Source organism: Anomaloglossus baeobatrachus, chromosome 4, assembly GCF_048569485.1.
Source record: "Anomaloglossus baeobatrachus isolate aAnoBae1 chromosome 4, aAnoBae1.hap1, whole genome shotgun sequence".
NCBI lineage: Eukaryota > Metazoa > Chordata > Amphibia > Anura > Aromobatidae > Anomaloglossus > Anomaloglossus baeobatrachus.
This window is the reverse complement of record NC_134356.1, coordinates 575,992,075-576,259,690: the sequence shown is the minus strand read 5'-3', so window position 1 is coordinate 576,259,690 and position 267,616 is coordinate 575,992,075. Positions and strand designations below refer to the sequence as shown.

The window sequence follows — 267,616 nt, the reverse complement described above, 5'->3', positions numbered from 1 at the left end:
CAGGAGTTATCTTCAGGACCAAAACCCTTCCACTTGACGAGATACAGGAAACAGGGCCTGACACGCATGAAACTTAGAACTCGCTCTATCTCATACTCTCAATCCCCCTCCAAATCCAGAGACAAATAGTTTCTAAGGCATCAGAGAGATGATTCATTTCCATTAATCATCCAAAATGCATCAGAAAAGCAACGTTTCGGCCAACAAGAGGCATTTTTCAAGCAGAAGAGTCATCTGCCGTTTTGTTTATGCTTTAAAAAGAACGCTTGTTGGCCAAGACATCGCTTTTAGGATGCATTTCGGATGAATAAAGGAATTGAATCATCTCTCTAGTGCCTCGGAAATAATTCCTCTCTGGATTTGCTGGTGACTCGGTAACAATAGAAGGCCTAGCATTTACTTTGCAGGTAGAGAAGTTAGAACCATAAATTAAATGGATGCCATGTGTAACCCTACTACATACTTTCTCGAGCATCATAGTTATGTGACTTTGTGAAAGAGGAGAGTCATGAATATCAGAAACCTGAATGGGCAGGTTGAGAGAGGCGCAATCATAACCACAATCTACTTTAACGTCATGATCAGTTACATTGATTGTAAAATCTGAATCCACAAATGCACGTGCAAACAAAGCCAGACTTACCTTCAAGTAGGGACGAGCGGACCCATGGATGTTCGGGTTCGCCAGGTTCAAAATCTCTTTAGTTAAAAGTTGAGTTTTAGACCCGAACTTGACCCTGGCCCCCAAACCCCATATAAGTCAATGGGGACCCGTACATTGGTGCTGTAAAATGGTTGTAGTAAGGGCTAGGGGCCTGCAAAAGTAAGCAAAATAGGGGAAAGAACTTGACAATTGCCCTTGTGCTTCCAGCCATTCTTTTCAGAAAAATACATATATTTAATGTGATATGTTTCTTCAATTTACTCTATAGAAGATAGTATAGTGCATAGTATTTCTTGTACTTTGCTGCCATCTACTGGCCACCATTATAATATGTTTTTCATGTACAGTGATGGCCAAAAGTATTGGCACCCCTGCAATTTTGTCAGATAATACAAAGTTTCTTCTTGAAAATGATTGCAATCACAAATTCTTTGGCATTATCTTCATTTATTTTGCTTGCAATGAAAAAACACAAAAGAGAATGAAACAAGAATCAAATAACTGATCATTTCACACAAAACTCCAAAAATGGGCTAGACAAAAGTATTGGCACCCTTAGCCTAATACTTGGTTGCACAACCTTTAGCCAAAATAACTGCGTACAACCGCTTCCGGTAACCAATGAGTTTCTTACAATGCTCTGCTGGAATTTTAGACCATTCTTCTTTGGCAAATTGCTCCAGGTCCCTGAGATTTGAAGGCTGCCTTCTCCAAACTGCCATTTTGAGATCTCTCCACAGGTGTTCTATGGGATTCAGGTCTGGACTCATTGCTGGCCACTTTAGTAGTCTCCAGTGCTTTCTCTCAAACCATTTTCTAGTGCTTTTTGAAGTGTGTTTTGGGTTATTGTCCTGCTGGAAGATCCATGACCTCTGAGGGAGACCCAGCTTTCTCACACTGGGCACTACATTATGCTTCAAAATTTGTTGGTAGTCTTCAGACTTCATAATGCCATGCCCACGGTCAAGCAGTCCAGTGCCAGAGGCAGCAAAGCAACCCCAAAACATCAGGGAACCTCCGCCATGTTTGACTGTAGGGACCGTGTTCTTTTCTTTGAATGCCTCTTTTTTTTTTTTCCTGTAAATTCTATGTTGATGGCTTTTCCCAAAAAGCTCCACTTTTGTCTCATCTGACCAGAGAACATTCTTCCAAAACGTTTTAGGCTTTCTCAGCTGAGTTTTGGCAAACTCCAGCCTGGATTTTTTATGTCTCGGGGTAAAAAGTGGGGTCTTCCTGGGTATCCTACCATACAGTCCCTTTTCATTCAGACGCCGACGGATAGTACGGGCTGACACTGTTGTACGCGCGGATTGCAGGGCAGCTTGAACTTGTTTGGATGTTAGTCGAGGTTCTTTATCCACCATCCGCACAATCTTGCGTTGAAATCTCTCGTCAATTTTTCTTTTCCTTCCACATCTAGGGAGGTTAGCCACAGTGCCATGGGCTTTAAACTTCTTGATGACACTGCGCACCGTAAACACAGAAACTTTCAGGTCTTTGGAGATGGACTTGTAGCCTTGAGATTGCTCATGCTTCCTCACAATTTGGATTCTCAAGTCCTCAGACAGTTCTTTGGTCTTCTTTCTTTTCTCCGTGCTCAATGTGGTACACACAAGGACACAGGACAGAGGTTGAGTCAACTTTAATCCATGTCAACTGGCTGCAAATGTGATTTAGTTATTGCCAACACCTGTTAGGTGCCACAGGTAAGTTATAGGTGCTGTTAATTGCACAAATTAGAGAAGCATCACATGATTTTTCAAACAGTGCCAATACTTTTGTCCACCCCCTTTTTATGTTTGGTGTGGAATTATATCCAATTTGGCTTTATGACAATATTATTTTTTTTTTCATTGAAGACAAATTAAATGAAGATAATAATACCAAAGAATTTGTGATTGCAATCATTTTCAAGAATAAACTGAGTATTATCTGACAGAATTGCAGGGGTGCCAATACTTTTGGCCAGCACTGTATTATATAGTAATTTTCCCATAATGCCTCTCTCTCTCTCTCTCTCTCTCTGCAACTCCTCCTATCTTTTCCATACATCCTTTCTTTCTGGTCAGTACCATCATGGCTGCACGTCCATCAGGACTGAAGAGAGGATTCTCCTGTTACCTCTATCCTACATCCTCCAATTTGTAACCTTCATCCATCCATTTATCCTTACTGACTTCCTACCTCATCAAACCAAGGTACTGTAAATAAATAAGTTGAAGTTCATCCCCTGCATCATCCTTCCTGGATTTATCACATGCAGCTGGGAAGGCATGGGAGGAAAGGATAGCCATACTCACATTCATCAGACACATCTCACTCACGTGCATTAGTGGCAAAATCGCCCTGCAAGTAAATGTGGATAGGGAATATATTTTTTTAAACATGAAGTTATTTTTGATAACAGCCCTGAGCTGTCTGCTCTACCTTGGCTGGTTATCAAAATAGAGAGGACCCCCACAATGTTTTTTTTTTTTAAATTATTATTTTTCTTTGAAAAAAATGGGGTCCCCTCTATGACCAGCCAAAGTAAAGCAAATAGCTGGGGGATTGTATTATCAGGCTGGGAAGGCTAATGGTTATTTTCTCCATTCCCAGCCTAAAAATATCAGTCCACAGCCGCCCCAGAAATGGCGCAGCCATTAGATGCGTCAATGACACCAAACTATGTAGGATATTAAAAATTGACCTTGATAGTATAATATTACAAAAAGATCTAGATAAGATGTCAGACTGGACAGATGCTTTGCAAATGAGATTTAATGTTGATAAATGTAAAGTAATGCACCTAGGACGGAGTAATCTTATAGCTGCGTATACATTAAATGGAAGTAAACTCGGGACTACAGAACAGAAGGACTTGGGTATTCTCATTACAAATAAGCTGAGCAGGAGGAACTGTTTGTTGTGTTTTTTGGTTGTGGGGCAGACATTCTATTTGGGTGCTCCCCTTGTCAGGGCGGAAGTTCATTCACGGGGCACGACAGGGTTTGTAGTATACCTGTCCACCTTATCCTTCCGGCCTGTGACCTCTCACCTTGGGACCGATGTGCAGTCCAGCCCATGGATGAAGCTTGGGTGAGATCAAGCCTATGCGCTGCCATGTGGCACTTTGTTGTTGTTTGCACAATTTATGCACAAGCACTTTATTATTATTATTGATTTTATCTAGCTACTAGTAAAAGTTAAGTTTTAGTCCCTGCTGCATTTCTGTTACCTTTTGGACTATTGGGCATTACATTTTCTGCTTAGCAGACCTGCTATTATATTTCCTGTACAAATAAGCTGAGCAGCAGCACTCAATGTCAGGCAGCAGCTGCCAAAGCAAACAAGATTTTAGGGTGTATAAAAAGAGAGATTAGATCCCGTGATCCCAACATATTGTTACCCCTCTATAAATCACTTCTATGGCCACATCTGGAATATGGGATTCAGTTTTTGGCTCCACATTTTAAAAAGGACATTCAGAAGTTAGAGTCAGTTCAAAGGCGGCAACTAGACTACTACAAGGAATGGAAGGCCTCCTATATGATGACAGGTTGGAAAAGTTAGATATGTTTAGCTTAGAAAAAAGAAGTCTCAGAGGAGATCTCATTTATATGTATAAATACATGTGTGGTCAATATAAAGGACTGGCTCATGACTTATTCCGTTCAAAGACAATACTAAGGACCAGGAGGCATACACTGCGAGTGGAAGAAAAGCGATTCCGGCAGCTAATCAGGAAAGGGTTCTTCACAGTTAGAGCAGTCAGACTGTGGAATGCCGACCACAAGAAGTAGTAATGGCAGATACTATGACAGCCTTTAAAAAAGGGCTGGATGATTTCCTCAGTACACACAACATTGTTGGTTATAAATGACTAAAGGCCGCTTTACACGCAACGACATCGCTAAAGAGATGTCGTTGGGGTCACGGAATTTGTGACGCACATCCGGCCTCGTTAGCGACGTCGTTGCCTGTGAAACGCACTAACGTCCGTTAACGATCAATATTACCTACCTAATCGTTGATCGTTGACGGGTCGTTCCTTTCCCGATTATCGTTGCTGTTGCAGGACGCAGGTTGTTCGTCGTCCCTGCGGCAGCACACATCGCTACGTGTGACACCGCAGGAACGAGGAACATCACCTTACCTGCGGCTGCCCACAATGAGGAAGAAAGGAGGTGGGCGGTATGTTCGGCCCGCTCATCTCCGCCCCTCCGCTTCTATTGGACAGCCGCTTAGTGACGCCGCTGTGACTCTGAACGAACCGCCCCCTTAGAGAAGAGGCGGTTCGCCGGCCACAGCGATGTCGCTAAGCAGGTAAGTATGTGTGACGGGGACTAACGATATTGTGTGCCACGGGCAGCGATATGGCCGTGGGTTAGCATTTATAAGGCATTTATCAGACACCCCCATTACTAACCTCATAAGTGTACAGTTAATAAACACACAAACAGAAAAAAATACTTTATTTGAATAAAGACCCCCCCACTTCTTAATTCACTTATTTATTCATTTTAATAAATTCTTGAAGTTCTGATGTAATCCTGTGGTGAATAACGACTCCCCCATTCATCAATTTATTAATTAAAACAGAAATCCTTAAAGTTCTGATATAATCCAATGTCCCACAATGCCCAGAAAGTTCTATGGAGCCTCGATCTAAGAACGTGCCTCCACAGGTCTCTCCCGGTCATCGGCATTTTTATTCATCATCTCATATTTATTGGTTATGGGCGAGCGTGCTTGGCACTGATCAGTACTCTATCAAGTGTCGGGTGCTTGGTGCTTGAGTCACTTGATTGAGTATTCTGGTACACGAGAGTCATGCTCGAGTTTCGGGGCTCTTTTTCAGCCACTAAACATGCGGGGATTGCTTCTTAAACATTGTAATGCCATAGCCATGTTGGTTACTGGCATTACTGTGATGGTTCATCCGCATAGCGTTATCAGGTCTGTATAAGACCCATTGATGCTATGCTTGCCACACTGTAAACAGAAATAGTGTAGGGAGAGGTTCTGCTGGAGAAGGGAAAGTGGGTTATAGCGTGACAGTACCTGCTGGTGAAACATTATACCAACAGTCCTTTTCAGGGCTAATTGATATCTATTTTCTTATATTACGACTCTTAATCTGCAAATAATGTAGGTTGAGCTTTTGGAGTATGGATAGTACTAGAGGCCTGTAGGCAGTGACTGTAGCCTTACAGACTGTGCTGCTGCTACCTAAAAAAAAAATCTATTTTCTCTAACAGTGCTGCTCTTAAGGCCCCGTCACACACAGAGATAAATCTTTGGCAGATCTGTGGTTGCAGTGAAATCATGGACATATTGTTCCATTTCTACACAGCCACAAACCTGGCACTGATTGTCCACAATTTCACTGCAACCACAGATCTGCTGCAGATTTATCTCTGTGTGTAACGTGGCCTTTAGTCTGCAATTAGTGTTGTGCTGCTACCTAAGGGCTCATGCGCACATTGCCGAATTTCATGCATTTACGCTGCGTATTGCACTGCAGCGTAAATGAATGCGTCCTGTGTCCCCAGCACAATCTATGAAGATTGTGCATAATCCATGTGCACGTTGCGTCTGAGAGCGCAGCGATTTGGATGCCAAACTTTTGTTCCAAATCACTGCGTTCTAAAAAGCAACATGTCACTTATTCCGTGCGCTTTGGATGCAGATCCCACTCTGTCTATGGTGGGAGCAGCATCCAGAGCACATGAAATCGGCTTTTTTTTCTACAGAAACACTGCATTCATTATGGCACACAGCCTTAAAATATATTCTCTGATAATACAGCTTTTAGCTGCATTTACAGTAGTGTAGGGCAAGCTGCTGGAGTAGGGAGAGTTTATTAGAGGCATGTAGGCAGGGACTCTAGCCTTACAGACTATGCTATTGCTGCTTCTGCTACATAAAAAAAATCTATTCTCCAATAGTACTGCCCTTATCTGCCCTTAAGGGTGCTTTACACGCTACGATAGCACCCGCCCCTGTCGTACGTGCGATATGTGGTGATCGCTGCCGTAGAGAACATTATCGCTACGGCAGCGTCACATGCACATACCTTGTCAGCGACGTCGCTGTGACTGCCGAACAATCCCTCCTTCAAGGGGGATATGCGTTCGGTGTCATAGCAACGTCAATGCGGCGTCACTAAGCGGCCGGCCAATAGAAGCGGAGGGGTGGAGATGAGCGGGCCGGACATCCCGCCCACCCCTTTCCTTCCTCGTTGCCGGCGGGACGCAGGTAAGGAGATGTTCGTCGCTCCTGCGGTGTCACACATAGCGATGTGTGATGCCGCAGGAACGAGGAACAACATCGCTACTTACCTGACAACGCTTTTTTGTAATTAAACGACCTCTCCAAGAAAAACGATTTTTGTCTTTTTTGCGATCGTTTTAGGTCACTCCAGCCTGTCACATGCTGCGACGTCGCTAACGACGCCGGATGTGCGTCACAAACACTGTGACCCCCGACGATATATCGTTAGTGATGTTGCAGCGTGTAAAGCATCCCTTAGCGTAGGGAAAGCTGCTGAAGGAGAGATAGTGTATTAGAGGCCTGTAGACAAGGATTCTAGCCTTACAGACTGTGCTGCTGCATCCTAAAAAATCTATTCAATTTTATTCTCTAATAATACCTCTCTTAGCTGCATTTAGTGTACGGCAAGCTGCTGGAGTAGGAATACTGTATTAGAGGTCTATAGGCAGGGATTCTAACCTTTCAGACCGTGCTGCTGCTACCTAAAAATGATGATGATGAGACAAAATTGCCAACAAGTCATATTAAGTCTACAATTCAGGAGGAGGACCAGAGTGTGGAAGTCGAAAACGAGATGGTGGATGATAAAGTCACTGACACAACATGGGAATCTGGCATGCAGAGCAAGGACAGCAGTGCAGAAAGAGAGGGATCCGCAGCACCACAACAGGCAGGGAGAGGCAGCGGGGGGCCAGAGGGAGAAGGCGGACAACTGTTCCCCACAGCAACTACAGGCAGCAAGATCCCAGGCTAAGAGTTAGGTGTTCCCCAGTCTGGCACTTTTTTACAGAAAGTGCAGAGGACAAGAAAATGGTCATTTGCAAATTGTGCCGTGCCAAGCTCAGTTGGGGCCACACTACTACCAGCCTGACAACCACCAGCATGCTCAGGCACATGTCATCTAAGCACCAGACTAGATGGCCCAAACGGCTGGGGCCACAATCATTGCCTGCGAATGACCCAACTGGTTTTTACCCTGTATGTACTGGTCAAGCACCTGTCCAGGATACAGGTGCGGATGCCTCCCGCCCTGAACCTGTCTTTGCACATTCACAAACACGATAAGTAACTATATCCATTTCCGTGTCCCAGCGCAGCATCCAGCTGTCTCTACCCCAAGCATTGCATTGTAAGCGGAAATACGCAGCCACCCACAGGCCCAAACACTAAATGGCCACATTTCCAGACTGCTTGCCCTGGAAATGTTGCAGTTTCGGCTTGTTGACACTGAAGCTTTCCACAATCTCACTCGGTGCCCAGCCATTACTATTTCTCCTGGTGTGCCTGTCACGCTAGGTATGGGGAAGTACCCATTGAATGGCGAAAGAGAACATAAGAGACCGTGTATCTAGGGAAAGCAAAGATGGTGACCCCTGACCAAACCTACTGCTGGTCTCTGTGGTTCCTCAACACCCTAGAAAAGTTGCGCACTGTCGAGCCGGATACCTGACCATAGGTATCCCTAGTACTGGACCCTAAATAGAGAACAGATGGGTTGAGCTCTTCATCAACCCCACTAAACACTAGATGACACAAAGAGGACACACACGGGGAAAATGCATGAACTGCTTATCTATAGATGACACAGATAGAAGTTGAGGAACGATACCACAGAGGAGTACAGTACAAGACACCTATTTGCAACCAAGGCTTGAATGAACTGAAAAATATCATCAGCACCTGTCCAAGGAAGGAAAGGGTATTTAACTACCAAGATAATGCTGATGATCAGCAGCTGGGTGGAAGGTAAGATCCTGAAGGGTCCAAAGGGGGAGAGATAAAAGCAGCAAGTAAGCTACCTATGTCAATGAATACTGATAGCAGGAACAATGGAAAGTCAGAGCCCATTCTGTGCAGCCAAACGCGGTCATCTTTTATGGCCAGAAACCACATGATTGTGTGTCACCCGTGATAGTACCCCCTTCTACGAGTGGTCTTTGGACACTTAGGACCAGGCCTATCTGGATGGGCAGCATGAAATGAATGAACCAATCTTGGGTTATTCACATCCGATCCTGGGACCCACATCCTTTCCTCTGGTCCGTAACCCCTAAAGTGCACCACGTATTGAAGGGAACAAAGTAGAAAATGAGAGTCAACAATTTTAGTTTTTTGAAACTCCAAATTACCATTGACTCGCCCATCCCAGGGCTATGGGACACCCGGTGCCGGGCCGGACTAGTCCGGGGGTCGTCAGTGGTGGCGGGGCCCGACTCCGTGGACCTGGTGGGTGTCAATTAAATATGGCTGGTGACTTGGAGTTGTCGCGGGCGGAGGAGGGGACGCCGCGCTCTCCCACTGCTCGGGTCCGGCTGCCGCTGCAGCTGCTGCGGCCTGCCGCTGCTCGGTGGCTCGAGCGATGGGCCGGATCCCGGGGACTCGAGCGGCGCTCCTCGCCCGTGAGTGAAAAGGGGAATTGGTGTTTTGGGATAGTTTATTGTCCGTGACGCCACCCACGGTTGTGGTGATTGAATGTACACCACCGCTGCTCTGGCTGGGGATCCCAGGAGTGATGGTGAGGAGCAGCCAGTTGTTGTGTTGCCCCTCCGTGGGTAGGGGTTGGTGATCCCGGGGCCCAGTGATGGGGTTGGGATGGTGGACAGGCGGGTATGGGGCCTGTGAAGGTGCAGGGGCGCAGGGGCAGCGCTGTGCCGCACGGCACGGAGGTACTCACTCAGCCAGTAAACACGACACAGTTCTCGGTAAACAAACGGCTGGTTGGACGGGTCCCTCGGACGGTTCACGGTGCTGACTTCCCCTGCAGTTGACGGTGACGGTCTCTTCCCTGCACCTATGTGTTGTTGTTTGGTAGCGATGGGTTCCCACCGGTAATCCGCTCCCCAGCTTGGATATGAGCCGGAGGAGCTCCACTCTTGCCCGCAGGCGCTGGCCCTGGGAAACTGGTGCCTTGGCGGTGGCGGTGTCTCCCCTTAACGGTTGGACTGTTGCCTTCAACGGGACTTGGTTGTTGGGAGACAGTCGTCCCCTTCACTGACGGATTTGGCAAATTCGGCGACTCCTAGCCTTGCCGGGATCCGAAAGGCCCCTGCCCTGGTGCTGACTAATCTTCGTATACTGCTCCGGTACCGCCGGGTCACCACCCGTCCACGGTCCTTTCAGCAACCTCCAATCAGTCTCGCCTGCAGACAGTCACCGCCGTCTGCCAACTTTGCTGTCTCAGTCCGGGGCACATACCCGGACCAACTTCAGGCTTCTTTCTGTCACTCTCTCTGTTGCTCTTACTTTAGCTCCACTACTACTTCACTTCCTTCTCCTTTCACTTCCCTCACTGTTCTCTGTTCTCACTCAAGCTCTGCCTGAGCTCAACTCTACTCTAGCCCTCAGCTAGACTTCAACTTCAACTCCTTCCACTTCCTCCTCCAAACTCTATCTGCCTGGTTCTCCCGCCTCCAGGGCTGTGAACTCCTTGGTGGGCGGAGCCAACCGCCTGGCCCACCCCCTGGTGTGGACATCAGCCCCTGAAGGAAGGCAACAAGGATTTTAGTTTTGACCTTGTGTGTACCTGCAGGGAATGTGGGGTGCGTGTGGTGTTGTGACCTGTGACCCCTGGCTTGCCCAGGGCGTCACATTCCCCCTTTGCAAAACGCAGACCGTCCTCGGGCTGCCCGTCAAATACCGGTTTTATTTTCCTTTTTGTTTTCTGTGAAAATATGAAAAACGGTAACATATTTACAACTTATGGCATCATCCAACAGCGGGAGGTTCAATTCTTAAACGTTGCAAACAGTGTACGGTTACGGTTTCCGCTCTCTCCCACCCAAGCAACCTGGCCCTGATGCTGCCCCTAAAGCCCAGGCAGCACCCCTTGACCCTAGTCCAGCACAAGTTACCCGAGCGGGATCTGTCCTTCCCCTCCAGAGGGTAGCCACCGGTTCCTGTGGTGGCTGGGCCCCAGCCTGCTCTGCTGTGGACCCTCCCTCCAACCTGCCTCTCCGGAGGCGGTAAATGTTGAAACGGTAACGGTAACACAACTTATTTACAAGCCACTAACGTCTGTGGTTGCCCTGCAAGTTCACGGGCTTGTCCATAGGAGTTCCTATGCAAAACTTTTCAAGCGGTCCCCACGGGGACAACGGTGCCGGCGACGGCCGGTTTCCAATCACAATTAATCAGGTGAAGCTTCGGTAATCATTTTTCATCAAACTTTCAACTTTTAAACAAACACACTGGTGGTCCCAACGGGGACGGTGCAACGGTGCTCCGCTGCCTTTTGCGGCTCAACAGTCCATTCTCACTCGTGGGGCTCTAGTGCCACCTTCACATGGTGCACCGCTCTGGACCCCAATGGTAGCTCGCTGCAGGCGATCTTCTTCCATATACATGCGGGCATGCACATCCGCTCTACACCCCTCTCGGGCATCGATCTCCCTGCGCAGCTGCTGTTGCCGCCGCTCCCAGCCGGGAGCACTTTCTGTTTGCTTAGGTTCAGCGTGTGCGGGGGACGGACCCAGCCAGAGTCCCTCCATGTCGGCTACGACCGGCACCATCAGTAATGAGGGACCCCGCTGTGACGTGGCCTGCTCTGCCGCTTGGCAGCTACATCCCCCCGTGCCTCAGCCGAGGCCCGGTGCCTGGGAGCGGTCAACGTGACTTGCGGTGTTGGCGTTTGATCGAGGATCGCCTCCGCTGTGGCCGGGCGGACTGCCGGGGCCGTCATCATCTCCGTCGCGGCTGGGATGGAAGCCGGGACGGGTGCCAGGGCGGTGGTAAAGGTAAGGCCCGGGGGCCGCAGGTCTGGGCCCTCTCCCACAGATGCTGCGGGCTCCGCTACCGGTGGCAGGGGTAACGGGTCGGTCGGGGCGTTGGCCGCAGGCATGGGCAGTGAGGGAGGTAGCGTGGTGGACGGCAGCAGGCCAGGCCCCTCAGCCGTATCGACCGATCTCTCGGGGACATAGGGGCGTGGGTCGCTTACCCGCTCCTCTGAGACCACCTCCACTTCGGATGCCCAAACGGTTGCGGCCAGGCCCTTCATCTCCGACGTCCACTTCGCCAGCATGAAGTGGACTTGGGCCTGGAGCTTCTGGCACATCTTGCTTCTGGATCCAGGAACGTGTTTCAGCAGAGTCCTGGCGTCCCTGCACGCTACAGCGCTAGTTACATGCGGCTGCGACCACCGCTCCTCCAGCGGCTCCGTCGGGCGCAGACATCTTGTTTCCGTCCCCCTTAGCTTCTTTCCGGCCCCTCCTCTATTGGGGCGGGGTTTTGGCCTTCGCGCCTCTGCTACTCGAGAAGACGCTCGAGCGGGAACTTTTCGCGCCAAAGATGGCGACTTCTGAAATTTTTCAGCCGGATACCTCCGGCGGTCACAAGGCGCACCTCTACCCAACGGCAGAGCGGTAAGATCCTGTTCGTGACGCCACGTTGTCGCGAGCGGAGGAGGGGACCCCGCGCTCTCCCACTGCTCGGGTCCGGCTGCCGCTGCGGCTGCTGCGACCTGCCGCTGCTCGGTGGCTCGAGCGATGGGCCGGATCCCGGGGACTCGAGCGGCGCTCCTCGCCCGTGAGTGAAAAGGGGAATTGGTGTTTTGGGATAGTTTATTGTCCGTGACGCCACCCACGGTTGTGGTGATTGAATGTACACCACCGCTGCTCTGGCTGGGGATCCCGGGAGTGATGGTGAGGAGCAGCCAGTTGTTGTGTTGCCCCTCCGTGGGTAGGGGTTGGTGATCCCGGGGCCCAGTGATGGGGTTGGGATGGTGGACAGGCGGGTATGGGGCCTGTGGAGGTGCAGGGGCGCAGGGGCAGCGCTGTGCCGCACGGCACGGAGGTACTCACTCAGCCAGTAAACACGACACAGTTCTCGGTAAACAAACGGCTGGTTGGACGGGTCCCTCGGACGGTTCACGGTGCTGACTTCCCCTGCAGTTGACGGTGACGGTCTCTTCCCTGCACCTATGTGTTGTTGTTTGGTAGCGATGGGTTCCCACCGGTAACCCGCTCCCCAGCTTGGATATGAGCCGGAGGAGCTCCACTCTTGCCCGCAGGCGCTGGCCCTGGGAAACTGGTGCCTTGGCGGTGGCGGTGTCTCCCCTTAACGGTTGGACTGTTGCCTTCAACGGGACTTGGTTGTTGGGAGACAGTCGTCCCCTTCACTGACGGATTTGGCAAATTCGGCGACTCCTAGCCTTGCTGGGATCCGAAAGGCCCCTGCCCTGGTGCTGACTAATCTTCGTATACCTCTCCGGTACCGCCGGGTCACCACCCATCCACGGTCCTTTCGGCAACCTCCAATCATTCTCGTCTGCAGACAGTCACCGCCGTCTGCCAACCTTGCTGTCTCAGTCCGGGGCACACACCCGGACTAATTCAGGCTTCTTTCTGTCACTCTCTCTGTTGCTCTTACTTTAGCTCCACTACTACTTCACTTCCTTCTCCTTTCACTTCCCTCACTGTTCTCTGTTCTCACTCAAGCTCTGCCTGAGCTCAACTCTACTCTAGCCCTCAGCTAGACTTCAACTTCAACTCCTTCCACTTCCTCCTCCAAACTCTATCTGCCTGGTTCTCCCGCCTCCAGGGCTGTGAACTCCTCGGTGGGCGGAGCCAACCACCTGGCCCACCCCCTGGTGTGGACATCAGCCCCTGGAGGAAGGCAACAAGGATTTTAGTTTTGACCTTGTGTGTACCTGCAGGGAATGTGGGGTGCGTGTGGTGTTGTGACCTGTGACCCCTGGCTTGCCCAGGGCGTCACAGGGTGAATAAAGTTTGTGTTTGTGACGCCACCTGTGGTATGCGGCTATTAAGCCGCCGCTGCTGTATGAGGCCTCCGGGGTGATGGAATGGCAGCAATGATGGTACTGCTCCCCACAGGTGAAGCGGTACCCCGGGGCACAGTTGGTGCTCATGAGAGTCTATGGTGTGGTGGAAGTCTATGCAGGCGACAATAACTGAGACAACACCAGAGGGTGCAATTCCAAGGTCTTTACTCACACTTCCTGGGCTTAAGCACACTGGTGCCTCTGGACTGCTGAGACCCACTGTCAGGGACCTCCGCCGATCCTGGGTAATTCCTGGAATGAAAGCCGGTACCCTTCTCTCAAGTGTCTCTGTCTGCAGCTGTCTCCTTAAACCTTGCCTTTGTAGGATGAACCTGGCTCGGCCTCCACAACAGCCTCCGGGCTGAGAGCTCGCCTGACGGTTATTTGCCCCTTTTCCAGAGGTTCTGCTGTGGGCTGTGGCCCTGGGAGTTTGCAACTTTCCCTGGGCCTCGGTTTTTACTGTTGGAGATAATTTTTCACTCCTCCGGTTTCTAGGGACTGTCCCCTGTTGCAGCTTGATCCCTCCACCGATGTTCCTGTGGAACAGGCCACCAGCTCAAAAGCGCTCTGTGGCCCTGGAATCCCTTCTCTTCCTCTGCTTGGTGTCACCTGGACCCTCTGAGTCCCAGGTTCTTCACCAGGAAGCGTCACTTTCTTCTCTTAGCTCCTGTCTGACTAGAGCTTTCTTTCTGCTTCTCCTTCTCGTCTGCCTCCTGCAGACCTCCTCCTCCTTCTCCCCTCTCTCTCTATCTGACTAAACTTGACCTTCCTTTCCCTGTCTGCTCTCTGGTGGCTCCTCCCACCTCCCCAGTTGCTATGATCTACCCTATAGGAGCAGGGATGGGTCTTACGGCCCCTCCCAGCATGCAGCATGGGAGAGTTGCTGCCACTATCCCTGGTCCCAGTGTGTACCTAACAATGGGTGTTGTGTAGATTTGCCTGGGGACCGGCGTTCACTCCTTTCCTTACCCAGAATGGGACATCACACCGCTGGATGGAGTGCAATGTTCCTGTGGCGACGGAAGCCTCAGGGGCGCCACACTCCCCCACAGCGAATCCCAGCACGTCCTTGGGCTGAAAAACAACAGAAAGATGTGGAAGGAATTGCAAAATTTTTGTTATGCATAACCTAAAACAATAAAACTTTTCTTCCCTTTATGGGAGGCACAGACACTTTAACGTTGCAAAACTTTCTTATAAAGAAACTCTAAGTGTGCACTTCCAGTCCATTGCACGGTTTGGCACTTCCACCATAATTCTGGTACGGGGCACAACTGGTGCAACTATTTACATTTCGATCTTCTGACCACACAGTCCAGTGGCCCAATCTTTTAACTTTCTTAACTTAGGGGGGGGTTGCAAAGAAAACGAACCAGCCACTAAGTCCAGTGGCCTGGTAACACAGGGCACATTACACATTCACCGGGGACCACATTCCAGTCCAGTGGCCCGGTAACATATAAACAAGGGGGGGTGACTTCTTCAAAAAGCACATGAGGGCAGGACATTAGGATGGGTGACGTCTTCAAAAAGAACGAGGGGCAGACAGGGTCTATATACAGTTCAGCTTCTTTTCTTTTTACTCTTAATTGCAGAGGTCATGCTGCGGCAGGGCCCTGGACAGCATGCAGGCCGTGCTCAGACTGGTCTGAGTCCCTTGGTCCTGTTCTCCAGCCGTTGCGGGGCTGCTGCGGGATGATGGTATCGGAGCTGCGTCCTTGTCTTGGCAGGCCGCGCCTGGCATGGCGGCGGCCTGGATTGGAGTCACTGCTATGACCGGTTCTTGATGGGCCGCACCTGGCGTGGCTGCGGCCTGGCCTTGGCGGGCCGCACTTGACGTGGCTGCGGCCTGGTTCAGCGTCACTCCTGCGGCGTGGATTAACGTCGCTGCTGCGGCGGGATCTTGCTTGGCCGAGCGGGGTATCGCTGCTGGAGCCTGAGCTGGACGGGCCGGCCTGGGCGTCGCTGCTGCGGTGTGGATGAGCGTCGCTCCGGCGGCGAAATCTTGGCGGGCCACACCTGGCGTGGCTGCGGCCCGGATCGGCGTCGCCGTGCCGGGCATCTTTCCAGGGACCGCGGGCATGGCAGCGGGGGTTGGGGCACTCGCACCGGCAGGGGCATTAAATGACACCCCTCAGTAGCATCTCCGGTGTTCTGGCGGTCGCTGCTCCGCGCGTCGCTTGCCGGATCTGCTGCATCACCTTTGCCTGCAGCCTTTCACACCACTGGTCCATCTCCCAGCCCCACCACTCAGCGGAGTCTAGCTCTGGATTGCTGCGTGTGGACGCCATCCTCTCTGCGTCTCCTTCTGCACGATCTCCCAGCAGCAGACTCATTGCTTCTTCTAGTAGCAGACTTTTGATGTTGCTCAGCAGCAGGCTGGTAACTTCCCGCTCCTTCATCCTGTCAGCCATCCTCCCGACCTCAGCCTTCAGCTCAGCGGCAGTCACAGGCCTGATCCAGGTGAGCTCCTCCTGGCCTCCGCTTGCAGGAGCCATCTTCTCTCTTCCTCTAGACAGCAGCATTAATTGCCAGTCAGTTTCTTAGCGCGCCATTTTGCCTTCTCCTCCGCTCTCCATGGCGGGCTCCACTTCGCGCTCTTTTCTTAGACAAGGGGGCGGGGCTTCTTTTCGCGCTCTTTCTGCAGGCACGCCCCCCTTCTTCCCGCGCTCAGTGGCTTCAATGGTGGCAGTTACTCACAGTAAAACAGTCTTTTAAGCACAATTCTTCAGGCGCACAGTACCCGGGCACGAAATCCTGTTCATGACGCCAAAGTTTGACTCGCCCACCCCAGGGCTATGGGACACCCGGTGCCGGGCCGGACTAGTCCGGGGGTTGTCAGTGGTGGCGGGGCCCGACTCCGTGGCCCTGGTGGGTGTCAATTAAATATGGCTGGTGACTTGGGGTGAATAAAGATCCTGTTCGTGACGCCAAAATTTGACTCGCCCACCCCAGGGCTATGGGACACCCGGTGCCGGGCCGGACTAGTCCGGGGGTCGTCAGTGGTGGCGGGGCCCGGCTCCGTGGCCCTGGTGAGTCTATTAAATATGGCTGCAGTGTTGGGGGTGAATAAAGTTTGTGTTTGTGACGCCACCTGTGGTATGCGGCTATTAAGCCGCCGCTGCTGTATGAGGCCTCCGGGGTGATGGAATGGCAGCAAGGATGGTACTGCTCCCCACAGGTGGAGCGGTACCCCGGGGCACAGTTGGTGCTCGTAAGAGTCTATGGTGTGGTGGAAGTCTATGCAGGCGACAATAACTGAGACAACACCAGAGGGTGCAATTCCAAGGTCTTTACTCACACTTCCTGGGCTTAAGCACACTGGTGCCTCTGGACTGCTGAGACCCACTGTCAGGGACCACCGCCAATCCTGGGTAATTCCTGGAATGAAAGCCGGTACCCTTCTCTCAAGTGTCTCTGTCTGCAGCTGTCTCCTTAAACCTTGCCTTTGTAGGATGAACCTGGCTCGGCCTCCACAACAGCCTCCGGGCTGAGAGCTCGCCAGACGGTTATTTGCCCCTTTTCCAGAGGTTCTGCTGTGGGCTGTGGCCCTGGGAGTTTGCAACTTTCCCTGGGCCTCGGTTTTTACTGTTGGAGATGATTTTTCACTCCTCCGGTTTCTAGGGACCGTCCCCTGTTGCAGCTTGATCCCTCCACCGATGTTCCTGTGGAACAGGCCACCAGCTCAAAAGCTCTCTGTGGCCCTGGAATCCCTTCTCTTCCTCTGCTTGGTGTCACCTGGACCCTCTGAGTCCCAGGTTCTTCACCAGGAAGCGTCACTTTCTTCTCTTAGCTCCTGTCTGACTAGAGCTTTCTTTCTGCTTCTCCTTCTCGTCTGCCTCCTGCAGACCTCCTCCTCCTTCTCCCCTCTCTCTCTATCTGACTAAACTTGACCTTCCTTTCCCTGTCTACTCTCTGGTGGCTCCTCCCACCTCCCCAGTTGCTATGATCTACCCTATAGGAGCAGGGATGGGTCTTACGGCCCCTCCCAGCATGCAGCATGGGAGGGTTGCTGCCACTATCCCTGGTCCCAGTGTGTACCTAACAATGGGTGTTGTGTAGATTTGCCTGAGGACCGGCGTTCACTCCTTTCCTTACCCAGAATGGGACATCACACCGCTGGATGGAGTGCAATGTTCCTGTGGCGACGGAAGCCTCAGGGGCGCCACACCATCAACCATGGTTGGGGCAGGCGGCAAAGTGGATGGCTCTAAAGGTTCAACATACTTTTTGAGCAGTGCCCTGTGGAACACAATGTGGATCCTAACCCTGAGGTAATTCCAGACGCAAGGCTATTGGATTAATGACGGCGGTTATTTTATAGGGACCAATAAACCTAGGCCCCAGCTTCAAGGAAGGAATTTTCAACTTTAGGTTACTGGTAGAAAACCACATTTAGTCATTCACACTTAGGTCCGGACCAGGCAAGTGTGACACCCTGGCCTATCAGGTCGTCACAGGGTATTGTGCAATCTGCCCTTCTGCACAGTATCCGCATCCTCCTTGGTTACAGATCCCTGCTCTTTGGTGTTGCTAAGATCAGAGCCGGTCAAAATCCTAGAAACACTTTGCACCACACCCACCAGACACACCATTGGGGGGCCTGAAGGGAATAATGCCACCCACTTGGGAGGTTGGTTAGGGGAGGTGAGGAGTGTCAGAGAGTCGAAAAGAGGGAAGTGAAGTGTGAGGAGAGGAGAGAGGAGGTCAGGAGCTGGGCTCCCTGTAGAGTACTAGGTGGCAGACGTTGGTCTGGGCCTTGTAGGAGCTGGAACCCCGGTCGCAGGGGACCATGTCAAGGGGCATGGATCTGCCAAAGAGGGCAGCCGGCGGCCTTGAGCCATCTCCGGGCAGGGGCCAGGGCACGACGGGGTACGCGGACCCTGGCCCGGGAAGTAGCTTCCAGCGTCCTGGTAATTTACCCGACGGGGGTGAAGTCTTCAAGATTCATCCCTCACCTGCTCCAAAATCAGGGTACTAGCGCACCGATGGGATAGGACTTTCCCAAATACAGTCCAGAAAATCCCAAGCGTGAACCCTGAGAGCAAGCTCACTCCGTTAGCCATACGGGTGAGCGGGACCCGACTAGTTCCACACTACAGGGTCCAAACATTGAAGAAGGTGCCACAGAAAAGGTCACTGGCTAACAAGCAACACCAAGGGCACGGATCCAAGCGTGCTCCCTCCTTGCTGCAGCGGTGCTCAGAATTCTGGTTTACAAGCTGTCGGTGTCAGTATTTTTGGACTGAGTGAGTACGCAGAAACCCTTTCTTTCCCAACGGCACCCCTTTGCTACAGTCACCGGGCCCCGGGGCACAACCCCTATCACGGAGGGGTTAAACACCTTGCTGTCATATCATCGCCACCGGGTGCCCCAACAGCAGCGGTGGTACTCCATCTTACCACGCACCGTGGGTGGCGTCGCGAACTTCCAAATTCTCTGTACATATTCCCCTTTTCACTTCGAGTGTGCGCGCGACCCCCCCCTCTCAGGTCCGGAGACCCCTCGAGCCACCGCGGCTCCGGATCGGAGCGGCTCGGACGCTGACGTGGGGGCGGTACACAAGCGTTTTTTGTCAGCCATACATTTGTATCTGTCTCCCATAAGCTTCAAATTATTCTGAACCTCTAGCCATACTGAAGAGAGTAATGAGACAAAACGCTTCCTCTCAGGAGCTCCCGAAGCACCCCTCCCACTTAAGGTACCAAATTCTGGATGAAAACCGTATGCACCAAAGAATGGTGACTTGCCAGTAGATTCCTGGTGATGATTATTTAAAGCAAATTTGGCTAAAGGTAAATAAGATGCCCAATCTTCCTGGTTCTTAGAGACAAAGCACCTAAGGTAAGTTTCCACATTTTGATTTATGTGCTCTGTCTGCCCATTCGACTGAGGATGGAATGAAGATGAGAAATACAACTGCACCCCATTCGAGCAAAAACATCTGGGTTCCCTGATCTCAGACAACATTGGAAGGAACCCTATGAAGCTTCATGATCTCCTTGATGAACACCTGAGCCAGAGTTTTGGCATTCGAAAGTGCCGGTAACACAATGAAATGCTTCACCTTACTGAATCTATCCACAACCACCAAAACCAAAGTCTTTCCCGAAGACAAAGTTAGGTCAATAATGAAATCCATGTGTGATGCCCCTGATCTTAATAGGGTGTCACAGGGAACTGCACTCCTTTTTCTTATGGTGCAGAACTCACCTTCCATGGTTTTGGGATCCTAACTATTGGTATTGCTTCCATCAGCATTCAAATCCTATCCACACCTAACACCACACCCTGTCAGGAACACCAGTGGGTGGTCTAGCTGGAAAAGGGCCACCCGCCTAGGGGTAAGGCAGACTGGTGGGAGGGACATAGTCAGTCGAGTAGTAGCCCTCAGAGAGTGAGAAGCTGGGGGAGTTGTAGCTCCCTGGGAGACTTTGGTTAGGTCGCAGACGGTGGTCTGGGAGTGGAGGAGTCGGAGACCCAGTCACAGGGTATTGGAGAAGGGTGCCCAGACTTAGTTTTGGAGAACAGTCGGCACCGGAAAATCTAGTAACCGGACCAGTACCAAGCACGGCAGGGTACTGGAACCTAGATCAGGGAGTAGCTTCACGCAACCTAATAATTAACCTGTGGAGGATAGTCTGTTTATGAACTTTCCCCAAGAGCTCAGAGATCGAAGGCACCAACACATCCTGGGGTGCAATTTCCAGATACCTGAAGGTGCCTCCTTCATCTCTACAAACAATTATACGTACATACGTAATTATAAGTACAAGCATGATGGGAATGTCCAGCCATCATACCGCTCAGGAAGGAGATGGGTTCTTTGTACCAGAGATGAATATGCTTTGGTCAGACATGTGCATATCAACCCAAGAACAAATGCAAAAGACCTTGTGAAGATGCTGGTGGAAGCTGGTAAGATTGTGCCATTATCCACAGTGAAACAAGTATTGTATCAACATGGGTTAAAAGGCCACTCTGCCAGGAAGAAGCTATTACTAAAATAAAACATAAAAAAGCCAGATTTATGTTTGAATATGCACACAGGAACAAAGATGTTAATTTTTGGAGATGTGTCCTGTGGTCTGACAAAACTAAAATTAAACTGTTTGGCCATAATGACCATCGTTAAGTTTGTAAGAAAAAGGGAGAAGCTTTGAAGCCAAAGAACACCATCCCAACTACGAAACACGGGGGTGGCAGCATGATGTTGTGGAGTTGTTTTGCTGCAGAAGGGACTGGTGCACTCCACAAAATAGATGGCATCATGAGGAAAGAAGATTATGTGGAAATACAGAAGCAAGATATCAAGATATAAGGCAGGAACTTAAAGCTTGGGCGGAAATGGGTCTTCCAAATAGACAATGACCCAAAGCATACTGCCAAACTGGTTACAAACTGGCTTAAGTTAACAAAGTCAATGTTTTCGAGTGGCCGTCACAAAGCCTTGATCTCAATCCTATTGAGATTGAAAATTGAAAATTTATGGTCAAAGCTGAAAAGGCAGGTGCAGGTAAGGCGACCTATAAACATGGCTCAGTTACACCAGATCTGTCAGGAGGAATGGGTCCAAATTTCTACCAACTATTGTGAGAAGCTTGTGGAAGGATATCCAGAACGTTTGACCAAGCACCAAATACCAATGAAATGTCTTTATGAGTGTAGCAGTCTCACTACCTAACAATTTTAACAGAATGTGTTTGAGGCTCCCCTTTATGTCTATGGCTGGATTCACATGTATGGCATCCGATATAAGTGCTTCAGATGTGATATGCTAATTGCCCTCAGTTCTCGCTGTGCTACCAGTGTGAGCCAAGTGTCATGCAACTGTGATCCCATCCTGCGATCAGATCACAGCTGTGGAGGAGAGGGAGGGACTAATCTCCCCATCTCCTCTATTGTCTGCTGATGGGATTATCGCACTGCACTTGTATGGGTGCGAGTGACACGGCTCTTGCTGACAATCACAGCATGCTGGAACTTTTTTCTCATCTAGAATCTGGATGAGAAAAAAGCTGACCATCTGCTCTCCCTCATTGAATAACATTGGTCTGAGTGCAATGAGTGATTTTCTCCCATTGCTCTCATCCAAGTCATATGATCGTGTGAGCGTACCCTAACAAGGGTGTATCAGCTTCCCTCTTCCTTCTAATTTTGCAAGTTCTTGTATTGACCACATAGGCATTGTAACTTTCAGAGTTCCTCCTTCAAAACTTTAACGGGATGTATCTGACCATGTCATACACACCACATGCCCAGATAAAATTGTAAAATATTTAACATATTACAATTACATTTACTGGTGAGTACCAGCGGATGTAGCTTTATTTACCTCTATACTATGTCATCTACTGTAGTCATATGAAACAAGAAAATACAGTGCGCCCGACTATTAAAGGGAATCTGTCACCAGGTTTTTAACACCTATTCTGAGAACAGAATAACTTGGGGCAGAGATGCTGATTACAGCGATGTGTCACTTACTGGGCTGCTTAGTGTAGTTTTAATAAAATCACTGTTTAATCAGCAGTAGATTATCATGAGAGGACTACTTGGCGCGCTGCAGGTAGTCCAGTATATTCATGAGCTCTGTATAACTGCTAGATCTGCAGCAGAGAAAACATTGATTTTAGCAAAATTACAGTAAACAACTCAGTAAGTGACACATCGCTGGAATCAGGATCTCTGTCTCTACATTATGCTGCTCTTAGATGGGGGAGCAAAAACCTGGTGACAGGTTCCCTTTAAGGTTATGTTCACATGTTGCATTTTTGCAGTGTTTTTTTGTAGCCTTTTTAATGAGTTTGATGTAAATTAAAATCTTATTTTACAGTGCCAGCCAAAGTGATGAGATTTCATAAAGCTAATGCACAATTGTTTATTTTTCCTGACTGAAATGTAAAAGGGCTGTGTGGCACCCCAGTGTCCGAGACCACAGTAGTGTTGCCCTCCTCACAGGGGGTGATGCTATGCCTGGAAGCAAGAGGGGGGGTCTCCCATGCAAGGTACACTAACAGCAACACTTTCCTAACTCCAGTCCAGAAGGGGGAGCTCAAGACCTGGTTTAAGGAGAGCTTCCCTGTGCATTCTGGCCTGGGGGAGGAGTTAGAACACACAAGCTCACACATAAAGTGAAACTAAACAGAATGAGTTAGGAGAGCAGTGAAGACGATCGCTGAGGAGGGCTGTATGATATAGTGCTCTCAGGACCAAGCGAGTGAGCAGGACACCGGGGTCCTAGGCTGAGTGGGTGCTAACGCCCCATCAGTGAAGTCCAGAGGGCAGGGAATTGCACGTCCCCTAGCCCAAAGAAAGCCCAAAGGTGGAGCAGCACAATAGAGCCCGGGGCCGTGGCTACACAGGCGGTACCCGAGACCGGCTTGCGCTGCTCGCCATAAGGGAAAGGACAAACAACAACAACAACTAGGAAGAGGGTCACTGTGTCATTCCAAGCCACAGGGGCCTGTACACTAAAGCGCTACAAGGAAGGCCTCCAACCCACCTGGCAAGGTGAACCCCCTAATTGCTCCCAGGCTGACCTGACCCCGTTATCATCTGGACCAGACTCATGGGCCTGTAATAACAATTGCCAAGTAAAGGTAAAGGAAACTACAGCACTGTGTTGTCCAGTTATTGCCGGCGTCCTCAGTCCTGCACCACTGCACCGAAGACTGCTACGACTCCCAACATCCCTGGGGCTTGAGCTCTGCCTATGGAGAGCTGCACCAACCGAGCTGCGCTACCATCTGCCCCAGATGATACCTCCCGCAGTGGTGGCTCCTATTTTAGCTGCGAACCATAGGTGACGTCACGAATACAAACTCTACTCCTCTGTAAATAACCCCTCCATCTTTATTGACACCGCCGGGGTCACGGAACCAGGCCTGGCAGCTGTGACATCCCAAAACCCCTTACACCGGCCCGGTGATGAGTAACCCCCCAAACCCTGTGGGCACGTCAGCTGCGTTTTTGAAAGAACACTAAGTGTGAATATAGCCAAAAGGCTGGAGGATGCCGTTTTTTTCACTTCATTAATTTTCCTTATATTGATGTAATTATACAGAAAATAATATTTCCTAACATTTTGTGCCCTAAAATCCATTTTATCTTCGGTTTTGTATGTTTGATTGTCAGTCTGTAAAAGTGGTGTAATACTCTGACAACATTGTTCCCAGAAGAGACCTGGGAGTCAGAGATATGTCCAGGTGTCTTTCCCATGCTGTTCCCATTCCATTTCAGCGATGTTTCCATCTGTTTCAGCTATTTTCAGGCCCCCTCAGATCTCCCGGAGGGTCTGTTGGAAAAATGCTTTACCTTCCCATTGATTTCCATTATACTGGTTACTTGAGATGAGCACCCGAGCATTTTAGTGCTCGCTCATCACTAATATTTATCCATTCTCCACAACTTTGTTCACATTCACATCTATTTTTAGTCTTGTACAATTTCCTCACACGCTTATATAACTCCCTCATTCATTATTGTTATTTATTTCATTCACTCGTCACTTTATATTTACTTTTTTTTTTTCTTGTCCCCACAATTTCTTATTTTTTATTAATTTCCTTTTCCTGCTTTAGTCTATAAATTCCTAAGACCCTTGAGCAGTGGCCTAATTAGAGTTCGATGGGCCTGGGCCAAAATTTGGACTTGGGACCCCCTTATGTTGGTCAGATGTACAGTATGTATATGTATGTATACATTTAGCATTCTAAATCATATAAAGACATACAATTTGGCCCCTCCGCCTCCATTATGTAGTAATGTCCGCCACCGTGTTGTAATGTCCCCCATCCTGGGCTCTTTCCTTGTACATATGTCCCCTATCCTGATATATATGCCCCACATGTCCCCTATCCTGGCATATATGTCCCCCATCCTAGTAGATATGTTCCCCATTCGAGCCCACATGCTGGCGTATATAACCCTATCCTGGTAAAAAAAAATTCCCATCCTGGTATATATGTCCCCATCCTGGGCCCCTTCTGATATATACTGTCTCCGTCCTGGTATCTACTGTCCCTTTCCTGGGGCCCTCCTGGTATCTACTGTCCCCCTCCTGGGGCCCTCTTGGTGTATACTGTCCCCCTACTGGACCCCTCCTGGTATATATGTGACGCCCCTGACCTGGTCAGGCACCACTGAGTACTGCACCCATGCTGGGTCAGTACAAACAGGTAATCTCAAAGGCTGAGTAGGGTGTGCACACACAGACACGAAGTACCCAGGGCACACACCCAGCTTAGAGGGGACCCCTGGGCAGATCCAGGAAGGGGGCGTAGCCCTCGCATCCCAGCTAGTGGTGGGTAGTGGGACTGGAGACGGGAGTTGTGCAGTGGCAGTCAAAGGAGTAAGAGTGAGCAGCCGAGTCTGAAGTGTAGAGCTGAAGAGCAGGACACTAGTCAGACCCTGCACCTGTAGTGGCTGCTGACAGGGCAGTTCAGCCACCAGAAGCTGGAAGGAAAGACGCTGGGGAAATCAGCTAGGTCTGGAGGACACTGAGGGAACCAGCTGGTCGTGTATGGAGACTTCTGGAGGGCTAGGCACGCAGGGGAAACAGGTTCCCGAAGTAGGCTCAAGTTTAACTACCTACTAAACCTGCCGGTGGGGTGGACAACAAGTCCCACACCAACCATCACAGAGCCCGCAGCATCAACAGCAACGAGGGGGCCAATAAGGAGGATCGAGCCTGGAGCCATTTTATCCTTGGTCCACGCTGTCAGCAAACGGGTCAGAGAGGAGAGAAAGGGGAGAAAGGCAGTCGCGACTTCCCTGGGTGAATCCCGCAATACTTCAAGTTAGGGGTTATCCGAAACAAGAAGTGCTAGGAAGGCGAGTCAGCAGTCACCCCTATATCAGCCTGAGGGATACCCGGTTCCACCTGGTTCATCATAGCATCGCCTGGGTTGTCTCACTCCACCAGCAAAAAGTGAGTAAAAACCCTGAAAGACATTTCTGGACTGTGTGTGAGTTCTTCTGCGACCTGTGGTTCTACACGCACCTACACCCGAGCCCCTGGGGCCAGCCTCACTCTCAGGAGGCCATAACACCAGACTGCAAACACCATCAGCCCCAGACGCTCGCTAAACTGCAGTGGCGGTCACTCCCTGACCGCAATTACCGAGAGTGGCGTCACAATTCCTATTGAAGTTAACCTGACATACCTGTTGCCGGAAGATACCCAGCACGTGAAGACCCTGAGGCGACCTGAAGGTGAGCGGGGGCTTCACATCTACTGTCCCCATCCTGGTGTCTACTGTCCCCCCAGTAGATATGTCCCCATCCTGCTAAATATGTCTCTGTTCTGTCTATTGCAAAAATGACAACATTGTACTCACTGTCCCTGGCTCCCATGTAGCTCAGCGTTTTCTTGTGTAGCCAGCGCACAGTGGCCGGCAGCTTTCATCGGTGTTGGTGCTATTGCAACGCATGACATCATTGCCATGCACCGCCCTCAGTCACTGGGACGCAGATGAAAACTGGTGGCTTCTGTTTGGCTGGCAGCGTGTATCGCAGTACTGGGACTTAACAGGTCTCTACACCGCAATGCATTTCAGCTGGATGTTAAGCCTCAGACACACATCCAGCTGAAGCAGGGGCTGGGGCCAGTGGGCCCCCTGCAACCCGGACCCAGTCGCAATTCCTGTGACTACGATCGTTTCGTCTCTGCTCTTGAGCCTTTTTTCACTCTATTTGCCTTGTTCCTGCTGGTGCGTATGCGCTGGTCTCCGTCGGACTGGTACACTCTCCAGGTGTGTCTGCATCTGACAGAGTCCAATGGCTGCAGCAACTCTTTCATGGTACATTCTCCCTATTTGGTTCACAGGGGTTTAAATATCCCTCCACTTGTTTGACGCCACCCTCTGATGAAGGCTTACGCCAAAATGTGTGTTGTGGCTTGCGCCATTCCAGCAGATTACACCTGGGTAAGCACTCTCAACTTTGTCCCTTGTACACTTTAGTTTCTATGCAGCCCTAACTGTTTATACCTTTTATACTTTACTTTGCTGAATATGATAATTAGCTTGTAATATTTTGTCTGCTCCAGGTCAGTGTTTTTGTGGCGCCCCTGACCTGGTCAGGCACCACTGAGTACTGCACCCATGCTGGGGACAGTACAATACAGGTAATCCAGAAGGCTGACCGAGGTGTGACTACACAGGCGCATAGTGATCAGGTCTCACACATGTACCTTTGAGAGGACCCCTGGGGAGCCCAGGAGGGGGCAAAGCCTTCACCTCCACTGGAATAGTGGAGGGGGTAAAAGCCTCCATCTCCACTCAAGGGGTGTGGTGGAGAGCCTGGTTGCTAGGTGGCGTAGGCAAGAACAGGAGAGGAGGAGCAGTGAGCCAGTTCAGTGTGCAGTTCAGGGAGAGCAGACGTCAGGAGCAGACCCCTGGGGCTGTTGCAGTCTGACAGCGTCCGCGCAGTGGCTACCGACGGGGGAGAACGGTCACCTAGTAGTGCTACCCGAAATCCATCTTCAGCTAAAGAGAGAGCAACGGAGTGGGAAGTAAGGAGACTGCTAGGGAGTTACCAGGCCCAAACGGGTAGTAGGTCCCAGTGCAGGGATAGATCCACCTTTCCTTGCCAAACCTGCTTGAGGGGGCACTTCACACCCCCAAGATCACACTACAAAGTCCGCAGCCACGTCGCCACAGTTAGGGCCCATAGTTCACAGGAGGCAAGCAGCCGGAGTGTCCTGGTCCAGGCTACAAGCAAACGGACAAAACGAAGGGGAGAGAGGCTTCAGCAACTTCCCTGGGTGACCCCCATAGGGACTAAAAGTCGGGGTTACCCCAAAACGCAAAGGGCTAAGGAAGGCGAGTCGGTAGTCACCCTCACCAGTCAGCCTGAAGGACACCTGGTTCCAGCCTGGTTCATCCCAGCTACGCCCGGGTTACTCACTCTGCCACCTTCCGTGAGTAAAATCCCTGAAAGACATTTAGCTTGTGTGGAGTTATTCTGCGCCTTGTGGTTCTACACACCTACACAGGGCCCTGGGGCTTGCCTCACTCTCAGGAGGCTATTACAACCGACTGCACCCACCATCAGCCCCAGGCATCCCTTAATCTGCAGTGGCGGTCCCCACTGACCGCAATTCTGAGAGTGGCGTCACGACAAATAGAAGATTTCCTACCTGTGACAAGATCCAGCCGAGTGGAGTCCCTGAAGGTAATGCACCGACACAGCACTTGCGGGGCTTCACATTTTTCCTACCCATTTTACCTAATTACTATTTTAACAGTGCTATCTGTCTCATTTTAACACTATATCCTCCTACTGGATTTTGTCGCCCTCTAGTGTCTCCCCTATTTTACACACTTGTCATTTCTATGCATTGGTAATTTTTGTCAGTAAACTTATTTTCAGCCATCCTTTTAGCTGTACACATTTTTATAGGTTTATTCAGTAGTCCTCTAATGATAAGCCCCTGCTGATAAAACAGTTATTTTATCACATGCTTTTTGAATCACATTACCTAAACTTGCCTGTGGAATTTAATGTACTGTAATTCACCATATACTAGATAACATCTATTTAGCCTTATTATGAGCACCTTATGATTTAGGATTTTCTACATTGTGTATAAATGGGTGTCCTTGCTTTTTTGTCAGCAACTTTGATTACAGTTACGGCCTGTGCACACGGTGCATTTTTTATGCAGATTTTGATGCATTTTTTGAGAAACCTGTACCAAAATCTGCATGCCGGTCCTGAAGCCAGGAAAGTCTATGAGATTTCTGAAGTGCTATGTGCACGTTGCTTTTGTTTTCCTTGCAGATTTGGTGCAGACAAAATCTGCAACATGCCCTTCCAGCCACTGACTTCATAAAAAAAGCACTGAAAGCCAAAGCATTTTTTCAGAAATCTGCACCAAAATTTGCATGCCTGTCCTGAAGCTAGCAAAGGCTATGATATTTCTGAAGTCCTATGCACACCTTGCTTTTTTCTCTTGCACATTTGGTAAAGATTTTGGTGCTGAAAAAATCTGCAGCATGTCAATTGTTGGGGCATTTTTTAGCCCTTCCACCCACTGACTTCATAAAAACAAATCCATGGAAAAATAACACACCGAAAACCCATGCGTTTTTGGTGCATTTTTTGGTGCTTTTCCTGCCAGAATGTGCATATTTCATGCAGAAAAAGTCTGCACCAAATCTGCACCATGGTCATATACCCTGGTAGTGTTTATTGTTTATGTAGTTACCTTTTAATTCAACCAATAAATATATAATTTTCTTTCTTGGCATAATTAATACTTTCGGGTCCTCTGTGTGTATATTCTCCCAAGTTATATGCCACTAAGCGTATTTACTTTGATGGGGGTATTTTTTTGATTTTTATGCATTAGTCATTTTTTTCATAAATTTATTTTCAACCGTCCTTTTGGCTGCTCACATTTTTGTAGGTTTATTCAACAGTCCTCTAATGATAATCTCCTGCTGATAAAACAGTTATTTTATCAAACTATAGCAAGCAGCCTAGACAGTGACACATCGACACATTAACCAAAAAAATGCTACACCGGCCGCCAACAGCAATTCCTGGTACAGGAAAAGGGATGCACGGATTAGAGTCCAGCTGGTCACCAGAAGAAGCAATCCAAAAAAATCCAAGAAAAAGCCAGCAATCCCAAACTATAAAAAATTCCAAGACAGATATGAGTAAGGATCTGTTGGATCCGAAACGTGTCATCTGTTTCCCTTTTAATAGAGTCTTAATCATGAAATTTTAAAAATGTGAAATAACGTCTTGGAATTTTTTATCGTTTGGATTTTACTTGGGGATTTTTTTGGATTACATCAACACATTAGGTGGCAAAAAAAACAAGTGACAGATTCCCTTAATCAATTTTGAGTACATTTAGCTCTCCATTTTGCCCCATCTTCATCTCAAGAACCTTAGAACTGTCCAGGAAAAAATAAAACATCTAAAACGTATATTACATATACAATAACTTGTGAAAAATAGGGGGTATTTGTCATGTTACAAGTAAGGCTACTGTACCACAATTGTGAAAAAAGTATACAAATGTTTATTATTACAAAAATACAAGTATTAGGATCACATGTGATAAACAGTTGATAATTTGACATACATGATTAAAAACCAAGTAAATGAGACAGAAGGAGGAAAGAGGTCTGAAGGAGGGAGACAGACTGCCCCCTAGCCTAAGTAAAGGGAAGAGAAAAACAACTCTAAATCCAGGGGGGACACATAAGAGTAAACCATGAGAGTTAAATGGTATATCCCTTGGACTAGTGAAATCATGGAGTGCCTATACATTAAAACAGACCGTTCTCCTGTCAAAGCACACGCGAAACACATGTCGGGACCGGGTCCACATGTGAGGCTGACAGATTCCCCCCCCTCGGGTGCTATACATACCACGGGTCCTTCAAGTGCCACTTTACCACCACTGTATTATCTTTTATGCTGTTTTGAGACTATACCTATGCACCATTGGTGGTTTTTTATGCTGTTCATACTGGCCCTGATCTAGACCTTACCCAGGTGGATACTGTTTTAATGTATAGGCACTCCATGATTTCAGTAGTCCAAGGGATATACCATTTAACTCTCATGGTTTACTCTTATGTGTCCCCCCTGGATTTAGAGATGTTTTTCTCTTCCCTTTACTTAAGGCTACTTTACATGCTGCGACATCGCTAGCGATCTACTTTCGAGAGCGCACATAGGTTATTTTACGCATGTGCGATCTCAAAAGATCGCACTTGCGATCTAGAATTTCACATCGCTAATGAGATCGCTAGCGATGTTGTAGCATGTAAAGTACCCTTTAGGCTAGGGGGCAGTCTGTCTCCCTCCTTGGGACCTCTTTCCTCCTTCTGTCTCATTTACTTGGTTTTTAATCATGTATGTCAAATTATCAACTGTTTATCACATGTGATCCTAATACTTGTATTTTTGTAATAATAGAAATTTGTATACTTTTTTTCACAATTGTTGTACAGTAGCCTTAAGGGTACTTTACATGCTGCGACATCGCTAGCGATCTCGTCAGCGATGTGAAATTCTAGATTGCAATTGAGATCTTTCGAGATCGCACATAGGTCGCATGTGCGATCTCGAAAGATCGCACTTGCGATCTAGAATTTCACATCGCTAATGAGATCGCTAGCGATGTCGCAGCATGTAAAGTACCCTTTACTTGTAACATGACAAATACCCCTTATTTTTCACAAGTTATTGTACGCATTCCATGGGATTCATGTATACTACTATCAATATGAGGTCCGCTATACTTGGCTTTTGTTTTCTTAGTATATTACATATAGTGTCTGTAAAGCGTTGTAGACTCCCACCGTCAGCTTGGAGGGCTTAGGTCATCACCTATAGTTTACGCTTTGACGAACAATGTTATGAGTTGATGCTACGTTTGCATTTAATATTTTTGTACCAATTCCATTGCATAAATTACAGAATAATTCGCCAGAAACCACAGTACAGTAATTGGAATGCAGATGTATTCATTAATAGAGAATTATATGGAGGAGGGTTCTGGTCCAATTTCTTGCACTCTGCATCTATTATTTATGCATCTGGGGCATTTCGGTTTATGTTTTGCTTTGAAGTTTTCTTAACTTCATTTTAAAGTCTCTCGTGAATTGCCCCGAATATGCACTCGCCCAACAATCTGTTTTTGTTGCAGAGATAAAAGAAATCCTATTTATTATTTCAGTATGATGAGAATTCTTGTTTTGAATAGAAAACATATTAATTACTAAAGCGACTCCAAGCCATTTTGTATCCTTTTTGTAGTGTCCTCCTCTAATCCCTTCAGTCCTTGGCAAAAATTCTGGAACATCGGAATTAGCAGATACTAACTCACCCAGCTTATTTTTTAACTTCATAGCAAATACACAAATCACAGAAATGACATTAAAATACATTTGTTGTTAGGTGGCAAATTATATACAGTGGAATGTAAAAGTTTGGACACCCCTGGTCACAGTTATTGTTATTGTGAAATTGAAGATGAAGTGATCTCCAAAAGGCATAAAGTCAAAGATGACATATTTCCTTTGTATTTTAGGCAAAAAAAAATTATTTTTTTTTTCATCTTTTACATTTTTAAAAATTACAGAACGGAAAATGGGCCAATCCAAATGTTTGCACACCTTTGGAGATATGTTTGCTCAGATAACTTTGACCAACATTTCAGACCTTAATTAGCCTATTAGGGTTATGGCTTGTTTACAATAATCATTAGGAAAGGCCAGGGGATGCAAATATCACAGCTTTATAAAAACCCAGCCTTCTCTAACCTTGTGCCAAAATATAGCAGTCATAGGTTCTTCTAAGCAGCTGCCTAGCACTCTGAAACTGGAAATTATGTCGGCCTACAAAGTAGAAAATGGCTATAAGAAGATAGCAAACCGTTTTCAAGTTGCCCTTTCCTCAGTTTGAAATGTAATTCAGAAATGGCCATTAAGAGGAACAATGGAGGTCAAGATAAAGTTTAGAAGACACATCAAAATCTCTGTGAGATCTGCTCGTAGGATTAATATAGAGGTAAATCAGAAACCCTGTTTGACTGCAAAAGACCTTCTGGAAGATTTAGCAGACTCTGGAGTTGTAGTGCATTTTTCTCAGGTTCAGAAACACCTGCACAAATATGGCCTTCATGCGAGAGTCATCAGAAGAAAACCACTCCTGTGTCCTCACCATAAAGTTCAGCATCAGAAGTATGCAAAAGAACATCTAAACAAGTCTGATGCATTTTGAAAACAAAACCTGTGGACCAATGAGATTACAATAGACCTCTTTGGCCACAATGAAATGTAAAAAAAAATTTGATGCAAACATAACACCATCTGTAAAAAAGCTGAAGTTGAAAAGAGGTTGGCTTCTACAAATAGATAATGATCCTAAACACGTTAAACTCCATAATAGACAACTTCAAAAGGCGCAAGCTGAAGGTCTTACAAAGGCCCTCACGGTGCCCTGTTATGAACATGATTGAAAATCTGTGGCTAGACCTCAAAAGAGTAGTGCATGCAAGACGAGCCAGGAATCTCTCAGAACTGGAAGACTTTTCCAAGGGAAAATGCCTCAAATAAGAATTGAAAGACTTTTGGCTGGATACAAAAAGCATTTACAAGCTGTGATACTTGCCTAACGCTGGTTTCACATCAGCATTTTCCTGCCGCACTCGCAGATCCGGCACAAGGACAGTACAGTACATTAAAGTTCACTAGCAAGCTCCGGGCACATGCGGTCATGTGACCGGAGCATGTGACAGCATGTGACCTGGGCTTGCCGCACTGTCTGTGAACTGTATTGTACTGTATTGCCCTTATGCCGGATCCGGCAGTGCGGCAGAATACTGCTGATGTGTTTGTGCCCTAAGGGGGTGCTACTAGGTACTAACCATGCAAGGTGCCCAAACTTTTGTATTGGTCCATTTTCCTTGTTTGTTAATTTTAAAATGTAAAAGATGAAAATATATATATTTTTTGCATAAAATACAAAGGAAATGTATCTTTAACTTTATGGCTTTTAGATATTATTTCATCTTGCTTAACTGTTCACAATAACAGTAATTTTGACCAGGGGTGCCCAAACTTCTACATGCCACTTGATATTAAATTTAGGTTTTCCATTCGATCCCATTGCCACAGGAATATAAAATCCAAACTCTCGCCATGCAAGCTGTGATATTTGTGAAAACAATAGCTTGTGGTAAAGATGTCTGTGATACTAATGCGGTTTTGTAATAGGATGACAGCAGTGTCACACCATTGAAATGCTGCATCAAAACTACATAAAAACGGGAAAATCATCATATTTGCACATGGGCTCAAAAGGAATCTATCACCAGGTTTTTGCTATCTCATCTTAATAAACAGAATAATGTAAGAAAAGAGACCCTGATGTCAATAATATATCACTTAGTTTACTGGGTGCAGCACTTGTGTAACAATCAGAGTTGCTAGATGTAGTGGAGCTCAAATACCTAACCCCGCCCACACCACAGCTTTCTGAGTACATTGTGTATTGACAGTGATCTGCTTATCAGAGGGGGCATCATCGGACAACTTGACAGGAGGCAGCTAGTCCAAAAAATGATTGTTCCCAGTCAACTGTGTAAAACCTAGACAAAGTATTAACAGAATAGAAATGATATAATGATATAAAAGGAAAATTTGATGATAGACCAAAGAAGATGTCACAACATCAAGATCAGGATCAAAAAAGCCAAAATAATATGCCCTGAAAGTAAAAAAAATAAAAAAATAAAAGCACAACAATATAAAGGAAAAATAAAAGAAAGGAAACAAAAGTCAACATATGTATCATTGAAAGGGATATGTCTTTGGAATTGATGGCTCTGGTTGTTGAGTTCATACTAATGGCGTCCTATGATCAGCTTTGTGGCTAGTTAGTATTTACCTGGACCATATGTTTTTAGCACCATTTCAGCATACAGTGGAACCTTGGTTAACGAGAACAATCCGTTCTGGGACTGTGCTTGTGAACCAAGTTACTCATTTAGCAAAGCAAGATTTCCCATAGGAAATCACTGCAATGCAGACAATTCCTTCCAGAACTTGTTAAATGTCCCAATCTGGTCCCCTATTGTGCCATTCCACAAACGTACAAACACACACAAACTCACACAAACACACACGAACACGCACAAACACGCATGCACACGCACATATTATGCTCACCTTACCTTCCGTTCCATCGCCGGTATCCTGGGACTTGCTGTTCGCTAGTACGGGCTGTGTACCAGGTTACCATCATGACGAGGGAGGAACTTACGCACCAAGAGTGCTGACGTCAAAGGCAGGATCTGCTTGCCTCTGATTGGCCAGCGCGCTGCCTTTGAGTAGCGTCTGACAGCCGAAGTTCCTGCCTCGTCGCTATGGTTGCTGATACATACACATACTGGAGCGGCGAACTACAAGACCCAGGAGTCCGGCGATGAAACGGAAGGTACACATATTATGCTCACCTTATCTTCCGTTCCGTCGCCGGCCTTCTGGGTCTTGTAGTTCGCCGCGAGGATTCCTCCCTCGTCGCGATGTACCGGCGGACTACAAGAACCATGAGGCCAGTGATGGAATGGAAGGTAAGGTGAGCATAATACTGTATGTGTGTGCGTGCGTGTTTGTTTCTGTGTGTTTGTGCGTACTTGTGTGTTTTTGTATGGACTGCAAGAGCGAGTCATAGCTTTGTGGATGTACGGAACCGGAAGTGTGTGCGGTGAGTATTTTGCTCACACAGCAAAGCTTTCTCGTAAACCAAGTTATAAATTTACAGAAAGAGGTTCAACTATATTGCAGCATTGTTGCATTGAAGTGAATGGAACAACTTGAAAGTTGAGAGCCACAGCCTCTTTAAATAACTCAGGTGCCAAAAATGAGACCCCTATAAATCAAATATTTATGGCTAATATAGATCAACAATCACTTTAAAGGGAACCTGTCAGGTTCAATATGCTTCCAGAACCACGAGCAGTTCTGGGTGTATATTGCTAATCCCTGCCTAACTGTCCCTGTATACACTAGCATAGATAAAGAGATCTTTAGAAAAAGTATTTCTAAAGATCTTTTATCATATTCTAATGAGCTCTAGTCACAAGGGTGTTGCTTCCCTTGCTAGTCGGCCTCATTAGCATGTTAGTACACCCCTGTGCGCCCCTGTGGGTGTGCCAACATGCTAATGAATGCGCAGCCTCAGAGGATGATCTCACTCATCTCTCCGCTGCAATCGCCGCGCAACGCTAGATTTCGTCTCAGTGCGCATGATCCCTGACTTTGGGTCATGCATATTACTTCAGTTTGAAGCCAGGGCGCGTACACCAAGCTTCATAGTGTGTATGACCGAAACTCCGGGGTCATGCGCACTGAGCCGAAATCTAGCGCCGGACGGCGGAGAGGTGAGTGAGATCATCCTGTGACGCTGTACATTCATTTAGAATGTTAACACGCCCATAGGGGCGTGGTAACATGCTAATAGGCTGACTAGCAAGGGAAGCAATGCCCTTGGGACTAGTCACCGAACTCATTAGCATACGATAAAAGATCTTTAGAAATACTTTTCCTAAAGATCTCTTTATCTATGCTAGTGTATACAGGGACTGTTAGGCAGGGATTAGCAATATGTACCAAGAACTGCTTGTGGCTCTGGGTGCATATTGCACCTGACAGGTTCCCTTTAAAAAGTTGAATAATCCTTAAAAGGGAAACCTGTCATCTTATTCATGCTGCCCAAACTGCGCTCCACATGAATCGGATCCAAGCGGCACAATTGCAGCCAGGTATATTTTAATCAGAAACTCCAAAAATATACTTAAAAGGGCTTGTCCACTACTCGAACAACCTTTCTCAATCAGCATGTTTACTCCCAGTAAATTAACATTTATACTAACCTGCGGTGCCAGCACCGTACTATCAGTGTGTTCACTCGTTCTCCCAGGGCTTAGAAATTTGAGAAAGTGTTCTCATTCCAATGACAAAAAACAGGGAAAGTGATGATGAAGTAAGTTTTCAGGATGAAAATACATGTTGCAAAATAGTAAAAAGTGTAAAAGGGTACAGGATATCCCAAAAGTAAGTACACTTTTACACAGTATGATACTTTGATACAATGTAAAGCAGTCAGTGCACAGCTTGTATAACAGTGTGAATTTGGTGCATCATCTAAATAACTCAAAACACAGCCATTAATGTCTAAACCACTGACAACAAAAGTCAGTACACTCCTAATTAAAATTGTGCCCAATTAGCCATTTTCCTTCCCCACTGTCATGTGACTTATTAGTGTTATAAGGTCTCAGGTGTGAATGGAGGCAGATGTGTTACATTTGGTGTTATCGCTAACACACTCTCTCATACTGGTCACTGGAAGTTCAACATGGCTCCTCATGGCAAAGAAGTCTCTGAAGATCTGAAAAAAAGAATTGTTGCTCTACATAAATATGGCCTAGGCTATAAGAAGATTGCCAACACCCTGAAACTGAGCTGCAGCACGGTGGCCAAGACCATACAAGGTTTAACAAGAAAAGTTCCAGTCAGAACAGGCTTTACCATGGTCGATCAAAGAAGTTGTGTACACATGTGTGATGCCCTGGACCCTAGGGGTCACAGGTCACTACACAACATCATGCACCCCCCCTTCCCTGGACAGGTCACACCAGTCACACATGAAACCCTTGTTGCCACCCTCCAGGGTTGATGTCCACACTAGGTGGGGCGGAGCCAGGCGGTTGGCTCTGCCCACCGAAGAGTTCACAGACCTGGAGGCGGGAAAAACACAGTAGTCAGTCAGACAGTCAGTCAGAGAGTGCCGTTGTGGGCAGTAGAGTGAGTGAGGAGTGAAGACTGTGAGTGTCTGGGGTGGAGCCCAGGCACGTCCAGCAAGGTCGGCAGATGGTGGTGGCCGTCTGCAGGAGTTGGCAAAGGTCAGCGGAACCGTAGTACCGGGGTCGGGCGGTGGCCCGCCGGTACCAAACCGGGGAGCCGATTGGAGCCAAGCACCAGGCAGGGTACTCAGACCCCGACTAGGCTTAAAGCCAACCTCTAGTCAAATTTTCTGATTGCGGTCTGGACCTCAGGGGTTCATTCCCACCCAAATCCCGATTGAAGGCAACAGCCCAACCGTTCCGGATAAGTGCCACCGCAAAGGGCCAGAGATCCAAAGGGCCAGCATCTGCGGGCAAAATGGCTCCTCCGGCACGTATACGTCGGGGAGCGGACTCCCGGTGCCCAGGCATTGGAGTCAAGACACAAAACACAGGTGCAGGGTAACGACAGCCACCATCAACCCATCCAGGGAGAACACCGCAGCCGGCTGCGGGCCCCCGTCCATCCAGCCATTTGGTTTACCAGAGACTTTGTCCATCTGTGTCTGAGTGAGTACACCAGTGCCATCCGGCACCGCGCTGCGTTGCACCGCAACCCTGCACCCTGCGAACCCCATCCTACGGGGAACCCAACCTCCTACCAGGCCCCAGGACCAACCGCCCCTACCCAGAGAGGGGTCAACACGTAGCTGCTCCCCACCATCGCTCCCAGGAACCCCGTCACCAGCAGCGGTAGTGCCCACCATCACCATAACCCGTGGGTGGCGTCACGAACTCTGTATATATCCCAAATCCAAATTCCACCCCCTTTTCACTCGTGGGCGAGGAGCGCTGCTCGAGCCCCGGGTCCGGCCCGCTCGAGCCACCAAGGAGAAGGCACCAGATCCGAGCGCGATCTCCCCGAGCAGCCCCCGCGAAGGGGAAGCTGGCCCCCGACACATGCTCAGCATCATCTCTGGAATTTGTCTTTTCAAAATAGTCATATACAGTCATATGAAAAAGTTTGGGCACCCCTATTAATGTTCTCCTTTTTTCTTTATAACAATTTGGGTTTTTGCAACAGCTATTTCAGTTTCATATATCTAATAACTGATGGACTGAGTAATATTTCTGGATTGAAATGAGGTTTATTGTACTAACAGAAACTGTGCAATCAGCATTTAAACAAAATTTGAACGGTGCAAAAGTATGGGCACCCTTATCAATTTCTTGGTTTGAACCCTCCTAACTACTTTTTACTGACTTACTAAAGCGCTAAATTGGTTTTGTAACCTCATTGAGCTTTGAACCTCATAGGCAGGTGTATCCAATCATGAGAAAAGGTATTTAAGGTGGCCACTTGCAAGTTGTTCTCCTATTTGAATCTCCTATGAAGAGTGGCATCATGGGCTCCTCAAAACAACTCTCAAATGATCTGAAAACAAAGATTATTCAACATAGTTGTTCAGGGGAAGGATACAAAAAGTTGTCTCAGAGATTTAAACTGTCAGTTTCCACTGTGAGGAACATAGTAAGGAAATGGAAGAACACAGGTACAGTTCTTGTTAAGCCCAGAAGTGGCAGGCCAAGAAAAATATCAGAAAGGCAGAGAAGAAGAATGGCGAGAACAGTCAAGGACGATCTACAGACCACCTCCAAAGACCTGCAGCTTCATCTTGCTACAGATGGTGTCACTGTGCATCGGTCAACAATACAGCGCACGTTGCACAAGGAGAAGCTGTATGGCAGAGTGATGCGAAAGAAGCCGTTTCTGCAAGCACGCCACAAACAGAGTCGCCTGAGGTATGCAAAAGCACATTTGGACAAGCCAGTTATATCTTGAAAGAAGGTCCTGTGGACTGATGAAACAAAGATTGAGTTGTTTGGTCATACAAAAAGGCATTATGCATGGAGGCAAAAAAACACGGCATTCCAAAAAAAGCACTTGCTACCCACAGTAAAATTTGGTGGATGTTCCATCATGCTTTGGGGCTGTGTGGCCAATGCCGGCACCGGGAATCTTGTTAAAGTTGCGGGTCGCATGGATTCAACTCAGTATCAGCAGATTCTTGACAATAATATGCAAGAATCAGTGACGAAGTTGAAGTTACGCAGAAAATGGATATTTCAGCAAGACAATGATCCAAAACATGGCTCCAAATCTACTCAGGCATTCATGCAGAAGAACAATTACAATGTTCTAGAATGGCCATCCCAGTCCCCAGACCTGAATATCATTGAAAATCTGTGGGATGATTTGAAGCGGCTGTCCATGCTCGGCGACCATCAAACTTAACTGAACTGGAATTGTTTTATAAACAGGAATTGTCAAATATATCTTCATCCAGGATCCAGGAACTCATTAAAAGCTACAGGAAGCGACTAGAGGCTGTTATTTTTGCAAAAGGAGGATCTACAAAATATTAATGTCACTTTTATGTTGAGGTGCCCATACTTTTGCACCGGTCAAATTTAGTTTAAATGCGGATTGCACATTTTCTGTTAGTACAATAAACCTCATTTCAATCCAGACATATTACTCAGTCCATCAGTTATTAGATATATGAAACTGAAATAGCTGCTGCAAAACCCCAAATTGTTATAAAGAAAAAAGGTTAACATTAATAGGGGTGCCCAAACTTTTTCATATGACTGTAAGTGCTGCCAGCATTGCAGCAAAGGTTAAAATGGCGGGGGATTAGATTGTCAATGCTCAGACCATACACCGCACACTGCATCAAATTGGCCTGAATGGCTATTTTCCCAGAAGGAAGTCTCTTCTAAAGATGATGCACAGGAAAGCCCACAGTTTGTTGAAAACAAGCAGACTAAGAACATGGATTATTGGAACAATGTCCTGTGGACTGATGGGACCAAGATAAACTTATTTGATTCAGATGGTGTCAAGTGTGTGTAGTGGTAGCCAGGTGACGAGTACAAACACGAGTGCTTCTTACCTATAGTCAAAAATGGTAGTGGAAGTGTCATGGTTTAGGGCTGCATAAGTGCTGCCGGCTGTGGAGAGCTACAGTTCATTGAGGGAACCATGAATGCCAACATGAAGCTGAAGCAGAGTATGATTTCTTCCCTTCGTATTCCAACATAACAACCTCAAACACCTCCAAGACGACCACTGCCTTGCTAAAGAAACTGAGGGTAAAGGTGCATGTTTCCAGACCTAAACCCTATTGAGAATCTGTGGGTCATATTCAACTGGAAGGTGGAGGAGCGCAAAGTCTCTAACATTCACCAGCTCCGTGATGTTGTCAGGGAGGATGGAAGAGGATCCAGCGGCTTCTGTGAAACTCTATTGAACTCCATGCCCAAGAGTTAAGGCAGTGCTTTAAAATAATAGTGAGCACACAAAATATTGACACTTTGGGTGCATTTTGGCCATTTTCACTTAGGGGTGTATTTACTTTTGTTGCCACTGGCTTAGACATTAATGGCTGTGGGAACACCAATAGTTAGAGGACAAAATCCATACCACATAAGATTCATGAATATAAGGATACGTATAAAGTCAATACTAGAACATAATCAAAATGTGGGGATATAGGATCAAATAGGACCATTCGGATTAATATATATTATTAAACCAAAAAAGAAAAACCGAACTACAAGGTCTTAGAATAAATTAAATCTTTATTAACATGATTAAAACTGTACATAAAACACACACACACACGGCTGTTGACTGGAAAAAGGCGTCAAACAGACCTGCATAGTATATAGGGTAAATAGCAATCGGAATGCAATAGTACAGCAATTTGGGATAGTGTGTGGGATTCAGGGACGAAATAAATTACTACCAAAAGCTTGCAGGCACTAGAAAGGTGTAGCTAGAAATAGTGCCACATGGATAGAAATGTAGTTAGCAAAAAGTACAGCTGGTGGCAGGAAAAATAAATAAATTGTTCCTGAATACCACAAACTCTAATCCGACAGCCTCAAAGAAGCAGGTTAGGTGTAGAGGAAGAGACACTCAGCTCAAGAAATTTTGAACCAGTGGAAGAAAAGTCATAGTTGTAAATGATCTATGGGAGTTGTCAGAATCGGCACACTCCAATCACAAAATAGTGATATATTCACCTGGAATTATAGAGCACAGCCTCCTCACAGTATACAGCGCCTACCCCAGGCACCACCAAAAACCTTCAGGCACTATAGGGATGTAGCTAGATTAGTGCCACATTAATAGATACAGCAGATGGCAGACAATATAAATAAGTAAGTGAGTAAATATCATTCCTGAATACCACTAGTACTAAACCGATAGCCTCAGAAAAGCAGGTAGAATGTAGAGAGAGAGTATGAGACTGGCTCAAAAGGATTTGAGGGAAAAGACATAAATGTAAATAACCATAATCTTGAAGAGGTGTCAGAATCGGCACCCTATATTTACCCTATATACTATGCAGGTCTGTTTGACGCCTTTTTCCAGTCAACAGCCGTGTGTGTGTGTGTGTGTTTTATGTACAGTTTTAATCATGTTAATAAAGATTTAATTTATTCTAAGACCTTGTAGTTCGGTTTTTCTTTTTTGGTTTAATAATTAATGGCTGTGGGTTGAGTAATTTAGAGGTCTCCAAATTTACACTGTTGCTCAAGCTGTACACTGACTATGTGATGCCCTGGACTAGCCAAGTAGTCACATACATACCAACACACACACCCCCACCCTAGGTAGTTACAACAGTCAGACAAAAACCCTTGTTGCCTCCCTCCAGGGTCTGATGTCCACACCAGGTGGGGCGGAGCCAGGCAGTTGGCCCCACCCACCGAGGAGTTCACAGGCCTGGAGGCGGGAAAAGTGTGAGGTCAGTCTTGGAGGTGAAAGTGAGAGGAGTGAACGCTTGAGGTGTCTGGGTTGGAGCCCAGACACTGACAGCAAGGTTGGCAGACGGTGGTGGCCCTCCGCAGAGCCGTAAGGACCGGGGTCGGGCGTCGGCCCGCCGGTACCGGACCGGGGAACAGAGTGAAGCTAAGCACACAGGCAGGGCCATCGGACCCCGACCAGGCTTGGAGCTGCTGTCAATAGTCAAATCCGAATGTGACAGGAACCCCAGGGGTTTCCTAACAACCAAGTCCCGATTGAAGGCAACCGTCCACCCAGAGAGGATATTCAGCCACCGCCACAGGCTAGAGATCCAAGTGCCAGCGCCTGCGGGCAAAACGGGCTCCTACGGCACTTATACGCCGGGGAGCGGACTACCGGTGGGCAACCACAGGAGTCAAGAACATTCTCAAAGGTTCAGGGAAAGACAGCCACCATCAGCCGTCCGAGGAGAGCACAACAACAACACTGCAGCCAGCTGCGGGACCCGTCCATCCGGCCGCTTTGGTTTACCTACGACTCTGTCAGTGATTGTCTGAGTGAGTACACCAGTGCCGTCAGGCACCGCGCCGCGCAGTCCCTGCACCCCAGCCATCCGGCCTCCCCGTTACACCATCGGGCCCCGGGATCACCAACCCCTGCCCACGGAGGGGACAACATCTCAGCTGCACCCTACCATCTCTCCCGGGATCCCCGTTACCAGCAGCGGTGGTGCCATTATCACCACGACCCGTGGGTGGCGTCACGAACAATCTCCCTAAACATACCATCCCCAAAACTCACGGTTGAGGAGCGCTGCTCGAGTCCCCGGGTCCGGTCCACCGCTCGAGCCACCAAGCAGCAGCAGCAGAAGCCCCGGACCCGAGCGTGGCGAGCGCGTCCCCTCCACCTGCGACAACTACATTGAATTAAGGTCTCATATCTTCAGTGTTATATCTTTTCATAGGATAATACAATATTTACAAAAATGTGAGGGGTGTACTCACTTTTCGAATACTTTGTATGTGCAGCGTGGGATGTCAATGAAGGAGCAGGGTTGGAATTATGACTAAAGGGGGCTTTACACGCTGCGATATCGGTCCCGATATCGCTAGCGTGGGTACCCGCCCCCATCTGTTGTGCGACACGGGCAAATCACTGCCCGTGCCGCACAACATCGCGCAGACCCGTCACACATACTTACATGCCCGGCGACGTCGCTGTGACCGGCGAACCGCCTCCTTTCTAAGGGGGCGGTCCGTGCGGCGTCACAGCGACGTCACTGAGCGGCCACCCAATAGAAGCGGAGGGGCAGAGATGAGTGGCCGGAACATCCCGCCCACCTCCTTCCTTCCTCATAGCGGCCGGGAGGCAGGTAAGGAGAGGTTCCTCGTTCCTGCGGCGTAACACATAGCGATGTGTGCTGCCGCAGGAGCGACGAACTACATCGTTACTGCTGCAGTAACGATAATCGAGAATGGATTTTGCACGTTTTTGCAACGATGCAAAATCGCTCATCGGTGTCACACGCTGAAACATCGCTAATGTGGCCGGATGTGCGTCACAAATTCCGTGACCCCAACGACTCCGCATTAGCGATGTCGCAGCATGTAAAGCCCCCTTAAGTCACTGTGTAGTGAGCGCCAACTAATCACAGGACCGTCAGTCACCAGTGTTATAATTGGTTAAGATTTATGGGTTTTTTTCTTTATACAGATTGTAATATTAAAAAAAAAATTGCCAACAATTTTTAAAAAATACATTTAACATAAACACCTGATTTAAATTACATTTCTGATCACACATTCCCTTTAACTACACTGTTTTTGATAGACAAACTATGGAAGAAAATTCCCTGGACATTTTTTGATAATGTTGTCCGACCTCTTGGGTGCCACGGTAGTCGTGAATTCGGCCAACGTGATCTGGGAATCCTCTCTTCTGGGGCTCTAAAGCAACGACATTGGCTGCCTCTATGGTACATACATCTTGAGATGAAGATTGAGATTTGTCTAATACAGACTAGAAAGTCATTTTGTGACACTTATTACATTCGTGACATTTTCGATGAAGATACAACAAGACACAAATAATTAATTTCAATTATTTTTAATGAAATAACACTTTCCTCTTACTTTCTTCTTGTCCATAGATATTACACAATTTAATCTTTATAAATTTGCTGATGATTACAAGTATCGCTTATTTGGTCTTTCTGATTTTGTTTTTATTTTTTTTATTTATAGACCAGAAAGATATCTAACTTAGCCCAATACATAGCCTATCGGAGATGCCTGGCCTAGAGGACGTGGCTCTTTAATATTAAATATTATGTTTCTGTATATAATATAGATTTCATGCTAATAGTAGTATTGAGTACAATGCATATTCTTTTACATTCACATTATACAATATATATATCTATGTAATATAGGTAACATTTCTCAATATCTTTGCTCTTGTAAATAATCTGACATTTTTATCTGCAGATTTTTAGGAGTAAGAAAATAGCTTGCCCTTTTAATACAGGTTGAGTCTATGCTGCTTTTAATGTATTATGAGGAGGGAAAAATCCCACCTTGGATTTTTATGCATAATTGGAACCACCTGGATATTTCCTGAAACAGCGCCTCTCCTGACCACTGGCAGGGTCTGGTATTGGTGCTCATCATTGGAATGGGAATGAACTATAAAGGGAGACACTGCCAACTGACAGGAGTGATACTGTTTTTCAAGAAAAATAGCAGCTTTTTTTTATTATGGACAACCCCTTTAAGAATCAGTCACTGACTTAAAAAAGGATCTATAGTTTCTAACAAAGACACAAAGTGACATAGATGAAAATATAAGACTTTTCTCAAATACATACTGTATCATTAACAAACTAGAAGATTTCCCTTATTATCTCTAAGAGACAGGTATTAGTTTGATGCCCTTGTATATTATACATCCCAGATAAAGGAGGAGAAGAAATATGCAGCTGCTTTTAAAGGGTTAATCTGTAAGACCAGAACATAGGGCCGTTTCACACATCCGGCATTTCGCCGGATTACCGGATCCGTCACACTCTAGTACAGTGTAATACAGTACAATGGCATCGCGGCAACCTCCGGTCACATGCTGTCATGTGACCGGAGCATGTGACCGGAGCTTGCCGCGATGCCATTGTACTGTATTACACTGTACTGGAGTGTGCTGGATCTGGTAATCCGGTGAAATGCCGGATGTGTGAAACGGCCCATAGCTGATTCCCGATGATCTGAGTCTATAACTACATACACACCCAGCCCATAGCAGACACACTGGGGATATTACAGAGGTTTTACCTCTTTGTTTCTTCTAGCCTCCTTATCTCCCTGATGTTCCATTATACATATAAATCCATCGTGCTTTATATACCAATACATTCAATAGGAAACAAGATAATAGCACAGTTCTCCATTCTGTTTACATGCAGCCTCCACCCACATGATGGTATATATTCCAGCTCAGAAGCAGGAAGTCTCACACAGCTGACAATATAGTGAGACAGTAGAGAGCCGACTCCAGCCTTCTTCTTTTAAGATGTCAGAGGTTTAATCACTAAATTAGTAAGGACATTTTTTACTTTTCATAATTTAAAATATTTGAGAAAAGTGTTATATTTCTCCTTGTACCTTTTTCCCAGACGTTTACCGGTTCTCTTTAAAGGTCTATGTTAAGGAAGAAAAAGGGAATCAATATATACCTACCTGTATAAATGTCAACTTTGCACGTTACAGTTTTGAAGACACATTCTTCCACTGTCGTCACTAAATAACAATCATGCTTATCCTAACTAGGCTGGTTTCACACCAGGGAGTGACAACTTTGAGTCCATTAACTTCATATGCAGGTATTGAGAGCTCATTGATGGTACCATATATGGGTCACCATGGTTCTGAACTTCTCCGACAATACCATGTAAGAGGCAAATTATCCTAATCGATAAATAAAAAAATAATGTAATGCTAAAAGCAAGAATTGCTGTCAATGTATCCAAGAAAGGCACGAAAGATGGAATGATTGTGTATTGCTGTTCGGTCGATGCTGCATCACATCTTTGGCTGTTCTCTGTGTCCTCTAAATGTCTCGTTCCTTTTCTCCCTTATGCAGATGAATGCTGAATTCACATCTTTGAGGTCTGTGCATGTGTTAGCTTGATATGTCTTCTTTGTGGTGGCTTTTATAGCGAGTGATGACTGTCCAAGAGGATCTCTCTAGAGGGAGGAGGATTTATAGTCTCTATAATTCATTTATATAAACTGCAAGAGGGTTCATGCCATAGTGTAATTCCTACTCCTTTCATCCGAGTTCATAGAAAATGCTAGCATCATACTTGTAATGACACATTGTGAGTGTCCAATATATTGTTCTGTATCTTTTAGTTTATTTGTTTCACTGCCTTCATTATCCATTCCTGGTCACTATACAGAATAAATCAGGAATGCAAGATGAGCAGTCTGTTTTTAGGGATTAGGACTTCATGGTGCAAATGGGTACCACAATCACTAGTATTACCGTACAGGCAGCTGCGGTGATGAGTGCCGCCATCTTACAGACCTTGGCTCGCCGGAACTCTGCTTCCTTTCTTTTCAGCAAAGAGTCGTAACCCGGAGTGTAGATATCTTCCATCCAAAACTCCAGATTATTTGGGTTCAAGGATTCCTGAGTCTGTAAGAAAAAAGAAAACACACTTGAACCCAATTGTAAAGGCTCAGATCTTACTGTGATGTATGACATTCTGATTGTAAATTGCATCTACATCTGGTTTTAATTTTGAGTTTCAGAAATTTACTGCAGATGTAATTTTTTCCTATAGCTATGTTCCCATACACACTCAGTGTTTGGTATCTATACTTATACCCATTCTTAAGCGGGCTTTACACGCTACAATATATCTAACGAGATGTCGGCGGGGTCACGTTATAAGTGACGCACATCCGGCATCGTTAGTGATATCGTAGCGTGTGACAGCTATGAACGAGCAGAAATACTCCCCTTCTCGTTCATGGTTGACACATCGCTCATTTTCTAAAAATCGAACGTCCTGTTGTTCAATGTTACCGAGGCAGCACACATCTCTCCGTGTGACACCCCGGGAACGATGACCACAGCTTACCTGCGGCCGCTGCCAATGCGGAAGGAAGGAGGTGGGCGGGATGTTTACGTCCCGCTCATCTCCGCCCCTCCGCTTCTATTGGGCGGCCGCTGTGTGACGTCGCTGTAACGCCGAACGTCCCTCCCCCTTCAGGAAGTGGATGTTCGCTGCCCACAGCGAGGTCGTTTGCAAGGTAAGTACGTATGACGGGGGTTTACAACATTGTGCGACACGGGCAAGAAATTGCCCGTGCCGCACAAACGATGGGGGCAGGTGCGATCACAAATGTGACCGCACGACTAATTGTAACGTGTAAAGCAGCCTTAACATGCTTCCCTTTTTGGTTGTGCTTTAGGGCTCATTCAATTTCAGACATCAGTTTTTCCTGTATAAATTCTATCTGGGTTTTTCACAGATAGAATTCGCACATTATGTGTCTGTTCACATGTTCATGCATTTTTTTGGACTGAATCGTCCTCACAAAATCATGGAGACATATCCAATTTTGAACCGAATTTCGAATCAGTCTCACAAATGCAAATCTATGGGTCCATGAAAAGATCGGACAGCACTCAGATGCCATTTGTGTCCTCTCTTTCTTAGGCCTGTTTCGCATGTCAGTGAACAACAGACGTTTTTCACTGACGTGTTAAAAACTCATATGTCCCTCCATGTGCTCTGATTGACGGCACACGTGGGTTGTCCATGTGCAATCCGTGAATGGTGCTCCATGCTCCGTGATTGCACATGGCGATATACTCAGATGTCCTTGCTCCTGATGTCCGTGGTGCTGAACTCTCTGGGTCTGCTGCATCCGGTCACTGTGTCTCTCACGTCTGCAGCTACTCCCGGGTCAGCTGTGGCTGCATAACTGAATATGCATGCCAGTAATGCGCCGGCCAGGAAGAAGCAGAGGGCAGCTGTCGAACACAGCGTCGCTGCAGAAGGTGAGTTTAAAAAGCTTTTTATTTTCAATGTCAGTGTTTTTCTGGTATGTGTTTCACGGATCACACCATAGTGTGGTCCGTGGGACATCAGTATTGCCAGAAAAAAACAGACATGTCTTCATGTGGCAATCATGGACACACGTGTACGCCACACAGAGAAACAGTCAGTGAAGAATCACTGATATGTGCCCAGACCCATTGATTATAATATGTCTGCGTATGTCAGTGATTCTGGTACGTATAAAAACTGTTACATGCGTACCAGAATCACTGACGTGTGAAAAAGGCCTTATGGAGTGTTTGATAGGAGAAGCTGGCGAAACCTCCAACATCAACATTTTTCACATGAGAAAATGTGATGAAACTCTTAACATTAAAAACTGACACTTTTACCAAACTCAGAAGCAAATCTGATCCAACCGATTTATGCATATGAGAAAAATTACTGATGGCCTAATGAGCTTCAAGTCTATTGTTTTTATATAAATTCAAGGTAAATGTCAGGAGTATTGTTAGGCCCTTTGGAACCAGCTTTTGTCAAAAAGTATCCTTTTGTAGGATGCAGAGGTATATGAGGGGTGAGTGGGGCATTTTCCCCAGGAAAAACTGACAGGGGAGCAGTTGGGCCCCCTGATGCTACAGTAGGTCCAAGGTGTCTCCCCAGCGTCTGCATTTTGCTGCCCCCTGGAATAGTATTCGGCTCTTCTTTGAGACGGCTGTCAAGCTGGCAGCCAGTTCAGAGAAAGTGCAGTGTGCCAGCTCCTAGCGATCAATTGTACTAGCACCTCTCAGATGTGAGTACAATTGAAGCTAGAGCGACATCAGCAGTATGATCAGGTCATCTGATCACGCTTCCGACGTCACTCGCAGAGGCACAGACAGCATTGCTGGTTAGTGCTCCAGTGGAGCTGAAGACACCAAAAATGTATTGCAATTGGGGGAAAGGGAGTATTTGAAAACACAGCTTAGGGAGCGAGAGGGGATGGGTGCTGACACAGAAAAAGGAGCAAATAAAGAGTGGGGGGGAATTTGAGGCTACAGTTTGGAAAGCAAGAAAGGAGGTGGGAGCAGACAGTCTGGCGAGTGAGGGGCTGGGTGCAGAGAGAGTATGGCGGGCAAGTTGGGGATGGGTGCAGACACAGTATTGGGAGCAAGGGGGATGTATCAGGAAACAGTATGAGGGTATGTGGGCAAAGTATGGAGAGTAAGGGGGATGGGATTGGTGCAGATACAGTATGGGGAGCAGTGGGGTGTGTGAGGATACAGTATGGAGAGAGAGGGGGTAACTATGTGTGGAGACCATATGGTTAGAAGGGGGAATGTGAGATGAGACAGTATGAGGGTGGGGGGAAATGTGTGAGGGGTCACAGAAGAGAAACTGTGTAGAGTGTGTAGGGGAGGGTGGGCAGTATAGACAGGGACTAGCATAGAGAGACAGTGTAAGGGCACAGCCAGGAAGGGACAGTATGCTGAGAAGGTGTAATGTGATAAGTGGGCACATTATGAGAGTACAGTATATAGAGGGGGCTCAGTATGGAAAGGAGAGGGCAGTGTGGAGGGCATGTACCATAAGAGGGACAGTGTCTGGGTCATATTTTGTGCAGCGAACAAAGTGAGGGGCAATTATTTTTTAGGCGCACAGTGCAGGGCATACATTTTTATTCAAAAGTGTTATAATTCATGTCGGGATGTGCTACAGAAGACCGGAGAATGTGAAAAGTCATCATAGGGTAAGGACACGATGAAGAAAATAAAAACAATGACTCAAATCAGAGACCACGTTATCTATAAGGTACCTGAATATACAGTACAGACCAAAAGTTTGGACACACCTTCTCAATCAAAGAGTTTTCTTTATTTTCATGACTCTGAAAACTGTAGATTCACATTGAAGGCATCAAAACTATGAATTAACACATGTGGAATGAAATACTTAACAAAAAAGTGTGAAACAACTGAAACTATGTCTTATATTCTAGATTCTTCAAAGTAGCCACCTTTTGCTTTGATTACTGCTTTGCACACTCTTGGCATTCTCTTCAAGGCATTAGCTTCAAGAGGTAGTCACCGGAAATGGTCTTCCAACAGTCTTAAAGAAGTTTCCAGAGATGCGTAGCACTTGTTGGCCCTTTTGCCTTCACTCTGCAGTCCAGCTGACCCCAAACCATCTCGATTGGGTTCAGGTCTGGTGACTGTGGAGGCCAGGTCATCTGGCGTAGCACCCATCACTCTCCTTCTTAGTCAAATAGCCCTTACACAGCCTAGAGGTGTGCTTGAGGTCATTGTCCTGTTGAAGAATAAATGATGGTCCAACTAAACGCAAACCGGATGGAATAGCATGCTGCTGCAAGATGCTGTGGTAGCCATGCTGGTTCAGTATGCCTTCAATTATGAATAAATCCCCAACAGTGTCACCAGCAAAGCACCCCTACACCATCACACCTCCTCCTCCATGCTTCACGGTGGGAACCAGGCATGTAGAGTCCATCCGTTCACCTTTTCTGCATCGCACAAAGACACGGTGGTTGGATCCAAAGATCTCAAATTTGGACTCATCAGACCAAAGCACAGATTTCCACTGGTCTAATGTCCATTTCTTGTGTTCTTTAACCCAAACAAGTCTCTTCTGCTTGTTGCTTGTCCTTAGCAGTGGTTTCCTGGCAGCTATTTTACCATGAAGGCCTGCTGCACAAAGTCTCCTCTTAACAGTTGCTCTAGAGATGTGTCTGCTGCTAGAACTCTGTGTGGCATTGACCTGGTCTCTAATCTGAGCTGCTGTTAACCTGCGATTTCTGAGGCTGGTGACTCGGATAAACTTATCCTCCGCAGCAGAGGTGACTCTTGGTCTTCCTTTCCTGGGGCGGTCCTCATGTGAGCCAGTTTCTTTGTAGCGTTTGATGGTTTTTGTCACTGCACTTGGGGACACTTTCAAAGTTTTCCCAATTTTTCAGCCTGACTGACCTTCATTTCTAAAAGTAATGATGGTCACTCGTTTTTCTTTCCTTAGCTGCTTTTTTCTTGCCATAATACAAATTCTAAAAGTCTAATCAGTAGGACTATGAGCTGTGTATCCACCAGACTTCTGCACAACACAACTGATGGTCCCAACCCCATTTATAAGGCAAGAAATCCCACTTATCAAACCTGACAGGGCACACCTGTGAAGTGAAAACAATTTCCGGTGACTACCTCTTGAAGCTCATCAAGAGAATGCCAAAAGTGTGCAAAGCCGTAATCAAAGCAAAAGGTGGCTACTTTGAAGAACCTAGAATATAATACATCTTTTCAGTTGTTTCACACTTTTTTGTTAAGTATTTCATTTCACATGTGTTAATTCAAAGTTTTGATGGCTTCAATGTGAATCTACAATTTTCAGAGTCATGAAAATAAAGAAAACTCTTTGAATGAGAAGGTGTGTCCAAACTTTTGGTTTGTACTGTAAATGATTATTTGCGATATTGACTAATTTTCATCAGTATTGTGGTTCCTTTATGGTCCACAGTCTGATGATGTCTGATAACAACAACTTCCAGTATTTTCTTACCATTGGTAAGGATTTACTGGAAGTTGTAGGTTCATGTGATACAAATGTTTATGCGTCTGACCTGACAATATAAATTGATGTACCATTTACTGATGGTGGTTCTTGTTATGTATTTCTGTATTGCTGGTTGTTCTGTTGATGTATTTCTGTACTGATGGTGGTTCTGGTGATGTGTTTCAGTACTAATGGGGTTGTGTTTCTGTGTTTCTGTACTTCTGGGGGTTCTAGTGATGTATTTCTATACTGCTGGTAATTCTGATGATATATTCTTCTGATGTTATTAGTTCTGATCCTGTAAATATGTAACAATCCGTAACTTGTAAGATTGTTATACATAGCTATCTTAATAAATTATTGCGCTGTCTGACAACTTAAAGGGTTATTCCCATCTCCAAGATCAGAATATGTAGTAGGCGTAATAATAATAATAATAATAATAATAATAGCAAATACCTCCAATTAGAAATGTAGTATAGTACTCCTGATATAGCCATGTCTCCTACCTCATGTACAGGTTATTACAGCTTAGGTATCCATGGTTACGTCCATTCATATAGTGACAGTTAGTTGCACGTGGTCATAACCCTGGATACCTAAGCTGCAATGTTGTGCACATGAGGTGAGAGACATGGTTATATCAGGAGAGTTATACTACATGTCTAATTGTAGGTATTTGCTAATATTATTATTATTATTATTATGTCTACTATATATTGGGATAGGATCGTGGAGATGGGACTACTCCTTTATGGATTAATATGTGTAATGTCTGTATCGACATCCCAGCACTGTCCTGCCCCCATCCCCCCACGTATGTCACCTTCCCAGCCGCCTAGCAGTGGCTGCTCTGTCCACGGTCCATGTTGCTGTCTCCCATGGTCTGGGTACACTGCAAAGGCCTCTTGGGAATGCCCGTAGGGTGTGCGCGTGGACATGCCCGGCTGAGAGGCATCAGGTGTTTAAGGCAATTTCCCCTTAAGGGGGGTGCCAGGGCAACGAGTTCTATACATTGCTTGTTCTCAGGTCCTTAGTGCTGATGCTGCTGTTACTGTGCTGTTGCTGATTCCTATCTGTGTTTCAGTGTTTTACAAGTCCGCTGCTGCTGCAACTATCCAGGCCTGCTGCCTCCTATGATACCCACTGACACTGCTGCAAGTATCTATGCCAGCTGCCTCCTACAATATCCGCTGCTACTGCATCCATCCATCCGAGCCGAATCCACCACACCGGCTGCTGCTGCTGTTTCTACCATCAATGACTGTCCGTGTTTGTACCCCAGGGGCCAGCTGTCGCAGCATCAGTATACCTGAGTGGCACTCGGCCTCACATCTGCAGCGCAGCACTCTCACTATCAGAGGCTCTGGTGAAAACCAGATGTGGTTCCATAGTCAAGCCCCTTTAGCCCTTTTTCCATAGTCAGGTTCCTGTGTTCTGTGGCAAGTGGGTCCGCTAATCCCTTGTTCACCCTGTGAGAATTGCACAATGTTTTTTTAATTATGTTAGGAGCATTAAAGGGGTTGTCCAAGTTTGTCAAGAATGTCTGCAGTCTTTCTATGTGACTGCAGACTTCTAAATTCTCACAGCGCGCACACTGCATGTTGGCAGGATCTCAGGTGCTGGCAGTGAGAGTGGGAGGTGACAAAATCACATTTAAGAAATTGATATACATGCAGTTAAGTACCAACAAGACTTGCATTGCTTCACTCAATACAAGTGGATTAAGTGAGGCCTGACATGTATAATCGGAATGTGGCCGGAAGTATGCAAATTGTAGATTTGCGCTCACATGACCATCCATGCTTGCCCCCGACATGGGAGAATCCGAAAAGTGTACAGTGAACACACTGTGCAAATTCAGAATTCTGCAGTCACCTAGAGTGGCTGCAGACTTTCATCACAAATGAGAAAAAGCCCTTTAATTATAAAATTAAGCACTGTAGCATGCCCATCCTAACAGCGTATAATATAATCACTGTCAGGAGTCAGCTCTGCTTGCTAGTTCCAGAAGTCTCCACATGGCCACTCCACTCATATGCGATTTTCATACTGATGGTCACATGACAACTAGCTATTCTTCCTGGTTCTCTCAGTGAAGCAGGGGCTGTAGTTTTCCACTGAACATTGAAAGAATTAGGAAGATCAGCTCATCAGCATGTGACTGAAACTAAGCAAATCTCATATGAATGAACAGTCACATGACGACTTTGCAAACCGCATTCAGAGGTGGCATGGGAGCGCCAAACAGTACTCTTGCCCTGGCTGCTGAAAATACTTGAATCACCTCTGGTAGTATGCAGGGCTGGTATGCATTTAAAAGCCTTTTTAACCCCTTCTCGACCAAGGACGTGCCGGTATGTCCTAAATCATGAAGGGGTGATCACCGCCGGCTGCTGCGGTGAGCCTCCAGCGATCCCTGCACATGTCAGCTGATTTTAACAACTGACGTGTGCCTCGCAGGTGCAGGTGGATCCGCAATCCACCCGCGCTTGTTAACCTCTTAAGTTATAAGTGAAAAGGTTTTGCTACTGTCTTAACCGTGTTAACCTCTTAAATCATGCTGTCAAAGTGTTCCTGGAGCAGGTAACGTGCACTTAGCCACCGCCATCAGAAGCCTCGTGACGTGATCATGGGGAGCCAATGGTTGCTATAGTAGCACAGTATCATATGATGACTCCTGTGCTATTATGAGTCACTTCCTGTTTCACCTGGCCGAGTGCTCACTGTTACAGGAGATGAGCATTTCTCCTGTTCTGAGCCGTGCAGCTCTGATCACGAGAAATGAATGAGGTATCAAACTGCGGATCCTTATAGCCCCCTAAAGGGACTAGTAAGATAAAATAAGTAAAAAAAAGTTGTAAAAAATTTAAAAAAAATAATAAATCCTAAACGTTCAAATCACCCCCCCATTCTTCACCCCATTGAAAATTAAAGAGTTAAAAAATTAAAAAATATGCACACATTTGGTATCGCCACATTCAGAAATGCCCAATCTATCAAAATACAAAATCGATTAACCTAATTGGTGTATGGCGTGCGTAACAGCAAAAAATTTCCAAATGCCAAAGTTACGTTTTTTCGTTGTCACAAATTTTGCCCAAAATGTAATAACAGGCGATCAAAACTTAGCATATGTACAAAAATGGTACCATTAAAAACGTCAGCTCGAGATGCAAAAACTAATTGATCACTGAGCCCCATACCCCGAAACATGAGAACACTATGAGTCTCGGAAAATGGCGCAAAAAGTGCACCATTTTTTGGGGACAAACTTCTGAATTTTTGTAACCCCTTCGATAAAGTAAACCTATTCATGTTTGGTGCCTACGAACTCATACCGATCTGAGGCATCACACTGATACATCAGGTTTACCATATAGTGAAGACGGTGAATAAAATATCCCAAAAACTATCATGCAATCGCACTTTTTTTTGCAATTTTTCCGCACTTGGATTTTTTTTTTGCAGTCTTCCAGTACACTATGTGGTAAAACTAATGGTTTCATTTGAAAGTACAACTCATCCTTCAAAAAACAAGGCCTTATATGACAAGATTGACAGAAAAATAAAAAAGTTACTACTTTTGGAAGAAGGCGGAGCAAAAAAAAAAGAAAAACAGAAAATCACCTGTGGGTTAAGGGGTTAACAGTACACTGAAACATATTATTACCAATAAATACAGTGCATTGCGAAAGTATTCATACCCCATGTACATATTCAAATTTTGCACATTACACCCACAAACTTCTACTCCCCGGACTCAACTCTTTTGCAGCCTCTACAATGAAATGATTTAGATCAAAGCATATTCATGTGTGAATGGCCTTGTCACAGTCCAGACCTAAATCCCATTGAGAATCTGTGGTAAGACTAGAAAATTTCTGTTCACAGACGTCTCCATCCAATCTCACTGAGCTAGAGCCACTTTGCAAAGATGAATGGGCAAAAATTTTAGCCTCTAGCTGTGCAAAGCTGGGAGAGACATCCCCTAAAACACTTAAGGCCCAGTCACACACAACGACCACTACCAGCAATCCCGACAACGATACGACCTGATAAGGATCGCTGGTAAGTCGCTGGGAGGTCGCTGGTGAGATGTCACACAGTCAGACCTTACCAACGGCGCAGTAACGATCAGCGACCTGTATAACGATCTCGGCGGGCATTGGGACCGTGTTAGGAGGTTGTTGGTAGGCGTCAAACACAGCGATGCGTCCATCCCAGCAGGACATCGCCTTTGAAGAAAATGGTTCAGACTATTCGGCAACGACTAACGATCTCACAGCAGGGGCCTGATCGCTGGTAGGTGTCACACATAACAAGATCGCTGGCAAGATCGTTGCTGTGTCACAGAAACTGTGACTCAGCAACGATCTCGTTAGCGATCTCGTTGTGTGTGATGGGGCCTTTATAGCAGTAATTGCAGTAAAAGGTGGTCCTACAAGTATCGACTCAGGGGGCTGAATACAAATGCACGTCTGTTACGGGGGGCTGTCTGATAATAAAACCCAAAGGAATATCAGACAGTCAGGGTCCACTGTGCAAAGACTCTGCTGCAGACTATGGCAGAGGATAAGGGGTATATAAGTGTGCCACTGTAAATAGTAATAGCACAAGTGCAGAGTGCAATACCTCCGTTAAACTCACAGAGGAATATAATTAGGAAATAAAGCAATTCCTCCCTTGCTTGGAGGGTGTGTGGTATGGGCTCTGTTAATGGTCACAGAGACAAAAGCAGTGAGTGTGAAATGGCACCTACCTAGGTCCATTCCTCTAGCGGTGCCAGGAGACGGACAGCAGCGTAAGCCGCACAAAGCTCCTACCTGCGTTCGCTCCACTAGTGTGCGAGGACACGAACCACTAGATATGGTACCTGCCTAGGTCCGCTCCACTAGTGGTGCAAAAGAGACGGACAGCAGCATAAGCCGCACAAAGCTCCTACCTATGTTCGCTCCCCTAATGTGCGAGGATACGAACAACTGCCAGACGCAGTATAAGGAACATTACCCTAGCGGCAACGTCCACCTACGAGTAGAATCACAAGGCCCAGCCGGACCATGTGCCTCAGGCACCTGCCTATGTCCGCTCCACTAAGATGTAAGGATACGGACCGCAGCCGAAGCTGTAAGGTATAAGAACGCTACCCTGCCGGTAGCGCTCACCTAGCATAGACAGAGAGATGCCTAGAGGGACGTGCACAGAGCGTCTACTCTCATGCATGAACCAAGAGGACTGAGCGCCGGGCGGCATGTGTCAGGGTCTTATATAGACCCTGTGCCTCATCCAAGATGGAGGACACCAGAGCCAATCCGCTGCCAGAACGACAGCAATGACGTCACGCTGGCCTATCACCGAGCAAAGCGTCACAAGCACATGACCAGCGACCAATCAGCTTAGAAGGTGTCAGAGACATGTGACCTCGTGTCAGCGATGATGTCACCCGCACATGTGCAATGGCTCCAAGATAGGTCTCCAGTGCTTGCACATGTGCAGTAGCAAGAAATCCGAACATAGTCTCCAGAGCCACAGCCACCGTAACAACGTCACAATCTTCAGATTTATATTTTAAATATATTTAGAAAGCCATGTAACATTTCCTTTACACTTCACAAATACTTATTACTTAGTGCTGGTATGTCACATAAAATCCCAATAAATTGCATTGTTTGACAGTATAATGTGCAAAAATGTGAACTACGGTAGTTCACTGGGTATGAATATTTTTTCAAGGCACTGTATGTACGCTATGCAATATTAGTTTAGCACAAGCTTCCACCAAATCTATACATTGGATGAAGTAGAGATACAAAAATGACACGTGTTGTAATCTCTAAATATAACTTATTGCAAAGTTTTCTGATAATTACTTTTGTCCTCTCTGAGAGCAGAGTATGATAAAGGAAGAGAAGCTGAGATCTGTGAAACCCCTACTTTTTGTGAGTAATGTATTTGGCTTTTGGGTGAAAGTGAAGCAAAACATAAAAAGTTCACGCTAAAGTGATATTGTATCAAAAATGTAAGGCATTTAAGTAGAAGCATGTAATGGGGATTTCCTCATCTCAAACAATTTATTGAAACCAAAGACAACAACACTGGTGGGTATACCGCCCCAAAAATATCAATGTCTCAATACTTTATGTGACCTTCAGCAACAATTACAGCTGACAACGACGTTTCATGCTGTTCACAAGTAGGGTTATTGTTTGCTGAGGCATGGCATTCCAGTCTTCTTGTAGGGTGACTCTCAGGTCATTTAGGTTCTTGGGTACCGAGTTATGAGCATCTACACGGTGACTCAGCTGATCCTATAGGTCTGAAAAAAGGGCAGGCCATTCCATTTGAGATGCCCCAGTCTTCAACAGCCATTCCCTAATGATGTGACCTCTATAAGCTGCAGTATTGTCAATGAAGATGAAATTAGGCCTTTGTTTATGCAGAGGCAGAGTGACTGGATTAATGATGAAATTCAAGTAGTAGGGGTTTGTCACTGTACCATTGACAATGTGTAGGGCCTCTCTGTATTGACTAGACACACCTGCCCACACTGTAGCACCACCACCACCAAAGGCTCATCTGGTGACTAATGCATAGCACTCTCCTTGAATTGTGAATCAACTTTCATCAGTGAACAGCACTGAGGCCCACTGGTCCCTTGTCCAGCGTAGATGCTTTTTGGCCCATGCAACACGAAGATGCCTGTGCCTGTTGGTGTGGTCAGGTTCTTTTGCAGGCCATATAGCATGCAGACCACGCTGAAGTAAACAGTTTTGAATGGTCTGATATAAAACTTGGGTGCCTCTCACCTTCCTTAAATATACCTGGAGTTTTGTGGCATTCATCCTCTAGTTCCGCAGGACAATGTTCACAGTGAAGCATTCATCAGTAAGGATGTGGCCAAAGGACGTCCACTTCTCTGCCTTTCTGTGACTCTTCCAGTCTCTCTACATCTCTGTTGCAACCTGCTGATGACACTCTGTGACACTAAGCTCAGTGGCCACTTCCATCTGAGGACATCCTGACTGAAGCCTCGCAATGGCGAGGTACTGTTCATCTATTGTTAGGTTTCGTCTTGGTCTCATGATGTTAAAATATAAACAGCATGATGGGGAGGACTGTTTAAATACCAATTGAACCCCAAAACTTATTGGACGATTCATGGATTAAGCACCTGTTGTAAATATTGGCATTAAGAGAGAACAGCAAGTTGTGCAAAAAGCATTGAAACATTGAACACTTTGACATGTGCATTCAAAATTCTAGAGAAGGTCAAATTAAAGGGAAGCTGTCAGCTGATACATGTTGCCCAAACCATGAGCAGCATGTATCAGCCGCTGGCTACACGATCACAACCATGATCGTTTAACTCTGAAACTCTGCTGTGTTTCATGGAAAAACATACTTTTTATAGCTGCCAGGGACCAAGCCACACTATTGACTAGTTGTACAGGCGGATCCCGGCGGCTTCTCCCCTATACGCAGATATAGGCAGAGACTTGTCAGTCACTGTCAGCGGATGGGGAGAAGCTGCCGGGGACCCACCTGTACAACTAGTCAATAGCATGGCTTGGTCCCCTGCAGCTATTAGAAGTGTGTTTTTCTCTGAAATGTTGCAGAATTTCAGAGTTAAAGTTACATGGCTGTGATCGTACAGTCAGTGGCTGATATATGCTGCTAACGGTTTGGGCAGCATGTACTAGATGACAGGTTCTCTTTAAGTTCACCTGAAAAGGTTAGAGGGCACTTTAGGATCATCCTGAAATTTTCCTGAAAGCCAAATATCCCTAACGTTTTGTGAGTAGTTTATATAGGATTGCATAATTTGAGGCAGATCTACAGAAATAAAAAGCAGAGTAGAGTAAATCCAGGACTCCTAGAAGAGACTGTCAGTCCTGTATAGCCCCCTATACACCGTGAGTGACAGCTTTGCCTGACGTATTGTGTGTACAGAGACGACTGTCAATCATCTTGTGTGAGTGTGGTAAGCAGAACGCTCACAGTGAGTCCAGTCAGGATGAAGGTTTGTAAACACTTTATGCTGAAATCTTCCTCCAAAATCACATAAACCTATATATCACAGAGCTCAGCTTCTCTCCATCATATACTGCTATCAAAAAAGTAGCAAAAATCTCCTGACAGCTTCACTCTAAAAGCTATGAATGCCTTTCTATATATGATATTTTCTTTTTTTATGAAATGAAACATATTTGCGCTTGGTTTCTCATAAATGCCGCTTTACATGCAACGGCATCACTAACGCGATGTCGTTGGGGTCACGGAATTTGTGACGCACATCCGTTCTCGTTAGCGACGTCGTTGCGTGTGACACATACGAGCGACCACTAACAATCAAAAATACTAACCTTATCATTGACACGCTGTCCAGTTCCCAAATATCGTTGCTGTTGCAGGACGCAGGTTGTTCGTCGTTCCTGCGGCAGCACACATCGCTATGTGTGACACCGCAGCATCGCTGCTGAGATTGCTGCTGAGTCACGGTTTTTGTGACGCAGCAGTGACCTCATTAGCGATCTCGCTGTGTGTGACACTGAGCAGCGATCTGGCCCCTGCTGTGAGATCGCTGCTCGTTACACACAGCCCTGGTTCGTTTTTTGTATTGTTGCTCTCCTGCTGTGACGCACAGATCGCTGTGTGTGACAGCGAGAGAGAGACGAAATGAAGCGAGCAGGGAGCAGGAGCAGGCATCTGGCAGCTGCGGTAAGCTGTAACCAGGGTAAACATCGGGTAACCAAGGTGGTTACCCGATATTTACCTTCGTTACCAGCCTCCGCCGCTCTCACACTGCCAGTGCCGGCTCCTGCTCTCTGCACATGTAGCTGCAGTACACATCGGGTAATTAACCCGATGTGTACTGTAGCTAGGAGAGCAAGGAGCCAGCGCTAAGCAGTGTGCGCGGCTCCCTGCTCTCTGCACATGTAGCAACGTTATGATCACTGCTGCGTCGCTGTGTTTGACAGCTAAGCAGCGATCATAACAGCGACATAAAAGGTCGCTGTTGCGTCACAGAAAATGGTGACGTAACAGCGACGTCGTTGTCGCTGTCGCTATGTGTGAACCCAGCTTTACCTGCGATCCCTATCAGGTTGCATCGTTTTCGGGATCGCTGGTAAGGGTACCATCACACTTTAGCGATGCAGCAGCGATCCCACCAGCAATCTGACCTGGTCAGGATCGCTGCTGCGTCGCTACATGGTCGCTGGTGAGCTGTCAAACAGGCAGATCTCACCAGCGACCAGTGACCAGCCCCCAGCCAGCAGCGACGTGCAAGCGACGCTGCGCTTGCACGGAGCCGGCGTTTGGAAGCTGCGGACACTGGTAACTAAGGTAAACATCAGGTATGGTTACCCGATGTTTACCTTAGTTACCAGCGCACACCGCTTAGCTTGGCGTGTGCAGGGAGCAGGAGCCGGCACTGGCAGCATGAGAGCTGCGGAGGATGGTAACGAAGGTAAATATCGGGTAACCACCTTGGTTACCCGATGTTTACCTTGGTTACAGCTTACCGCAGGCTGTCAGACTCCGGCTCCTGCTCCCTGCACATTCAGGATTGTTGCTCTCTCGCTGTCACACACAGCGATGTGTGCTTATCAGCGGGAGAGCAACAATAAAAAAACGAACCAGGGCTGTGTGTAACGAGCAGCGATCTCACAGCAGGGGCCAGATCGCTGCTCAGTGTCACACACAGCAAGATCGCTAATGAGGTCACTGCTGCGTCACAAAAAACGTGACTCAGCAGCGATCTCAGTAGCGATTTCGCTGTGTGTGAAGTACCCCTAAGTCGTTGTGTGTGACTGGGCTTTTAAAGAAGGCGATTAAATTTTATTATAATGATTAAATAATTACAGAAAATAGGAAATAGTGTGATATTGCATACACTTTTGCATAATACAGATCACAAAGGTACAGTACTTACATTGCACACTACATAAGAAGAAACTTCACCAGGAGCTACAGGCATCATCTGCCCAGAAATATCAGCTGTGAGAAGCAAAACAGCGAAAACAGAGAAACTCCTGGAATCCACACTGTGGTGTCACGGGCGTCCCCTCCACAGGTAAACAGGCCTCTGACTTTTCTGTAATATTCACCAGTCTACGTATATCTCACTTGTAAACAAGTTGCTTGCATAACCAAATGTTACACAAACTCTAATAGGTTCTATTTGTCCAATATACAGTAGTATCCCTCTTCTGAGTGGAAAACTCTTCAGATGTCAACTTACACTGGACAAATACGTCACTGGATGAGACATGCCAAAAGCTCCTGGTTTCAGATTTTTTACCATACTATAAACACGCGCACATTCTCAGTAAACATTGATAAGAAAATTGTGTGGTACTGAGTGATACTATAAACATGTATTTTCTCACTAGAACTAGAACTCCAGGTGTCTGGGAAAATTACAGAAAAACAAGTTAATATAAACTATAACTCTTGCAGTCTAATATCTTAAAGGGTTTCTTAAAGACAGACTACTAATATGGATTCCTGATGGCCACTAACATATTAGCACTACAATGTGTCATATAGTATGCTTTGCTTGGTTTAAGCAGCTATTTTGTCCCTTTAACACAGAACAGACTTCAGCAGCTTGCAGTGTATGGGAGTAAATGCAGTCTGCAAAAGACACATGTTGACACATTTTTTTTAATTAAAGCCAATAAAAAATAAATGTTTTCACTAAAAAAAACAACCCAGAGTTTAACTTAACAAAATTACACAGGAGTATCCATAGTCATATTTTAATATTTTCTTTGTTTCATTTTCTCAATATCTTTAATATCTATGTTTCTTGTAAATGAATCTGAATATTCTTGTATACATCCAGAAGCTGAATATCTGTTAGGTAGTATGGTATAAACTACAGTCAGAAGGTTTGCTATAATTATCTAGTCTAGGGAATGATTTGTTAGAGATACAGTGCCTACAAGTAGTATTCAACCCCCTGCAGATTTAGCAGGTTTGATAAGATGCAAATAAGTTAGAGCCTGCAAACTTCAAACAAGAGCAGGATTTATTAACAGATGCATAAATCTTACAAACCAACAAGTTATGTTGCTCAGTTACATTTTAATAAATTTTCAACATAAAAGTGTGGGTCAATTATTATTCAACCCCTAGGTTTAATATTTTGTGGAACAACCCTTGTTTGCAATTACAGCTAATAATCGTCTTTTATACGACCTGATCAGGCCGGCACAGGTCTCTGGAGTTATCTTGGCCCACTCCTCCATGCAGATCTTCTCCAAGTTATCTAGGTTCTTTGGGTGTCTCATGTGGACTTTAATCTTGAGCTCCTTCCACAAGTTTTCAATTGGGTTAAGGTCAGGAGACTGACTAGGCCACTGCAACACCTTGATTTTTTCCCTCTTGAACCAGGCCTTGGTTTTCTTGGCTGTGTGCTTTGGGTCGTTGTCTTGTTGGAAGATGAAATGACGACCCATCTTAAGATCCTTGATGGAGGAGCGGAGGTTCTTGGCCAAAATCTCCAGGTAGGCCGTGCTATCCATCTTCCCATGAATGCGGACCAGATGGCCAGGCCCCTTGGCTGAGAAACAGCCCCACAGCATGATGCTGCCACCACCATGCTTGACTGTAGGGATGGTATTCTTGGGGATGTATGCAGTGCCATCCAGTCTCCAAACGTCACGTGTGTGGTTGGCACCAAAGATCTCGATCTTGGTCTCATCAGACCAGAGAACCTTGAACCAGTCTGTCTCAGAGTCCTCCAAGTGATCATGAGCAAACTGTAGACGAGCCTTGACATGACGCTTTGAAAGTAAAGGTACCTTACGGGCTCGTCTGGAACGGAGACCATTGCGGTGGAGTACGTTACTTATGGTATTGACTGAAACCAATGTTCCCACTGCCATGAGATCTTCCCGGAGCTCCTTCCTTGTTGTCCTTGGGTTAGCCTTGACTCTTCGGACAAGCCTGGCCTCGGCACGGGTGGAAACTTTCAAAGGCTGTCCAGGCCGTGGAAGGCTAACAGTAGTTCCATAAGCCTTCCACTTCCGGATGATGCTCCCAACAGTGGAGACAGGTAGGCCCAACTCCTTGGAAAGGGTTTTGTACCCCTTGCCAGCCTTGTGACCCTCCACGATCTTGTCTCTGATGGCCTTGGAATGCTCCTTTGTCTTTCCCATGTTGACCAAGTATGAGTGCTGTTCACAAGTTTGGGGAGGGTCTTAATTAGTCAGAAAAGGCTGGAAAAAGAGATAATTAATCCAAACATGTGAAGCTCATTGTTCTTTGTGCCTGAAATACTTCTTAATACTTTAGGGGAACCAAACAGAATTCTTGTGGTTTGAGGGGTTGAATAATAAATGACCCTCTGAATAAACTTTTCACAATTTAAAAAAAAAAAAAATAAAAAAAGAAATAACATTCTTTTTTGCTGCAGTGCATTTCACACTTCCAGGCTGATCTACAGTCCAAATGTCACAATGCCAAGTTAATTCCGAATGTGTAAACCTCCTAAATCTGCAGGGGGTTGAAAACTACTTGTAGGCACTGTAGTCATTTATTTATTTTTTTCATAAATTAATAGTAGAAGTGAAAATAAGAAATGTTTAATATATGTTTTTAAAGAAACAAGCTTCTTTATTTCATGAGTAACAATGATTTATTAAATAAAAATTAAAACGACAATTACTATTTAAATACCTTGGTTTTATTCTTGGGGCTCGTGTACACGATCAATTATATTGGATGGGTGATAAGTTTTTTTCACGGATATCAATCATACCCAGGATAGTCTATGGGACTGTGCACATTTCCAATATTTGTCCTTGAACATGAGTGATCCGAGGAAAAAATATCGATGACATGTCCAGTTTTGATCCAAGTGTCAGGTCAAAATCGGCAACGCAAGCCAATGGCTCCATGAAAAGCAATAGATTGCACTTGGATCATTTTCACGGACTAACATAATGGAGAAGGTAGAAAAACGTTTTTGTTTTCTCCACCTCCGAGAAAAACTGCTGTCACCTTGATGAAACTCTGATCAGAGTCTGGACTGTTTTTTCCGGACTGGAGACAATGCTCTTCTTCACCTACCCTTATTGATTTTTCGATATGTTCACATTTCCGTTTGCACATTTCATTGTCTGTTCAGTTTAAAGGAACAAACAGAATTCATGTTTTTATCGCATTGTATCACAATGATATGCTGTAGTGACCATGATGAGAAGAGAGATGTAATTAACTAACAGGAGATCGTCTAAATATATAATGTAGAAAACCCTGAGTTGTGGGCAGAACTAGGTATTTTGAGGTTTTAATTTCCTTGAAGTGAATACAGATATTTTCCTTGTAAACAGTCATGACAATAGTGTATATATAACAATTTACCTGGAGATCCAGTGCTGTCAGACGCCCTTTTTCTCCTGAGTTGTGTGCATATTCTTCTATAGTCCATGATGGTTGGGTTCGTTTTAATTCTGCCATCTCTGTTAGGCGCATGTCTGTGTAAATGGGGTTGCTTTTCATGTGGGACTTTAGAGATGCTGGATAAGGGTGAGGACTGAACACTTGTTCCACCATATAGGAATCCCTAGCTGGTTTTGGCATCCTGTGCAAATGAGGTATGTCATGCTGGCGATCCACCTACACCAAATTACAAAGATACACTTTAAACAACAGGTATAATCTGATTTACACAAAAGGCAACATGCAACAATATATTTTGGAGTTTTCGCTTTTATTTTCACTTGTTTTTGCTCTTTTACCTCTTTTGATTTGCGGTGCCAGTCTCTACTTGACCCTCCTTTATCCTTCTTTTCTTCTTCAGATATACTAGGCTGTTTAGGGAATCCCCAAGGACGACATTCATGCTGGGAGTTTCCAGGCTTAGATTCACTGGTAGAGATATCTTCAGTTAATGATCGGACAGACCTTTGAGAGAAAAGGTTTTTTTTCATGGCTTTGACTCTCAGACTTTCTGTTGTAGCATTAGTAATGTCTGGACAACAGCAGTCAGGCTTGTCCGTGTTACCATTATGGGATGAGTTTTGATCTTGGAATGAACTTGGTGAAGCTCTTGTACTGGAAGTGGCGTCACTATGAGGTTGACTGTCGATTTCTAACTTTACTTTCTCAGGGGGTTGTATTCTCTCATCTAACTTATTGAGCTTGGCCAATACTTGGGATACCTCATCACGCACACCAGAAAGTGACTCTAACTTCTTCTCTATCTCTCCAATTCTTCTGACTAACTTTCTAACACTACTTTTTAGTTCTTCTTCTTCCAGTGTCTCCCCCCTTGGACCCTTGGTGGGTTTGCTGTTTGCTCTACCTAATGCATGCTCTGGAGAACTTTCATTTTCAACTCTTGGAATTTGAGATAAGGAACCACTGCTATTGTAACAGGAGGACTGAGGTATACCAGAAGATCCACAAAGACTCATATCATCTAGGAATCTGAATATGTCACTTATGTCATCACTAATGATTTCCGAATCTGCTTCTGACTGGTTACGTGCCCTACCTTCTATATAGCGGCTGCAGTTGGTTGGGATATTTGGTTCCTTTCCCTTTTTTGTATCAGTTTGTTCTGTCTGTGTACCAACACTCTCGGTCTTCTCTATACTAAACTGACAGGTTGGCGTTTTTGTGCCTTTGTCTCTGAATCTCCTCAAGGCCTCTTGTTTTTCAACATCTTGAGGCTCACAAAATTTTTTTCCATTTGTTTTCAATGCTAGATCTGGCAAGTAAGAATGATGTCGTTCTGGCATTGAAACAAAATTTGCTGTTGGTAAGCCGGTGCTTGGGTAACACATAGCTTCTTCTTTTCTATTGAAAAATGAGCGTTCGAAATCTGGTACCTCTTCAGTGTTTAGACTCCAGCTTTTTACTGGCTTTCCTATAAGATGTTTAGGCTTATTGTTATTAAACCTTTTTTGATCTTGTAATCCCGAACCAGTTGTAGGACCAAAGTACGTGGAAGCCTGAAGATCATCTAAGCTTTCATGCTTCGCTCTTCGAAAGTCCTCCGAAGAGGAGTATGCTGTATTTAGATAGTGAGAGCTGTATGGCATCTCAAAACTATGATTGAAAAAAACTGTCTTGGGACTTATTTTCCCTTCATTCTTTTTCATTGTTACATTTGGTGACACTCTGACTAAGTTATGAAAATCATCTTTAAAAATGTTTCTTCTCTGTCCACTGGAAGCTGGAAGTCTGAAAGGCTCTTCACTGGGTGTTGGTGGCAGTGATTCTGGCTCAGATAATGGTTGACTGGGAAAATAGGTGCTTTGCATTTCACAGGATTGCGGTGTTACCATAGGGTACGAGTCCAAAGATTGCAATCTCTCCAAGGAAGCTGCCCGCTCGTTTCCTTCTTGTTTAACTCCTAAGAGGAAATTTGGCTCAGGGAGAAATGTATGGCACCCTTCACACTCTTCCTTGTGGCAGCTGGAGGACCTGGTGATGGAATAACTTCTGTTGGTATCTCGTTTCTGTGTTTCTTTATGGGGGGCTATGTCTTTGCCACTGTAAACGTCTGTGTCAGACTCCATGCCCTCTTTCTGCTGAGACTGCTGTTGAATGGGCAATTTTTCTTTGGCAGCCCCATCATTCATTTGTATCAAATTAAATATAGTGACTATATCTGCAGCTGCTATTATTTTTTTCGACTGTTGGTTCTCTGCGGCATTTCTCATCTTGTCTCGGAAGAGACTTGCTGGAAAGCTGGGATCTTGACAGGCAGTGTAGTATAGGAGACTGCGCAGCTTTGCAAGTTCAGGTAGTTCATATCGAGAGCATAAAGATTTACACAGGTCTTGGTAAGAAACTGAATTTTGTTTGGAGTCTAAATCTTCTAGAATCTTCACAAGAAGATAGGAAGAGTCCTGGGCTTCACTCATGGTGACTGGCTTCTATGCTCCTACAAAGTATAAAAGAATTTCATTACAACAAATATGTTCTTCAGCATTGAACTATGCAAAATAAGTTTACACCTAACTCCACCCAAAACCTTAAAATTCAGGTATTACAACAGTTAAAACCACTTATCTGCATTCTTACAAAGATCCAGGAAACTTTATGCGCCTTTTACCCAACTCCCGCCAAAGTTTAAGTTTTCCCCAATAAAATGGTTTTTTAGTCCTAGATTTTCTATTTTCACCAGAAAAAATAGGGGGAAATTGCCCCATTATTTGTTACGTTATTTCTTCCAGATACTGAAATACTTGTGATCGTAAAGTACTTTTTGGCCATGTGGCCTGGCATGGGAAGGAAGCAACACTAATTGATTTTTTGAGCACAGATGTTCCTGAATGGTTTGAAAGTACTATTTGCAGAGCTCCTAAATGCCAGGACAGAAGAAATCACCCTTAAGTTACCCCATTTTGGAACTTCCAACCCTCTGGGAATTTCCGTACAGATGTAAACACAACTTTGACCCAAAAGTTGTTTCCAGAAATAAGCAGTTGTTGTTGAAGAGTAAAAATTGGAAATATTCCAGTGTAGTCCCCAATACATTGTGCCAAGCATGGGCTTTCTGAGACACACACCCCATAAAATTTTTTAGTGGATTCTTCCTGCAACAGTTATGTCAAACATAGGGACACTAAATGCAGTTTAGGCACACTGTGGGGCTCAGCAAGGAGGAAGCCCCACAGTGTGCCTAACCTGCATTTAGGAGCCATGTCACTTTTCCAGAGCCTTTGTGATACCATTAATATGGCAAACCCTTAGGTTGAGGTTTACATCTAAATCTCCTAAATACACGATTCATTTGGAACCCTCGACAGATTGATTCACTACAATGAGGCAGGCAGGCAAAGGATATGTGCACATGATGTTTTCTTGAGGCTGGTCCGCTCTGAAACCTGCCTGAAAATGCGCTAACTAACCAACTCAAAAAAGAAACAAATACGTTTCTATGTAAAAACAATTTCCTTTTCATATGTTCAGCCTTTTGACCTTCTTTTAACTGCTTCAAGGTCCCATAGATGCTAAACAGTTAAAAGAAATGGCCTGCCCATTCTTCAGGCATTTTCTGATTAGAAGACGAACTATTCTTTACAGGAGAAGTTAATCGAAAGGTCAAATCATGCCTGGAAGTCATCCAGGTGTCTTTCTGATCGTTTAGCCAGTGTATCTGCTTGAAAAAACATGTGTCGCTTCTTCATAGATGAATAGAGGGACGTAGCTTACTACACAGCACTATCTTCTAGATATGAGTGCTAACCAAATTTAATTAAATGCATGGATTAAGTCTTACTCCAGGTCATCAATATTGGCTCTTGGGGATTTGTCCTCATCCTCCTTTCTAGCCAGTGCAGTGAAAGGAAATTCACTGTTTATATCATGTGACCTTGTCACCATAGCAGACTTCCTGGCAGCATACCGGACTACTGGGAGCTACAGCTTTAGCCCACAGGTCCAAGAACAATTGAAAGTCATGCCCGATAACAATACCATGCAAGAAATCCTTAACCACTCCCATTTCGAGGGACAAGGAACCACAGTCTGTGTGTATGTCGACCTGGAACCCAGGAACTACCAGGAACTAGGAGATGTGGAGTGTGACCATTACAATGGTCACAAAGCTTCCTAAGTCCAGGAGCCAAGACACAGTCACTCACAGCAATCACTGTCCCTTGGCTCAGCTGAGGCTCCTCACCAGAGAAAGGGGAAAGTGACCATCATGAGTTGTACTGTAGCTCTGGGCTGGGTTGTGCTGGAACTCACAGGACCAGTAAGATCTGAAGCAACCCAGCGGGAGCTAAGATGGGTTCTGAATATGCCTTTTTGAAAAACTGTAACATGATGGAAGAAATGTGCCCGCTATCTGAAGTGTAAAGTTTTTGCACCAAATGAATTGTCGAGAAAAGTGTTAAGAAAAGTCGATACCCACTGCTCTTAATAAGTCATCAATATAAAATACTCTCTTGGTTAGGCCTGCAACACACATCCGTAGAAAACGTGCGTGTTTGGTCCGTTTCCGTATATACCGGAGACACGGCCAAACGTGCACCAATGTTATTTAATGTTTGAGGACACATGTGCGTTTTTCATTAAGGTCCGTGGGTCCATGTGCGTTCTACGTTTGTGTCTCCGTTTTGCATGGAAGCATGTCCGTTTTCAGCACGCAACACGCAGCATGGACCCAATGAAAGTCAATGGGTCTGTGCGCACGTCCGAGTGACACAGACGCATCTCTGTTTGTTCCCTGTACGTTTTGTGCTTTTTCATGTGATGTCGGTCTTTTTTCTTTTTCTGTTTCGTTCTCTCCCTCAGTCCGTCGGTCGGTCGGTCTCTCTCTATGTCTGTCGGTCGGTCTCTCTGTCTTATCTGTCCCTCTCGCTGTCTGTTGGTCAGTTCCCCCCCTCTCTCATACTTACCGTTCCCCGATCTCCGGCACGGCGCTGCACTGCTGTTATAAAAGCTCCGGTGGCTTTTACTATTTTGAAAAAGCCGGCCGCTCAATAATCAATCTCGTATTCCCTGCTTTACCCGCACACAGGCGCCTGTGATTGGTTGCAGTCACACACGCGCACCACGCTGAGTGACAGCTGTGTCACTGCACCCAATCACAGCAGCCGGTGGGTGTGTCTATACTGTGCAGTAAAATAAATAAATAAATAATTAAAAAAAACGACGTGCGGTCCTCATTTATTGCGTGGAGGTGACAGGAGCGGCGGTGTCTTCTGCTGCTCCTGTCACCTGCGTGCAGCAGAGCTGGATGCGACGCTGGACCTCCGTGGATTACGCCAGACATGGAGGGCTTTGTCGGGGTTAATAAATTGGTGATGAGGAACTTTGTTAGTGTTTTTTATTTCTAATAAAGGATTTTTCGGGTGTGTGTGTTTTTTAACTGTAATTTACAGATTAATCATGGAAGTTATCTCGGGGAGACGCCTGACATGATTAATCTAGGATTTAGTGGCAGCTATGGGCTGCCATTAACTCCTTATTACCCCGATTTGCCAACGCACCAGGGCAAATCGGGAAGAGCCGGGTACAGTCCCAGAACTGTCGCATATAATGTATGCGGCAATTCTGGGCGGCTGCTGACTGATATTGTTAAGCTGGGGGGCTCCCCATAACGTGGGGCTCCCCATCCTGAGAATACGAACCTTCAGCCGTATGGCTTTATCTGGCTGGTATTAAAATAGGGGGGGGACCGCACGCCGTTTTTTTTTAATTATTTATTTATTTATTTTACTGCACAGTATAGACACGCCCACCGGTTGCTGTGATTGGGTGCAGTGACACAGCTGTCACTCGGCGTGGTGGGCGTGTGTGACTGCAACCAATCACAGGCGCCTGTGTGCGGGTAAAGCAGGGAATACGAGATTGATTAATGAGCGGCCGGCTTTTTCAAAATAGTAAAAGCCGCCGGAGCTTTTATAACAGCAGTGCAGAGCCACGCCGGAGATCGGGGAACGGTGAGTATGAGAGAGGGCTGCTCAATTCAGTCACTCAGGGGATTAGCGGTCAACGGCGAGTCCTTCACGGGTGACCGCTAATCAGTACGCGGCACACAGACAGAGCCGCGGCATGACAATGAAGTCGGGTGAAGTTCACCCGAGTTCATTCTCATCACGCAACTCTGTCTGCTGTCTGCCGACATGTATCAACGACATTGTGCATCACACACACACACGGAACATTTCACACGGACAACACACACACGTCAGTTATTTCACTCACGCACACACGGACATTCCACACGCACATACGGCTAGCATACGGGATACACACGCAGGCCACACATACCATAAAAACGGACCTAAAAAACAGAAAACGGACCCGAAAAATGGCCGGTTTTACAAGGACGTGGTTTTAACGGATGTGTGTTTTCGGCCTAAAACATAGATATGGTCCTAGCTGAATTACATAAAATCAATGTGAACAAGGCTACTGGCCCAGATGGGCTGCGTCCAAGACTTGTGAAGAAACTGAGCTCTGTTACTGATGGGCCCATGTACATCATATTAGAGACTCTTTAGTGACTGGTACTGTACCATGTGACTATGGCAAAGCTAATGTGGTGCCCATTTTTTTTTTTTTTTTTAAAAAAAAAAAGGTTCTATACCAAGTAACTATACTGTAACTATACCTGGAAACTTAATATCCATTGTGGGAAAAATGTTTGAGGGGCTTATAAGGGATTATACAGTATATATGAGTATGTGATAGAAAATAACATTATAAATGATAATCAGCATGGATGGTCAGCACAGACAGAAGTTGTCAAACTAAGCTGATTTGTTTTTATAAAAAGTTGAGTAGATACCTGGATGTATGGGTAGTAGGGAAACAGTATTTTTTAACCTTGCAACGTCATTTTACACTATCCCATATAGCTGCATAATGGGTAAATTAAGGCCTATAGGGTAAGAAATTAAGGTTCATAATTGGATTGAAAACTGTCTCAAAGACCACTCACAGAGAGTTGTGGTGATTGACTGCTAATCTGAATGGTCTACAGTTATATGTGGTGTACGCCAAGGTTCAGTGCTGGGTCCACTATTATTCAACTTATTTACTAATAAGGTAGCAAGCAGGATTAATTATGTTGTTTCTATTATTGCAGGTAACACCAAACTATGTAGTATAGTGCAGTCTATGGAATATATTCATAAGTTACAAGCTGAGTTGGCAAATGAGGTTCAATATAAAAAAAATGTAACGTTATGTACATGATACTAATAGAGTCCAGACATCAGATGCTTTAGAGGGAAAAATCTAGGGTAGTCATTTCTTAACAAGGATCTGGATGTAGATGCAATGTCAAGGACTAGAGACACTAGAGGGGAAAGAGAACGTATTCAAAAGGATCTAATCTCGATACACTCAAACAATGGCCCGTGGCAAACAGAATGGTGTTTAAAAAGGACAAATGCAAAGTCCTAGTTCTGAGTAAAAGAAATGTAAAAAGCATATAGAGTATGGGAGGAATAGAACTAGGTGATAGCACCGGGGAAAAGTGTGGCGCCCCTGTGCTTCAGGCGCCACAGAGTATTACACCACTTTTCAGAGGTAATATCTATCCTGGGTATGGAGGGTATTAACCTGCCGGTGCCTTCACAAAACACACACATACAACAGCAAGGTGTCTTCCCACAGAGGGTTGGACTAGGGCAGACAGAATAGTTAGCCATCACGAAGCATGAGACTTTCCCAGTCACTAGGACAACCACTGGGGGTGGGCACCACATGGGTTAGAAGTAGGCGCAACCAACACACTAGAGCAGACTTTCCCGGGCACAGCTTGGGATAACATCTCGCACAGACAACTTGAGTTTAGTGTTTCTCTCTTCGTGGGAGCTCGAGGCTCGGCCTGGGTCCTGGATAGCAACCGAGGGACACTTCACTAGAAAGACTTTCACGGGCACCGGTGGTGATCGCCGACTATCCGGGATCAGTTGGAGCCCTTCGTGACAGAGATCAGTACTCTGGGGCTGCGCCTGAACTACCTGTGAGTAAAAGACCTGGAACTGCAGCCCCTGTCTCTGCCTCTGCCTCTCCTTTACCGGCACCATCACCCAGCACTGCAGCGCCAATGGGGACTACCCCCACCCCAGTCCATCCTCTATCATCTTCCGGGGGGTAATCCCGCTCTGCCTGTGGGGAGCGATACCATCCTGGCTGCAACCCTCACCATCAGCCCTGGAGAGCAGCACCCACAGCGGCGGCCCATCCCCGGCTGCGTACCACAGGTGGCATCACGATCATAAAAGACTTTCCTAAACTGTCACTATCACCCCCATTCTCCATCCTGCCTCCCATCTACTGCCTTTCCTCTCTCCTGTACGTCTCAGGGCCACAAAACCAGCCTAGACCAGCCCGTGACAACGCAGCAAAGGGTGCAAACAGGAGTTCCGCTGCAGAGCCAGTCAGAAAGCAAAGACCAAAAAGTAAAATGTCCACTGAGGAGGAAGCAGAGGCTGTCCCTGCTGCAGTAGCCACCACTCCGGTAATCCCGTTTACCATGCCCTACCTCCCGGGAGCGACCTGCCTGCCCCAGTATTCTGGAGAAGCCTACACCTTGTCTGACTTCAAGAAGTGACTATATGGTGTATTCGGTATCTACCCCCTAACGAAGAGCCAGAAAGCCAACATCCTCATTGCTCAGCAAACTGGAGCAGCCCAGCGGGAGGTCAGTTCCTGGCCGGAGACTGACAAGAGGGTGGTGAAGGACATTTTGGCTAAGTTGAAGGTAACCTTTGATACTCGTACACCGTCTGAGATAAAAATACGATTTTATGGATGCAAGCAAAGGGCCCAGAAGAGCATACGGGATTATGCCTTAAATCTGCAGGAGGCAATGAAAGCAGCCAAACAGGTGGCACCAGCATAGGTGGGGGATGAAAATCGCCTACTGACCAGCCAGTTTCTGGAGGGGCTGCTGTCTGATGCTCACAGACCCAGCTACGATTCGTTGCCATGCAACACCCGGACAACAGCTTTGCCGACTTCAAAGACCGGACTATCCGAGTGCTACGTGAACTGTCTCAGCCCAATCCTGTTTCCACTACCAAGCTAAAGGTGGATGCTAAAGAACAGGCCATGGAAAAAGACTCCTCCGCTGATTGGCGACTCCAGATTCAGGAACTGATCATGTGTGTGTCCGCCTTAACCCATGCAGGGCAGTTCAAGCAGGTGAAACAGCAACCGGTATCCATTGAACTGGCTTCCAGTGCTGATGACCTTCCCTGGCAACGACGTGGTAAGGACTCGTTGTCTCAAGTTCCTAATTGGTATACTGCCGATGGGCAGCCCATCTGTCACTGCTGTGGTAAAGCGGGACATTTTGCAAGAGGATGTCCTATGAGTGTCCAGATCCAGGGGGTGGGGACCAGTTCCCTGGTACAGCCATCTCCACCAGAAGCAGCAGAAAAGAAAGAGTGATAGTAAATGTTTTCTTGCATAAGAAAAAGTTAAAGTTAATGTCGATTTACTATGCTACACTTTGAAAAGTTGATATAACCTGCTGATCTGTCTGAAAAAGTTGAAATGTTTGAAATGTTTTATTTGCTGTGTGCTTCCAAAAAGGGAAGCAATGTTGTTTGGTTTAATGCATAGCAAAATGCGGTGATTCCTGTAAAATGTTGCAGCCCCAGAGTGCTGCCATTTGCCACCGGGGAATGTGGCACCCCTGGGCTTCAGGTGCCCCTGGGCTTCAGGCGCCACAGGGTATTACACCTCTTTTCAGGGGTAATATCTATCCCAGGTTGAATAGGGGGAGACGTGATTATCTTGTTCAAGTACAAAAAAGGCCCATTTTAAAGCTGTTTTATGCAAAACCCCTTCAAGACTCAAGGGGGCATTCCCTCCATCTACAGCAGTATTTCTCAACTCCAGTCCTCAAGACACAACAACAGTTCATGTTTTCAGAATATCCTTAGTATTGCACAGATGATAATTTAATCACTTGCATAGGGGATAAATCCAAAACCTGGGCAATGCTAAAGAAATCCTGAAAACATGCATTGTTGGTGGGGCTTGAGGACTGGAGTTGAGGAACACTGACTTGAGAGAGAAAGGTTCAATCTGCAGAGGACACAAGGCTTCTTTACCATAAGAAATGTTAATCTGTGTATTAGTCTACCTCAGGTGCTGGGTACAGGGAGAATGGTTCATGGTTTCAAAAAAGCCTGAGATTCTTTTTTAGAAGAAATTAAATACCGGTAATTCTGTAAATGTGTAAAGTTCTTTTATGAATGTTTGGAGCAGTGGATGGGCAATTGGGATCAGGAGGGAAAGAATAGCTCTTATGGAGAAGACTGCATCATGGATTGTGCATGTGTAAGGGGTGGACGGACCACTAGTGTGGAGAAGACGTTTTTCCCCCCGTGAAGACGCCACATAGTATGGTGGCAAATGTTAAATGTTAATGGTAAAATGTTACCTGTTGTTGTAGTGATTAAACAGTTTCCCCACTAGGTGCCAGTGTAGAGCAGTGGTTCCCCTGGTAACAGTGGCAGGGAAGGAAGGAAGGAAAGAAGGAAGGAAGGGAGGTCTCTGAATGCAGAGCAGTGTGTGCAGGGCTGTGGAGTAGTCTGATGTGACTGAAGAGAGAAGTCTGAGGTGCCGGGGGCAGAGTGTGGGAGTGAAACGTGGCAGGCAGCCGGAGTGAGTGCCCAGACAAAGAAGTGAAGGTACATGGGAACGCCCGTAGAAAGGAAGAGAAGTAGTTCCCCGGCAAAGCAGTGAGAGGTGAGAACTTATCCGGAGCCGGTAGTCTGTGCTAGATCTGCCCTACAGTAAATCCGGGTTCAGTGTACAGCTACTAGGGGGTTAACGCATGTCCCCTGCAGGCGAGGGAAAGTTACCGGGGAAAGAGGAAACCGTCAGCAAGAAGTGTAACCTGTAAACCGATGTGACTTGATGCTGAAAGGTGTAAAGAGGAGTGGGAACTCATCCGGAACCGGTAGTGTGTGCTAGATCTGCCCTGCAGTAATTCAGGGTTCAGAGTACAGCTACTAGGGGGTTAACAAGTGTCCCCTGCAGGTGAAGGAGAGTGACCGTCAGCAAAAAGGGGAAACCGTCAGGAAGGAACGTAATCTGTAACGTTAAAGTGAAGTACTGAAGTAACTTGCTGCTGAGAAGTGTAACAGAAAATGGAAGCCTCGTTCAATAAAATGTTTCTTAGTTTACCAGCTGCCTGTCAGTGGCTCTTTTCTGTAACTGATGAAGGGGCTGGCGAGCCGAGGGAAAACGGCGTAACGGAGAACTCAGGTACCGGCACGAACGCGTCCCTGCCACCCACACTCTGCCCCACAAACAACACCCCTGTTTTAATAGTGACGACCGGGCCGGGGGTCAGCCTGTCGCCCAAAGGGGCCACGACTACACCCCCTGAGGCGCCCCCTGCCCCCGTTACAAACTGGCGTAGTCGGCAGGATGCCCTGCAAGAGACCCCGACTGAAAACTGTGAGGAAGATCAAGTGGTGCCTGACGTGCTGAACAGGCCACAAGATGGCGGCAAGATGGCAGCCGTCCTCATGGACTCAGCGGAGGCGCGAAAATTTGGCGTCAAACTAAAAGTGCTGGGCTGGCCTGGGCAGAGGAAGAAGCCCAGAGTGCACTGCCCAAAGAGGGGAGGTACCAGCCCCAAGAAGACCCATGACGCCCATTGTGAGCTGCAGAGGTCCGGAGATGTGGGCGGCGCTGCAAGAAGCAGAAGGCGTCGCCAACACTGTGCGGACCTGGTGAGTGAAGCCGGGGGCGGAGGATGGGCCAAAATGAGGAAAGAAGCACTGGAGCCACAGCCATGTTATGAGCCGTACTGTAGGCTACCCCGCTTACCTGGGCAGTCCCTCTCCAACCATGTGAGGGCCTAGCGGGCCGAATGGCTGCATGCATATCACCCAGCGTGAAGAGGTGGTCATCCGGAAGAGAATGCTGTTTGTTGTTGAGAGCCGGTGCTGTTAGGAGCCGGCGAATGTTTACAGTTCAAGTAACGTTAAAAGTACTGAACCCGGGAGTAGAAGAATGCAGGACTATGCATGGACTTCTCCCGCGACTGTTAAGTAAATAACCCTTTTGTTTCTGTTGGTCGCGGCTCATCTAAGACCGGGAGCGCTTGAGGAGAGCCTCCGGGCAGAAGATCAGCCAAGACCGGGAGCTTCCCTGGAGGGATTCCGGGCACCGGACTTGTGTGCCAATCTGGTGTGCTTTGATACGTTAGTTTTAAAATGTTTTTTTTTTTATTGATAAGAAAGAAAAAGAATACTGCTGAAGAAACATGTGTGTGTTTTCCATATGCGTTGTCTTGCAGGTGCGGAACCTCGCCAGGAGGCTGAGGTTAAAGAGGGGAGGAATGTAAGGGGTGGACGGACCCCTAGTGTGGAGAAGACGTTTTTCCCCCCCTGAAGACGCCACATAGTATGGTGGCAAATGTTAAATGTTAATGGTAAAATGTTACCTGTTGTTGTAGTGATTAAACAGTTTCCCCACTAGGTGCCAGTGTAGAGCAGTGGTTCCCCTGGTAACAGTGGCAGGGAAGGAAGGAAGGAAAGAAGGAAGGAAGGGAGGTCTCTGAATGCAGAGCAGTGTGTGCAGGGCTGTGGAGTAGTCTGATGTGACTGAAGAGAGAAGTCTGAGGTGCCGGGGGCAGAGTGTGGGAGTGAAACGTGGCAGGCAGCCGGAGTGAGTGCCCAGACAAAGAAGTGAAGGTACATGGGAACGCCCGTAGAAAGGAAGAGAAGTAGTTCCCCGGCAAAGCAGTGAGAGGTGAGAACTTATCCGGAGCCGGTAGTCTGTGCTAGATCTGCCCTACAGTAAATCCGGGTTCAGTGTACAGCTACTAGGGGGTTAACGCATGTCCCCTGCAGGCGAGGGAAAGTTACCGGGGAAAGAGGAAACCGTCAGCAAGAAGTGTAACCTGTAAACCGATGTGACTTGATGCTGAAAGGTGTAAAGAGGAGTGGGAACTCATCCGGAACCGGTAGTGTGTGCTAGATCTGCCCTGCAGTAATTCAGGGTTCAGAGTACAGCTACTAGGGGGTTAACAAGTGTCCCCTGCAGGTGAAGGAGAGTGACCGTCAGCAAAAAGGGGAAACCGTCAGGAAGGAACGTAATCTGTAACGTTAAAGTGAAGTACTGAAGTAACTTGCTGCTGAGAAGTGTAACAGAAAATGGAAGCCTCGTTCAATAAAATGTTTCTTAGTTTACCAGCTGCCTGTCAGTGGCTCTTTTCTGTAACTGATGAAGGGGCTGGCGAGCCGAGGGAAAACGGCGTAACGGAGAACTCAGGTACCGGCACGAACGCGTCCCTGCCACCCACACTCTGCCCCACAAACAACACCCCTGTTTTAATAGTGACGACCGGGCCGGGGGTCAGCCTGTCGCCCAAAGGGGCCACGACTACACCCCCTGAGGCGCCCCCTGCCCCCGTTACAAACGGACTTATAACCCTTCCTTTTATCCTTTCCAATACTTTGGTTGAACTTGATGGACATTTGTCATTATAGCTGCTGTAAAACAAATCTAAAGCGGGCTTTACACACTGCGATATTGGTCCCGATATCGCTAGTGTGGGTACCCGCCCCCATCTGTTGCGCGACACGGGCAAATCGCTGCCCGTGCCGCACAACATCGCCCAGACCCGTCACACATACTTACCTGCCCGGCGACGTCGCTGTGACCGGCGAACCACCTCCTTTCTAAGGGGGCAGTCCGTGCGGCGTCACAGCGACGTCACTGAGCGGTTGCCCAATAGCAGCTTAGGGGCGGAGCTGAGCGGGACGTAACATCCCGCCCACCTCCTTCCTTCCGCATAGCGGCCGGGAGGCAAGTAAGGAGAGCTTCCTCGTTCCTGCGGTGTCACACGGAGCGATGTGTGCTGCTGCAGGAACGAGGAACAACTTCGTTACTGCTGCAGTAACGATTTTTGAGAATGGACCCCCATGTCACCGATGAGCGATTTTGCAAGTTATTGCAACGATGCAAAATCGCTCATCGGTGTCACACGCAACGGCATCGCTAATGCGGCCGGATGTGCGTCACCAATTCCGTGACCCCAACGAGTTCGCATTAGCGATGTCGTAGCGTGTAAAGCCCCCTTAAGAGCTGCTTTTCAGAGCAGGCAGGATGGTTGCCTTAATAATCATGTACAAAAAATAAAATAGGAGAATATACAACTCTGAAACAGATGTGAAAAAGATTGCACTTCAGTATCTGGTTTTAATTAAGAAAAAAAATGTAGGTGAGACATTTCTTTTATCATGCTTGAGTATTACTAATGTAAATCGTGTAGCAATTTGGAGTTGCTATGTGATTCTACTATTTATATCTCTTGTTATCTCTCCAAGCTGAAAGAGGTGTTAAATGTAATCAAAACTACAAAAGTAGAATCTAATTAATTGAAGGAGAGAATGAGAGTGATTAAACTGCATAGTGCTAGAACATGGAGGGGCACGGCTCATCCGACATCTCTTCTATGTTTTTTCTGTGTCATACGTTTACATAATGCAACAATTTCATATGTACTTTGAATATTTTTCAAAATATTTGTTCCATAATTGTAAGTTCTCGGTGCATTTTCATTATGAAAGTGCAGATATCTGCAATAAGGAAATGAATATGTTATTTCTACATCTGATAACTTGTGATTTTATGAAAAGAAAGGAAGAAAACAAGGCCAGCAGCAACTTGAAAGATTTCCTTTATCCCCTATGTATCATCGTATCATTAGCATGTATTCACACATTGCAGGTGAATTACATTTTTCCATCAATTTAGCACAAACACATCACAACCATGATTGAAGCACAATGTGACTATAGAACCTTATACAATGCAGAAAAACAAGGAGAAAATGAGTGTTTTTGAATATAAAAATCAATTTTTATTAAACAGTAATAATAATAATAATACTTTGGTTCCAAAAATTACAATAAAAATTACAAAAATGTGCATAAAAATACAAGAAAAAATGGTCAGGAGAGGTGGTGGAAAAAATTGTGTGAGGGCACACAAGGCTGGAGTCACTAGATGTCAATACATGTACAACAAGTATGTGTGCATGCTGCATGCTGGCCATACAAGGAATCCTGTTTCCGGGTGTCAGAAGGCTGTACTGGGCAAGAAGTAAATTCAAAGTGGCACAGAGATTCCACAAAGAAGGGCCCAGTATCCAAAAATCAACACATACCTGTTTAAAGTGCCGAGTGCAATCACACAAAGGAGTCCAAGGAAATGACCCCCAACGATCGTTTCACTATGGCTTAATCATGCAGTTGTCAAATACTACTCAGTACCTGCCTAAAGGGTGCATTCAGATGTCCGTGCAAATCGGTCTGAGATCCACCCGCAATGGCCACGGGTCTCCCGACCTGAGCATGAAAGCATCATAGAAGTATATGAATCTGTCATGCTCAGGTTGGGAGAGCCGCGGCCAGTCCAATCTCGGACCAATTTACATGGACATCTGATTGCACCTCTAGACAAAATTCTGATATTTGTCATATTGGAACCTGCACACTTACGTTGACCTCAAACTTAAATTGCTAAAACTTTTTGTTACTTTTTTTTTTTAACAACACTATGGCCCCCAATTCATTAAGACTGGCATTTCATACTCCAAGCTTAATGAGGGGTGTTCAGGAAGAGGATTTGTCAAATTCATTATTAGTGTGTTTACATCTTATGAGTGGTATCCATCTTCGTGTTCCACGCCAGAAATGTTACTCCTGTCAGTTTTCACCACTTTTGAAACTTCAAAATGTTTTACCATAGTTTTCTGGTGCAAACAAATTGATGAATTGGGGTCTTTATTTTTTTTTCATTATTCAGACGCCATTAATGGTTATACGGTGCCTTCACACCTATACCAACACTTATCCCTCACCACATACTGTCGAGGATCTTGTGAAGCAGGTAGATATGTTTGCTGTCTCAAAAGAGGCTCAACCAAGAATGGACAGTTACCCAGAAAGAGCATACTAAAAGGCCAAAGCTGCTCCCAACAGCAGTGTATGGTCGAAACTTTAGTAGCCCCTGACAGCCAGTTACCTACCTCTCCTTCTTTACTGTCTGGAGCTGGGTGGGTCCTAGAGAACATCTGTCAGCATGAAGTGACCTCGGGTAAGGCCGCGGCTGAGTTCCCATAATCTGCGCCAACAAAATCCCCACGCTCGGATTTTATGTAATTGTACATTTCTTTACTGGTAAACATCTCAATGACACACGCCGCTGGCTTAGGAGCACACATAACCAGGGTTTGCTATCCGGGTCTTTAACTTCAGACGCGCGGCGCAGAACACAAAAAAAACAGCAATGATAAACAAGAATTCTGTCCCTGACTTGCCCTATAGGTTATTTTACCAGTCCAAAACACAAGGAGGGAGGGCTCCCACTTAGAAAGGCCTGGACTCCGGGTAAACGGCGACGACTCCAAGGGAGAGAAGTGGGAAGATCTTCAGCCCTCTCAACAGAGGACTAGCTTACAGTCTCTTGGTACGGAAGAAGGAGACGGTCCGGAGGTTCCTTGAGTCCAGTTTCCCGCCTGCAGCAGTTCTGGCAATCCCTAACACTTCAGCGATGAGGGCAGTCCGAGGCAGGTCTGCTCAGGTCCAGCTCCAATAGCTCACTGTCTTTTTTCCCGCACTTTTACTTCCTGTACAACAAGTGCCTGAGGGAGGGGATCAGATTTTACAGCGTTCACCTCTCGAGCAGTTTCAGCACTTGTCCTCAAGGTGGCAGCACCATCCTGTGTAATGTCAGTCTCCATGTCGCTTTAATCACAAAACAGTCAGAGCTGCTTGCCTCGTTACATATCCCCCCACTGAAAGGTTGGCAGTCCCTGTCAACATTCACAGTTTCCAAGGCAGCTAGGGCTGTGGCAGGGGGAGGCTGAGAAGCGGACCATACATACTGGTCCCTATAAGACTGTCCAGGAGGAACCCCGGCAGTGGTGTGGGTAGTACGCCGCAGAGGTTCGTTTCCCTCCACTCTATCACCGGTTACACTCTCTACCTCCGTCAGTTCCCTAGAGGGAGAGCCAGTCTGAGCAGGCGGGTAATCAGTTCCGGAGTCAACAAGGTCACTATGCTGAGTAATATCAATGGTGTCAGTCATGTCAGCAGTGTCATTCTCACCGGGTACTATGGTCAGGGGGTCAGGCTGGGATCGGCAGGGGCACAACATATTCCGATTCAAGGTGCGAGAGTTGCCGCTGTCTTCGCCCCGGTCTCTGTACACATGACCATCGGGGTAGGGGCGCTCAACTACCTGATAGACTTCAGCTTCCCACTTAGCTCGGAATTTTCCTTGAGGCTTCTTAATACGAACCAGGACTAGCTGTCCTACTTCTAAGGGTTCTTCCTGTACGGGGAGCGGGTCAGCATGTCTCTGGCCCCGGATTTGTTGGCCTACCAGTCGGTATACAGTTTCCATCTTCTGACGGTGAGTGTGTAGCCAGGATGGATAGGTACCGCCGGTATCTTTTTCAGGACTGGTCAGGTTTAGGTCATGGACCCCTTTTCCTGGGCGGCCAAAGAAAAGGGTGTGTGGGGTAAAGCCCGTCACGGAGTGGACTTGATTTTTGTAGGCCCACACTAGATCTGGGAGGAATTGGGGCCATTGGTCTTTCTTGTCATCGGCTAAGGTGCGGATCAACTGGAGTAGAGTCCGGTTAAAGTGCTCAAATGCACCATTCCCCTGTGGGTGGTAAGGGGTGGTTCTGGACTTCTGGATCCCATACATCCGATGCAATTCCTCGATAATTTGACCTTCAAAACAAGCCCCCTGATCAGAGTGCAACCTCTCCGGACACCCATAGACCTGGATGAACTGTCGACAGATGGCCCGCGTAGCTGACTCGGCAGTCTGATCTTTGGTAGCAACAGCAACTGCGAATTTTGTGAAATGGTCTACCATAACCAGACAGTATTGGTAGCCACCACTCGCCGTCCCAATCGACAGGTAGTCCACCATCAACAGCTCAAGGGGCCGGGAAGTCTCAACTGTTTGGACAGGTGCACGCTGCTCAGCGGACTTGTAAAGCTCACAGGTGCGACAGGCTTGGCAGACATCTTCAACCAGCTTGCGGAGTCCCGGACAGTAGATGGACTGTTGGATCCACCGGAAGGTCTTGTCTATCCCAAAGTGGCCGTTTCTCTTGTGTGCTTCTCCCACCATCTCACGGGCCATTTGGGCCGGCACTACAACCTGTAGGCACTCCTCCAGCATGTGGGATAGGAAGATCCTCCGCTATAGCACTCCTCTCAGAATCAGATGATCCCATTGGCTGAGCAGGGTCACGGTGGCTGGTGACTAGTGAACAGTCGTGACCGCGTGTCAGAGGACGGCTTCTGCTGCTGCTTCACCCATTGTTTGAGTAGGGAACATTCAGCATTCCGGTCCTGGATTCTGCACCATTCCTGTGGGGACAATGGGGACCATACTGGAGTGCCAACCTCATCCACAGCATACTGGCGACAATCCATCATCTGCCGGGCTAGTCTTGCGAAGTCAGGCATCTTGTCTCCTTCCAGCTCCTCGTCCCGGTCCTTAGTGGGCGAGGGGGATGTCCTTCTGGACAGGCTGTCCGCATTCTGATTTTCAGCCCCAGCTCTATATTTAATCTTGTAGTTAAACTTGGAGAGCCGAGCCATCCATCGCTGCTCCATAGCCCCAAGTTTCGCATTTTCTAAGTGGGCCAAAGGGTTGTTATCCGTCAGGACTAGTACTTCTGCCCCCATCAGATATCCGGCAAATTTCTCAGTCATTGCCCACATCAAGGCCAACAGCTCCAGCCGGAATGAACTGTAATTGGTGGGATTCTTTTCACCTTCATGTAGGGACCTACTGGCATTGGCTACAACACGTTCCTTGCCTTCTTGTACCTGTGAGAGTACTGCCCCCAGACCCTGTAGGCTGGCGTCAGTGTGTAATTGAAAGGGCAGGGTGTAATCTGCATATGCTAGGATGGGGGACGACGTCAAGGCACCCTTTAGAGCTTGGAAGGACTCTTCTTGGGTAGGTCCCCAATTGATGAGTCGTCCCCTGGGACTGTTGGTGGTTCCTCGAAGCAGGTCGTGCAGTGGTGCGGCAAGCCGGGCGAAGTTCTTGACGAACCAGCGGTAGTAGCCTGCCAGTCCCAGGAAAGCCCTGACCTCCTTGACAGTTGTGGGCTGTGGCCAGTCCCGTACAGCGGCTATTTTCTCCGGCGATGGTTGTACACCTTCGGCCGAGATCCTGTGGCCCAGGTAATCGATCTCCTGCTGTAGAAGACGGCACTTGCTGGGTTTCAACTTCAAGCCATGTTCCCTTAGCCTCTGGAACATACGGCCCAGCTTCTGTAGATGTTCTTCGAACGTGGCTGAATAGACCACAATGTCATCAAGGTAGATGAGGGTGAAGTCGAAATTAAAGTCTCCCAAGCAGTGCTCCATCAACCTCTGGAAAGTTCCTGGCGCGTTGTTCAGGCCGAAGGGCATCCTGTCAAACTCGTACAGACCCATGGGTAGGATGAAAGCGGTCTTTTCTCTGTCCTTTTCGCTCATGGGTACCTGCCAATAGCCGCTGGCCAGATCCAGGGAGGAAAAGTACTTGGCTTTCTTCAGAGCCTTCAGGAATTCTTCGATCCTTGGCAAAGGGTATGAGTCCCGAATGGTGCAAGCATTCAGGCAGCGGTAGTCCACACAGAACCTCAGGGATCCATCTTTCTTTTTAACTATTACCACCGGTGCAGCCCAGGGGCTCTGGCTCTCTCGTCTCGAGGTTTTTCACTTCTTGGTATTGCTGGGGTGGTATCTGCCGATATCTCTCGCGGATAGGAGGAGCGTTACCTGTAGGGATCTCGTGTTGGATACTGGTGGTGCATCCAAAGTCGGTGTCATGCTGGGCAAAGGACGCCTGGTGTTCCTGCAGTAGTTTTTCCACCTGGGACACTTCCTGTTTAGAGTATTGGGATGTATCCAGATGACACTTCTCTAGCAGCTCCTTTCCAGCTTCAGTGTCATCTGTGGTGGTGGCCATGGCGGAGACAGTCACTGTCCAGCCTCCCTCTGCCGATGGGGCAAACTGGAGGGGGCCCCTGGGATTCACCTCTGTAGGTAGGGCGTAGACTCTGGCGAGCTGTGTCCCCGCTTCTAGGTCGACGCCTACACTAGCCGTATTGCTCAGACGGACAGGGATCCTTCCCCTCCTCACGACAGCCAGAGTGCGAGCGACTCATGGGTTCAGTTTTCCCTCCCTCGGGGTTTGCGGCTCAATCAGTACCTCCACGCCTTCAAGCGGTCTTGTGGTGCTAAGGGGTAGCGAGATAATTGTCTCCTTTTCAGCCGGTAAGGTGATCCTAGTGTGGCGAGGCACGATGATAGTGGCTATGGGCCGTTGTTCCTCTGCCATTTGCTGTAGGCTGCAGGCCCGAACCACTCTTCGGAATGCTCGGTGGGTGGCCCCGTGTGTGGTAACTTCCTGCCAGTACTTGGGTCCCCGCTTGGTAAACAATACCAGGTCCAGGTCTTTCAGGATGTTCATCCCAATAATCATGGGCGTTTCCGAACCGAAGCCTTCTTTGACCACGATTATCCCTCTCTTCCCTTGGTCCTGTCCACACATTTCGGTGCTCATCCAAGCTACTCCCGTTACTGGAATGGGTAGATTATTGGCCGCTTTGATCTTGATGACGGTATTCGGGTCATAAGCAGCCCGTGGTTGTAGATATTTGTCAGGGCAGGGAGGACTGGTAGGCCCAGGAGGTGGATCCACTGGACCATGCACCCCACCGGAGGGCTGGGTACACGGCAGCTGGATCACTGGCGTGGCAGGGACAGGTATAACCAGGTCACCAGGGTCACGGAGTACTTTAAGACGGTACAGAATGCTGGTACAGGTAACAGGACACGGTACAAGGGGACCTGAGGATCTAGCTCACAAGACAAGGCTTCAAGACACGTTGATCAGGCCCCGCCCACATGGAAAAGCCAGTCTTATATACCCAGCACAGCCCCAAGTCATTTCCTGCTTCAGGTGTGCTGGGCCTATAAGACCAGGAGAGTGGGCGCGGCCTGGTCCTATACAGAGGCATTAGTCAGAGTCAGAGTCCTGAGACCAGGAACAGAACACAGGAGAGCACGAGCGGGGACGGTAGCCATGACCGGTGGACACGTGGACAGGATCAGTGGTCACGGAGCGGTGCTGGGATGGTGCGACCGGGTCAGTGGGTAAGGAGCGGTGCTGAGGTATCGGGAGCGTGACAGTACCCCCCCCTCTAAGCCCCCCCCTCCGTGCACAGTACCCCAGGGGCACCCCGGATCGAGTCACCGGACCAGGACCCAACGCAAAGGCGGGGAAGGACCGCTGACCCCGTGCCGTCTTCTTGGCCGCACGACGCTTAGCCGACGATCTACCAGTAGTGGCAACGGGAAGCGGAGAACAGACAGAAGTAGGACTGGGGTCGTGGACGACCGGATCGGGCGTCTCGGACTGGGTACAGGACATTGTCTCATCCTCAGTAGCCGGTGACATCGAAGTCTCAATAGCCAGGGACGGTGGAGCGACGCTAGACTGCGTCGTTTCTTCTTCAGTGACCGGTGGTACCAAGGACTCAGGCGACAGGAGTTGTGGTACGACGCTGAACTGCGTCGTCTCCTCTTCATGTTCTGGTGGCACCACAGGTACAAGAGACAGGAGTTGTGGTACGATGCTGGACTGCGTCGTCTCTTCTTCCTCCTGTTGTGACATGACAGGCCCAGGTGACAGGGACCGAGGAACAGGCTGTAGACAGGTATCCTGGCACAACGGACTCCAACGAGTGATTGCGCCAGAGCGCCAACTGATGTCAGGGTCATGGAGTTGTAGCCAGGGCAGACCCAGCAGGAGCGCGGGAGTCATTCTCGGGATGACGTACAAAGCAATAGTCTCAGTGTGCAGGGCACCAACACAGAGTCTCACGGGTTCGGTGGTGTACCGGACGGGTTCGTATAGCGGTTTTCCGTCCACGGAGGCGAACCAAAGGGGTTTAGCAAGCGGGATGACCGGTATTCGATAACGGTCCACTGTAGATTGTAGAATGAAATTACCCGCTGCTCCCGAATCAATGTGAGCCTCTGCCGTGAACTGGGTCTTCTCGGTCGTGACCTGGACAGTCTGCGTAACCGGGACCGAAGGGATTCCGGTACCAAGGGTGGCGGTTCCCACCATCCCTTGGACTTGGGGTCTACCTGGTCTCTCCGGACAAGAACGAAGCAGATGTGTACCGCTTCCACAATAGAAACACAGGCCCCGGGCAAGTCGCTCTGCTCGGTGTTGTTCAGCTTGGCTCAGTCGGTCGATTTGCATGGATTCGGAAGCGGAATCGCAGGACGGCAATGGCGGGGGAACGGTAGACCTCTGCGGAAGGGAGATGTGACGGATTGGTCGTTTCTCCCGGGATACTTCCTTGGTTCGCTCTTGAAAACGGAGATCAATCCGGGTAGCTAGTGATACCAAAGCATCCAAGGTACATCACGACCGGCTAATTCGTCCTTGATGCGACCGGAGAGCCCCTCCCAGAAGGCGGCAGTCAATGCCTCGTTGTTCTAGCCTAGCTCAGAGGCAAGCGTGCGGAACTGTATGGCGTACTGGCCCACCGTCAAGGTTCCCTGGCGTAGCCGGAGGAGCGAGGAGGTAACCGCGGTAGTGCGTCCCGGTTCATCAAAGGTACTTCGAAAAGCCTGAAGGAATTCCCGGATGTCGGTCATTACCGGATCTTCATTCTCCCACAACGGATTTATCCAGGCCAGAGCTTTGCCATTAGAAATGCCACCTTTGCTTGGTCCGAAACAAACAGGTGCGGGAGCAGCTGGAAATGCAGAGAGCACTGGTTCAAGAAGCCTCTGCAGGTCTTGGGATCTCCCGCATAGCAAGGCGGTGCAGCGAGGCGGAGATGCGAGGCCGAGGAGACAACGGGTTCGGACGTAGTCGCTGTACGCTGTGTAGATGAGGTCGAGGCGGCAGTCTGTAATGTATACAAGCGGCTGTCCACAGACGTCAGGAAATTCAATATACGGGTTAAGGTTTCTCTCTGTCGCACCAGTTCCTGGCGCAGTTCAGCCAGTTCAGACGTCTGTGCTCCGGCGGAATCCATGGCCTGATCAATCTGTCAGGGCAGGGAGGACTGGTAAGCCCAGGAGGTGGATCCACTGGACCATGCACCCCACCGGAGGGCTGGGTACACGGCAGCCGGAGCACTGGCGTGGCAGGGACAGGTATAACCAGGTCACCAGGGTCACGGAGTACTTTAAAACGGTACAGAATGCTGGTACAGGTAACAGGACACGGTACAAGGGGACCTGAGGATCTAGCTCACAAGACAAGGCTTCAAGACACGTTGATCAGGCCCCGCCCACATGGAAAGGCCAGTCTTATATACCCAGCACAGCCCCAAGTCATTTCCTGCTTCAGGTGTGCTGGGCCTATAAGACCAGGAGAGTGGGCGCGGCCTGGTCCTATACAGAGGCATTAGTCAGAGTCAGAGTCCTGAGACCAGGAACAGAACACAGGAGAGCACGAGCGGGGGCGGTAGCCATGACCGGTGGACACGTGGACAGGATCAGTGCTCACGGAGCGGTGCTGGGATGGTGCGACCAGGTCAGTGGGTAAGGAGCGGTGCTGAGGTATCGGGAGCGTGACAATATTTCTTGTAAAACTGCTCTGAGATGTTGGACACCTGGGATCCAGTATCCATTAGTCCTTGCACGGCAACCCCCTCTAGCATTACTTTCAGTGTAGGGCTGATTGATGCAAGCTGGCTCCTTTGTTGGCTCCTTTTCTCTTTGGCCTTCCCGGTCGAGTGAGCCTCCTCAGCCGGGGTGTCTAGTTTAAAGGTGCCTGCTGTTGAGATGCACGGCTTGGCGGTTCTAGTGAATAGGCCTGGGGCTCCATCCGCTGTTTCGAGTGAAACTCCGCTTGCTGGGGTGTTTGAGAGTCCATTCGATGGAATAGCTGCGGGTCGAGTTGGAAGGAGTTCTGGGGGCAACGGTTTGCTCTGTGATGGGGGTCACCACATGTCCAGCACTTTCCCATAGGCCGGCTAGGTTGCCGTCTCACTTGCCTATCCGCCTGTCGGTCTAATGTGAGCTGCAGCACCTGCTTCTGTAAATCCGCCACCATCTGCTTCAGTTCCTCCGTATCGCTGTTCAGAGTATTTGTACTGTACATGGATCTGCAAGTAGCGGTATAAGTCTCTGTTCCCATAACAGGTCCCCTAGAACGTTCTATGGCTTCTTGTTTAACCTCAGCAAATGTAAGGGCTGGATTTATCCGGAGTAAGTCCTGCAATGAGCTGTTGAGATACGGATCTCTCAGTCCTATTATGAATTGGTCCCTCAGCACCAGGTCGCGGGAGGATGTACCAGCTAGATTTTCTCCATTTTTGCAGGCTTGTTCCAGCAGTACTTGGAGGGCGTTCGCATATCGGGGAATGTCCTCCCACTCGAGCTGTGTACGCTGGAAGAACATGTAGCGCAGTGTTCCCAGGTATCTGGTCGGCCCATTGGTGTTCTCTAGCACCCGCACCAAGTCATGTAATGTACGCTGGCCCCTAACCGTCTCCAGTCTGAACGTCGTCCATGCCTCCCCCTCTAACGTCAGCATAGCCATTTCTGCTAAGGTCTTAGGATCAACATTATACATTTCCCCACTATCCTAAGTTGTTCCGCCCATTCAGGTACAGGGTAATTCCGTCCGTTAAACTTTCTCACTTGATTTACAATAGATGCCGGAGGAGCTGTCTGGCTATAAGCTACCACCGGGAGGTGATTTTGCTGGTCACAGATCCTGCCGATTACGCCAGATGAATTACCTCTGGTAAGGCCGCGGCTGAATTCCCATAATCTGCGCCAACAAAATCCCCACGCTCGGATTTTATGTAAGTGTACATTTCTTTACTGGTAAACATCTCAATGACACACGCCGCTGGCTTAGCAGCACACATAACCAGGGTTTGCTATCCGGGTCTTTAACTTCAGACGCGCAGCGCAGAACACAAAAAAAACAGCAATGATAAACAAGAATTCTGTCCCTGACTTGCCCTATAGGTTATATTACCAGTCCAAAACACAAGGAGGGAGGGCTCCCACGTAGCAGGCCTGGACTCCGGGTAAACGGCGGCGACTCCAAGGGAGAGAAGTGGGAAGATATTCAGCCCTCTCAACAGAGGACTAGCTTACAGTCTCTTGGTACGGAGGAAGGAGACGGTCCGGAGGTCCCTTGAGTCCAGTATCCCGTCTGCAGCAGTTCTGGCAATCCCTCACACTTCAGCGATGAGGGCAGTCCGAGGCAGGTCTGCTCAGGTCCAGCTCCAATAGCTCACTGTCCTTTTCCCGCACTTTTACTTCCTGTACAACGAGTGCCTGAGGGAGGGGATCAGATTTTACAGCGTCCACCTCTCGAGCAGTTTCAGCACTTGTCCTCAAGGTGGCAGCACCATCCTGTGTAATGTCAGTCTCCATGTCCATTTTAATCACAAAACAGTCAGACCTGCTCGCCTCGTTACAAGTACACTAATGTCAACTGCCAAAAGAGAATCCCAACAGGGCTTGCAAAGACCTAAGCCAAAGTGGCAATGGTGTCTGGTTAATGGGTCCTACGGATGCCTATGGTGAACTGACAGTGGTGTTCACATTTGACAATGTTTGGATAAGAAAAGCATTTGTATAGGCAACGATCTTAAAGCAATTTTTTGTAGCAAGCGATAAAGAGTCCAAATATGGCCCTGGCCATTCACCAGCATACAGAAAAGCACAACACATAGTTCTGTTGATGATAATTAGATGCTTATAACGCTTAATAACTTTGCACTAATGACATGCAGAATGTAATTGTGTTGAATTAATTCATCCATCTGTTGCCCATTTGCAATTATCTACAGTACATTTTAATTTGATTTTCTGTGGATGAAAGCTGACTACAAGGCTATTCCTGAAGTCTCATTTGTATTAGTATTGTGTTATGGGTATCCCATAATCTATGTCTCAATGAGGGTTCATTTATTTGTAGTTTATAATCTGTACAACCTTCCTTTTAGGCCTCATTCAGACATCCATTTTTCCCATACGTGTTCTTCACAGATAGAACACATACCTATTATTGTCTATGGAGCTGTCCACCGGTTGGTGTCACTTGGAGGACAGTGTGTCCACAAAAAAATCATGGCGACATGTCTGTTTTTTTATCTGCATAATGTATTAAAACCTCCACAGAACATGTTCTATCCAGGGTCTATCAGTTAAAAAAAGACATTTGTATGAAGCCGTAAGGGTGCTTTACACGCTGCGACATCGCTAGCGATTGCTAGCGATGTCGCGAGCGATAGCACCCATCGTTCGTGTGACATTTGGTGATCGCTGCCATAGCGAACAATATCGCTACGGCAGTGTCACACGCACATACCTTTTCAGCGACGTTGCTGTGACCGCCGAACAATCCCTCCTTCAAGGGGGAGGTGCGTTCGGCGTCACAGCAGCGTCACTAAGCAGCCGCCCAATAGCAGAGGAGGGGCGGAGATGAGCGGCCGGAACATGCCGCCCACCTCCTTCCTTCCTCATTGCCGGTGGACGCAGGTAAGGAGATGTTCGTCGTTCCTGCGGCGTCACAGATAGCGATGTGTGATGCCGCAGGAACGAACAACCAGCGGCATGCACCACCAACGATATTATGAAAAGGAGCGACGTGTCAACAATCAACAATTTTTTACTTTTTTGCGATCGTTGATCATCGCTCCTTGGTGTCACACACAACGATATCGCTAACAGCTCCGGATGTGCATCACTAACGACGTGACCCTGACGATATATTGTTATCGATATCATTGTGTGTAAAGTACCCTTAAGTGTATGACTGTTTTTTACAGTGAGTATAGTTTGTTAATCTTCTACTGTTCACAAGACCATATTTTTGTCCATCGACAAAACTGACCACACATGGACCAATATCTATATATATAATTGCCTTATTCTGTCTGTCTGTCTGTCTGTCTGTCTGTCTGTCTTGCTCCAAAATTGTGTCCTAAAATTGTGTCCTTACGGTGACACAAAGCTGATTGGCCGCTGGGCTCGCCATGGCCCCGCCCCCCCGCACGGATTGGCCGCTCGCCCAGGCTGCGCCCCCACATGGATTGGCCGGCCGCTCGCCCAGGCTCCGCCCCCCCACAGATTGGCCTCTCGCCCCAGCACCCTGCAGGCATTGGCAACTCGGCCACGCCCCGCCCCCCTCACGCAATGCACGCTAGCTCTGGCCCCGCCCCCCCACGCATTCCCCGAACCGACACGGTCACTGAGCCACGACTACCAGGTGAGTACTGTATTCCCTGGGAGCCCACATCAGCGTACGCCGCCAAACCAGCCGACACATACCCTCGCATTGCTGGGGCTGGCCGGCGTATGCTGGTGTGGGCTCCCGTGCGAGTGGGGGACGGGATACGCTGGTAACCATGCTAGCATAGTTACCAGCGCATCAAGGTTCTGCAGCGGCGGAACATACACACACGCACACGCATCAGATCACACTCACTCTCACACACACCTCACACACACATCACATCGCATCCACACACTCACAATATCCTGGGATATCGCTTGCTTCTCTGCGGCGATACTGTGCTGTGAGCTTCCAGGACCTGCCGGAGGATCACATGGCCAGAAGCATGTGGTATCTCCGGATGTTGTGAGTATAAGCGCGTATGTGCAATATCGTCAATGTGTGTGTGTGTGAGTGTATGCGATCGGGTGTGTGTGAGTGTATGCGATCGGGTGTGTGTGAGTGTATGCGATCGTGTGTGTGTGTGTGAGTGTATGCGATCGGATCTGTGAGTGTCGGCAGAGGAGCACGGCGTGCTGGAGGAGGCTGAGAGAAGAGAGGCTGATTCTGGGGGAGGCTGAGGCTGGGGTAGGCTGGGAGGAGAGAGGCTGATGCTGGGGACCGAAAAGGCTGATGCTGGGAGGAGAGAGGCTGATGCTGGGGGAGGCTGAGGCTGGGGTAGGCTGGGAGGAGAGAGGCTGATGCTGGGGGAGGCTGAGGCTGGGGTAGGCTGGGAGGAGAGAGGCTGATGCTGGGGGAGGCTGAGGCTGGGGTAGGCTGGGAGGAGAGAGGCTGATGCTGGGAGGAGAGAGGCTGATGCTGGGAGGAGAGGCTGATGCTGGGGGAGGCTGAGTCTGGGGTAGGCTGGGAGGAGAGAGGCTGATGCTGGGAAGAGAGAGGCTGATGCTGGGAGGAGAGAGGCTGATGCTGGGGGAGGCTGATGCTGGGGGAGGCTGAGGCTGGAGTAGGCTGGGAGGAGAGAGGCTGATGCTGGGAAGAGAGAAGCTGATGCTGGGAGGAGAGAGGCTGATGCTGGGGGAGGCTGATGCTGGGGGAGGCTGAGGCTGGGGTAGGCTGGGAGGAGAGAGGCTGATGCTGGGGACAGAAAAGGCTGATGCTGGGAGGAGAGAGGCTGATGCTGGGAGGAGAGGCTGATGCTGGGAGGAGAGAGGCTGATGCTGGGGACAGAAAAGGCTGATGCTGGGAGGAGAGAGGCTGATGCTGGGATGAGAGAGGCTGATGCTGGGGACAGAGAGGCTGATGCTGGGGACAGAGAGGCTGATGCTGGGGACAGAGAGGCTGATGCTGGGAGGATAGAGGCTGATGCTGCGGGTAGAGAGGCTGATGCTGCGGGTAGAGAGGCTGATGCTGGGAGGAGAGAGGCTGATGCTGCGGGCAGAGAGGCTGATGCTGGTGCAGCATGGGGGATGGAGCATGATGGGGGATGCGCAGCATGGGGGATGGAGCACGTTTGGGAGTGCGCAGCATGGCGGATGGAGCACGATGGGAAGTGCACACCTCCCCCCAACACACACACACGCGCGCGCACTGCACAACACACCACACACACACACTGGGAACCAAAAACAACTGCCCTACACAGACACCCACACACACAGACAACGCTGCACACACACAACACCCAGCACACAAACACCGCGGCACACACAAATATACGCACATACCGCACAAAACACACATTGCACAAAACATACCTCCCCCCAAAACACACCACACACACACAAACCGCGCAACACACACACACACAACGCTACAGACACACAGCGCTCCACAAACAACGCAACACACGCAACACACATACAACACCGCTCTCACCCCCCGCCACACCCAGACAACACCCAGAACATGTACAGCGCCCTACACAAACACTTGGTAACTACACACAACAACATCTATATATATATATATAACAAAAATCATACATGAACTACATAATACGTAAATTCTAGAATACCCGATGCGTAGAATCGGGCCACCTTCTAGTTATTCAATAATGCTCTTCACGTCCTTTTTTTTTTTAAAAAAAAAACAAAACAAATGTCTATAAAAAAATTGCAGCTTGCCTATTCAAGTCTATGTGTGTGAAAAAAAATCAGATCACATATGGATTAAACGTATAGTATCCAATTTTTACAGGTACATTGTTATTATTAACATAGGAAACTGTATTTGATCATATACATCTGTCACTAGGGTAATATAGTAACTGGTAATAGGGGCTCCTAAACTGGTCCTTAGACTAGAGGGCACAAACTGGCCCTTATCCCAGAGGTACTTCTGAAGGTGAAGAGGTCTGAACCGCCAGCATAGCCCTGACTCCTGAGCAGTCCTAGGTCTAATACCCTCTCACCCCCAAACCGGGAGAGGGACAGGACTGAAGTGGTAAATGTCACACAAAAAGACAGACTGGGGAAAACCCAAACTCTAACTCCAAGCAATCACTAACAGTGGTATAGACAAAACATGCTCAGGAGGAAATAAAGCATAGGAAGGAAATAATCAAATGACAAGCGTATAAGAGTATTTCTACAACACACCAGAATAGCACACAGCAGTTCACCATGAGTTGGATAACAATGCACATGGACCGAAATTTCAAAAGCTATTATCAGTATGGAGGAGATGATTCTACCATCGTTTGAAGAACGAATGAGGCAGTGATAGGTCTCCAAAAATCCATGACCCTAGCAGCAATTCACAGGCCAGCAGAAATTAGCTCCTGCTAGACCGATCATCGGTAAAAACACAACAGGTTGACGCCCAGCTCTAAGTGAATAACTCAAAAGCTCCAGGTGACGTGTCAGAATCTGCAGTGTGAACAGGTTAGAGCTGAACACCCACCATGTGACAACATCTTAGAATGGTGATGTATAAAAATGGAAGCAACAATGATGTCACACGGATTTTACACAAATGGCAATACAGATTAAAATCAGCCAAGTTTTCTGAATGAAAATTAGTTGATTTTTACTATGCTCATCTTATTCCAAACTAATACTGATCTTTTAGGTTACAACTTCAAGAAGTTGGGAAACTGTTGAACAGCTGTCATTATTGATCTTGCTATATCTTAATCTTAAAGGAGTTTTCTAGGCTCAACATACATTTTTGCAGTCAGCCTATGTAATTGCAGATTGCAGCATTCTGATACTGTGCAATATGTACACTGTTAGTTTCCCCCTCTATTTTCACTGGAGTGAGCACGGTATTCAATTTGCTTCCTTTCCAGTCACCTACCATCTAGCAACTTTTCTGTTAACTAGCCAGTCGATATCTGACTGCAAATAGGCAACTCACATACTTTTGGCCACATGACAGGATTTGACTGCAGAAATGTATGTTGAGCCCGGAAAATACTTTTAAGTCTATAACCTTTATACTGTACATATACAGCAGGTGAAATAAGTATTGAACATGTTACCAATTTTCGAAGTAAATATATTTCTAAAGGTGTTATTGACATGAATTTCTCACAAGATGTAGGTAACAAGCCACCCAATCCACACAGGCAAATAAATCAAACCATATATGTCCAGAAATTTAGTGATGGCTAATAGTGAGAAATGATTCAGGGAAAAAGTATTGAACACATGAAGAAAGAGAGGTGCAGAAAGCCATGGAAAATCATGATACCAGCTGAAATCTATCACTAAGTACACAGCAATCCTGCCTCTTATTGAAAGATAAGATCATCTGCTTCAACTGATGGTCTATGAAAAGGTATCTCATTACCGTGGTGCCACACTGTAACATCTCATGATGGGTAAAATCAGTGAGCTGTCTCAAGACCTTCACAACCTTATTGTTGCAAAACATCCTGATGGCATTGGTTACAGAAGAATTTATAAAATACTGATGATTCCAGTAAGCACTTTTGGGGCCATAATCCAGAAGTGGAAAGAACATAATTTCACCATAAACTAGCCAAAATCAGATGCTCCCTTCAAAATTTCAGACAACAATGAAAAAAAATGTTAGAAGAGTTGTCCAAGAGCCAAGAAGAGCTACAGAAAGACCTGAAATCAGCAGGAACAATTGTTTCAAAGAAAACAATAAGTAATGCAGTCAACCTCTATGGCCTGTATGTACGCTCACCATATAAACTTCATTGCTGAACAAAAAGCATGTTCAAGCCCATGTAAAATTTGTTCAACAAAATTTAGACAAGCCTCTGAAATACTGGGAGAATTTAGTATGCTCAAATTTAACTCTTTGGATGCCACAATACATACAATGCTTGGAGGCCAAAATGCACTGGATATCAACCCAAAACATGATACCAATAGTGAAGTTTAGTAAGGGGGAACATGAGGGGTTGTCCTTTAACATGCGGCACTGGAAAACTTTATGTAAGTGAAGGAAGAATGAATGGACAAATGTACCAAAAACCTCTTGATAAAAATCTGCTGTCATCTACCAGGATGATGAAGATGAAAAAAGGGTAGACATTTCAACAAGACGATTATTCCAAGCACATAACCAAGGAAACTCTCAATTTGTTTAAGAGAAAGAAAATATAGCTGCTGTATGGCTCAGCCAATCACCTGACCTGAATCCAATAGAAAATTTATGTAAGGAACTAAAGCTCAGAGTTATAGAAGGAGTCCATTGAATTATCAGGATTTGAGTGTTGAGGAGAGTGTTTGTGTGGAAGAATGGGAAAAATCACACCTGAGCAATGCATGGGTCTAGTTTCTCCATACAGGAGGTGTCTTGAAGCTGTCATCAGTCTTTGCCTGAAGTTACAGTGTGCGGTCATGTTCCATGATCGCGCGCTGTGACTTTAGATGTAGTAAAGCTAGAATCATTGTGGGACCTCGTGTGGATTACGTCGGACCTGCAGGGGTGTTTTGGGAGTTAATAAAGTGGTATAAGAGGGTGGTTTTTTTGTATATTTTTTTTTCAAATAAAGGATTTTTTGGGCGTTTGTGTTTATTTCTTTTCACTTACAGATTGGTAATGGGGGTTCTCATACATGCCTGCTATTACTAATATAGGGCTCATTGGTAGATCTGAGCCGCGATTAACCTCTTATTACCCAGACTGCTACCGCACCAGAGCAATCGGGAAGAGCCGTGTAAAGTTCCGGGACTGTCGCATCTAATGGATGTGACAATTGTGGGCTGCTGCAGGCTGCTATTTTTAAGTTGGGGGGCCAATAAGCCTGAGAATACCAGCCCTCAGTTGTCGGGCTTTATCATTGCTGAGTATCAAAATTGGGGAGGGGGGGGCACGAGACAGTTTTTTTAAATTATTTATTTAAATAATTAATTAAAAAAAAAAAAAGCTGCATGCTGTTTCTTTTATTGGAAACACAACCAAGATAAGCGCACAGCTGGGGCTGCAGCCTGTAGCGGTATGCTTTATCTGTGCTGGGTATCATAATATGGGGGGACCCTACTCCAAATATTTTATTTATTTATTTTTAATGTACGATATAGACCCACAGATAGCGCCTTTGATTGTAAGCAGTCAGACACGCTGTCATTCAGTGTGGGGCATGTCTGACTGCAACCAATCACAGATGCCGGTGGGCGGGGAAAGCAGTGCATATGCAATGAGGGTAACGCACAGCCCTGGAAGTGAATGAGCAGCCAGAAAGCAGTTACAACCGCGTCGGAGAATTGGTATGTACAACCCGCTTGCTTCTATTATTTTTTTCTTTATTTTTTTTTTGTATTACCCGAGTGCTGGATCTGGATCATTAGCCGGAATTCCCTGAGAATTCTGGGCCCGGCACTGTCTTTAGACAACTCACTGGTTTTTCACATCATGAGAGGTTTCTTGTGTGGCACCTTGGTAATGAGACACCTTTTTATAGACCATCAGTTGAACCAGCTGATATTATTTTTCACTAAGTGGCAGAATTGCTTTCTAATTAGTGATAGATTTCAGCTGGTGTCATGACTTTTCATGCCTTTATGCACCTTTCTTTCTTCATGTGTTCAATACTTTTTCCCAGTGTCATTTCTTATTATTACACATCAGTACATTTATGGACACCTATGGTTTGATTTCTTTGCCTGTGTGGATTGGATGGGTTGGTATTGTCATCTTGTGAGAAATTCATGTCATTAACACCTTTAAAAATATATTAATTTAGAATATTGGTGACGTGTTCTTTACTTATTTCACCAGCTGTATGTGATAAACAGATATCTGAATGATGTCTCATATCACTCTTTTTTTAAATCTATTCTCAGTTTCTAGTGTTATCTGCTGTGCTATTCTTCTTTGTACAAAGGAATAGAAAAAGAATGGACCTCGTTAAAGTCAATGCATCTCCTAGGATCAGTCTATATCTAGAAAATTTTGGCACTTTAGCAATGCAGAATACCACACATTCTCAGATGTGCAATGCAGACAATAACACACAATGTGTGTCGGGCACTCATTACAAGGGATTATTTCTTTGTGAACCCAGAGAACGGGTCTTGATTTTGTGCAAACAGCTATATTATAGCTCCATACAACTGAGCTGTATGACGCCATTATGATTCACTCATGGCAGTCAACGTGGCCTTACTTTACCTCCATATGTCTCCCGTTGGGGGCATGCAAGGTTTTTTCTTTAGTTTGTAAATATCAGACAAGACAAAAAAATGACTCATGTTCCATCAGATGCCATATTATAAGGCAATGTTTCTAGGGGAGAATAGCTCGTCTGCCTAGTTATGCAGTGTTAGGCCGGCTTCACACATCAGTTTTAACACTCACGCCTGAGCAACCGTCTGTGCGTTTTTTTGTGTTCTGGATCCATTTTTGGTTCCTAAATGAGTTTCTCCAATACTTGTTACATCCTTTTTCTTGTGTGAAAAAAACAACTTTACTTTCCTATCCATTAAAGGGGTTGTGAACTACTTTGACATTAATGGCCTATCCTTAGGATAGGTGATCAATGTCTGATCGGCCAGGATCCCACACGCTGCACCCCCTGCCAATCAGCTGATCTTGGTCCCAGCAGCGGCAGGAGACGGCCGGAAATGCACAGTTCCGGAGCTGCTGTGTTTTGTGATAGCGGCTGCAGCCGGGTACTGCACATCTGCCTTCCATTCTAATCAATAGGAGAGGTAAGTGCAGTATCCAGCTGCGGTCGCTGACAGAAGACAGAGCAGCTCCGGAACTGAGCATTTCCGGCTGCCTGCTGCAGCCGCCGGAACCGGATAAAGCTGATCAGTAGTGGGTGCGGCATGTCTGACCCCAGCTGACCAGACATTGATGACCTATCATGAGAATAGGCCCTCAATGTCAAAGTAGTGGACAACCCCTTTATGTAGTAAAATGCTGACACCCATGTTCTAAGTGTTTTGTTTCCATCGGGCTGTGGAATTGCATTGTGGAATTTTCTCTGTAACACGGATCAAAGTAAGAGATATCTCCATTATATTTTGTGCACCATTGGTAGACAAAAAAAGGACTTGTAAAAAAAAACAGTTTTTGTAATGGCTCCATGATCTATCTGTAAAAATATCAGATAGCAGTGTTGTAAAAAAAAAACTAGAGGTACATATTTGTTATACAAAACCTGTAGATTCATTGACGATCCTTTTTCCATTAAGTCCTGAGGATGACATAATCATTTCTGCTACAAACAAAGGTTTACTAAAAAATACCAAAAACCTGAAGACTATAATTCATAGCGTGATCATAAATCTACTTATAATAATGATAAAACCTAAACTAGAAACAGTATGAGCATATACCCTGCAATAGGTAAGTAAATAGTAATAGTACATATACGTAACATAAGGAACTTAGTAACTGGTTTTGATTTAAAAAAAGCATAAAAGCCATCGACCACAACAAGGTGTATCCCAATCAGGATGTTCTCAATCTCTAGTATTAAAACCTCACCTTGTGTGAACCGACATCTATGTAAATGGGTCAGAGCAAGACCAGGACCCAACTGTTCACCATGAGAAGCTATATAAATGGAATTCCTAGTTCAAAAAAAGGTGGGATGGCCGTATTCTTTCTGCTATAAACAAAGGTTTACCAGAAACAAATCAATCAAAATTCTGAAGAATATAATTGATGATATGATCATAAATCTACCTGTAATAATCATAAAAGTATTTTTCTATGCATTCAGCACCAGCAAGTTCCACAACACTGTATAAATGGGAAAGTATTGTGTTTCCACGAAAAAGACCTACCTGAAAATAAGCCCTAGCAGGAGCTTTTAGTCTTTTCGGAGTAAGGCTTAAATATAAGACCTACCCCAAAAATAAGCCCTAGTCGCGGTTCAATAATGAAGTGTCCAAGCAGCTTAAAAAGTTAAAGAATATTTCAGGACACTGTAGAAAGCAGACACACCCAAAAGAGAGAAGAAAGAAGACAGAACACCCCGCAATCATACTCACTGGACCCCGAACAGGAGGACCTGCGATGGAACACATCAAGGACCTGCGGTGGAACACATACACATGCACACATCTGATTGCACACATCTGATCGCACACACACAATCACACAGCAGATCGCACACACACAACATATTGTGATACCTATTGCTGCTAGCCAGCAGGGGAACTGGTACACAGTGTAGTAGAACACGAGGAAATGTGGTGGAACGCATGAAAAACCTGCTGTGGAACGCATCGATGCATTCCACCACCAAGTCCTCCATGCGTTCCACCACAGGTCCTTGCGCTCCACTACACTGCGTCTCAAGTTCCCCATGCCGGCAAGAAGCAATAGGTTTCACCGGATGTTGTGTGTGTGTGTGCGATTTGATGTGTGTGGGGGGTGCCAGCCGGAAGGAAGGGAGTACCACTGTGGAACATACCTGTTGGGAGCGCCTGCTGAGGATCGCGGGAAGACCTAGGAGTAACGCAGATATCCGGGATCTGGTAAGTATGATTCTCCTCAGGGGTCTGCCTTTTTTTGGGGGGGGGGGTAAACTTACCCCAACTCATGTTTCCCCAAGAATAAGCATTATCCCAAAAATATGCACTAGCCCATTTTTGGGGCAAAAAAAATAATATGACAGTGTCTTATTTTTAGGTAAACATGGTAACAAACAAATAAAATTAGCAAAATATCAAAAGAAACCTGTCAGCATTTTTTTTACATGAGGACGTAAAGGTATGACGGAATAGATGCATTTTTTATAGAGATCCCATGTACCAGTCATAAGAAATTCAAAATAAGTCATTTGCAAATTAGCCTGTGGGCGTGTCAGTGCACATTGAAGAAGCCGTATAAGTACACTGACACCCAGTGCACTTTCAGTTGATTACTATATGGCTTCTATGCTCGATTTCTCATGACTGGCACATCAGATCTCTACAAAAAAGGTCCCATTTTTATTGGGGTACAAGCACAAATGCAGCCATACCACTACTTTTAAATGGAAAAAAAAATGTCATGTTCCCTTTAACAAAAATAGAGGAAAGGCCCTGGTAACAAGAACTTTTAATATATTGAATAGATACACAGTGTTTATTATGTTGCAATGTGTTAGCAATAAGAATACACCAAAACCTGCATAAACTCGTCACTCGGCTAATACCCAGATATAAAGCAGAGAATAACGGGAGGATGCTCATTGGCTAAACGATGAGCACCAGGGTATCAGTAGACGTTGATGAGAATGGAAATATATGTCAATATTTCCAATTAGTAGAAACCCTCCTTTATATCAGTTGTAAATGTGCACTGCTCAACCAACTGTAGAAATTCAGCTCTTTACCAAAGCAAGGCTCCTACAGATAACATTTCTAGATGAGCAGAAAATCCAAGTCCAGCTTCACTAACCGTAGGCTTCTTTATTATTAAAATCACAAAAAATATACAGCACACGCCACATCGCCTATGATGCCTCTTCTACTAGTTTCTTGGTGTCAAGCACCCTAAAGGTGGCTTTACACGCTACGAGATCGCTAAAGCGATCTTGTTGGGGTCACGGAATTTGTGACGCACATCCGGCCGCTTTAGCGATGTCGTTGTGTGTGACACCTATGAGCGATTTTGAATCGTCGCAAAAACGTTCAAAATCGCTCATCGGTGACACCCCCCCTCTTCCCAATTATCGTTGCTGCTGCAGTAATGATGTTGTTTGTCGTTCCTGTGGCAGCACACATCGCTATGTGTGACACCGCTGGAACGACAGTGACTATGGAAGGGGAATACATGGAATAGCAGAAACTGCTGTGTGAATACTGACATGAAAAATTCAATAGCTATTTGTAAGAATGAAATGTGAAAAATGGAACCTGCATTACTGCCATGAATATATGAATAAAGAGAAATTTAGCTACTGAATTGATCAATGCAGAAGAGCCCCAACACTACGCCAAAGTATTTCTCTACGTTGGGGTCCCTAGCTTGTGTGTGTCCTCTCATGCAGTTAAAAAACTTACCGTGTATGGGACGCTGAGACCCAGGCTATATATGCGTATAATGTGGATTGGCAATAGGTGTGTATGGGGAGGGTTCACAAACGAAAAACTACTAACATTAAGGAATAACGTTTGGAACTCCATTCTATGTCTGAACTGGGTGCAAAAAACCTAAAAAAATATCACTATGGGGAGATAAGGTATGCACACCAGTGACTATGGAAGGGGAATACATGGAATAGCAGAAACTGCTGTGTGAATACTGACATGAAAAATTCAATAGCTATTTGTAAGAATGAAATGTGAAAAATGGAACCTGCATTACTGCCATGAATATATGAATAAAGAGAAATTTAGCTACTGAATTGATCAATGCAGAAGAGCCCCAACACTACGCCAAAGTATTTCTCTACGTTGGGGTCCCTAGCTTGTGTGTGTCCTCTCATGCAGTTAAAAAACTTACCGTGTATGGGACGCTGAGACCCAGGCTATATATGCGTATAATGTGGATTGGCAATAGGTGTGTATGGGGAGGGTTCACAAACGAAAAACTACTAACATTAAGGAATAACGTTTGGAACTCCATTCTATGTCTGAACTGGGTGCAAAAAACCTAAAAAACATCACTATGGGGAGATAAGGTATGCACACCAGTGACTATGGAAGGGGAATACATGGAATAGCAGAAACTGCTGTGTGAATACTGACATGAAAAATTCAATAGCTATTTGTAAGAATGAAATGTGAAAAATGGAACCTGCATTACTGCCATGAATACATGAATAAAGAGAAATTTAGCTACTGAATTGATCAATGCAGAAGAGCCCCAACACTACGCCAAAGTATTTCTCTACGTTGGGGTCCCTAGCTTGTGTGTGTCCTCTCATGCAGTTAAAAAACTTACTGTGTATGGGACGCTGAGACCCAGGCTATATATGCGTATAATGTGGATTGGCAATAGGTGTGTATGGGGAGGGTTCACAAACGAAAAACTACTAACATTAAGGAATAACGTTTGGAACTCCATTCTATGTCTGAACTGGGTGCAAAAAACCTAAAAAAATATCACTATGGGGAGATAAGGTATGCACACCAGTGACTATGGAAGGGGAATACATGGAATAGCAGAAACTGCTGTGTGAATACTGACATGAAAAATTCAATAGCTATTTGTAAGAATGAAATGTGAAAAATGGAACCTGCATTACTGCCATGAATATATGAATATACCTTTTAGGTTTTTTGCACCCAGTTCAGACATAGAATGGAGTTCCAAACGTTATTCCTTAATGTTAGTAGTTTTTCGTTTGTGAACCCTCCCCATACACACCTATTGCCAATCCACATTATACGCATATATAGCCTGGGTCTCAGCGTCCCATACACGGTAAGTTTTTTAACTGCATGAGAGGACACACACAAGCTAGGGACCCCAACGTAGAGAAATACTTTGGCGTAGTGTTGGGGCTCTTCTGCATTGATCAATTCAGTAGCTAAATTTCTCTTTATTCATATATTCATGGCAGTAATGCAGGTTCCATTTTTCACATTTCATTCTTACAAATAGCTATTGAATTTTTCATGTCAGTATTCACACAGCAGTTTCTGCTATTCCATGTATTCCCCTTCCATAGTCACTGGTGTGCATACCTTATCTCCCCATAGTGATGTTTTTTAGGTTTTTTGCACCCAGTTCAGACATAGAATGGAGTTCCAAACGTTATTCCTTAATGTTAGTAGTTTTTCGTTTGTGAACCCTCCCCATACACACCTATTGCCAATCCACATTATACGCATATATAGCCTGGGTCTCAGCGTCCCATACACGGTAAGTTTTTTAACTGCATGAGAGGACACACACAAGCTAGGGACCCCAACGTAGAGAAATACTTTGGCGTAGTGTTGGGGCTCTTCTGCATTGATCAATTCAGTAGCTAAATTTCTCTTTATTCATATATTCATGGCAGTAATGCAGGTTCCATTTTTCACATTTCATTCTTACAAATAGCTATTGAATTTTTCATGTCAGTATTCACACAGCAGTTTCTGCTATTCCATGTATTCCCCTTCCATAGTCACTGGTGTGCATACCTTATCTCCCCATAGTGATATTTTTTTAGGTTTTTTGCACCCAGTTCAGACATAGAATGGAGTTCCAAACGTTATTCCTTAATGTTAGTAGTTTTTCGTTTGTGAACCCTCCCCATACACACCTATTGCCAATCCACATTATACGCATATATAGCCTGGGTCTCAGCGTCCCATACACGGTAAGTTTTTTAACTGCATGAGAGGACACACACAAGCTAGGGACCCCAACGTAGAGAAATACTTTGGCGTAGTGTTGGGGCTCTTCTGTATTGATCAATTCAGTAGCTAAATTTCTCTTTATTCATATATTCATGGCAGTAATGCAGGTTCCATTTTTCACATTTCATTCTTACAAATAGCTATTGAATTTTTCATGTCAGTATTCACACAGTAGTTTCTGCTATTCCATGTATTCCCCTTCCATAGTCACTGGTGTGCATACCTTATCTCCCCATAGTGATGTTTTTTAGGTTTTTTGCACCCAGTTCAGACATAGAATGGAGTTCCAAACGTTATTCCTTAATGTTAGTAGTTTTTCGTTTGTGAACCCTCCCCATACACACCTATTGCCAATCCACATTATACGCATATATAGCCTGGGTCTCAGCGTCCCATACACGGTAAGTTTTTTAACTGCATGAGAGGACACACACAAGCTAGGGACCCCAACGTAGAGAAATACTTTGGCGTAGTGTTGGGGCTCTTCTGCATTGATCAATTCAGTAGCTAAATTTCTCTTTATTCATATATTCATGGCAGTAATGCAGGTTCCATTTTTCACATTTCATTCTTACAAATAGCTATTGAATTTTTCATGTCAGTATTCACACAGCAGTTTCTGCTATTCCATGTATTCCCCTTCCATAGTCACTGGTGTGCATACCTTATCTCCCCATAGTGATGTTTTTTAGGTTTTTTGCACCCAGTTCAGACATAGAATGGAGTTCCAAACGTTATTCCTTAATGTTAGTAGTTTTTCGTTTGTGAACCCTCCCCATACACACCTATTGCCAATCCACATTATACGCATATATAGCCTGGGTCTCAGCGTCCCATACACGGTAAGTTTTTTAACTGCATGAGAGGACACACACAAGCTAGGGACCCCAACGTAGAGAAATACTTTGGCGTAGTGTTGGGGCTCTTCTGCATTGATCAATTCAGTAGCTAAATTTCTCTTTATTCATATATTCATGGCAGTAATGCAGGTTCCATTTTTCACATTTCATTCTTACAAATAGCTATTGAATTTTTCATGTCAGTATTCACACAGCAGTTTCTGCTATTCCATGTATTCCCCTTCCATAGTCACTGGTGTGCATACCTTATCTCCCCATAGTGATGTTTTTTAGGTTTTTTGCACCCAGTTCAGACATAGAATGGAGTTCCAAACGTTATTCCTTAATGTTAGTAGTTTTTCGCTTGTGAACCCTCCCCATACACACCTATTGCCAATCCACATTATACGCATATATAGCCTGGGTCTCAGCGTCCCATACACGGTAAGTTTTTTAACTGCATGAGAGGACACACACAAGCTAGGGACCCCAACGTAGAGAAATACTTTGGCGTAGTGTTGGGGCTCTTCTGCATTGATCAATTCAGTAGCTAAATTTCTCTTTATTCATATATTCATGGCAGTAATGCAGGTTCCATTTTTCACATTTCATTCTTACAAATAGCTATTGAATTTTTCATGTCAGTATTCACACAGCAGTTTCTGCTATTCCATGTATTCCCCTTCCATAGTCACTGGTGTGCATACCTTATCTCCCCATAGTGATATTTTTTTAGGTTTTTTGCACCCAGTTCAGACATAGAATGGAGTTCCAAACGTTATTCCTTAATGTTAGTAGTTTTTCGTTTGTGAACCCTCCCCATACACACCTATTGCCAATCCACATTATACGCATATATAGCCTGGGTCTCAGCGTCCCATACACGGTAAGTTTTTTAACTGCATGAGAGGACACACACAAGCTAGGGACCCCAACGTAGAGAAATACTTTGGCGTAGTGTTGGGGCTCTTCTGCATTGATCAATTCAGTAGCTAAATTTCTCTTTATTCATATATTCATGGCAGTAATGCAGGTTCCATTTTTCACATTTCATTCTTACAAATAGCTATTGAATTTTTCATGTCAGTATTCACACAGCAGTTTCTGCTATTCCATGTATTCCCCTTCCATAGTCACTGGTGTGCATACCTTATCTCCCCATAGTGATGTTTTTTAGGTTTTTTGCACCCAGTTCAGACATAGAATGGAGTTCCAAACGTTATTCCTTAATGTTAGTAGTTTTTCGTTTGTGAACCCTCCCCATACACACCTATTGCCAATCCACATTATACGCATATATAGCCTGGGTCTCAGCGTCCCATACACGGTAAGTTTTTTAACTGCATGAGAGGACACACACAAGCTAGGGACCCCAACGTAGAGAAATACTTTGGCGTAGTGTTGGGGCTCTTCTGCATTGATCAATTCAGTAGCTAAATTTCTCTTTATTCATATATTCATGGCAGTAATGCAGGTTCCATTTTTCACATTTCATTCTTACAAATAGCTATTGAATTTTTCATGTCAGTATTCACACAGCAGTTTCTGCTATTCCATGTATTCCCCTTCCATAGTCACTGGTGTGCATACCTTATCTCCCCATAGTGATGTTTTTTAGGTTTTTTAGGTTTTTTGCACCCAGTTCAGACATAGAATGGAGTTCCAAACGTTATTCCTTAATAATAATAATACCGCTGGAACGACAAACATCTCCTTACCTGCGTCCACCGGAAAAGGAGGAAGGAAGGAGGTGGGCGGCATGTTTCAGCCACTCATCTCCTCCCCTCCTTTTCTATTGGGCGGCGGTTCAGTGACGCTGCTGTGACGTCGCTGTGACGCTGAATGAACCGGCCCCTCAGAAAGGAGGCGGTTCGCCGGTCACAGCGACGTCGCTGCACAGGTATGTGCGTGTGACGCTGCCGTAGAGATAATGTTCGCTACGGCAGCGATCACCACATATCGTGCCACCGACGGGGGCGGGTGCTATCGCACGTGACATCGCTAGAAGATGCGATGTTGCAGCGTGTAAAGTGGCCTTTAGTCATGATATCAACTTTTACAATGTTTCTAGGTTCTGTGTTAAATATTTCTTTATTTTAGATATTTTTGTCTTTTATAATCTACACATATCTTTGTGTGTGAAAGTGGTCTTGATGCAAGTGTTCTCTGCTGTGACCACATGCTGCATAGTTATTGTGAAGATCTGAGGTTATGGGATGTATTAATCACCTAGGCAGGTTAACAATGAAACAATTTTTATTTAAAATAGTCCTTATGCTTCTCCAGACAACAGATATCAACAATAGTCCTTAGGATAGTTCCTCAAATCCAGATGATAGATATCAACAATAGTCCTTAGGATAGTTCCTCAAATCCAGACGACACATATCATAATTGTAGTACTTGTATGCAGCTCCAATCATGAGCATTAGGGCCTGACTGCAGCAAGATATCCTCACCCTTCCACGTCAGAGCACCAACTCACTGACCAAACATGTGGCTTATTGTTCCCCCTTTCCTGGGATCTGCCCCCCTCCAAATGGGCAGAAGTGCTCATCACACCCACCCCCTTAGACATTTTTTTCTTTTAACTCAAACTATGAAGGAGGGCAGTCTCTGGCCAGTCTGCAGAATTGTGTATCAGACGGGTCCCCTGGAGAGGGAAACAATAGACGCACAACCCCCCACCAGATGTAGGACAATGAATGCTGCGTCATCACACAATGAATCCTGTGCTCATCACACACACCCTCTTAGACATTTTTTTCATGTACCTGGAAGTATGGAGGAGGGGCAGTCTCCAGCCAGTCTGCAGGATTGTGTATCAAGGGGGGCCCCCTGGACAATGGAACAATAGATGCACAACCCCCCACCAAATGTAGGAGAATGAATCCTACTGCAGGCCTAATTATATTATAGTCCATGGAAGCCAACTAGGATACACACATTTACAACCCCTTCCCCCTTCAATTTGTGTACCCTAAATTGATGAGCAAGCAATTTCTAATAAAACCAACAACAATAAGATTGACAAAACCAGCACTCCAAGTCCAAATCCCTTAGAGCTGTGGGCTCCGCTTTACATGCATTGGTCAAATAATTTCTAATCCATGGCTATCTCCTCACAGTTGTGAAGGGAACAGTAAATTAAAATGGGACCACAAACAACTTAGTATTGCACTTTTTATCATCTCAATTCTCACACATGGCCTTTACAGTAATGAAGTAAAGTTCTGCACAGAAATAGCTATGCACAGGTCATTGTAGGATATCAGACTGAGAACTAGATGACTATATTCCAGCATAGTGACTTGCCACTGTTTGAAGGTATAAACCAGAATGATTCATGTGACTGGCTGCACTGAGCAGAAGTGTTTTCCTCTGTGTCACAAGTCACCTGTCAACTCACTGAGACTATAATCACAATTGCAGCACGTACTTGTCAGAAAGTACACCTTGTAATGTCAGCCGAAATGAAGAAGTGCTGAGTGTATAAATGCCAATATCAGATGGTAAGGACAGGATTGAATGGTTTGGAAGTTCAGATAGTCAGGGATTTTACAGTTTTGAACAGTTATTGGGTATTGGGCAGCAAAATGGGCACTTCTAGTGCTTGCACAGCGGGCGAGAAATGGGTGTTGAGGAAGGGTTCTGAAGCTTCAAGATCTCCATCTAAGGCCGGCTTTGCACACTACGACATCTCAGGTGCGATGTCGGTGGCGTCAAATTGAAAGTGACGCACATCCGGCGTCACTTGCGATGTCGTAGTGTGTAAAACCTTTTTGATACGATGAACGAGCGCAAAAGCGTCGTTATCGTACCATCGGTGTAGTCTCCGACATTTCCATAATGCCGGTGCAGCGACAGGTACGATGTTGTTCCTCGTTCCTGCGGCAGCACAGATTGCTGTGTGTAAAGCCGCAGGAGCGAGGAACATCACCTTACCTGCGTCCCGGCTGCTATGAGAAGGAAGGAGGTGGGCGGGACATTTACATCCTGCTCATCTCCGCCCCTCCGTTGCTATTGGCCGCCTGCCGAGTGACGCTGTGACGCCGCATGGCCCGCCCCCTTAGGAAGGAGGCGGGTCGCCGGCCAGAGCGACGTCGCAGGACAGGTGAGTGCATGTGAAGCTGCCGAAGCAATAATGTTCGCTACGGCAGCTAATACAAGATATCGCACGTACGACGGGGGCGGGGACTATCACACTCGACATCGCAGCATCGGCATGCGATGTCGTAATGTGCAAGCCTGCCTGAGCCCACATGCACACATTGAGAATTTGGTGAGTTTTTTACCTCAGTATTTGTAAGACAAAATCAGGAGTGGAACAATCAGAGCAAAAGTATAATAGAAACACGTCACCACTGCTGTATTATTCACCCACTCCTGGTTTTCACTACAAAATACTGAAGAAACTCACCAAATACTCAATGTGTGCACATGCCCTAAAGCTGTCACTGGAAGATTAAAGAAATTGACTGTTTGGAAAACCATAAGCCCGATTAATCAAAACTTGTGTTTTGTGAAGGGAGTACTGATGTAAGATGCGTTAAATCCATTAATAGTTGTGCACTTCTTTGTTAATTTGGTGCATCTTTTGGCTGCCATGCACCAATTCTGGGATAAATTATGAAGTTGTTAGCTGTATTCCTCCTGGCTAAGGTCCACTCACATTTGAAAGAGATGAGTGGCCCAGATTAGTGCGAATGTTCCACAAGTCAAAACAATTTTGGACAACTACGAATTGCAAAATAATTTTTCAACATTTCAAACAGTTTTACACCAAAAATTTGCTGAAAGCTGTTTGACAAATCAAGGTCTTCTTTTCGATTAAGAAAAATCAATAGCTGTTATATTGTGTGTGTCTCTCAGAAGACCCAATATATCCAAGCATCACAATGGGAACAACATAATTCAACATTTTTCCAGTGGTAATGTGGCGCCCTGGACAAGCCAGGTCGTCACAGGTACTACACCAACACTCCCCACACCCCGGCTAGGCACACCTAAGTCAAACACAAATCCTTGTTGCCTTCCTCCAGGGGCTGATGTCCACACCAGGGGGTGGGCCAGGTGGTTCGTCCCGCCCACCGAGGAGTTCACAGTCCTGGAGGGGGGAAGAGTTCAGTTGAGTTGTAGTGGAGTTTGGGAGAGGAGTGGTAAAGGAGCAGCCTGACGGTGTCCGGGTGTGTGGCCCGAGCACATACAGCAAGGTTGGCAGACGGTGGTGACCGTCTGCAGGAGAGGCTAATTGAAGTGAACCATAAGGACCGGGGACGGGCGGTGGCCCGCCGGTACCGGATCGGGGAGTGAAGAGAAGCCAGCACCATTCGGCAGGGCCTACTTACCCCGACCAGGCTAGGAGTCGCCGTAAAACCGGTCAAATCCGTTAGCGAAGGGAACCTCCGGGGTTTCCCAGAAGCCAAGACCCGATTGAAGGCAACAGCTCACACTGTAGAGGGAAACACAGTCACCACCAAGGCTACAGTTCCCAGGGCCAGAGCCTGCGGGCAAAAGGGGCTCCCTCAGCATCTATCCAAGCTGGGGAGCGGGTTACCGGTGGGAAGCCATTGGAACCGTAAACACAACACAGGTGCAGGGAAAGGCAGTCACCATCAACCTACCGGGAGGAGAACTACCGCAGCCGCCTGTGGGACCCGTCCATCCAGCCGTTTGTTTGACCAGAGACTCTGTGTGAATTACTGGCTGAGTGAGTACCACCGTGCCGTGCGGCACAGCGCTGCCCCCGCGACCCTGCACCTCACCAGGCCCCATAACCCGCCTGTCATCCCTACCCCACTCACCGGGCCCCGGGACAACCAATCCCCCTACCCATGGAGGGGAGAACCAGCATCCAAGCTGCTCCCTGTCATCGCTCCCGGGATACCCGTCCAGATCAGCGGTGGTGTCACAACCTCACCACAACCGTGGGTGGCGTCATGGACAATATCCCCCCAAACTGCACACCAATTCCCCCTTTCACTCACGGGCGACGAACGCCGCTCAGACCCCGGGATCCGGCCCACCGCTCGAGCCATCACCGAGCAGTAGCAGCAGCAGCAGCCGGACCTGAGCAGTGGGTGAGCGCAGCGTCCCCTCCTCCGCCCGCGACAACTTGGCGACACGAACAGGATCTTACCGCTCTTCCGTCTGGTAGAGGTGCGCCTTGTGACCGCCGGAGGTGTCCGGCTGAAAATTTGGAGAAGCCGCCATTTTGGGCGCGAAAAGTCCCCGCTCGAGCGTCTTCCCGAGTAGTGGAGGCGCGAAAGCTGAAACCCCGCCCCGATAGAGGAGGAGCCGGAAAAAGACTAAGGGGGACGCGGACGGAGAGATGGCGGCGTCCTCGAATTGGAGCACGGGAGTACTCGCCACCGGGGCGTCTAAGCTCTGGGGGAACCGGGGAGGAGTAGCCTTTGAAGACGGCGGCCTGGGTGAGCTCCCCGCCGGGACCGCTGCGTGGCTGGAGCGGGAACTGGGCCGGTTCTGCTTGAAGGTGAGGGCGCAGAGCCTGCAGCAGCTGCTGGATTGGAGGGCGGAGATGCGCAGAATGGTTGCCGTAGTGGGGGCCCGTGAGCAAGGGGCCACTGCAGCCATGCCGCGTCGCGATCAGTCCACCCAAACTCCAGAACCAGCCCTGATTGCGTGGGAGCCGGGGGCCAGCACCGCAGCCGGAGGTCCAGAGAGAATGCCGCTGATAGAGGAGGGGGTCCCGAGCACACTGCCCTCGCCACCATTCCTAACGGCCGTCAGTGGTTCTGGACTGAACTGCCTATGGAAGGAGAACCCAATGTACCGTCCGGTCCCCGAGTGGGCTGACCCCCTGCGGTGGTAGCCGCCCCAAAGTCAGCGGAGCCCCACTGCAAATTGTCCCCGTTGGGACCACCTGTACCAGTTTGAAAGTTTTGAATGATAAGTAAAGACGATTAACCGAAGAAGTTCACCTGATTGTACCGTGATCGAACCGGCCGTTGCCGGCAACTATTGTCCCCGAAGGGACTGTTTGCAAACCGTTGCATAAGGAACTGCTTACGGACAAGCCCGAGAACTTGCAGGGCAACCACAAACTTAGAACCACACAGACACAGAACCCGCTCGGGCAACTTGGTGCTGGACTAGGGTCAAGGGGTGCTGCTTCTTAGGGGCAGCATAAGGGCCAGGTTGATTGGGTGGGAGAAGAGCGGAAGCCGTACTGTTGAAACTGTTTATGATGTTTTTACATGTTTTACTGTTTTTACTCTTTTTCACTTGTGAAAATAAAACCGGTGATGGACGGGCAGCCCGCGGACGGTCTGCATTTTACTAAGGGGGAATGTGGCGCCCTGGACAAGCCAGGTCGTCACAGGTACTACACCAACACACCCCACACCCAGGCTAGGCACACCTAAGTCAAACACAAATCCTTGTGGGGAGGGGAGAACCAACATCCAAGCTGCTCCCTGTCATCGCTGCCGGGATACCCGTCCAGAGCAGCGGTGGTGTCACAACCTCACCACAACTGTGGGTGGCGTCACGGACAATATCCCCCCAAACCGCATACCAATTCCCCCCTTCACTCACAGGCGAGGAACGCCGCTCGAGACCCCGGGATCCAGCCCACCGCTCGAGCCACCACCGAGCAGTAGCAGCAGCAGCAGCCGGACCCGAGCAGTGGGTGAGCGCAGCGTCCCCTCCTCCGCCCGCGACAGTGGCATCGCAGGCATACTGAACACTTGCAGACAGGTTCTGGAACAGATTACAACCTGGTAGAAGGACACATTGTAATCAGTATAATTTTAGAGAAAACTTCAAACAAAAAAGGACCGTTCAAAGCAGAAAACTCTGTTACATAGTTACATACTGTATTTCATAAAGTTAAAAAAAGTCAAAGGTCCATGGGGCTCAACCAAGGGATGGGAAAAGACATAGGAAAAAGACAGTGTACAATCAGCTGATCCTGTCCACCCAAAAAGAGCCAATCTCTCCCTCCTAATTCCAATTATCGATCCGTATTTACACATTTATATAAGCATAAGGCCGGAGTCACACTTGCGAGAGACTCACATGAGTCTCGCATCGGATCACCCAGTGCAGCCTGCCGCTCTCCGGACAGGAGCGTCTCAGCTGCATAAAAATACATGCAGCTGACCCGCTCCTGTCAGGAGAGTGTGCGGCCATGTCGGGTGATGTGATACGAAACTCGTGCTAGTCTCTCGCAAGTGTGACTATGGCCTAAGAAATAATCCCTTGTGTGACCGGCTCATGAGGCAGACTATTCCACAGTTTAATAGATCTCATGGTTAAGAAGGTTTTTCTCTTCTGGCGACTGAACCTTTTTTTCAATGTAAATAAATCAAGCTAAGTGCGAAAGAATTCGATCTTTCTTGACTTGCACCATATTTATTATATGTTATATAGTTACATAGATTGAAAATAAATGTAGGGACATCATGCTTTCTGCGCCTTGTCCAACAAGGGTGTGTGGCCTTACTGAAATGGATGTGGCCTGTCAGAAAATGAGCGTGGTACAAAGTGAGCCAACTAATACTTACTGTAGTGTAAAATTTACATACATTAGAGTTATCAAATAGCAATAACCACTCTGATAAACTACAGCATCTTCAGACTGTGTAATCTAAATTTTCACCGTGTAAGCATTAGGCAGTATTGCTAAATATGCCCCAATCTGCCTTAATATGTGACATTATGAAGCATATGTATAATAGAAGTTACTTGGCCTCAAAATTGGGATACTTGACACAATCAGTGCAGAAAGGTCCACATATTGGAGGATGTAATGGGAATTATATCATGCGTCATTGTGGAAGTAATGTGTCATGTGAATTGTACTATCTTGTAATGTTGTACATGTGTTATGCTGACAGTAGGGTCAGACATACTTAATAGTTAGGACTAGCCCATAGTGGGAGTGGCTAGAAAGCAGGGAAATTCAAGGTCAGCGTGTGATTAGAGCAGATCTAAGGTCTGTTTAGCTGACAAAGCCACATGTCGTGGGTGTCCCTGCAGCTATAGAAGACTAGAGCAAGGAATAGTTTGAAAAGGAGGTGAAAACAACACGGAGTCATATAAAAGAGTCAGGTCAGCAGATTTACCAAGAATCCTCAAATAGGCTGCTCGGCAGCAAGGCCCTTAATATTTTACAACTCCTGACTTAATGAGGATGGATGAAATAGAACGTGAGATGAAGGGTGTACATTGAGCTGAAGTTCCATAGGCGTCAGTAGCGTGATGCTACAGTCTGGCCATATTGGCAACCGATGTCCTTTACAAGGAGATCAGGATGCCGAACTGCAGAAGGGAAAGAATGACTCTCATGAACTGTACTGTGGTATTAATCTGGGTGGTGAAATGGACAGGATTGTTGGGGACAGGAACAACTAAGATGAAAGGAGTGGAGGGACTATTGGTGAGACACTTCTTTTTGATAAGGATATGCTCAAGAAGACTTGTGCCCGCTATCGCCTATGTACGTACAGTTGTAAAGTTACTGTTAAGTAAAATATTGTGTTTTAAGAACTGGTGGTTTCCTTCAGTGAATGAGTTAACATCTGGTCCTGGCACCCAACCAGGACCCCATCTTTTAAATAGCGTGTTGGGGTGCACAAACCTTGCCCACGACTACCTCCCCGTGCCATGCTACACACACTGAAAACAAAACAGTGAATCTAAAATGAAAGATGGACGTCTTAATGAGGCGTAACGCTAAATGAAATAACGCTCATATGTTCAAATATTTAAAGAGCGCCCAATATACTGTATAATCAGGCATCTAATTAGTATAGTGCAGTTGCATATTTAATATTACACACATTTTTATATAGAGCATATTTATTAGATCATGCTCAGTTTCCTAATCGTGTGTCTATGTATAATAACGTGCAAGCAGCACAGTTAATTGATTAATATCAAGCAATAAACTGAGGGCCGTAAGTCAGCCTCCCAGGCTTGGTAAGTCTGCCACAAGAGTAATAAGTGAACGTATCGTATGCCCAAATGTGATGTGTCACCTGCCGATTAGATTATATATTGAAGATTACATATATTACATTGGATTGAAGGAAATGAAATACTGCATTATGAATTTTTTAAGATTGTTCATCTACTAGTGAGTTGCTGCACCTGGTAATGCCCTATTCTAAATGTGTTCCTATGTTTTCAAGAAAAATAACAGAGGAATGAAACAATGCAGAGTTCTAGGAATAGTTGCTGTACAATTATGTTATGAAGAATGTAAGTTTCTACTAAAACAGATATTTCAGAAGAGCATTATGGTGGATTCAGCCATTGGTGAAAATAGTCCAAGGGCAGACAGATTGGCCGTGGTTCTCCTAACTAGAGGGTCATAGCATAATAGAGATGTATAAGGCTGTGATGTTTGGGTTGGAGACCTGTAGTCAGTCTGCACTGACTTCCATTCAGGCGTGTTTACTTTCTCATTTGTTTTTCCTTATCATATTTTGGGAGGGACCTCAGTGGAGGCTAGATTTCTGGATGGTTGGTTGTCTGGAGTTCCAGCTCCAAGGTTAAGGTTTCCTTACTGAGACATTGCTATTGATATTTCCTGCAGTTTGATTGTGTGATTCCCTTCCCAGTTATCTCCTATTCTGTTTAATTTAGGTTTGGAAGGTTTCCACATATTCTGTTATGGTTTTTGGTTTCTTTTTTTGCCATCATTCCTGTATGACTGTGTTTGCACGTTCCTAATCCTTTATCTCACTCTATGTCTGTGTGCATTTCATTTAGGTTTATTGTTGTTTTTGTGTTGTACTTGATTTATAACTCAGGATGCAGTTAAGTACACTCAGGACCAGCCGTCAACAAGTGGGGGCGCAATAACGTGATCTTAGGATACCAACATTTGCTATCAAGGAGGGACAAATCAGGGTCAGGTTTAGGGCAAATACTAGTCTGTTTTGGAACCTGTCGATTCAGTTGTAACATATGGTTTTCATCCTCATTTTGATGAATTCTCTAACATAAGTTCTGGGTGTCAAAATTAAACTTGGGGATGTCTGGAGGGAGGTTCAGTAACATAGTGGAGTTGCTCAATTTTGCTAGAAACAGAAGGCCGACAGGAAACATTTGACGGGTCCCATATTCAAAGTAGGAGGTAAGGTTTGGTTGTCATTCAAGAATATTAAGTTGAAAGTGCCAGCAGTGAAGTTGGGTCCTCGGTTTATTGGCCCATAAGAGATTTTGGAGGTATTTAATCCGCTGACCTTTATCCATCTTTTAGCATTCCGAATGTGTTCCATAAATCACTGATAAAGGAGTTTGCACCTTTGGTTTTGTTTCCCTCATTCCCGCCTCCTTCGGTTTCTTTCAATGAACTTTTAGATTACAAGGTTTAAAGAACTGCTGATTCCAGGAAAGTTCATAATTCCATTCAGTATTTCTTCCAATGGAAGGGATATGGACCGGAGGAGAGATCCTGGGTTCCTGCTCGAGCTGTAAAGGCCGAATGTCTTGTCCAGACCTTTCATTGTAGGTTTCCTGGGAAGCTTGGGGTCCGGTGACTGCCCTTGAAGAGTGGGTACTGTCAGAATTCCACCACTTACGGTGTCCGATGGATGCTGTAAATGACAGCTCTGCTGCCATTGGGATCAAAGGCTTGCTGAGCTGTCAGAATTGTGAATGACAGCTCAGCCATCCTATCAGGCTGGGTCTGTGGGATGTTTCAGGTGTCTTTCATTCTAGATTTCATTCTAGATTATTAAAGTGTTATTTAGTCCCTTGACAATGGTCAGACCATAGCCAATTGTAGCTGTGCTCAAGCAGTGTGTGCTTACTAATGATGGGCGAACCCCCCGATGTTCGTGAACTTTTTGTAAAGTTTGAGTTCAGGTTCTGAGATAATGCAAACTTGCGTCCGAACCCTGAACTTGGACTTTACAGTTATGGGATGGGGCAAGGGGGTCTGTAAAATAAAGAATATAGTTAATAATAAACATTGTCATTATACTTACCGCTAGCGCAACGGGTCTTTCAGACCTGCTCAGCCGCTGTCTCCCGGACGCTTCTGCTTCCGGGTCTGATCATTAACTTCCAGCGGTATTTACTGCACTGCTCATCACTTGGCTGTCTTTTGCTGTTTTCGGACGTGTTTGCGTTGACGTCAGGGTTCATCCGAGTCCATGAGCCATGGACTCGATTGAACCTTGACTATCACTGTGTGAGTCTCGTATCGGTATCACCCGGCACGGCGCACACTCTCCTGACAGAAGCGGGTCAGCTGCATGTATTTCCATGCAGCTGAAGCACTTCTGTCAGGAGAGTCTGCGCTGTACCAGGTGATACCGATGCGAGACTTGCACAGTGACAATTAAAGTTCAACACACTATAAAGAAAAAGACATGGATCGCACATCCCAAAAAATACAATGATCTAAAGTCGTTGGGCAAAAAATTAAATAGAACATGAGGTTCTTTGTTACCATTCTGATCAGATTGTATTAAGCCCACTGCCGCGTCACGGCGAACCTCTTGAGTGGGTCCCTATTTTAAACCTTATAGTGCGGCATTGTGCACTAACCACTGCCGCAGCGACAAAGCGCCAGCAGGGCAGGTGACCTGGTACCTCAGAGCGCCCATGCTGCAAGGTGAAGCCCCCAAGGCTCCAGGCCCCACTGCCCCACTGACATGAATCCACCACAACAGCGGCCACCACACAGTACCAGCACACAAAGAGAAGTGTAGAAGGGGTTAACGCCGCACATCAGCCAAAATGAAACTGTAGAGGAGTTGAATAATATCTTTCTTTTTAATTCATCGGTCTATGGGTTGCGAGGTCAAAACGACCTCGAAACGCGTAGACCGATGAAATAAAAAGAAAGATATTATTCATCAACTCCTCTACAGTTTCATTTTGGCTGATGCGCGGCGTTAACCCCTTCTACACTTCTCTTTGAACGCTCTTCCACGTGGGGCTGCAGCAGACGCCATTATCTCATGCTTGTCAGTAGTTGTGACTTTCACAACCATACTAGGTGAGTGTATATCTCCTATATACTGCACTTGTCCATCTGGTGTTATACTATTAGCGCTTCTTAATTTTAGATTTAGTACCAGCACACAGTGAGAGGAGCTGTGTACTCGCCTCTCACTGGCTCCCATATGTGAACTGGGAGCAGGAAAAAGGCTGACCCCTCTTGCAGTCTCCTGCTGATTAACTGTTAACTGTTGTGGTGTTTTCGTGTCAGTGGGGCGGTGGGGCCTGAAGCCTTGGGGGCTTCGCCTTGCAGCATGGGCGCTGTGAGGCACCAGCTCACCTGCCCTGCTGACGCTTTGTCGCTGCGGCAGTGGTTAGTGCACAGTGCCGCACTATAAGGTTTAAAATAGGGACCCACTCAAGAGGTTCACCGTGGCATGGCAGTGGGCTTAATACAATCTGATCAGAATGGTAACAAAGAACCTCATGTTCTATTTAATTTTTTTGCCTAACGACTTTAGATCATTGTATTTTTTGGGATGTGTGGGATGTCTTTTTCTTTATAGTGTGTTATACGACAGTCAAAGTTCAATCGAGTCCATCGCTCATGGACTCGGGTGAACTCTGATGTCACCACGAATGTACCGCCCTGCGGGCTCGGCTGCGACCGCCGAGCCGCTCGGATCCGTGCTCGTACTGCGGATGGTGGCTCAAGCCTCTCACGGACCCGGGGGTCACGTCGCTCTGCAAGGGAGTTGCGTTACACGCAGGGACTTGGGTGAGGGGTTCCACGGCCGGGGCCGCGGTTGTTTGGTTTGGATTGTAAGTTCGTGACGCCACCCACGGGTTGTGGTGAATGGATGGACACCACCGCTGCCATTGACTAGGCCTCCCGGGGTCGGTGTTGCGCAGCTTGGTGTTGACGCCTCCGTGGGTAGGGGAGTGATGGTCCCGGGGGCCCGAGGGAGGTGCTGAGGCGGGGGAGCGGGTTGGACACTGGTGCAGTGCGGCGCGTTGCGCGGCCCGAAGGCACTGGTGTACTCACCCTGACACAATACACTGGAGTCTCTGGTAAACCAAACAGAGTGATGAACGGGGCCCACAGCCGGCTGCAGCTTCTCCCGGTATAGGTTGGTGGTTTCCGCCTTTCTCCTGCACCTCTGTGTGTAAATGTTTGACTCCTATGCCTAGACACCGGTAGTCCGCTCCCCGACTTGTATATGCCATAGGAGCCCGTTTGCCCGCAGACGCTGGCCCTTTGGGTCTCTATGCCTTGGCGGTGGATTTACCCTGTATGGTTGAGCTGTTGTCTTCTAACGGGTCTTGTGTGGGATAGGTCCTAAAGTCCAGTCCGCAATCAGTGGATTTGACTCGGCCCTGTCGGTTCAGGGCTTCGTCTGGGTCTGAGTACCCCTCCTGATGCTCCGGTTTCCAATCGGTTCCCCGGTTCGGTACCAGTGGGCCACCACCCGACCCCGGTCCCTACGGTTCCACCGGCTGTAATCCCAGCTCCTGCAGGCGGCCACCACCATCTGCCTCCTTGCCAAAGGTGACTGGGCTCTGACCCAGCCACCAGAGTAGTCTATGGCAGGCCTGGGCGCAGGTCTGCCCTGGACTCAACCTTCCTCCTTCTCTGTCAGAACTACTCTCTTCCTCAACTTGAACTTGAGTCAGTGTCTTCCCGCCTCCAGGCCTGTGAACTCCTCGGTGGGCGGAGCCAACCACCTGGCTCCGCCCCCCTGGTGTGGACATCAAACCTGGAGGGTGGTGACAAAGTTTTTAGTTTGACTGATGTCACCTAATCGGGAGGGGGTGTGGTGTTGTGTGTGACTACCTGGGACAATCTGACTAGTCCAGGGTATCACACAAACACAGCCAAAAAAAGCCGAAAACTGCCGAGTGACGAGCAGTGCAGTGAATACCACCGGAAGTTAATGATCAGATCCGGAAGCAGAAGTGGCCGGGAGACTGCAGCTGAGCCAGTCTGGAGGATGCATTGCGGGACCAGTAAGTATAATCATAATGTTTTTTTACTAATGTGCTTTTTTTTACAGCCCCTGTTCCCGAACTGGACCCAAATTGTAACACAACCTTCCCATGAAAACTCGTGTTCGGGATCGTGTGCACTTTACAGTTCGGGTTCGCCCATCACTAGTGCTTACCTTTTGGGCTGTTTTATTTTGATCTCCACTACTGACTGGATTTTCCTTCACTACCCATTTGGCTCACCCTTTTGTCTTGATCCGTACCTTCCTTATACTTAGTCCTCAGACTGTGACCTGACTTTGCTTTTGTCTTTTCCCTTTGGTTTGTTATGAGCTCCCTTTGTACTGACCCCAAACCTCTTGACTATTCTGCTTCATGGCAAATCTGTGAGTAGCAACTAATGTGGCGCCCCTGACCTGGTCAGGCACCACTGAGTACTGCACCCATGCTGGGAACAGTACAATACAGGTAATCCAGAAGGCTGACCGGGGTGTGGAACACAGGCGCATAGTGATCAGGTCTCACACATGTACCCATGAGAGGACCCCTGGGGATCCCAGGAGGGGGAAAAGCCTTGACCTTCACTGGAATAGTGGAGGGGGCCAAAAGCCTCCATCTCCTCTCAAGGGGTGTGGTAAGAGAGTCTGGTTGCTAGGTGGCGTAGGCAAGAACAGGAGAGGAGGGGCAGTGAGTCAGTTAGAGCAGAACTCCATAGGGCTCAGTGAGGAGCAGACCTGTGGGGCTGTTGCTGTCTAACAGCGCCCGCGCAGTGGCTACTGACGGGGGAGAACGGTCAACTAGGAGTGCTACCCGAAATCCATCTTCAGCTAGAGAGAGAGCAACGGAGTGGGAAGTAAGGAGACTGCTAGAGAGTACCAGGCCCAAACGGGCGGCAGATCCCGAAGCGGAGATAGATCCAGCTTTCTTTTGCTAAACCTGCCGGTGTGGGGCTCTCAAAGCCCACGCCACAACACCACAAAAAAAAGCCGCAGCCACGTAGCCACAGTTAGGGCCCATAGCTCACAGGAGGCAAGAAGCTGGAGTGATCTGGCCCAGGCAACAAGCACACGGCGAACGAAGGGGAGTGAGGCTTCAGCAACTTCCCTGGGTGACCCCCATAGGGACTCAAAGTCGGGGTCACCCCAAACCACCAAGGGCTAAGGAAGGCGAGTTAGTAGTCACCCTCACAAGTCAGCCTGAAGGACACCTGGTTCCCGCCTGGTTCATCCCAGCTACGCCCGGGTTACTCACCCTGCCACCTGAAGTGAGTAAAAACCCTGAAAGACATTCTGCCTGTGTGGAGTTATTCTGCGCCTTGTGGTACTACGCACCTACACCGGGCCCTGGGGCTTGCCTCACTCTCAGGAGGCTATTCCAACTAACTGCACACACCATCAGCCCCAGGCGACCCTCAACCTGCAGTGGCGGTCCCTACTGGCCGCAATACTGAGAGTGGCGTCACGACAAGAAGAAGATCTCCTACCTGTGACCAGATCCAGCTGAGTGGAGTCCCTGAAGGTAATGCACCGACACTGCACATGCGGGGCTTCACATCTGGCGTCACGAACAGGATGAAGATCTCCTACCTGTGACCAGATCCAGCTGAGTGGAGTCCCTGAAGGTAAGGCACCGACACAACACCTGTGGGGCTTCACATCTGGCGTCACGAACAGGATAAGGACTAGACCTGTTCAGACAGGTGACCATGTGCCTGGGCGGTCCGCTTGAAAAATTGGAAGCGCCGCCATATTGCCACCATGAAAAGCGCGCCGAAAAACAACAGCAGCCCGCGCTGGAAGAAGTTACCGCCCACGAAGAGGCGTGGCTACCCAGAGATCCTCTGCAGAGTTCTGACCTTGCCAGCTATGAGAGTGGAAGCGTCCAGAGACGTCGGGACAGAAAGGGAGCCAGAAGCCTGCTGCTGGGAGAGGAGCTGCTGAAAGAGGCAGAGCGGAAACTGAACAGCTTGCTACTGGAGGCAACGGCGAGTCCACAGCTGGAGAGTCGTGCAGAAGAGGGCGCAGAAGAAATGGCGTCTGACCGCAGAAATCCAGAACCGGGCTCCGCTGCCTGGTGGTATCGGGAGCTGGCCCAGTTCTGCGACCGACTGGAGACTTGGGTCGTGGAGCAGATTAGAGAAGAACGAATGGAACTGCTGGAGATGGCTGCCGCGGTTCGGGCCTATGAAAGGAGAGCCGCGCGCCGAGTGCCAGACAGGACGGCGACGACGCAGACCCCGATGCTGCCACAGATGGGTGAGTCGAGTGATGCCCCGGCCAGCGCAAGTGCCCCGACCCCTGCTGCCGCGTCCGCGGTCCCCGAAGAGGCGTCCGGTGCGGCGACGCTGAGCCAGGCCGCAGCCACGCCAGGTGCGGCCCGCCAAGCCCAGGCCGCCGCAGCGATGCCCTGCGCGGCCCGCCAAGCCCAGGCCGCCGCAGCGATGCCCTGCTCGGCCCGCCAAGCCCCGGCCGCCGCAGCGATGCCCTGCTCGGCCCACCGAGACCCGGTCCCTGCAGCAACGCCCAGTCCGGCCCGCAAAGAACCGGCTGCCACCGCGACCCTCATCCGCGCCGCAGGCGTAACGCTGACCCAGGCCGCCGCCCTGCTAGGCCCGGCCCGCCAAGACCCCACCGCCGCAGCAACGCTCGTCCGCGCCGCAAGTGAGGTGCTGAACCAGGCCGCAGCCCCGCCAGGTGCGGCCCGCCAAGCCCAGACTGCTGCAGCGACGTCCAGCCCAGCCTGCACAGAGCCCCCTGCAACAGCGACACTGATCCAGGCCGCCGCCATGCCAGGCGCGGCCCGCCAAGACCAGGCCGCCGCCATGCCAGGCGCGGCCCGCCAAGACCAGGCCGCCGCCATGCCAGGCGCGGCCCGCCAAGAGATTGCATCACCATTTTCCCCGGCCTGCAAGGCCAGAGCAGACACCGCTCCCCAGTCCAAAGAGGTCCCTGCTAGGAAGTCCCTGATAGGAGAGGACCCCGAATACTGGAAGCTGAAGGCTGACCTAGAGGCCCAGTTCCCACAAGAGATGGTGGATCGGTATCTGCTCCCTCCGCACACCCCCAAGAGGATTCCGGCAACCCCTGCAGCAACCACGCCAAAGAGTCCCCCGCCTGGGCCTGCTGAAGAAAGCCCATCCCCAGCACTGCCACCAAAGGAGTGCCAAGAAGAACTAAGGGGGAGAGGAGGCCAGGAAGCTGAGGAGCTGACTCCGGAGCCACCAGCAGTGGATCTATACTCAGAGCCGGAGATGTTGCCCTATTCCCGTTGGGATGAGGAAGACCTGACACCGTCCGCTGACGAAGATCTGCCTAAAAGTCTCACCTGGGAGTTTGCAAGCTGTACCACGCAGAGTTCAGGCCGCAAGACAAGGCGTCGCAACAGAACAACGCTGTCCCCTGCACCGCCATCCCCAGAGCAGAGAGAAGTCACGGCCAGAGATCTACAGGAGAAAAGGTTCCTGAGAAGAGCCAAAGCACAGGTCAGAGGACCCCTTTGTAGAGGAGTAGTGGAAGACTTTAACTTGAAAAGCGGATACGGCTTTATTGTGGCACCAGGTATGAAAGAGGGCATTTTCGTTAATAGGAGGGATGTGAGAGCCCACTTGCCCAGAGGACACCCTGGCAGAAACTTAAAAATGGGAGACACAGTGCAGTTCACCATGCACCAAGGAGAAAGAGGATGGTATGCCTTAGATGTAGCACCATGTCCCAAAGAAGAAAGAAAAGACAGAGATAAAGAAACAGATGCAGCAAAGGAAACAGATGAAGATCAAGAAAGAAAAGACAAGGAACCTACAGATGAAACTACCTCAGACGACGACAAAGAGCAAGAAAGCAGCAGGTGCCGCAGCCCAACAGGCCCAAGCCCTGGTATGGAGGAGTAGAGAAAAGTAAAGTAAGAAGAGAAGTTACCAGTTGAAGTTTTGAAAAGTTTGTTTTGCAACGTTTACGTTTAAGCATGTGCCCACAAAAACTATTGTGAGAAAACCATAAACCTTAAGGCTATGAACTGGCTATAGCCACAAACTCTCGCAGTGTAAATAGTTACACCAAAAGGGCACCACCGCCACCAGAGTCAGCCTGTTTAGGGGTTTGGCTCGTCTGCAACCAGGAGGAGCCCGTCCGTATATAGGGCCTTGGCTCACCTGCGACCAGAGAGCATGCCTGTTTATGGGGCCTGGCTCTCCACCACAAAGAGGGTACCTGGTCAGCACCAACTGTGGAGGCCGCCTCTGCATCCTGCCAGAAGAGGCTGAAGGCGCGGATCCACCAGGCCAGGTATACCCTGAAACCACCAGCCCATGTAAGCCGCCTCTACATCCTGCCAGAAGTGGCTGAAGCCGCGGCCAACGTGAAAGGGTTTTGGGTGGGTTAACGGACTTGTGGGTGGAGGGTGGTGATGTATGGTACCTGGTGCTTTTAAATGTTTTACATGTTTTAATGTTTTATGCATTTTAAAATGTTGTCTTGCAGCCCGAGGACGTGCTGGTGATAACTAAGGGGGAATGTGGCGCCCCTGACCTGGTCAGGCACCACTGAGTACTGCACCCATGCTGGGAACAGTACAATACAGGTAATCCAGAAGGCTGACCGGGGTGTGGAACACAGGCGCATAGTGATCAGGTCTCACACATGTACCCATGAGAGGACCCCTGGGGATCCCAGGAGGGGGAAAAGCCTTGACCTTCACTGGAATAGTGGAGGGGGCCAAAAGCCTCCATCTCCTCTCAAGGGGTGTGGTAAGAGAGTCTGGTTGCTAGGTGGCGTAGGCAAGAACAGGAGAGGAGGGGCAGTGAGTCAGTTAGAGCAGAACTCCATAGGGCTCAGTGAGGAGCAGACCTGTGGGGCTGTTGCTGTCTAACAGCGCCCGCGCAGTGGCTACTGACGGGGGAGAACGGTCAACTAGGAGTGCTACCCGAAATCCATCTTCAGCTAGAGAGAGAGCAACGGAGTGGGAAGTAAGGAGACTGCTAGAGAGTACCAGGCCCAAACGGGCGGCAGATCCCGAAGCGGAGATAGATCCAGCTTTCTTTTGCTAAACCTGCCGGTGTGGGGCTCTCAAAGCCCACGCCACAACACCACAAAAAAAAGCCGCAGCCACGTAGCCACAGTTAGGGCCCATAGCTCACAGGAGGCAAGAAGCTGGAGTGATCTGGCCCAGGCAACAAGCACACGGCGAACGAAGGGGAGTGAGGCTTCAGCAACTTCCCTGGGTGACCCCCATAGGGACTCAAAGTCGGGGTCACCCCAAACCACCAAGGGCTAAGGAAGGCGAGTTAGTAGTCACCCTCACAAGTCAGCCTGAAGGACACCTGGTTCCCGCCTGGTTCATCCCAGCTACGCCCGGGTTACTCACCCTGCCACCTGAAGTGAGTAAAAACCCTGAAAGACATTCTGCCTGTGTGGAGTTATTCTGCGCCTTGTGGTACTACGCACCTACACCGGGCCCTGGGGCTTGCCTCACTCTCAGGAGGCTATTCCAACTAACTGCACACACCATCAGCCCCAGGCGACCCTCAACCTGCAGTGGCGGTCCCTACTGGCCGCAATACTGAGAGTGGCGTCACGACAAGAAGAAGATCTCCTACCTGTGACCAGATCCAGCTGAGTGGAGTCCCTGAAGGTAATGCACCGACACTGCACATGCGGGGCTTCACATCTGGCGTCACGAACAGGATGAAGATCTCCTACCTGTGACCAGATCCAGCTGAGTGGAGTCCCTGAAGGTAAGGCACCGACACAACACCTGTGGGGCTTCACATCTGGCGTCACGAACAGGATAAGGACTAGACCTGTTCAGACAGGTGACCATGTGCCTGGGCGGTCCGCTTGAAAAATTGGAAGCGCCGCCATATTGCCACCATGAAAAGCGCGCCGAAAAACAACAGCAGCCCGCGCTGGAAGAAGTTACCGCCCACGAAGAGGCGTGGCTACCCAGAGATCCTCTGCAGAGTTCTGACCTTGCCAGCTATGAGAGTGGAAGCGTCCAGAGACGTCGGGACAGAAAGGGAGCCAGAAGCCTGCTGCTGGGAGAGGAGCTGCTGAAAGAGGCAGAGCGGAAACTGAACAGCTTGCTACTGGAGGCAACGGCGAGTCCACAGCTGGAGAGTCGTGCAGAAGAGGGCGCAGAAGAAATGGCGTCTGACCGCAGAAATCCAGAACCGGGCTCCGCTGCCTGGTGGTATCGGGAGCTGGCCCAGTTCTGCGACCGACTGGAGACTTGGGTCGTGGAGCAGATTAGAGAAGAACGAATGGAACTGCTGGAGATGGCTGCCGCGGTTCGGGCCTATGAAAGGAGAGCCGCGCGCCGAGTGCCAGACAGGACGGCGACGACGCAGACCCCGATGCTGCCACAGATGGGTGAGTCGAGTGATGCCCCGGCCAGCGCAAGTGCCCCGACCCCTGCTGCCGCGTCCGCGGTCCCCGAAGAGGCGTCCGGTGCGGCGACGCTGAGCCAGGCCGCAGCCACGCCAGGTGCGGCCCGCCAAGCCCAGGCCGCCGCAGCGATGCCCTGCGCGGCCTGCCAAGCCCAGGCCGCCGCAGCGATGCCCTGCTCGGCCCGCCAAGCCCCGGCCGCCGCAGCGATGCCCTGCTCGGCCCACCGAGACCCGGTCCCTGCAGCAACGCCCAGTCCGGCCCGCAAAGAACCGGCTGCCACCGCGACCCTCATCCGCGCCGCAGGCGTAACGCTGACCCAGGCCGCCGCCCTGCTAGGCCCGGCCCGCCAAGACCCCACCGCCGCAGCAACGCTCGTCCGCGCCGCAAGTGAGGTGCTGAACCAGGCCGCAGCCCCGCCAGGTGCGGCCCGCCAAGCCCAGACTGCTGCAGCGACGTCCAGCCCAGCCTGCACAGAGCCCCCTGCAACAGCGACACTGATCCAGGCCGCCGCCATGCCAGGCGCGGCCCGCCAAGACCAGGCCGCCGCCATGCCAGGCGCGGCCCGCCAAGACCAGGCCGCCGCCATGCCAGGCGCGGCCCGCCAAGAGATTGCATCACCATTTTCCCCGGCCTGCAAGGCCAGAGCAGACACCGCTCCCCAGTCCAAAGAGGTCCCTGCTAGGAAGTCCCTGATAGGAGAGGACCCCGAATACTGGAAGCTGAAGGCTGACCTAGAGGCCCAGTTCCCACAAGAGATGGTGGATCGGTATCTGCTCCTCCGCACACCCCCAAGAGGATTCCGGCAACCCCTGCAGCAACCACGCCAAAGAGTCCCCCGCCTGGGCCTGCTGAAGAAAGCCCATCCCCAGCACTGCCACCAAAGGAGTGCCAAGAAGAACTAAGGGGGAGAGGAGGCCAGGAAGCTGAGGAGCTGACTCCGGAGCCACCAGCAGTGGATCTATACTCAGAGCCGGAGATGTTGCCCTATTCCCGTTGGGATGAGGAAGACCTGACACCGTCCGCTGACGAAGATCTGCCTAAAAGTCTCACCTGGGAGTTTGCAAGCTGTACCACGCAGAGTTCAGGCCGCAAGACAAGGCGTCGCAACAGAACAACGCTGTCCCCTGCACCGCCATCCCCAGAGCAGAGAGAAGTCACGGCCAGAGATCTACAGGAGAAAAGGTTCCTGAGAAGAGCCAAAGCACAGGTCAGAGGACCCCTTTGTAGAGGAGTAGTGGAAGACTTTAACTTGAAAAGCGGATACGGCTTTATTGTGGCACCAGGTATGAAAGAGGGCATTTTCGTTAATAGGAGGGATGTGAGAGCCCACTTGCCCAGAGGACACCCTGGCAGAAACTTAAAAATGGGAGACACAGTGCAGTTCACCATGCACCAAGGAGAAAGAGGATGGTATGCCTTAGATGTAGCACCATGTCCCAAAGAAGAAAGAAAAGACAGAGATAAAGAAACAGATGCAGCAAAGGAAACAGATGAAGATCAAGAAAGAAAAGACAAGGAACCTACAGATGAAACTACCTCAGACGACGACAAAGAGCAAGAAAGCAGCAGGTGCCGCAGCCCAACAGGCCCAAGCCCTGGTATGGAGGAGTAGAGAAAAGTAAAGTAAGAAGAGAAGTTACCAGTTGAAGTTTTGAAAAGTTTGTTTTGCAACGTTTACGTTTAAGCATGTGCCCACAAAAACTATTGTGAGAAAACCATAAACCTTAAGGCTATGAACTGGCTATAGCCACAAACTCTCGCAGTGTAAATAGTTACACCAAAAGGGCACCACCGCCACCAGAGTCAGCCTGTTTAGGGGTTTGGCTCGTCTGCAACCAGGAGGAGCCCGTCCGTATATAGGGCCTTGGCTCACCTGCGACCAGAGAGCATGCCTGTTTATGGGGCCTGGCTCTCCACCACAAAGAGGGTACCTGGTCAGCACCAACTGTGGAGGCCGCCTCTGCATCCTGCCAGAAGAGGGCTGAAGGCGCGGATCCACCAGGCCAGGTATACCCTGAAACCACCAGCCCATGTAAGCCGCCTCTACATCCTGCCAGAAGTGGCTGAAGCCGCGGCCAACGTGAAAGGGTTTTGGGTGGGTTAACGGACTTGTGGGTGGAGGGTGGTGATGTATGGTACCTGGTGCTTTTAAATGTTTTACATGTTTTAATGTTTTATGCATTTTAAAATGTTGTCTTGCAGCCCGAGGACGTGCTGGTGATAACTAAGGGGGAATGTGGCGCCCCTGACCTGGTCAGGCACCACTGAGTACTGCACCCATGCTGGGAACAGTACAATACAGGTAATCCAGAAGGCTGACCGGGGTGTGGAACACAGGCGCATAGTGATCAGGTCTCACACATGTACCCATGAGAGGACCCCTGGGGATCCCAGGAGGGGAAAAGCCTTGACCTTCACTGGAATAGTGGAGGGGGCCAAAAGCCTCCATCTCCTCTCAAGGGGTGTGGTAAGAGAGTCTGGTTGCTAGGTGGCGTAGGCAAGAACAGGAGAGGAGGGGCAGTGAGTCAGTTAGAGCAGAACTCCATAGGGCTCAGTGAGGAGCAGACCTGTGGGGCTGTTGCTGTCTAACAGCGCCCGCGCAGTGGCTACTGACGGGGGAGAACGGTCAACTAGGAGTGCTACCCGAAATCCATCTTCAGCTAGAGAGAGAGCAACGGAGTGGGAAGTAAGGAGACTGCTAGAGAGTACCAGGCCCAAACGGGCGGCAGATCCCGAAGCGGAGATAGATCCAGCTTTCTTTTGCTAAACCTGCCGGTGTGGGGCTCTCAAAGCCCACGCCACAACACCACAAAAAAAAGCCGCAGCCACGTAGCCACAGTTAGGGCCCATAGCTCACAGGAGGCAAGAAGCTGGAGTGATCTGGCCCAGGCAACAAGCACACGGCGAACGAAGGGGAGTGAGGCTTCAGCAACTTCCCTGGGTGACCCCCATAGGGACTCAAAGTCGGGGTCACCCCAAACCACCAAGGGCTAAGGAAGGCGAGTTAGTAGTCACCCTCACAAGTCAGCCTGAAGGACACCTGGTTCCCGCCTGGTTCATCCCAGCTACGCCCGGGTTACTCACCCTGCCACCTGAAGTGAGTAAAAACCCTGAAAGACATTCTGCCTGTGTGGAGTTATTCTGCGCCTTGTGGTACTACGCACCTACACCGGGCCCTGGGGCTTGCCTCACTCTCAGGAGGCTATTCCAACTAACTGCACACACCATCAGCCCCAGGCGACCCTCAACCTGCAGTGGCGGTCCCTACTGGCCGCAATACTGAGAGTGGCGTCACGACAAGAAGAAGATCTCCTACCTGTGACCAGATCCAGCTGAGTGGAGTCCCTGAAGGTAATGCACCGACACTGCACATGCGGGGCTTCACATCTGGCGTCACGAACAGGATGAAGATCTCCTACCTGTGACCAGATCCAGCTGAGTGGAGTCCCTGAAGGTAAGGCACCGACACAACACCTGTGGGGCTTCACACTAGCATCACATTCTCTCATTGAAAATAATTTACATTATATGGACAAAAGTATTGAATCCCACCACTTAATTGAATTCAGTTTTTTTCATTCAGTTCTATTTATATAGTTATGTAATCTTTAGCCCCATGCATTTTGCCATTACCCATATTTGTGAAATAGTGGCTGGTGGTAAAGATCTCACTGATACCAGCACAGTTCTGTCATAAGAAGTCACCATTTTAACAAGTCAGTTTGTGAAATGTCCTAAGTTTGCTCCCGGTATGTTGACATGCTATATAGAGTGCTCACTGTATGTTGAAATGAGGTAGAAGACACCCCGGATGTGTAGATATGTTGTAGAGTACGGCCACCGGTATGGGTGTGGACATGATGTAGAGCAGAGGTCTCAAACACGCGGCTCGCAGGCCGCATGCGGCCCCCGAGGCTGCTTGTTGTGGCCCGCAGACCCCGTGGAGATTGCGGCCAACAGAGCCCGTGACAATCGTGGCTCTATGCTGAGGATCGGCGCCAGCAGGACTTTACTGCATTTGAATCCATTTGCGGTGCCGCGCAGAGGAGCTGTCGGCTCTATTCCAGTTGCTGCTGCTGTCTGCCAATCAGATGCAAGGAGGTGACTTCATACAGCGACGTCACTTCCTTGCATCTGATTGGCAGGCAGCAGCCATTGGTCCAGACACAGCTCCTCTGCGCGGCACCGCAAATGGATTCAAATGCAGTAAAGTTCCTGCCGGCGCCGACCCTCAGGATAGAGCCGCAATCGTCACTGGCCGCAACAAGCAGGTAAGGTACTGCTCAAGATCAGGACCTGCTGCGTCCTGGACGCGGCGGGTCCTGAACGGCGGGGCCGCAAGTCTCCTCCTTAGGAGACCTCAGCTGCCCGTGCCCCCGATCAGGGTTCAGGCCGCTGCAGTCTCCTTGCTGTGTTCTGCCTAGGGAGGATGCTTCCAACTCCGCAGCATAAATTTACATGCCGCACCGCAGGTCCGTTTTCACTGCGGGCAGTACACGCACAGTGGGCATGGGGTTTTGGACGCAGCTGAAACATGCTGCATCCAAAACTCTGCAAACACTGATCATGGGCACACAGGGAATGGAGGAAAGGTGAGGAGAATTTTGTTATTTTTTTGTTTGGGTGTTACTAAAGGATGGGCAGAATACTACAGAGCACAATACTACAGGGATGGCCACAATACTACAGGGATGGCCACAATACTACAGGGCACAATACTACAAGAATGAGCACAATACTACAGGGCACATTACTACTAGGATGAGCACAGTACTACAAGGATGGGCACAATATTACTGGGCACAATACTACAGGGCACAAGGATGGGCAGAATACTACAGGGTACAATACCACAAGGATGAGCACCTTACTACAGGGCACACGGATGGGGACATTACTGCAGCATGGGCACATTACTACAAGATGTTGGCTAAGATTACTATATGATGCTGCTAATTGTAAAACAATATTACAAGAAGGTGATAAAATGTAAAAAAAAAAATCATAATAAAGCATGAAATTATTTTTTTTTACATTAAAAATGCTTTTTTATATATAAACTTAACAAAAAAAAGTGCACGCTTGTTATAATATACAAGCAAAAAATGTTTCAAAAAGTGATCCAAAGATGTATAGAAAAAAAAGCATGGATTCATTAAAAATGTTCACTTTGTCGTGCAAATAATGCGGCCCCATTCAATTTTTTTTTTCTATATGCGGCCCATGCACCCAGCTGAGTTTGAGACCCCTGTCCTAAATAGTCCATTATCTCTGACTGCTATCAACAATAGTTTATGAATCAGAGCAACTCAGTCCCAGACTGGAGCCCATGTAAAGTTGCAAACTGGGTTCTCCGAGTGCTGAGTAAGGCCTAAAACACACTTCCGCAAAAAAAAGTACGTGTCTTACGGTCCGTTTTTCGGGTCCGTGTTCCGTTTTTTTGGGGCGTTTCTCCGGTACGTATGGCATCCGTGTGATGGCGTATGCGAGCCGTGTGTGCGTGTGGAATGTCCGTATTGACATAAAATACGTACGTGTGCAGTCCGTGTGCCGTCCGTTTTTAAAGGCCCGCATTTTTACCCAATTAACGATTTTAATCATTCATCATGAGATCCTGGTGTTGTTGTTTGCTTTCAATTGACCTGATAGATTGGTAACAAGTGTTGCAGATTTTGTGATGAAAAATGGACACGGACGATACGTGCTGAACACGGACATACTCCGTGTGCGGTCCGTGCAGGCACGGACCCATAGACTAAAGCGGGTCCGTGCCTGTGTGCTGCCGGCCAAAAACGGACATGTCGTCCGGGTAGAAAAGCGCACACACGTACTTACCACACGGACACACGTTCTGTGTGATTTTACGTGTGTGTGCCATCTACCATTGAATAACATGTGTCTCCGTGTCTCCGGTACGTGCAAATACATACCGCACACGTACAAAAAAAACGGATGTGTGTTGCGGGTCTAACAGAAGGCATAAAAGTTGTCAATGGGCTGCTGACTCCATAACTGCAGACATCATAGGTAAATGGTGTTACATCTCGTGGCTCTCCTGAGGCAAGGACTGAGGCAGTCTCCCATTCCTTGCCTGCCACGAGCACTCCTGCTCAGCAGCGCCGAAGGTCTGCCAGACTGCGCAGTGTGCAGGAGATACCTTCTCAGAGAGGCAGCAGAAGGGTGACACCTAGTGGTTCTCCTGTTACAAGGAGTGAAGCGGTCTCCCATTCCTGGCCTGCCGCAGACTCTCCTGCTCAGCGGCCCCGAAGGTCTGCGAGGCTGCGCAATGTGCAGAGGTTTACTGCTCAGGGAAGCAGTGAGATTCCCGTTATCTCTGCACATTGTGAGACCGAGGATCCCGCCTCTATTTCCCAGAGGCAGGAGGGTGAGCATGTGCAATGCGTGGTGGGTCCTGATTCGCTCACTGACGTCACACGGCTTGATGACAAGGCTGGTGACGTGGTGAATCCTGACTGGCCAGGCTGGGACGTCGTGGACCCTGATTGGGTCAAGTCCGTCATCTCCGCCTCGCGCCCGCCCTCGGGTGGAGCTGCACCTCCTTAAAAGCTCCCCCTGCCATCATGGCGGCGCGCGACTGTCCTATGTTTGGATGTCTGGCAGCGTGCTGCCACGCCACTGCTCAGGCATTACTGTCTCTTGTGGGCTTGGCCCTTGCTGCTCCGGCAGTACCTTGTTTGCAGGCCGTGTTCCTGCCTTGCTGCTCCGGCAGTACCCCCGTCAACAGGCCGTGTTCCTGTCCCAGGTGAGCTCCTCAAGTCTCCATTGGACTCACCTGGTTATTGAAAGCACACGTGCGTGGGCACCTCTGTGCTACCCTCGTGCCATATTCTCGTGACTTCCACTGGCACACGTGCGTGGGCACCTCTGTGCTTCCCCGTGCAACAGGTACACCGAGCCGTGAGATCTGTGCCATACAACCCTCAGGGGTTAGGGCAGATCGGTGTACATAGATCGTCTGTGACATTCCAGACGATCGCTAGCAGCAACCCGCTCACTCTTCACCCACCATAGCGGCGGTCCCTTACACTGCACAGTGGACCTTGACCGGCGGAAGCAGTCCATTTCCCATCTTGGCACGCTTCCCCGGGTCCCCCTCGTAACATTACGGTCGCGCCAAAGGTCTGGCTATGGCTGAAGAGCAGCAGCAGTTGCTGCGTTATGTGCAGCAGTTGGAGTCACGATTGGCAGCAGTGGAGCAGTCTTCCTCCGATAAGACTACTCTGACGACAGTCGCCACCCAGGCGGCTACCCAGGCTGTGCTATTGGGCGGAAGGTCTCCTCGCCTTGCGCTTCCAGAGCGCTTTAGCGGCAACAGCTCTGAGTGCCGTGGGTTTATAAACCAGGTTACCACCTACTTAGAGCTGTCCGCGACTCTTTACGCTACCGAGAAGGCGAAGGTAGCCTTCGTCCAGTCCCTGCTCACAGGGAGAGCGCTGAAGTGGTCCACGCCGTTGTGGGAGCGCGGAGATCGTGTGGTGAATAACTTAGCAGCTTATCTTGGGGCCATGAGAATGGTGTTTCTCGGGCCTCAAGTCACCCACGATTCCGCGCTGCGCCTCCTACGACTTCGGCAAGGGTCTGCTTCAGTCGGGGACTTTGCTGTACACTTTAGGACACTGGCCGCAGAGCTGGACTGGCCGGATAAGGTCCTTGTCCCTGTGTTTTGGGAGGGCCTGGCAGGGTTTGTCAAAGACGCACTGGCCACACGTGAGGTGCCTGCCACTTTAGAGTCCTTGATTCAGGTTGCCTCTCGCATAGACATCCGCCAGGCGGAGCGAAGGCTCGAGGTCTCTTCAGCACCCACGTCTTCTCGGCCTAAAAAGCGTCTGACTCCCGTCTTCCATCAGACAGGTCCCCCAGCCAGTCCTGTAGGCAACTCCGTGGAGTCAATGGAAGTGTCCAAGGTGGTCTCCTCTGCCCCAGGTTCTCGGTCTTGTGTCATCTGCTTTTCCTGTGGGCAGAGGGGACACATAGCTACCCTATGTCCCAAACCGTCGGGAAAAGACAGCGTCTAGTTTCTATCAGAGGGGGGACTCTAGACGCTACTTCTCCCTCTAGGTTGACTATCAGCGCCCAGTTGCAGTTCGGCACTACTCTCTTCTCTGCCCTGGCTTGCTTGGACTCAGGCGCTGAAGGCAATTTCATCTCGACCTCCCTGGCAACCCGATACTCAGTTCCCCTGGTTCTGTTGCCCAAGCCACTCAGGGTCCGGGTAGTCGACGGGTCCATACTACTCGATCCTATCACCCAGATCACCATCCCTCTCAGGATGGATGTACCACCGGGACACCATGAGCAGGTGTCCTTCCTGGTGCTTCCAGGGGGGACGGATGAGATCCTACTGGGTCTTCCCTGGTTGAGACAGCATGCTCCTATACTCAACTGGGCAACAGGAGAGATCTCATCCTGGGCAGGATCCTGTAGAGAGCACCTCGTGACTACCGAACCACCCGCTACCATTAGGTCGGTTGGGTCCTCAGGGAATACTGAGGGGCCGGGTTTACCGACACCTTATGAGGCCTACAGGGATGTCTTTTCCAAAAGGGCCGCAGATACTCTTCCTCCCCACCGGCCATATGATTGCCGAATAGACCTGAAGCCAGGCTCCGAGCCCCCTAGGGGCAGAGTGTATCCACTCTCTGCTCCAGAGACGGAGGCTATGTCCAAATATATTCAGGACAGCCTGGCGAAGGGGTTCATTCGCAAGTCTATTTCACCGGCTGGTGCAGGGTTCTTTTTTGTGCAGAAGAAGGAAGGGGATCTGCACCCCTTTATCGATTACAGGGGATTAAATGCAATCACAATCAAGAACAAATACCCTTTGCCCCTCATTACTGAGCTATTTGATCGATTCCGCGGGGAAAAGGTCTTCACAAAGCTGGATCTACGCGGGGCGTATAATCTAGTGCGAGTCCGAAAGGGCGATGAGTGGAAGACCGCCTTTAACACCAGGGACGGTCACTACGAGTATCTAGTAATGCCCTTCGGACTCTGCAATGCCCCCGCCGTATTTCAAGACTTTGTGAATGACATTTTCCGGGATTTGTATCTTTCCGTGGTTGCATACCTGGATGACATTCTTATCTTCTCCCCCGATCTTACCACCCATCGGAGGGATGTCATCCGAGTACTTAAGAGGCTCCGCACCCATTCGTTATATGCTAAGCTGGAAAAGTGCGTTTTTGAACAGGAATCCTTGCCGTTCCTGGGGTACATAGTGTCCAGTCAGGGGTTAGCAATGGATCCGGGGAAGTTGGAGACAGTGATGAACTGGCCTGAGCCCCGCTCGCTGAAGGCGATCCAGCGATTCTTGGGGTTTATCAATTATTATCGCCAGTTCATTCCCAACTTCTCGACGGTGGCAGCACCCATCATTGCCCTTACCCGCAAGGGCGCTAATCCCAAAGCATGGACACGGGAAACGGTAGAGGCATTTCACACTCTCAAAACTCACTTCTCCAGAGCTCCCATCCTTCATCGTCCAGACATCTCCAAACCCTTCCTACTGGAGGTAGACGCCTCTTCGGTCGGTGCAGGTGCAGTCCTGTACCAGAAAAACGAACGAGGAAGGAAACATCCGTGTTTCTTTTTCTCCAAGACCTTTTCTCCGGCCGAGAGGAACTACTCCATAGGGGATAGGGAGTTACTGGCGATGAAACTAGCATTCCAGGAATGGCGGCATCTCCTGGAGGGTGCGAAGCATCCATTTGAGGTTTTTTCTGACCACAAAAACCTCACATACCTCCAGACAGCACAACGCCTGAACCCAAGGCAGGCCCGTTGGTCTTTATTCTTCTCCCGGTTCCGCTTTATTATCCGCCACCTGGCCGGTGAGAAGAACGTACGGGCCGATGCCTTGTCACGTTGTATGGTTGTGTTGGAGGAGGACGAGGAGGAGCCTCGTCTTATACTACCCCCGGACAGCTTGAGGATGGTCACTCCCACTTCTTTGGACCAGGTGCCACCTGGCAAAACCCTCGTTCCCCCTGAACTACGGAACGAGGTGCTATCGTGGGCCCATGCCTCCAAGGTCGGGGGTCACTTCGGTGTCAAAAGGACCAGAGACCTGGTGACCAGGCATTATTGGTGGCCGAGACTACCCCAGGACATACAGGAATATGTGGGAGCCTGTATGTCGTGTGCTCGGAATAAGCCGTCCCGGCAGAGACCGGCAGGTCTTCTTCACCCACTGCCAGTGCCGGATCGTCCCTGGGAAGTGGTAGGGATGGACTTCCTGGGAGATCTGCCCAAGTCAGCAGGGCACAGGGTCGTATGGGTCATCACGGACCACTTCTCTAAAATGGTCCACTTGGTGCCTCTCCCACGACTCCCGACGTCACGTGCTCTCGCCACCTTGTTCATTCGGCATGTATTTAGGTTGCATGGCATGCCTGACAAGGTGGTGAGCGACCGGGGTCCCCAGTTCGCGTCTCGCTTCTGGAGAGAGCTCTGTAAGCTCCTGCAGATAGAGCTGAACATCTCCTCCGCATACCATCCCGAGACCAATGGACTAGTGGAGAGGACTAATCAGACCTTGGTAACTTACCTCCGCCATTTTATATCCGCGCACCACGACAACTGGGCTAACCTCCTTCCTTGGGCCGAATTTGCCATTAACAATTCGGTCCATGAATCCTCTGGCCAGACTCCGTTCCTACTCAATAACGGACAACATCCCAGAATCCCGGTTCCGATGCCCATTACGTCACCCGATACTAGAGTGGAGGATTGGGCGACCAAGGCCCGGGAGATCTGGGATGACACCCAAGAGGCTCTTAAAAGGGCCAAAGACCGGATGGTGACAACGGCTGATGTTCGCCGCCGCCCTGCACCATCCTTCGCCCCTGGTGACCTAGTATGGCTGTCCTCTAAGAATGTTAACCTACGGGTACAGGCAGCCAAATTCGCCCCTAGGTATCTGGGTCCGTTTAAAGTACTACAGCAGGTAAACCCAGTGGCATATCGACTCCAGCTCCCTCCACGCTGGGCTATAGCCAACACCTTTCACGTGTCCCTCCTGAAACCCGTACGACTTAATAAATTCTCGGGGTCCCTGCCGGCTCAAACCGACTCCCCGTCCGACGACCCTGAGGTGGCAAAACTTGTGGAGACAAAAGTCATACAGGGCAAGAGGTACTACCTCGTGGAGTGGGCCGGCCGTGGTCCGGAGCATAGATCCTGGGAGTTGGAGGATCATATCCGCGCCCCGGGTTTGATAGCGGCCTTCGAGCACGGACAGGGGGGGGGGGGCCTAGACGGGGGGGTAATGTTACATCTCGTGGCTCTCCTGAGGCAAGGACTGAGGCAGTCTCCCATTCCTTGCCTGCCACGAGCACTCCTGCTCAGCAGCGCCGAAGGTCTGCCAGACTGCACAGTGTGCAGGAGATACCTTCTCAGAGAGGCAGCAGAAGGGTGACACCTAGTGGTTCTCCTGTTACAAGGAGTGAAGCGGTCTCCCATTCCTGGCCTGCCGCAGACTCTCCTGCTCAGCGGCCCCGAAGGTCTGCGAGGCTGCGCAATGTGCAGAGGTTTACTGCTCAGGGAAGCAGTGAGATTCCCGTTATCTCTGCACATTGTGAGACCGAGGATCCCGCCTCTATTTCCCAGAGGCAGGAGGGTGAGCATGTGCAATGCGTGGTGGGTCCTGATTCGCTCACTGACGTCACACGGCTTGATGACAAGGCTGGTGACGTGGTGAATCCTGACTGGCCAGGCTGGGACGTCGTGGACCCTGATTGGGTCAAGTCCGTCATCTCCGCCTCGCGCCCGCCCTCGGGTGGAGCTGCACCTCCTTAAAAGCTCCCCCTGCCATCATGGCGGCGCGCGACCGTCCTTCTATGTTTGGATGTCTGGCAGCGTGCTGCCACGCCACTGCTCAGGCATTACTGTCTCTTGTGGGCTTGGCCCTTGCTGCTCCGGCAGTACCTCGTTTGCAGGCCGTGTTCCTGCCTTGCTGCTCCGGCAGTACCCCCGTCAACAGGCCGTGTTCCTGTCCCAGGTGAGCTCCTCAAGTCTCCATTGGACTCACCTGGTTATTGAAAGCACACGTGCGTGGGCACCTCTGTGCTACCCTCGTGCCATATTCTCGTGACTTCCACTGGCACACGTGCGTGGGCACCTCTGTGCTTCCCCGTGCAACAGGTACACCGAGCCGTGAGATCTGTGCCATACAACCCTCAGGGGTTAGGGCAGATCGGTGTACATAGATCGTCTGTGACATTCCAGACGATCGCTAGCAGCAACCCGCTCACTCTTCACCCACCATAGCGGCGGTCCCTTACACCGCACAGTGGACCTTGACCGGCGGAAGCAGTCCATTTCCCATCTTGGCACGCTTCCCCGGGTCCCCCTCGTAACAAAATGGGCTGCACTTTTATAATGATAATATGCAGTCCCAGCAGACAACGTCCAAAGTTCAGGTGGCAAATTAAAACGTAGTTTATTATGCCAAAAATACAAACCACACAACGTTTCGACCAGATGCAACAATCGCAACGAAGAGACATTGACCACCAATACAATTACAATCATATTAAACAGAACAGCAATAAAAAAAGTATGTATTAAAAAAATAAACAATCACATAAATCAAAACAAAATAAAAACCAACAAAAGACTTTTACAAGTAAGTTAAATCCAAATGAACGTCCTGTGGATCACACCACGTATTAGTGTTCATGAACAAGGGATATGAACAAGAATAGTTCCAGAGTTACATGGGTGACCATCACCATATGATAAAGTGAACACTGGCAGTGTAAAGGGCGCCAGCTCAGGTGCCGTCCATTCACAGGAGAGACATCAACGATGTCATCAGGCAGTGGTCACATGACAAAAAACGCACTGCACATGCGTGTAAAGCTGACCAATCCAGGTCAAAGCTTCATAGTTACATAGTTACTACATAGTTACATAGTTACTAAGGTTGAAAAAAGACCTAGGTCCATCTAGTGCTTCATTGCACCATAGTAGCCAATAGCACATGACCCCAACAGACAATGTAAGGTAGCGGTTACGTGATATAAGATAAACCGAAGCTAAGCCAAAGGACCACTTATATAAAAGGAAGAAACTGTAGATTCCAAACATCCTCTGGTAGTAATGTCAGCACAAAAACAGAGTGCCGGGATCTTCATGGCATTGATTTGCATGACTTAGCAGCCTTACATTACGAAGCACAATACCTTTGGATGAAGTTGCATAGGGCACCCCACCACTGGACTCTATAGTATGATGAATGAGTCTGGGTTTGGCAAATGCCAGAACGTTACCTGCATGTATTGTGCCAATGTTAAAGTTTGAAAGAGGAGAAATAATGCCATGATTTGGGGTTTTTTTCAGTGGTTGGCCTCAGCCACTTACATCCAGTGTATTGAAATCTTAAGCCATCATCATTGCATGACATTTTGGACAACTGTGTGCCACCAACTTTGTAGGGAAAGCCATTATCTTCTAGTATGACTGTGCCCTGATGTAAAAAGTAAGGTCCATAAAGTTGGGTGCAATTGGTGTGGACGAATGTGACTGGCTGCAAAGAGTCCTGACCTCAAGCCTGTCCAACAACTTTGGGATGAAGTAGAATGGAAATTGTGAGCACCAATCTCTTGACCCACATCAGAATCTGACCTCACAAATGGGTAAAATTCCCCAAAGAGACCTCCAAAACATTGTAAAAATCCTTCCAGAAGAGTTGAAGCTGTTTTAGCTGTTAAGGAACTGACTTCATATTAATACCTTAGGATTTATAATGCGATGTCATAAAAACTTATGTAGGTGTAACATGTGGATGTCCTGATACTTTTGTCCCTATTGTGTATACTTTTGCATTACTGTTAAGACTTTTAGACTAAGCTTTATAAGTAAAATAGTAATAACTCAAAGCTGTCATCCAGTATGATCCTGTATAAGAAGAAGATTGTGTATATAGAGGCCTGTGGTGCCGAGCGCTGATGGTGGCCTTAAGAACGTTATTAACTGTTCAGTTTATTAAGCAGAAGTTAATTACACTGGTCTGTTGGCGATGAGCTCATACCCCGCCTGACATCTTCAGATTTAATAATTAAGTGTATCAATAACATATTCATATTACAGTCATCTACAAAGGCCATGCATTCATGTCCCAAACAAAATGAAAATCTCATAAATAAATTTCTCTTCGGTTATTTTGTGCCATCCGGTGGTGCATGCGGAACAAAAATAATCCAGCTGATGGCATTTATATTACATGCACCATGAGCACACCTGCATCTATAGACAGAACCTGTATTTGTACCATGACACCTTATAATATTAATACGTGTTACTGTCCAAGAACCTATCCTTTTTTCATTGGCATCATGTCTCGGATTCTTACATTTCCTATTCCAGATACAGTCTGGTAATTCTACGTCTTAGATATGGTAAATATTTCACATGATTAAACAACAATGAAGATTTACTTGCATTTAAAGTAAAACTGATTTTAATTTTTGCATTGGAAATAAAAAAAAATCTAAAATGAATCAACTAAAATTATGAGGTTTCAAAGTGGATGGGTTAGGGAGATTATTAACATTATACAGTTAAAGGGAACCTGTCAGGTCCCGTATGTGTTCTAACCTAGAAGCACGGAGATATGTGGCCTAGAAACCCCTTCCTACTCATCCCTGTGTTGTAATAGTGTGTATTATGAATGTATAAAAGTATGTTTTATTACTTATGTGTTCTGTATATAAATGAGCAGGGGCTCTAGCCCCTGGGCATCGCATCGCCCTGTGGGTGTTTGCATGTTTTCCGCGGTATCGTGTCCCTGTGGTCATGATACCATCGATTTACATGAGCAACGTCCCCTTCGCTCCTTGAGATCCCACGCGTTCGCACTTACCATTCCCGCAGCCTTGTTATCCGGATGCTTGCTTTTCGGCTTCAGACGCGCTCTGCGCATGATCGGAACCGCAGAAGTCTTCTTCAGTGCACGTCTGAAGCCAAGAAGCAAGCAACCAGATAAGAAGGCTGCGGGAATGGTAAGTGCACACGCGTGGGATCTCAAGGAGCGACAGAGATGTCGCTCATGTAAATCCATGGTATCACGCACACAGGGGCGTGATACCATGGAAAACATGCAAACACCCACAGGGCGATGCGACACCCAGGGGGCTAGAGCCCCTGCTTATTTACATATGGAACACATAAGTAAGTAATAAAACATATTTTTATACATTTATAATACACACTATTACAACACAGGGATGGATAGGAAGGGGTTACTAGGCCACACATCTCCCTGCTTGTAGATTAGAACGCACAAGGGACCTGACAGTTTTCCTTTAACTAGCATACATATTTTAAAGTGGTTGTTCAGGGTACAAGTGTGCAGTCACATTGTGTGCTGTGAAGATTCTCCAGTGCTGGGAGATTTGCATAGAAGAATATAAAAAAGCCCAGTTTATTGATAGTAGAGATCCCTCATGTAACGTCTTTTTTCTTAGAAGACTACCCTTGTAAGAGCCAAATGTGAACCAGTTACAGAAGTTTCGTCGGATCCAGATGGACAAAAATGTCTGTTTCACAGACCATGATGAAGGTGTAGCATATTGCTGAAACGTGCTGTCTAGTCCACTCTGTTACTTTTTTTTACCAGCCATTTGAATGTAGTGCTTTTTAGTGAAGTTAATGTTAAAAATTTGGGATTTTTTATATATAAAATAATCAAGAAAAAACTTTTTTGTCCACCTGTATCCGCTGGAACTTCTGTAACCGGTTCACATATGTGATTTGCATATATGTGGTCACATGCTAACTAGACTTTTATGTCTTCACTTATTTCAAGTGTATTGATTGATGCCGGGTATGTCTAGTCAGAATCTGGACGAAAGTATAGAAATCACACTGTGCACTGTGGGGATTCACAAGTCTGCACATAGAGTGACTGTAGACAGAACCCTTAAGGAGGCTTTACACGCTGCGACATCGCTAATGCGGAGTCGTTGGGGTCACGGAATTTGTGACGCACATCCGGCCGCATTAGCGATGCCGTTGCGTGTGACACCGATAAGCGATTTTGCATCGTTGCAAAAACGTGCAAAATCACTAATCGGCGACATGGGGGTCCATTCTTAAAAATCGTTACTGCAGCAGTAACGAAGTTGTTCCTCGTTCCTGCGGCAGCACACATCGCTGCGTGTGACGCCGCAGGAACGAGGAAGCTCCCCTTACCTGCCTCCCGGCTGCAATGCAGAAGGAAGGAGGTGGGCGGGATGTTACGTCCCGCTCATCTTCGCCCCTCCGCTGCTATTGGGCGGCGCTTCAGTGACGCTTCAGTGACGTCGCTGTGACGCCGCACGGACCGCCCCCTTAGAAAGGAGGCGGTTCGCCGGTCACAGCGACGTCGCCGGATAGGTAAGTATGTGTGACGGCTCTGGGCGATGTTGTGCGGCACGGGCAGCGATTTGCCCGTGTCGCGCAACAGATGGGGGCGGGTACCCACACTAGCGATATCGGGACCGATATCGCAGTGTGTAAAGTAGCCTTAAGGCCAAACCACCACTTTAAATCTCATATGCTCTAAAGTTCCAAGTTAAAGTGATACACTTGTGTTGCATTGGGTTTTTGTCTTTGGAGTGTGGGAGGAAACCCATGCAAACACGGGGAGAACATACAAACTCCATCAGTTGTCCCTTTGAATGGCTGACATTGTTGATAAAATCCATTGCTCGGACAAGTTCTATACAACCTTTTGTGGATGTAATCATTTTTCTTACATAATTTTGGGGCCATTTCATCAAAGGGATTACAGAAGTGGCAGAAAACACTTTGAAAAGTTGCACCATGGTTACTCAATGCGTACTTAAGACTTCTGTTATTTTCAGGCCACTGCCGACAAAACGGGCAGAGGATGGGCTGAAACTGGCATTGCGCCACCCAAGTGCCGAATTCATCAATGGTTACACCAGTACTTACTCCAGAAGGTTTATTCCAGTCCATGACTGGTCTAACATTTCTGACAAGACACACTGTACTGAGAAGATGAGCTGAATTCATTAATTGGCGTGCGCCTCTTAATCGATTTGGTGCATCAAACACCACCACACCTACTAATTAAGACTTGTATGTTAAATGCCAGCCTTAATGAATTGGCCTTTCTCCATATTAATCAGTAAATATGAACTAGATACTTCTATTATCAAGAATGGGACCAATTGCCAAAAATTACTTCTTGTGGCTTCACACATGTTGACTCATCCCATGCACCCACTTTTTTCAGGATTGGTCCCAGAACTTATTTTCTTCCTGTTTCCATCTTTCAGTCATTTCTTAGTTCAAATTTTGATCAGAAGATAACTGGTTCTGTATATATAGACCAAATTTACCTATAGACACCGAAGACCAGTGCCTTTTAGTGCCTCTGAGGGAAGGGTGCTGGCTGAATGATACATTTCCATATGAATACACCCAACAGTGAGCATTTATATGTAAATGATGGGTATTTACATGTTCATTAGGTTCTGACAGTGCTGTGGAAGCGAGGACAGGGGATAGATAAGGAGAAGGCTGCACAGGGTGCTAGATCTGTGCATAAGTAACATCACAGATTGTCTGCAGCTCAAATGTTGCTCCGTATAGCTATATACAGACCTCTGTGGGGTCTTCATTGCTTCTGTTAATTAGCTTTTTAACCCCCTCAAGGATGCAGCTAATTTTCATTTTGCGCCTTTGTTTTTTTTTCCCTTCCCTTCTTCAAAGAGGTATAACTTTTTCTATATTTTTCTGTCGACATCGCTATATGAGGGCTTGTTTTTTAACAAAAAATAATTGTAGTTTTGATTGACACCATTCATTTTACCATATAATGGAAAGAAATTATGAAAAAGAACCCTGCAATTCCAACATTGTTTTTTTTTTGCTCATTTTTACAGCATTAATTATGGGGTAAAATATTACGTGATTCTTCCGGTCAGTACTAGGACGGCAAAACTAAAGATTCAGGGTTTGTTTTTTTTTTAAACTAATTCAGTGGCTTAAAAAAAAAATCTGAACTTTGTAAAACAAAAATTTAATTTGTGTCGACAATATTTGAGATATCTATATTTTTTTCTGTCAATGGAGCTGTACATGTGCTGACCATTACAAATTTTTTAATATAATTTTGGACTTTTGTTCACTTTTTACTGTATTTTTTTTTTGTTTGGTGGGTAGCAAAAATGGCAATTTTGGTGCATTTTTTTTTTTCAGGTCAGAGCATCAAAGTGAATCTGTTGGCCCAAACTGACAGTATAAACTAAGCACTCTGCCTTGTAGGGGATAAAGGCTCAATGCCTTGTGTGCACTGTGCATTTTTTTTTGTTTTTTTTTGCAGATATGGTATTGACTGTGGCCAATTCTGCATGTCTCTCTTCATGCCAGCTATCCCAGCAAAGTCAAAGTTTAAGGCCGGAATGTCACCCCTGGTGTGAGTGGAGGCCGGCATTACTTTGGTTAAGAGGGAAGGAAGTGACACTAAGAGGGGGTGGGAGCTTGGTTACCGTTGGGGTTTATATTGGCCAGCCTGGGGGTGGAGGATCCCTTTGGCTTGCGTTCCCATGGGATAGTCCTACCCTTCCTCCCTATTGAGTTGTTGCAGGGTCATGGTAGCTGTTGGTGGTTGGGGTGGGTCCTCAAAGTTGGCGTAAATTGTTACTGGGAGTTCATGGAGACATGGATCCCTTTAATTTGCTGGTTTTGATTGGTTTTCTGGTGATTTGGGGGACCGCCAACAATGGAATGCCGAGTCCCGTGTTTTGTATTTATCCCTTGCCCCCTTTACCTATTGGTGCTCTCAAGATGGTGGTTACGGCTGGGAGTAAGTGTGGTTCAGGGGGAAGTTTAATGTTAATAAGGTTATTGTTATTATTTAACCACCAGATTTATGAGCTTTGAGGACCCCACCTAATTTAAGTTATTTTCGGATGTTAAATATGTTAAATAAGAGGCTTCTGTGGCCATTTCATCAAATCCTGCTGTCTGTGTTTCATTTCATAGCCGTTAGGGGTAAGAGGTCAAAAGAAAATGAAATGGTTGGGTCACCGGAACGGAACTCAACTATACCAAAGTCATGAGAATTCTGAAGCGTTGTGTGCACATTCCTTTTTTTCCTTGCAGATTTGATGTATAAAATAATCTGCAGCATGTCAATTGTTGGTGGGTGTTTTCCTGCGTATTTAGCCCTTTGACCTATTGACTTCGTTAAAAACAAATGGCAGAAAAATGCACCAAAAACGCATGCATTTTTTGGTGCATTTTTCTGCCAGAAGGTGCAGATTTCATTCAGAAAATTTCTACTCCAAATCTGCAGCGTGTGCACATAGCCTAAAGGTTCAGTCACATCTGCGTGTGAATTATAGCTTCATTGTTGCTCCTGAAACCATCTTGGAGTAGAGCCAAGGTTTTAAGGGTGCTTTACATGCTGCGACATCGCTAGCGATTGCTAGCGATGACGTGCGCGATAGCACCCGCCCCCGTCGTTGGTGCGACATTTTATGATCGCTGCCGTAGCGAACATTATCACTACGGCAGCATCAGACTCACATACCTTTGCAGCAACGTCGCTGTGACTGACGAACAATCCCTCCCTCAAGGGGGAGGTGCGTTCGGTGTCATAGCGACGTCACTGAGGTTTCACTAAGCGGCCGGCCAATAGAAGCGTAGGGGCGGAGATGAGCGGGACGTAACATCCCGCCCACCTCCTTCCTTCCTCATTGCCGGTGGACGCAGGTAAGGAGATGTTCGTCGCTCCTGCGGTGTCACACACAGCGATGTGTGATGCCGCAGGAATGACGAACAACATCGTACCAGTGGCAGGAGCGATATTAAGGAAAGGAGCAACGTGTCAACGATCACCGTTTTTGAACGATTTTGTGATCGTTGATCGTCGCTCATTGGTGTCACACGCTGCAATGTCGCTACCGGCACCAAATGTGCGTCACTAACGATGTAACCCCCGACAATATATCAGTAGCGATGTCGCAGCGTGTAAAGCACCCTATAGTGTCCTAATCTCAGCCTCCCTTCTACAGAAGCTGAAATTTAATAAAATATGGTAATTAGGGTGCTTGGTGCATGCTTGGCGTGGCCCACTGGTTATTCACACCTCGGACTTTTGATTGACAACGCTGGCTTTTCTGAAGCAAGCACGGTCGGCAGAGAAATCTCTGGGAAGTCAGCTTTGTCAACAATCACTGAAGGAGTCAGAGTGTCCAAAACCAGTGGGCGTGACAATGCACGGACTCTCTTTGTCACACCCAGGGTGCACCAAGCATGCACCCTGATCAGCATATTTGATTAGACCAGAGTTTTTGCATAACAGAAACAGTGATTGGACAATAAAAGGTGTGATTTTTATAGGACTATACCTCCTATTAAGTTATGTGCTTAGTATATACTCTCAGTTTGGGTTCACAGACTCCCCGTCATAGAGCACAGACACTTCAGTTATTATACACTAAAGATTAATTCACACAAATATCTTTTTTTAAACTTGTGATCTTGTAAGTTTCTAGGTGCAGCACGTTTAGAACTGAGGTATTTTTTCCAATCTGTATCTAAAGACTTCAGCATTTATAGAAATATAAGGGAACTATGTTTTCTTTAAATTATAATTTTTTTCCTACTTTTTCTACACTTGAATTCTAAGACAGCATTGGACAAATTGTCTATGAAGGCAGCAATTGTGGGATGTCACAACCATGTTTCAGGGTACTGCAACTCACTTAAGGTGCAGTATTCATCTTAGGTAAGGAGGGGGTTAATCACCGGTGTTTTCACATTTCATGTTATACAGTACAGACCAAAAGTTTGGACACACCTTCTCATTCAAAGAGTTTCATTTATTTTCATGACTGAAAATTGTAGATTCACATTGAAGGCATCAAAACTATGAATTAACACATGTGTAATGAAATACTTAACAAAAAAGTGTGAAACAACTGAAAACATGTCTTATATTCTAGGTTCTTCAAAGTAGCCACCTTTTGCTTTGATTACTGCTTTGCACACTCTGGTAACTTGCGGCATGCCATCATTGGAGGAGGACATTAAGGGAGTGGGGGTAAGGTAAGTATAATCATTTATTTCTTTTTACTTTGTGTGGCAACCGGGGTTATCAGATGTGCCAGGATGCGGCCAGGATGGGGACATAAACCAGGCTGGGGCTATTATGGGGACATTGTATATGAGTAGTGAGCCATTATGGGGACATGTTTACCAGGGTGAGGCCATTATGGGGGCATATATACCAGGATGGGGCCATTATGGTGACATGTATTCCAGGATGGGGCCATTATAGGGACATGTATACCAGGATGGGGCCATTATGAGAATGTGTAAACCAGGATGGGGCCATTATTGAGATATTTATACCAGGCTGGGGCTGTTATGGGGACATTGTATACGAGTAGTGGGCCATTATGGGGACATGTTTACCAGGATGAGGCCATTATGGGGGCATGTATACCAGAATGGGGCCATTATAGGGACATGTATACCAGGATGAGGCCATTATGGGGACATGTAAACCAGGATGGGGCCATTATCGGGATATATATACCAGGATGGGGTCATTATGGGGCCATGTATACCAGGATGGCGCCATTATGAGGACAGCTATACCAGGATGGGTCCATGATGAGGCCATCTATACCAGGATGGAGACATATTTAACAAGATGGGGCTATTATGGGGACATATAAACCAGTATGGGGACATATATCAGGATGGGGCCAGGATGTGGATATATACTAGGATGGGGGGCATATATACCAGGATATAGCCATGATAAGGTCATACACCAGGATGGGGGACATATTTACCAGGAAGTGGCCCAGGATGGGGAACATTAGTACAGAATGGGGGGTCAGTACCACACAATTAAGGGGGAGGGGGGCAACTCGTATGTCTTTATAGGATTTAGAATGCTACAATGTCCCATACATCTGACCAACATATAGGGGGGCCCAGGCTCAAACTTTACACCGAGGCCCATCGGATTCTAGTTACGCCACTGGGTTTGAGAATGTGTAATGATACTGATTTGCAATTCTTTTTTCTTTTAGTTTTGCATGTACAGTCAAGTAACATATAATTGTAATCTCTGGAATATTCATTTAATGCCAACAAGTACAACAAGCAAAGAAGGCAGCAATTACATAAACATGATGAAGTTAAGATTATCTATCAATGGTTGATTGTTTTTGTCCCACCAACAATTACAAAAGCAAAGGGATTTAGCTCTTGTTCTTGTTGAAGCACAGACGTCCCTGTTTAACATGTGCAAATAATATTTATGGAGCTGTTCAAGTCTGTGTCAGTTTTTGCCAACATAAGTACGACAAAAAAACCTAAGACGTGTGTTTTGTATCTGAAGCAAATAAGGTAAGTCAGGCTCTACCACTCAATGGGTAGGTGCTATGCTATTGAGGTAAACAAATATAATACAATCCAATAATAACCTCAGCACTCAGATATATGGACAAGAGATAATTTTGAAAATTTTGAAAAATTTTATTTTGTTTTTGATAAACTGCAAAAAGTGCACATAAGGTATAGCAAATCCGATGTTTCGGCTATGTAAGCCTTTGTCGAGGTTTTGGGTGAAGAGGAAGGAGAAGAGACACGAGTCACAGGCGAACCGCCAAGCAAAGTAATTTCAGAGGTGTCACATTTGTCAGTACAAAAGGTTCAACCAGGGATCATGGAATAGAGTTTTGAGGAAATAGTGCCATTGCTGGTGAGAGCTTGGGAAGGAGGAAACGTCCTGGTGAAGCAGTGGTGGCAGTGGAGTTGGTGGCATCATCTCCACTGCCACCACTACTTCACCAGGACGTTTCCTCCTTCCGAAGACACAAACACTCATGAAAATCTGATCAAAAACACTGAAGAAAATTGGTCCATTTAATTTGTGGAAACACTGGCATCTGAATTTAGCTTTAGGCACAGAGCTGCTCCTGTGTGTGATCTATCAAATAGCGTATCTTCTTCTTACCAAGGTTCGAGGTTCCTTCTTTTGTAATCTGGCGTATTAAAAGCTTTATTTCTGAACTAATTGCAAATACACATTGTGTATCATAGTGACACTTGTAATTTGGTTAATTGACCTCCAATAAAACTGACAGGGGACAGTATGAATATAGATAATCCCTTTGTAGTGATTTCAAATTAAATCGTTCAGTAAATCAATCAGTCACAAAAAAATTAACCCTTGTTTTACATGAAGATTTTATCTGCTATATAGCACTGCTCTCAATATTATGAACTTTTGAGAAATCTTTGCTTTTAAGGGAAACCTGTCACCAGATTTGACCCCTATAAGCTGCGTCCACCATCAGTAAGCTCTTATATACAGCATTCTAGAATGCTGTATGTGACCCCTGGCAAAACGAGGTAGTCACAAATAACACCTTCCCTCACTAGGAAACACACAGCCAACCAGAAACCCTATTCACCCCCTCTTAGGGAAAGATAGACACACCAGTGGGCGTGACCAGGCGGATGGGACACGCCCACCCAGGGGTCCAGACAGCCCAGGGCGGGAAAACAGTCTAAGGGAGTTGAGTCTGAAGTTGAGTTTGGAGAGTTGTGTGGGCTGGAGCTAAGTGTAGCTCCATCAGGAAAGTTCAAGTTGAATGGTACCAGGGTAGGAGCCCTGGTGCCACTGGCTAGGAGACAGATGGTGGTCTCCGTCAGCAGGAGATGGGAAGACGGCTCGGGAGAACCGAGGTTGACCGGGACAGGGTTGTAGCCCGCCCCTACCGACACGGGGAACCGACCCGGAAACCGTAGCACAAACGGTGGTACTCGGACCTTGAAGCCAGAACCGGAAAAAGCGGACGGGTTAATTCACTGATTGAGACCAGGACTGGAGGTTTTGTCCCACCCAAAGTCCCTCATAGAAGACAACAGCCCACCGATAGGGATAAGAGGTCACCGCCAGGGCCCATAGATCCCACGGGCCAGCGTCTGCGGGCACGGCTCCTTAGGCCACATCCAGCCGGGAGCGGACTCCTGAGTTTCACGCTAGGAAGTCCACCTTACACAAAACAGTGCAGAGAAAAGGTTAGAGACCACCAGCCGGGTGGGGGACCCGAATGCAACCGGCCGCGGCACCGGCCACCATCACCTTGGTTTACCAGAGACTTGTGTGATTTATTAACTGTGAGTAAACAAATACTCCCTGAGGTCACTAAAACCTGCACCAGAGCCACTGGGTCCCAGGACAACCATCCCTACACATGGAGGGGTTAACATCCAGCTGCCATCACATCTCTTCCGGGTGTCCAATCATAGCAGCGGTGGTGTCCCAACTCACCACACACCATGGGTGGCGTCACGAATGTAATACGGCCTAGCCTGTACATCTACGTCCCCCCATTTATTCGACGTGTCCACGAGGCCCCCGGGTCCGGAGACCCTCGAGCCACCACCCCAGAAGGCCCGGACCTGAGCAGCGTCGGCTGCTGGCACGGGGGCGGCACACTGTATATAAGTGGCCAGGCCGGGATGTAGAACGTAAAAAATACTTTTATTACACTCACCTAGGAGGCGGTCCTGTCCGATGGGTGTTGCTGCTCTCCAGTCTGCCACCTCCTCTCTGCTGCAATGACCGTCCTCTTACTTCATAAGCCCATGTGGATGGCATGCCTTACGTCATCCACACAGACTGGCATTGTGGTCCTGCGCAAGCACACTTTCATCTGTCCTGCTGAGGGCAGATCAAAGTATTGTAGTGCGCATGCGTGTGCGGTGTTTAATTTTTCCTTGCGCCTGCGCATTACAGTACTTTGATCTTCTCAGCAGGGCAGATCAAAGTGTGCCTGCACAGGACAACAATGCCGGCATGTGTGGATGACGTAGGTTGCGTCAGCCACACAGGGCTATGAAGTAGGAAGACGGTGATCGCAGCAGAGAGGAGGCACCAGACTGAAGAGCAGCGACACCCATCGGACCGGACCGCCCCTTAGGTGAGTATAATAAAATTATTTTTTAGGTTATACAAAGCAGCTTGGGCTCTTATATACAGTATTCAGATGCTTGTGCTGCTGTAATCTCCTTCTTCCTAAATGACTAATAGTTAGTAGAGATGGGCAAATGGTAACTACACAAATGGTCAAAATTGTTGGTGCCCCTCATTTAATGAAAAAAACACCCATAATGGTCACAGAAATAACTTGAGTCTGACAAAAGTAATAATAAATAAAAAATCTATGAAAATGAACAAATGAAAGTCAGACATTGCTTTTCAACCATGCTTCCACAGAATTTTTAAAAAATAAAACTCATGAAACAGGCCTGGACAGAAATGATGGTACCCCTGAAAATAATGTGACATAAGGGACATGTTAAATCAAGGTGTGTCCACTAATTAGCATCACTGGTGTCTTCAATCTTGTAATTAGTCAGAGGCCCTGTATATACAGTACGGCTACAGATACTCACTATGCTGCTTGGTGACATGGTGTGTACCACACTCGACATGGACCAGAGAAAGCAAAGGAAAGAGTTGTCTCAGGAGATTAGAAAGAAAATTATAGACTAGCATGTTAAAGGTAAAGGTTTGAAGACCATCTTTAAGCAGCTTGATGTTCCTGTAACTACAGTTGCACATATTCAGAAATGTAAGATCTATAGGACTGTAGCCAACCCTCCTGGACGGGGCCGCAGGAAGAAAATTGATGAGAAATCAAAGAGACGGAAAATACGAATGGTAGCAAAAGAGCCCAGAAAACTTCTAAAGAGATTATAGGTGAACTTCAAGCTCAATGAACATCAGTGTCAGATTGCACCATCCGTCGTTGTTTGAGCCAAAAATGGCCTTAATGGGAGAAGACCAAGGAGGACACCATTGTTAAAAATAATCATTAAAAAGCCAGACGGGAATTTGTCGAACTACATGTTGACAAGACACAAAGCTTCTGGGAGAATGTCCTATGGACATATGAGACAAAAATTGAACTTTTTGGCAAGGCACATTAGGTCTGTGTTCACGGACGGAAAAATGAAGCATATCAAGAAAAAAACACTGTCCCTACTGTGAAACATGGAGGAGACTCTATTATGTTCTGGGGCTGCTTTGCTGCATCTTGAATCTGTGCAGGGTACAATTAAATCTCAAGACTATCAAGGGATTCTAGAGAGAAATGTGCTGCCCAGTGTCCGAATGCTTGGTCTCAGTCACAGGTCATGGGTCTTGCAACAGGATAATGACCCAAAACACACAGCTAAAAACACCCAAGAATGGCTAAGAGGAAAACCTTGGACTATTCTGAAGTGGCCTTCTATGAGCCCTGACCTAAATCCTATTGAGCATTTTTGGAAAGAGATGAAACTATGCCATCTGGAAAAGGCAACCTTCAAACACAAGACAACTGGAGCAGTTTGATCTTGAGGAGTGGCCAAAATACCTGTCGAGAGGAGCAGAAGTCTCCTAAGTTAAGGAGGAGAAGGAGGGTGCCATCATTTCTGTCCAGGCCTATTTCATGAGATTTATTTTTTTTTAATTCTGTGGAAACTGAAAAGCAGCAATGTCTGACTTTCATTTTTTCATTTTCATAGACTTTTTGTTTATTATTAGTTTTTAGATTCAAGTTATTTCTATGACCGTTGTGGGTTTTTCTTCCATTAAACGAGGGGTACCAACAATTTTGACCATGTGTGTATTTGTGTTCAGATAATTCTTACTGAATACCGAGTACTATTCTTGTATTCATCACGACAAGAAAAATTCTCAGGTTCTCCATTGACTTTTATTAGGCTCGATATTCATGACAAATACTGGAATAATACTTTATACTTTGGGATTTGTTACGAATAATCTGAACACATAGTTACCATTTGCACTAATGTTTAGCATTGTCTGCAGTGTTACAGGGGGCATTAAAGTGGTCATTCAAAAAACTTTTATCTCACTTTACATTTGCAACTGCACTTCCTCACCTCATCCCTTCACATAACAAAAAGAGATACTGCCTTCATGAATAAGTGCCTATGCTGCTGTGATCACATGAATTTATTAACTACTAAGTTCCCTACGGAGATAGACGTTGAGCTTGGTATCCCATTTTTATTATTAGCGGGTTTTTAGACACAATGGTCATTGATCTTATCTGTGTTGGCACAAGCCTTAAGATCGATAGACAGTGCACCATTATCGTGAACGAGTGTTCCTAAGAACGCTTGTTTTATGATAATTGTGAAGTCCAAACAGGCTGCCAATCATCCGTTGAATGGGCTAAACTCTTGTTTATCCACTGAACTGATCTTTTGGACTGTTTATTATTCTTTTACGCAATGCCTTGTCCTTTGTAAACAGGACCTGTGCTGCTGAGAACAATGGCAGCCACCGCAAACCCAACAATCTATTACAGATAGTTCAGTGCACATCTGAAGAAGATTCATCTTGTATAAACAAGCACATTATGTTTTCATGATTTTTTTTTAGTGTTTCTTAAAGCCAGAAAGTTGACATTTGAAATGACTTTAGTTTTGTGCCATGTCTGTGATCTGATTTTTTTTAAACAAAAGTAAACAACTGAATGAACATCCTCAGAGCCAGGTGATTCCATAATTTTTGCCAGGGGTTACATATCAGGAGAAGTATACTACATTTCTAATTGGAGGTATGTGCTAATATTATTACTATTACTCATGATACATATAGGATCTTGGAAATGGGAATACTCCTTTAAGTAGCATTTACACTGCAAGACAATCATGGACGAGCATTGTTAAAAATGCTTGTTTCATGATTATCGTGCCTTTTAAACAAATAGCTAATCACCTGATGAACCAGCAAAACACTCGTTTGTTGGGTGAAATGATCTGAGCAGTGTCAAAGGTCATCGTTCTCAATGGTGCATTGTCCTATGTAATCAGGACTTGCACTTCTGGGAATTATGCCAGCCTGTGTGTGCTAAGTGATCTAGTATAGTGGTAATCATCGCTCGCCGATCAGTGAAAGTTTACCAAGTGGCGGTGGTATTATGCTGCTGGTCGGACCCTCATACTTTAACAACCCTTGCAACATGACCAGAGATATAAAGTAGCTTTCTTTAAAGTGAGATGTTTATCTTCCTTAGGGGTGAGGGATCATTTACATATAATTTAACACTGAATCACTGAATAGAATAAAAACAAGCAAACACCACAAAAAAATTAAATTTTCCATGTAAATGTCCATTGGTCCCAAAGCCACTTATATTTCCAATCTTATTCCATGTGGGGAGAGATCTTGCATATTATCATGATGCATAGACACTGTCGTCATAGAGGTGATCCCTCCCTATGGTATGTCTTTACAGGACGCATTGACCATGGCTGCAGATATAGAAAAAGTGCTAAAAATTCATGTGAATGGACGTGTTCATTTAGCTGTTGGAGGAATCAGTTACGTCACCTCCGCAGTCCGCTCCAGCGACTTCTACTCCGATTGCCAGGCGACGCCGTGTTCCTGCCGTGGATGGTGCTGGTGATGGGAGAGGAGTCGATGCCAGTGGCACCGGTGGGCGCAGGCTCCACTCATCCACTGGGCTGGGTTTCCTTGGGATCTGCAGTACCACTGGCTGAGTATAGGTGGCGTGTGTCTTCCAGCTGAAGTTACCATCATTCAGCTACAGCCAATGGGAAGACACCACACCCTTCTTAATTCCCCTCCTGTCTGCTGGCCACTGCCAGAGATAGTTCTGATTTTCTGGTTACTGTCCCTCCCTGTTCTGTTTTGTGATTCTGGTGTTCTGACTTCTGCTTGTTTCCTGACTACCTCTCCTGCCTGCTGTTTATGTACCTCGCTGCCTGATCCGGATTTGACCTCTGCTTGTTTCTGATTATGTCCTTGCCTACCGATTCTGTCCCTGTTCTGCAATTCCTGGTTTAACCCTGCCTGACTACTACTCTCTCGGACTGCTGCCTTCCACAGGTAGTGATCTCCAGGCCCATGTGTAATTCCAAATCCCTGTATAGGGCTTAAAGTGTTTCAGGGTTCTGGGGGTCCTGCTTGGTGAAGTGGTTTCCTTCTAGCCATTCCATTACAGCCGTCTGAGTCTGTGGATCCAGGCAGGCGTTACAATCATATTCGGATTCGGTACTATTTAAACGTTTTTTGCTCCTCACTCCATTTGACAAATGAGAATAAGAATAGCAACTAACATACAAAGAAGTGCAGAGGATATCTCTGGAAGTACTGGCCAAGCTCCAGTATTTGCTCCGGATGAGGTCCAGGGCCTCAGCCATTACATCATCTTACTGGCACCAGCTCCAGACCCATAGACAAAGCAATGTCCTTACTGATACTGTACATAAACCAAGAAAATCAATCACATCACTGCTTAAGTTATGAGAAGCTCGCTATCTTAATTCTAAGAGACAATCCTAAGTGACTTGAAACTTAACATAAGCAATATAATTGGTGTATGACCCAATCATCCCTCCCTTCTAGTCTTCATGTCTAACTCTGTCCTACCACACATTTAAAGACAAGTCGTTTCTCCAGGTTTGTCTGTTTTAGTAAATGCTTGTATTCTCTAATATATCACTGGGCTGAGCACTCCTTTGTTATTCCTCGGAGAAGCTTATAAATAATAATAATAATCACTTTTATTTCTACAGCGCCAACCTATTCCGCAGAACTTTACAATTCAGAGGAGAAAGGCATCACAGAGTAAGCACATAATTCAACAGATACCAATTGGAGTGAGGACCCTGCTCGCAAGCTTGCAATCTACAGGATATTACAAAAGTGAGTACACCCCTTACATTTAAAAAAAAAAATATTTTATATTTTCATAGGACAACACTGATGATATAACACTTAGATACAATGTACAGTAGTCAGTGTGCAGCTTGTATAACCGTGTCAATTTGGTGCCTCCTCTAAATAACACAACACACAGTCATTAATGTCTAAATTTCTGGCAATAAAACTGAGTACACCCCTAGGTGGAAATAGGCAAACTGTCCTCAAAGTGTCCGTAATTTCTGTGGCTGTCATTATTTTCAAGTACTGCCTTAACTCTCTTGGCCATGGAGGTCACTAGAGCTTCACAGGAGCCGCTGGATCCTCTTTCATCCTCCATGACGACATCACAGAGCTGGTGGATGATAGAAACCTTGCATTCCTCCCACTTGGGTTTGTGGATGCCCCACAGATGATCAAAATGTTTAGATCTGGAGACATGTTTGGCCAGTCCAGCACCTTTATCGTCAGTTTTTTTTAGCGAGGCAGTGGTGATCTTGGAGGTGTTTGGGGTTGTTATCATGTTGGTATACTGCCCTGCGGCCCAGGTCCGAAGGGAGGGGATCATACTCTGCTACAGTATGTCACAGTACATGTTGGCATTCATAGCTCCCTAAATGAACTGTAGCTCTCCACAACCAGCAGAATTAGTGCAGTCCCAAACCATGACACTCCCACCTTCATCTTGGTCTCATAGGACCACGAGACATGGTTCCAGTAATCCATGTCCTTAGTCTGCTTGTCTTCAGTAAACTGTTTGCAGGCTTTTCCTGTGCATCTTTAGAACAGGCTTTCTCCTGGGAAGACAGCCATGCAGACCAGGCATATGGTCTGGGCACTGAGAGGCTGACCCCACCCACCCCATTATACTAAGCAGCAATGCTGGCAGGACTCATGCCTCTATTTTGAAAAGACAACCTGTGGATATGATGCTGAGCACGTGCACTCCTAGGTTGACCATGACGAGGTCTGGTCTGAGTGGTTCCTGTCTTGTTAAACTGCTGTATGGTATTGGCCACTGTGCTGCAGCTCAGTTTCAGGGTGGTGACAATCTTCTTTTAGCTTCAGCCATCTTTATGTAATGCAACAATTCTGTTTTTACGATCCTCAGAGAATTCTTTGCCATGAGGAGCCATGTTGAGATTCCAGTGACTAGTATGAGAGAGTGTGTGAGCGATAACACCGAATGTAACACACCTGCTCCCCATTCACACCTGAGACCTTATAATACAAATGAGTCACATGACACCAGGGAGGGAAAATGGCTGACTGGACACAAGTTGTCGATTTTCACTTAGTCGTGTACTCACTTTTATTGCCAGTGGTTTAGACATTAATGGCTGTGTATTGAGTTATTTAGAGGGCACCAAATTTACACTGTTATACAAGCTGCACACTGACTGCTTTACATTGTATCAAAGTGTCATCGTCAATGTTGTCCCATGAAAAGATACAATAAAATATTTACAAAAATGTGAGGGGTGTACTCACTTTTGGGATATACTGTATGTGGTGAGACATGAAATTGACAACTGGGTGTTACCAGTGTTGAGCGTGTCCTTACACAGCATCATATAGTCCAATCATTACTGACACTGTCACACTGTCTTGATAATGGCATGGTAACACCCAGTTGTCAATTCATTCATAAACTTCTAAGAGGAAGAACAGAGGAATGGAACAAGACAGAGTTATAAGAAACAATGCTCCAGAATGGTTATTTTATAGAGAAGGTAAAGGGCGGTCACACTAAATATTGATTTGATTTAGATTTCTCTTTTGTTCATTCATCATTTTGCTTTTTGTTAACTCATAAAAATAAACTCTTAATTCTTCTATTTTTTTTAAACCATTATTACTGTGCACCACACCTGCCTAAAACTTATGCACAGTACTCTCTGTCCCCCGACGAAGCACATCAAGTGAAACACGTGTTGGGACGTCGGTCCCCACGTGCTACCCCGGGTTTTTTGTGATCCATCATCCTGGTAGGTGCATCGCCCTTTGGGCTATACTTGGAATTATTTGGCTCATTAGGTTACCTTACACCTTTGGGCTATCATCTACCGGTTGGTTATTTATAACCCTGGCAGGGTGTTTAGATCTTTTGGAGACTTGCTCTCCCCTATCCTCTTCCGGGACACGTGGAGTGTTTTCCCCTTCAGCACTTATTCCTTCTGGTCTTTTTTCTATATCACTTTGATAAGTTATTGACACATCTACAGCATTATTTAAATAAAATGTTTTATACATTTATAGCTATGGCTTGTTTGAGTGTCTCTTTTACCTGGCAAATTTAAAGACTCTCTTGTTTGGGTTCTATTGTTATTTGAGTTGTTGCCAATAATTTTCTTATGTGGCTCTTTTATGTTTTTATGTCTCATTCATAGTTGGTACCCTGATTTATCTTGCTTAAATGTGCTTCAATTAAAGTGACCATTAACTCTGGTGCTGAATTTGACATATTTGTATAGTTACCCTACTTGGTGCAAAACATTTGACTCCCGCTGCTTCCTCAACTGAGACCTGACTCCCGCTGCTTCCTCAACTGAGACCTGACTCCCGCTGCCTCCTCAACTGATACTTGACTCCCGCTGCCTCCTCAACTGATACCTGACTCCCGCTGCCTCCTCAACTGAGACCTGACTCCTGCTGCCACCTCAACTGAGACCTGCCTCCCGCTGCCTCCTCAACTGAGACCTGCCTCCCGCTGCCACCTCAACTGAGACCTGCCTCCTGCTGCCTCCTCAACTGAGACCTGACTCCCGTTGCCTCCTCAACTGAGACCTGACTCCCACTGCCTCCTCAACTGAGACCTGACTCCCGCTGCCTCCTCAACTGAGACCTGACTCCCACTGCCTCCTCAACTGAGACCTGACTCCCGCTGCCTCCTCAACTGAGACCTGACTCCCGCTGCCTCCTCAGCTGAGACCTGACTCCCGCTGCCTCCTCAGCTGAGACCTGACTCCGGCTGCCTCCTCAACTGAGTCCTGACTCCCGCTGCTTCCTCAACTGAGACCTGACTCCCGCTGCCTCCTCAACTGAGATCTGCATTCTGTTCTGCCTGAATCCAAGTTGCCCAATGCGAACCTCGTCTTCCCTTTTGTTCTGAAAGTGTTTCTCAAACTTTCAACTGCGGAAATCATATTGGATGCAGGAGAGCCGGAATGTGGGTATCAGCGGAGAAGGCAGCAGAAGGCAAACCAAGGCGCCAAGTAAGGGTCTATACATTATAAATGTATATTTGCTTTACAGTGTCAGGCTGGTGGGCTGCTTTAAGTAGCTATACCGTTTGCAAGGAAGTATAAATGCTCCTAGAAGAATACATAACAGTACTATGACATGATTATAATGGATTATCCATTAATATATACATGCGAGTGCTGTACATCAGAAGGCAGGTGTGAAACAGTCAGGTCTGCGTCCTGCTCTACCCCATCTATTTTGAGGCCTTCTGGCCTGAGGTAAACTACAAAAGTTAGGCATCATCTTTCTTAGGTGCACATATTCGGAAATCGCCTTGCTACGCTCATCAAGAGAGCTTTAAACTAGAACAGCGTGGGAAGGGAAGAAAAAGTCCAGAAAAAGCCATACAGGTGACAAATACTATTGAAAACTCTGCTGTTAGAAATGGAAAGGAAGAACTAAGACAAAAAAATCTGAATAATGAAAATATGAGGTAACGTAAAAACAATCACAGACTAAAATGTTTTTATACAAATGCACAGAGCATGGGCAACAAACAAGGAGAATTGGAGTTACTAACTCAGGAAAAGAAATATGATGTTATTGGCATCACTGAAACTTGGTGGAACGATACACATGACTGGAATACAAGTCTAGAAGGATACAACTTATTTGCAAGAAACAGACATAATAAACGAGGAGAAGGTGTCGCATTGTATGTTAGAAAATCATATATCTCCACAGAGATTGAAGCTTCAGAGACTGGGAGTTCTGTGGAAGTTGTTTGGGTAAGAATACAAGGAAAAAACAAGGGAAAGAACACCATTGTAGGCGTGTACTACAGGCCGCCTCAACAAGCGGAGGATACGGATAAACTCTTTATACATCAGATGACAAACTTCTCAAAAAAAATATGACGTTGTGATCATGGGAGATTTCAACTATCCAGACATTTGTTGGGAATCTCTCTCAGGCAAAAGTTACAGTTCCAACAAATTCTTATCCTCTGTTGCTGAAAACTTTATCTTCCAAAAGGTAGAGGAGAAAACAAGGGGATCTGCTACCTTGGATCTAATCCTTACAAACAGGGAGGAAATGGTTGAGGAGGTAAGGGTGGCTGGGACCCTGGGAAGCAGTGACCATGCTATCATGGAGTTTTGGTTAACTAGAGGAGGAAGACCTATGAAAACTCAGACTTCAAGACTGGATTTCAGAAAGGCAGATTTTAAGGGACTTAGAAAGAGGATAGTAGGGATTCAATGGCCGTATGTCCTTAAGGACAGAAATGTCCAGGAAGAATGGGACATCTTGAAAAATGAGATTCTCAAAGCGCAATCATTAACAATCCCTAAAAGAGGGAAGAATAAGAAACATTTAAGGAAATCAGGATGGATGAACACAGAACTTAAACAAATGCTAAAAAGGAAGAAAGAAATGTTTATTAAATGGAAAGAGGGAGGCATATCTAAAGAAGAATATAACACCGTCTGCAAAATCTGCAGAGCACACATCAAATTAGCCAAAGCTGATAATGAAATAAGGCTTGCAATAAAAAAGGATTTTGGAGTTATGTAAAAAATAAAATAAAAGTCAAAGATGTTATAGGAATTTTACAGGATGAAAATGGTGAAGTTGTAAAAAATGATGTTGAGAAGGCCGAACTTTTTAAATTGTTATTTTGCATCTGTTTTCTCTGAAAAAGTATATGTAAAATCAACTAATCTTCACCGATCTATTGTAAGATTAGAATAATCCAGGCCATCAATAAACAAAGAGATAGTGAGGGAATACTTAGTACCCACACTAGATGTGCCCCATCCATCCTTACTACAGTCCCACCCTGGATATGCCCCATCATAAGCCATAGACTTCCATAGCTCCCACCCTAGATGTGCCCCTACAGTCCCCACTCTGGATGTGCCCCATCCATCCTTCCTACAGTCCCCACCCACCATCCCCACAGTCCCAGTTCCTAATGTACACTTGCTTTGGCAAAGCTAATTTGTATTTGGTCCTGCCAATAAAGCTTATTTGATTTGATTTGATTTGTCTTAGATAACATTAATGAATTCAAGTCCCCCAGTCCAGATGAATTACACCCCAGAGTACTGAAGGAGATAGCAGAGGAAATATCAGAACCACTGTTCATAATTTTTGAAAATTCTTGGAGAACAAGAGAAGTTTCAGAAGATTGGAGAAGAGCAAATGCTGTCCCTCTCTTCAAAAAGGGGAAGAAGGTGGACCCAGGGAATTACAGGCCCGTGAGCCTGACTTCCATACCAGGAAAGATCTTTGAACAGATTATTAAACAACATTTATGCAAGTACCTGGATGAGAATAAAGTGATTAACCAGAGCCAGCATGGGTTTGTAACTAATAAGTCATGTCAGACTAACTTAATTTCCTTCTATGACAAAATCACTGACTGGGTGGATAGGGGAAATGCAGTAGATATGGTATATGTTGACTTCAGCAAAGCATTTGACAAAGTATCTTATACAATCCTTATTGAAAAAAATGACCAAGTTTGGAATGGACAAGGCAACTGTTAGATGGATTCGTAACTGGCTTAGTGATCGGAGTCAAAGAGTGGTCATAAATGGGTGCACATCCAGTTGGAAGACTGTCTCAAGTGGGGTACCACAGGGCTCTGTCCTGAGCCCCATGTTGTTCAACATCTTTATCAATGATTTAGATGAAGGAATTAAGAGTAAACTGATTAAATTTGCTGATGACACAAAGCTAGGAGGAATGGCTAATACTAGAGAAGAGAGAGAGAGGATTCAACAAGATCTAAACAAGCTGGAACAATGGGCAGCAACTAATAGAATGGTTTTTAACAGGGAGAAATGCAAAGTCATACATCTTGGCAAGAATAATGAAAAGAGCATATACAGCATGGGAGGAATAGAGCTATCCAACAGCATGTGTGAAAAAGACTTAGGCATACAAATAGATCACAGACTGAACATGAGTCAACAGTGTGATGCCGCAGCAAAAAAGGAAAACACTATTCTAGGATGTATTAACAGAAGCATACAGTCTAGATCACGTGAAGTCATTATCCCCCTTTACTCCTCTTTGGTCAGACCTAATCTGGAATATTGTGTCCAGTTCTGGGCACCACATTTTAAAAAAGACATCAACAAACTGGAGCAAGTTCAGAGAAGAATTACCAGAATGTTGACTGGTCTGCAAACCATGTCCTATGAGGAACGGTTACAGTATTTAGGATTGTTTAGCTTGCAAAAGAGAAGACTGAGAGGAGACCTAATAGCTGTCTACAAATATCTTAAAGGCTGTCACACTGTAGAGGGATCAGTTTTATTCTCATTTTCACAAGGAAAGACTAGAAGCAATGGGATGAAACTGATGGAGAGGAAACACAGATTAGATATTAGAAAAAACTTTTTGATAGTGAGGGTGATCAACGAGTGGAACAGGCTACCACGAGAGGTTGTGAGTTCTCCTTTAATGGAAGTCTTTAAAAAGAGGTTGGACGGACATCTGTCTGGGATGATTTAGTGAATCCTGCTTTGAGCAGGGGGTTGGACTAGATGACCCAGGAGGTCCATTTCAACTCTAATATTCTATGATTCTATGATTCTAGGTGCAGCACTGTCACGGTGGGATGGCTCTTACACTTTTTGGATCAAAAGGGTGTCAACTAAGTACCCTATATAGTGGAACCTTGGTTAATGAGAACAATCTGTTCTGGGAGTGTGCTTGTTAACCAAGTTACTCGTTCAGCAAAGCAAGATTTCCCATAGGAAATCATTGCAATGCAGACAATTCGTTCCACAACTTGTTAAATGTCCCATTCTGGTGCCCTATTGTGCCATTCAACACATGTACAAACACACACAAACACGCACAAACACGCACGAACACACACAAACACAGACGCACAAACACAGATTATGCTCACCTTACCTTCCATTCCCTCGCCGGTCTCCTGGAACTTGCAGTTTGCCTGTACAAGACGTGTATTCGGTAACCAAGGCGACCGATGCTGGACCTTCCGCACTCAATGTGCTGACGTCAAAGGCGGGAGCCGCTTGCCTCTGATTGGCCAGCGCGCTGCCTTTGAGTAGCACCTGACAGGGGAAGTTCCTCCCTCGTCGCGATGGTTACCGGATACACATCCTGTGGAGGGATGACCTTCCCCTGTCAGCCGCTACTCAAAGGCAGCGCGCTGGCCAATCAAAGGCAAGCGGTTCCTGCCTTTGACGTCAGCGCGCTGGGAGCTGAAGGTCCGGCATCGGTCGCCTTGATTACCCAATACATGCAAGTCCCAGGAAGCCGGCGAGGGAACGGAAGGTAAGGTGAACATAATAGTGTGTGCGTTCTTGTTTGTGTATATTTGTGCGCGCTTGTGTGTGTTTGTGTGGACTGTAAGTGCGGGTTAGAGCGCGGTGGATGTACGGAACCGGAAGTGTGTGCGGTGAGTATTTTGCTCGTACAGCAAGGCTTTCTCATAAACTGAGTTACAAATTTACAGAAAGCCTTGCTCGTTAGGCGAAATACTCGCTAACTGGGTTACTCGTTAAGCGAGGTTCCACTCTATTATTTACAGGTACTATTACTATCTATTTACTTATTGCCGTGTATTTTCTCATTATTTTTATCCTAGGGTTTGTCTGGTAATCTGTGTTGGTCCATTTCTTTGGTTTTGCTTTAGTTCCTTGTTCTTTGTACATACAGGTGGGTGGCTCCCTCTTTTTGGGTTGTGCATTTGGTCTATATGGCTTTCCATACACAGGTGTGAAACAGTCAGGCCTGGGTCCTGCTCTGCCCCCGACTATTTTGAAGCCTGCTGGTCTATTTTGAGGCCTACTGGCACATAGCGAGATTAACTTCAAGAGTTAGGGACCATCCTGATCGGGTACACCTTGTCGCGGTGGGATGGCTTTTACACTTTTTGATAAAAATAGTGTCAACTACGTACCCTTAGTTATGTACATGCACTATTACTACTTATTTACTTACTGCAGGGTATGTGCTCATTTATTTTTATCCCTGGCTTTATATGAGGCAGACTTATCCTTTTCATCTGGGCTTCGTCGAGTACTAAGTGGCGACTAGAAACTATTTTTTCACAGATAGGGCTCAAAGCAGTGGGGCTATGCCACAAATATCTATTCTCTATACTTAAGGACTGCGAAATTGGCATGTAATTCTTTGTCTAGTACATTGGAGCTATTCAGCTGGCAGGCGGTTACAGGCTATTGATCTGGGAGGGGGAGACATGGTGAAACTGTGATGTTGAGGGCTCCTACCCGACATTATATTGGCAGATATAAAGGTTCATGGCACTTCTTACATTTATACGTAATTATATTGATGTCTTGTGATGTCAGACTTTGCACTGTCTTAAGGGTCTTTACAGCGGGTGATAATCTCTCCACCGATCGTTCATTAGACTGATCATTCCCAATAATTACCCGGTATAAACATTTAGCAATTGAATGACGAATGATAATTTGCTTGTTTGTCATTGATGACATCTTTCATGTGGACCTAAAAATCATCATTTGTCTCCCGCACATCTCCTCATGTGAACTGGCATCTGTCTGTCGTTCCTAATATAGATGTAATGAGAGGAAGAAAAACAAGCGATCGCATGAATGATCGCAGTAACGAAAGAAAAACACGATTATTAGAACATATAAAAGCAATTCTAACGGGCCTAAACGATCGGCAATTGGCAGTCGTAACGGGCAATTTACCTGCCCTGGTGGAAGGAGCCTTTAGGGTTTCTCAGGATATTTGTACCATAGATAGGAGGTCTCCAGGGAGAATACTTATATCTATAAGATGAGAAAATGAGAGCTGTGCTCCACACATAGGTTCTGTATCTTCTATATAACTATTGCTCTACTTCAAAGGATTTTACTGATCTGACTCCGTAGCAGTAATGCCATTGTGATATTGACATTCCTGCATCTCATCAGGTGAGCCTCAGAACACGTCTTCTGGGATATCCTGAACATTTGGCCTTTTGCAGGGTTTGATGACGTGAGCTGAGCACACAGTTCTGAACTGCTCCCTAAATTGGCTACTTAAAATTCTTTGTGCACATCGACCTTGAAGGGATTTATATCCAGAGAAAAGATCCAAGGATTGTTGTGTAATCAGATTTTAATAAAACATGCAAAAAGAGTGGCAAGCAATTAACCTTCTCGTGCGTTTCTGTGTGTAGACATGGGGCTACATTGTGTGAGAGCTGTGATTGAACATGACAATATTGCTTTCATTAAATTACCTCTGTATTTTGTCATTAGATCCTTGTATGTTTGGTGACCTGTGAACATTTTTGGCCAACAGTTGATTAATGAACGGTTGTTACAGAATTAAAATGGCTTGTTTTGCCTATACTGCATACAATTGTAAAACTACATCAGTTTGTGTTGAAATGGTTAATTTTTTTAATATCTATCTTTTATGTACTTAACATGCCCACAAAAAGTGTTTTAAAATAATGGTAAAATTGTCAGTTTTGCCATTCTCCAAGCCTATTGTTAAACCGACAACCAGATCAGAGAGCAGGTAATGGTCCAGCTCCCCGCTGTCAATTGTATTTGCGTCTTTTAGGTATGACTACAATTGAACTTTTGCCCAGTGCAACCAAGGTCAATAGCGGGATGGAGTCACCTGATCATACTGCTGACGTCACTGCTGCGCCGTGTAACAGAAGATGATGAGAAGGTAAGCTCTATTGGAGCTGTAGATATGTAAGAAGATGGTGGGCATACAAACAACCCCCCCAACCGAAGACCCCAACCACAATGTTTAACAATCTATAATGCTGGTTATGTTGTAAATTTAGCTGGCCGAGTTACAAGAGTAATAATTTGAATGTTGTAGACAAGGTTTAGTGCAATGTAGGGAAAAGTGAGCAGGAGGGGGTTAAGTGGTAGTTAATAGAATCTGCTGGTAGGATGAAAGAGCTGGGTACCTCGGCCGCATTCCACAGCAAGTGCAGAAGAGGTTAAAGAAGTTGATTAGCCCCTGACAGGAGTTTGGGAAACAAGTCCCTGGGACAGGAAAAAGTTAAATGAGAAGAAGATGGCTGTTTAAGAAGGGAGAAGGTGTACTAGATTCAGACCTGTCCCCCTATGAGCAGGTCCCCTTTGTCGGTGGGACTGCTGGACGAACATAGGAGTGCGCGAGACCCTGAGAAATGAAGCAGTGCAGAGCTGGGACCACAGGTAATGGTCAGGGTGGGACCAGCCTGCTGGGAGAGAACGCAGCCAGTAGCATAAACAGCAGTAGAGTACAGAAGTATATAGAAAGAGAGAAACAAGAGAAAGAAAGAGAGAAAGGATTTGAAATTGCTGTATCCTATATGAAAAACAAGTAAAGTTGTGTTTAATTAAAAAGAAACCCTGATTTTGTTGTGGCAGCGCCGGGGATGGGTGGTCATCAGCAGGCCCGGGCTGGGGACTCTTTGGCGTGGATATGGCCGGAATCCTCCTAGGGGTGTGCGGAGGGAGCAGATACCGGTCCACCATCTCCTGTGGGAACTGGGCCTCTAGGTCAGCCTTCAGCTTCCAGTATTCGGGGTCCTCTCCTATCAGGGACTTCCTAGCAGGGACTTCCTTAGACTGGGGAGCGGTGTCTGCTCTGGCCTTGCAGGCCGGGGTAAACAGAGGTACATTCTTGTCTTGGCGGGCCGCGCCTGACATGGCGGCGGCCTGGTCTTGGCGGGCCGCGCCTGACATGGCGGCGGCCTGGTCTTGGCGGGCCGCGCCCTGCATGGCGGCGGCCTGGATCAGCGTTGCAGTTTCAATCAGGGTCGCAGCTGGAGTCTTAGCGGGCATCGCTACTGTGGCCGGTTCTTGGCGGGCCGGGCAGGGCATCGCTGCGGCGGCCTGGATTGGCGTCGCAGCTACGATGGGATCTGTGCAGGCTGGGCTGGGCGTCGCTGCAGCGATTGGAGCTTGGCGGGCCGCACCTGGCGTGGCTGCGGCCTGGTTCAGCACCTCGCCTGCGGCGTGGATGAGCGTCGCTGCTGCGGTGGGGTCTTGGCGGGCCGGGCCTAGCATGGCGGCGGCCTGGGTCAGCGTCACACCTGCGGCGTGGATGAGGGTCGCGGCGGCAGCCGGATCTTTGCGGGCCGGGCAGGGCATCGCTGCGGCGGCCTGAACTTGGCGGGCCGGGCAGGGCATCGCTGCTGCGGCCTGGTCCTGGCGGGCCGCACCTGGCGTGGCTGCGGCCTGGTTCAGCGTCGCCGCGCCGGGCGCCTTTTCAGGGACCGCGGGCGTGGCAGCAGGGGTCGGGGCACTCGCGCTGGCAGGGGCAACACTGGACTCACCCATCGGTGGTATCATCGGGGTCTGAGTCGTCGCCGTCCGGTCTGGCACTCGTCGTGCGGTTCCCCTCTCATAGGCCTGAACCGCTGCAGCCATCTCCAGAAGCTCCGTGCGTTCCTCTCTGATCTGCTCTACGACCCGGGTCTCCAGTCGGTCGCAGAACTGGGCAAGCTCCCGATACCACCAGGCAGCGGAGCCTGGTTCTGGGCCTCTGCGTTCAGACGCCATTTCCTCTGCGCCTTCTTCTGCACGATTTCCCAGCAGCGGACTCGTCGCTGCCTCCAGTTGCAGGCTCTTCAATTTCTGCTCTGCCTCTTCCAGCAGCAGGCTTCTGGCTCCCTTTCTTTCCCGACGTCTCTGAACGCCCCCGCTCTCATCACTTGCGAGGTCAGGACTCCGCAGAAGATCTCTGGGTAGCCACACCTCTTCGTGGGCGGTAACTTCTCCCAGCGCGGGCTGCTGTTGTTTTTCAGCGCGCTTTTCATGGTGGCAATATAGCGGCGCTTCCAATTTTTCAAGCGGACCGCCCAGGCACATGGTCACCTGTCTGAACAGGTCTAGTCCTTATCCTGTTCGTGACGCCAGATGTGAAGCCCCACCAGTATTGTGTCGGTGCATTACCTTCAGGGACTCCACGTAGCTGGATCTTGTCACAGGTAGGAGATCTTCTTGTAGGATTGTCGTGACGCCACTCTCAGAATTGCGGTCAGTGGGGACCGCCACTGCAGGTTAAGGGATGCCTGGGGCTGATGGTGGGTGCAGCCAGTTGTAATAGCCTCCTGAGAGTGAGGCAAGCCCCAGGGCCCTGTGTAGGTGTGTAGAACCACAAGGCGCAGAATAACTCCACACAAGCAGAATGTCTTTCAGGGGTTTTACTCACTGAAGATGGCAGGGTGAGTAACCCGGGCGTAGCTGGGGTGAACCAGGCTGGAACCAGGTATCCTTCAGGCTGACTGATGAGGGTGGCTACCGACTCGCCTTCCTTAGCCCTTCTGTGGTTTGTGGTAACCCCGACTTTTAGTCCCTATGGGGGTCACCCAGGGAAGTAGCTGCTCTCCTCGTTTGTTTGCCGTTTGCTTGTCGCCTGGACCAGATCACTCCAGCTGCTTGCCTCCTGTGAACTATGGGCCCTAACTGTGGCTACGTGGCTGCGGCTTTTGTGGTGTTGTGGCGTGGGCTTTAAGGGCCCCACACCGGCAGGTTTAGCAAGGAAAGGTGGATCTATCCCCGCATCGGGATCTGCCGCCCGTTTGGGCCTGGTACTCCCTGACAGTCTCCTTACTTTCCACTACACTGCTCTCTCTCCAGCTGTGTGTGGTGTTCGGGCAGCACTACCAGGTGACCGTTCTCCCCCGTCGGTAGTCACTGCGCGGACGCTGTTAGACTGCAACAGCTCCAGGGTCTGATTCTGCTCTTCCTGAGCTGCACACTAAACTGGCTCACTCGTGGGACCTGCACTGCTGCTCCTGTCTGAGCTCCACTGCCATGCTCCTCACTCCTCCACACTCTGCTTCAGACTGTTTACTCCTCCTTCTCTTTTCCCTTTGTGCCTGCCTACGTCACCTAGCAACCAGGCTCTCTACCACACCCCTTGAGTGGAGATGGAGGCTTCGCCCCCTCCACTCCTCAAGTGGAGGTGAAGGCTTTGCCCCCTCCTGGGATCCCCAGGGGTCCTCTCAAAGGTACATGTGAGAGACATGATCACTATGCGCCTGTGTAGTCACACCTCGGTCAGCCTTCTGGATTACCTGTATTGTACTGTCCCCAGCATGGGTGCAGTACTCAGTGGTGCCTGACCAGGTCAGGGGCGCCACATTGTCATCTCTTGCACTCAAACCTGACACAAACCACTACAGCAACCCCTGCCACCCTGTTACAGACGAGGAGTTTCATGAGAGAGGAAAATAGTGTTAGAGGGGAGTATGGGGAGAGTGTAAGAAGGGGGCAAAGTGTAGAGACTAAAAATCCAAACAGAACAAATAAGCTGAGCAGCAGAACGCAATGTCAGGCAGCAGCTGCTAAAGCAAAAAAGATTTTAAAGTGTATAAAAAGAGAGATTAGATCCCGGGATCGCAATGTATTCTTACCCCTCTATAAATCACTTGTAAGGCCACATCTGGAATACGGGATCCAGTTTTGGGCTCCACATTTTAAAAAGGACCGTTACTGCTACCGCCGCCCCTCCCCCCACCGTTACCGTCTCCGATGACACCTCCTCCCTCCGCTCTCCCCAGCCACCGCTCTGCTCGCCGCTGCTGTGTATGTGTGTGCCCGTGCCCCACTGCATGCGAGTACCGCCGCTGATGCTGTCTGCACGGCTGTGTATTATCCTCTCCTGTTTGATACTATCTGCTGAGCCGTGTATCTAATCCTCTCTTGGGTGATACACAGCTCAGCAGACAGCATCACCCAGGACAGGATTAGATACACAGCTCATCAGACAGTATCTAATCCTGTCCTGGGTGATGCTGTCTGATGAGCTGTGTATCTAATCCTGTCATGGGTGATACTGTCTGCTGAGCCGTGTATCTAATCCTGTCCTGGGTGATGCTGTGTGCACGGCCGTGTATCTAATCCTGTCCTGGGTGATGCGGTCTGCATGGCCGTGTATCTAATCCTGTCCTGGGTGATGCGGTCTGCATGGCCGTGTATCTAATCCTGTCCTGGGTGATGCTGTGTGCACGGCCGTGTATCTAATCCTGTCCTGGGTGATGCGGTCTGCACGGCCGTGTATCTAATCCTGTCCTGGTTGATGCGGTCTGCACGGCCGTGTATCTAATCCTGTCCTGGTTGATGCGGTCAGCACGGCCATGTATCTAATCCTGTCCTGGGTGATGCGGTCTGCACGGCCGTGTATCTAATCCTGTCCTGGGTGATGCTGTGTGCACGGCCGTGTATCTAATCCTCTCCTGTGTGATGCTGTGTGCACGGCCGTGTATCTAATCCTGTCCTGGGTGATGCGGTCTGCACGGCCGTGTATCTAATCCTGTCCTGGGTGATGCTGTGTGCACGGCCGTGTATCTAATCCTGTCCTGGGTGATGCGGTCTGCACGGCCGTGTATCTAATCCTGTCCTGGGTGATGCTGTGTGCACGGCCGTGTATCTAATCCTCTCCTGTGTGATGCTGTGTGCACGGCCGTGTATCTAATCCTGTCCTGGGTGATGCGGTCTGCACGGCCGTGTATCTAATCCTGTCCTGGGTGATGCTGTGTGCACGGCCGTGTATCTAATCCTGTCCTGGGTGATGCAGTCTGCACGGCCGTGTATCTAATCCTGTCCTGGTTGATGCGGTCTGCGCGGCCGTGTATCTAATCCTGTCCTGGTTGATGCGGTCTGCACGGCCGTGTATCTAATCCTGTCCTGGGTGATGCGGTCTGCACGGCCGTGTATCTAATCCTGTCCTGGGTGATGCTGTGTGCACGGCCGTGTATCTAATCCTCTCCTGTGTGATGCTGTGTGTACGGCCATGTATCTAATCCTGTCCTGGGTGATGCGGTCTGCACGGCCGTGTATCTAATCCTGTCCTGGGTGATGCTGTGTGCACGGCCGTGTATCTAATCCTGTCCTGGGTGATGCGGTCTGCACGGCCGTGTATCTAATCCTGTCCTGGTTGATGCGGTCAGCACGGCCGTGTATCTAATCCTGTCCTGGTTGATGCGGTCTGCACGGCCGTGTATCTAATCCTGTCCTGGGTGATGCGGTCTGCACGGCCGTGTATCTAATCCTGTCCTGGGTGATGCTGTGTGCACGGCCGTGTATCTAATCCTCTCCTGTGTGATGCTGTGTGCACGGCCGTGTATCTAATCCTGTCCTGGGTGATGCGGTCTGCACGGCCGTGTATCTAATCCTGTCCTGGGTGGTGCTGTGTGCACGGCCGTGTATCTAATCCTATCCTGGGTGATGCAGTCTGCACGGCCGTGTATTTAATCCTGTCCTGGTTGATGCGGTCTGCGCGGCCGTGTATCTAATCCTGTCCTGGTTGATGCGGTCTGCACGGCCGTGTATCTAATCCTGTCCTGGGTGATGCGGTCTGCACGGCCGTGTATCTAATCCTGTCCTGGGTGATGCGGTCTGCACGGCCGTGTATCTAATCCTCTCCTGTGTGATGCTGCGTGTACGGCCGTGTATCTAATCCTGTCCTGGGTGATGCGGTCTGCACGGCCGTGTATCTAATCCTGTCCTGGGTGATGCTGTGTGCACGGCCTTGTATCTAATCCTGTCCTGGGTGATGCGGTCTGCACGGCCATGTATCTAATCCTGTCCTGGTTGATGCGGTCAGCACGGCCGTGTATCTAATCCTGTCCTGGTTGATGCGGTCTGCACGGCCGTGTATCTAATCCTGTCCTGGGTGATGCTGTGTGCACGGCCGTGTATCTAATCCTCTCCTGTGTGATGCTGTGTGCACGGCCGTGTATCTAATCCTGTCCTGGGTGATGCGGTCTGCACGGCCGTGTATCTAATCCTGTCCTGGGTGATGCGGTCTGCACGGCCGTGTATCTAATCCTGTCCTGGGTGATGCGGTCTGCACGGCCATGTATCTAATCCTGTCCTGGGTGATGCGGTCTTCACGGCCGTGTATCTAATCCTGTCCTGGGTGATGCTGTGTGCACGGCCGTGTATCTAATCCTGTCCTGGTTGATGCGGTCTGCACGGCCGTGTATCTAATCCTGTCCTGGGTGATGCGGTCTACACGGCCGTGTATCTAATCCTGTCCTGGGTGATGCTGTGTGCACGGCCGTGTATCTAATCCTCTCCTGTGTGATGCTGTGTGCACGGCCGTGTATCTAATCCTGTCCTGGGTGATGCGGTCTGCACGGCCGTGTATCTAATCCTGTCCTGGGTGATGCGGTCTGCACGGCCATGTATCTAATCCTGTCCTGGGTGATGCGGTCTTCACGGCCGTGTATCTAATCCTGTCCTGGGTGATGCTGTGTGCACGGCCGTGTATCTAATCCTGTCCTGGTTGATGCGGTCTGCACGGCCGTGTATCTAATCCTGTCCTGGGTGATGCGGTCTGCACGGCCGTGTATCTAATCCTGTCCTGGGTGATGCTGTGTGCACGGCCGTGTATCTAATCCTCTCCTGTGTGATGCTGTGTGCACGGCCGTGTATCTAATCCTGTCCTGGGTGATGCGGTCTGCACGGCCGTGTATCTAATCCTGTCCTGGGTGGTGCTGTGTGCACGGCCGTGTATCTAATCCTGTCCTGGGTGATGCAGTCTGCACGGCCGTGTATTTAATCCTGTCCTGGTTGATGCGGTCTGCGCGGGCGTGTATCTAATCCTGTCCTGGTTGATGCGGTCTGCACGGCCGTGTATCTAATCCTGTCCTGGGTGATGCGGTCTGCACGGCCGTGTATCTAATCCTGTCCTGGGTGATGCGGTCTGCACGGCCGTGTATCTAATCCTCTCCTGTGTGATGCTGCGTGTACGGCCGTGTATCTAATCCTGTCCTGGGTGATGCGGTCTGCACGGCCGTGTATCTAATCCTGTCCTGGGTGATGCTGTGTGCACGGCCTTGTATCTAATCCTGTCCTGGGTGATGCGGTCTGCACGGCCATGTATCTAATCCTGTCCTGGTTGATGCGGTCAGCACGGCCGTGTATCTAATCCTGTCCTGGTTGATGCGGTCTGCACGGCCGTGTATCTAATCCTGTCCTGGGTGATGCTGTGTGCACGGCCGTGTATCTAATCCTCTCCTGTGTGATGCTGTGTGCACGGCCGTGTATCTAATCCTCTCCTGTGTGATGCTGTGTGCACGGCCGTGTATCTAATCCTGTCCTGGGTGATGCGGTCTGCACGGCCGTGTATCTAATCCTGTCCTGGGTGATGCGGTCTGCACGGCCATGTATCTAATCCTGTCCTGGGTGATGCGGTCTTCACGGCCGTGTATCTAATCCTGTCCTGGGTGATGCTGTGTGCACGGCCGTGTATCTAATCCTGTCCTGGTTGATGCGGTCTGCACGGCCGTGTATCTAATCCTGTCCTGGGTGATGCGGTCTGCACGGCCGTGTATCTAATCCTGTCCTGGGTGATGCTGTGTGCACGGCCGTGTATCTAATCCTCTCCTGTGTGATGCTGTGTGCACGGCCGTGTATCTAATCCTGTCCTGGGTGATGCGGTCTGCACGGCCGTGTATCTAATCCTGTCCTGGGTGATGCGGTCTGCACGGCCGTGTATCTAATCCTGTCCTGGGTGATGCTGTGTGCACGGCCCTGTATCTAATCTTCTCCTGTGTGATGCGGTCTGCACGGCCGTGTATCTAATCCTGTCCTGGGTGATGCGGTCTGCACGGCCGTGTATCTAATCCTGTCCCGGGTGATGCGGTCTGCACGGCCGTGTATCTAATCCTGTCCTGGGTGATGCGGTCTGCACGGCCATGTATCTAATCCTGTCCTGGGTGATGCGGTCTGCACAGCCGTGTATCTAATCCTGTCCTGGGTGATGCGGTCTGCACGGCCGTGTATCTAATCCTGTCCTGGGTGATGCGGTCTGCACGGCCATGTATCTAATCCTGTCCTGGGTGATGCTGTGTGCACGGCCGTGTATCTAATCCTGTCCTGAGTGATGCGGTCTGCATGGCCGTGTATCTAATCCTGTCCTGGGTGATGCGGTCTGCACGGCCGTGTATCTAATCCTGTCCTGGGTGATGCTGTGTGCACGGCCGTGTATCTAATCCTGTCCTGAGTGATGCGGTCTGCATGGCCGTGTATCTAATCCTGTCCTGGGTGATGCGGTCTGCACGGCCGTGTATCTAATCCTGTCCTGGGTGATGCGGTCTGCACGGCCGTGTATCTAATCCTGTCCTGGGTGATGCTGTGTGCACGGCCGTGTATCTAATCCTGTCCTGGGTGATGCGGTCTGCACGGCCGTGTATCTAATCCTGTCCTGGGTGATGTGGTCTTCACGGCCGTGTATCTAATCCTAGCCTTGGTGATACTGTCTGCTGAGCCGTGTATCTAATCCTAGCCTGGGTGATACTGTCTGCTGAGCTGGGTATCTAATCCTAGCCTGGGTGATACTGTCTGCTGAGTTGTGTGTCTAATCCTCTCCTGTGTGATACTGTCTGCAGAGCCGTGTATCTAATCCTGTCCTGTGTGATACTCCTGCTGTCCTTGGTGACACTTTAGGCATTTCTGGTCACCAACAAAATGGCTCTGCATTGTGTCCCTACATGTCATTCTCTGTTATCCTTTGTAAACACTCAGATTGGGAGGTGGAGGCGTGCCATCACACACAGGAGAGCAGACTCCGCCCACTTTACTGCAAGCTGTAACGTGAGCTTTTTCCTACAGTGGGATTTCTGTAGGATTTCAGAAGCTGCTCCCCCTAGTGTTTAACAGTGGAAACAGTGGAAAATATTTAACTTTCTAATTGTTTTTTTACATTTTGCCTAATTAAAAAAAGAAAATAATATTTAAACAAAACATTAAAATAAGATTACTTTACATTTTTTCAGGTATTTAATTTTTTTTTTTCTGACGATACATTCCCTTTAAACCCATCTCTGAAAGAGGCAACTCAAAGCAAACATTAAATATCCGGAGGACAAGGAGTTGATGCTTCAAAATTTATTATGCAATTATCACAACAAGAAAAGTGCAAAGCGCTTTACAAAATATAAACACACACTTGTAAAATCACATAAAGTACAGGCAAAAGAGGACGAAGTAGATACCAATGATCCCTCTAAAGCACCCAGGTGACAGGGTATACAGAAGAATACAACCCCCCCTTAGCAAAGATGCTATGTTGGATATCAGCAAGGGGTGATAAAGATTAATGATGAGGCAGCAAACCCTGATAAGACCAGAAAATCCAATGGCAAAGAAACTAATACTATTATGGCTGTGAATTCCCCCTGAGGAAGCGGGTAACCATTTTTAACCCAGCGAAACATACGTAGTGGAGCTCTCTTGCATGGAGCAATCTCCCTCTGAGACTCTGGGTAACCAGTAACCCTTGGTGTGTAAACCATTATCCCACAGCAATTTTTATGTCCACTGTCCGGCCATAATAGTATTAGTTTCTTTGCCATGGATTTTCTGGTTCTGTTTTTGTATTCATCAATGTATTCATTAGAGGGATCATTGGCGTCTACTTCTTCCTCCTTTGCCTGTACTTTATGTGATTTTACAATTGTGTGTTTATATTTTGTAAAGCACTTTGCACTTTTCTTGTTGTGATAACTGCATAATAAATTTTGAAGCATTAACTCCTTTAGTGAGGAAAACCTGCATGTGTGTCTTTTTAGATAGTGTATGTAGACTTCTGGTTTCAACTGTATATGCATTGTACAGAATTTATAGGAACACGGCAAAATCATTGTTTTCATTCAAGCCCAGAGGACAAAGGACATCACATTTACTAATGATCCTGCTTTCCATCTGTAATAATGTTACGTGTCACTGAGAATCATCAGTCGGGTCATGGGTGATCTGCCCTCATTAAAGGGGTTGTCCAAGGAGTCACAGATGGAAAGTACCAGTACAAGTCTATGAAAATCATGGACTGCACATGAATGTCATCAGGGTCCAGTGCTTTCTGTGATTAAAGGGGTTGCCTATTATTAGGACTATCCCTTCTCAATTGGAGTGTTTGCCCGGTTAAAATAACAACACATACTCACCTCCAGTGCCAACTACGTTCCTATAGTGTTAGCACTCGCTCTCCCGGGGTTCACGTAATGCTGTAACATCATGCGAGCCTCGCACCCAATCCCCGACAACTTCACAATCCGCTGTCAGACAAGTTGAACATCAAGAGGACATCAGAGCTGCTGCTCACTTCCTATTGATGTGTGATATGTCCAGAGGCGAGGAGAGGAAAGCTAGCGGTGATTGGGTGCAGGGCATGCATGACGTTACAACGTGAGAGCAAGCCCTTGATCAGTGACAGCACCAGAGGTGAGTATAAGCAATTTTATTTTTCTGAAAAAGATAAACTTTACGGTCTGCTTCATGACAATCACGAACATGATTAATTAGTTTAACGCTCCTTTTCCAGTATAAATTGAGCATCAGTGTTTCCAAAACTGAACGTACAATGGCCTCATTGTTTTTACAATATAGAAAAAGGAACATTCCCAAAAAATTACAAACTACTGTACATTTACAGATATGTAAAAAAAAAATCAAAAGTGGATAGTAATTGCTTAAGGAACACAGTACCACAGGGAAATTATAAATGTGGTCATTGCTTATTTAGTCTCAATTTCTCCATAAAGGTATCTAAAAGTGGTTGGGGAAAAATTTTGATAAGGGATTTTATTACATGCAAAACCAGTTTTGTAGTATGTGATTGTTTGCCTGTGTTCTTTTTTCTTTATTGGGAAAACAATTAGAACCTTGTATGTTCCGTTTCGGGAACACCGCGGCTCAATTCAGACTGGGAAATAATGTTCTAAACTAATTAATCTTGTTTGTGTTTGTCATGGAGCGGACAATAAAAGTTTATCTTTTACAGGATTAATTATGGTAGCTCACCCGTGACCCGACCGATGGTTCTCAGAGACACACAAAATTATTGCAAATGGAAAGTAGGATCATTAGTTAGGCCGATTTAACACATCCGGCTTTTCGCCGTTTTGCTGGATTCGGCGCACGCCAGTACAGTGTATACAGTACAATGGCAGCGCTGCAACTTCCGGGTCACATGCTCCGGTCACATGACAGCATGTGACCGGCGCTTGTCGCGCTGCCATTGTACTGTATACACTGTACTGGCATGCCCCGAATCTGGCAAACCGGCAAAAAGCCGGATGTGTGAAACTAGCCTAAATGTGATGTCCTTAGGTCTCTGGGTTTGAATGAAAAAAAAAATGGTTTTGCGGTGTTTTTATAAATTTGGTACAATTCATATGATAAAGTAATGTGTATTTCCTTGTTGCTTTATATTGTTTATCACATTTTTTTTTAGATCAAATGTTTTTTTTAATTCCAAACACCCAAACACTAATGTAGGTGTGTCTTGACATCTATATTATAATTAGGTACAATATGTGATATTGCTACTATTTTAACTGGAAGAGTGAGTGTATTTTCTATGGGGTCTTGAGAAAGTGTGTGTGTTCACGCAAAACGATGTTGGCTAATTGGGGTGTTGTCTGCTCGACACAGCTTGCATATGTTTAAATAAAAAGTTAGCGATATAATTTGGTACCGAGTGCTGCTATTTTAAGTTTGGATGTACAGATTATATCTACTTATAAATTATGCACCGGTACCTGTTCTCCTTAATAACTGATCTGGAGGTGGATCATGGACGTGGGGTGGTTTTAGTTGTGTTGAGTTGCCTATGTCTGGAGTCCATTTAAGGACCTGACATTGCCGGTAATAGACCATTTACCACAAAATCTAGAAACTGGGCAGAGTATGGAAAACAATGTGAGGGAACATTATGGGGCACAGTATAGAGAAATGGCAGTGTGGGTAGACAGTGTGAGGGCACAGTTTAGAAGTATGCAGAGGTTGAAAAAGTGTGAGGAGGCACAGTGTTTGGAGACAGTATGGCGCACAATATAAAGAGGTAGCAGAGTGGGGAGAAGATGGATCCCGAAGATAGAGACAGTGTGGGAGTTTTAGGTATTCAGGGAGGACAATGTGGCCATTGTAGTAGATAAGGGATGATAGTGTAGAACCGTTATTTTATAGGAGAGGATGTGGCGCCCTGGACTAGCCAGGTCGTCACAGGTAACACTCAAACACACCCACCCCCATTAGACAGTAACATTAGCCAAACACTAAACCCTTGTTGCCTCCCTCCAGGGTCTGATGTCCAAACCAGGTGGGGCGGAGCCAAGCGTTTGGCCCCACCCACCGAGGAGTTCACAGGCCTGGAGGCGGGAAAAGTGTCAGTTAGAAGTTGCAGTTCAGTGGAGGAGGTTGAAGGAAGAGGAGAGTGTCTGGGTTTGTGGCCCAGGCACTGACAACAAGGTTGGCAGACGGTGGTGGCCGTCTGCAGGAGTGGTGAATCGACGCGGAACCGTAGGACCGGGGTCGGGCGTTGGCCCGCCGGCACCGACCGGGGAGCGAAATGAAGCCAGCACACACAGTCAGGGCCATCGGACCCCGACTAGGCTTGGAGTCACCGTCAACAGTCAAATTCGAGTGTGACAGGAACCCCAGGGGTTTCCTAACAGCCAAAGACCCGATAGAAGGCAACCGCCCACACCGTAAGGGTATACAGCTACCGCCTAAGGCTAGAGACCCAAGGGCCAGCGCCTGCGGGCAAACGGGCTCCTCCGGCATCCATACACTGGGGAGTGGACTACCGTTGGGGATCCACCGTAGTCAAACAAGTACACAAAGGTGCAGGGAAAGACAGCCGCCATCACCTGTCCGAGGAGAGACACTGCAGCCGGCTGCGGGACCCGTCCATCCAGCCGTTTGGTTTACCGAGGACTTTGTGCATCTCTTACTGAGTGAGTACACCCGTGCCATCCGGCACCGCGCCGCGCTGTCCCTCCAACCCTGCACCTCACCAACCCTGCCTCCCCGTCACACCACCGGGCCCCGGGACCACCGACCCCTACCCACGGAGGGGGAAAACAACATCCCAGCTGCTCTCTACCATCGCTCCGTCACCAGCAGCGGTGGTGCCTGCCTTCACCACAACCCGTGGGTGGCGTCACAGACTAAATCCCCCAAACCAACCCCCCTTTCACTCACGGGCGAGGAGCGCCGCTCGAGTCCCCGGATCCGGCCCACTGCTCGAGCCACCGAGCAGCAGCAGCCGCAGCAGCGCCGGACCCGAGCGTCAGCGAGCGCGGCAGCAGCGTCCTCCCTGCCCGCGATAAGGACAGTGTTCAGGCCATGTACAAAAGAGGGACAGTGTGGAGGTCATATTTTGTGTAGGGAGCATAGTGAGGTACAAGTGCATCTCAATAAATTATGATTTCGTCAAAAAGTTAATTTATTTCAGTAATGCAATACAAAAAGGGAAACACATATATTATATAAAGTCATTACATACAGAATGATCTATTTCAAGTGTTTTTTTCTAGTAATGTTGATGATTATGGTTTAGAGCCAATGAAAACCCAAAAGTTTTTATCTCAGAAAATTAGAATATTACCACAAAACACCTGCAAAGGCTTACTAAGCGTTTAAAATGGTCCCTTAGTCTGGTTCAGTAGTTCTGGTTCAGAGCGCCGACATCATGAGGTTAGATCAGTTCATTACCTGCGGGAATGAACTCAGTTGAATTCGTGATGTCTATGGTCGTCACTGAGTTCAATAGCCACGACGTTCTCACGCGAAGTATCGCTGGAGCCCGCTCGTCACCGCTCATCACAGCCACCGGCTGCCCGCGATACTTGATGTAAGAACACAGCAATCATAGAACTCAGTTATGAGCCCTGATGTCACGAGTTCAATGGAGTTCATTGATACAGGTAATGAACTGAGCTAACCTCATGATGTCAGGCCCGCAGCTGCTCACACACTGCTGTGTGAGTCCCTGCTGTTACCTGGGCTGACTTCATGAAGTTATCTCAGGTCACTGCACTGCTCTCCCAGCTAATGGAGAACATTCTGTTCTTCATTGGCTGGGACAGTGGGTATGGATCATCATGGGAGCCCCTTATTGAATTACACTGGACCCGAATTTGGGATTTTTGCAGGGGAATAACTTGGTGAATGAGGATGTCTGTTGTCTTTATTTGTTTAATAATTTTGTCTTTTGATGTATTTCAGGTTCGTGTTTGGGAATCGTCATGGGATGCTGCTATGGATTACATCGGACATTTTTTTAAAAAAAATATAATAAATTGGTGAACGAGGGATGTAGTCGGGGGGGTGTTTGGCCAGATAAAATTTATTTTTCTTTGTTCAACAACTGCATTAGTAATGGGGGGTATTAGGTAGATGACATGGCAATCCACAGCTTACATCAACCCGAAGTGCCAGAATTGGCGCATGTAATAGATGCGCCACTTCTGGGGTGGCTGCGGCCTGCTATTTTTAGGCTGGGGAGGGTCCAATAACCATCGGCCTCCCCAGCTTTAGAATACCAAACCACAGCTGTCCACTTTACCTTCGCTAATGATACAATTTGGGGGGAAGCCAACATTTCTTGTTTTAAATTATTTATTTTATTTAATTTAAAATAACAGCGTGGGGTGCCCTCTGTTATGGATTATCAGCCAAGGTGAAGCTGTCAGCTGCGTCTGCAGCCATTTGCTTCATCTTGCTGGCTACAATTAATAAGTGGGATTCCACATCGTTTTTTGTGGGATAATATTTAATTTGGAGCGAAAAACAAGGCTAAACACCCTTTAGTGCCACATGAAAGGCACTAAAGGGTGCAAGCTTACGAAATGCTGGGGAGTGGGACATTATATATGTCTTTCTTATCTATCTATCTATCCATCTATTTATCTATAGCCATCTATCTATCTTTCTAGGTTTTGACTGTATGTAAAATATTCAAACATGGATCCTGGGTCAATTTATGGCCCAAACCCTCCTATTTTTTTTGCGATCTGCAAAAAACGGTAGGCACACGGATGGAAAACAGACTGTATGCAGAACATAACAGAATGGATGCGATAGCCATACGGATGCAATAGCGTCCACATGGATTCGTTTTTTGCGATCTGCAAAAACAGGACAGTCGTGTGAATATAGCCTTAAGCTGTGTATAGGAGGGGGCGCCAAAATTAATTGTTGCCCTGTTGCATGAAAACCTAATTTCACCTCTGTATACTCTATGCTAGGTAAAATTTGTCGAATTATTCTTTAATGTATTATTTTATTTATTCTGTTAAATTACTTAAAAAAAAGCAACTACATGCTTGAAACGCGTAAGAATTATTCCAATATTCCATGTGTTGGATATATATGTTTTAATCTGTCCTAGAAAATAAAGAAGATATTTTTATATTTTTTTCACATATACTGGAGTGCTGGACATTTTCCCTTTTCTCTGCTGTACCGGATGCATGCACCTGCCTCCTAGAAGAGCGGGGTGTTTCTCTTGTTTCTCCCTTAATATTACAATGACTTCCAAGAAAGTCCCAAAGATAATTGTTCTATTCTGTTTCCAAAAAAATTATCTGTACAGATTAATTCTTACAGAAAACTGAGGCTAGACAGTCTTAAAAAGCATCAGATTCATCATAGTGGTTGATTTTGTTTGATAAATTTGGTGTATTGTAAGACTGTGTAGCATAAAGAGCCGTTTACACCAACTGATCGGTGGCACTACCCAACCATCAATCAGTACACACTTACTAATTAGTGGTCATTTACTCTCCTGTTTACACAGGCAGGCTGCAGTAAACAATGTGCATTGAACTAGATTATTCAGTGCACAAAAGCTACCATAGATCTTGGTAGTTTGAGTCCAGTGTACACAGCACAAGGACAATGCGATGCCGAGAACGATGATCTTTTCTGTTGCACTGGCCTGTTTACACTGAAAGATTATCCTGAAAGCAGCATTCATATGAACATTAATCTTTTAGTGTAAATGTACCTTTACTGTATAATACTTTTTTGCTGCCTTCCTTTGTACTATAATAATAGCTCTCATACACAGGAGCGCTTGAGAGATCAGCCGAGCGTTCCTCTGTTCTCTGCGAGGGAACCGCCGCCAGACTTCTCTAGCGTTAGCTTATTTCTTGGAGAACAATGTGATTGTCAGTCTAAAATCGGACATTTCCAATTGACATGGTGGGCTTACATTACTCTAATGTGTTTGGAGGCTTAACACTAGAAGTCCCAGAGAGGGGTCATTTGACATTTCTACCATTGGAACCCTATGGAGCTCGACATTTCTGGGACTTCTAGTGTTAAAGAGGTTATTCACTACTTTTACATTGATGGTCTATCCTCAGGACAGGTCATCAATGTCTGATTGGTCGGGGTCCGACACCCCGTGCTATCGGCAGCAGGCGGATGGAAATGCTCAGTTCCAGAGCTGCCCAGTCTTCTGATAGTAGCGTGGCATCCGCCTCCTATTGATTTGAATGGGCGATAGAAGTGCAGTATCCAGATGCAGCTGGTATTAATGTTGTTGATAGCACAGCTCCAGAACTAAGCTATGCCTGCTGCCGCCGCTAGCACAGAGACCAGCTGTTTAGAGTGGTGCGGGGTGTCGAACAACGGCCGATTAGACATTGATGACCTATCCTAAGGATAGGCCATCATTTTAAAAGTAGTGACAGCCTCTTTAACTATAAGATAGTTGTCTCACTGGTAAATGGGGACTCATTTTAAACTACGCCCTCTCCTACTTAAGCCATGCTACTCCAAACACAGCCAAATCCCTTTCAGAATGACCATGAAACAGTAGTTTAGACACATAATAAATAGGTCTAAAGCCTGCTTTACACGTTACAATTTTTCGTGCGATCGCATTTGCGATTGCACCCGCCCCCATCGTTTGGCGGCGCGGGCAATTTTTTGTCCGTGTCTCACAATGCTGTAACCCCCCGTCACACGTACTTACCTTCCAAACGACCTCGCTGTGGGCGGCGAACATCCACTTCCTGAAGGGGGGGGCAATCGGCGTCACAGCGACGTCACACAGCGCCCAGCCAATAGAACTGGAGGGGCGGAGATGAGCGGGATGTAAACATCCCGCCCACCTCCTTCCTTCAGCATTGCCGGCGGCCGCAGGTAAGCTGCAGTTCATCGTTCCCGGGGTGTCACACGGAGCGATGTGTGCTACCCCAGGTACGATGAACAACAGGACGTGCGATTTTTAGAAAATGAGCGACGTGTCAGCAATAAATGAGAAGGTGAGTATTTTTGCTCGTTCATAGCTGTCACACGCTACGATATCACTAACGATGCCGGATGTGCGTCACTTACGACGTGACCCCGCCGACATCTCGTTAGATATATCGTAGCGTGCAAAGCCCGCTTTAAACTATATGCAAAAATGTGTGTCAAAATTTTCCAAAATTGACAGATTTTTTGCCAAATTTTAAAACACCCCAGGTGCAAAGTTGTCAATTTTGGGGAGCAATTGTGTATTAAAGGGAACCTGTCACCACTTTTTTAGCATATACTGTAAGCTGCGACTTATATACAGCATTCTGACATGCTGTATATAAGAGCCCAGGCCGCTGTGAGAACATAAAAAACACTTTATAATACTTACCTAACGGTCGCGCGGTTGGCCATATGGGCGTCTCTTTTGGCCATCTTTGTTCTCCTTCTTCTCTAGCCGCGGTGCATGACGCATCCGACGTCATCCACACTCGCCGGCATTCAGGTCCTGAGCAGGCGCACTTTGATCTGCCCTGATCAGGGCAGATCAAAGCATTGTAGTGCGCCTGCGCAGGACCGGCAAGTGTGTATGATGTAAACTTGTTATGCACACAGGCTTCAGAAAGAGGACAAAGATGGCCGAAAGAGGCGGCGCCAGCACCGGAGAACGGAGCCGCCCATATGGCCAACCGCGTGACCGTTAGGTAAGTATTATAAAGTGTTTTTTATGTTCTCACAGTGGCCTGGGCTCTTATATACAGCATGTTAGCATGCTGTATATAAGAGCCCGGTGGTGGTGGCCGCAGCTGATACGCTAAAAAGGTGGTGACAGGTTCCTTTTAAAGGTAATCTGTCAGCAGGTTTTTGCTATGTAAGCTGAAGACAGCATGTTGCAAGGGTTAATCCAGAGAATTCAGTAATGTCTGTCTTGTCAATGTCTCATCTGATGTTTATTTGCTATGTTTCCTTAAGCAGCAGAACTACAAAGTCACATGCATGGCAGTCTGGCACGCTCCGTCCTCTGTTTGACACCTCACTGTCAATGTAAAATCTCTATAGAGATAGACCCCTACAAACCAAAAAATAGCCAATACAAAAATACAAAATCCATAAAATTTGAAAGTTTATTGATAAATAATTAAAAACAAGATAAAAGGTAATGAAAATAGTGCAGTATGCACCACAAAATGGCACGGCAAGGGACTAGTAGCAATATATCTAAAAAACCTCAATATTTGTATGTATATCTAGGATGGTACTATAGACTACAATATCAACAAATGTATAAATATATGTAAAAAGTAGTACAACCAACATTAATAATTAAAATGTATGAGATGAAACAAGAAATAAATAACAATATATATCCATAATAATATCTATACCCATATAGCAAGAATAAATTACCAACTTGCACAAATTCAAAGAAGATACAAAGAAGATACACAAGATACAAAATTGTATTTATAATGACATAAATATATAATAAATGTGATATAAAGTATTAAATATTATGTAGAAAAATGCCACAAAAGAGGAATAATTAAAGTGCTAAAAATAAAGTGCATATCAAAAATAGCAATAAAGTGCAAATTGATGAACATGAGCAAGTAATAGCTTTACTGGGTGTTAATGTAACAATATAGAGAGCCTGATTTGGGCGGGGGAAGCTCTCTCAGCACTGCTAAATGACTAAGGGGTACTTTGCACGCTGCAACGTCGCTAGCCGATGATAGCGGTGCCGAGCGTGATAGTACCCGCCCCCGTCGCACATGCGATATCTAGTGATAGCTGCCATAGCGAACACTTACCTGCCCTGCGACGTCGCTCTGGCCGGCGACCCACCTCCTTCCTAAGGGAGCGGGTTGTGCGGCGTCACAGCGTCGTCACACGGGAGGCGGCCAATAGAAGCGGAGGGGCGGAGATGAGCGGGACGTAAACATCCCCCCCACCTCCTTCCTTCCGCATAGCTGGCGGAGGCATGTAAAGAGAAGTTCCTCGCTCCTGCAGCTTCATACACAGCGATGTGTGCTGCCGCAGGAACGAGGAACAACATCATACCTGTCGCTGCAGCGAAATTATGAAAATAACCGACACTACACAGATCACCGATTTACGATGCTTTTGCGATCATTTATCGGTGCATCTAGGCTTTACACGTTGCGACGTCGTTACTGGCGCCGGATTTACGTTACTTTCGATTTGACCCTGACAACTTCGCAGTAGTGATGTCGCAGCGTGCAAAGTACCCCTAAAGCTACAAATTCTGATTGTGTCAGAACAGCTTCAGTCAGTAATCTAAGCAATACAATTGTTGGATTCAGGATCTCTTTACCTATATCGTTCTACTCTCACGTGATGTAGGAAAAACCTACTGACAGATTCCCTTTAAGTGGGCTCAGGGATAAATATCCCTTTTGAGCAATTGCATATCACTCATAGGAGCAGGAATTAATGTATTTCTTATAGTGGAACGGCAAAGTAAATATATACATTTCCCAATTTCTAGAATGTTAAAATCAGTCTTTAAATGTCAATATCTACCCTCAAAGACATCTTGTAGCATTATGTGTCATAAAACTAGCAATTATGAGCTTACATGGATTTTTATGCTAATATAATGCCAGTTTCTAGCCTCTGAAAGGTCAGCACTCCGGGGTTCCCAAGACCAAAAGTTCAATTGGTTTCAAAAGGCTTGTTTAACTAAGAACTAAAAGATTCACTGCAGTTTACAAAGTCCCTAATGATCTTATTTGTTTATGAAGCTAGAAAATCATAAAAATTTAGAGAAGGCATAGATGAGCTTTCATCTCTTTGACAACTGGCCGGACTTTGATCACTGTTTATAGTCTATGAAATCTCGTGTGTTCATGGGCTCTATCTGTGATTCCAGCTGTTGCCCATTTATGCGGTCCCAAAAAGATTTCTTGTACTTGGGACAAATCACAAATCTGGAAATTACATAATCTATAATCACGTCTCAACTAAACTTGTTCAAAACCATAAATTATTTTTAACCAATTAATTAATAATTAAATTAATTGAACTACATACATTTTTATGAAATCAATAAAACTCTTGAAAAATTGTCAGAAAAATAAGAACGCTGATCAAAATTGCAGCCAAAAAAGTATGTGTGAAGGAGGCCCTAGACCTCACTCACACATCCATTTTTCACATACAAGTTCTTCATGGATGAAAAATATACCCATTATACGCTACTGTGCTCTACACATGTCCATGTTTTTTTTGCAAACCATGTGTCCAGAAAAATCTCATGGAGACATGTCCACTTTTGACCTGAATCACAGATCAAAATCACCTATACAAGTCTATGGGTCTGTGATTTTCACCCCATGGCATATGAGAAATTGATTGAGAGTAAAAATGGAAGCGCTGAGCAAACACTGATGAAAACCTGATCCAGCATACTGATCGGTTCATTTTATTAATGTACGAGAAGAAAAATGTATATTTGATTGAGGTCTAATAGGTTAAGAGCGAGGTTAAGAGCTTATTCACACACACAGTTTCCAGTGTTGAGTTCCCATCGAGTTTTGATCCATATCGGATTATGATTTCTGGATGAATGTTGACAATGGAGACAAAAATATCAGATTCATGAAAAAATATTGAGCTGGTTAACAAATTTGATTGTTGAAGAATCAATGGGCTGGGAGTGGGATCAGAAAGAAGAGCATTACGAACCTGAAACAGACATATCAGACTCTCGCCTACCTTGAAAAGCTTCAAAAGGAACCTGAACACCCACCTCTTCCGACAAACCTACAACCTGCAATAACCCTCAGTTATAGTTGCTTGATAGGTAGTAACCTCAAATCTTAAATGAACAAGGTCGCCTGACCCATAGCATCAAACAACCAGCCCTACCCTCACCTACCCCTTCATCCCTTGTAGACTGTGAGCCCTCGCAGGCAGGGTCCTCTCTCCTCCTTTACCTATCTGTGCCTTGTTTTGTTTATGATTATTGTACTTGTCTATGTATACTCTTTTCACATGCAAAGCGTCATGGAATAAATGGCGCTATAATAATAAATAATAATAATATATGGATAGAAAATGAATTAAAATACATACATGGTTTTTCAAGATGAAAATTGAACCAGTTTAAAATTGTGAATGAGACCTGAATTTGTTTTATCACAGACATTGTCACTTAAATTCTGATTTTCCCCCTTAAAATCCACTGTTAATTATTCTATGTATTGTGAAATTCTTGATAAAATTCCTGGAAGAACTCCAAAAGCATCAGTTTGTCTTTGCAGTGTAATCTTGCAGCAGAAAGTATCAACGTAACGCAAGAATAAGCCACATTACAGCAGGAGAATCTGCAAGTATTTGCATAAAGCAGAATTCTTCTCATGAAATTATGCATTTTGTTACCGAAGGAAACTCCTAGCCAGATCCTGGACATAGATTGTATTTACTCCTCAAAACATGGAGTTTCTTCTCAATTCTAGTCTTTCTCTTGGTCATTGTCTGGTCATACACCATTTCTTCATTTACGTTTGTTGTTAGAAAGATCGAGCTGCTCATCAGACCACCAGTACAAATAGAGCATGAGTGAATCTGTCAATAAGTTGATTTTTATGATATGCGGCTTATCCTTTTGCATAGGGCTGGAGGTATGTCTAGGGTCCGAAGAAGCAGTTACCATGAGGTCGCAATGTGAATGTGATAAAAGCTGCAGTGGCTTCCTCAGGATGGGTCCTGAGCGACCTCTACATCAGTCCCTGCCCTGACTTCAAGTAAGGCCTCTGCCACACTCACGTGAAAATCACGCACGTGCCGAGAGACACGTATTTCCCCTGCGTGTTGCATGCAGGTAAGTACGTGTCTCTGGTACGTGTGGGCCATGTGTGTTCTACGTGTGCTATCCGCGATAGCACACGTAGAACCGGTAATTTACATACTGGTCCTTCCTGGTCCTTCCTGCTGTTAATTTACACACGTGGTCCTTCCTGATGTCCGCGCTGCTGTTCGTGGTGCTGATCCTCGGTCTCCAGCCCTGCCGTCTCCCCGCTGCTGCTGCTGCCAGGCAGTGAAGTGAATATTAATTGAGAATAATGAGCGGCGGTCGGCAGCAAGAGGCAGCAGCGGCAGAGACAGGAGGGCTGGAGAAGGTGAGTAAATGTTTTTTTTTTTCACTGACACGTGTGTTTTCTCCGGCGCGTGTCACACGGGACCGCATCCACACTACACCCGTGTGGTACGGGTGCGGGCCGCGTGACACGCGTGCTGCCGGAGAAAACACTGAAATGTCAGCGTTTAGAAAAACGCGCACACGTACAAACGCACACGGACACACGTTCCGTGTGGTTTTACGTGTGTGTGCCTGATACAATAGGGTTACATTGCATAACGTGTCTCTGTGCCGCCGGTACGTGCAAAAAATGACACACACGTACCGGCGGCACGGATGTGTGTCGCAGGCCTAAGAGGAATTTTGCCTCATGCATTGTCAAGTATAAATGCTTGATAGGTAGTAACCTCAAATCTTAAATGAACAAGGTCGCCTGACCCTTGTTTCCCAAAACAAGTCAGTTAGCAGCAGTGTTCGTTTCAATAAAGAGTTGGTCTCTCTTGTGTTTTGCACCCTTCATATAACTCCTTAATGTAAACCTGTCACCAGGTTTTCCCATTATGACCACCGCCAGTGAGCCCTTACACACAGCATTCGAGAAAACGATATATAAGAGCACAGGCTGCTCTGTAAAATGTAAAAAACACCTTTAATATACTCACCTGGGGGTGGTCCGGTCTGATGGGTGTCGCTGCTCTCTGTCTGGCACCTCCTCCATCTTGTGCGATTGCCGTCCTCTTGCCCAGCCTTGTGTGCATGACACACCCTGCGTCATTCACACAGAGGCCTTCATTGTGCTTCTGCGCATGAGCACTTTGATCTGCCCTGCTGAGGGCAGAGCAAAGAACTGTAATTTACAGGCATGAGGAAGATCAAAGACCGCCCACGCATGTGCATAACAGTACTTTGAGTTGTCCTCACCTAGTCAGATCAAAGTGCGCATGTAAAGGAGTGCAATGGAGGCCTCTTTGTGAATGATGCAGGGATGCGCCATGCACACGGGGATGGGCAGGAGGACGGTGATCGCACAAGATGGAGGAGGCACCAGCCGAGAACAGCTACACCCATCAGACCGGACTGCCCCATAGGTGAGTGTTATAAAGGTGGTTTTTATGTTGTACAGATTGGCCTGGGCTCTTATATACAGTAGTCTGGAATGGTGTAGTTACATAGTTACATAGTTACATAGTTACTTAGGTTGAAAAAAGACCTAGGTCCATCTAGTTCAACCTTCCTCCACCAATTATACATTTAGTCACTAAGTCATTTATAACCAACAATGTTTTGTGTACTGAGGAAATCATCCTGCCCTTTTTTAAAAGCTGTTATAGTATCTGCCATTACTACCTCTTGTGGTAGTGTATTCCACAGTCTGACCGCTCTAACTGTAAAGAACCCTTTCCTATTTAGGTGTCGGAATCGCTTTTCTTCCACTCGCAGTGAGTGCCCCCTGGTCCTTAGTACTGTCTTTGGAAGAAATAAGTCATGTGCCAGTCCTTTATATTGACCACACATGTATTTATACATATAAATGCGATCTCCTCTGAGACGTCTTTTTTCTAAGCTAAACATATCTAACTTTTTCAACCTGTCATCATATGGGAGGCCTTCCATTCCTTGTAATAGTCTAGTTGCCCGCCTTTGAACTGACTAACTTCTGAATGTCCTTTTTAAAATGTGGAGCCCAAAACTGGATCCCGTATTCCAGATGTGGCCTTACAAGTGATTTATAGAGGGGTAACAATACGTTGGGATCACGGGATCTAATCTCTCTTTTTATACACCCTAAAATCTTGTTTGCTTTTGCAGCTGCTGCTTGACATTGAGTGCTGCTGCTCAGCTTATTTGTAATGAGAATACCCAAGTCCTTCTCCTGTTCTGTAGTCCCGAGTTGACTTCCATTTAATGTATACGCAGCTATAGGATTACTCCGTCCTAGGTGCATTACTTTACATTTATCAACATTAAATCTCATTTGCCAAGTATCTGCCCATTCTGACATCTTATCCAGATCTTTTTGTAATATTGTACTATCAAGGTCAGTTTTTAATATCCTACATAGTTTGGTGTCATCGGCAAAGACTGACACTGTACTATCAATCCCATCCACAAGGTCATTAATAAAGAGAGTAAAAAGAATCGGTCCAAGCACAGATCCCTGCGGCACCCCACTGCTGACTATAGCCCATTTAGAGAATGTACCATTTATGACTACTCTTTGTTTCCTATCTTTTAGCCAATTCCTTACCCAGTTGCATATTGTGTCCCCTAGTCCTTGCTTCTGGAGCTTTAGTATAAGGCTATTATGTGGTACAGTATCAAATGCCTTTGCAAAGTCCAAATAAATAACATCAGCTGCATTACCAAAATCCAGGTTTGAACTTACCCCCTCATAGAACCCCAACAGGTTGGTTAGACACGACTTATCTTTCATGAATCCATGCTGTTTGTCAGTTATCATATTATTTTCTGCAATATATTTTTGCATGTCATCCCTTAAAATGCCCTCAAAAACTTTGCATACTACTGATGTCAGGCTTACTGGACGGTAGTTGCCTGGATCTACCCTCTTACCTTTCTTAAATATCGGTACCACATCAGCAATCCTCCAATCCTGAGGCACCAACCCTGTTACAAGTGAGTCTAAAAAGATGAGATACAGCGGTCTGTCGATTACGGAGCTCAATTCCCTCAATATTCGTGGATGAATGCCATCTGGCCCTGGGTATTTGTCAATGTTTAATTTACTCAGACGTAGGCGTACTTCATCTTGTGTTAAATTAATTATATCGGGTGGTGTACATAAGGGCTCACTGGTGGTCACCACAGCTCATAAGGGAAAAATGTGGTGACAGGTTCCTTTTAAAGGTCACTCATGCCATCCAAGATAGCAGCATTCACATTTGCACATCAAAATTCCCTTCCTAACCAGTCCTGTATAACATCCTTACCTGAAATCAATGTGTAAAAAAGTATTTCTTACTTCTGTTTTTCATATGCAAATTAGGGCCTTGACTAGTTGAAGGGGCGTTGTTTCCCCAGACTAGTCTGCCCTCTTTCTATTGATAATAAATAGTAAAATAGCAAAAATAAAAATCAAAACTATTGCTTATGTGTCTCAGCAAATGAAGGGTCACAACTAGAGATGGGCGAGCACTAAAATGCTCGGGTGCTTTGTACTCGAGCCAAGCAGGTCAGATGCTCTAAAAGTGCTCAACTGAAGTAACAAGCATAATCAAAGTCAATGATTGGGCAATGATCCGAAAACATTATTTCAATTCCAGTGAGAGCCAATCAGAGACTTTTAATGACTCTCCCTGGGGTGCCTGCTTGCATCATGCACTAAAGCGAGCCTGTGCTTTGTGGTTGTTGTTTCACAGACAAGACATCCGAGTACCCGCGATACACAGCTGCAGGGCCGCCGTCAGGGGATTACAACCATGACTGGTGTATGGGACCCAGTGAAGAGGGAAGCCTGGGGTAACTACTTAACTTAGCTTTATTAAGCCCGAGGCCCTGGCCGGGCCCCCCTTTTCACCAGGCCCTAGTCACAGCCGCAGCAGAGATGCCCATCAGTCTCACTTCAGCCACTGCACACACGACTAAACTGCATGCAAAGCCCTTCTGGGGCATAGCATGCAAATTAGCCATGTGGCCGGAAGCAAGGTGAGTGAAGCAGAGCAGGGAGGTGGCGCGTCATACCATGGTTAAGCGTAATGAGGTCATCACTCTGCGACCTTATCACACTACTATAGGCAATGCGGAGGTAGTGAGGACGCGGCGGTGAAAGGTAGGCACTTGAGCTGAAGATCGCCGGGGTGGTGGGGGGCCCACCATCCCCAGTCCCTGCCTTGCTTCAGCTGGATGCACATCAGAGGGCGTACATCCAGCTGAAATGCATCGCTGCTCAAAGAGGACGCCATGGGAGCCAGGAAGGGTGAGAAAAATGATTTGGTTTTTTCTTCCTTTAGCTGCAGACAAATATACAAGGAGAGGCCCAGGAAGGGAACATATACAAGAAAAAAGACATATATACCAGAAAGGGGACAAAAACTATGATGGGGACATTACACTATAATGTGCCCAAGAAGGGTATATATATACACCAGGAGGAGTCCTGGAAGGGGACATATATATACACAAGAAGGAGGACATACAGTTAGGTCCAGAAATATTTGGACAGTGACACAAGTTTTGTTATTTTAGCTGTTTACAAAAACATGTTCAGAAATACAATTATATATATAATATGGGCTGAAAGTGCACACTCCCAGCTGCAATATGAGAGTTTTCACATCCAAATCGGAGAAAGGGTTTAGGAATCATAGCTTTGTAATGCATAGCCTCCTCTTTTTCAAGGGACCAAAAGTAATTGGACAAGGGACTCTAAGGGCTGCAATTAACTCTGAAGGCATCTCCCTCGTTAACCTGTAATCAATGAAGTAGTTAAAAGGTCTGGGGTTGATTACAGGTGTGTGGTTTTGCATTTGGAAGCTGTTGCTGTGACCAGGCAACATGCGGTCTAAGGAACTCTCAATTGAGGTGAAACAGAACATCCTGAGGCTGAAAAAAAAGAAAACATCCATCAGAGAGATAGCAGACATGCTAGGAGTAGCAAAATCAACAGTCGGGTACATTCTGAGAAAAAAGGAATTGACTGGTGAGCTTGGGAACTCAAAAAGGCCTGGGCGTCCACGGATGACAACAGTGGTGGATGATCGCCGCATACTTTCTTTGGTGAAGAAGAACCCGTTCACAACATCAACTGAAGTCCAGAACACTCTCAGTGAAGTAGGTGTATCTGTCTCTAAGTCAACAGTAAAGAGAAGACTCCATGAAAGTAAATACAAAGGGTTCACATCTAGATGCAAACCATTCATCAATTCCAAAAATAGACAGGCCAGAGTTAAATTTGCTGAAAAACACCTCATGAAGCCAGCTCAGTTCTGGAAAAGTATTCTATGGACAGATGAGACAAAGATCAACCTGTACCAGAATGATGGGAAGAAAAAAGTTTGGAGAAGAAAGGGAATGGCACATGATCCAAGGCACACCACATCCTCTGTAAAACATGGTAGAGGCAACGTGATGGCATGGGCATGCATGGCTTTCAATGGCACTGGGTCACTTGTGTTTATTGATGACATAACAGCAGACAAGAGTAGCCGGATGAATTCTGAAGTGTACCGGGATATACTTTCAGCCCAGATTCAGCCAAATGCCGCAAAGTTGATCGAATGGCGCTTCATAGTACAGATGGACAATGACCCCAAGCATACAGCCAAAGCTACCCAGGAGTTCATGAGTGCAAAAAAGTGGAACATTCTGCAATGGCCAAGTCAATCACCAGATCTTAACCCAATTGAGCATGCATTTCACTTGCTCAAATCCAGACTTAAGACGGAAAGACCCACAAACAAGTAAGACCTGAAGGCTGCGGCTGTAAAGGCCTGGCAAAGCATTAAGAAGGAGGAAACCCAGCGTTTGGTGATGTCCATGGGTTCCAGACTTAAGGCAGTGATTGCCTCCAAAGGATTCGCAACAAAATATTGAAAATAAAAATATTTTGTTTGGGTTTGGTTTATTTGTCCAATTACTTTTGACCTCCTAAAATGTGGAGTGTTTGTAAAGAAATGTGTACAATTCCTACAATTTCTATCAGATATTTTTGTTCAAACCTTCAAATTAAACGTTATAATCTGCACTTGAATTCTGTTGTAGAGGTTTCATTTCAAATCCAATGTGGTTGCATGCAGAGCCCAACTCGCGAAAATTGTGTCACTGTCCAAATATTTCTGGACCTAACTGTATACCACGAAGGGGACAAAAACCAGGATGGGGACATTATAATAAAATGTGCCCAGGAGGGGAATATATATGCACCAGGAGGGGCACTGGAAGGAGACATATATACAAGAAGGAGGACATATATACCAGGAAGAGACAAAAACCAGGATGGTGACATATATACCAGAATGTGCCCAGGAGGGGGCCCAAAATTTTGCCAGTATGGGGCCCTGAAATTCTTATTGGTGGCCATGCTCAGCCGAGCACCACGCGTATACAAGCACTCTGATGCTTGATCAAGTACCGAACAGTGGAGAGCACGCTCGCTCAACACAAGTCAGTAAGCATCCACATTTCCTTGTCATTAAAAACTCCCTCCCATTTAATATTTTTTCCCCTAAATTTGTGCATAAGTGTATGTAATGTAGTTTGTATGCGAATGTAGTTAATATGTCTATGATAATACTCCCCTTCCGGCAACTTCTCCGGGATCCAGCGCCATTCTACTTCTCTTCGACATGACATCACCACTCTTCAAACTCTCCGGATCATTCTATGCTCTGTGTGAGCTAGAATTGTCTTTAACAAGCCTAAAAGAGATTCCTGACTCACACATAGAGCATAGTGGGATGCAGAGAGTCTGAAGAGCGGTAACGTCACTGAGAAGAGGAGTAGAACAGTAATAGATACTAGAGAAGAAGGCAATAGGTAAGTATATGAACATACTGACATGGCAGTACACAAACACTTCCACATGTTTTTTGGGAAAATAATTTCATGGGAAGGTTTTGTTAAAGCACCGCTCCATAATTTATTTAATGTAATTTAATTATCGGCCCCTTAAAATATAATAACAAGTTATAGAGGACAAACAAAAGACTGAGATATTAAACAGGCACTTCGCATCAGTGTTCAACAAGGAACAGACTGTTCCAGAGATCATACAACAAGTGAAAAATCAAAGTTCACCACCTGATATAATTAGTATAACATTGCGTCTGAGTAAATTAAACATTGACAAATCCCCCGGGCCAGATGGCATTCATCCATGAATAGGGAATTGAGCTCCGTAATAGACAGACCGCTGTATCTCATCTTTTTAGACTCCCTTGTAACAGGGTTGGTGCCTCAGGATTGGAGGATTGTTGATGTGGTACCGATATTTAAGAAAGGTAAGAGGGTGGATCCAGGCAACTACCATCCAGTAAGCCTGACATCAGTAGTGTGCAAAGTTTTTAAGGGCATTTGAAGGGATGACATGCAAAAATATATTGCAGAAAATAATATAATAACTGACAAACAGCATGGATTCATGAAAGATAAGTCGTTTCTAACCAACCTGTTGGGGTTCTATGAGGAGGTAAGTGCAAATCTGGATTTTGGTAATGCAGCTGATGTGATTTATTTGGACTTTGCAAAAGCATTTGATACTGTACCACATAATAGCCTTAAGCTGGGGTCACACATAACGACGACGACAACGACGTCGCTGCAACGTCACCATATTCTGTGACGTAGCAGCGACCATAGATGATCGTTAGTAAGCTGTCAAACATGTTATAAAAAGCAGCGACGGAGCAGCGATCATAGCGACGTCGACGGTCGTTGTGTGGTTTCAGACGTAGCGTAGCGTCGCTGCTGCGGTGTCAAACACAAGGATTATCAGCTTATCAGCATGATGCAGCGGGATAGCAGCGATCAAAAAATGACCTGGAGCATTCAGGTACGAGCAACGATTTCGCAGCAGGGGTCTGATTGTTGTTATGTGTCACACATAGCGACGTCGCTGTTGAGGTCGCTGCAACGTCACAGAATATGGTGACGTTGCAGCGACGTCGTTGTCGTCGTCGTTATGTGTGACACCAGCTTTATACTAAAGCTCCAGAAGCAAGGACTAGGGGAAACTATAGGCAACTGGGTAAGGAATTGGCTAAAAGATAGGAAACAAAGAGTAGTCATAAATGGTACATTCTCTAAATGGGCTATAGTCAGCAGTGGGGTGCCGCAGGGATCTGTGCTTGGACCGATTCTTTTTACTCTCTTTATTAATGACCTTGTGGATGGGATTGATAGTAAAGTGTCAGTCTTTGCTGATGACACTAAACTATGTAGGATATTAAAAACTGACCTTGATAGTCCAATATTACAAAAAGATCTAGATAAGATGTCAGAATGGGCAGATACTTGGCAAATGAGATTTAATGTTGATAAATGTAAAGTAATGCACCTAGGACGGAGTAATCCTATAACTGCGTATACATTAAATGGAAGTAAACTCAGGACTACAGAACAGGAGAAGGACTTGGGTATTCTCATTACAAATAAGCTGAGCAGCAGCACTCAATGTCAGGCAGCAGCTGCTAAAGGAAACAAGATTTTAGGGTGTATAAAAAGAGAGATTAGATCCCGTGATCCCAATGTATTGTTACCATTCTATAAATCCCTTGTAAGGCCACATCTGGAATATGGGATCCAGTTTTGGGCTCCGCATTTTAAGAAGGACATTCAGAAGTTAGAGTCAGTTCAAAGGCAGGCAACTAGACTACTACAAGGAATGGAAGGCCTCACATATGATGACAGGTTGAAAAAGTTAGATATGTTTAGCTTAGAAAAAAGACGTCTCAGAGGAGATCTCATTTATATGTATAAATACATGTGTGGTCAATACAAAGGACTGGCACATGACTTCCAAAGACAATACTAAGGACCAGGGAGTATACACTGCGAATGGAAGAAAAGCGATTCCGACAGCTAAATAAAGGGTTCTTTTCAGTTAGAGCAGTCAGACTGTGGAATGCCCTACCACAAGAGGTAGTAATGGCAGATACTATAACAGCTTTTAAAAAAGGGCTAGATGATTTCCTCAGTACACAACATTGTTGGTTATAAGTGACTTAGGGTGGCTTTACACGCTACGAGATCGCTAGCCGATGCTAGCAATGGCGAGCGTGATAGCACCCGCCCCTATCGTTATGCCGATATGTGAAGATCGCTGCCGTAGCGAACATTATCGCTACGGCAGCATCACACGTACTTACCTGCTCGGTGACGTTGCTGTGACTGGCGAACTGCCTCCTTTCTAAGGGGGCGGTTCGCTCGGCGTCACAGTGACATCACTAAGCGGCCGCCCAATCAAAGCGGAGGGTCGGAGATGAGCGGGAGAGAACATCCCGCCCATCTTCTTCCTTCCTCATTGCTGGCGTGTGGCAGGTAAGGAGAGGTTCCTCGTTCCTGCGGCGTCACACGTAGCTATGTGTGCTGCCGCAGGGACGAGGATCAACTTCGCCCAAGCGACAGCAGCGATAATTGGGAGAGGACCCCCATGTCAACATGGAGCGATTTTGGACGCATTTGCAACAATCCAAAATCGCTGCTAGGAGTCACACACGAGATCGCTACAGCGGCCGGATGTGCGTCACAAAATCCGTGACCCCAACGAGATCGCCGTAGCGATCTCGTAGCATGTAAAGCCCGCTTTAGGGAGAAAATGAAGAACTGGTGAAGGAAGGTTGAACTAGATGAACCGAGGGCTCTTTTCAACCTAAGTAACTATGTAACTATGTAATTTATTGATGGAGTGGTGCTTTTAATCTAAAGGGTACTTTACACGCTGCGATCGTACCCGCCCCCGTCGGTTGTGCAACACGGGCAAATCACTGCCTGTGCCGCAGAACCTTGCTTACCCCCATCACACGCACTTACCTGCCCTGCGACGTCGCTCTGGCCGGCGAACCGCCTCCTTTCTAAGGGTGCGGTTTGTGCGGCGTCATAGCGATGTCACACTGCAGGCGTCCAATAAAAGCGGTGGGGCGGAGATGAGCGGGACGTAACATCCCGCCCACCTCCTTCCTTCCGCATTGCCGGTGGAGGCAGGTAAGGAGATGTTCGTCGCTCCTGCGGTGTCACACACAGCGATGTGTGCTGCCGCAGGAACAACAAACAACATCGCTAATAAGCAGAGAACGATTTTTAGTTTCAGGACGACCTCTCCGCGGCAAATGATTTTGCGATTGTTTAAGGTCGCTCATACTTGTTACACACTGCGATATCGTTAATGACGCCGGATGTGCGTCACAAACACTGTGACCCCGACGATAATTCAGTAACGATATCGCAGCATGTAAAGCCCCCTTAAGTCCCCTGACCCTAATCTTATACTAACCCTCCAGTGTCTTCACCTTCTATCACAGCTGATCTGGTTGGTCGTCTGCAGTTTGTGACCTGCCGGCGGCTCCAATGTTTCATGGAACGGGCCAGAGGTCACTTTTCAATACAAGTCTGTCAGCGCTTCATTCTGGCTCTCATAGACTTGTATCGAGCACTTGTGACGTAACTCCAGACTTCCGGCCAGCAGAAGTTATGGGCACAAGATGGCACCGTAGGACCGGAGCCACACCGAAAAAAGCTGAAAACATCAGAGGGTAAGTATAGGAGTGGGGGCAGGGGCCTTAGGTTCAAAGCACCACTCCAGCACTGAAAATAAAACAAAAACAATGGAGTGGTGCTTTAAATTGTCATGTAACATAATCATATTATGACTGATTTCTAAATTAAAAATCTGTTAAACGTAAAGTATGCTAAGTACTAAAATCATTCATGTATATGTGTGTAAAGCAACTATAGGTGTTAATGTTAATTTATTATTACATGTTGGGCTATGCAGAGACTCTATATTTCCTGGTGATTATTGATAAATTAGTGTAGATCTTCCTGTACATGCAGGGCTGGCACTAGGTGACATGGTCACAGCGGGACCTCTGTACATTGCCCCCTAGGACTGATAGGGAGTAAAGCATGCTTACTAAAATCATCATGGGTGTCCCAAAGTCCAGTGGGATTTGACATTTGCACCAAATTCTTGGCGCTGACACGAACCTTGTGTGTGGTAATTTATGGGTTTTTTTTGTGTTTTTGTGTATCCCCAAAACTTTGAGGTAAGGTAGAGAACATTGTGCCAAACATTTCTGAAATATATGAAGGTCATTCTAAAAATCAGTCAGCCACTGCAGATAATAGGTTGTACGGCAAAGGTAATTAACTCCTTAATGACAGAGTGGGGGTTTTTTGCACTTTCGATTTTTTTTTTCCCCATTTTCTAAGAGCTGTAATTTTTTTATTATTCTGCTGACATGACCGTATGAGAGTTTTGGGGGTTTTTTTTGCTACTGGATGAACTGTAGCTTCGATTGACACTATTTATTTTACCATGTAATATAATGTACAGCAGGATAAAAAAAAATTCTGAAAAACTGCACATTTAGTATTGTGTAGCACCCACGGGGCAGGGATTCAACTGTTACTCGTCGCCGGGTCTGTGATGTCGGGTCTGGGGATGTCACGGATGGCCCTGACCGGTTTCGTGGCCCCGAGGTGTACAATAAAAAGGGATGATGAGGATGGGTGGTGGAGGACGTTGGGAGTTGTCTTGTGACGCTACGTGATGTACGCGGCCAGGGATTAGCCGCCGCTGCTGTCGCTGTCCTCTGGGGAGGATGGTCGTAGCAGCAAGGATGGTTCTGCTCCCTACAGGTGGAGTGGGCCCCGGAGAGGATGATGAGGGAAGTAGTGGCCGTTAGCGCTGAAGCACGGGACGCCGGCGCTTGCAATCAAAAGGCTGAGTCAGCGGCTGTGGTTCAAGGTCTTTTACTCACAGTTCTCATGCAGTCCGCAGGGTACCGGTCACCGCATCTGTGGGAGGTCAGACCCGGTAGGGTGGTCAGTGGGCCCTTCCCTCTTGTGCCTTTAAAGATGAATCTGTGGCGTCCCTGAGGCTTCAGGCGCCACAGGGTACTGCACCCCCATTAGGGTATAGTACTTATCATGGGTCCAGGGAAGGTCGGTACCAGTTTCCACTCACACAACCATACAGTACACTGGGTTGTCCTCCCCAAAGGGGACTGGGCCAGGATCGGATCACAGTGGGGGGTTACTACAGCGGTGGGTTTATAGGACGCCACTGCACCAGGGGCTCCCCAGATCCACTGGAACCAGGGACTCAGGGTCAAGGAGAAGCAACCACTAGGGGGAGTTAGGAGCACACAGTGGGAAAAGCAGTTTGACCTGGTGAGATCAATGAATCAGTCGGTGGCAGCGGCTGGGGTCAACGGCTTGGAACACACAACATAATGACCACAGGGGGAGAACAGCTCCAGATACAGAGCACAGCGGACGTGCCGCAAGCAGCTCTGTGGGCCAAGGCGTTTAACACGGTCGCTGGGGAGAAGCAGGCGGCTGCTTACACAGGACTGGCGCTGTTGGGATACAGAATCCTAGGGCAGATAGACTTCACGTTAACTACCAACTTTGCAAGGGTTACGGGGAACAGCTAGAATAGTCACCAGACCCGTCCCAACAAGTCTGCAGCCAAATAGCATGTAGGATCCGAGGTTGAGGACCGGACCCACAACAAAACCGCACTATCAGCATACAGAACGAAACACTTTACTGACACCGGGATCCCCAAGTGCTTCATGCCACAGGGGTCCAATACTTAGCACATCAAAGGAGGAAAGGGCTCACAGGCTGACACACACACCGGACTTGACCTTAAACTGATCTGGGATCGGCTGGAGCCCATCGCGGCAGAGAACGGTACTCTGTGGCAACTCCTGAACTACCTGTGAGTAAAAAGACCTGGAACCGCAGCCCCTGTCTCTGCCTCTCCTTTACCGGCGCCGTCGCCCAGCGCTGCGGAGCCATCAGGGACTACCACCAACTCCCCGTCTGTCCTCTGTCATTCCTCCCGGGATAATCCCGCTCCGCCTGTGGGAAGCAACACCATCTCGGCTATGACTATTACCATCATCCCCGGAGAGCAGCAACCGCAGCGGCGGCCCGTCCCTGGCTGCGTACCACAGGTGGCGTCACGATCTTAAAAAGGCTTTCCTAACCGTCAACCCCATCCTCCACCTCCAACTACCACCTCCATCCTTCTTACCACTCTCCACCTTGCCTTCCTGTATGCATCGGGGCAATTCAATCAGGCCAAGCCACCCCGTGACGACGCAGAGGATCTGCACCTCCAGCCCGGCGACGAGTAGCTTAAAACACCTGCCTCGTGGGGCGCTACAGATCCCCATGGCTTGAAGCTGCTTGGGGACTCCGGTTCTTGTAGTGTTAGCTCCCGCCTCGTATGCAGGTGCCGCAGGTCCGCGGTGGGGCTGGACTTAGATCACGACTTCCGACCCTATGGAGCACTGTGCTCAGGGAACTGTGGTGACCAGAGGGAAATACAATCCTCCTGTCCTGCAGATTCTGGTGATACAACTTGAAGTCTGTTCCACCCTAGGGTTCTGCACCTTGCTCTGCGCCGGTCCCGAAGGAGCAATGAAGCTCTCCCCTTAGCGACCGTTATGACTCCTTCGTCCCACTAGAGCCACCGGGAAAAAACGTCTACTCCTGTCCTCTCCTGCTGGAGAACTCCCTAACTGTTGTGTCAGCTCCTAACTCCCCCTGGTGGCTGCTCCTCCCCTGGTTCCCTGTCACTAGTGGGTGGCGGCCCCCCATGTTTGGTGACTGCCTTAAGACCGAACCCTAGCCCGGTCCCAAATGGGGAGGGAAACCTGGTTGTATGTATGAGTTTGTGTGTAGTGGAACCGGTACCGACCTCCTCTGGATCCAGGATGAGCACAGCACCTTAAGTGAAGTGCAGTACCCTGTGGCAACTGAAGCCTCACGGGCACCACAATTGCATTACAGTACATACAATAGCCATAATCACCGGCTCCTACGAAGCCCACGGCTGCTCTGACAAACCATGAGGGTCAGCGATCACCTAGAACGGACCACTGGGTAGGATCGTACAGCTTAAAGAGAATCTGTCACCAGGTTTTTGCCACCTAATCTGAGAGCAGCATAATGTAGGAGCAGAGATCCTGATTCCAGCGATGTGTCACTTACTGGGCTGCTAGTGTAGTTTTGATAAAATCACTGTTTAATCAGCAGTAGATTATCATTAGAGGACTACTACTGTGGTGCCAGGTAGTCCAGCATATTCATGAGCTCTATATAACTGCTAGATCTGCAGCAGAGAATACATTGATTTTATCATAATGACAGCTACTGTGAGAGACAGATGCCTCATCACTCATCAGCCCTGTGTGGATCAGGCTCATGTCCTGAGCCCGCTTTACACACCCCAACCGACTTCATGATGGATATATTTGTGATACGGCGTTAAGAGTTAATGAATTGGACTGGTTTGAAATTAGTTTCTGTCAATAGCTGGAGGGCTTCTTTATTTATCGGCCAGAATAGACAGTCGCTGCAAACCCCTCTATCATCTCCGTAGATTACACAAAGTCCATTCATTTCAGTAGGAATTGTGTAATGCTTAATTTTCCCCTTGAAGAAATTCAGCACTTTCTGTCAGCTGATAACTAGGAATCTCAGCAGCGGGACACTATATGATCAGCTTATGGTCACAGCACCCTGAAAATGAGTATTGAAAGTTTAAATCCCCTTTACAGGGAATCTGTGATCAAATTTATTCTTCCTAGTCCGAGAGCAGCATAAAATAGGGGCAAAGACCCAAATTTCAGCAGTGTGTCACTTACTGGGCTCCTTGCTCTAGGTTTAAGAAAATCACAGTTTTATCTGCTGCAGATCTGCTAGTCCTCTCAATGCTGAGCTCTGTATAACTCCACCTACATCAATGCTTGACAAAGTTCTGCCTGCACTGTGCATAAGCAGAAATATACCAATCCCTACTGGTGTATAGTCACAGTTCATGAATATTGAGGAGTATTTAGCAGGAGCTCATAATTGAGAAGGCTTGCAGAGCTGCAGTATCTTAACAAAACTACCACAAGAAAACTACTTCGCTGGAATCAGGGACTTAATATACTTGTAACTGTGGAAGTAGAGAGGAATATCTGCCGTAGGTACCAACACTTGTCAGACAGATACCGACAGTGTACAAGATGCTAATATTCACTATAGAACTAGGTGTCATGTGGTGTTTGGACTCAGTTCACACTGCAGAGTGTGCAAACAGCCTGGATTCACTTAGTTGCACAGTTTTTCATGGGCAACGGCCGGTCCTGGCTTCACTGCTCTCCAGTATAGCAGGAGTTAGTTCCTGCTGGCTTGTGATCATCTGCTGGGAGCTCAGACTGCTGATCACCAGCTGCCTTCACCCTTTATAGGGGTCTGGATACTGAGGCTGAGTGCCGGATATAGCTTCTGCTTCCTCAGTTCCTGTGGTTATCCTATTATATGGTGATCTACCAGTTGCGGTTTCACGTGGTGTGTGAGACTTCCAGTTCTGCATTAATTCCCTACCCCTTTTGCTTTACTCCCCAGTTCACAAACAGTACCCCTTCATGTTTAATTGCAGTATGTGCGAGTTTTCGTTTCCCTTGTCTGTGCCTATATGTGGGGTTTTGATTACTGGGTCCCAGGGAGGGGGAGAGTAGTATCAGGGCTCAGACAGGAAACTGGGTCACGCTGGGGGCTTGAACCTGCCTACCATCAAGTCTACCTTCGATATAAGAGACAGAGAAGGGGCCCCAGCCTTAGGGTCAGGCTAGCAGCCCCTGTTTTCATCCGTACATCCCCGTGACAATAGGACAATCAAGACTTATATTTTAATCTTCTGTTTAACATATTAAAATAAGATCTAAGGTGTCCATGTACCTAGTGCACAGTCAATACGTCTTTGGGCATGCTACTGGATGACTTTAATGCTATTGCTCAGGGTTGCTCTCATTTTAGCAGTAAGCTATTCTGCCCAGAGACCTAACAGAATGAACCCTGAAGCCACCTGATGGCACAGAAGTGCCATTAGAATCAATGGTGATGATATTGTTCATTTCTGTACCTTTTATTTCATAAAATTATAGAACAGAAAACCACCAATTATCCATATAGTGATGCAGCACATAGAATAACACTGCATTGCTAAATATGGTCTAAATATTAAAATAAACTAAGCTCTTCACAGGTTTCTACGAGGACCCTGCCTCCCATCCGCGGCTCCGTGATTGCCAATAAACATTTTAAAATCCATGGAGCGCCAGTGTCTAATTGTTGTTGATGATATAAATAATGTTGGATACAGAATTAAATCAATCACTAAACGGTTTGCAGAATTTGAGGATTCATGGCGGCATCTTCTGCACAGGTTTTCTGAGTATCAGCTGTTCTTTCTTTTTGACAGATATACAGGGAAGAGATGTATAATCGCATTGATATCATTGATCTTTATAGAGTCATGTCATTGTAAAGCAAACAGTTACCAAAGCCAAATTCTGAGAAACAATGAGCGAGGCGGAAGCATGACCCGAGACCAAGCCAAGCCGTATCCACCCCAGTTCTTTTTCAATAGAAGCGATACAGCCTACTGAGCCTAGTGCACTTGTTATACTTGATCAGTAATGGATTTTAGTAAGGGTTCTTTGCTTTGAACCCTTTGTTATTCGCCTATTTATTCCAAAAGGGGAGGTAATGTGTGGTTGTGAGGGACCATAGAGATGCAATGGAGATAGCATCATTAGTAAAACTTGCTTGTTATTTGCAATGAGGTTTTTTTAATCAGAAAAATACTTTAAAATTTGTTTTTAGCCCTATCTGGGTTTTTCCATATATCAATTTGTGTAACAGCAATCATTGAATTATTATTTGTCTTTTTTTTCAAAACTCTGATGAACTCAGATTCACGTTAACACTACTTCATCTGACATTCTTTGCCCCTTTGTATTGGCATCACCAGCTCTGAAGATCCAGGAAGAAGACCTTCCCTGACGTATGATCAGGTGGTCTCCAGGCAGGTGTAGAGGGTTAAGGGTTAGGCCTACCCCTACATCTGTATCTGGCACACTTATAGTCTGCAACTGTAAATGCATTGTGTAGGTGGCAAGTGTACCAGGTGGCAGTGTTGCAGTGCATATGTCCTGGCACCTGGGTAGGCAGAAGGAGGAGAACAGGGACTATATAAGGGAAAGTTGATGGTAGAGAAGGAGGAGAGTCCCCGGGAACATGGAGCTGTGAGCATCACCCTATTTGGATATTTAGACCCTATGGTTCAACCCCACGGCTGCGAAACGCGGGTTCCTGTTCGGATTCTGGAACCGCATCCCCCACAGAGAGAGGTTTAGTCTGGCGGTTGGGGGCCTGGCATCGGTATCTGCTGGCAGGAATGTAAAGAAGCCCTACTCACGGAAAGGTCAGTGTGCCCCCTGGTGGTGAGGTATGTCTGGATGGCCTGGCACGGAAGACCCCTGGAGGGTTTCGGACCCCTGTGCGGATATGTAGTGTGGGAAAGAAAGGCACACAGAATACTGAAGGTGCCCGGGTGCCGGAGATACTGATTGCTGTGAAATTATGTCAAGTGTGAAGAGTGGAAGGAACTCCCATGAGACTCTTACTGGTGCCGACAGGATGTGGACCGAGGTGTTGTGAAGATTGCAGAAATACAGTTAACCTGTTTAAGAAACAACTGAGACTGAACTTTATTTTCTGAAGAAGTGAGAGAATGTGATGTTGCCTAAGACTGTTTCGTAGTCCTCCTGTGTGTGGTGCGGCGATGGGGAGGTGACGGGTTAATGACAGGTTGTGCTGTGACCTGTTGCTCCCTTACTGCCATTGTGGCGCCCCTGACCTGGTCAGGCACCACTGAGTACTGCACCCATGCTGGGGACAGTACAATACAGGTAATCCAGAAGGCTGACCGAGGTGTGACTACACAGGCGCATAGTGATCAGGTCTCACACATGTACCTTTGGGAGGACCCCTGGGGATCCCAGGAGGGGGCAAAGCCTTCACCTCCACTGGAATAGTGGAGGGGGTAAAAAGCCTCCATCTCCACTCAAGGGGTGTGGTGGAGAGCCTGGTTGCTAGGTGGCGTAGGCAAGAACAGTAGAGGAGGAGCAGTGAGCCGGTTCAGTGTGCAGTTCAGGGGGAGCAGACGTCAGGAGCAGACCCCTGGGGCTGTTGCAGTCTGACAGCGTCCGCGCAGTGGCTACCGACGGGGGAGAACGGTCACCTAGTAGTGCTACCCGAAATCCATCTTCAGCTAAAGAGAGAGCAACGGAGTGGGAAGTAAGGAGACTGCTAGGGAGTTACCAGGCCCAAACGGGTAGTAGGTCCCAGTGCAGGGATAGATCCACCTTTCCTTGCCAAACCTGCTTGAGGGGGCACTTCACACCCCCAAGAACACACTAAAAAGTCCGCAGCCACGTCGCCACAGTTAGGGCCCATAGTTCACAGGAGGCAAGCAGCCGGAGTGTCCTGGTCCAGGCTACAAGCAAACGGACAAAACGAAGGGGAGAGAGGCTTCAGCAACTTCCCTGGGTGACCCCCATAGGGACTAAAAGTCGGGGTTACCCCAAAACGCAAAGGGCTAAGGAAGGCGAGTCGGTAGTCACCCTCATCAGTCAGCCTGAAGGATACCTGGTTCCAGCCTGGTTCATCCCAGCTACGCCCGGGTTACTCACCCTGCCATCAACTGTGAGTAAAACCCCTGAAAGACATTCTGATTGTGTGGAGTTATTCTGCGCCTTGTGGTTCTACACACCTACATAGGGCCCTGGGGCTTGCCTCACTCTCAGGAGGCTATTACAACCGACTGCACCCACCATCAGCCCCAGGCATCCCTTAATCTGCAGTGGCGGTCCCCACTGACCGCAATTCTGAGAGTGGCGTCACGACAAATAGAAGATTTCCTACCTGTGACAGGATCCAGCTGAGTGGAGTCCCTGAAGGTAATGCACCGACACTGCACTTGTGGGGCTTCACATCTGGCGTCACGAACAGGATAAGGACTAGACCTGTTCAGACAGGTGACCATGTGCCTGGGCGGTCCGCTTGAAAAAATTGGAAGCGCCGCCATATTGCCACCATGAAAAGCGCGCTGAAAAACAACAGCAGCCCGCGCTGGGAGAAGTTACCGCCCACGAAGAGGTGTGGCTACCCAGAGATCCCCTGCAGAGTCCTGACCTCGCAAGTGAAGAGAGCGGAGGCGTTCAGAGACGTCGGGACAGAAAGGGAGCCAGAAGCCTGCTGTTAGAGGAAATGGCGTCTGGATGCAGAGATCCCGAGCCAGGCTCCGCTGCCTGGTGGGCCTGAGAGCTTGCTCAGTGCTGCAACCAACTAGAAACCAGGGTTCTACGGCAGCTCAGCGAGGGACGCAAGGAGCTCCTGGGAATGGCTACGGCGGTACAGGCCTACGAGGAGAGGGCCACGCGACGAGTGCCAGACCGAGCGGCGACGACTCAGACCCCGATGCTGCTACCGATGGGTGAGTCCAGTGTTGCCCCTGCCAGCACGAGTGCCCCGACCCCTGCTGCCACGCCCGTAGTCCCCGAAGAGGCGCCCGGCGCGGCGACGCTGAACCAGGCCGCAGCCACGCCAGGTGCGGCCTGCCAAGCCAAGGCCGCCGCAGCGATGCCCTGCCCGGCCCGCAAAGATCCGGCTGCCACCGCAACCCTCCTCCACGCCGCAGGTGCGACGCTGACCCAGGCCGCCGCCATGCTAGGCCCGGCCCGCCAAGACCCCACCGCAGCAGCGACGCTCGTCCGTGCCGCAAGTGAGGTGCTGAACCAGGCCGCAGCCACGTCAGGTGCGGCCCGCCAAGCCCAGATCGTTGCAGCGACGCCCAGCCCAGCCTGCACAGATTCCATTGCGACAGCGACGCTGATCCAGGCCGCCGCCATGCAGGGCGCGGCCCGCCAAGACCAGGCCGCCGCCATGTCAGGCGCGGCCCGCCAAGACAAGACTGTACCACTGTTTACCCTGGCCTGCCAGGCCAGAGCAGACACCGCTCCCCAGTCCAAGGAGGTCCCTGCTAGGAAGTCTACGCTGGGGGAGGACCCCGAATACCAGAAGCTGAAGGCTGACCTAGAGGCCCAGTTCCCAAAGGAGATGGTGGACCGGTATCTGCTCCCTCCACATACCCCTCAGAAGACTCTGGAGATGTCCACGCCAAAAAGTCCACCGCCCGGGCCAGCTGATGAACACATCCCCAGCGCTGCCACCAAAGGAGTGCTCAGAAGAACTAAGGGGGAGAGGAGGCCAGGAAGCTGAGGAGCTGACCCCGGAGCCATCAGCAGTGGATCCATGCCCAGAGCCAGAGATGTTGCCATATTCTCGCTGGGATGAAGAGGAAGATTTGTCCAGCAACCTCACCTGGGAGCCTGCCAGCAGTGAAGCAGCCACCCAGCAGAATCAAGCCCGCAAAACACGGCGCCGCAGTAGAACCAAGTTTTCCCCTGCACCGCAGTCTCCAGAGAATAAAGATGAAGTCACGGCCAGAGACCTGGAGGAGAAACGGTTTCTGAGGAGAGCCAGATCCCAGGTTAGAGGACCACTTTGTCGTGGTGTAGTCGAAGACTTCAGTTTGAAGAGTGGATATGGTTTTATAGTAGCTCCTGGTATGAAAGAAGGCATATTCGTGAATAGAAGAGACGTCAGAGCTCATTTGCCCAGAGGACATCCAGGCAGAAATCTGCGAACAGGAGACTCAGTGGAATTTACCATGCACCAGGGAGAAAGAGGCTGGTATGCATTGGATGTTACCCCATGTACCAGAAAGCCTTACAGCAGTCCTGCAAAAGAAACAGACACAGAAGAAGACGGAGATAGAGAAAGGAGAGATAAAGAACCCACTGATGAGACCACCACGGACGATGAAAGAGATCGAGAAACCAACAGGTGCCGCAGCCCTACAGGCCCAAGCCCTGGTATGGAGGAGTAGAGGAAAGTAAAGTCAGAAGTACAACAAGTTACTGTTTTGACCAGTTTGAAGTTTTTGCAACGTTTATAAGTTTAAGCATGTGCCCACATAAACTAATGTGAGAAATGAACCTTAAGGCTATGAACTGGCTATAGCCACAAACTCTCGCAGTGTAAATAGTTACACCAGAGGGTACCACCACCAGGGCCAGCCTGTTTAGGGGCCTGGCTCGCCTGCAACCAGGGAGCACGTCCGTTATGGGGCCTTGGCTTACCTGCAACCAGAGAGCATGCCTGTTTATGGGGCCTGGCTCTCCACCACAAAGAGGGTACCTGGTCAGCACCAACTGTGGAGGCCGCCTCTACATCCTGCCAGAAGAGGCTGAAGGCGCGGATCCACCAGGCCAGGTATACCCTGAAAACCACCAGACCCTGGAAGCCGCCTCTACATCCTGCCAGAAGTGGCTGAAGGCGCGGCCAACGGGAGAGGCAGATTGGAGGAAAGGTCTGGGGAAGTAGATGGCCCAAATCTGGTTACCAAAAGGACCGGTGACCTGCCTCCTGAAAGGGTTTGGGTGGGTTAACGGACTTGTGGGTGGAGGGTGGTGATGTATGGTACCTGGTGGTTTTAAAATGTTTTACCATGTTTTACTGTTTTATGCATTTTAAAATGTTGTCTTGCAGCCCGAGGACGTGCTGGTGATAACTAAGGGGGGATGTGGCGCCCCTGACCTGGTCAGGCACCACTGAGTACTGCACCCATGCTGGGGACAGTACAATACAGGTAATCCAGAAGGCTGACCGAGGTGTGACTACACAGGCGCATAGTGATCAGGTCTCACACATGTACCTTTGGGAGGACCCCTGGGGATCCCAGGAGGGGGCAAAGCCTTCACCTCCACTGGAATAGTGGAGGGGGTAAAAAGCCTCCATCTCCACTCAAGGGGTGTGGTGGAGAGCCTGGTTGCTAGGTGGCGTAGGCAAGAACAGGAGAGGAGGAGCAGTGAGCCGGTTCAGTGTGCAGTTCAGGGGGAGCAGACGTCAGGAGCAGACCCCTGGGGCTGTTGCAGTCTGACAGCGTCCGCGCAGTGGCTACCGACGGGGGAGAACGGTCACCTAGTAGTGCTACCCGAAATCCATCTTCAGCTAAAGAGAGAGCAACGGAGTGGGAAGTAAGGAGACTGCTAGGGAGTTACCAGGCCCAAACGGGTAGTAGGTCCCAGTGCAGGGATAGATCCACCTTTCCTTGCCAAACCTGCTTGAGGGGGCACTTCACACCCCCAAGAACACACTAAAAAGTCCGCAGCCACGTCGCCACAGTTAGGGCCCATAGTTCACAGGAGGCAAGCAGCCGGAGTGTCCTGGTCCAGGCTACAAGCAAACGGACAAAACGAAGGGGAGAGAGGCTTCAGCAACTTCCCTGGGTGACCCCCATAGGGACTAAAAGTCGGGGTTACCCCAAAACGCAAAGGGCTAAGGAAGGCGAGTCGGTAGTCACCCTCATCAGTCAGCCTGAAGGATACCTGGTTCCAGCCTGGTTCATCCCAGCTACGCCCGGGTTACTCACCCTGCCATCAACTGTGAGTAAAACCCCTGAAAGACATTCTGATTGTGTGGAGTTATTCTGCGCCTTGTGGTTCTACACACCTACATAGGGCCCTGGGGCTTGCCTCACTCTCAGGAGGCTATTACAACCGACTGCACCCACCATCAGCCCCAGGCATCCCTTAATCTGCAGTGGCGGTCCCCACTGACCGCAATTCTGAGAGTGGCGTCACGACAAATAGAAGATTTCCTACCTGTGACAGGATCCAGCTGAGTGGAGTCCCTGAAGGTAATGCACCGACACTGCACTTGTGGGGCTTCACACCATGACTACTACAAATGCCTGCCCTGTTCCCTCCACCACACAGGCACAGCTTTGAACTGTATCGGTGTCATCATGAGGCTGATGCAGTTGGATCTGTGGAGCAGGGAGTCATAGGCTTCCTGCCCCACCAGTCTTCTCTATCTTGTAGGCCGCAGGCTACTGGAGACCAATGTCCGACAAGACTTTATTGTCCATGCACAAGCGGTGCAAAGATATCACTGCGTTGTGCCACCTGTGCTGATTCTGTCTGTGTATAGGGGAGAACAGAACTCGGTCTTTTAGATCAAAGGAGTTGTGATTGGTGGCACAAAGATGGCATTATTACTTTTGGAGAGACATCCCTACTTTTTAAGAGGGCAGTAATACTTTTTAAAAGGGACATTATTTGTTTTATGGGGCATTCCGGGGGAAAACCACACCACGCCACTGAATCCAAGAATAATACATATTCAACTATACCAAAAATAGTGAAGTTACCATGCTCTAATCTTCCTTCAAAAGAACTCGTCACCAGGTTTTTGCTACCCCAAGATGCAGGGGCAAAGACCCTGATTTCAGTGATGTGTCCCTTACTGGTCTGCTTGCTGTCATTTTGATAAAATCACTGTTTTATCTGCTGCAGCTCTACTGGTTCTCTGAATGCTGAGCGCTGTATAACTCCGCCCACATCAATGATTGACAGCTATCTGCCCATGTACAGTGTACACAGAAAGTTGGTGGAGGGTGGGGTTAAACAGAGCTCATGAATATGTTTGACCACCTGGAAGCATATTTACTAGTCCTTTAATGATGATCTCCTGCAAAAACAAGATTTTATCAAAACTACAGGAAGCAGCCCAATAAGTGACACCGCTGGAATTAGGGATTCTGTCTCTTAATATTATAATGCTCTCAGCCTGATGACAGATTCTCTTTCATATTACTCACAGTTAAATGCTGGGAGAAAAAATATGACCCACCACCATAAGGGCACAAAATGATAGCGTATTATACAAAGACCTAGTAAAGTAGATACATGTAAAACATGAACCTGGATTATTTGCGGCAAGTCTCCAAAAGAATGAAATAGGTAGGACAAAGGCATAACACAGAGCAATGTATCAGAGGCTGTTCAGCAGCACACACTCGTACCGGGCTCAGACGCTTCATATGGAGCAATATTCCACAGTATTGTCGCAAAAGCTCCTTTATATAGTATCCAATGCTGGAAAATAGGTCAATAATCCGATACAGAGTCTAACAGAACATGCTAGAAAATATATTACACATATAGTATACAGTGTGTCCACCCATATCCTGTCCACCGCCATTAACTTGAGAATGGCGGCAGCTATAGGCATAGAAGTGGTGTCTAGGTATAGTAAAGTAGCCATGCGCTATGCAATGAAACCACCTATAGCGCCACCTGGTGGAAAACAACGGAGTTAGCATTTTTATCTCGAAAACGGAACGAGATAGAGAAAAAGGTGAATTACAAAGTTGTAAGGCATCATCAATTCAATACGAATAGACACCTTGCATACAGAAATGCTATGATATGAAATCCATGACGCATTGAATGCTGGTCACACATATGGTACTCATTTTACTTTGATGCTCAGTGGCCACCGTCAGCTGCAATGCACATCTGGACTTTGGACAGAAGAGTAGAATCCCGTAAAAGTCCTAGAGGCTATAAGGAACAGTGATACACCCATGTGCACGAGGTTGTGAGCCCTTTTTAAGACCAAGTCACCGTAGTTGTATTGTGTTTTTCACTTATATTTTTTGGGACCAACAGGAATGACCCCTAAAGAGAAAAATGTAGGATATTTTTAAAACTGGAGTGGAAATCACAACACAGTCGCAGTATGTGACGCCAACCCTGGACATTATGCTCTTCCTTTCCGACTATATGTGCAACCTTAGTCCCATACACACTAAAGATGAAATTGAGATTTAGTCTGTATCAGTCAACAGACTGTTAGCGCTCCAAAGTACTAACACAAGCTTTACTCGCCTGTAGAAGCCCCGGCCGCTGCAGCACCACCTCTCAGTTTCTCCCCGAGGGTCGTACCGGTGATGTCTTGTCTGCTATATGTAACCACTTCAGAATTAATTGGCTTAGTGGTCTTCTGCTGTCTACATCAGTATCACCGATGAGGCTAGTGATTGGCTGCAGCAGTCAGGTGTTGTAGACAGGACATCATCGCTGGAGAGGGAGGTGGCACAGGTTCTGCAGGGACTTCAATAGGTAAGTCATACCAGTATCAGTCTCTGGGCCAACTGGATGAGAAAATGGACAACCATTTTGCATATTAACAATAAGGGGTACTTTGTACACTACGACATCGCAAGTCGATGGTAGCGATGCCGAGCGTGATAGTCCCCGCCCCCGTCACAGCTGCGATATCTTGTGATCGCTGCCGTAGCAAACATTATCGCTACGCCAGCTTCACACGCACTCACCTGCCCTGCGATGTCGCTCTGGCCGGCGATCCGCCTCCTTATTAAGGGGGCGGATCGTGCGGCGTCATAGCGACGTCACACGGCAGGCGGCCAATAGAAGCGGAGGGGCGGAGATGAGCGGGACGTAAACATCCCCCCCACCTCCTTCCTTCCGCATAGTTGGCGTGAGACGCATGACGCAGGTAGGAGATGTTGCTCGCTCCTGCGGCTTCTCACACAGCGATGTGTGCTGCCTGCTGGAACGAGGAACAACATCGTAACATCGGTCATTTCCAAATTATGGAAATGTCGGACCCTACACCGATGATACGATCACGACGATTTTGCGCTCGTTAATCGTAACAAAAAGGCTTTACACACTACGATATCGCCTGCGACGCCGGATGTGCGTCACTTTCAGTTTGACCCCACCGACATCGCACCTGCAATGTCGTAGTGTGCAAAGTGCCCCTAAGCCAATACCTTAACCCTAGAACTCGCAACCATAGAAATCTACAATAGAAAACAAGTAACCTCTAGCAGGCCTGCGAGGCGCCAGATATACATTCTAGGGTTAAATAGGTTTCCCATGAAAAAAAGTTAATTTTAAAGTTGATTTTAATCAATAGAATTTGGAATAATTATATATTTCATAATTGGATGTGTTTATAAACAATGTTCCTGTGCTGAGATACTCATATATATGTGTTCCTGCTATGTACTGTGTAACGGCCGTGTCTGACCATACAGGAACATGGACTGATGACATACCACATGGTCTGATCATACCACAGCTCCTGGGCCGGGAAGGACACAAAAGGGTATAATAACATTACACCACAGGATCATAGATTATTCTTTTTGTGAGGTAAAACATTTTCCTGCCTGTTTTAAAAAAAAAAGTTTTATCAAAAAGAAAGAATTATTTGCAATCGCATGCTGTAATGTCTGTATACTTTATTTCTTGCTCCCTGGCCCAGGAGATGTGGTATGATCAGACCATGTCCCTGTACGGTCAGACACAGCTATTACACAGTTCACAGCTGGGACACATATATAAGATTATCTCAGCACAAGAACATTTTATTGAAACACAGCCAATTGTATAAATTATTATTCCAAGATCTATTGATTAAAATCAACTTTTTTCATTGGACAACCCCGTTAACATTCCTTATTACAATATAACGGATACTAATGAAGTATAGAATTGTAATCTTGTAATCTGTGCGCAAACTTCAAGCCAATGACTTTAGGTTCAATATAACATTACTATTCCACGGTTGGATCACACACTCTTTTCTATTGTAAGTACAATAACAGATAAAAAAATTAAATTGACCGCTAAATGGAGGCATAACACATACATCCAATGCTCGCACAAATCCAGGCCGGTCTGCTTCAGTAAGCAGTGGAAACATAGAAGTAATAGTTGCAGTCCTGGCATCAATTGAAAAACTAAAAATATTGTTTGATTTCCATCCTCATTAAAAAATCACATAAAAACAAGGAACCCGAGACACGTGGCCAGCTAACGCATTTCGGTGTTCCACGAGTTCTTATTCATGGCCCATGCTAAAACATATAAGGCGTTTTTGGTGCCGGACTGCAACTAGTATTTTTCTTTTTCTTTTTTATTCTGTTTGTGCTTGTATTGCTCAAGAAACACAAGAAAAATCACAATGTCCCCGAACATGCATGAGCTCCTAATGACCTTCCCCAAACCTGATGTAAATGGCACAAGGATGGGAAGAAAATAAGATCAGTGTTAATGAATGGGCACCCAAGTGTGTTCCCCTGCTGATCCGCGGAGCCCTGCTCTCCCCCCTCCTGGGACTGTCAGTCTCCCTCCTTCTGGGACTGCCAGTATCCCCCCTCCTGGGACTGCCAGTCTCCCCTCCCATGGCCTTTCCCCTTATCTCCCACCACTTACCTGTAGCTCAGTACTGGCCGTAGATTAGGCAGGAATAGGCAGATGTTTTTTTAGGGTGTGTGGCTGTTGTATAGGTGTGCGGTCAGACTATAGATATGTGCACGGTGCAGAATAACAGTACTATAGTGCCAATGTGATGTGGTGTTACAGGATGCATGCATGTGTGGTGCGGCTCTCTCTGGATTGGGAATGCTCAGCTCTCTGGTGTGTTATTATAACTCTGCTCAGTTTGGCTGTGTCATAATATTTGCAACGTGTGCGTTAATGTGATCTTTCCTGCAGCGAGATGCCTATGTGTGGTGCTATAGGTAAACAGTCATTTGTGCCTGTCAGCGACAACAGCTGGCTCTCAATTCTCAATTATTTCATCTAAGAAAATAAGAATCTAATAGTATAAGTCTATATAATATGACGGCGCAGACATATAACGGGTGTCGTGAACTGATTGCAGTGTGGATGTGGATTAATGGCCATATCGCGCTTTGGATGTGCCTCTTGAGTAGACTGTTGTGTGTGTGTGATCGTCTGATTTATTGGTGGATGTCTTGTTTCCTAGAGAAGCGGTGTTGTGTCTGGTAGGATGTGTGTGGAAGCTGGCACCGGTGCTGCTGTCATGTCTCTTCTATGTGGTCCAGCTTTCAGGTTCAGACATCCTCAATCCAAGGAGCCTCTTCCAAACACGAATGGATGAAGGAAGGTGTCCGACAGACACAAAGCTGAGCTTTGCAGACCAATGCTGCACAACATCTGACTGCTGCAGAAGTCCTTGCTCATTCTCCCAGGCATCCAGCAGCACCGGGCTGCACTGCTCTCCTCTCACACCATCCCCCTTTCTCCCATTCCATTTTTACATTAGTATCTCTGGGTCTATCCTGCCACCTGATTTGTTGCTCTTCTCTATCTTCCCTTCCTTCTCGTCCTCACCTTCCACCTCCCACAATCTCGTACCCCTCCTCTTTTATTTATCATTTCAGGCTGCATTTCAAGGGAAACCCATATAATATCTTAAGACTGAATGAAGAGCTCTGTTGTGGTCCCTCCTTTATTCCCTGAAAGGGAGGAGGAAAAGTGTATTCCTTATGGCTTATATCTGACAGGAGCGGGCCCGGTGTCATCTATCGTAGCTTACTGCAGTGTGAGATCCATTAACACTAGAACTACTGAGGTAGTCATTTTGACTACTTTGCACCATGTATTTCTATATAGGTGTCACGAGTCCAGTAGTTCTAGTGTTAAATAGTGTATAGACCGGAGAGGGTAAGGGCAACCCACAGCCCGTAATGAGGGCACCATAGGTTCTCCTGTGCATGATGCTCTGTGTGGAGCTCAAACATGGCACAGCATTCAATTAGCATTAATTAGGCGCTTCCCGGCAGTAGTTGGCTTGCTGGTCAGGTTTGTAGTGAGAGAACATACATACCCATGATGATTCTTTACTTCGATATAGAGAGGATTGGTAAGAATACCTCCCCCCCCCCCCATCGGTTATGTTCTCTACCTTATCAAATGGATAGAGTCAATTATTGAAATACAGCTCCGCGACCATAAAACAAATGAGGCCGCTGTGTTCTTATGGGCACCGGCAAACCTTGAACTTCGCGAGAACGGTTTATAAACTCTGTATATATCTTTGGGTGATGGTTTACGTTAGCTGACTGCGGCTTGTTTCCCCCGGAGCAATAAAAATATTAGGTTTTAGTTTTCATATTTTAGCTTTGAAGTTCTTGTCCTTAATTTAATTTGAAGAAGACTTCATGGGGAGAAAATGGACATTCATCGTGCATACAAGAATTGGAGAATGGATCAAAACTATGGATAAAATGTTTCTTTAGGGTAATATGAAACATGAATTTGAAGGGTGGCAAAATTTGAGTAAATTGTGACATAGACGACATATGTTTGGTGCAACTCAATAAACATGTTAGACACTTTTCAACACCTTGCGCCACCTTTTAGCTGGCAAACTTATAGTGATAAGGAATATGTCACCATCTTTTTGCTATATGATCTGATAGAGAAGTATAATGTCAGAGCAGAGACCCTGGTTACAGTGATTTGTCACTTATTGGGCTGTTTTTTGCTGCTTCAATACAAATGTGACGCCCCTGGACTATCAGGTCATCACAGGGTACTGCACAAGCTGTCCTTCCGTGCAGTATTCCACCTCCCTCTTGGTTCTTGGTCCCTATCTAATAGTGTTGCCTCTAACAGCAAATCAAATCCTAGATACACCCTCAGTGGCTTGAGTTGAATAGAGTCGCCCATCTGGGGGGTCAGGGAGGGGAGGTGAGGAGTGTAGTCAGGGTGTGTGTGTGTAGAGAGAGTTGGGAAGTAACCCTCGAGCTGTGAGGACCTCAGAGGAGGTCGGGAGCGGTGGCTCCTGGAGAAGCTGTCTAGGTTGCAGACTGTGGTCTGGGCCTAAAGGAGTTGGACCACCGGTCACAGGGGATTGTGGTAAGGTGTCTGGACCTATTGAGGACGACAGCCGGCAGCCTAGCACTGTCACTGGTCTGGGACCAAAGGCACGACGGGGTACACGGACCCTAGGTCGGGGAGTAGCTTCAGGCAACCCGACAATTCACCTGAGGAGAACGGAGCCTTTATGATTCGTTCCCACCTGCTCCAGAATTGGGGCATTAGCACAACAAGGTGGATAGGACTTTCCAACCCAAAACGGTCCAGAAAATCCCAAGCGTGAGCCCTGAGAGCAAGCTCCCACACCTAGCCACAGTGGGGAGCGGGACTCGGCAAGTTCCATACTACTGGGCCACCAAGTTGAAGTTAAACTTAGTGCCAGGAAGCAGGTCACAGATCACCAGGCAACACTATAGGGGATGGGACCCGGACGAGCTCCCCTCAGCGGCAGCGGTACCCAGAGAATTGTTTTACCCGGTTGTCAGCGTCTGCTTATGAACTGAGTGAGTACGAGAGTGACCCCTGCATCCCACGGCTCCCCACACCGAGTCCCGGGGCATCCCCCTACCCGTGGAGGGCTACGACACCTTGCTGCCCCACTTCATCACCCCGGGTACTCCCAACGGCAGTGGCGGTACTCCCAAAATACCGTACACCACGGGTGGCGTCACAAACTATACATCAACTCCTCTGTAAATACTCCCTTTCATTTGAGTGGCCGCACGACTCCGGGTCCAGAGACCCTCGAGCAACAGCAAACCCGGATCCGAGCAACTTGGCTGCTCCCAAAGGGCGGCACACAATCAGTGTTTTATCAATAGGAGATTATCACTACAGAACATCTGGCTGTTACGCCTGAGCAATACCACTCGCATGGAGATGAACAAACCAGGAAAGATGTAATACCTGTATTCCACAGGCCCCTAGTCATACTGGAAGAAGCCTTAAAACTGACCCTGTTTTGTCCCTGACTGGCAGCAGAGGTTGGCACCCTAAGATAATTCCATTGCGCCCCTACTCAATGTCAGCCCACCCCAAATGAGCTTAACTGCACCTTGATCTGTAAATAAAGTGTAACCAAACAACAATAAACATAAAGGAGCTGCACACAGTCAGAGAGTGAGACACAGGGCTAAGAACATGATAACACATATTTGCTAGGGTTCCAGGTACTGAGGGGTAGGGGGAGAGTGAAAAAGCTCAGAGAAAGAGAGGTTTTTTGTATTTATACCCTCCAGATCCTGGAACCTTTTGGACTTAATCGTGAATATTTCTATCATTGACTTTTCAATAACTATGATCCATATGGTCACACTGTCCCTTCAAGTTACCTACTGTGAACATATTGTAAACTAGCTGTAGTACCCGGCGTTACTCGGGATAGTAACTGTTTCTATGTCTCTCTCCCAATCTCTGTCTGCTGTCTCTCTAGCTCTCTGTCTGTCTCTTCCCTGTCTGTCTCTTTCCTGTCTGTCTCTCTGTCTGTCTCTTTCCCTGTCTGTCTCTGTATCTCTTTGTCTGTCTCTCTCTTTGTCTGTCTTTGTCTGTCTCTCCATGTCTATTTGTATGTCTGTCTCTCCTTGTCTGTCCATCTCTGTCTCTGTCTGGCTCTCTCTGTGTGTCTGTCTGTCTCTGTCTCTATCAGTGTCTGTCTCTGTCTGTCTGCCTAGCTCTCTGTTTGTCTATGTCTCTGTGTGTCTGTCTCTTTTCCTCTCTGTCTGTCTATTTTTCTATCTCTCTGTCTGTTTGTCTCTCTCTCTGTCTATTTCCCTGTCTGTCTATTTCCCTGTCAGTCTCTTTTTTGTCTGTCTCTTTCCCTATCTCTTTCCATGTCTGCCTCTATCTGTCTCTTTCCCTGTCTGTCTCTGTCTGCCTCTTTCCCTGTCTGTCTCTGTCTATCTATATCTTTCCCTGTCTGCCTCTATCTGTCTGTCTCTTTCCCTGTCTGTCTCTTTCACTTTCTGTCTCTTTCACTGTCTGTCTGTCTCTGTCTCTTTCCCTGTCTACCTCTGTCTTTGTCTGTCTCTTTTCCTGTCTGTTTCTTTCACTGTCTGCCTTTTTCTGTCTGTCTGTCTGTCTGTCTCTTTGTCTGTCTGCCTTTTTTCCCTGTCTGTCTCTGTCTCTTTCCCTGTCTGCCTATGTCTGGCTCTTTCCCCGTGTGCCTTTATGTCTGGCTCTTTCTCTCTCTGTCTTTTTTTTTCCTATCTGTCTCTGTCTGCTTGTTTCTGGCTCTACCTGTCAGCCTCTGTCTGTCTCTGTCTCTTTCCCTGTCTGCCTCTTTCTCTGTTTGTCTGGTGCCTGTCTCTCTCTTGTCTGTCTCAGTCTGTCTCTGTCTGTGTCTGTCTCTCCATCGACATCATATTACCTCACACATAAGCTTATTATGCTAACAATTTCCTTTGTTCCTATAGCAACCAATCACACCTCCTATTAATAACCTGTAGCTCCCTGCTCCACTGACTTTAATGGAGGCAGGTTTTTTGGAGAGTAACTGTAAACCGTGGGGTGAAATTTTCCCATTAAAACATAGTCTATGACGTTCCCTGAGTCAAATGGAGTTTCTGTGCAAAATTTAGTGATTGTAAATGCAACGGTGCGGATTCCTTTAGCAGACATACATACCCACATACATATACTCAGCTTTATATATTAGATGGCGGCTCTGTATTGCAGTGGCGGAAGTCCCCTGTGATGTAAAACCTGGAATATTTACTCTGGGACTTGGTTCCACATGTCTTCTTAATATATTAAAGGCCAGGCTATTCACAGTTCACTTCCTGGAGGAACCATGCAAGGAGATCGTGTGATTATTTGAGCTAGCTGCCGACTTCCTAGAGATCCACTGGCAAGGAGGCCAGGTGTGTATGCAGCCTGCTGCGGCTCTGTGTTTAGGAAGCGGCAGACCTTCTGAGGGTCTGGACTGACAGAAGACACAGATCCTGGTTGGTGACCCCAATGAGGCATTCTTCCTAAACATCAATTGGAGCCTGGCTCAAGCTCCAGAAAAGGTAATCTCACAAAAGGGGGTTGTATACTAAAAGAGGTCAGTGAGTGGGCAGTGCAATACTTCCACTTGGATACTACTGCTGGGTTGTATCCAATGCCGTGCAGGTGTACCCACAAATGAAACAAATTGTATAACATATATGTTTCTGTATAGCCGAAGGAAGGTTCATGTTTGGTTTCTGGTAAGTGGTTTAAGTGTGCTTTAATAAACCGACTGGACTATTTAAATAGATAACCTTTGTGTGCCTCAATCTGATGAAGCTGAAAAGACAAAGGTGTATAACCTGGCATCTTATCCTGGTTGGAAGCAGTAACGAGGTGCAGGGAATAACTCACCTGGGTGAGTTGTGCAAGTCACAACTCCTGTAGTGCGCTTGTTAGCATAAAAAATGTACATCAGTATTGTCGGTATCTGAAGAAGCAGCATGCTAGCTCCGAAACACGTAGGACTATGAACAATAATATCTGCTCATCATATCAATTGCTTTCCATAATCCATTCGGAAGTGCGGCATGACAACTCATTTCTTTTAATACACTAATTGTGTACATCCTTCTAACAGCCAAGCGAGTATCCCCCATTACATTCAGTGAGCAGAACCTCATACTACTTATTAATATGCCCAATATCGAATCTTGGGTGATATAAGGAAAAAGAAAAAAATATAATTGACTATTGTTATTTTCAAGTAATCACGTCTCTTTTCTAATTTTTAGACCTCCCAATGAAAATATCAGGTATTCCGTCTTTTCTCTGTTTCCCCTTACTTGTCTTCCCTTTTATGTATGTCTTTTTACACTCTCATTTATTCATCCTTATGGACTATCCCAATCTCTACTCTCAAGCTCTTCATTTGTCTTCCATACGTTGTTATTAGTGATGAGCGAGTACTAAAAAGCTCGGGTGCTCGAGGCTCGGGCCGAGCATCCCAAGATACTCGTGTACTCGGCCCGAGCACCGAGCCCAATGTTATCCTATGGGAGACCCGAGTATTTTTATGAAATCACCCCCGGCAGCATGTAGAAACCCTAAAAATGTCACAAAAGTCTCAGAAGAGTGCTCAAATGACATGGCAACAGCATGGGGAAGACCCCTTGAAGCATTTATCACTCAAAAGTCACAGCTGTGAAAAATTTTGTCCGCGTTTTACGCCATTTTTACGGACTCACCAGAAAACCTTCAAAATGACACCAAAATGAATTTTCATGGCGGAAATGTTAAGGGCACATATCCAATAGTGAGATAGAGCTGGTGTATGTTACTTTTTGAGATTAATACATGAAAGATTTTACGTAAAACATTGTGTGGCACTCTGATGTCCCTGAGAAAAGACGTACATGAAGGCCTCTTGAGTCTAATGTGCCCATTTTGAGAAATTGAGTCTTTGTAGTATTTTCCTTTGCCAGGGCAGTCCAAAATTGTGAGGTTCACCAATGCCCCTGCATACAGACGTGCATGAGGGCCTGTAAACCTGAAGTGCCCATTGTAAGGAAGTGGGTCTATTGTAGTATAGCCCTTTGGCAGGGCAGCCAAAAATTGGGAGGCTCCACATTTTCCCTGGATAGAGACGTGCATGAGGGCCGGTAAACCTGAAGTGCCCATTGTAAGGAAGTGGGTCTATTGTAGTATGGCCCTTTGGCAGGGCAGCCAAAAATTGGGAGGCTCCACGTTGTCCCTGGATAGAGACGTGCATGAGGGCCTGTAAACCTGAAGTGCCCATTGTAAGGAAGTGGGTCTATTGTAGTATAGCCCTTTGGCAGGGCAGCCAAAAATTGGGAGGCTCCACGTTGTCCCTGGATAGAGACGTGCATGAGGGCCTGTAAACATAAAGTGTCCATTGTCAGGAAGTGGGTCTATTGTAGTATAGCCCTTAGGCAGGGCAGCCAAAAATTGGGAGGCTCCACATTGTCCCTGGATAGAGACGTGCATGAGGGCCTGTAAACCTAAAGTGTCCATTGTCAGGAAGTGGGTCTATTGTAGTATAGCCCTTAGGCAGGGCAGCCAAAAATTGGGAGGCTCCACATTGTCCCTGGATAGAGACCTGTTAGGTTCTTAGTGCGTCCGTGCTTGCATTTAAAAACCGCACGTGTGTGCCTGTTGGTGGCAGCGTTCAGGTGCACTTGTGTGCGTTTTGCAGTTATCCGTTCAGCAAACCTTTGAACGCAGGCGCAAATACACTGCCAACGTCCCACATGCCACACTTCTAAATGCTAACATTTCGCGACTGCTTGCGCTGGAAATGTTGTCTTTTAGGCTGGTGGAGACAGAAGCATTCCGCGACCTGATGGTGGCAGCTTTCCACGTTACTCGGTCCCCAGCCGCCACTATTTCTCCCGGTGTGCCGTCCCCGCATTGCATAACCACGTGTCACAAAACATCACACGTGCCCTGAACAACGCTGTTTCAGCCAAAGTCCACCTAACCACAGACACGTGGACAAGTGCTTGTGGGCAAGGCCACTACATCTCGTTGACGGCACACTGGGTTAATATTGTGGAAGCTGGGACCCAGTCTGAGCGAGGGACGGAACACGTCCTTCCCACACCAAGTTTTGCAGGCCCTACCTCAGTCAGGCTTTCACCCACACTCTACAGCTCCGGAATGTCATGCTCCTCAGCCTCCTCCTCCTCCTGCGCATCCTCATCCACTTTACCCTCCACACCAGTCCCAAGCTGGAAGTGTCGCTGGCGGAGGAGGGGACGCTGCGCTCTCCCACTGCTCGGGTCCGGCTGCCGCTGCTCTACGGCTGCTGCTGCTCGGTGGCTCGAGCGATGGCCGGATCCCGGGGATTCGAGCGTGAGTGAAAAGGGGTGGTTTGGGTTTTGGGGATATTGTCCGTGACGCCACCCACGGTTGTGGTGATTGTGTGGACACCACCGCTGCTCTGGACGGTGATCCCGGGAGCCTGTGACAGGGAGCAGCTTTGTTGTTATTTCTCTCCTCCGTGGGTAGGGGGGTTGGTTGTCCCGGGGCCCGATGATGGGGTAGAGATGGATGATAGGCAGGTTGTGGGGCCTGATGAGGTGCAGGGTCGCAGGGGCAGCGCTGTGCCGCACGGCACGGAGGTACTCACTCAGCCCAATGATGATGACACAGTTCACGGTAAAACAAGTGGCTGGATGGACGGGTCCCTCGGACGGCTGCGGTTGTTCCTCCCTGCAGGTTAGTGATGACTGTCTCTCCCTGCACCTAAGTTCAGTGTTGGTAGTGATGGTTTCCCACCGGAAACCCGCTCCCCGACCTGGATATGGGCCGGAGGAGCGCCTTTTGCCCACAGGCGCTGGCCCTGGGAGACGGTTGCCCTTGGCGGTGGCGGTGTCTCCCCTTCACGGTTGGACGGTTGCCTTCTATCGGGACTTGGCTGTTTGGAAACCCGGAGGTCCCCTTCACTAATGGATTTGGCAAATTCACCGCGACACCAAGCCTTGCCGGGATCCGAAAGGCCCCTGCCAATGGTGCTGGCTTCTCTTTGTATACCGATCCGGTACCGCCGGGTCACCACCCGTCCACGGTCCTTACGGCAGACTCCAATCGGCCTCCACTGCAGACGGTCACCACATCCTGCCAACCCTGCTGTCCTGTCCGGGCCACACACCCGGACCAACTTCAGGCTCTTTGCTGTCACTTTTCTCCTCTCTACTACTTTCCTCCTTCCACTTCCTTAGCTTAACTCTCACTGCCTGTGTTTTCCCTCCTCCAGGACTGTGAACTCCTTGGTGGGTGGAGACCAACCGCCTGGCTCCACCCCCTGGTGTGGACAACAGCCCCTGGGGAAGGCAACAAGGATTTTGTGTTTTGACTATGATGTGCCTGCAGGGAGTGTGGGGTGTGTAAGTGTTGTGCTCTGTGGCCCCTGGCTTGTCCAGGGCGACACAGAAGCACTGCAGCACTGCCTCGGCGAAGCGGCAAAAGGCTGTGCTGAAGCTAATCTGCATAGGTGACAAACCCCACAATGCAGAAGAGGTGTGGACAGCTCTGAAACAGCATGCAGATCACTGGCTCACACCTCTGAACCTAAAGCCAGGAAAGGTCGTGTGTGACAATGGCCGGAACCTGGTGGCGGCTTTGAGGCGAGGCCAGCTGACACATGGTCCATGCGTGGCCCATGTGCTCAACCTCGTGGTTCAGCGGTTTCTAAAGTCATACCCAGAGCTGTCTGATCTGCTGGTAAAAGTTCGCCACCTGTCTGCACATTTTCGAAAGTCACCTACTGCTTCAGCCGGCCTTGCCGGCTTTCAGCGCCATTTGCATCTTCTGGCTCACAGACTGGTGTGTGATGTCCCCACGCGTTGGAATTCAACTCTGCACATGTTGGTCAGGATATGTGAGCAGAAGAGGGCAGTTGTTGAGTACCTGCATCACCTAAGCCGTAGGGAAATGGGTCAAACTCCACACATAACACCTGAGGAGTGGAGATGGACGACCTATGTACCATCCGCCAAAACTTTGAGGACTCCACCAAGATGGTGAGCGGCGATTACGACATTATTAGCGTCACCATACCGCTTCTCTGCCTTCTAAAATGGTCTCTGCTCAAAAACAAACATGATGCATTGCAGGCGGAGCGCGATGAGTTGGAGCAAAAAACAGTAGTGGGTGTGGGTGATAACACACAGCCCAGCCTCATCTCATCACAACGTGCAGTGGAGGACTATGACAAGGAGGAGGATGAAGACATGGAGCAACTCTCCGGCCAAATTGAGGATATGACATGCAGTCATATCCTCGGTTCAGCGTGGCTGGCCAGAGGACAGGGTAGATGATGAGGAGGAGGAGGAGGAGGAGGACAGCATGTTCAGTCATCGTGTTGGTCAGGATACTGAAGTGATGGCTGTTAAGAGTCTGGCACACATGGCTGACTTTATGGTAAGCTGCCTGTCTCGTGACCCTCGCGTTAAGAACATCTTGGCCGACAATCATTACTGGTTGGTAACACTGTTAGACCCACGCTAAAAGGAGAACTTTATGTCTCTTATTCCCGAGGCGGAGAGGTCAGGCAAAATGCAGCAGTTCCAGAAGGCCATAGTCACGGAAGTAGGCAAAGCATTCCCCTCACAAAACGCTAGCGGCATAGGTCAGGAATCAGTGGACAACCAAGGCGTACAGCCGAGAGGGGCACAAGTCCAATCCGCCAGAGGTAGGGGAACAGTCTTTAAGATGTGGGACAGTTTTCTCAGCCCCTCACATACCACAGTCCCTGAGATGCGGGGTAGTGCCACAAGAAATCCTAAGTTTGTCCAGATGCTCAAGGAGTACCTTGCAGATCAAACAACTGTACTCCGACATTCCTCTGTGCCTTACAATTAATGGGTATCCAAGCTGGACACGTGGCATGAATTGGCTCTCTACGCCTTGGAAGTCCTGGCCTGCCCTGCCGCTAGCGTTTTGTCAGAGGGTGTTTTTAGTGCTGCAGGTGGAATCATTACAGATAAACGCACCCGCCTGTCAACTGAAAATGCTGACAGGCTGACTCTGATCAAGATGAACAAGGGTTGGATTGGGCCAGACTTCACCACACCACCAGCAAATGACAGCGGAATTTAAAGTTTGTAACGGGAATTTGCCATGTACCTCCACTCACCCATGGTAACACACTTCTGGACTTTGGCTAATCGCTGGACTGCTCCTCCTTCTCCTCATGCGCCATCATGATGACCGTTACAATAGTTAGGCCGTTGTTTCAGGTATACCCCCAGTGGTAAATTTTTTCGCCCATTCTTTCAGAATGGGCATTACAACGACAGGAGGCCCGCTCCTTTGCAATGGGAACAATGTTTTGAGGCACATCTCTATCCAGGGACAATGTGGAGCCTCCAAATTTTTGGCTGCCCTGCCTAAGGGCTATAGTACAATAGACCCACTTCCTTACAATGGGCACTTCAGGTTTATAGGCCATCATGCACGTCTCTATCCAGGGACAATCTGGAGCCTGACGCTGCCACCGACTGCCACACACGTGCGGTTTTTAAATGCAAGCACGGACGCACTAAGAACCTAACAGGTTTTTAGGAGCGACAATTACTGAGAAGTCTGACACTATCAGACACTGCTGACTGACGTGTATTATTCACTAGACTTGTGCGTTATATAATAGTTTGTGCAAAACGTGCACCTGTACGCTGCCACCGACAGGCACACACGTGCGGTTTTTAAATGCAAGCACGGATGCACTAAGAACCTAACAGGTTTTTAGGAGCGACAATTACTGAGAAGTCTGACACTATCTGGACTGTTTTAGACTGTGTACACCAGCCCCAGATATGATGAAGGCTGGTATACGGTCACCACTAGGAATGGCTATATACCCTGCCTGCCTGCCTGTATACTGCTACAATAGTCCTGACAAGGACTCTTCTGGTCACTAGCCTGTATTCCAACCTGGCTATACCCTGCCTGTATACAGCAACAATAGTCCTGAGAAGGACTCTGCTACTGTACTCCGACCTGGCTATACCCTGCCTGCCTGTATACAACTATAATAGTCCTGAGAAGGACTTCTGGTCACACTGTTTGCAGCCCTGCTACGGAAATAGCTATAAAGGGCCGCAAACCTTTCCCTGAAGCAGCAACACTCTCCCTGCACTGACTGTCTGGATGGCTGTGTGCAGAGCACAGCGCGCCCGCCGGTATAAAGGCTCGGTCACGCTGTGCAGGCCGGCCAATCACTGCAATTCCACAACTAACAGGGCTGTGGCATTGCAGTGATCTGCCAGCCAATCCCTGCATGAGGGCTGGCTCTCAAAAGAGCGCCAACATGCAGGGATGAAGACCACGAGTACAGCACGAGTATCGCGAGATTACTCGGTCCCCGCCGAGTAGCCCGAGTACAGTGATACTCGTGCGAGTGCCGAGTAGTAACAAGCATACTCGCTCATCACTAGTTGTTATTATTATATATGTGCTTCTTCCCAGTTCTACCCTCTCCCATATGCTTATCGAAGCTGTTCCTGCTATTCATGCCTGCGCTCTCTGCTCTTTGCTCTCAGCTTCGGCAATTCCCATCTTGTTCCCCTCTTTGAGTACATGCACTCAGCCTCTCACTTCCTGCTAGTGATGAGCGAGTACTAAAAAGCTCGGGTGCTCGAGGCTTGGGCCGAGCATCCCAAGATACTCGTGTACTCGGCCCGAGCACCAAGCCCAATGTTATCCTATGTGAGACCCGAGTATTTTTATGAAATGACCCCCCGGCAGCATGTAGAAACCCTAAAAATGTCACAAAAGTCTCAGAAGAGTGCTCAAATGACATGGCAACAGCATGGGGAAGACCCCTTGAAGCATTTATCACTCAAAAGTCACAGCTGTGAACAATTTTATCCGAGTTTTATGCCATTTTTACGCACTCGCCAGAAAACCTTCCAAAATGACACCAAAATGAATTTTCATGGCGGAAATGTTAAGGGCACATACCCAATAGTGAGATAGAGCTAGTGTATGTTACTTTTTGAGATTACATGAAAGATTTTACGTGAAAACATTGTGTGGCACTCCGATGTCCCTGAGAAGAGACGTACATGAAGGCCTCTTGAGTCTAATGTGCCCATTTTGAGGAAGTGAGTCTTTGTAGTATTTTCCTTTGCCAGGGAAGTTCAAAATTGTGAGGTTCACCAATGCCCCTGCATACAGACGTGCATGATGGCCTGTAAACCTGAAGTGCCCATTGTAAGGAAGTGGGTCTATTGTAGTATAGCCCTTTGGCAGGGCAGCCAAAAATTGGGAGGCTCCACATTGTCCCTGGATAGAGACGTGCATGAGGGCCTGTAAACCTGAAGTGCCCATTGTAAGGAAGCGGGTCTATTGTAGTATAGCCCTTTGGCAGGGCAGCCAAAAATTGGGAGGCTGCACATTGTCCCTGGATAGAGACGTGCATGAGGGCCTGTAAACCTGAAGTGCCCATTGTAAGGAAGTGGGTCTATTGTAGTATAGCCCTTAGGCAGGGCAGCCAAAAATTGGGAGGCTCCACATTGTCCCTGGATAGAGACGTGCATGAGTGCCTGTAAACCTGAAGTGCCCATTGTAAGGAAGTGGGTCTATTGTAGTATAGCCCTTTGGCAGGGCAGCCAAAAATTGGGAGGCTCCACATTGTCTCTGGATAGAGACGTGCATGAGGGCCTGTAAACCTGAAGTGCCCATTGTAAGGAAGTGGGTCTATTGTAGTATAGCCCTTTGGCAGGGCAGCCAAAAATTGGGAGGCTCCACATTGTCCCTGGATAGAGACGTGCATGATGGCCTGTAAACCTGAAGTGCCCATTGTAAGGAAGTGGGTCTATTGTAGTATAGCCCTTTGGCAGGGCAGCCAAAAATTGGGAGGCTCCACATTGTCCCTGGATAGAGATGTGCCTCAAAACATTGTTCCCATTGCAAAGGAGCGGGTCTCCTGTCGTTGTAATGTCCATTCTGAAAGAATGGGCGAAAAAATTTACCACTGGGGGTATACCTGAAACAACGGCCTAACTATTGTAACGGTCATCATGGTGGCGCATGAGGAGAAGGAGGAGCAGTCCAGCGATTATCCAAAGTCCAGAAGTGTGTACCCATGGGTGAGTGGAGGTACATGGCAAATTCCCGTTACAAACTTTAAATTCCGCTCTCATTTGCTGGTGGTGTGGTGAAGTCTGGCCCAATCCAACCCTTGTTCATCTTGATCAGAGTCAGCCTGTCAGCATTTTCAGTTGACAGGCGGGTGCGTTTATCTGTAATGATTCCACCTGCGGCACTAAAAACACGCTCTGACAAAACGCTAGCGGCAGGGCAGGCCAGGACTTCCAAGGCGTAGAGAGCCAATTCATGCCACGTGTCCAGCTTGGATACCCAATAATTGTAAGGCACAGAGGAATGTTGGAGTACAGTTGTTCGATCTGCAAGGTACTCCTTGAGCATCTGGGCAAACTTAGGATTTCTTTTGGCACTACCCCGCACCTCAGGGGCTGTGGTACGTGAGGGGCTGAGAAAACTGTCCCACATCTTAAAGACTGTTCCCCTACCTCTGGCGGATTGGACTTGTGCCCCTCTCGGCTGTACGCCTTGGTTGTCCACTGATTCCTGACCTATGCCGCTAGCGTTTTGTGAGGGGAATGCTTTGCCTACTTCCGTGACTATGGCCTTCCGGAACTGCTGTATTTTGGCTGACCTCTCCGCCTCGGGAATAAGAGACATAAAGTTCTCCTTGTAGCGTGGGTCTAACAGTGTTACCAACCAGTAATGATTGTCGGCCAAGATGTTCTTAACGCGAGGGTCACGAGACAGGCAGCTTACCATAAAATCAGCCATGTGCGCCAGACTTTTAACAGCCAGTACTTCAGTATCTTGACCAACACGATGACTGAACATGCTGTCCTCCTCCTCCTCCTCCTCCTCATCTACCCTGTCCTCTGGCCAGCCACGCTGAACCGAGGATATGACTGGTGTGCATGTCATATCCTCAATTTGGCCGGAGAGTTGCTCCATGTCTTCATCCTCCTCCTCGTCATAGTCCTCCACTGCACGTTGTGATGAGACGAGGCTGGGCTGTGTGTTATCACCCACACCCACTACTGTTTCTTGCTCCAACTCATCGCGCTCCGCCTGCAATGCATCATGTTTGTTTTTGAGCAGAGACCGTTTTAGAAGGCAGAGAAGCGGTATGGTGACGCTAATAATGGTGTCACCATTCACCATCTTGTTGGAGTCCTCAAAGTTTTGGAGGATGGTACATAGGTCGGACATCCATCTCCACTCCTCAGGTGTTATGTGTGGAGGTTGTCCTTGAAACGTGTGTGTTTTATGCTTCTTCTTTTGTAACACAGGCGCGCCCAGTTTTTCCTTTTGTAACATAGTCGTTACTTCTTTTGTAACACAGACGTTACATACTAGCTACAAGTATTTTTCCTTGTCTGTTTTTACAGCCCTGAGTATCCAGGTGATATATCGGTGTTTTGGGTGCCCCGGGACGCCCTCAGAAGTGGGGGTGACTGAGTTTCATGTTTAACCTCTCGTCACCCTCTGGTTTCTAAATCTTCTTTTCCTCACACACTTGAAATTTGTGTTCCAAATGAATTTATTATTCTCTTTTATCTGGTATTGGGGTCATGGGTACCCCAAAATCAGTGAAAAGATTCTAATATTGCATTTAGTTTGTGTTCACCATTTGGGGTGTCTATGTGAAACTGGGTCACCCATTGGGGTACCCAAATTTAAAAGCTACGCATTACCTTTTTGGATTTATTCTCTTTTATCTGGTATTGGGGTACCCCATTTGTTCCACCTGAATGTCCTGGTGACATATCTGTCTCTGGCACACCCATTGGGGTACCCAAATTTAAAAGCTACGCATTAGCTTTTTGGATTTATCCTCTTTTATCTGGTATTGGGGTGCCATATCTTTTGCACCTGAATGTCCTGGTGACATGTCTGTCTTTGGCACATCATGGGGTACCCCAAAATTAGTGAAAAGATTCTAAAAATATTCTAATATTGCATTTACTTTGTGTTCACCATTTGGGGTGTCTATGTGAAACTGGGTCACCCATTGGGGTACCCAAATTTAAAAGCTACGCATTAGCTTTTTGGATTTATCCTCTTTTATCTGGTATTGGGGTGCCATATCTTTTGCACCTGAATGTTCTGGTGACATGTCTGTCTTTGGCACATCATGGGGTACCCCAAAATTAGTGAAAAGATTCTAAAAATATTCTAATATTGCATTTACTTTGTGTTCACCATTTGGGGTGTCTATGTGAAACTGGGTCACCCATTGGGGTACCCAAATTTAAAAGCTGCGCATTAGCTTTTTGGATTTATCCTCTTTTATCTGGTATTGGGGTGCCACATCTTTTGCACCTGAATGTCCTGGTGACATGTCTTTCTTTGCAGTGCCCTGGGATACCCCATAATCAGTGAAAAGATTCTAATATTGCATACATTCAGAGCAGAAATGAATGTGTCACATGGATTTATGTCTTTGTACATCAATTAAGAAGCCCTAATTTTTGAGTGGTGCCCTGACTTTCTAGCTTCCATGGCTTCGGCGCTAAAAGGGGATGAAAGACCTGTGCAGGTTTCGTATGAGTCAGAGGTCTGATCGACAACCAACAAAGATGTTTGTAGAGGGGGCTTTGGGCTTCCTGGGGACACTGTGACCCACTTTCTCTAGCACTTACCATCAGAAAAGGCAATCTGGGCCCCAGAGTGCATATTTATTTTAGGATGTGGCCCCTGAAGTCTGCACCCAGAAGAGCACATCCGATAATAAATGTAAACTGTGGGTAGTCAATAATAATATGCTTACATAACAAAATTACACCATAAAAATAACAAGAAAATAACTGAAAAAAGATTTATTAATATCCTTACTATAATATTAACACACAGCTCTATGTTTGCACCAGCCAGTCCACCTGTGCTTTATCTTGCATATACACAACTGACTGTGTATTTTCACTTAAAATTTTTATTTTGAGCTGTATATTGAAGAGTGAACCGATGGTGATATGGACATACATCTGCTATAGTGAAAGTTTAAAAATGAATAGTAGATGGCAACATAACCTGCTCTCCGTGCATTGCTGGGAGGGGGAGGGGGGCAAAGAGTTTGTACATTGAACCTTGTGTGTGAAAAGACAATGAATCTTAATTGCTTGTTTAGGGGGAAGTTTTGAGTTCAGCACAATGAATGAAAAGTCTTTTTTTAAGAACTGAAAAAACACAAATAGCTTATGAGCAGGGGGGACAGTGAGCTTTTCATTACGTTTGACTATTAAAGAATACAATATATTATACTGGGTCCTATAATTATGTTATAAGCTTGATTCATTTCACAAAATACCACCAAATAAACCAAGCTCATATCATACAGTTTTCACCATAGCAGAGTTTAAGCCATTCAGTTTATTAGCAAAAGAACAGGTGTATCTCTATCTTGTGTTCATTTAACAGAATGCATAGTTTCAAAAGGGAAAGGTACTTTGTTGGTCCCTATAGAGAAGTGAGATAGCAAATTCCAATTAAAATTGTTATATTTATTGATAATATTATAATAATATATAATAATATAATATAAGCCGAGATACAAGAATTGCCCCAAGTGGGGTCTGATCACCATGTGATTTTTTCTTGGTAACTGTAACATTGTGGGGTACATTTGAGGAGACATATTTTGGGGGGCAGGCTGAAAGTGTTAAATACTGCCTCCCACAGCTCTTAAATAATGACTCCTGTTTTTATGTCCCCAAGTGATTTATTTCTTCACTAAAAACACATACTTTATGAGTTTAATGTACCGCCCATAAGCTGAGCTATAAGAATTGCTCCACCAAGGCATATACCTATTGCGTATACTGTGGACCCCATATGCAATAATAATTGCATATGGTGTTTTATAAAAATTGCATATACATTTCCTTATGTGTACTAACAGTCATTAATTTTGTCTTTCCACACTTTAGGAATGATCAAACAAAAACTGAAAGTCCAATCTGAAAATAGAGATCCATTGCTTTGCTTTTAAAGCAAAGCAACCCACTGGGATAGGATAGGAGGGGGATAAGAGTTTGTTTATTGACACTTTTGTGTGACAACACATTGAATGGTAATGAGATAATGAGATGTTTTCTTTGGGGGAAGTCGGCAGCACAGCACAGAGTGAAAAAAAAACTATAGCCAGCTTACCTGAATCAGAGAACTGCATTATAAGGCTCAGAAACTGTCCAAATATGCAAAAGTCATAATGACATTTTCTGCACCTTCTGGTAGAAAAATGCACCAATAAATTCATGTGGCTTTGGTGTGTTTTTTTCCCCATGTATTTTTTTTTTAGTGAAGTCAATGGCTGGGAGGGCCAAAAATGTACCAACAATTGACAAGCTGCAGATTTTCTTCAGATTTTCAATAGATAGAGGGATAGAGGGATAGATAGATAGATAGATAGATAGATAGACAGATAGATAGAGAGAGAGATAGATAGATAGATAGATAGATAGACAGATAGATGGATAGATAGAGGGATAGATAGAGGGATAGATAGATAGATAGATAGATAGAGAGATAGATAGATAGATAGATAGATAGATAGAGGGATAGATAGATAGATAGATAGAGGGATAGATATATAGATAGATAGAGAGAGATAGATAGATAGATAGATAGATAGAGGGATAGATAGATAGATAGATAGATAGAGGGATAGATAGATAGAGGGATAGAGGGATAGATAGATAGATAGATAGATAGATAGATAGACGGATAGACGGATAGACGGATAGATGGATAGATGGATAGATGGATAGATGGATAGATAGATAGATAGATGGATAGAGGGATAGATAGAGGGAAAGATAGAGGGATAGATAGATGGATGGATGGATGGATGGATGGATAGATAGAGGGATAGATAGATAGAGGGATAGATAGATAGAGGGATAGATAGATAGATAGAGGGATAGATAGATAGATAGATGGATAGATAGATGGATAGAGGGATAGATAGAGGGATAGATAGAGGGATAGATAGAGGGAAAGATAGAGGGATAGATAGATGGATGGATGGATGGATGGATGGATGGATGGATGGATAGATAGAGGGATAGATAGATAGATAGAGGGATAGATAGAGAGATAGATAGAGAGATAGAGGGATAGATGGGTAGATGGATAGATAGAGGGATAGATAGCTAGATAGATAGATAGATAAGGGATAGATAGAGGGATAGATAGAGGGATAGATGGATAGATAAGGGATAGATAGAGGGATAGATAGATAGATATATAGCTAGATAGATAGAGGCATAGATGGATAGATAAGGGAAAGATAAGGGATAGATAAAGGGATAGATAAGGGATAGATAGAGGGATAGATAGAGGGATAGATAGAGGGATAGATAAGGGATAGATAAGGGATAGATAGAGGGAGGGAGAGATAGATAGATAGATAGACAGATAGAGGGATAGATAGATGGATAATGGATGGATGGATGGATAGAGATAGGGATAGATAGATGGATAGATAGATGATACTAGATTGATAGATAAATAGATAGATAGTTAGAGGAATAGATAGATGGATAGATGGATGGATAGATGGGATGAGAATGGGACCGTTTTTTCTTACGTTCGTGTGAGTCCAGCCTTAAGGACATAATCTGGTTTACAAGATCAGATTGTTGCTATTATTGTTTGAATTTACTACACCTAACATAGGTCTGAATAACATTCAGACCTATATGAAGGCCATATTGCGTGTAATGTATCTTTAAATATAAAATGATATATTAAGTGCTGTTACATTGCAAAATGTACCAGTCTTATTTACTGCACTATTCTGTGTCCTGTTGTGTATAAATATGTGACTCTTCAGATTTTGTGCTATACCACGCCTGATGAAGAGACCTGAGTAGTCTCGAAAGCTTGCCATTACCATGTTTTCAGTTAGCCATTAAAAGGTATCAACCACTGAGGACTCAGGTTCTTAAACAATTTAACCATTTATTATAATTTTATATGACTTGTAAGCAGAAGACTTCATTAAAACAGGGACATATAACTTCAGCTGCCTGCAGATGCATTGACACCTTAGAGGCACCATTATTCACACCATGTTTGACACAAACGTTACATATGAAAGGAGTCATTATCTAAGCCCCATCAGCATTGTCTCTGTTACATTCACCTTTAGACCATGCGCGCACTTTGTTTTTTTTCATGCTTTTTTGCAGCGTTCTGAGCTGCAGCGTTTTAATGCAAAAAGCATGCGTTTTGATTTTTAAGCAAAGTCTATGGGAAATTGTGCTTTCTTGTGCGCACAATGCTGTTAAAAACGCAGCGTTTTTGATGCTGAAACTTTGTCAAAGTCTCTGCATTTAAAGAAGCAGCATGTCAATTGTTTTTGCCATTTTGGCAGCGTTTTGCTAACATTATAGTCAATGAGAAGTTTCAAAACGCATTTAAAATCAAAATCCTAGCGTTTTACATGCTTTTTTTGCCAAAATAAAAGCATGCGTTTTTGACATTATATTATGGGCATGATATGTCCCTTTACACACACACATAGTCTGACAATTAAATTAAAGCAAGTCAATAAATTGACGGAATTTTATACATAAATATTAGATCACAGTTATTATTTTAATAAAATAATCTATTTTGTATATGATTTTAATCATGATATTTGTAATCCTTTTTTTCTTTTTTTCCATACTGTTTGAATGTTAAAACTTTATTTAGTAGTGTATTTGTATTCAAAATGCATCTGAGTTTAAGCAATGAAAAAACATGTAAATCGCTGTAAAAACTCGGCCAAAACGTGGTAAAAACACGAGCGTATTTTTAGCGTTTTTGTGGTCAAAACCAAATATGACAAAGACAATTTCTGACATAGGATGCGTTTACAACTGCAAGTAACTCAACGCAAAGTGCGCACATAGCCTTAGGCCTGTGTCACACGTTCGAGCCTCCGGTACGTGTTTGGCAGTTTTCTCACGTACCAGAGACACGTACACAGGGGACCAATGTATTCCTAATTGTTTGGACACACGTAAGTATTTTGGAATGGAATGTGTGTCCGTTCCATACTTACGCGTGTCCGTGTGTTCCTCACGCCGACATGCCCGTTTCTCTTCCGGCATCACGGGTGTCACACGGCCCGCACCCATACCACATGGATGTAGTGTGGATGCGGTCCCGTGTGCCACGCGCCGGAGAAACACATGTCATTATTTTTTAAAAAGAAAAAAATACTCACCTCCTTCAGCCCTGCAGAATCTTCCGCTGCAAACAGTTGCTGCCAACCGCCGCTCATTATGAGCATGTTAAGGAGGTGGGCATGATGTCCCGGGCGCTAATCTCCGCCCCTCCGCTCGGCCGGAAGCAGCAACAGCGGTGAGTGGGCGTGGCTGGAGACGAAGATCAGTACCCTGGACAGCAGCATCTACCACGTGAGTATTCAAACTACCAATTCTCCATGTGTTATCGCGGATAGCACACGTAGAACACATGTGGCCCGCACGTACCAGAGACACGTACTTACCAAACGCAACACGCAGGGAAAATACGTGTCTCGCTGCACGTGCATGATTTTCACGTATGTGTGAGAGGCCTTAATCCTAGTTCCTAGACTTCCTTTTTAATCATAGCATAGTCATGTCTTAATAAAAAAAAACAACAAAAAACCTGACATTAAGTTTATATTGCCATCTATATTTTGATATGTTACTTTTATATATTTTCTTATGTTACTATACTTTATTGAAATAAAAATCACGTGCTCTCCCCTCATTTTAAGTACTCAGCATTGAGAGATTCATTAAAAGTACCACAGGAAAGCTGAAGGCTCTTTATTATGACTAAGCCATCATTTTTGAAATGCCTATGTGCTGCTCAAAAGAAAAGCATGAAAAAATATGCAGAAATAATAGAAATTTATTATCTTGAGACCCTTATTGAAATTTGGACTGCCTAGTGTTCTCCAATGCGCATCGCCGCATGGAAAAGAGTCTTCATCAGGGAGGGGTATCCCATGTACCTACAACTTTCATAGGGCAGCAGCCCTGGCAAAGAAAACTATGGGGGAAGGTACCCAAACTCTGTATGGCTGTTTCCTCAGCAGCCTGACTCCAGTTGGAGAGGCGTCTCCACATGGGACCAAAATTGTCAGTAGCCACTCTCTTCAGGAAATAGAGACACGTTTTTTCTTTAAGTAGGTCACTGCCGCTCTACCATTTCCACATTAGGGGGCGATCTCCATAAATTGTTGCTACAAAAGGAAGCAAAATTGATAATAAAATTTGGAGCACAGGGAAACCTGGGTTTAAATGACCGTAACGATTTGACGGTGTTCTTATAATTTTGTTTAGAGCAGGTAATCTAGTCCTGAGTATTTAATAAATGAATAACCATATCATCAAGAATAGTAATATGAACATGATGTCACATGTCATGATATGTTATTTTATTATGCCCTTGCGACCTCTGGTTTTTCCTTTTTTGTTAGATGTGTTTTTTATGGAAATGTTTGTTACACTGTTTATTTAAACATGTTTTTAAGTGAAACATCTGTTTGCATGTATGCAAATCACTGAGTTGTGGTGATTTCTCTGTTTTTAATGTGCGGTGACGTGACCTGGATGCACTCCCCTTTATAAGGTGTGTACGGACGCTCCCACATGTAGACCCGTAGAAGTCTGATTCACAGACGAAACGGCCGTCGTCCTCCTGGAGGGACTCGCATCCAAGCCACCTCCCGCATTTTTATCTGCACCCATGGAGAAAATGTTTGAATAAAAATCTTTCGGCATAGCAGCTATATGCGGTCAGTTTTCTTCCTTCCTTTGCTGGATTTCATGGCTATCCTGCTATCTGACAAGCACGCTGCGCCTGAAGTATATTGAGCGCTACACCACAATCATCAGCACGTGTGCCACTGAACCTGAAGGTAACCTGAGGGCAGGCGGTGCAGGACTTTGTCTTCAGCTGCACCATTTCCACATTAGACCTTCTCCTGAATTGAGCTCTTAAGTTGTGTTGAGGAAATAATGTGGTTTGCAATGTAAATTAATAAATTAAGCACAAACATATTGGAAGTGTAGAGTAGTATTGTACTCCTCTCGCAGTTGTCAGCCAATGCCTTCTTGTGTGTACAAGGCCTAAACATAGAGCACATATCAATACTAATGTGCGACAGAGATACCACTGTTGAGATCTACATTAACAAATTAATTAAAATTTTGGAACATGTCCTCCTATCTGGAAAAAAGGGGCGACAGGCCTCATCTTTTAAGAAAACATGAGGTGTTCTGGAAACATTAGTTTTTGTCCCTTGAACCATAAGGCCTCAAACCATGTATTTATATTTGTAATAGATGTGCTTATTGAGATAAAAAAAAGTCTTGTTACTTCACAATAGACCTTTGGATCTCTTAAAGTCATAGTTAATAGGGATGTATAAAATGTATACACTTTTTTTTTTTTTTTTTTAAATGTCTTGTGCTTAATTAGACACTTCTGATCTCTTAGGCAGCAGCCATGGCAAAGAAAAGAATGTGAATTTACCCAAACTCTTTATTGCTGGTCACAGTAAACTGACTCCAGTTGGACCAGGTTCAGACTTACAAGTCTAACGCATTAGAAGTGACTGGTGAGCACAACTTGCATATTGTCAATTTGTCCTGCTATGAGTTAACAGAGAACTGTATTGGAAAAGGGTCTCTTTTTCTCCCATGCAGACTATTGATAAATTTACACTTATTAAAGATAGGTAAGGTTTTTGTGAAAACCTCACCTTCAAGTTTCTGTACCATAATCCAACAGTCACTAACACTATTTCAGATATTGAGCATCAAACCTTCTTCAAGATCTGCTGGATCTCCTACCTGAAAATGAGGAACCCTCAGGTGGGAGCCCATTTCATCTTAAACTTCCATCTCAACACACCTTTTACAATCTTTCCCACCATCAACACTTTTTAATACCATGGTTCATGACATTCAAGCACTTAAAATCCATAGAAAGACACAGGAGAATTGAACTAAGGATGAGAGGGAGGCTATTTTGGCTCTCAAGAGCAACCAGTCCTTTGTTGTAACAGAGGCTGACAAGAGTGGAACTTGTTCTCTGGCCTATTGATTTCTCTACTATGGAGGCAAAGAGACAACTACATAACCCAGGTCTCTAGATGATTCTTCCATCAGATCCCACTTTCCTTTCTGAAGACATTGAATTTAAATTAATTAATGGATGCCTTTTCATGTTCAGTTATTTATAAGAGATTTCCTGACTACATCTAATCCTACCATTTCCACATTACCTTCTCCCGATGGTTCATAAGTCACTCATCAATCCACCAGGTAGGCCCATTATGGCAAAAATAGCAGGTCTTAATGAAAGACCCTGTGCGTATGTGGATTTATATCTCCAACCAATTGTTAATAATTTGAAAATCTATATTCGGGACACTTTACATCTTTTGACTTCCGCCAGGATTTTCTGGCACCTGACTAGTCACTGGGACCCCACGTAATGGCAGAGTATGCCTAATGAACAACCTCCTATAGCGCTCTGCCCCCCCACATAGATCTCTGCTCCGACAAATAGCTCTCTTGCATCAGTAAGTATGGTGCCTAAGTCGGTAGACTTTGGGGGCGGCACAGGAAGAGAAAGCAAAAATAATTATATGGGGGTGGAGAGCAAGGCCTGTAGCGCCAGGGGTCTTGGAGCACCAGAACTTCACCTGTTTTTCATCTTGCTGTCTCTGGTGCAATTCTTGCATTCTGGTTTATGGGGTCACTTCCAGTTTTCCAGACCCCACTTCAGGCAATTCTTGTATCTTGGCTTATGGTCTTTCAGACTAAGAAGACACTGATGAAATGGATGCCTAATGGTCCAACTGCTGCCAAATAGCCTTTTTTACCACATATGGTACAAAAAGGCCATACAAAAGGCTGATTCATTAAAATCATAAAGTATGTGTTTCTAGTCAAGAAAATATCACTTGGGGGACATAAAAACAGGAATCATTAATCTCAGAGCTGTGGTGGCAGTATTTAGCAATTAGCGGGCTGCCCTCGAAAATCCCATTCACTTTGGAAGATATGTCATGCTCTGTACCCAACATTTGAACTCTGCTCGCCACACATAGCACTATACATCCCTCATATAGCGTTCTGCCCCCCCACATAGCGCTCTGCTCCGACAAATAGCTCTCGGCACCTCACACATAGCGCTCTGCACCAAACATAGCGCTCTCCAACCCCAAATAGTGCTCTGCATAAGCAGATAATGCTCTGCACCCCACACATAGTGCTCTGCACCCCCCACATAGCGCTCTACATCTACACATAGCACTCTGAACTTTCCACATAGTGCTCTACACGCCTCACATTACCAAACTTAATCGGTTTTGGCTGCCGCTAACCATTTTTGGGATGAACTCAATGTGACCCAAGAAACAGTTCATTCTTGACCGGACTCGGCAATGGGAACCAAGAAACAGTTTTTTTGGGACTTAGAAAAAATTTCAAAATGTTCGGACTTCCATTATCTGGGAGGGGTGTCTGGCCCACCCTGGTGACTGAAAAAGGCTCCTTGTGGTCAAGTCAAAGTGTCCCTTTTTTGTCATATGTTTGTTCTTGGCTTATGGAGTTTCCAGGGGCACCTCTCTGAACTCGAATCCGACCGTCAGTTCCAGACATTTTTGCGGATCCTCGGTTGCAGTACCTGAAATGAGCAGAAAAATCAAAAGAACCAACACGAGATTGAATTTGACTGCTGCATCCACCTGGCAGCTCCAGGAACTGCGGTACTTTTCTGCCTCGGTCCGGCTTAACTGGGGACATTACTAACTGCTCGACGACTCTAATTCTTTCTCAAATCTCAAATGTACCCGACAATGGGACAGTTACCTAGAAATAATCACATGGTGATCAGACCCTGCTTGGGCTAATTCTTGTACCTGGGCTTATGGGTACCCTGGCAAGCTACCACTTGCTGCCTGACACCCCCTCATTTTTCTGAGAATAATTCTTGTACCTCAGCTTATGGGCCTTTCAGACTAAAAAGGCACTGAATTACAGGATTCCTAAAGGTTCAAAGGCTGCCAAATAGCCTCTTCTACCACATATGGTACAAAAAGGCCATACAAATGGCTGATTCATTGAAATCATAAAGTATGTGTTTTTAGCCAAGAAAAAAAATCAATTTATGGACAAAACACAGGAGTCATTAATATAGGGACTGTGGGAGGCAGTATTTAGCAATTTCGGGTCTGCACCCCAAAATATGTCTCCTGAAATGTACCCCACAATGTGACACTTACCGAGAAAAAAAATCACATGGGGCCCCTGGTGGGTGACCCTTGGTGCCTGACATCCCCACATATTTCTCAGACCTCCAATGGATCTATTCTTGCACTAGTAATTACGGTGTCTAAGTCGGTTGACTGTGGGGGCGGCACAGGAAGAGGGAGCAAAAATGATTAAAATGGGGGTGGAGGGCAAGGCCTGTAGCGCCAGGGGTCTGGGAGCACCAGCCCTACACCTGTCTTTCATCTTGCTGTCTCTGTCATCTTGCTGTCTCTGGTGCAATTCTTGCACTCTGGTTTATGGGGTCACTTCCATTTTTCCGGACTCCACCTCAGGCAATTCTTGTCAAGCTACCACTTGCTGCCTGACACCCCCTCATTTTTCTGAGAACACTTAAGGTAATTCTTGTACCTCAGCTTATGGTCTTTCAGACTAAGAAGACACTGATGAAATGGATGCCTAATGGTCCAACTGCTGCCAAATAGCCTTTTCTACCACATATGGTACAAAAAGGCCATACAAAAGGCTGATTCATTAAAATCATAAAGTATGTGTTTCTAGCCAAGAAAATATCACTTGGTGGACATAAAAACAGGAATCATTAATCTCAGAGCTTTGGTGGCAGTATTTAGCAATTAGGGGGCTGCCCTTGAAAATCCCATTCAATTTGGAAGATATATCATGCTCTGCACCCAACATTTGCACTCTGTGCGCCACACATAGCGCTATACATCCCCCACATAGCGCTCTGCACTTCCACATAGCGCTCTGCTCCAACATATAGTGCTCTACACTGCCATATAGCGCTCTGCTCCGACATATAGCATACTGCATTTCTCACAAAGTGCTCTGCACCCCCCAGATAGTGCTCTCCAACCCCACATAGCGCTCTTCATCCGCAAATAATGCTCTGCATCCCACACATAGCGCTCTGCATCCCACACATAGCGCTCTGCATCCCCACATAGAGCTCATACAAAAGGCTGATTCATTGAAATCATAAAGTATGTGTTTTTAGCCAAGAAAAAAATCAATTGGGGAAAAAAAACCAGGAGTCCTTAATTTTGGGGCTGTGGGAGGCAGTATTTAGCACTTTCGGGTCTGCACCCAAAAATATGTCTCCTGAAATGTACCACACGATGTGACAGTTACCGAGAAAAAAAATCACATGAGGCCACTGGTGGGTGACCCTTGGATCCTTACATCCCCACATATTTCTCAGACCTCCAATGGATCTATTCTTGCATCAGTAAGTATGGTGCCTAAGTCGGTAGACTTTGGGGGCGGCACAGGAAGAGAAAGCAAAAATAATTATATGGGGTGGAGGGCAAGGCCTGTAGCGCCAGGGGTCTTGGAGCACCAGAACTTCACCTGTTTTTCATCTTGCTGTCTCTGTCATCTTGTTGTCTCTGGTGCAATTCTTGCATTCTGGTTTATGGGGTCACTTCCAGTTTTCCAGACCCCACTTCAGGCAATTCTTGTACCTTGGCTTATGGTCTTTCAGACTAAGAAGACACTGATGAAATGGATGCCTAATGGTCCAACTGCTGCCAAATAGCCTTTTTTACCACATATGGTACAAAAAGGCCATACAAAAGGCTGATTCATTAAAATCATAAAGTATGTGTTTCTAGTCAAGAAAATATCACTTGGGGGACATAAAAACAGGAATCATTAATCTCAGAGCTGTGGTGGCAGTATTTAGCAATTAGCGGGCTGCCCTCGAAAATCCCATTCACTTTGGAAGATATGTCATGCTCTGCACCCAACATTTGAACTCTGCTCGCCACACATAGCACTATACATCCCCCATATAGCGTTCTGCCCCCCCACATAGCGCTCTGCTCCGACAAATAGCTTTCGGCACCTCATACATAGCGCTCTGCACCCCCCACATAGCGCTCTCCAACCCCAAATAGTGCTCTGCATAAGCAGATAATGCTCTGCACCCCACACATAGCGCTCTGCACCCCACACATAGCGCTCTACATCTACACATAGCACTCTGAACTTTCCACATAATGCTCTACACGCCTCACATTACCAAACTTAATCGGTTTTGGCTGCCGCTAACCATTTTTGGGATGAACTCAATGTGACCCAAGAAACAGTTCATTCTTGACCGGACTCGGCAATGGGAACCGAGAAACAGTTTTTTTGGGACTTAGAAAAAATTTCAAAATGTTCGGACTTCCATTATCTGGGAGGGGTGTCTGGCCCACCCTGGTGACTGAAAAAGGCTCCTTGTGGTCAAGTCAAAGTGTCCCTTTTTTGTCATATGTTTGTTCTTGGCTTATGGAGTTTCCAGGGGCACCTCTCTGAACTCGAATCCGACCGTCAGTTCCAGACATTTTTGCGGATCCTCGGTTGCAGTACCTGAAATGAGCAGAAAAATCAAAAGAACCAACACGAGATTGAATTTGACTGCTGCATCCACCTGGCAGCTCCAGGAACTGCGGTACTTTTCTGCCTCGGTCCGGCTTAACCGGGGACATTACTAACTACTCGACAACTCTAATTCTTTCTCAGATCTCAAATGTACCCTAAAATGGGACAGTTACCTAAAAATAATAACATGGTGATCAGACCCCGCTTGGGCTAATTCTTGTACCTGGGCTTATGGGTACCCTGGCAAGCTACCACTTGGTGCCTGACGCCCCCTGATTATTCTGAAAACACTTAAGGTAATTCTTGTACTTCAGCTTATGGGCCTTTCAGACTAAGAAGGCTCTGAATTACACGAGATTCTTAAAGGTTCAAAGGCTGCCAAATAGCCTCTTCTACCACATATGGTACAAAAAGGCCATACAAAAGGCTGATTCATTGAATTCATAAAGTATATGTTTTTAGTCAAGAAAAAAAGCAATTGGGGGACAAAACACAGCAGTCATTAATTTAGGGACTGTGGGAGGCAGTATTTAGCACTTTTGTGTCTGCACCCCAAAATATGTCTCCTGAAATGTACCCCACAATATGACAGTTACCGAGAAAAAAAATCACATAGGGCCCCTGGTGGGTGACCCTTTGTGCCTGACATCCCCACATATTTCTCAGACCTCTAATGGATCTATTCTTGCATCAGTAAGTATGGTGCCTAAGTCGGTAGACTTTGGGGGCGGCACAGGAAGAGAAAGCAAAAATAATTATATGGGGGTGGAGGGCAATGCCTGTAGCGCCAGGGGTCTTGGAGCACCAGAACTTCACCTGTTTTTCATCTTGCTGTCTCTGTCATCTTGCTGTCTCTGGTGCAATTCTTGCATTCTGGTTTATGGGGTCACTTCCAGTTTTCCAGACCCCACTTCAGGCAATTCTTGTATCTTGGCTTATGGTCTTTCAGACTAAGAAGACACTGATGAAATGGATGCCTAATGGTCCAACTGCTGCCAAATAGCCTTTTTTACCACATATGGTACAAAAAGGCCATACAAAAGGCTGATTCATTAAAATCATAAAGTATGTGTTTCTAGTCAAGAAAATATCACTTGGGGGACATAAAAACAGGAATCAATCTCAGAGCTGTGGTGGCAGTATTTAGCAATTAGCAGGCTGCCCTCGAAAATCCCATTCACTTTGGAAGATATGTCATGCTCTGCACCCAACATTTGAACTCTGCTCGCCACACATAGCACTATACATCCCCCATATAGCGTTCTGCCCCCCCCCACATAGCGCTCTGCTCCGACAAATAGCTCTCGGCACCTCATACATAGCGCTCTGCACCCCCCACATAGCGCTCTCCAACCCCAAATAGTGCTCTGCATAAGCAGATAATGCTCTGCACCCCACACATAGCGCTCTGCACCCCCCACATAGCGCTCTACATCTACACATAGCACTCTGAACTTTCCACATAGTGCTCTACACGCCTCACATTACCAAACTTAATCGGTTTTTGCTGCCGCTAACCATTTTTGGGATGAACTCAATGTGACCCAAGAAACAGTTCATTCTTGACCGGACTCGGCAATGGGAACCAAGAAACAGTTTTTTTGGGACTTAGAAAAAGTTTCAAAATGTTCGGACTTCCATTATCTGGGAGGGGTGTCTGGCCCGCCCTGGTGAGTGAAAAAGGCTCCTTGTGGTCAAGTCAAAGTGTCCCTTTTTTATCATATGTTTGTTCTTGGCTTATGGAGTTTCCAGGGGCACCTCTCTGAACTCGAATCCGACCGTCAGTTCCAGACATTTTTGCGGATCCTCGGTTGCAGTACCTGAAATGAGCAGAAAAATCAAAAGAACCAACACGAGATTGAATTTGACTGCTGCATCCACCTGGCAGCTCCAGGAACTGCGGTACTTTTCTGCCTCGGTCCGGCTTAACTGGGGACATTACTAACTGCTCGACGACTCCAATTCTTTCTCAAATCTCAAATGTACCCGACAATGGGACAGTTACCTAGAAATAATCACATGGTGATCAGACCCTGCTTGGGCTAATTCTTGTACCTGGGCTTATGGGTACCCTGGCAAGCTACCACTTGCTGCCTGACACCCCCTCATTTTTCTGAGAATAATTCTTGTACCTCAGCTTATGGGCCTTTCAGACTAAGAAGGCACTGAATTACAGGATTCCTAAAGGTTCAAAGGCTGCCAAATAGCCTCTTCTACCACATATGGTACAAAAAGGCCATACAAAAGGCTGATTCAATGAAATCATAAAGTATCTGTTTTTAGCCAAGAAAAAAAATCAATTTATGGACAAAACACAGGAGTCATTAATATAGGGACTGTGGGAGGCAGTATTTAGCAATTTCGGGTCTGCACCCCAAAATATGTCTCCTGAAATGTACCCCACAATGTGACAGTTACCGAGAAAAAAAATCACATGGGGCCCCTGGTGGGTGACCCTTGGTGCCTGACATCCCCACATATTTCTCAGACCTCCAATGGATCTATTCTTGCACTAGTAATTACGGTGTCTAAGTCGGTTGACTGTGGGGGCGGCACAGGAAGAGGGAGCAAAAATGATTATATGGGGGTGGAGGGCAAGGCCTGTAGCGCCAGGGGTCTGGGAGCACCAGCCCTACACCTGTCTTTCATCTTGCTGTCTCTGTCATCTTGCTGTCTCTGGTGCAATTCTTGCACTCTGGTTTATGGGGTCACTTCCATTTTTCCGGACCCCACCTCAGGCAATTCTTGTCAAGCTACCACTTCCTGCCTGACACCCCCTCATTTTTCTGAGAACACTTAAGGTAATTCTTGTACCTCAGCTTATGGTCTTTCAGACTAAGAAGACACTGATGAAATGGATGCCTAATGGACCAACTGCTGCCAAATAGCCTTTTCTACCACATATGGTACAAAAAGGCCATACAAAAGGCTGATTCATTAAAATCATAAAGTATGTGTTTCTAGCCAAGAAAATATCACTTGGTGGACATAAAAACAGGAATCATTAATCTCAGAGCTGTGGAGGCAGTATTTAGCAATTAGGGGGCTGCCCCCGAAAATCCCATTCACTTTGGAAGATATGTCATGCTCTGCACCCAACATTTGCACTCTGCTCACCACACATAGCGCTATACATCCCCCATATAGCGCTCTGCCCCCCCACATAGAGCTCTGCTCCGACAAATAGCTCTCGGCACCTTATACATAGCGCTCTGCACCCCCCATATAGCGCTCTCCAACCCTAAATAGTGCTCTGCATAGGCAGATAATGCTCTGCACCCCACACATAGCGCTCTGCACCCCCACATAGCGCTCTTCACCCCCCACATAGCACTCTACATCTACACATAGCACTCTGAACTTTCCACATAGTGCTCTACACGCCCCGTATTACCAAACTTAATCGGTTATTGCTGCCGCTAACCATTTTTGGGATGAACTCAATGTGACCCAAGAAACAGTTCATTCTTGACCGGACTCGGCAATGGGAACCGAGAAACAGTTTTTTGAGACTTAGAAAAAATTCTGCATTCTGGTTTATGGGGTCACTTCCAGGTTACCAGACCCTACTTCAGGCAATTTTTGTACTTGGGCTTATGGTCTTTCAGACTAAGAAGACACTGATGAAATGGATGCCTAATGGTCCAACTGCTGCCAAATAGCCTTTTCTACCACATATGGTACAAATAGGCCATACAAAAGGCTCATTTATTAAAATCATAAAGTATGTGTTTCTAGCCAAGAAAATATCACTTGGGGGACATAAAAACAGGAATCATTAATCTCAGAGCTGTGGAGGTAGTATTTAGCAATTAGGGGTCTGCACCCAAAAAAAACATTCATTTTGGAAAATATGTCATGGTCTGCACGCAACATTTACACTTTGCACGCTACACATAGCACTATACATCCCCCACATAGCGCTCTGCACCCCCACATAGCGCTCTGGTCAAACATATAGCACTCTACACTTCCACATAGTGCTCTGCTCCGACAAATAGCTGTCTGCACCTCTCACTTAGCGCTCTGCAACCCCCAGATAGTGCTCTCCAGCCCCACATAACGCTCTGCATCCGCAAATAATGCTCTGCACCCCACACATAGCGCTCTATACCCCCACATAGCGCTCTTCACCCACACATAGCGATGTGTACGCCCCACATAGTGCTCTACACGCCCATGATCCCTGGTTGATCTTTTTGTTCTGCAAATTATTGAAATTAAATTAAATTCTGAAATTTCTTTGCTTGGTGGTTCGCCTGGGACTTGTATCTATTGTTCTTCCTCTCCACGCAAAACCTCGAGAGAGACTTACATAGCAGAAACGTCGGGTTTGCTCTACCTTTTTGCAGTTTATCAAAAATAAAATAAAGATTTTTGAAATGTTCAAAATTTTCTCTTGTCCATATATGAGTGCTGATGTTATTATTAAAAATTTTGTTTAAAAGAACTGAAGTCCTCAGTGGTTGATACCTTTTAATGGCTAACTGAAAATATGGTAATAATAGCAGCTTTCGAGACTACTCAGGTCTCTTCTTCAGGCTCAATATAACACAAAATCTGAAGAGTCACATATTTATACACAACAGGACATAGAATGGGGCAGTATGTCAGGTTTTGGCATTGTTTTCGACCTGTTTGTATTAAGTCCTGAATTGAGGCGCAGTATATGTAGTTTCTTTTCCTTGTTGTGGATCAGAAGGGTTCGTAGTCTGTAGTAGTATTGTTGTAATTTTTGTGTCAAGTTTTGGCTTTGTTCTCAACTTGTTTTGTATCTGTATCTGTTTCTTCAGATTTTGTGTTATATTGAGCCTGAAGAAGAGACCTGAGTAGTCTCGAAAGCTTGCTATTATTACCATCTTTTCAGTTAGCCATTAAAAGGTATCAACCACTGAGGACTTCGGTTCTTTTAAACAAATTATTTTATCTCTACTTGCTAACATGGTACAAAGATGTTATTATTGTAGTATATATGTTTACCTCAATAGCACCTACCCACTGAGTGGTAGAGCCTGACTTGCCTAATTTGCTATGGAACCTTTTAGGGGCATGGGTGAGGGCCTCTCAGCCTCCAGGGTCCAGGGAGTGGGCCCGGTAGCCTCCAGGGGCCACGGGGTGACCCTGGAAGGCTCCAGGTGCCAGTGTGAGGGTCCAGAATCTTACACAGTCCATTGAGTGGGCCTGGAAGCCTCCAGGACCATTGTGTGAGCCTGGTAACCTCCAGGTGCCAGTGTGAGGGCCCAACAGCCTCCAAGGGCAAGTGTGAGGGCCCAGCAGCCTCCAATATTCAGTGAGTGGGTCCAGAAGCCTCCAGGGGCCATTGTGTGAGCCTGGCAGCCTCAAGGGAACAGTGTGTTGGCCCGGCAGCCTCTACGGGCTTCTTTGTAGGCCTGGTAGCCTCCGAGGGCCAGTATGTGGCCCTGGTAGCCTCCAGGGGCCAGTGTGTGGCCCTGGCAGCCTTTAGGGGCCCGTGTGTGTATCTGGCGGCCTCTAGGGGCCAAGGTGAGGGCCTGGAAGCCTTCCGGGGTCAGTGTGTTTGCTAAGAAGCCTGTGTAATAGCTGGGCAGCCTCCCGAGGGTCAGTGATTGGGCCTGGCAGCTTCCAGGGGCCAATGTGTTTGCTGGGCAGCCTCCCAGGGTCATTGGGTGTGCCTGGCTTCCTACAGGGGCCTGAGTGTGTGTCTGGCAGCATCACGGGCACATGTGTTGGTATGGTAGCCTCCCTCCAGGGGCAAGTGGGAGGGTCTGGCAGGATCCAGGGGCTAGAGAGTGGGGTTGGCAGCCTACAGGAACTGAGTGTAGGCCTAGCAACCTCTAGGACCTCTTGTGTGGGCCTTACTGCCTCCCTGGAACCTTGAGTGCGCCTGACAGCCTCCAGGAACCCGAGTATGGGCTTGGCAGCATCCATGGGCCAGTTCATTTGCTCGCCTTCCTCCAGGGGCCAGTTCATTTGCTGGGCTTCCTCCAGGAGCCAGTTCGTGGGCCGGGCAGCCTCCAGGGGCCAGAATGTGGCCCTCTCAGCCTCCAGGTGCCTGTGTGTGGGCTTGACAGCCTCCAGGGGCCAGTGTGTGGGCTGCACAGCCTCCAGGGGCAAGGGTGTTGGCCAGGAACTTTTGAGGGGCATGGGTGAAGGCCTGGCAGTCTCCAGGGTTCAGTGAGTGGGCCCGGCAGCCTCCAGGGGTCACTGTTTGGGCCTGGAAGCCTCCAGGGCCATTATGTGAGCCTGTCAACCTCCAGGGGCCAGTGTGAGGGCCCGACAGCCTCCAAGGCACAATACGTGGGTCCGGCAGCCTTTAAGGGCCAGTGTAAGGGCCCAGCAGCCTCCAAGGTTCAGTGAGTGGGCCCAGAAGCCTCCAGGGGCCATTAAGCCTGGCAGCCTCAAGGGAACAGTATGTCGAGCCGGCAGTGTCCAGAGGCCTGTGTGTGGGCCTAGTAGCCTCCAAGGGCCAGTGTGTGGCCCTTGCAGTCTTCAGAGGCAACTGTGTGGCCCTGAAAGGATCCAAGGGCTAGGGTGTGGGTCTGGAAGCCTCCAAGGGCCAGTATGTGGACTTGGCAGCCTCCAGAGGCCAGTGTGTTGGCTGGGCATCCTCTCGGGGTCAATGGGTGGGCCCGTCAGCCTCCAGGGGCCAGTGCGTTTGTCTGGCAGCCTCCATGGACCAGTGGGTGGGCCTAGCTGCATCCAGTGGCCAGTGTGCTTGATGGGAAGCCTCCTGAGGCCCCTACATTAGGTGAACAGCCTACAGGGTCCAGTGCGTTGGGTGGACAGCCTCCCGGGTCAGTGGCTAGAGCTGTCATTTTGTCGGGGCCACTGCATTTTCTGGAAATCCTCCAAGGGCTAGTGGGTGGGCCTGTTAGCCTCCAGGGGTTAAGTCATTTGCTGGGAATGCTCCAAGGGCAAGTGGGTGGACTTGGGAACATCAACAGACCAGTTTGTGGACCTGCCATCCTCCAGTGGTGAGTTCATGGGCCTGAAAGCTTCCAGGGGCCAGCCTCCTGAGGCCAGTTCGTTGGCTGGCCAGCCTCCAGGGGCCAGTGGGTGGGCCTGACGTCTTCCAGAGGCAAGTTTGTGGGCTTTATAGCTTTTGGGGGACCAGTGTATGGGCCTGGCAGCCTCCAGTAACCAGTGGGTGTGCTTTCAGCCTTCAGGGTCCCTTGTGTGGCCCTGGCAACCTACAGGGGCCCTTGAGTGCTCCTGACAAACCTCTAGGGGCAGGTTTGTAGCCTTTACAACCTCCAGGGCCAGTGCATGGGCCTGGCAGCCTCCAAGGGCAAGTGGGTGAGCCTGGCTGCCTCCAGGGGCCCATGTGTGTGTCTGACAGCCTTCAGGGGCATATATGTTGGTATGGCAGCCTCCAAGTGCAAGTGCATGGGACTGGCAGCCTCCAAGGTCCAGTGCGTTGGGTGGGCAGCCTCCAGTTTATAGTGGTAGTGCCTAGCAGATTCCAGGGGCTAGGCTGTGGGTCTGGAAGACTCCAGGAACCTGAGTGTGTGCCTGGCAGCCTTCAGGGGCCATTGTATGAGCCTGGCAGCCTGAAGGGAACAGTCTGTTGGCCTAGTAGGCTCCAGAGGCCTGAGTGTGAGCGCGGTAGCCTCTGGGGGCAAGTTCATACGTCTGGTAGGCTCCAGGGGCCAGTGGATGGGCCTGGCAGCCTCAAAGGGCATATTTGTTGGCCATGTATCCTCCAGGGGCCAGTGCATGGGTCGGAAATCTTCCAGGGGCCAGGGTTTTGTTTGTCTGCCTCTAGGGGCCAGTGCATTGGCTGAACAGCCTCCAGGTGTGAAATAATGAGTCTAGTAGGCTCCAGGGGCTAGTGCATGGGCCAGGCAGCCTCCAGCCGCTAGTGTTTTGCTTGTCTGCCTCCAGGGGCCAGTGCGTGGGTCTGGCAGCCTCCAGAGGCAAGTTGAGGTGCCTGTGTGCTTTCAGGGGCCCATGTGTGTGTCCAGCAGTCTCCAGGGGGACGTATGTTGGCCTGTCAGCCTCTAAGGGCCAGTGCATGGGACTGGCAGCATCCAAGGGCCACTGCATGTGACTAAAAGCCTCCAAGGTCCAGTGCGTTGGGTGGGCAGCCTCCAGTTTATAGTGTAAGGGCCTAGCAGAATCCAGGGGCCACTGTATGAGCGTGGCAGCCTCAAGGGAGCAGTCTGTCGGCCTGGTAGCCTCCAGAGGCCTGTGTATGGGCAAGGTAGCCTCTGGGGGTGAGTTCATGCATCTGGTAGGCTCCAGGGGCCTGTGGGTGGGCCTGGCTGCCTTCAAGGGCATGTTTGTTGGCCTTGTATAATCAAGGGGCCAGTGCATGGTTGGACAGCCTCCAGGGGCCAGTGTTTAGCATGGACCGCCTCCAGGGGTGAGTTCATGTGTCTGGTAGGCTCCAGGGGCTAGTGCATGAGCCAGGCAGCCTCCAGCCACTAGTGATTTGCTTGACTGCCTCCAGGAGCCAGTGAATTGGCTGTGCAGCCTCCAGGGGCACATGTGTTGGTCTGGCAGCCTCCAGGGATCAGTGGGTGGGCCTGGCTGCCTCCAAGGGCATGTTTGTTGGCCTTGTATAATCAAGGGGCCAGTGCATGGTTGGACAGCCTCCAGGGGCCAGTGTTTAGCATGTCTGCCTCCAGGGGCCAGTGCATTGGCTGGACCGCCTCCAGGGGTGAGTTCATGTGAGTTCATGTGTCTAGTAGGCTCCAGGAGCTAGTGCATGAGCCAGGCAGCCTCCAGCCGCTAGTGTTTTTCTTGACTGCCTCCAGGAGCCAGTGAATTGGCTGTGCAGCCTCCAGGGGCACGTGTGTTGGTCTGGCAGCCTCCAGGGATCAGTGGGAGGGCCTGACAGATTCCAGAGGCCAGTGGGTGGGCCTGGCAGCCTCCATGAACCCAAATGTGGGCCTGGTAGCCTCCAGGAGCCCTTGTGTGGGCCTGGCTGCCTCCCAGGAACCTTGAGTGCGCCTGACAGCCTTCAGGGGCATGTTCGTGGGCCTTACAGTTTCCAGGGGCCAGAGTATGGGCCTGACAGCCTCCAGAAAGCTGAGTGTGGGCCTGGCAGCATCTATGGGCCAGATCATTTGTTCACCTGCCTCCAGGGGCCAGTTGATTTGATAGGCTGCCTCCAGGAGCCAGTTCTTGGACCTGGCAGCCTCCAGAGGCCTGTGTGTTGGCTGGGCAGCCTTCATGGGCCAGTGGGTGTGCCTGGCTGCCTCCAGGGACCTGTGTGTGTCTGGCAGTATCCAGGGGCCTGTGTGTGTCTGACAGCATCCAGGGGCACATGTGTTGGACTTGCAGCCTCCAGGGGCCAGAGTCAGGGCCCGGCAGATTCCAGTTGCCATTGGGTGGGCCTGGCAGCCTTCAGGAACCTGAGTGTGGGCCTGGCAGCCTCCAGGAGCCATTGTGTGGGCCTGGCTGCCTCCCAGGAATCTTGAGTATGCCTGACAGCCTCCGGGGGTTTTGTGTCTTACAGTCTCCTGGGACCAGGATGTGGGCCTGACAGCCTCCAGGAACCCAAGTGTGGGCCTGGCAGCATCCATGGGCCAGATCATTTGCTTGCCTGCCTCCAGGGGACAGTTGATTTCCTAGGCTGCCTCCAAGAGCCAGTTCGTGGGCCGGGCAGTCTCCAGAGGCCAGTGCCTTGGCTGGGCAACCTTCCTGGCTCATTGGGTGTGCCTGCCAAGTTCAAGGGGCCAGAGTGTTTGCCTGGCAGCCTCCATGGGTCAGTGGGTGTGCCTGGCTACCTCCAGGTGACTATGCGTGTCTGGCAGCATCCAGGGGCACATGTGTTGGAATGGCTGCCTCCCAGGAACCTTGAGTGTGCCTGACAGCATCCAGGGTCAAGTTTTTGTGTCTTACAGTCTCCAGGGGCCAGAGTGTGGGCCTCACAGCCTACAGGAATCTGAGTGTGGGTCTAGCAGCATTTGCTCGCCTACCCCCAGGGGCCAGTTCATTTGCTGAGTTGCCTCCAGGAGCCAGTTTGTGGGCCTAGCAGCCTCCAGTGGCCAGCATGTGGCCCTCTCAGCCTCCAGGTACCTGTGCGTGTGCTTCACAGTCTCTAGGAACCAGTGTGGGGACCACACAGCTTCCAGGGGCCAGGGTGTTTGCCTGGAACCTTTCAGGGGCATGGGTGAGGGCCTGGCAGCCTCCATGGTCCAGCGAGTGGGCCCAGCAGCCTCCAGGGACCACTGTGTGGCTTGGAAGCCTCCATGGGCCAGTATGAGGGACCAGAATCTTACACAGTCCATTGAGTGGGCCTGTAAGCCTCCAGGGGCCCATGTGTGTGTCTGACAGCCTTCAGGGGCATATATGTTGGTATGGCAGCCTCCAAGTGCAAGTGCATGGGACTGGCAGCCTCCAAGGTCCAGTGCGTTGGGTGGGCAGCCTCCAGTTTATAGTGGTAGTGCCTAGCAGATTCCAGGGGCTAGGCTGTGGGTCTGGAAGACTCCAGGAACCTGAGTGTGTGCCTGGCAGCCTTCAAGGGCCATTGTATGAGCCTGGCAGCCTGAAGGGAACAGTCTGTTGGCCTAGTAGGCTCCAGAGGCCTGAGTGTGGGCGCGGTAGCCTCTGGGGGCAAGTTCATGCGTCTGGTAGGCTCCAGGGGCCAGTGGATGGGTCTGGCAGCCTCAAAGGGCATATTTGTTGGCCTTGTATCCTCCAGGGGCCAGTGCATGGGTCGGAAATCCTCCAGGGGCCAGGGTTTTGTTTGTCTGCCTCTAGGGGCCAGTGCATTGGCTGAACAGCCTCTAGGTGTGAGATAATGGGTCTAGTAGGCTCCAGGGGCTAGTGCATGGGCCAGGCAGCCTCCAGCCGCTAGTGTTTTGCTTGTCTGCCTCCAGGGGCCAGTGCGTGGGTCTGGCAGCCTCCAGAGGCAAGTTGAGGTGCCTGTGTGCTTTCAGGGGCCCATGTGTGTGTCCAGCAGTCTCCAGGGGCACGCATGTTGGCCTGTCAGCCTCTAAGGGCCAGTGCATGGGACTGGCAGCATCCAAGGGCCACTGCATGTGACTAAAAGCCTCCAAGGTCCAGTGCGTTGGGTGGGCAGCCTCCAGTTTATAGTGTGAGGGCCTAGCAGAATCCAGGGGCCACTGTATGAGCGTGGCAGCCTCAAGGGAACAGTCTGTCGGCCTGGTAGCCTCCAGAGGCCGGTGTATGGGCAAGGTAGCCTCTGGGGGTGAGTTCATGTGTTTAGCATGTCTGCCTCCAGGGGCCAGTGCATTGGCTGGACCGCCTCCAGGGGTGAGTTCATGTGAGTTCATGTGTCTGGTAGGCTCCAGGGGCTAGTGCATGAGCCAGGCAGCCTCCAGCCGCTAGTGTTTTTCTTGACTGCCTCCAGGAGCCAGTGAATTGGCTGTGCAGCCTCCAGGGGCACATGTGTTGGTCTGGCAGCCTCCAGGGATCAGTGGGAGGGCCTGACAGATTCCAGAGGCCAGTGGGTGGGCCTGGCAGCCTCCATGAACCCAAATGTGGGCCTGGTAGCCTCCAGGAGCCCTTGTGTGGGCCTGGCTGCCTCCCAGGAACCTTGAGTGTGCCTGACAGCCTTCAGGGGCATGTTCGTGAGCCTTACAGTTTCCAGGGGCCAGAGTATGGGCCTGACAGCCTCCAGAAAGCTGAGTGTGGGCCTGGCAGCATCTATGGGCCATATCATTTGCTCACCTGCCTCCAGGGGCCAGTTGATTTGATAGGCTGCCTCCAGGAGCCAGTTCTTGGGCCTGGCAGCCTCCAGAGGCCTGTGTGTTGGCTGGGCAGCCTTCATGGGCCAGTGGGTGTGCCTGGCTGCCTCCAGGGACCTGTGTGTGTCTGGCAGTATCCAGGGGCCTGTGTGTGTCTGACAGCATCCAGGGGCACATGTGTTGGACTTGCAGCCTCCAGGGGCCAGAGTCAGGGCCCGGCAGATTCCAGTTGCCATTGGGTGGGCCTGGCAGCCTTCAGGAACCTGAGTGTGGGCCTGGCAGCCTCCAGGAGCCATTGTGTGGGCCTGGCTGCCTCCAGGGGTTTGTGTGTCTTACAGTCTCCTGGGGCCAGGATGTGGGCCTGACAGCCTCCAGGAACCCAAGTGTGGGCCTGGCAGCATCCATGGGCCAGATCATTTGCTTGCCTGCCTCCAGGGGCCAGTTGATTTCCTAGGCTGCCTCCAAGAGCCAGTTCGTGGGCCGGGCAGTCTTCAGAGGCCAGTGCCTTGGCTGGGCAACCTTCCTGGCTCATTGGGTGTGCCTGCCAAGTTCAAGGGGCCAGAGTGTTTGCCTGGCAACCTCCATGGGTCAGTGGGTGTGCCTGGCTACCTCCAGGGGACTATGCGTGTCTGGCAGCATCCAGGGGCACATGTGTTGGAATGGCTGCCTCCCAGGAACCTTGAGTGTGCCTGACAGCATCCAGGGTCACGTTTTTGTGTCTTACAGTCTCCAGGGGCCAGAGTGTGGGCCTCACAGCCTACAGGAATCTGAGTGTGGGTCTAGCAGCATCCATGGGCCAGTTCATTTGCTCGCTTACCCCCAGGGGCCAGTTCATTTGCTGAGTTGCCTCCAGGAGCCAGTTTGTGGGCCTAGCAGCCTCCAGTGGCCAGCATGTGGCCCTCTCAGCCTCCAGGTACCTGTGCGTGTGCTTGACAGTCTCTAGGAACCAGTGTGTAGACCACACAGCTTCCAGGGGCCAGGGTGTTTGCCTGGAACCTTTCAGGGGCATGGGTGAGGGCCTGGCAGCCTCCATGGTCCAGCGAGTGGGCCCAGCAGCCTCCAGGGACCACTGTGTGGCTTGGAAGCCTCCATGGGCCAGTATGAGGGACCAGAATCTTACACAGTCCATTGAGTGGGCCTGGAAGCCTCCAGGGAAATTGTGTGAGCCTGTTAACCTACAGGGGCCAGTGTGAGGGCCTGACAGCCTCCAAGGTCCATTGAGTGGGTCTGGGAACCTCCAAGGGCCAGTATGAGGGCCCAGCAGCCTCCCAGTTTAAGTGAGTGGGCCTAGCAGCCTCCTGGGGCATGTATCTATGTTGGTATGGCAGCCTCCAAGTGCCAGTGCATGCCAGCCTCCAGTTTATAGTGGAAGGGCCTAGCAGATTCCAAGTGCCAGGGTGTGGGTCTGGCAGACTACATGAACCTGAGTGTGGGCCTGGCAGACTTCAGGGGCCATTGTATGAGCCTAGCAGCCTCAAGGGAACAGTCTGTCGGCCTGATAGGTTCCAAAGGCCTGTGTTTTGGCCCGGTACCCTCTGGGGGCAAGTTCATGCGTCTTGTAGGCTCCAGGGACCAGTGGGTAGGCCTGGCAGCCTCCAAGGGCATGTTTGTTGACCTTGTATCCTCCAGGGGCCAGTGCGTGGGTCGGGAAGCTTCCAGGGGCCAGTGTTTTGCTTGTTTTCTCCAGGGGCCAATGCATTGTCTTGACTGCCTCCATGGGCCAGTGTGTGGGCCTTACAGGCTCCAGGGCCCAGTGCATGGGACTGGCATCCTCCAGGGGCCAGTAGGTTTGCTGTGCAACCTCCAGGGGTCCTTTTGTGGGGCTGGCTGCCTGCCAGGGCCCTAGAGTGTGCCGGATATCCTCCAGGGGCCTGGAACCTTCCAGGGGCATGAGTGAGGGCATGGCAGCCTCCAGGATCCAGTGACTGGGCCTGGCAGCCTTCAGGGTCCACTGTATGCTCTTGGAAGTCTCCAGGGGCCAGTGTGTGGCCCTAAAAGCCTCCAGGAACCAGTGTGTGGACTTGGCTGAATTCAAGGATCCATGTAGGAGCCTGGCAGGCTCTAGAGGCCATGGTGTGGGCCTGTTAGCCTCCTGGGGCCAGTGTTTGCTGGGAAGCCTCCATGGACCCCTGTCATAGCTGGGTAATGTCTAGGGGCCAGTAGGTTGGCTGGGCAGCCTCCTGGGGTCAGTGCGTTGGCCTAGTAGCCTCAATGGTCCAGTGGGTGGGCCTGGCTGCCTCCATTTGCCAGTGGACTGGCCTGGCTGCCTCCAGGGGCCTGTGCATTATCTAGGCAGCTTCCCGGGTAAGTGGCTGGGTCTTTCAGTCTCCCGGGGTCACTGCGTTTACTGGGAATCCTCCAAGGGCCAGTGGGTGGGCCTGGCAGCCTCTAGGAGCCAGGTCATTTGCTGGAAATGCTCCAAGGGCCAGTGGAGGACTTGGAAACCTGCCAGCCTCCAGTGGCCAGTTCATGGGTCTGAAAGTTTCCAGGGGCCAGTGGGTAGGCTTGGCAGCATCCCGAGGCCAGTGCGTTGGCTGGGCAGCCTCCAGGGGCCAGTGAGTTGGCCTGATGGCTTCCAGGGGCAAGTTTGTTGGCTTTACAGCCACCATGGCCCAGTGCATGGGCTTGGAAGCCTCCAGGAACCTGTGGGTGTGCTATGCAGCCTCCAGGGGCCCTTGTGTGGGCCTGGTTGCCTCCCGAGGCCCTTGAGTGTGCCAGATAGCCTGAAGGGGCAAGTTTGTGGGCATTACAGTCTCCAGGGCCCAGTGTGTTGCCTGGCAGCCTCCAGGGGCAAGTGGAGATGCCTGTCTGCCTCCAGCAGCCCGTGTGTGTGTGTCTGGCAGCCTCCAGGGGCATGTATGTTGGTATGGCAGCCTCCAAGTGCCAGTACATGGGACTGGCAGCCTCCAAGGTCCAGTGCGTTAGGTGAGCAACCTCCGGGGGTCAGTGGGAGGGCCTGGCAGATTGCAGGGGCCAGGTTGTGGGCCTGACAGCCTCCAAGGTCCATTGAGTGGGTCTGGCATCTTCAAGGTGCATGTATGTTGGTATGGCCGCCACCAAGTGCCAGTACTTGGAACTGGCAGCCTTTAAGGTCCAGTGCATTGGGTGAGCAGCTTTCAGTTTATAGTGGAAGGGCCTAGAAGATTCCAGGGGCCAGGGTGTGGGTCTGGTAGACTCCAGGAGCTTGAGTGTGGGCCTGGCAGCCTTCAGGGGCCATTGTTTGAGCCAAGCAGCCTCAAGGGAACAGCCTGTTGGCCTGGCAGCCTCCACAGGCCTGTGTGTTGGCAAAGTAGCCTCTGGGGCAGAGTTCATAAGTCTGGAAGGCTCCAGAGGCCTGTGGGTGGACCTGTCAGCCTCCAAGGGCATGTTTAATGGCCTTGTGTCCCTACCAGGGGACAGTGCATGGGTTGGACAGCCTCCAGGGGCCAGTGTTTTGCTTGTCTGCCTCTAAGAGCCAGTGCATTGGCTGAACAGCCTCCAGGGCTACCTCCAAGGTCCCGTGTGTGTGTCTGGCAGGCTCCAGGGGCACGTGTGTTGGTCTGGCAGCCTCCAAGTGCCAGTGCATTAGCTGGGCAGCCTCCAGGGGCCAGTGGGAAAGCCTGGCAAATTCCAGGGGCAGGGTGTGGGTCTGGCAGCCTCCAGGGGACATGGTGTGGGCCTGGCAGCCTCCCAGGCCCAGTGTGTTTGCTAGGAAGCCTCCAGGGCTCTGTGCGATACCTGGGAAGCCTCCCCAGGTCAGTGGGTGGGCCTGGCAGCTTCCAGAGGCCAGTGCATTGGCTGAGCAGGCTCCAAGGGCCTGTGTGTGGCCCTGACAGCCACCAGGGGCCAAGGTGTGGGCCTGACAGCCTCCCAGGCCCAGTGTGTTTGCTAGGAAGCCTCCAGGGGTCTGTGCGATAGCTGCAAAGCCTCCCCGGGTTAGTGGGTGGGCCTGGCAGCTTCCAGAGGCCAGTGCATTGGCTGAGCAGGCTTCAAGGGCTAGTGTGTTGGCTGGGCAGCCTCCGTGGGTCATTGGGTGTACCTGCCAGCCTCAAGAGGCCAGTGTGTTTGCCTGGCAGCCTCCAAGGGCCAGTGGGTGTGCCTGGCTGCCTCCAGGGGCTTGTGTGTGTTTGGCAGCATCCAGGAGCACATGTGTTGGTCTTGCAGCCTCTAAGGGTCAGTGTCAGTGCCCGGCAGATTCCAGTTGCCATTGGGTGGGCCTGGAAGCCTTTAAGAACCCGAGTGTGGACCTGGCAGCCTCCAGGAGCCCTTGTGTGGGCCTGGCTGCCTCCCAGGAACCTTGAGTGTGCCTGACAGCCTCCAGGGGCATGTTTGTGTGTCTTACAGTCTCCAAGGGCCAGGGTGTGGGCCTGACAGCCTCCAGGAATCCGAGTGTGGACCTGGCAGCATCCATGGGCCAGTTAATTTGCTCACCTACCTCCAGGGGCCAGTTCATTTGCTGGGCTGCCTCCAGTGGCCAGTGTGTGGCCCTGTCAGTCTCCAGGTGCCTGTGCGTGAGCTTGACAGCCTCCAGGGTCCAGTGTGTGGGCCACACAGCCTCCAGGGAGCTGAGTGTTGGCCTGGAACCTTTCAGAGGCATGGGTGAGGGCGCAAGTTCATGCGTCTGGTAGGCTCCAGGGGCCAGTGGGTAGGCCTAGCAGCCTCCAAGGGCATATTTGTTGGCCTTGTATCCTCCAGGGGCCAGTGCGTGGGTCGAAAAGCCTCCAGGGGCCAGTGTTTTGTTTATCTGCTCCAGGGGCCAATGCGTTGTCTGGACAGCCTCCAGGGGTGAGTTCATGGGTCTGGTAGGCTCCAGGTGCTAGTGCATGGGCCATGCAGCCTCCAGGCGCTAGTGTTTTGCTTGTCTGCCTCCAGGGGCCAGTGCGTTGGCTGGGCAGCCTCTATGGGCCAGTGTGTGGGCCTTACAGGCTCCAGGGCCCAGTGCATGGGACTGGCATACTCCAGGGGCCAGTGGGTGTGCTGTGCAGCCTCCAGGGGTCCTTTTGTGGGCCTGGCTGCCTCCCGGGGCCCTTGAGTACACCGGATAGCTTCCAGGGCCAAGTTTGTGGGCCTTAAAGTCTCCAGGGCCCAGTGCATGGGTATGGCAACTTCCAGGGGCAAGTGGAGGTGTGCCTGTGTGCTTCCAGGGGCCAATGTGTGTGTCCAGCAGTTTCCAGGGGCATGTATGTTGGCCTGGCAGCCTCTAAGTGCCAGTGCATGGGACTGGCAGCCTCCAAGGTCCAGTGCGTTGGGTGGGCAGCCTCCAGTTTATAGTGTGAGGGCCTAGCAGATTCCAGGGGCCAGGCTGTGGGTCTGGCAGACTACAGGAATCTGAGTGCGGGCCCAGCAGCCTTCAGTGGCCATTATATGAGCCTAGCAGCCTCAAGGGAACAGTCTGTTGGCCTGGTAGCCTCCAGAGGCCTATGTGTGGGCATGGTAGCCTCTGGGGGTGAGTTCATACTTCATGGTAGGTTCCAGGGGCCAGTGGGTGGGCCTGGCTGCCTCCAAGGGCATGTTTGTTTGCCTTGTATCCTCCAGGGGCCAGTGCATGGGTCGGACAGCCTCCAGGGGCACATGTATTGGTCTGGCAGCCTACAGGGGTCAGTGGGAGGGATGGCAGACTCCATGAACCCAAATGTGGGCCTGGAAGCCTTCAGGAGCCCTTGTGTGTGCCTGGCTGCCTCCAAGGAACCTTGAGGGCACCTGACAGCCTTCAGGGGCACGTTTGTGGGCCTGACAGCCTCCAGGAAGCTGAGTGTGGGCCTGGCAGCATCAATGGGCCAGATCATTTGCTCGCCTGCCTCCAGGGCCAGTTGATTTGCTAGGCTGCCTCCAGGAGCCAGTTCGTGGGCCAGGCAGCCTCCAGAGGCCTGTGTGTTGGCTGGGCAGCCTCCATGGGCCAGTGGGTGTGCCTGGCTGCCTCCAGGGGCCTGTGTGTGTCTGGCAGCATCCAGGGGCACATGTGTTGGTCTTGCAGCCTCCAGGGGCCAGAGTCAGGGCCCGGCAGATTCCAGTTGCCATTGGGTGGGCCTGGCAGCCTTCAGGAACCCGAGTGTGGGCCTGGCAGCCTCCAGGAGCTTTTCTGTGGGCCTGGCTGCCTCCCTGGAACTGTGACTGTGCCTGACAGCCTCCAGGGGCAGGTGTGTGTGTCTTACAGTCTCCTGGGGCCAGGATGTAGGCCTGACAGCCTCCAGGAACCCGAGTGTGGGCCTGGCAGCATCCATGGGCCAGTTCATTTGCTTGCCTACTTCCAGGGGCCAGTTCATTTGCTGGGCTGCCTCCAGGATTCAGTTTGTGGGCCGGGCAGTCTCCAATGGCCAGTGTGTGGCCCTGTCAGCCCCCAGGTGCATGTGCCTGGGCTTCACAGCCTCCAGGGGCCAGTGTGTGGGCCGCACAGCCTCCAGGGGCCAGGGTGTTGGCAAGGAACCTTTGAGGGGCATGGGTGAAGGCCTGGCCGTCTCCAGGGTTCAGTGAGTGGGCCCGGCAGCCTCCAGGGGTCACTATGTGGTTTGGAAGCCTCCAGGGGCCAGTATGACGGCCCAGAATCTTACACAGTTCATTGAGTGGGCCTTGAAGTTTCCAGGGCCATTGTGTGAGCATGTTCACCTCCAGGGGCCAGTGTGAGGGCCCAGCAGTCTCCCAGGTTCAGTGAGTAGCAGCCTCCTGGGGCATGTACGTATATTGGTATGGTAGCCTCCAAGTGCCAGTGCATGGCAGCCTCCAGTTTATAGTGGAAGGGCCTAGCAGATTCCAGGGGCTAGGGTGTGGGTCTGGCAGACTCCATGAACCTAAGTGTGGGCCTGGCAGCCTTCAGGAGCCATTGTATGAGCCTAGCAGCCTCAAGGGAACAGTCTGTCAGCCTGGTAGGTTCCAGAGGCCTGTGTTTGGGCCCGGTAGCCTCTGGGGGCAAGTTCATGCATCTGGTAGGCTCCAGGGGCCAGTGGGTAGGCCTGGCAGCCTCCAAGGGCATGTTTGTTGGCCTTGCATCCTCCAGGGGCCAGTGCGTGGGTCGGAAAGCCTCCAGGGGCCAGTGTTTTGCTTGTCTTCTCCAGGGGCCAATTCATTGGCTGGACAGCCTCGAGGGGTGAGTTCAAGGGTCTAGTAGGCACCAGGGGCTAGTGCATGGGCCGAGCTGCCTCCAGGCACTAGTATTTTGCTTGTCTGCTTTCAGGGGCCAATGCATTGGCTGGGCAGCCTCCATGGGCCAGTGTGTGGGCCTTACAGGCTCCAGGGCCCAGTGCATGGGACTGGTATCCTCCAGGGGCCAGTGGGTGTGCTGTGCAACCTCCAGGGGCTCCTTTTGTGGGCCTGACTGCCTGCCGGGGTCCTTGAGTGTGCCGAATATCCACCAGGGGCAAGTGGAGATTCCTGTCTGCCTCCAGGGGCCCATGTGTATGGGCCACATAGCCTCCAGTGGCTAGGGTGTTGGCCTGGAACCTTCCAGGGGCATGGGTGAGGGCATGGCAGCCTTCAGGATTCAGTGAGTGGGCCTGGCAGCCTTCAGTGTCCACTGTATTCTCCTGGAAGCCTCCAGGGGCAGTATGTGACCCTAGGAGCCTCCAGGAGCCAGTGTGTGGACCTGGCTGCCTTCAAGAATCCATGTGTGGGCCTGGCAGCCTCTAGGGGACAAGGTGTGGGCCGGTTAGCCTTCTGGGGCCAGTGTGTTTGCTGGGAAGCCTCCAGGGACCCGTGCGATAGCTGGGCAATGTCTAGGGGCCAGTAGGTTGGCTGGGCAGCCTCCTGGGGTCCGTGCGTTGGCCTAGCAGCCTGAATGGTCCAGTGGGTGGGCCTGGCTGCCTCCGTTGGCCAGTGGAAGGGCCTGGCTGCCTCCAGGGGCCTGTGCATTATCTAGGCAGCTTCCCGGGTCAGTGGCTGGGTCTGTCAGTCTCCCGGGGTCACTGCGTTTACTGGGAATCCTCCAAGGGCCAGTGGGTGGGCCTGGCAGCCTCTAGGAGCCAGGTCATTTGCTGGAAATGCTACAAGGGCCAGTGGAGGACTTGGAAACCTGCCAGCCTCCAGTGGCCAGTTCATGGGCCTGAAAGTTTCCAGGGGCCAGTGGGTATGCTTGGCAGCGTCCCGAGGCCAGTGCGTTGGCTGGGCAGCCTCCAGGGGATAGTGAGTGGGCCTGACGACTTCCAGGGGCAAGTTTGTGGGCTTTACAGCCACGAAAGCCCAGTGCATGGGCTTGAAAGCCTCCAGGAACCAGTGGGTGTGCTTTGCAGCCTCCAGGGGCCCTTGTGTGGGCCTAGCTGACTCCCGAGGCCCTTGAGTGTGCCAGATAGCCTGAAAGGGCAAGTTTGTGGGCATTACAGTCTCCAGGGCCCAGTGTGTTGCCTGGCAGCCTCCAGGGGCAAGTGGAGATGCCTGTCTGCCTCCAGGGGCCCGTGTGTGTCTGGCAGCCTCCAGGGGCATGTATGTTGGTATGGCAGCCTCCAAGTGCCAGTGCATGGGGCTGGCAGCCTCCAAGGTCCAGTGCGTTAGGTGGGCAACCTCCAGGGGTCAGTGGGAGGGCCTGGAAGATTGCAGGGGCCAGGGTGTGGGCCTGGCAGCCTCCAGGGGCCCATGTTTAGGTCTGGCAGCTTCTATGGGAGAGTTTGTGGGCCTGGCAGCCTCCAGGGGCCTTCAGACTTCATTTGCCCGAATTTCTCCAGGGGCCAGTTCATTCCTGGGCTGCCTCTAGGGGCCAGTTCCTAGGCCTGGCAGCCTCCAGGGGCCAAGGTGTGGCCCTGGCAGCCTCCAGCTGCCTGTGTGTGGGCCGGAAATCCTCCAGGAGCCAGTGTATGAGCCCCACAGCCTCCAGGGGCCAAGGTGTTCACCCAGAAACTTCCAGGGGCAAGGGTGAGGGATGTCAGCCCCCAGTGGCTATTTCATGGGCCTGAAAGCTTCCAGGGGCCAGTGGGTGGGCATGGCAGCATCCCAAGGCCAGTGCGTTGGCTGGGCAGCCTCAAGGAACCAGTGAGAGGGCTTGACAGCCTCTAGGGGCAAGTTTGTGGGCTTTATAGTGCAGTGCATGGGCTTTAAAGCCTCCAGGAACCAGTGAGTGTGCTTTGCAGCCTTCAAGGACACTTGTGTGGGCCTGGCTGCCTCCAGGGGCCCTTGATTGTGCCCGACAGCCACCAGGGGCAAGTTTGTGGGCCTTACAGCATCCAGGGCCAGAGCGTGGGCCTGTCAGCCTCCACGTGCAAGTGGGCATACCTCGCTGCTTCCAAGGGTGCGTGTGTGTGTGTCTGGCAGCCTCCAGGGGCCAGTGTGAGGGCCCCGCAGCCTCCAGGGTCCAGTTAGTGGGCCCGGAAGCATCCAGGGGATATTGTGTGAGCCTGTTTGCCTTCTAGGGCCAATATGAGGGCCCGCCAGCCTTCATATTTATGGAGTGGGCCCTGCAGCCTCCAATGGCCACTGTGTGGGCCTGGAAGCCTCCAAGGGTGAATGTGAGGGCCCAGCAGCCTCCAGGGTCCATTGTTTGAGCCTGGGAGCCTCAAAGGAAAAGTTTGTTAGCTCAACAGCCTCCAGAGGCCTGTGTGTGGGCTTGATAGCCTCTGGGGGCGAGTTCATCGGTCTGGTAGACTCCAGGGGCCAGTGTGTGGGCCTGGCTGCCTGCAAGGGCATGTTTGCCTTGTATCCTCCAGGGGCCAGTGCATGGGTCGGACAGCCTCCAGGGGCCAGTGTTTTGCTTATCTGCCTCCAGGGCCCAGTGCATTGGCTGGACAGCCTCCAGGGGTGAGTTCATGGGTTTGGCAGACTCCAGGGGCTAGTGCATAGGCCAGGCAGCCTCCAGAGGCCAGTGCTTTCCTTGTCTGCCTCCAGGGGCCAGTGCGTGGCTGGGAAGCCTCCAGGGGCCCTTGAGTGCGCCGGACAGCCTCCAGGGGCAAGTTTGTTGGCCTTACAGTCACCAGAGCGCAGTGCGTGAACCTAGCAGCCTCCAAGGGCTAGTGGGTGTGCGTGTCTACCTCCAGGGTCCCGTGTGTGTGTCTGGCAGGCTCCAGGGGCACATGTGTTGGTCTCGCAGCCTCCAAGTGCCAGTGCATGGGACTGGCAGCCTCAAAGTCCAGTGCATTGGCTGGGCAGCCTTCAGGGACCAATGGGAAAGCCTGGCAAATTCCAGGGGCCTAGGGTGTGGGTCTGGCAGCCTCCAGGGGACATGGTGTGGCCCTGGCAGCCTCCAGGGGCCCGTGTGTGGCTCTGACAGCCACCAGGGGCCAAGGTGTGGGCCTGGCAGCCTCCCAGGCCCAGTGTGTTTTCTAGGAAGCCTCAGGGGCCTGTGCGATAGCTGGGAGGCCTCCCCGGTTCAGTGGGTGGGCCTTGCAGCTTCCAGAGGCCAGTGCATTGGCTGAGCAGGTTCCAAGGGCTAGTGTGTTGGCAGGGCAGCCTCCCGGGTTCATTGGGTGTGCCTGCCAGCCTCAAGGGGCCAGTGCTTTGGCCTGGCAGCCTCCACGGGCCAGTGGGTGTGACTGGCTGTCTCCAGAGGCCCGTGTGTGTGTCTGGAAGCATCCAGGGACACATGCGTTGGCTGGGCCAGTGGGAGGTCCTTGCAGACTCCAAGGGCCAGGGTGTGTCCTGGCAGCATTCAGGGGCACTTGTGTAGACCTGACTGCCTCCCGGGGACCTTGAGTGCACCTGACTGCCTCCAGGGGCCAGTTGGTGGGCCTTACAGTATCCAGGGGCCAGGGTGTGGGCCACGCAGCATACAGGGGCCAGTTAATTTGCTGGGCTGCTTCCAGGGGCCAGTTAGTGGGCCAGGCAGCCTTCAGGTTGTGTGTTGCTTGTGGGTTTTGTGTTGCCATGTCAGTCTCCAGGTGCCTGTATGGGGGCTTGGCAGCCTCCATGGGAAAGTGTGTGGGCCGCACAGCCTCCAAAGGCCAGGCTGTTGTCCTGGAACCTTTCAGGAGCATGGGTCAATGCCTGGCAGCCTCCAGGGTCCAATGAGTGGGCCCAGCAGCCTTCAGGGGCCACTGTGTGGGCCTGGAAGCTTCCAGGAGCCAGTGTGAGGGCCCAAAATCCTACACAGTCTATTGAGTGGGCCTGGAAGCCTCCAGGGGCGATTGTGTGAGCCTGCCAACCTCCAGGGGCCAGTGTGAGGGCCTGACAGCCTCCAAGGTACATTGAGTGGGCCCGGCAGCCTTCAAGGGCCAGTGTGAGGGCCTAACAGCCTCTAAGGTTTATTGAGTGGACCCAGAAGCCTCCAGAGGTCATTGTGTGAACCTGGCAGCCTCAAGGGAACAGTATGTTGTCCCGGCAGCCTCCAGGGGCCTGTATGTGGGCCTGGTAGTCTCCAAGGGCCAGTGTGTGGGACTGGAAGTCTCCATGGGCCAGTGCATTGGCCTGGCAGCCTCCATGGACCAGTGGATGGGCCTGGCTGCATCCAGGGGCCAGGGTGCTTGATGGGCAGCCTCCAGGGTACAGTGTGTTGGATGGGCAGCCTGCCGGGGTCAGTGGGTGGGCCTGGCAACCTCAGGGGTCAGGAATTGGCTGGGCAGCCTCCAGAGGGCCATCGTGTTGGCTGGACAGCCTCCCGGGGTCAGTGGGTGGGCCTGCAAGCCTCCCGGGGCCAGTGCGTTGGCCTAGCAGCTTCCATGCACCAGTGGATTGGTCTGGCTGCATCCAGGGGCAAGTGTACTTGATGGGCAGCCTCCAGGGTCAAGTGTGTTGGATGGGCAG

The 267,616-nt window shown here is 47.9% G+C and overlaps 1 protein-coding gene across 1 annotated transcript; it reads right to left on the bottom strand.

The window, feature by feature from the left end:
• Window positions 1–45,024: 45,024 nt before the first annotated feature.
• MINAR1 (membrane integral NOTCH2 associated receptor 1) lies at window positions 45,025–216,706 on the bottom strand. The gene is made up of 4 exons (XM_075346107.1): window positions 215,776–216,706; window positions 65,190–67,345; window positions 64,813–65,067; window positions 45,025–46,526 (listed from the first exon to the last, which is right to left on the bottom strand). The coding sequence occupies exons 2-4, from the start codon at window positions 67,323–67,325 to the stop codon at window positions 46,329–46,331; spliced, it is 2,589 nt and encodes an 862-aa protein (XP_075202222.1). The 5' UTR covers window positions 67,326–67,345; window positions 215,776–216,706; the 3' UTR covers window positions 45,025–46,328.
• Between the last annotated feature and the right edge of the window lie 50,910 nt (window positions 216,707–267,616).

Excerpts from the sequence above, each read along its gene's own strand:
- MINAR1 (XM_075346107.1), bottom strand. The coding sequence starts at position 67,325 with ATGAGTGAAGCCCAGGACTCTTCCTATCTTCTTGTGAAGATTCTAGAA. Across the intron at positions 65,068-65,189 it reads GGCACCGCAAATCAAAAGAG|GTGGATCGCCAGCATGACAT; the intron begins GTAAAAGAGCAA and ends AATTTGGTGTAG. Across the intron at positions 46,527-64,812 it reads TGACAGCACTGGATCTCCAG|ACTCAGGAATCCTTGAACCC; the intron begins GTAAATTGTTAT and ends TTTTTCTTACAG.